The sequence below is a fragment of the Delphinus delphis genome, chromosome 3, assembly GCF_949987515.2.
Source record: "Delphinus delphis chromosome 3, mDelDel1.2, whole genome shotgun sequence".
Lineage (NCBI taxonomy): Eukaryota > Metazoa > Chordata > Mammalia > Artiodactyla > Delphinidae > Delphinus > Delphinus delphis.
The window spans coordinates 70,124,754-70,413,111 of NC_082685.1; the positions used below are offsets into that span (position 1 = coordinate 70,124,754).

At 40.0% G+C, this 288,358-nt stretch overlaps 1 protein-coding gene and 2 pseudogenes across 3 annotated transcripts in view; 2 read left to right on the top strand and 1 right to left on the bottom strand.

Annotated features, from left to right (window-relative positions):
• Nucleotides 1–29,921: 29,921 nt before the first annotated feature.
• LOC132423328 (putative elongation factor 1-alpha-like 3) lies at nucleotides 29,922–223,621 on the top strand (annotated as a pseudogene).
• Nucleotides 112,775–218,824, bottom strand: LOC132422414 (small ribosomal subunit protein eS6-like; annotated as a pseudogene).
• A 10,211-nt stretch (nucleotides 223,622–233,832) lies between the features above and the next one.
• ZNF608 (zinc finger protein 608) overlaps nucleotides 233,833–288,358 on the top strand; it is a 131,064-nt gene continuing 76,538 nt past the window's right edge. Inside the window, exons 1-5 of one of the 3 annotated variants that reach the window (XM_060008936.1) lie at nucleotides 233,833–234,005; nucleotides 255,462–255,553; nucleotides 257,504–257,666; nucleotides 262,161–262,300; nucleotides 265,655–266,742. In XM_060008936.1, the coding sequence (XP_059864919.1) occupies nucleotides 265,840–266,742 (903 nt within the window). In that variant the 5' untranslated portion in view covers nucleotides 233,833–234,005; nucleotides 255,462–255,553; nucleotides 257,504–257,666; nucleotides 262,161–262,300; nucleotides 265,655–265,839. Of the gene's footprint in view, nucleotides 234,006–255,461; nucleotides 255,554–257,503; nucleotides 257,667–262,160; nucleotides 262,301–264,074; nucleotides 264,641–265,654; nucleotides 266,743–288,358 lie in introns of those variants that run through there. The other 2 variants (XM_060008938.1, XM_060008937.1) reach the window with 2 other exon arrangements.

Here is a 288,358-nt window from a genome sequence, read left to right on the forward strand (position 1 = left end):
TGACTCTATAGAATTTCAAACCTGCTGCCAGCCCAGGAACTCGCTCAGAAACCATTCATTACTCAGGCAAGGCATTTATAATGTTTGCTGATGTGGCGGTGAATAGAACACAGTGTAAATCTGGACTGAAGTGGGCTCTTTTTTGTCATCTAAATTGCTCCTCTGCCGTGTGTTCCATAAGCCTTCGAAATCACTGGGGGTTTTGACACCCTCATCTTTCTGAGAGTAGCATTTCACCCTGCCCAGCCCTGGGAAGAAAAAAGGATGGAGACTGTTTGCAGCTGAAAAGAGAGATACGGCATTAAGTAAAAAGCTTATTATTTACCTCAAACTAGGCCACTGGCTCCCACAGAAAACCTTCCATGCCTGCAGACCCTGTTAAAATCAAACATAAAAGCAAACATCCAGGCCCCCAGTGTAACCAAATAAGCAGTTTCGTGATGAGAGAAGGCTAGTGAATGAAGCGAGTGGTCAGCCAAAAAACCTGGTCTGATTTTCACATGAAAAACTGTGCTGAGGGAGAAACGTGCCCATTGTTAGGTGGTGACTCCATGTTTCAAAGCTGCTTTGCCCCAGGAAGGTATTTAGGGATCTCGACAAAATAAAATGTGGAAACAAGGTTTCTGGTGGCAGCGGGTGGATGGAGACACACTTTCTTTTGTTCACTTAGGTGATGAATTCATCAGATTTGCTATGGCTCTTTGCAGTCATGGTCATCTGTCTCAAAACCTGATTGAGTAACTAACTCTCTTTCCAGTTCTGTGCCTGGTATAACCAGGACATCCACCCAACCTTAGATTTTTTTTTAAATTGAGGTAAAATTTATATAGTGTAAAATAAATCATTCAGTGGCATCTAATACATTCACAAGATTGTACAACCACTACCTCTATCTAGTACCAGAACGTTTCATCACCCTAAAAGAAAATCTCATATGCATGAAACAGTTATTCCTCATTCCTGCCTCTCCCTAACCCCTGGTAACCAATAATCTGCACTCTGTCCCTATGGACTTACATATTCTGCATGTTTCTTTGAAATGGAATCATATGACTTTTTGTGTATGGCTCTTTTCACTTAGCATAATGATGTCAAGTTTCATCCACCTCGTAGTGTACCTTTTTATGGCTGCATAATGTTTCATAGTGTGAATATACCACAGTATGTTTATCCACTCATCTGTTAATGGACATTTGGGTTGTTTCTACCCTGTGGCCATTGTGAATAGTGCTGCTATACATATGTGTATGCTTGCATTTGTTTGAGTACCTGTTTTCTGTTCTTTTGGGTATATACTTAGGAGTGGAATTCCTTGGTCATAGGGTAATTCTATGCTTAACATTTTGAGGAACCTCCACACTGTTTTTCATAGCACTGATTCACTTGACATTCCCTTCAGCCATGTATGTAGGTTTCAGTTTCCCCACATCCTTGCCAACACTTTCTTTTTTCTTTTTATTCATTTATTTTCTTTATTTTTTTGGCTGCATCAGGTCTTAGTTGCGGCACGCGGGATCTCTGTTGAGGCATGCGGGCTCCTTCGTTGCAGCGTGCAGCCTTCTCTCCAGTTGTGGGGTGCAGGTTTTTCTCTCTCTAGTTGTGTCGCATGGGCTCCACGGCACGTGGGCTCTATAGTTTGCGTCATGTGGGCTCTCGTGTTGAGGCACGCAAGCTCAGTAGTTGTGGCGCGCATGCTTAGTTGCCCTGAGGCACAGTGGGATCTTAGGTCCCCAGCCAGGGATCAAACCTGTGTCCCCTGCCTTGGAAGGCGGATGTCTAAGAAATTTGCTTCTTGAGAGGATTTTATGATGAATCCAATCCTGCATAGAAGTGTCCTTTTGTAATTAATCTTCTGGTTTTTCAGTTGCGTAAATTCTTATTTTCATGCACAGTACACTTTAGGCTACTTTTTTTTCAAAAATATAAGTCAGTATTGAACTCAGAACTTGTTTGCATTGGAATATTCATAATTTAGTGTTTAGAGTCCCAGGCTGGCCCACAAAGCCTCTCTAACCTGTACCAATCTGAGCTATAGAGCTGTAGGTATCATCCTCATCCTGGAGCCTGGTAGCAGAACTCATTTATAGCCAGGAGGAAGAAGAGCGTACAGAGGTGGTCCTGGGCAGAATTTGGAAATGGAGAGTGGTTTTGGCCTTCCCCACATTCCGTCTGTAGGCCTTTCCTACCACCCAACACCCTTCTCCCTCGTACCCTCATGTCCACTGTACTCTGGAGCTGTGTTAGGCACCCACCCTCCCCTTTCCATTCTCCCCTCCAAGCTGACCCTCCACTCCTTCAAAGCACTCCATTCTCTGAAGACACTTCATCTCCCAGTCAAAACTGTCAGTTTCTCGGTGCCCTCTGATAAGCCCATTTCAAAAAGGCCTTTGAACTTCAAAGAGATTTGGCAATATGAGATTTGGTAATCCTTAAAAATGACCAATGTATGGAATATCAGTGGTGAATTCTTTAGGACTAAAGGACTCCATAAGCAGGCCAATAATATCAGAATATCTCTTGAATCTGTGTCCTTAAGCCTTAACATCTTGTCCAGGTTTCTTCACTTTCTTCCCCTTTGAGCCCAGATTTTCTAAGAATCCCATGGTTTCTTCGTGAAGATTCCCACAACAGCCCCAGTGTGGAGGATGGGAAATTATGGTGAGACAGGTCCAGTGGAGCCATTGCGTCGAGAAGATTTTGTATCTTTCAGGTGCCTATAAGTTTAGGAGAACTTCTATTGTGTTTGGATGACCTGAGATTCACAACCAGACCTCATCTCACAAAGAAATTTTGAGGTGTCATTTGTGGTTTACAGCCCTGTGCCCATTTTTTGTTATTTTTAAAATCTCCTTTCTTTTTGGATCCACCTCCTTTCTGAAATCCCAGAGGTACATATTAATGTTCCATGTTACAGATATGGAAACTGAGGCCGAAAAATCCTAAGGAACTTGTGCAAAGTGATAGAGCTAGTAAGTGGCAGAGCCAAAATTCCAACCCTGATCTGTCTCCTTTCAGAGCTGGAGCCCTTAACCACTATACACACTACCCCGGTCAGTCGGCCCTCCCAGAATCGTAGTCCTGGAGCAGACCTTTGAGACCGCTGAGTCCAGCTAATTTATTTCTCAAATGCCAAAGTGTTGTGAGCTCTCATTATTTATGTACCTCTCAGTATTAATCAAGGCTCTCCAGAGAAACAGAATCAACAGGATGTGTATAGAGGGAAATAGAGATTTATTTTAAGGAATTGGCTCATATGATGGTGGAAGCTTGGCAAGGGCAAAATCTGATGGAGTAAGCCCACAGGCCGGAGACCTAAGGAAGAGTTACAGTTTGAATTCAAAGGCTGTCTGCTGGCAGAATTCCTTCTTACTCAGGGAGGCCAGTCTTTGTTCTATTAAGACCTTCAACTGATTGAATGAGGCCCACATTTTGGAGGGCTTTCTGCTTTACTCAGCTCTATTGATTTAAATTTTAAGTGCACCCAAAAGAAACCTTCAAAGAAACACCCAGATTAATGTTTGATCAAATATCTGGGCAGTGTGGCTAAGCCAAGTTGATACACAAAATCACACTTTCCTTCTCTGTCATCGTCAGCACATTCAGAGTCACCCAGGCTCTGATTTCCCTCAAGTGAATGAAGTGTTCTTGGACTAGCATCACATGTATGCAAACTACGTTTCACTCACCTCTTTGTCCACCCAGTAGCAGCTCTTGCGTGACTTTTTGGTGGACAGTTGTATTTTAGTCCTGAGCCCAACCATCTAAGCTATGTTATAGGATCCCAGTCTCTCGTGCGTGTCCATACAGTGATCCGACCAATGAAACCCTCTCAGATTTCCTCTGAGGCAGAGGCAAATGCTTTGGTTAATTGGTGTGGTCAGGTCTCAGTTTGAGAGAGACATGTTTTCTTGGCCCAGAGTTTAGAATTTCATGCTGATCTGGTTGACACAGTTCAGATCAGTTTGACCCACCGCGGCAGTAGTTATCCTTTGATCTGGAGTCTAGTTTGTAATGTGACCCATTCAGATGGCTTTCCTATGATAGTCAAGCAAGACAAAACCAAATCATCCCATTTATCTTAATGGGCTTTATTTTTTGTCTTTTTTCTTTCTTTCTTTTTATTATTTTTTTTAGACTTGAGACCTTGCCGATCTTTTGTTGAAAAGAAAAAGGAATCTGTGTATCTATCTGATGGGCTTTGAAATACATCAGGTGTTTAATGTTATTGTCCTCTGTTCTCCCCATGGTGTGCTGAATCATATCTTAAAAGTTCAACAACCATTCAGTGGGTCACCATTCAGTATACCGTGTCATTATCAAAGATTTGGATTTACAAAATGCTACCTGGAAACAAAGCCCACTTAACAGGCTGTTGTCCCTGAGGCCACCTCTGCTGCCTGAGACGGGTCTTCTAGTAGGAAGTCTGTCTGTCTGACATTTGTCACTGCCCTTTGGGAACTTGCAAGCCTGAAAATTGCTGGGTGAATTACGTAATTTTATGTGACAAAAGAAACATCCACGACAGTGTTCTTACACTAATATACACACCTGGGCATGCATCACTTTTCTTTCATAAACACTCGTATGTTGGCAATGAACGTGTGAACAGATAAACTTCATTTTAATCGTTAAATGCATGCCAAGAAAGTTGTCTATTCACAGATACTCTCCAAGTGTTAAAGTGAAGGAGGAAAACCCGTCCGTGAAATAAATTCTGTGATGCATTGCTTCAGGGAAAAAAAGAAATGGTGAGAGAATACGCATTTCAGGATGCATCTGTTTGTCAGGTAGAAATATTTCGTAAGAGAAACACATACCTGTACTTAGTACCGCTTCCCAAGCTTAAGCAGCATGATGAAATGCCTGGACGCGACTTGGGCTTACTGCTTTTAGAATAACAAAGTGGCTTTCTCTCTACACTTAATGATGATGAGGATTACTTGTGTGAAACACAGCAGCACAGTGCTTTACGCAACGGTCATAAACCACCTCACCTAAAATGCATTTTTGCTTTTATACCTCAGTGAACAGCTCTGAGTAAATGATCCGTCCTTGAGTTGTGTATACAGAGAGAAGATCAGCATTGGGTTGTTGTTTTAATAAACTGGAAGGCTGCCAACATTCTCTGGGAAGAGGACAGAGACATTAATGCTAGCATGCAATCTAGCCCGTGTTTGGATTTAAGACGGAATTTAATCTTCTTGCCTCCTTTCCCTTTTCCCCTCCCCCTTGCCAGTCCTTTCTTCCCTAAATACACAGTCTCTTTTCATGGAGTTAACGCCAGCTATCTTAAACAGCATGAACTAATAAAGCGTGGCATTTCTAAAAGAGGAGGCATTTACAAATGTGGGAATGTAGAACATTTAAAATTCTTTCTCTGTACTTCGTTTAAGAGAGTGGTGATTAATGAGTTTATGTTATCTATCAAAATGCTTCCATCATGCTGGTGATGGGATGTGGGATTTATGGTAATGAAAAACCTGCAGTCCCTCCCTTGTATCTAAATCTATCAGCCCCGCATTCATACAGAAAGCACTAAATGATATATTTGTAGCTATCTGAAAGCAAGATCATTTTTAAGAGCTTATGTACTGCCAAAAGGGAACATTCTTAAAATATAGGAAAGGAAATGATTTCCTTTCCAACCTATTGCTCGAGCAAGCATCATACTACAAATATCAATCTCCTACTGAAAAAAAGGAAAATACTGAGCAGATGATGATCACATGATTAGGCTAGTAATGCTCGATGAATTTCCTGTAATTTTCTTGGAACTCCTTTGTGATACATTTGCAAAGGGTCATACAGATTTTCATTGGGAGAATTTGAAATTGTTCTTTGTGCTACATGTCTTAGAAAGAGAAAATCTACCAGTACCTTGAATAAAACGCACTTGGTTCCATCTGTCAGGTAAGAGTATGCCAAGTAGCCCAATAAAAAACTTCATCCATGCTCAGCAACTAGAGGAAAACGCAGAGTCATCCCACCCTCTTCATCAGGCAGATATTTCTATTTCTGCAAGACCATGTAGAAAGGATAAAAGTGTGTTTTAAAAATTGCCCATACCTTGCTCAAAATGGTGCCAACGAATACACGTAACATACCCTGTTATCACCTGGGCATAAGAATGAATACATTAGAGGAGACGATACTGGGTCAGGCTCCCAAGGCAAAGTCTCTCAACATGTGAAAGGGTGTGGATGAGACCTGAGGTGTGCTAAAAGGAATCTGTTTCTGCGAGTAGTAAAACATACTGAACTTCACAACTAATTTATTTTTTTAAATATTGACCAAATTAAGTGTACATTCATAAAAATCTCAGTCTCTGTTACTTTAAATTTTGAAATGCTTTGATGGGGATGGGAGAAAAGGGGGAGGAGTCACCCCAAGAAGAAGCAAAAATTTTTTTGTAACACTCCTGAGCGTTGTTACGTGTTGTGTATGCCTTAATGGGGGAGGTGGAAGAAAGCACTATTCTTTGCATCCCGAGGACCCCTCTCTATCCTTACTCTGTAAACAGTCATTTTAGTCAGGGTCATCTACATGTCAGGCTTTTGGGTGCCTACATTTTAAGCTGATCCGTTTCTGTGTGCTTTGGCAAGCAGAGAAAGAGCGCTGTAGTGGAATATTTTTCTTCAGGCAGAATTTCTACCTCCAGAGTGTAGACACAAGCTCAGTGTGTTCCAGAAACAGCCCAGACTTGTATGCCTTTGCCATTTCCTGCTGGTTCTGCTACTTCTGCCTCAGAGAGATGCAAAGGATTGAGAAACACAGCTAAAGAGAAAGGAATCCCAGAGGCCACAAGGCGAGTGGCAACAAGCGAGCGTGTGTGTTCTGTCGTACAGGGCTGGATTTGAAGGGGGTGAGGGAGTCTTGCTCACATCACAAGCTGCCTGTGCAGCAAATAGATTCTTCTCCCCCTCCTCCCACTACTAGCACTGCAGAAAATGCCATCTATCAAAACGCTCTTAGAAGCAGTCCCTGATGATGCTGGAATAAAAGGCTGTTATGACAACTGTGAGGTGGGAGGAGCCTCTTTTCACCCAGCTGCCTGTCAGCCTGAGCATCAGGGACCCTTTAGATTTGTAAGGTCACATCAGGAGCCTGGCTCCCAGCTGACGTGTTCTCTTGCTGCCCCCTTCCCCCATCCTACCTCCAGATGACCTCAAGCTTGGTCCTTGGGGTCAAAGTCACAGGAGGGCAAATGTCATTTCCTACTGATTGTCTGTTCCTTGTCTTTTTCTGGCCTCAGTGGTCTTACTCTGGCCCAGAACTTTAATACTCATAGATGGTCCATGTTTAGCAAAGAAATGATGAAGCATTTTCAAGTTTCAAACCACTTTTCTAGTCTACACTGAGGTTGGTTTAGTTTTGAGGAAATAACATAATGTCAACATTACCGTTGCCAATATATCTGTCTCACTGGCTCCCAGTATTAAAATGCTGTTAATAGTTAGGTTGGTTGGGTTTTTTGCCAGGTTGGTAAGAAAACCATGAGAGTATCACTGTCTTTTCAAGGGGCAGGGCTTTTTTTTTTTTTAATTACCAGGGAGAGGGAGGGAAAAAGTTATACTTATTAGGTAACAATGAGAAGGTAGAAAAGCTCCTAAGAAAACATCTTTAATTGCTTAAATTTTATAAGACAGAGAATGAAGAAAGCAGACACACATTTCAAGCAAAAACTCCATCAACATTTTGCTCCTCAAGCAGAGTTACAAGGAATAGAAACTAGTGAAGCCACAAAAATAACTAGAAGGAAAAGGATTTTATGCTCTCAAGTATCTGTTTGCAGGCTTTCTCACTGTTGTCCCTGCCACTACACACATTAAGAACTCTTTTAAAGGACTGACAGTCGGGGGAAAAAAGAGTCCTGGGATCAGTAACGATGCTGTACCCCACCGTTGTGGAGCCTGGGGCAAAAGGAAAAATCAATAATACTAATTATGTTTTATTTAAAATTTTGGTAGTTTGTTCATCATGAATTTTTGGCATTAATGTTGACTTTTTAAATATTGCATTAAAATATCATTTATCATGATTACTCAGGTTTTTGGTATCCCCTAAATTTTGTACCCAAGGCAAGTGACTGACCGGCCTCATTCACCTTACCCTAGTCCTGGCCCTACTTTCAGAGAAAAATAAAACAAAACAAAACGGAGTAACTGACATAAGTGATTTTCCTAAATTTAGCAAGCTTCAATGAACATAGGAATTGAACACTAGTTTTTTGTTATTGTTGTTTGTTTTGGGGGGGGGTTTAATTGAAGTATAGTTGATTTACAGTGTTGTGTTAATTTCTGCTGTACAGCAAAGTGATTCAGTTATACATATATATACATTCTTTTTTATATTATTTTACATTATGGTTTATCACAGGATATTGAATATAGTTCCCTGTGCTATACAGCGGGACCTTGTTGTTTGAAGACTAGTTTTTAATTATTGGTGTCACCAACACTTATTGTTTTCTAAAATACATGTCAAAATTCTTAGGAGTCTGGAACATTTTATGTAAATTAGGTGACAAATTTGGAGATGCAATCGGGATACTTTTCTTTCCTGACTCCTACTTCTGGCCAGTAGCCCTGCACCCAGTGAGTGTATGACAGTCATTGCCCCAAAAGGAGGACATGAGCCCCAGAACAAAGGAGTGAATTGAATGGCTGCATAGATTTTGTAAATATACGCGGGGGAAAGTCTAAAAAGCTGTAATGTTAAATTGTAAGAGTCAATTGATTGAGAGAGGGCAGATTTTTCTCAATTCTAAAAGTTTGTGTTTTAATATCAAGAAATAAACCCTTAAAAAGTCAGTCATAGTGTTTATACCTTAAATCACACAACAGGGAAAATGTGTGATGCCATAAGAACCTACCATTTTCTTTTTTTTTTTTTTTTTTTACATCTTTATTGGAGTATAATTCCTTTAGGATGGTGTGTTAGTTTCTGCTGCATAACAGTGAATCTGCTATAGGTATACATATATCCCCATATCCCCTCCCTCTTGTGCCTCCCTCCCACCCTCCCTATCCCACCCCTCTAGGTGGTCACAAAGCACCGAGCTGATCTCCCTGTGCTATGCAGCTGCTTCCCACTAGCTAGCTATTTCACATTTGGTAGTGTGTATATGTCAGTGCCACTCTCTCACTTCGTCCCAGCTTACCCTTCCCCCTCCCCATGTCCTCAAGTCCATTCTCTCCGTCGGCGTCTTTATTCCTGTCCTGCCCCTAGGTCCATCGGAACCATTTTTTTTTAGATTCCATATATATGTGTTAGTATATGGTAATTGTTTTCTCTTTCTGACTTATTTCACTCTGTATGACAGACTCTAGGTCCATCCACCTCACTACAAATAACTCAATTTCGTTTCTTTTTATGGCTGAGTAATATTCCATTGTATGTATGTGCCACATCTTCTTTATCCATTCATCTGTCCCTGGACACTTAACAACCTACCATTTTCCACCTGAAATTAAATAAGCATTCAATCAGTAGAGAGTAAAAGAAAAATCTTGGGGAATGTGATAAAAGTGTAGATATCAGTAGATGCCCGAGAAGGTTCTTACCTACCATGGGGTAAGACACCAGTGGAAGCCAGAAGAGACTGGATTAAATATGGATCAGAGGCATGGATGATACATAAGTCCCCAGGAGCATAGAGAGCCCAGAGAAGTTAAAGCAGAGAGGTAATATAGCACAGATTAGAAGAGACCCCATGGTCAGAATCCCAGCTCTGTCACTAACTAGCTATGTGACATTGGGCAACATGGCTTCCCTGTGCCTTAGTTTTCACACATGTTAAGTAGAGACCATAACACTGTATATGTTACATGAATTAACTTATATGAAGAGTTTAGAATATTATGTGATGAGTACAATTTTATATGTTTGCTATTATACTGTTACTCCTGAGAGGAATGCAAAAAAACAGTATGAGAATTCTAAATTAACTGAAATTTATAATATATGGAAATATATTTTAAACTAGAAGTGACTGAGTTTACCTTGACAAGTTTGTTTTCCACCATAAAAGATGGAGATTCCAAAGCTAAGTTCAGTTCAATTATAGAGATATAAAGAAACCTGCAATTTTGTACACTGCATCCATTGTAAGACAATTATCCTTGGTTCTCCCCTGTTTCAACACATCTTGGGAGTAGAACCACTGACTGCCTTTTTTCCAGACTATATTTTCAAGGTTGTTTGTATAGTAGAAGATCTTGGAAGATGTACTGTTTCCCTCCTAAGAAAACAAGGCATGTTTGTTTGTTGTCCAGTAAAATAAAGATAGTGTCTCTCTCCAGGGCAAAGTTCAGGCAGGCTCACTGCCCATTATAAAAGATTTTGGTTCCCTAAGCTCAGGGTTCCCCTGTTGTAACAACCCACTCTAAGTACAGACATCACCTGTCCTTCATTGTATTCCCTATGGGAACTGGGGCAAAGGGAACTGAGACAAATACTATACTTTGGCTACTGCTAATGCTGTGAATAATACTTCTTTGTCTCTGACCCAAGAGTCTCTTGTTTTCTGCCAAAATCCATGACACTGGCAGGATAACTTATTAGCTTGCAAGTAGGTAAAATCTCAGAACCTTCACATCCTATTTAGTATATAATCACATCCTATTTAGTATATATCAATAATTTGATTTACTGCAATGAGATTTAATAGTATCATAAGAACACTAACTTTTTCACTTTAATGAGTTTTTCACTGTTTTATTCTCAAGCCACTCAAATACATATGCTTGATTTATTCTTTGCCCACATTTTTCTTTAAAAAAGAAAAATACCTGTCTATATTTAAACAGTAAATAAAGGTTTATGCTAGTGACTAGAGATGTCCAAATGTGGTACATTCTGAACACATACACAGTCCAGGGGTATACCATTACCGAAACTAAGAACACTGAAAATAAAGATTTTCAAGGAGTGCAAATTCCATTTCTCCACCTGCCACATTCAGAGGAGGACATGGAATAAGAATCCATTAACATCTCAAACTCAAGTTCAAGATAATACCTTGAAGAAAGTAATAATAACAAATAGTAAATTCAAGACAATTAGAACATCCATTATTTTACGATCCCTGAATAAAAACAATCAGGTCACATTTTTTCAGATTATTTAAAGAAACAGAAAGCAAATCAAATGATGGTTCTTCTGTAAATATACAGTGAGATCACACAAGCAAACATACAGGATATATACTCACACCACCACAAATCTTGAAGAAGGGAGTCAACGTTTTTAGCTCTACCCAAGCCTGGTCATTCTGGAATAACATGTTTCTGCCATCTGCATATTTGTGAATGACTTGTAGAAACTGACATCTAAAATAACTTGATGGGGGTAATTAAACCTAAGCAGTTTTGGCTACTTTCTCAAATGTCATAATAAAAGGGTGAAATTATATACTAGACAGAGTTGTTTTCCAAAGTGGGAAACATAAAAATTTAGGGAGACGAATTATAATGTTATGAGAGGAGTATTTTTACTGACTAAACCAATGAATGTGGAGTTGCTGGGACGTTTCACCTCATGCCCTGCTGTGGGAGTTGCCGTTCCTCTCTGCTTTATTCCTCCTCCACTTTCCTTACTCACTCATTATCAAATACACTCCTCTTGTTTAAATAACACAGTACTTAACCTCCATTTGATGTTGGGAATGTAGGGCTGCTGAAATTATAACCAGAAGGATAGGAGAGAGCGTGAGAGAAATAGAGAGGAAAATAGAAAGAAATTTCAGATTTAAGTCCCATAATGACCAAAAACTATTTTAAGTTCAGAGTCTGACATCTATTTCTGGAAGGAAAAAGCCAGACGGATAGTAAATATTTTAACCTGGTAAAACTGGAGATGCGGATAGCTGTTAATAATCTGAGCATCTGTTTCAGGATTTTAGCATAGTTGTATATTAACAGAGTCCACTGACCTTAACAGAGTCCACTGACCACCCATCAATACCAAATGTCCACCTAAACAACTCTCCTAAAATCATGGAAGCTGAAAGAAAATACAGTAAAATGAATTTCAAGTGGGTTGCATTTTCTACTTACCTGTGGGATTTTCAGACCCCTCAATACCAAAATTTTGTCTTTTAAAAAGGTTTATGGAGACTCAGATGCTACCCTTAGAAATCACTGATCTTAGTTGTATTAGTTGGGTTATTTATAGTTGTCGAGAAACAACATGTGTGGATTAACTTTGGACTTCGGAATTATTAAAAGAACACATAAAGAATATCATCTATTACAGTCTTTCTAAGCCACAGAGCTTCTAGGATTTGGATACACAATGGGCTTCATGGAAAAATAGAACAGTTGCTCAAAATGTTTGTGGAAAGAACCTGAACTCAGTTGACCCACCTTTTTCATTTATCTAGAATTTCTTTTTCCCAAATGAAACTAGGGCCAGTAATCTGCGATTCAATAAGGAATACTTCTATTAGCCAGGAATTTATACTAAGCCACTTCACGTTCCTCCACGATTTTCAGCCTATGTGTGAGACTGACTTTAGTTTGAACTCCATTAACTAGTTTAATTGGTGCTCTTTGGTTATACACAAAAGTAAGTTATATCTAGTCGATGCCATAAGAGGGCTTTGTTGTCAGGCATATCCCAATCACAGGGAAGGTGGTGGTCTAAGGCAGGGAGTTAACAGGGACTAGAGCTCAGATGAACCAGGATTCTTTAGGTTTCTCTTCTCTGTGATTCTCAGCATACCAGGTTTTTCCTTGAGGTTGAAACTGTAATTATCAATATCTTAAATCTTTCTAGCTCTGCCAGCAAAGAAGAAAGTACTTCCCCTAGTTATGAATAAAAAATAAAATTTAAAAGTCTCAAGGAAAGATTCTTATTGGTTGGCCTGGGCCATGTGACCATTCCCATGGCCAGGTAGTCAAGGAACAAGAGTGGCAAGTCCAGGGGCTTCCCTGGTGGCGCAGTGGTTGAGAGTCCGCCTGCCGATGCAGGGGACACGGGTTCTTGCCCTGGTCAGGGAAGATCCCACATGCCGCGGAGCGGCTGGGCCCGTGAGCCATGGCCGCTGAGCCTGCGCGTCTGGAGCCTGTGCTCCGCAACGGGAGAGGCCACAACAGTGAGAGGCCCACGTACCGCAAAAAAAAAAAAAAAAAAAGAGTGGCAAGTCCAATGAGATCTCCACAGTTAGCCTGAGGGGAAAAGAACTTCCTCAGCAGGGAGGAGTGAATGCTAAGCAGGTAAAGCAGTAGTTATATACTTACCTGAGGGAAAGGTTTTGCTTTTACTTACATATAATATGGCCTAAGCTATAGCAATCTGTGTAATAAAGAACCCGCTGGGCTACTTTACTTAATATGCCAGCTGTGGGTAAGGCAAGTAACTGAAATTTGTGCATTCATGGTACAGCCTGTCCAATATTTAGTCCAAATTCCCTTCATTCAACAGACAGGGAAATAGAACCTAGAGAAATAAAAGATAATCCACACACATGAATGTTGCAAGTAACAGTGTCTTAGTCCATTTGAGCTGCTGTAACAAAAATTTCATAGATGGGGTAGCTTAAGCAACAAACATTTATTTCTCACAGTTCTGGAGGCTGAGAAGTCCAAAACCAAGACACTGGCAGATTTAGGGTCTGCTGAGGGCCACTTTCTTGCACTGTCCTCACATGGCAGAAGGGACACGGGAGCTCTCTGGGGCCTCTTTTATAAGGTCACTAATCCCATTCACAGGGGCTCCACCCTTACAATCCAATCACCTACCAAAGACCCCATCTCCGAATGCTATCACATTGGGGATTAGGTTTCAACATATGAATTTTGAGGGGACACAGACACTCAGACTATAGCAAACAGTTAAGAATAAATCCAGTTGCTCCCAATGCATGTTGTAGGGTGATCTGACATCCTGACTCACATACCCTATCAGAATTTGGTGAGGCCTGATTTGGAGGTGAAGTCTGAAGATGCCAGTTAAGAGCTTATTCATCTAATCAAGATCGGAGAAAGGACCAGGATCCTCTTTCTCAGGCTGGTACCACTGCACAGTCAAAGTCAAAGCCTCAAGACATTGTAGTTGGTTTAATGAAAACTTTTGAGAGGAGGAGCCGTCATAACCCTAAATGGAAGCCCTTCCTGTTGCACGCCCACCTCCACCCACTGCAGCCATCGAGCCAGCCCATTCTCCTCCTACTTCCTGGAGGGCAGAGCTACAAGCTCCAACAGTCAGTCTGACTCCCTTCCTTTCAAACACTGAGCCATTTATATATTTATATAGAGATTTAAATTTACAGTCCTGGATGGACAGTAATCTTACCTAATTCACGTCTATTTAACGGAAATCAGTTTACTAGAATGTAACCTTGTATTGGGAGGATGAAATCTTTCTGCTCGTATGTGAATATGTAAGTTCCTGGGCTAAATTTCTTTCAGTTGTACAGAGAAAAAGAAAATAACTTAACCTCTTCTGGGTGGTAGCTGATCAAATTCAGGGCTAGGCTCTGCTTGACTCCTCTCTTTCTCCCCTGGGCCAGGGTATTCTAATTTCCAGTGTCTGGTTCTCAGGCCACCTTCCGTCCCACCGGCTTCTGCTTGGTTGTAGGTTGCCCATCTGGATGTGAGATGTTCTCTACATTCTTGTCCAACCATGAAGGCTCCGCCAGCCCCACAGTCCAGTCCTCTCAGCCCTTCTGGGCCCCACCCTGGGACCCAGGAATTCACACCACCTCCTTTTCACCACTCTGCACAGGATTAGATGGAGCTGTCCTTGGGCCTCCCTGCGTTGCTCATGGCTACGCTGTCACGCCAATACCAGCTGCTCCAGTGCCAGACCAACCTTGAGGCTTATAAGAGATTAAGGGTTCCTCAAGCTACACTGTGAGAACAAGCACAAAGTCTGCAGCTCCCAGATTCCGCCAAATTTACACACACACACACGCGCACACACACACACACACACACCACACTCAGTCTTGGGACTTTGACATCACTTCTCAGGATCCCCAAAACACCCAATTAAATAGCTGACAAATGTAACAGGTAATTTTAGATATTAACAACAGAGGAAACTAGGAAAATACATATGGAAATTCTCTGTGCTCTCTTTGTAACTTTTCTGAAAACCTACAATTATTCCAAAATTTAAAGTTTACTTAAAAAGTAATGAGAATGGAGAAGTGAATGTAAGTATGGATGGGACAGGATTAACCATGGACTGATGGTTGTCGAGATGGGGGGATGAGTACATGGGGTTCACTATACTGCTCTGCCTACTTTTAAGTTGTAAATTCTCCGTAATAAAAAATTAAGTAACTTTAAAATATATATTATGGGACTTTCTGTAGACTCTTAAAAGTCTACATAAACCGTAGAAGCCAGTAATCTGATACTTTATTCTCTCTGTATAATTTCTACCATCAGGACACTGTTGCTTAATTAGTAGGGCAAATTAAAAAAGAGTAGAAAGAATAGACAAACAGCAGAGTTGAATGTTATCCAACTACATGATTTGCTTATGTTTTTTGTTTTGTTATTAGACCACCTCAAACTCTTTCTCCTTCTTTTATATTTTTAAAATCTTTTTCACCTCCATTTTTACCACTTTTTAGATCTCTTCTGTATCATGTGCCCATCGATGTGTCACTTGGCATAAAGTCCCCCTACAATGTAACAAAACAGCCAAATAATCGTGGCTTACACAAGATAAAACCTTATGTCTCTCACACGTAAAATTAGTCTGGAGATCAACAGTCCAGGACTGTCATGGCAGCTCCACAGAGATTTCAATGGCTCCAGCTCCTTACTGTCCTCCACTCCTCAATTCCTGGGATGTTGCCCTGGTCATCAGGCTTACAAGATGGCTTCTAGAGCTCCAGCCATCACACTCACATTCCAGGCAGCAAGAAGGCAGGTCAAGCCACTTCCCTTTAAGGAAACATCCCAAAAGTCCCACAGACTACTTCTGCAAACCTTTCACTGATCAAAACATACTCATACAGCCAATCTTAGCTGCAAGGCGAACTGTGGAAGATAGTCTTTTAATTGTACCCTGGCTGTCCTCTATAAAACCAGAGTTCTATGACTGAAGGAGGGGAGAATGGATGTTGGGTAGGCAATTAGCAGCCTCTGCCACAGTCAGCCGTGGGAAAAATCTGAACATGCAGTGGCAGAGCAGCCCAACCATGACTTATGCCCAAATTAATTACCCGGCTAGGGCAGTCAGCAAAGATCTGGAAGTATCTGTCATCCCACATACGCTGTGGACTGGTTTATGTTGATTGGTTTGACTGAAAGTTAAAACTAGAAAAGTGCCTGTGGATTCACCCTTCACAGCAAGAGACCATCTATCTACACAGGAGCCGATATATGTGCATTTGTGTCAGCCTCATGTAGGGCACGAGATATGCCTGCTGTGACTATAATGTCCTTTAAACCTAAAATGGAAGCATTACAGATTCCTCCTAGCAGTCCTCTTGACCCTCTGGGAGACCTTCTGGGCTCCTGGCCAGTCTCCAGAGAGATTCCTGTCTGTCTGCCTGCTAGGAGACACATTCTGGGCTCCCTGCCCACGTTCTAACCTGCTGCTCATGCGGGTAGAGAGGGATGTCTATTTGGGTCAGTCCTGACTGATTATCCTGTTGTCTTGAAGCAGGTTCACTTGAATACTCCACACATAACCAACTGTGTACACCACATGTCCACATGCTGGGTGCCCAGTAAAAGCAATGAGGGATGGTGGAAAGAGCATCTGAAACCTGAGACTGAGGATAAAGACTGAGCAATTCTTGGTCCGGGTGGTGCGGCCTTAGGCAAGTCACTGAGTCTCTAAGCCTTGGTTTTCTCATATGTCAAGCAGGGATATTGCTACTTCCTCTCCTTTCCCTGAAAGCTGATTGTGAAGCTAGGTTGCAGTAAGATAGTACATGTCAAAGTAAGGTACTTTATCACCCCCAAAATGGTTACTGTTAATATTGTTGATTTCATGAAAATGTGAGCTGTTGACAAAAAAAGAAAAGAGAAACAAAAAAATAGTGATAATGTGGTTCAAGCCCATTTGTCTGTGGCTAAGAAAAAGAAATATAGTAACTAGTGCCAAATCTGCAAGGCAAAACAAAAAGAAAATGAATCAGTGAAATTTTATCAGTCCCAGAAAGAAATGACTTGTCCCACGGAGTAAACTTATAATATTCTAACCTCCATTTCCATTTATTATTAACTATTCCTTCCACAGAATACTAGTCCAAAGAGTAAAGCTATCATTAAAGATCCTGTTCTCCCTGCACTGAAAAGGTCAAATAAGTTTTATTCCTTTTATTTAAGTCAGCTTTAAAATACAGCTAGGCTCCTATATCAACAGCAAAGACCCAAAACACCCACCTAGAATTTCCCTGCTCAGTACAATCCACTAGGACCCACTTTTATTCCTAAATGTAAGCCTTTTGGGCACAGTATGTAAGCAGTTGGTTGTATACACATAAGCCCGATCTGGGGATAGGTGAGTTCTGTAGGTGTAAATGTGTATGTAAATATATCTCTATATATTGGAGCCTGCAGAAGACTTATAGTTTTTTAGAAATATTAATAAGGAAGAAATTTTAATCCTTTAGTTTTTGTTAAAAGAAGGAGCTTTAATTTATGCAACATAAAATTAGAGTTGTTGGGCTTCCCTGGTAGCGCAGTGGTTGAGAGTCCACCTGCCGATGCAGAGGACGTGGGTTCATGTCCCGGTCTGGGAAGATCCCACATGCCGCAGAGCGGCTGGGCCCGTGAGCCATGGCCGCTGAGCCTGCGCGTCTGGAGCCTGTGCTCCGCAACGGGAGAGGCCACAACAGTGAGAGACCCGCGTACTGCAAAAAAAAAAAAAATTAGAGTTGTTTTTACTGGTTACCACTTTAATATGAACGTTTTTATCGGTGTTGGATCCAAAGATAAGCTTCTGTCATTTGACATAATAAATTGCTTTCCATGTGTGAAATGAAAATCATTTGGGCTCTATTGGCCAGTTAGAGGGTTTTGCTCTGATCTAACTTTAGAGGGTGATGTCTATTGGGAGCTGAAGAGCACCATTCCATGACTTGACTGCAGAAGTCATAAGAGTCAATAAGCAGCTTCACTGACCATTTGTGAACTTTTCATTTGACTCAAGCTGAAGCAAAGGACCTCTTAACTGTGAGTAATTTTTCCTGATGAGATTAAAAATTTCTCATTCCAACTTTCCTAAATCTAGAACTTGCTTTGCATAGAAAACACACACATCACAAAAGAAATTGATTCCAGATGTGCAAGAGACCTCGCATGACAGTGTCTGGCTTTGATGGTCATGAAGGGCATTTTGGCAGGTGGCCACAATGGTGTTTTTGTTCCTCTCAAACTTGATGCCATTTAACCACACTGTAAAATTCACCTGGTTTATGTCTGTGAGATTTCTCCCTAACAAAGGAAGGAAAACAAGATGAGAACGCTGAATGTTCACCAAATCACAAGGCTAGAATGTGTGGTTTCTGAAACACAGATGTAGGTAGATTTTTCAGTAAGAATTTTGTCAACACTGACTGTATTCCCAAGCGCTATTCCATGCTGTGTGGAGGGAAGAAAGATAGGAAACATTGTCCCAAGCCCGGGACAATGAACTTAAAATGGCTTGTAAGTGACAAGGTTAATGATAATGGAACAGTCAATATGCTCCCCTAGCATCCTTCATAAAGCATCACTGTACAGCTCACCCTGGGTTATAATGATCTGTTTGTGTGACTTATGTCACCCACCACACTGAGGCCCTCCCAGACCTGGAACCATGGCCGATCTTTGTTGTAAACACAGCCCCAAGTGCAGCCCAAAGTGTATTTGATCAATGTTAACTCAAGGAATGAAGGAAACAAGAGTACCACAGGTTAAAAGGATTCAAACTGCAATCAAACATGAGCCCATTTCTGTTTCTGGGAATTACTCAAGAGTTAATATCTTTCATTTTGCTAATTAAGACGTTCCTTCAGCTTTCTAACAACCAATTTGAATGCCTGCCCTCAATAGTACTATACACTGAGAGACAATGGCTACCATGCTGGGAAATAGAGTCTTTATTCTGGGAGTCTGTTGCTAAAAAGTGGACATTCTATCAGCGCAAGAAGGGAAAATGAGATGCTAAGGACATCTAGCAGAGAGATGAAGTTGATTTCAACTGCTATGTTTTGGTGACAATGTATTCCAAGGAACAAAGCAGTAAATATGCTGCTCAAAAAAAATGGGCTCAAACTCAGGTGAGGGCAGGAGACTTTCTTTTTCTAAGTAAATTAAGACCTATTCAGTACAAAGCAGTTAAGTAAGACAAAGTATTTGCTTACTAGATTGTAAACAGGGTCTAGAGGAAAGAGCCCTAGACTTGCCTTCACTAAGACCCAGTTTTCCAGCATTCCCAAAGTGTGCTCCATGGAACACTGTTTATGAGGAGCTTTGATAAATATCATTATAAGAAGGGTAGTTCCATAGTCAGATAGGTTTAGGAAATGTTGATTACCATCTCCTCCTTTATATTTACATTGTAAAGAAAACTGTTCATTCATTCAAAGTTTTCCCAAAATTATTTAACTAAGGGCTCTTTATTCACAAAATATCTTCCAGAATTAGATTAGAAAACATCAGTCCAGGAACCCTACATTGACTGATGTGTAATTTTGCTTTCAGTGCCAACATTCTATATCATTTTAGGCTAATATTCTACGTCACTTTTTACAAGTGATAGTTAAGACTTGGGAACATATTAATGCTCCAAAAGAACACGGGCAGAAGAACTAAGCACCAGAGATTGAGGCTTACCAGGAAACTATTTTGAAGACCAAGGAAAACAAACAGCAATGGGCATCACATCCTGAAAGTGAACCATTCTTGGAAAAAAAAAAAATGGAACTTGAATCTGATCCAGCCTCTCTAGATCTTGCCACCAATTTACAGGGATGACACCATGGAATACAAGCAAAATTCCAACCTGAGAAACTCTAGAAAATGAATAACCTGCTGCCTTCAACAAAGAAATTCCAAGGGGGATTAAAAAAAAAACGGGAAAGGAGTATCTGTAGATTAAAAGACACTTGAGAGGCATTTCAAGCTTGCAGTGTGTTTGGGTCCTAGTTTGAGTGAGCTAACTGTGAAAAAAAATATTCAAGAGACAATCAAGGAATTTTGAACACTTTCTGGATATTTGTTGACATTAAAGAATTACTGTTAATCTTTTTAGGTGTGATAATAAATATTATGGATGTGATTTTATAAATCTTTATATTTAAGAAATATATTCTGGAATATTTATGTAGAAAATGATATGTAGTCTGAGATTTGCTTCAAAACAATCCTGGATAGCTAGTGGGAAGCAGCCGCATGGCACAGGGATATCGGCTCGGTGCTTTGTGACCGCCTGGAGGGGTGGGATAGGGAGGGTGGGAGGGAGGGAGACGCAAGAGGGAAGAGATATGGGAACATATGTATATGTATAACTGATTCACTTTGTTATAAAGCAGAAACTAACACACCATTGTAAAGCAATTATACCCCAATAAAGATGTTAAAAAAAAAAATTCTGGGATGGAGGATATCAATGAAAAAAGTTGGCCATAATATGAGATGGTTTCACGAGGGTTTATTGTACTCTTCTCTCTGATTTTGTATTTTTGAGATTTTCCAAACTAAAAGTTTTTACAAAGCAGTTGAAAGAGAAAGAAGTGGGTCAAGGATATTATTACAAACATGGTAAATACAGATTTTGGAAAGCAATAAAAGGAAGGAATTTTGAGAAACCGGAAGGCAAAAGCAGCATGGATGCAAAAGAGAAAGAGTGTGAAAACCAGGAAAAGAAAGACAGAAATGTCAGTGGACTTTTGAGACAGACAAACAGAATTGCAGAGGGTTCAAGGCATGATGCCTGGTGTAGAAATGCTGCACAGTTATTACTTATCATTTGAGACAGTTCGTTACAAAAAAAGATGGTGGCTGGAGGTCCAGAGAAGGTTCGTCAAGAAGGACAAGGCTATAGACTAAATTGTACCCACTACAAAGTCCATATGTTGAAGTCCTAATCTCCACATGATATCAGACCTTTAGAGAGGTGATTAATGTTAAATGAGGTCATAAGGTGGAGCCTTGATCCAGTAGAACTGGTACCCTTATAAGAAGAGGAAGAGAGAGATGGTGTTTTCTCCACCATGTGAAGACACAGCAAGAAGGCAGCTGTCTGCAAGCCAGGAAGAGAACTAGAACTTAACCTTGCTGGCACTCTGATCTTGGACTTCCAGCCTCCATTTATTTTTGTGAAAAAATAAATTCCTGTTGTTTAAGTCACCCAATCTATGGTATTTTATTATGGCAGCCTAAGCTGATACAGGTAAAGCATGCCCATCCTCTTCATTAGCCTTTCTACTTCATTCAGCATTTATCATGTCCTTCTTTTATGATGTTGAAATTAGACCTAGAAAAATGAATGTCACTGAGTGGTATTATTCTGTGTTCTTTTTTTTTTTTTTTTTTTTTTTTTTTGCAGTACGCAGGCCTCTCACTGTTGTGGCCTCTCCTGTTGCGGAGCACAGGCTCCAGACGCACAGGCTCAGCGGCCATGGCTCACGGGCCCAGCCGCTCTGCGGCATGTGGGATCTTCCCAGACCAGGGCACGAACCCATATCCCCTGCAACGGCAGGCGGACTCTCAACCACTGCGCCACCAGGGAAGCCCTATTCTGTGTTCTTTTGTGTGGTGGTCAGTTAGGTGTGGCCACAAGAGGGGACCTAAGAGAGACACAGGAAAACAAAGTTTACTATACTCACCAGTCTGAGAGAGAGTGTCACTGCACAACAAGAGGGGACCATATGAGACAAGTACCTGGAGAACAGGCTCAACCAAGCAGGAGGGAAGCTGAGAGAAAGAGAAAGACCTGTGGGCAAACACCTTTTTTGAAGGTCAGGGTGGAATACACTAGAAAAGGCTTGAGGGGATTGCACTGGAGCATTTGAAACTTCCTAGGAGTTCAGAGAGGAGAACTGCAGCAGGGGCCAGCCTTGTCACACTAGTGCACCTGGTCACCTGGGCAGGATGCTCACTACTGTGGCAGAGGATGTTGAGGCAGCAGGAGACAAAAATGAAGTTTTAAAACTTTATAATACAGGTATAAAGGCTCCATAATTTCTTCTTTCAAATTTTATTTTTTTATGGAAGTATAATTGATCTACAATGTTTCAGGTGTACAGCAAAGTGATTGAGTTATATATGTATATATACTTTTTCAGATTCTTTTCCATTATAGGTTACTACAAGATATTGAATATAGTTTCCTGTGCTATACAGTAGGTCCTTGTTGTTTATCTATTTTATACATAGTAGTTTATATCTGTTAATACCAAATCCTTAATTTATCCCTCCCCCCCTTTCCCCTTTGGTAACCGTAGGTTTGTTTTCTATGTGTGTGAGCCTATTTCCGCTTTGTAAATAAGTTCCTTTGTATCATTTTTTAGATTCCACATATAAGTGATACTTTACGATATTTGTCTAACTTACTTCACTTAGCATGATATTTTGCACCATGTTGCTGCAAGTGGCACTATTTCATTCTTTTTATGGCTGCGTAATATTCCATTGTATACATGTACCACGTCTTCTTTATCCATTCATCTGTCAATGGACACTTAAGTTGCTTCCATGTCTTGGCTATTGTGAGTAGTGCTGCTATGAACATTGGGGTACATGTATCTTTTTGAATTAGAGTTTTGGTCTTTTCCAGATAAATGCCCAGGAGTGGGATTGCAGGATACTATGGTAGCTCTATTTTTACTTTTTTAAGGAACCTCCATTCTGTTCTTCATAGTGGCTGAACCAATTTACATTCCCCCCAACAGTGTAATCAACAACCTTTATTATGTTGAGGTCTAAATTTTATTTTTCTGAGTTGTTCTTTTCACTGTGTTCACCTTTCATTCCTCTAAAGGAAGTAAAAAACATCAGTTTCCATCATAATCAGAAAGCTTGGATAAACAATTTCAATTCAAAACTTTTTCCCTTATGATGTTCAAAGGCACATAGACCCACTGTGGCAATTAAAGATTTGCTAGTTCAAGACCTCTTGATTTCTCTGACTAAGCTGGTCTTAAATTTTCCTTATTATGTCAGGGGTCAACAAAACCATTTCCAGACAACCTTCTGAGACTGAACCAGGAAGAAATAGAAAATATGAACAGACCAATTACAAGCACTGAAATTGAAACTGTGATTAAAAATCTTCAAACAAAAGCCCAGGACCAGATGGCTTCACAGGCAAATTCTATCTAACATTTAGAGAAGAGCTAACACCTATCCTTCTTAAGCTCTTCCAAAATATAGCAGAGGGAGGAACACTCCCAAACTCATTCTACGAGGTCACCATCACCCTGATACCAAAACCAGACAAAGATGTCACAAAGAAAGAAAACTACAGGGCTTCCCTGGTGGCGCAGTAGTTGAGAGTCCGCCTGCCGATGCAGGAGACATGGGTTCGTGCCCCGGTCTGGGAAGATCCCACATGCCCCGCGGCTGGGCCTGTGAGCCATGGCCGCTGAGGCTGCGTGTCCGGAGCCTGTGCTCCGCAACGGGAGAGGCCACAACAGTGAGAGGCCCGCGTACCGCAAAAAAAAAAAAAAAAAGAAAGAAAACTACAGGCCAATATCACTGATGAACATCAATGCAAAAATCCTCAACAAAATACTAGCAAACAGAATCCAACAGCACGTTAAAAGGATCACACACCACAATCAAGTGGGGTTTATCCCAGGAATGCAAGGATGCTTCAATATATGCAAATCAATCAATGTGAGGCACCATATTAACAAATTGAAGGAGAAAAACCATATGATCATCTCAACAGATGCAGAGAAAGCTTTTGACAAAATGCAACACGCATTTATGACAAAAACCCTCCAGAAAGTAGGCATAGAGGGAACTTTCCTCAACATAATAAAGGCCATATATGACAAACCCACAGCCAACATCATCCTCAATGGTGAAAAACTGAAACCGTTTCCACTAAGATCAGAAACAAGACAACGTTGCCCACTCTCACCACTATTATTCAACGTAGTTTTGGAAGTTTTAGCCACAGCAATCAGAGAAGAAAAGGAAATAAAAGGTACCCAAATCAGAAAAGAAGTACAGCTGTCACTGTTTGCAGATGACATGATACTATACCTAGAGAATCCTAAAGATGCTACCAGAAAACTACTAGAGCTAATCAATGAAACTGGTAAAGTAGCAGAATACAAAATTAATGCACAGAAATCTCTTGCATTCCTATACACTAATGATGAAGAATCTGAAAGTGAAATTAAGAAAACACTCCCCTTTACCATTCCAACAAAAAGAATAAAATATCTAGGAATAAACCTACCTAAGGAGACAAAAGACCTGTATGCAGAAAATTATAAGACACTGATGAAAGAAATTAAAGATGATACAAATAGATGGAGAGATATAACATATTCTTTGATTAGAAGAATCAACATTGTGAAAATGACTCTACTACCCAAAGCAATCTACAGATTCAATGCAATCCCTATCAAACTACCACTGATATTTTTCACAGAACTAGAACAAAAAATTTCACAATTTGTATGGAAACACAAAAGACCCCGAATAGCCAAAGCAATCTTGAGAACGAAAAACAGAGCTGGAGGACTCAGGCTCCCTGACTTCAGACTATACTACAAAGCTACAGTAATCAGACAGTATGGTACTGGCACAAAAACAGAAATATAGATCAGTGGAACAGGATAAAAGCCCAGAGATAAACCCACGCACATATGGTCATCTTATCTTTGATAAAGGAGGCAAGAATATACAGTGGAGAAAAGACAGCCTCCTCAATAAGTGGTGCTGGGAAAACTGGGCAGCTACATGTAAAAGAATGAAATTAGAACACTCCCTAACACCATACACAAAAATAAACTCAAAATGGATTAAAGAACTAAATGTAAGGCCAGACACTATCAAACTCTTAGAGGAAAACATAGGCAGAACATTCTAAGACATAAATCAGAGCAAGATCCTTTTGGACCCACCTCCTAGAAAAATGGAAATAAAAACAAAACTAAACAAATGGGACATAATGAAACTTCAAAGCTTTTGCATAACAAAGGAAACCATAAACAAGACGAAAAGACAACTCTCAGAATGGGAGAAAATATTTGCAAATGAAGCAACTGACAAAGGATTAATCTCCAAAATTTACAATCATCCCATGCAGCTCAATATCAAAAAAACAAACAACCCAATACAAAAATGGGCAGAAGACCTAAATAGACATTTCTCCAAAGAAGATATACAGATGGCCAACAAACACATGAAAAAATGCTCAACATCATTAATCATTAGAGAAATGCAAATCAAAACTACAATGAGGTATCACCTCACACCAGTCAGAATGGCCATCATCAAAAAATCTACAGGGGCTTCCCTGGTGGCGCAGTGGTTGAGAGTCCGCCTGCCGATGCAGGGGACACGGGTTCGTGCCCTGGTCCAGGAGGATCCCACATGCCGCGGAGCGGCTGGGCCCGTGAGCCATGGCCGCTGGGCCTGCACGTCCGGAGCCTGTGCTCCACAGCGGGAGAGGCCACAACAGTGAAAGGCCCGTGTACCGCAAAAAAAAAAAAAAAAAAAAAAAAATCTACAAAAAATAAATGCTGGAGTGGGTGTGGAGAAAAGGGAACCCTCTTGCACTGTTGGTGGGAATGTAAATTGATAAAGCCACTATGGAGAACAGTATGGAGGTTCCTTAAAAATCTAAAAATAGAACTACCATATGACCCAGCAATCCCACTACTGGGCATATACCCTGAGAAAACCATAATTCAAAAAGAGGCATGTACCACAATGTTCATTGCAGGTCTGTTTACAATAGCCAGGACATGGAAGCAACCTAAGTGTCCATCAACAGATGAGTGGATAAAGAAGATGTGGCACATATATGCAATGGAATATTACTCAGCCATAAAAAGAAACGAAATTGAGTTATTTGTAGTGAGGTGGATGGACCTAGAGTCTGTCATACAGAGTGAAGTAAGTCAGAAAGAGAAAAACAAATACCGTATGCTAACACATATATATGGAATCTAAAAAAAAAAAATGGTCACGAAGAACCTAGGGGCAAGATGGGAATAAAGACGCAGACCTACTAGAGAATGGACTTGAGGACACGGGGAGGGGGAAGGGTAAGCTGGGACAAAGTGAGAGAGTGGCATGGACATATATACACTACCAAACGTAAAATAGATAGCTAGTGGGAAGCAGCCGCATAAGCACAGGGAGATCAGCTTGGTGCTTTGTGACCACCTAGAGGAGTGGGATTGGGAGGGTGGGAGGGAGACGCAAGAGGGAAGAGATATGGGGACATATGTATATGTATAACTGATTCACTTTGTTATAAAGCAGAAACTAACACAGCATTGGAAAGCAATTATACTCCAATAAAGATGCTAAAAAAAGAAAAAAAACCACTCCCAGGTTTGATGGTTTACCAGGAGGTTTCATGGGACCTGGGATATAGTCACAGCTATGATTATTACAGCAAAAGGACACAAAGCAAAACCAGTAGCATGTGTGAAATGTCATCTGCCAGGGAAGTCCATCAGAGACTTAGTGCCCAAGGTTTTTCCTGGAGGCTGGTCAGGTGGGCACCCTCTACCTCATACACAGCAGCATTCAGACTACCAGGAGAGAAGCCAGGGTTTAGCATCACCTGCACTGCACATAGCCTTTAGGCACAGGGAGCCACTCTTATCAGTTAGGGAATGGGGAGAGCGTTCTTAAAATGTAGGAACCCAGCTGCCAGCCTAGGCCAATCTTGCAAGCAGGTCTTTCTAAGGATAGCGGCCTCAGGCTTGCTATGCTAACCCATTTTGAAAGTTTACACCAAAATCTGCTGTCACTCAGGCTCCTCACTTACTTTGACCTCTTTGTAACCTTTAATACCCTGACCACATCTGCTTTCTGGAACCCCTTTGATGACTCTCCTACCATGCTATACCATGGAACTATTTCTTTCCCTTTGTTCTGGGAAAAGGGATTAAAGGGCAGTCCCATGGTTGGGGCTGAGGTGGGTGGGTGACTCCAAGCTATGACTCTTTTTCCCCCAAATAAATCTGAAATCGAATACAACCAAGCATCCCCCAAACTGAAACTCCTCAGAAATCCCATCCAGCTAGTCTCTGAGGAATCCACAGCCTCTCAGTGCTACATCTCCCTCCCTACCCCTGTTACATCATTCCTCCAAATGTAAGCTAAAATGGCATGTGCCCCAACTCACTCCTGGCTTCTTTAGAAGGTACAGGACACAATTTTAGCCCTCAGGTTTCTCCCTTGGCCGGAGGAAGGGAAGGGGAAGTTTTACCGCATGAGTACACATGAGTTTTACCACAAGCTCCTGCTTGAATTACTTCTGTAATCTCCTAATTGGCCTTCTCCCTCCATTGCTTCAACCCTGCAAACACCTAACATATGAATATCCCTCACCACATCTATGACTGTTCATTCATTCCTCATTTAAAACTTTCAGTGTGACCACTGAATAAAAGTCATCCTTCTTGGCTCACAGATGTGGAAAACAAACTAGAAGGTACTGGTGGGGAGAGGGAAGGAGTGAGGAACAATGTAGGGGTAGGGGATTAAGAGGTACAAACTACGAGCTATAAAATAAACTACAAGGATATATTGTACAACACAGGGAACATAGCCAATATTTTGTAACTATAATTAGAGTATAACCTTTAAAAATTGTGAATCCCTATATTGTACACTGTACACTGTATTGTCCACTGTAACTTACACAATATTGTAATGCTTCAGTTAAATACTTCAATTAAAGAAAAAGTCATGCTCTTTGGCCTGGCACTAAGATCTTCTGTGATTTGGCCACAGTCTCTTTTTCTAGTCCTAGGTTTCTCTATTGCTATTCCCATAATCTCTTCTGAGGTGAACAAGGAAACCATTTAATAATGCTTCTCAAGATAAATTAGTCAAAATATATTAAAGAGCCAACTTCGTTGCGGAGCACAGGCTCCGGACGCGCAGGCTCAGCAGTCATGGCTCACGGGCCCAGCCGCTCCGCGGCATGTGGGATCCTCCCGGACCAGGGCACGAACCCGTGTCCCCTGCATCGGCAGGCGGACTCTCAAACACTGTGCCACCAGGGAAGCCCCCAACTTTTTTTTTTAATGTACCTTTTCTCCAGTGAAAAGTTTCTCTCCAGGCCGTACTAAGTGAGAATAGAATCTGGGGCCTTGTTTGTAGTTAATTGTCAGCTACAGGCAGATTCTTCACCATGCCAGCACACTGGAATCACCTGGGGCATGTTAAAAAATAAGTAAATAAATACTGATGCTTGGGTCCTGCGTCTTGAGTTTCTGATTCAGTTGGTCTAGAATATGACCTGGTCACTGGGTGTTTAAAAGCTCCCTGGCGGTTCTAATGCACGACCAGGATTGAGAAACACCAACACAGCAATCTGCCTTTGGCTATATTTTGTCCAAAAAAACTGTGCAACATTTACAAAATACAGCCCATGCTGCTTTGTATTTCTCTGTTCATGTGTAATTCCTATGCTCCCCTCGACCTCTATTTCTCATCACTGAAGTCTGACTCAAATATCATTTTCTTAAAAAGGCTTTCCTAATCTCCAACTGAAAGCATTCTCACCATCTTCTGAATGAAGAAAAATTTCATCCACACCCCTTGCTCTGCCGCTCATCACTCTTGGCCTGTTACGTTGTTCTTGTATTTGTGCTGCCTTTCTTTCCTCTAGTGCCTTGCCAAGAACCCTTCCCATAGTTGACTTGTAATAAAATTTTGTGTTTTCATGGTACATGAGAATTTGAAGAATCAAAATATGCCTTTTTATTTCTACAAGTGTTGTGTAATACTTTTAACAAGAAAGTCACCCAGCCAGTTAAGTAGAAGTAATCTTCTAATACTTCCCAAGTCACCGTTTGCTCTCAAGGCAAACACTCACCCCTAATCATTTTAAGATCTGAATCAACTAAGAGTATATTTGCTTTACTTCTCACTGACAACTTGTCATTTGTCAGACTTACCGACCAAATACAAAATTGTCTATGGGATTCCATAACAAAAGAAATCAAAGTAGTCCCCTTTGCCATATGACCTCCTGCTATACATTAGGCTGGGTTTGCGTCCAACTTTTAGGACAAAAGAAGGAAATAACTCACATGCATCATTGGTTGGCAGTAGCTTGGCTTTCTGTTCCCTATTGCTTCAGGGCTGACAGCTCACCTGCATTTTGAAATAGACACCTGCTAATTCGACTTTCCACCCTTTAATCTCACCCTTCCACCCACAGCATTCTACTTACCCCACAATTAATATACTGCTGGTTTTACCCATTAGGAAGGGTGGGGTGGGGGTAGGCTGAGCAGGAAAGCCAGGCTGATAGTCATTCATAGTCCAGATACCCCATCTTTTGTTACTGGGTGAGAGTCCCTAATCCTGATTCATTCTAATAATAGGCCTCACAACACTCTCCACACCACCCCCGAGACACGCGCGCGCGCGCGCGCACACACACACACACACACACACACACACACACACACGAGATGTGAACGTAATCCTTGGACATAATCATCTGGTCTCATTTTCCCGTGTAGATCTCTGCCCCGTGCCCCTTCAGCATCACTGCCTGAATCTGGGGACCGTGTCTAAGTGGGAGGAGGAGGTGGTGTGGACTTGCAACCTGAGAAAGGGCCAAAGAGAGCAAAGGTTTCTGAAGAGGTTGGGAGAGGGAGGGAACCGGGGTGGAATGAATAAACAGAGACTTTGTTCTTTGCCCTTTGGATGCTCTCCACGACCCTTGGGTTAATTTTAAATTCTCCCAGCCTGTCCCAGCTTCATGGTGCTCCTCACCAAAGTGAGCTTCGTGTGCCAAAGGGAACCTCTTTCCAAATGCACATTAAGCTCTGGGTCTGTGGGCTTAGGCGTGGAGCCTGCTGCACTACCTTCCACCCACCCTTCGTACATCCCCGGAAGTGGACCTTAGGCTGGGCGTGCATCTGTTGCCCTTCATAAGCAGCCTTTTGGGTGAGTGTTTGCCCTATGGGCAGAGTGGGAATTGGATTCTGGCCATCTAGCTCAGGCTGCCCACTGGGGCCATGACCGACCCTCACTCCTGCACTCATGGGGACGGGGCTCCAGTGGGAGAGTCACTCTGTCTTGGCAACATTATTTTTCTGTCCATCTTGGGCACTGCTAATCTCTTTAAGGAGCGATTTTTGAATCCTACAGGGTGTCTTTGGCCCCTTTCACTCCCCTGACACAGTCTGTGTCCTGATGCTGGATTTGAATTGCAGAGAATTAAAATGCCAAGCTTTTGTCCTGATGCTGTATTAATGTGATAGACCACTGACTTTGTGCTAAGAACTTTACATCTTGTGTTTGTGAACACTCAGAGTGAGTCTGAAGTATTGGTACTCTCATCCCCAGTGTACAGATGAGGACAGTGAGACACAATGTCTCATCCAACCCAGGTGCCAGTTCTCCCAACTTTCGACTATGCCACTCCCTTTCTCGCTTGGTACTCAGCATGTTGAAGGCTTGAAGCAGTGTGTCTGTGGCATCATTTAGGTTGAGAAAATAGGAGGCAGGAGATTTACCCAGAGGAGGCACCCCACTTTGCAACAAACTGGCAAGGTGAGAACACGCTATCTTCATGCCTTCCTAGAAATTCAAGGGACAACAATTTTCCAAACAGCAACTCCCCTCTCACAGTGATTAGGGGGCGCCCAAGGCTCTGGCCATCTGTGATTTAATAGATGGTAACAGCAGCAAGAACCTTGGCCTATAGAACAAGGACTTCATTGCTACTGCAGAGGCCACCAATGTGGTCTGGAACTTGCCTCTTTATTAAATCCAAACTGCCTGTTAACCTGAGAATATACACATCACATTTTAATTTATTTACATAGTTTCCCTTTACATTTCATATTTTAAATTTTATAGGGCTTTTCTGTTTGAAAAATTTCTTTACGCTCCTAATTATTATTTTCCTGATTCTTAGTCCCATTTTACCAATGAAGCTACAAACTCTTCCCTAAGATTCAAGACCAGTGTTCCTTCCACTATTCCATAGTACCTCTGCCCTTCGAACACAAGGATAACATAAGTGTTCATATGAGAGTGTCCCCCAACAGCTGGTACCAGTGAATGTGACATTATTTGGAAATTGGATGTTTGTGGATGTAATTAAGATGTAAGATAAAATGAGGTCATAGTGGAACACAGTTGTTACTGAACCAAACTAGGGTCTTCTCACCCGTGCAGAGTGAAGCCAATCTACTGACACTGCGTTGTGGTGAAGAAAAGTACAAGGTTTACCGCAGGGCACTGAGCAAGGAGTCCAGGCAGCTCAAGCTCAAAAGACCCAAACTCCCCGAAGGCTTTCAGGGAAGGGTTTTTAAAGACAGGGTGAGGGAGGGGGTCATGGGGTGCGTGATCAGCTCATGGACATTCTTCTGATTGGTTGGTGGTGAGGTAATTGGGAGTCAACATCATCAACCTTCTGATTCCACTGTTCTGGGGTCTACGTGCTTGTGGGCAGCATGCAGTTAACTTCTTCCACCTGGCGGGGGTTTCAGTATCTGTAAAACAGCTCAAAGAACACGGCTCAGAATATTATCTATAGCCCTTGAGGGGAAACTAAAGGTCCTTGACTTTGTTTAATGGCTAAACTATTATCGTTTTGTCTTGCTTGGCTGTTTTCCTTTGTTTTTGCATTTTCTCACGTCTCTGATTAAATTTATTCTTTGGAACTCGAGGAAGACCTAGGAGGCTAAAGTTTTTCTACAGACAGGAGGCAGGCAGAGGACGTGGGCAGGGGCTCTGTCCCAGGAAGCCCTTTTAGGGTCCTGCTCCATTACAGAGTGATCCCTAATACAATATGACTGGGGTCCTTCTAAGAAGGGAAGAGACACAGGGAGGAGAACTATGTGATGATGGCAGAGATAGGGTGGTATTGGGTTGGCCAAAAAGTTCGTTCAGGTTTTTCTGTAACATCTCTTTTTGGCCAACCCAATACGTCTACAAGCCAAAAAACACCAAGGATTGCTGGAAACTACCAGAAACTAGGAGAAAGCCTGGTAAAAGATTCTCTCCTAGAGCTTACAGAGAAAGCATGGCTCTGTCAACACCTCGACTTCAGACTTGCAGTCTCCAAAACTGTGAGAGAATAAATTTCTGTTGTTTTAAGCCACAGTTTGCAGTACTTTGTTACAGCAGTCCTTGGAAATTAACATAGGTAGCATCTGAATACAGATATTATGTATCTGGGCCTATAGCAGCCCAGTCTTTGCTATAATAATTTCCAGGTTCAGGTAGATACAGGCTGTTCTGATTTTGTAAAACAACTTATCATCAATTACTGATCTTTCTATAAGTATAGTAAAGTTTCTTAAATTTCTTTCAAGTTCTTCAGTATGGTAGGAAAGTTTTCACGTTAATGTCCTTTTCCCAGAGAACTGAGGCACACAGCCCACCTGTGGAAATCTCCATTCTCCCAGCCCAGTACTGCTGCTGGAGCCTTCTGCATCTAGAAACGTTTCCCAGGTGTTTTCATATCTACAACGGTGCTTCTTAAAACTTGGTTGATCTTTGAAAAATCCCAGTACCCAGATTATACCCCCAGACCAATTCTATCTGAATCCCTGGACCTCAGCAGAGGACCCAGACATTCATATTTTTATAAGTTTTCCAGGTGATTCCAGTGATCTTTCCAGTCAATGCCTGTGTGCTACAAATGCCTCTTGGGGTGTTATTTCATCAGAGGATAAGCTTAAGTGAATTTCCTGACCTATTATAAGCATCTAGAACAGCGGTCACATTGGTGTACGTGTTGCTTTCTGGCTACAAATGGCAAAATTGAGTATTGTGTCAAAGACCATGTAGCGCACAAAGCCAAAATATTTTCCCTCTGTCCCTCTGAGAAGATTGCAGAAGACAAAAACTTACCTGATTCATCTTTTCCTTCCACAATGAAAATCCAGAAAAGAGCTTTGCACTTAGTAGGGGCTCATATGAATCAAAGTGAAGTCAAGTGAACTGAAATGAGCTGAATTAAAGTTGAATCTTCTTCAACATATTATCTGAAAAGAGTCCAAGGTGTTATGCCTCCTAGGGTTATTTGCATTTTAATGTCACTTGTAAAGCACCAAAGTTTTATTTGAAGACAGAAAGGAATACCTAATTGCTGAAATTGCAAGCACCTGTAAATGTGAAGTACATCTCTATCCTATTAGATTGTGAGGTCTCCCCCAGAACCCCCTCAAATTGCACCAGGAAGGCCACCACCCAGCTTCCCTGTGCGCAAAATGGACTTAAACAGGCTCACTGGGGCTTCCCTGGTGGTGCAGTGGGTGAGAGTCCGCCTGCCGATGCAGGGGACACGGGTTCGTGCCCCAGTCCGGGAAGATCCCACATGCCGCGGAACGGCTGGGCCCGTAAGCCATGGCTGCTGAGCCTGCGCATCTGGAGCCTGTGCTCCGCAGCGGGAGAGGCCACAACAGTGAGAGGCCCGTGTACCGAAAAAAAAAAAAACAAAAAAATACAGGCTCACAGGAGCCCTTGCTAGTCCCTACTGTGAATTTAAAAAAATCTCTCCAAGGTTTATTTGCTTTGCTTATACTCCTTTTTGTTAGCCCAACAAGTTCTCTCCATGGGAAAAAAAGTGATCCATTTTCTTAAGGGGTGTCACCACTTCCCATTTTCTATTTCCTAGAACTTTCTTCCCACAGGGACTTTTATTTTTACCCATTGTGAACACGTATGTCAGCATAAGTACGTTGGCAAATTTCATTATTTAATTTTGCTGTAGTGTATGAGTGGTGGGAAATTGCTCTGAATTAAATTTCCTCAATGCCAAATCAACTTAACTGGGGAATTTATCAACCAACTAGATTGATACAGAGGTTTCTAAGATCCCCATAACCTGAGAAGTTCTTAAATTTGAATTAGCTGACATGGATGCTCGTGAAGAACAGGTGTCCCTTTTGTGTCTCAGGTAACCCAAACCTTCCCAGGGGAAGGGCTTTGGGCAGCTGACTCCCAAAAGAGTCAGGAGAGAGAGGACTTCAACCAAGGAGTTAAACAAATCAAGGTTGGAATTCCGACTCTTTATCGTTTACTAGCCCCTGACCTTGGACAAGTTACCGAACCTCTCGCAATAGCAAGTTTCCCCAAGTGGAAATGGGAGATCATAAAAGGGTTGTAAGGGTTAATGACATGTCGAGAACTTGGCACAGTGCCCAGCACATAGTAAGTATTAAATAAATGCTCTCTGTTTTTATGGTCTTAGCTGAAACTAAATTTGTGTCATGGGAGCTTACATGCTTGCGACAGAGGACTGTAGAGCATCCTAACCCATATTTTCATGATATGCCGTTTCGCAATTGCATCAGATTTGTGTGTGTGTGTATTTAATTTATAAACACAGAATTCTTACATCTACCAAGCAAAATATTAGAACGTTTCATGACTCTAACACAAGAGCCAAATCTTCTTGTCTTTACATTCTTCCTCCTGCAAAATCATTCCATCCACCACATGATCTTACCTTTCTCCTGCTCAGAAAGAGTGAATGGCTCCTTTTCCCTACATAACAAACGCACTCTTCTCCTGGCTTTCAAGAAGCAATAACCTGGCTCCTCAGGAACTGGGTCTAAACCCCACCACCAGTCATTTTCCTTTTACTCTGGACTCCCTCTCTTTGTTCACCCACATGTCACCCTAACCCCTCCACTATCATCTCAGACAGGAGCTGCTTTGGCTGTATTCCCTTATTCCTTCTGCCTTCTCAAATCAGACTCACTCTAAGATTCAACTTTGGTGCGGCATCCTCCCTGTCAGGGACGTCTTCTGGCCTCCGGAATTTCTCTTCTACTTCTGCATTTGGTAGCCATTTTAGTGTATGTCACGTAATTTAACATTTTACTAAACACGCATCCTTCACCCTTGATGTTTCATGCGTTGTGGTTGTGGCTACCTAGCTTGACTGTAATCCTTAAGGCAGGAAACATCTCTGAAGATTATTCTGTAGCCTGTGTTTCTAGATCATGTATACCATGTGGTGTGAGGAACATCACACTTGGCGTTAGACACTCCTAAGTTCAAGTTCCCAGCTCTGTGACTTTGGGCAGGCTTCTCAACCTCTAGTCCACAGTTTTTTCAATCATAAATGTTGTTCTAAGGGTTAAATGATAATATTATTTTAAGTTTGATTGAATAAATGGCCATAGTATCTTTGAAATCCAGTGATTCTTTGTGTGTTTCACACAATGTGTCTTAGCTGGATGTTTCCAGGAAAACAGAGCCCAAGGCAAAGCTTGGGTTCTGCCACTTTATTAGGGAATGCAATACAGGGAAACAAAAGTGAGGAAAATGGTAAATGGGCCAGAGCACGAGGGAAGATCCAAATAAAAGAGTACTTTATAGAGCTGGCCACTTCTGTGTATGGAGTGCTGCTGATGGCTCATCCTTACATTCGTCTTCAGAGCAGCATATGAACTACTGCATCTCAGGGCAGAAGGAGGGAGTGCTGGCTCCTGTCTTCCGCTGGTCAAAGATCCTGCCCACCGGACACTAACTCCCCCGTAATGTTAGTTTGTGCTTCCAATGGGTGCAGAGTAGATCCCCAGCATCTCAAGACTCAGTTTGGGTGGGAGCCAAGGAGTGCTGGGTACGGACCTGAGGAAAGGCCCTATTGGGTTGTGACCATGAGCCTAGGAAGAGCTGGTCATGGAGGCCAATAGAGACAAACCAAACCGCCGAACGTTTCAGAAAAAATTGAGTCCAAGAAGAAGCCTGATAAAGTATGAGATAAATTAAGCTAGCCTGTGATTCATTTCTCCCTCTTATATTTGTTTTGGATCTTTTCCAAAGGTTTTGTACCAATCTTATGGTCTTGTTATTTTGTATATTTCCTTCCCCATGAATGCCGATAGGAAGGTATATTTTCTTTTTCTGTAAGAAAGGGGCTTTTTTAAAATATAAAAGTAATACATACTTAGAATAGAGAAATTAGGAAATAGGGATTAGGAGATAAGAAAATAAAAATACTTCAAAGTCTCTCCATCACAATATACTTTGTAGTTATATCTGGCTTTTTCTTTTTTTAATTTTTATTGGAGTATAGTTGATTTACAATGTTGTGTTAGTTTCAGATGTACAGCAAAGTGAATCAGTTATACATATATCCACTCTTTCAGATTCTTTTCCCATATACAAAGTATTGAGAAGAGTTCCCCGTGCTATACAGTAGGTCTTTATTTGTTATTTATTTTATGTATAATAGTGGGTATATGTCAGTTAGCTGGCTTTTTCTTAATATGTTTTAGATATCTTTTCTTGTTAACAAGTAACTCTAGAATCTCATTGTTAATGGCTTTATAACATTTCACTTTATGTTTGAACCATTACTTTGTCAATCCCTTATTATTGGGCATTTACATTGTTTAAATTTTTGCAATTATCAGTGACACCTAAGTAAACAGATAAATATTCCTACAAGTGAATTCCTAGGAGGGAAATTGATGACTTAAGGGTATGTACCCTTTGAACACTTTGGATAATTATTATCACCTTCGCCTCCAGAAAAGCTGTACCAACCTAAACTCTTCCATCAGTGTTCAAGATGAGATATGCATTTGCAGACCTGCAGATTCTACTTAATGCCTCTGACCTCAGCTGGAAGCCAGCTGAGCGTGTTGAGCTTCACTGAGCATGATTCCAGCCAGTGTTCCATCTCATCATCAAGTGGGGTTCCCAGAGCTCTGCACTAGCATTAAGTCCTCAGAGCCCTGGAGCTACCTTTCTCCTTCCTTTCGTCTCTACCTGACAAACTCATCAGTCTTATCATTTCACTCAGTATCGTGAAATAATCATCATCTCGGCTAGGATGCTTTGGAAGTCAGCACTAGTTCTAACAAATGACATTCTTCCAGGTTTGGGCAGCACGTTTGTATTCTGGTGAGAGTAATTCCCATATATGCAATCCTGAGTAACCTGTTTGCCAACCATACAATCCTACACCACAGTTTTCTAAGTTGCATAATTCTTTCATCTCTGGGAAACACATTCGCCAGCCTACCCAGGTAGGCCCTTGGAGTGCATGAAACAATAATAAGCATTTATCCTGGGCTTTTAATCTTCAAAGTACTTTGTGAACATTAACTAATTAATTTTCACAGCACTCTTGTAAGAGTAGTAAGTACTTCTGAAATAAAAACAGCACAAACCATTGAAACATATGACATCACAAAAAGCCCAGAACCTAATAGTCTGGGAAGAGAAGATTGTTGATTACCAGCTCAGTTGTGAGAGTAAAAGGAAGTTGGGAAGGCTAGTGATTTATCCAGAATCACAAAGGGAATCAGCAGCAGGGTAGCAATTAGTTTTCACTTTCCTAGTGCCCATTGCTATGCTTAGGCCAAAAAGCAGTTAGACCATGGTAATTCAGTCAAAACTCTGTACAAGAGTTAAGGGTATCTGACAAATTCAAGGTCACCTACATACAACCAAATAATGTGGAGGAAAGGTACAAAGAAAAAGTCATAAATATTCAAATTAATCATATAAGAAGGAGAAAATGTATCTCAGAAAACAGGCACACTGGGCATTGAATTTAAAGTTCAGGCATTAATGAAGAACTTCAAAATATAAATGCAAATGAGAAGTGACTATACAACGAATCATGAGAGGACTGTCCTATGAATTCTTACTTGGATGTACACCTGTACCATCAAATAATGTTGACAATTAGGAACTCTAAAATTCTAGAAAGTGGGTAAACACACAGCTTTGAACACTCTTGGAAAATAAATTAACTTCTTTTATACACCTGATGCACAGTGATTACTTTTGACCTTTGTGTCTTGAATAGATAATAATATAAATAATTCTAAGTTTTAAAACTTTTCATCACCAGCTAAATCATTAACTTCTTTGTGCTTCAGACTCCAATGATAAGCATCGTTTGTGGTCATTTTTCTACTTTATGTGGATGGCACATACAAGGGCACGATGGTAAAAGTGTACTAGACTCCTGGAATCAGGATAATGATAATATAACATGGTATATTGAAAATATCGTTTACTATAATATTGCCTATTCATGCTAGATACTATATGTAGTGTGTAAACAGCAAAGCCTGACATATAGTATGAAAAGTTATGGATTTTGGTAAAAACTCCCTGACTTTAAACTGTAGTAAATGCCATATGTTAGCAGCGTGTCATTGAGAGTGTTATGTACACTCTCTAGGCCCCAGTCTCCTCATGTGTATAATGAGGATAATGACACAGTATTGGTCAGGACTCTCGGTTGTAAGTGACCTTTCCTTAACTCCATATTCTCTTCTGGCAGCTAACTCATTGCTCTTCTGAAAGAATCTTTCATATTCTGCCTCTAGGTCCTGATTTCCCCACCTCTCTTCAGCCCATCACAAGGAAGCTCCTGTCTCTATCCCTACTCCACTGAAACTTCTCAAGATCAACTTAGTAAAGCCATATTCAATTCTCAGTCCTCACCTTATTGGACTCTCAATAGCTGCCTCGGTGGACATGGCTGAACACATTCTTTCCTCATCAAATACTTCCTTCCCAACTTCATTAATATCACATTTGGATTTTCTATGAGCTCAATAGAGATTACTTTTTAATCTCCTCTGCCGAGTCTTCTTTTTCTACCCGAATTGCAAATGTTGGAGTATCCAAGGGCTCCGTCCTTGTCCCTCTTCTATATCTATCCCCACCCCTCTAGGAGATCTCACCATATGCTATGGCTTCAGATAGAATGTATATTTATATCTGCAGACCATATGGCTTTCCTAAACTCCATACTGGCAAATCCAACAGTCTACTCAACATCTGCTCTTTTATAGGTAAGAAAAATGTCACACTTAACACATCCAGTATTGTGACATCTATCCACTCATCCTATTCTCAGTCCCACCAACCTTTTCTTCCCCAGATCATCTCCATCTCCTTTAGTCTCACAACTATTCATCCAGTTGCTTATGCTGAAATCCTGGGGAACAGCCTTATTGTTTTCTTGACCTCCTACTCCCACTCTTCATCTCTCCCACCCTCCATTCATATACCTAATCAATCCATCAGGAGGTCCTACTTGCTCTAAGAATGTATCCTGATCCCACCAATTCCCCTGTCTTCACTGCAACCACCCTAGTTCAACCTGGCAATGTCTCTCACTTGGATTAACAGACTTTTACTTAGTTTCCCTACTGCTTTTCCTGTTGTCCCACTGTATTCTGATCTTCATGTAACAAGGTAATTGTTTTGGAGTATAACACAAATAAGTAAGTTCATGCTTCTACTACAAAACCACCAATGGGTTTGCAGTGCAGTTATAATAAAATCCAGAATCCATAGCAAGTTCTAAGAGGCCCTACATGAACTGATCTTGCCTCGCCCACCCACCTTGTTCATTGTGACCTCCTTTATGATACTTGAATATAACAAGCACATCTGGATTTCAGAGACAATGTACTTATATTTTCCCCTACTGGGAAGCTCATGCCCCAGATTTTCACATGGCTGGCTCCCTGACAACCCAGATCTTAGCTCAAATGGCAGTTCCTTAGAGAGACTTTTTTTGACATTTTGAATAAAATTGTCTCCACGCTCATCCACAAGCACACATATATTTTCTATTCCATTAACCTTTCTAAATTTTTTCAAAGCACATATTACTATCTGAAATTTTATTAATCATGTATTTACTACCTGCCTTCCCCATTATAAGATTCCATAAAGACAAGACCTTATGTCTTTTCTTCTCCTCTACAACCGCCACACCTCATAGGGTTTTAGGCTACTCACAGGCACTTATTAAATATTTTTTATAGTATAAACAGAAATCCAACTCAAACTGGCTTAAGGATAAATAGAAAAAATAAAGGCAACCTAAAGGTTGAGGACTATATTTAATGTAAGGTATGGCTGAAACCAAGTATGCAAGATTGACACATTACTATTGTATGTTTTTCAGTCTCTTGGTTCAGTTTTCCTCTACGTTAGTTTCACCCTCAGGCAGGTTGTGCAGGGGAAAAAAAACATAGCAAGTGATACCTCCTGAATAATATGATCCTTACTGTTCTCAGAGGAAGCAAAGCTCCCTGGGAAGAGAGACTGATTTGCCCATTTTTTATCCCCAAAACCTAGAACAGTATCTGAAATTAATAGTTGGGTTTTTTTTTTTTAACATCTTCGTTGGAGTATAATTGCTTTACAATGTTGTGTTAAGTTTCTGCTGTATAACAAAGTGAATCAGCTATACATACACATATATCCCCATATCCCCTCTCTCTTGGGTCTCCCTCCCACCCTCCCTATCCCCCCCTTCTAAGTGGTCACAAAGCACCGAGCTGATCTCCCTGTGCTATGTGGCTGCTTCCCACTAGCTATCTAGTTTACATTTGGTAGTATATATATGTAAATGCTACTCTCTCACTTCATCCCAGCTTACCCTTCCCCCTCCCCATGTCCTCAAGTCTATTCTCTACATCTGCACCTTTATTCTTGTCCTGCCCCTAAGTTCATCAGAGCCTTTTTTTTTTTTTAGATTCCATATATATGTGTTAGCATATGGTATTTGTTTTTCTCTTTCTGATTTACTTCACTCTGTATGACAGACTCTAGGTCCATCCACGTCACTACAAATAACTCAAATAACTCAATTTCGTTTCTTTTTATGGCTGAGTAATACTCCATTGTATATATGTGCCACATCTTCTTTATCCATTCATCTGTCAATGGACACCTAGGTTGCTTCCATCTCCTGGCTGTTGTAAATAGAGCTGCAATGAACATTGTGGTACATGACTCTTTTTGAATTATGGTTTTCTCAGGGTATATGCCCAGTAGTTATTGAGCTAATTAATGAATAAATACAGACCTTGTCTCTCCCAGTACCCACATATCAACTCCTAGAGAAGACTCTATTGGACCATTCACAGAGAAAGGGTAATGCTGAGAAATCAGCTGGACCACATGTTCATGCTAGCAGATAGAGTTCCATCAAAATCACAAATGATGGGTGATGGGCAGCTCCCAGTAGAAAAAGTATGATGAGAAGACAAAAGATTTCTGCCACAAATACCTAACTGGTTAAGCTGATTTAAGGATTCAATGAGTTAATGTTTGTTTAAAAAAAAAAAGTCTATTCCAACACAGAAAAAAAAAGTATTTCAACAAATACTAGTTTCTTCTGCTACTTTAAACACTAACCTACATGGGAATAGAAGTGGCTTGTATAAACTGGGTTCCATTCACTTGGAAAACTTAAGACTACCTATCCTTCAGACTTAAGGATAAGTTTACAAATTGCTAAGTCTGAAAAGCCAGTCTCAAACAGAGATTCTTTTGGGCTTAGAAACATAAGCCATCTGAGTTTCAGATATTTATGATTCTGTTTGCCCAAGGAACCTAAACATCAAATGCTGAAAAAAAACTTTTTACAGGCTTTCGGGTCCATCTCTTTTTCTAGTCCATCTAGTGTACCTGTGTCAGCTATCTGCCTTTGTCCCAGTTCTCTCTTCCCATAGGTAAATGATAGGCAGAACTTTAAATGGAGGAATGGCTATGGTTTGGGCCTTTTGTTGTGAGATGGGTTTTGTGATGTGCATATTTTAGGGAAGAAATGGGCAGCATAGGGGAAAGAGTATTTCTAGCTTCCCTGGATTTGATTTTTTTTTTTTTTTTTTTTGCGGTCCACAGGCCTCTCACTGCTGTGGCCTCTCCCGTTGCGGAGCACAGGCTCCGGACACGCAGGCTCAGTGGCCATGGCTCATGGGCCCAGCCGCTCCGCGGCATGTGGGATCCTCCCGGACCGGGGCACGAACCCATGTCCCCTGCATCGGCAGGCGGACTCTCAACCACTGCGCCACCAGGGAAGCCCCTGGATTTGATTTTACTTACTAAAAATATGCTGTTTTATTTGCACACACTCATGGCCCTACATTCTACATATTTCTCTAGTCAATTCATTCTCCCAGGTTTCCCAGACAGTATTTTTTCACATTATATTCTCTCCACAAACCTCAAACCACTATTCCCCACTCCTCAATCTCAACTAAAAAGCTTGCTCTTATTTTTCTAAGGAAATAAAAGTTATCAAAAGAGCATCCACATTGTTCCCACTGCTAAATGTATTCTTACTGTTGTCTGTAATCTGCCATTTCTGCAGATGAACTGTCTGTGCTCCTATCAAGGGTCATGCATACCAGTTGTGCACAGGATTTACCCCTCTCGTCTATGCAAGGATATTGGTGTAGCTAGCATTTATTCTCTCTGTGTCCTGCATCTTCAGTTTTCCCCCTGAGTGGACCCTTACTGTGAAAGTATACTTGCACAATCTCTCCTGATCAAACACACCTATCCAACAATTGGCACACTTCTCGATTTCTTTTGATTCTCCTCCTTGCTCTTCGGGCACTTCCATCCATTTCTTTGCTGTTTCTTCTTCATATTGCCAACCTCTAAATATTCCTTGGTCCAGGGCTCTATTCTCAAACTTATCTTACCTATTTATCCTCACTGCATTAGGAATTTCATCCTTTAAAATTACTGTCTGTATGCTAATGATAACCAAGTGTACATCTCTGGTCTCTAACTCTCCTTTGAATTCCCAGCTGTATGCCAAATTTCCAACTCAATAGCTCCATTTAGAATTCTAGCAGACTTCTCAAATTTAATGTATATTAAAACTCTCCCAAACTAAATAATCGACCAGAGAAATCCCAAACATGCCCCTTCTCATGTTACCCATCTCAGTTAATGGCAACTTCATTCCTCAGTCCACCAGGACGATTAGCTCTACCTTCAAATATATCCAGAAAGTGACCGCTCCCCACCACCTCTACGTCTTCACCTAGTCCAAACCACCATCCTTTTGCATGGATTATTTTAATAGCCTCATTACCTACTACAGTTGATTCTTTTGCGCAGAAGCCAGAGAGGATTCTTAAAAACATAAGTCAGGTCAAGTTACTCCTCTGCTCAAAGCATTCCGGTGACTTCACTTTGCTTGCAGACTTGAATCCAAACTCTTCACCGTGACGCTATAGGCCCTCCATGATCCAGCTCCTGACTGCCCTTCTGGCTTCATTTCCTACCACTTTTCCCCTCACTTACTCACCAGCAGTCACATCAGGATTCTGCTCTACATTGAACATACCAAGCTGATTCTACCTCAGGGTCTTTGCATGTGCTGGGTGTCCCATCTAGAACACTTTGTTCTACAAGTTTCATACCCCTGCTCTATTCAGGCCTAAAAATCCTTCCCTGAAGACCCTATCCAGCACAATTCCTCTCTTTCTTCAGAACTCATTTTTCTTTCTAACGCTTATCACTGTGTGACCTGTGTGTTAGTCACTGCCCAGTCAGGAGACAGAAACCACACCAAATGTTTAAAGACGGGAATTTTAATATAAAGAATTTTTAAACTAGTAGGAGGCAGTTAACTAATAAAAGGGGTAGAAGAGGACCCTAAGGAGCCTAGATGTAGCCTAGGGAAAAAGGTAGTGACTGCCTCTAGGCTGAAACACTAAGGGAGCTAAGGGCTAAGAGAGCCCCCTCCCCAGGGTTGAGATTCAGACCTTCTCAGGAAGGGCATGGCTACCACAGGAGCATGCAGTCTGACTGTGGCCAAGAAAACTTACCAAAGGCTATGGGCTATTACTGGTCTTCAGAAGAAGTCTGCTTTTGCCAGAGGGTGTGGCCAGGCCTCTGCTGTCTGCCATTGCAGGAGGTTATGGGCAGAACAGAACCCATGGGAAGTGGCCTAAGGGTGCGGTTGGAACTCATCTGTAGGAACTGCTGGGCTTCCTCACAGAATAATAATAACGGAGGATGGGAACTCTGAAAGGAAATATCATCTTGTATTAATGAAATTTATTAATTGTGACTTGTATTAATGAAATTTAACATTCTGCCAGCTGGAAAGGAGACATACGCACAGAGTTCAGCTTTAGTATTACAGAGCAGGGCAAAGAAGGGACGATTTGGAGAGATGATAAATTGATAACTGGCACAACAGGTGCCAGGTGCTTATTTATCTGTTTATTTTCCGTTTCCTCCCCCACTAGAATACAAGCGCTTTGAAAGTAGGGACTTTATCTTGTTCTCCTCTGTGTTCCAGCATCTAATACAGGTCCCAGGATATAGAAGGAATTCAAAAAAATATCCGTTAAATGAAAATAGAATTATATAGCCCGGCTCATTTTAGAAGTCATTTGTTCTTTTTGTTACCTGGCATCCTTTTCCTCTTTTTTGCCAATCACACCCCAAATTCCCTCGATAAAATCCCACTTTTCTGACTCTCGGGCCTTGTAGGTACATTCCATGCTTCAGTGGTGAATATAGGTCCTAAGCCAATTAATCATTGTATTCTATCCTTTAGCCAATGAGATTCAGACCCAGATGTGTTCTGGAAGTTGTTAGTGAAAAGGAACCCTATATCTTGGGCTTTTCATGAAGAGGAAATAAGACTGGGGCTGCTGGCAGCAACCCCAGTCATCGTGGGGGCTTGTCTGGGGTTGGAGCTGACTCAGATAAGAGCCAAGCAGAAAGATGGAGAGAGACAAGATCCAGGTGACATCATTTGAATCCCTGGCTCCAGCCATCCACAGACTTTCCAGTTACATTAGCCAATAAATTTCCATTTTGTCTAAATGTATTAGCCAGTGTTCTCCAGAGAAACAGAACCAATAGGAGATTTATATATATATATATGGAGAGAAAGAGAGAGAGAGGGAGGGAGGAAGGGAGAAAATCCCCTACATACAAACCTTCAAGTTGCAAATTTTCAAAGATGCAAATGTGTGTTCTGTCAGCATCAGGCGTGAGTGAAACTGCAGCTTACCCTCCGTCTCCTACTGCTGACGATCCTTCAGCTCTACCATCTCCCACCTCCTCTCCCTCCTTCAGTCAGTAACTCTTCTTGCCTGCTCACTCGATGCCAGCCCCTGTATGCCAGCTGTTGTACTGTACCACTGTACTTTTCAAGGTACTACACTGCAAGATTAAAAATGTTTTCTTTATTTGTTGTCTTTGCTTGTTTTTGATGTTATTATTTGTGTGAAAAGTATTATAAACCTATTACAGTACAATACTATATAGCCAATTGTGTCAATTGGGTACCTAGGCTGACTTTATTGGACTTACGAACAAATTGGACTTACGAACGGAATTGGGCTCTCAGAACGGAACTTGTTTGTATGTAGGGAACTTACTAATAAATATATATGAAGAGATCTATTATGAGGAATTAGCTCACATGATGATGGGGGTTGAGAAGTCCCAGGATCTGCAGTCTGCAAGCTGGAGACCCAGGAAAGCCAGTGGTGTAATTCCAGTCTGCATCCAAAGGCCTGAGAAGGGGAGCTGAGGGTGTAAATCCCAGTCCAAAGGCAGGAGAAGAATAGGTACTAGCTCAAGCAGGCAGGCAAGAAGCAACAAGGGAGGTTTCCTTCTCCCTCAGCCTTATTGTTCTATTCAGGTCCTCAGTGGACTGGATGGTGCCCACCCACACGGGGGAGGGCAATCTACATCACTGAGTCTGCTGATTCAAGTGCCAATCTCATCCAGAAACACCCTCACTGACACACCCAGAAATCATGTTTAGCCTAGGCACTCCTTGGCCCAGTCACTCCTACACAAAGAAATAACCACCGCACCACCCAAATGATTTTGTTTTGCAGCTGAACAGGTTCAATTATACTTTCTAATTTTCTAAATTTCATGTTCTTTAGGGAGAATGTTCTTGTTTTATACCTTATACCACTTTATCAAGCACCTGACTTCCCCCAGAAGGTACTCAATATGCTCATAAATGATCTTACATCAGTATCTGACAAATTTCAGTAAATTGGCCTTGCATTTGCCTCCTGATCTCCATACCAGAATCATTGCTTTGAGACCTACTAATCTATGAAAACGATTCTACAGAAGAAATAAAATATTCAAACTTTAAAGTTTTCTTCATACATAGATAAACAGAAGTGAAGAAACAGCTTTGAAACTGACAGAAAACCTTAACACAGCCAAAAATAACCAAGTAGCTACCTAAATACCTATTGTAATCTTAGAATCCAACCGGAGTAGAAGTTTTGCAACCACATCAGGGCAGAGCGTAAGAATGACGATAAAATTTGTGGACAGCTGCCTTCTCTCTGGTACCCAGTGGGTACTGTGATACCCCACCCAGAGTCCCACTTTAGGGCCAACCATAAACCCCCAAGTTGCTGGGAATACTATCTGCTGATGGACCACAGCTGAGAGCCTTGCTGCATACTGTCGCCACAGGGAGCTGCTTCACTCAAGGTTTCTCTCTCAAGCAAAAGTGACTGGCTGATGTGAGGCTACAAAGTCCCAGTCCCCTGGCCTCAATTGGGGATAATTCGGAAAGATCATTCCAGCTCCAAGGCTCCCTGCAGGAACACCTGAGACCTCAACTGCAACCACTTTCTCAGTGCCCAGTGCTTCCTGACTCACTTCATTGTGTGTGGAGGCCCTAAAGGCTCTCCCCAATGAACCTTCTGCAGGTAATTTTCCACCTCAGACTCTGTGACCAGGAATCTAATCTAATAAAGATGAAAAGGAAAAGACAGTAAGAGAAGATAAATAACATGAGCTTTTTCATAGAAAAAGAAATGAAGAATGGGACTGCACCTATTATAGAGCCCCAAAGTTTTGATTTAGAAAACAATGTGCAGGATACCCTCTAAACTATTGACTCCAATAATAGGGAAAGAGGGAATGGAAATCTTAATATTTAAAAACATAGTATTTTAAATCTGGATCTACTCCCCCCAACCACTTCTAACACTAGAACATACTGCAAATGAATTAAATATCTAAACAACAACAGTAAAACCAAAAACATTAAGTAGATGATGATACATACATAGGTAGATAAAAAGATGAGAAAGAGAGAAAGAGAAAGAAAGAGGAAAAGAAAGGAAGGAAAGAAGAAAGAACGAGAAAGAAAGAAAGAGGAAGGAAGGGAGGAAGGGGAAAGAGAAAGAGAGAGAGAAAGGAAAAAGAAAAGAAAAAGGAGGAAGGGAAAGAGGAAATCCATATGCATATATACATTCATCTTAGTGGTTCTGCTTCTCTGACTGAATCATGAATGATACCTTATTGAATTGATTTGAAGTACATTTGAAATCCTAAGCATAGGGATTTAAGACTTGAAAACTTGAAAAATTAATGACTTAATAATGAGTGACAAAAAAGTATAGGAGATCTCACATTTGCATATCCCTAAATGAGAAAGATGAAAATGGCAACTCCCCTGGAAATTTTATCAAGGGTATCAGAAAGAAGGAAAAGACACAGTCAATTTCATACCTTCAGATTCTACTGTCACTTTAGTTGACTCTTGACTTCTGATTTTACCTTTGTTTTTCTGTTCCAGACATTGAATGAAAGAAAAGGGAGACAACTTGGCTAGAATAAGATTGCTTGTACTGGAAGCATCTAGGACACCAGATTTTTGTCTTTAAAATTTACTCTCTTTGTTTTATGTTATTTATTGCTTTAAAATATATGCACATATTACATTCCTGTTTCCCCAGAGGAGTTGAAGTTACAGCTAAAAAGAGAAAAGTAATTTGCATCTTTACACGGTATATAACATAGTGAAACTATTTCCATCAGGATTACTTCTGATTCAGTTTCTTCATAAATCTGTTTCCACTGAACAAAAATAATATGCTGTCGTGTATCTGGGACACACTCACACTTTCTATTTTCATATTAACGGCACAAAAACTGTCATTGTTAACTTGATATAACTGCCACCTCCAACACATGGACATGCATATTGCAGACTCACAAATTCATATCTTCTATACTTGGAATGTTCTACAAAAATCAGCAATTTCCCTCACTCATTTCAACCTGTTTTCAAACTTATAATCTGGATACAAAGTGAGGTTTTTACTCAAACAGGCACAATAAAATGTGTATGTAATGGGAAGCAACATCTTCATTCTCATCTATATTTTCCACACTTTCTACTATGAGTAGGTATTATTCTTCTAAATAAAAACTGTGGCTTTTTTAAAACAAAACAATATAAAATTCTGGTCTCTAAGTTGAGGGAGAAAGTGATAATGAAAGAGAGACTTTCAACAAAGTGGACAAATATGTTCCAAACTGAAATAGCTTTTACAAAATCTCTCCTGATTAGGGACATTCCACTCTAGACAGTCATTTCTGTTTGTTAACACCTACATATCCATTTTGTGCCTTATGATTTAATATTCATGTTGTTTTATACATATATATGTGTATATACATATATATGTTAGATATACATATACTGGTGTAAGTATATGTATGTATATTATAAATATATTTCTAGCTATACGTTATATACGTAATATATACAGTTAGAATTCCTAACTGTATCTTTTTTTTTTAACATCTTTATTGGAGTATAACTGCTTTACAATGGTGTGCTAGTTTCTGCTGTATAACAAAGTGAATCAGCTATACATATACATACATCCCCGTATCTCCTCCCTCTTGCTCTCCCTCCCACCCTCCATATCCCACCCCTCTAGGTGGACTCAAAGCACCGAGCTGATCTCCCTGTGCTATGCAGCTGCTTCCTACTAGCTATCTATTTTACGTTTCGTAGCGTATATATGTCAATGCCGCTCTCCCACTTCATCCCAGCTTACCCTTCCCCCTTCCCATGTCCTCAAGTCCATTCTCTATGTCTGCATCTTTACTCTCCTGCCCCTAAGTTCTTCAGAACCTTTTTTTTTTTTTTTTAGATTCCATATGTATGTGTTTGCATACAGTATTTGTTTTTCTCTTTCTGACTTACTTCACTCTCTATGACAGACTCTAGGTCCATCCACCTCACTACAAATAACTCAAATAACTCAATTTCGTTTCTTTTTATGGCTGAGTAATATTCCATTGTATATATGTGCCACATCTTCTTTATCCATTCATCTGTCAATGGACACCTAGGTTGCTTCCATGTCCTGGCTATTGTAAATAGTGCTGCAATGAACATTGTGGTACATGACTCTTTTTGAATTATGGTTCTCTTAGGGTATATGCCCAGTAGAGGGATTGCTGGGTTGTATGGTAGTTTTATTTTTACTAACTGTATCTTTTATTTCTTAAGTGTAGAAAGGGAAAAAAATTATTCATTTACTTTCTCTCTGCCATCTCCTTCAGGATTCTCCAGTCACTACAAACACCCACCCTAAATGTCTTATTTTCTTCTCCACCTGCATTTTCAGTCTTCAAGTTAACGTCAACCCAAGACACGCAAACCAGAAACCCACAAGTCATCCTATGCTCTTCCTTTTCATATCCGCTCTCTGCCAAATCTTGCAAATCCTTTCCCTTAAATTTCTCTTGAACCCAGTTCCTCTTCTCCATCCCCTTTGAAAACACTTTAATTCTGGTTCTACCAGTTTGGAGCTGATTCATTCCATGGACTCTCATAATTTGATTACTGGGGAGTCCAATTCATTGAAGTTTAAACCTGAAAGGGTATTTCTTCCAGTACCTGCCCTCAGCTGTGCTTTAGTAGAGGTCTGTTTTTTAGACCAGGTTTCTATAACTTTCTTGAATTTTAGTTACAAAGAATAGTGTCTTTGTCTATTCATTCTGAAAGCTCTAATCTCAGACTCCACGCAGTCCATCATTCTCCGCCTTCATTGTTATACAGGACCTGTGTTTCTAACAGCTTAGAGAAAGGGTGGTGAATGTGAAGGCATCCTGTCTTCACTCACATCCTTCCTTTTAGTCACAGGCTCATCCAGTGTCCCGAGGATAGAAGAAGGAAAAGGGAAAGTCACAAATCTCTCCTTACTAAGATGGGCAAGAGTATAGGCTTCTTCTTGAGTAGCTGCAACTGCTGTTTCCTATGGGCTCGATGAGAATGGATGGTGAGGCCAACACTGGGCAGTCATGGTCCTCTGTGAGATGCAACCTGCCCGTCCAGCAGGCCCCAGGCACAGTTGTGCTTACTACATCTCTCTTATGTCTTTGCTCCCTTCATGTCAGCAATCCCATCAAGATGATGCCTCTGTCTCATCTTTATAACACAGACAAATCTTGCAGGTGCTGACATATGCAGGCCCCATCATTACTCCTAACTCAGGAACTGAGAACCTGCAGGCCCATCCTAACATCTGTCCTCCTGGCAGTTCCCTACCACACCGTCTTTCTTCAAATCTCTTTTCTTTAGACCAAGTGGCACAAGATTGTTTCAATAAGTTCAGTGGCCGACAAGACATCCCAAGGGGGAATATACATCAGCCTTCCCTTCTGTGTATACCCCCAATATTTACGAACAATTCTTTTGGCGTCTCCTCCCCCTTCCCTTGGATTTGGGGAAGGAAAACCTTCCCCCAAGAGCACTGCACTTCTTCAAAAAGCATCAAGACTGCATCCTATCAGTTTGGGCAAGTGGAGGGTATGAGAGGGGATGTTGACGGTAGATGGTAGGGCCAGTTCTGAGTTGGTTATACTCTCTAATAAACCCAATTGCTGGTAGTTCTTTAAACTTATAAGATGAGGTACTTAATGCTTTTGTCCTCAAATTCAGTCCATAGTCACAACTTCTGGACTCAAGGGGAAAAAAAAAAAAAAAAGCACACTTGATGTCCTATTGTACTCCTAATTGGTATTACTATCTACTATCTTGTTCTTGCTTCCCATTTATTTCTGGGAAATTGTGGAAGAACCTAATTCCCTCAAAATCAATTTTCTGAAAGCCAAGTGACCAAATGACCAACTTACCAAATTTTTCAAGTTCAATCATTTACCAAAAGCTTATTTTCAGAAACCAGTTCACCCAAAATCAACTCACTCAAGACAAGTTTGCTGAAAGCCTGTTAGCCAAAAGAAAAACTAGCCAAATTAAAGATTTCCCAAATACTTGTTTTGTGTTATCTGCTTAAAGTTTACAGCAAAGTTATTTGGAAAATTTCAAGTCTTTAAGGCTTTGTTTTGAGGTTTTAGTTTATATTTAGTTTTAGATTAAGTTTAAGCTTATGTTTAACTGTAGCCATTTCATCCAGTTGATTATGCAAGAGATTTGTTAGTCCCTCAACATTGGATGTCATTTCTGTGTCTGATTCACATTTCAAACGCTGAGACTTCACAAAATATTCTTTGAATTGAGCTTTATATAAATATCTGTGAATTCTGAGAGGTCCAAAGGACAATGGACTCTATTGTGTATGTTTTAATGAAATCCACTCAATCGTTTATAAAATACTTGACATCAAGATATGCATCATAGTTGTAATTCAAAACACAGCAACAATGTGCATTTCCAAAAGCTATAGACCAAAAGTACAGAAAAATCCAGACATTAATAAGGTTTTCCTGGCCACAGTAAAATGTTTGCTGCCAAAATAAAACTAAACAACACTAGAACTTCACAACAGTCAAATATAATTTCACAGACATCTTCAACAACCATTAAAACGATTCTTTTCCATGGGAATGGCGTAAAACTTAGTAAGTAGACATAAGAAGTAGCAGCTTTTTGTAAATTAGTGAATTTGGTAAATTGGGCATTTGATGGCATCAAATCAGGCATAATAATGAAGTATGCAACTCACACCAGGCCTGATGTTGATTCAAAACACTAGAATATAACCACACTGCTTGGGAAGGATGCTTCCTCGTCAGCCAGTGTGAGAATGACGGTTGAATATGTGCACTGAGAAAGCTTTCTTTACCCAGGAACATATATCTTGGGAATATAAAAATGAGAGAAAAATACTATACAAAGTAAATATGTGCAAAGAATTCACAAAGAAGAATGGGTAGTCCGTGGTGGCCAGGAGAGACCTGCTGGGGGCAGAATCTTGTATGTGTGGAAGGAACAGAGTATTGGCAGCATCTAGCAGAGTTAGTGGAATCAGAATTTTCCTTGGAGGAACTCGGGGACCAGCTCCCCCAGACAGACTTCAATCAAATGGGAATAAAACCCTTGCTAATAAAAAGTAATAATATTTAAAATACTAGCTACCCTGTACCCAAAGGTAACTAAGTACCTGATATTGGCTAGGGAAAAAAGCAACTAAGGCTGAAACTTACAGTAAAGAATCTATTCTTAAAAACCCAGAAACTTTAAAATCTGACATGCTCAGCCCCATAAAACAATCCCAGCTGACTGTGTATCCCTCTCCATTACTTTCAACAGTCCTGACATATTATCTGGGAAGAGGGGTGGGAAATTCTTAACTCCGTGATAGGCATTTGGTGCCTACGAGATAAGGAAAGAAGAGACAATACAAGATGAAACGGAAAACATCACATCCCAGTAAGGACATCTTCTATCTAAAGCGAAAGGAATGGGAACTCAAGCAAATAAAATCTCAGGGTAGATGAGCTCAAGGAGTATATTTGATATAGCTTTTTAATATTGAGGTTTTCTGGAGTCCCACTGACTTCTGCAATGATAAAATAAGATGAACATGGGATTTTCCTAAAGTGATCAGTGCCCTGTGATTCGTTTTCCTGTATGCCACCGGTGGCTGTGATGGACTGAAGTCCAGCCACAAAGCCCCTGAAGCTGGGAGATGCTGCCTGCAGGGCAGCCACTGTGCCAAGGCGCCTGGTGTGGAATCGTCACAACAGCCCTGGCAGGGTCAGTGTGGTTCCAGTTTACAGACAGGAGAATTGGACTTTGGAGCACTAATTAGACACATTGCTAGGAAATGACACTGACATTCCATGGTACTTTGCTAGTTTGCTGTACCGACTGCATCTTATTTGATACAGTAGAACTCAAAATAAGGAAAACAAATAGGATTTGTCCCTACACCCATCACATATTTATCTGGCTTTTATTTATTCATTTTCCCTGGGCCTTAATACATTTCGAGGTAGGATGGTTTCAACTTGTATTTTACATGAAGGTGATGATCAAAACATTTTCTTACTTCTTTTTCATTACTTGATATCTCTAGATATTTCAAATATTACTGCATATTCTATGTATGAACTATTAGACTTTGTAAGGCATACTATTTTAAAGAAGGAAGGAGGAAGGAGGGAAGGAATGAAGGAGGGAGTGAGAGAGAGGGTGGGAGGGAGGGAGGGAAGAAGGAAGAAAGTTCTCTTAAATAATGATAGGTTTTCTTGCTATGGATGTGGCTAGGAGTGAGGAGATCCAGCACAGACTCAGCACCACACTGAAGCTCTCACCACATTTATGCAAGATGCTAGAGTGACATCGGTTTCTTTCTCTGTTGTCTAAACCTTAGTCTCTGAAATCTCCCTTCCGGCTCTGGGTCTTCCCATCCATGCACCCTGGGGAGACACGTGATCTGCTCACTTCCATACTTGTAGGGAAACGTGCAGCTGTGTGCCAAGCCTGTGTAAAAGCTAGCCTCTAAAGAAGATCCCATGTTGGTGCTTAAAAGAAACATGCCTTAGTAAGCAGTGTTTTTAACTCACTGTTGGGGAAATTGTTCATTTCCCCAAATCTTTTCCCCTCAGATTAATCTCATTTCTTCTGATTCTGTTCTCAGAATACAGTTGTAATACTACTGCTAACAGTAGTATTTAACAGATATGTTACAGTTGTGGAGGTTTAACATTGCTTTTGTTCCTTTGTAAAGATGTATATTGCAAGATGTTTTTTTTAATTGAAAGTATTGACCTATATCACGCTGAAAATCACAGGCATAACTGTCAAAATTTCATCGGCAGTTAATTTTATTGATATAGCTGAAGAAATGACATGAAAAAAAATAGTCAAATGGGATTAGTATAAAATTCCAAAGCGCTCGTTGTTTAAAAGTCTCATTCACATCAGTGGGGCTAAAGTTCATATACATTTTATTTGGTTTTGTTCTGCTTTATGTAAGTTATTTCATCCATTTTTAAAAGAGTCAGACAGAGATCCAGGGAGAAAAGGAGGCACTTGATTTTCTTTTTAATATTTTTGTGTATGTGTCTCATAAGTTGCAAAATAACATAAAATTTGGTTTTCAAAAAATAAACACATCTGTGAGAGTTTTAAAAGAGTAAATAACTTATTTTACTGTCAAACCTAATCAATTGAAAGGTTTTTATCAAACCTTGTTTCTTTTTATTTTTTAGAAATATAATTCCTTGTCGTAAAATTGGTATCATCACCCCTTCAGGCAAAGACAAATCTGTTTCCAACATGCTTCCATTTTACTACAAGGAAAATAAATCCAAGATTTTCCATTTTCTCTTTCTTCACTTTTTTGTATTCCTTTTCCTTTCAAGAAATATAATATAGTGCCTCTGTATATGAGAGATACCTAGTCATTTTGTCTCTTTAGTCATTGCAATCACTTTTCTGATTTTATTTACACATCAAATGGTACTCAACTATCTTCCTGATATTATAATATTCAGGTCCCTATCCTTTCTTCAGAATCCATTTCATCAGTTTGAAATGGACACAAGGAAAGAGTTCCGGGGCTGTTTGCACACTCAGGAGCCACTTTATAACCTCCCACCCACAATTAGACCCTCTCAGGAAAGCCTTGTGGTACTGGCTTCAGCCCTTGGCTTCATCTGTCCTCTACAAGGCCGAGGCTCCTGGTGGGCAGCAAATCTTAAAACAGCTCTTACCAAAAATTTCTCTGGTGACTATGACAGCCACTCAATTTTAAAAGGCTGAAAGAAAGTAGGCAGCTGCTTGACTGAGTCAACATCCCTTGACTCTCCCTGGCTCCTCCATCCATGCCCATTAATCAGGACTCATGGCAGACTCCCAGCAGCTGGCAGGAGGGCCATGAGTCTGTGTTTGTGTGAAGGGAAGGGAGAGAAGAGAAAGAGAGGGTGTGGCCCAGACTGGCAAGTATGAGGAAAGCCAGATGGCAATAGCACTTGATTTTGACATCCAGGTACCACTTTTGAAAGGTTATGTGGCATGTCCTTGCTTTGGGCACTGTGAACAACCCTACTGGCTGTGAGTTAATATATGCCAAAGGGGTCTGAACGAGTTTTAGCTGGTTGTGGTGCATATGAACTCTTCAGAAGCTTCCTGAAAGGTTAGGGCTAGCTTGAACCAGTTAGACAGAGTTTGCCCAAGTTTTGAGTGGTCAAGTCTTGATTGAACCAGGAGGACATGAGCAGGCTGGTAAAAACCAAAAGAATGTCAGAAAAATAAGTATTTTCCAGTTGAAATAAAAATGTTATTTCTACAAATTAATTAAGGATATATTCTGTGATATTCTTTGATATTTGATAGTACTTCATGAGTTATAATTAGATGACTGGTTTTATATAAAATTTTTTAAAATACTTGCCAGCATTTGTTGTAAAACATACATTATTTGTATTGAATTTTGTTTTTTTATGGTCCTGATTCAACTTCTATCTCTTCTTTAGTAAGTAATCTCTTAATTAAGAGGTGCCAAAAAATGAAGAATGAAGTTAATATGTGTACACCATAGTCCTGAAACTTTTGTTTTGCACCACTCAACTGGCTGATTAACTTGCCTTTTTGTAAACTCTAGTATACTTCCAAGACACTATAAATAATCATGACAATATCTAATAAAAATAGATGTCATATCACAGAACCACAGCAGAGTTCAAACTTAGTTTAGCAAAATCAACAACTTGCTCACAAGACTGATGAACTGCAGTTACGTGTTTTTAGCAAAAGCATTTCTAGCAACCAGATAAGCAAGTGTCTTCCTGACATAGATGGATGATAGCACATGTGCCAGAAGCCAGTGGAAAATAGGAGCTGTCATCTAGAAAATGCCAGAGCCATTTCAAGTCCCTCTAGATTAGCACTCCATCTTCGGCTGAGCAAGATATGCTGTTAGCTGAAGGTCTATTGCCAGCGAATCAGAAGAGGGCAGAGCCCTATCCTTCTCACATGACTAGATTCATCAGAGGCTCAGAGGCAGGGGATGCACGTGATCACCTCCCAGCTTTTTGTAAGGTTTGTGGCATGAGAAACAAAGCCAATAAAAGTTCTACCATGTACGACAGCAAAAAATATGAATTAATCGATTCGTTCTAGAGACTTACCAATGTTCAAAAACAGTGTAAGCTAGTGTAAACAGATTGTTTTTAATACCCTGCCTCATTCAAAATTGTCTTGTGAACAAGAACCTGATTATAACATCACAAGTTTTGCTACTTATCTTGATTTAAACAATTAAGTATTCGGAAGTTCATCTTCTCAGCCTCGGGTCACTAAATAAACACTGTCTAACTGACTGACCAGTATCTAGGGAGGTAATTCTGAGGTTAAAAGGAAGGTCCGGAGTACACTGAGTTTAGCAAGACAGATTTTCGAATGCAGCTGGGACTGCGTTTCTGTAAAGCCTTCCCCGGCTTGTCCTGGAGCCCTCTGGAGACCATCTCTTTGTGATGGAGCTTCATGGCTGAGGATAATATGCTGCCCTACGCGAGGTCCTCTGGCAGAGATGGAGAACTGCTGTTCCGTAATGGCCTGGCACTGCATGGCGCACTCTTGATAATGCTGTTCTTGTGCCTCTGGGCCCAGCGAGCTTGGGCATGGGCAGACTGCTGTCTCATGGTCTTCCATTGGGGCATCTCTGATTTCCGAGGATGCAACTCAGGCACCATCAGGGAGGTCAGCTCAGACCTGTGCATGATGACAGCCTCCACGCCCTAGAGTGGAAGTCTCCAAGGGGCACCAAAGGACATATCAACAGTTTTGCTGCAAAACAATAACTTCCTTATACACATTTTTCTCTGTGGCTGCGGTTAGCAAAAGAGAGAAAAAAAATATTTAAAAGTGTTTAGAAGCTAAGAATAATAAAGAAGCCATCCTTCTAGGGGAGAAATGACTGCCTTTCATTCCTGGGTAATTTGCAGAGGCCTTTTAACTCTACCTTGGAGCTACAGGGGTGACAATGTGGGTATAATTTAGGACGCTCTGGAATCTCCTTAAACCTATCAGGCCAAGACTTACTCACAGGTTGTTCTGTTAATACTATGAGCCAGAGAACATCCAATAATATTGAGGAGGCTAACTTCAGAAAGAAATATTCTTCCAACTACTTATTTTGTCTATAATGACCAAGTTATTTGTCTTACGTGCAATGGATAAGGAAGAAAATTCCTATTTCTGTGGCATTATAATTTGATTTCAGTTCTGTCAAGTAGTATCACACAAAAGCCTCCTTTTCCCCTCCTTCCCCCACTCTTTTCTTTTTGTCAATGACATTCCCCATGATGAGCATTCCGAAAGAGTAGTTACTGCTTCTCTTGTCAACTGGGTTTTGTCAGTTCTGAACACAGGGTCTTGCTTTGCCATTTCCAAGGTCTCTTTGAAACCTAGGATCACAGCTGGTGCTTCAATCAGGAGTTCACACCGTGAAGAAGCTGGCAGTGAATCCTCCACCGAGTCTGTGGAAGATACATCATCTCTTTCCCAGCCACAACGGAATACACCTTTCATTTTCTCACTGAAAAAGACTGCATCATTCACTACTCTTTCTTGACAAAAATATTAATAACAACCCAGCCTCCTAAGGGATGGGAACATTTTGGGGTTTAAACTGAAGTGACCTTAGCTTGTCAGAATGATTTGACTTTAAGAAATGCAACAGTAAATACTGTTTTTTATTGTGGTTTTAAAATCTGGTGTAGTAATAAAATTAAGGACATCTTAACTATGTCTATCATGGCAAAATGTGTCAGTAAGAATATATAAGTAGAGGGATTTTTTTAAGAAATATGCTTATATAATGGAATTTGTATTCTTTCCCAACTTGTGGCATGGTATTTCTTTGTTTTTTATCATTTTCAGGGATAGATTATAATGGAACCTCTTTAAGATAATGTTTTTAATGTTTAAAAACTATTTTGTTTATATATGGAGAATGAAGATGAAAGAAAACATTTAGTGGCACTTTAGGAAGAAAAAGTATTGGCAATGCTAGGCAAATGTGATATTAGGATTTATATTTCTAGCTGAGATCAGTGCAGAAGGTTAGCAGATAAATCAGAAAATGGAAACGGAATATGGTCATACATAATAACTAAGAATTTGAAGTCAAATTCTCCTTCTTTGTTGCTAACTTCTTTTTTCAAATTTTGTGGTTTCACTGTAGTACATGTTTAACAATTAGTGTTCTAAGTTGTAACTTATTCAAAGACAATAAGCCTTCTTCAAATATTAATACAGGCTGAATCTAAATATGCCAAATGAGGCAGAGAAGTGGTAGATTAGATGCCCCCAAATTACTTTGACCTCAATTATCTAGATACGATTTCAAGAATCACTTTACGTGGCTAAACAGCGTGTAATCTAGTCGCCTCCAACAAAATCACCATCTTCTAGGAAAACCAACCTTTCACATTCCACTGTCTTCCATTCTCAATCAAATCAGAGCCCAGGGTTACAAACATTCACCCAGTATCTTACGGGTGAGATCCATATTTCTTGGGTAATTACTTCTATTATTAATGTTATGTGTAGCAGAAAATGAGTATTTTATGTACCACTTTTGTGAACATAGGTGTTTTTCAAATGAAAGATGACTATTTTTTAAAGATATTCTAATTATTACCAAATACATGTTTCTGTATCACCATATCTGAAACCAGACCAAAATCAACAATTAAAAATGTAATCAGAGGTGCTAGGGGAGGGGAAAATGGGAAGTTATTGTTTAATGGACATAGAGTTTCAGTTTTGTTTGTTTTTTTTTTTTTGCAAGTCTCGGGGAATTTATCACAATGAGCTTTTACCTGTGTGTATATATATATATATATTTTTTAACATCTTTATTGGAGTATAATTGCTTTACAATGGTGTGTTAGTTTCTGCTTTATAACAAAGTGAATCAACTATACATATACATATATCCCCATATCTCCTCCCTCTTGCATCTCCCTCCCCCGTCCCACCCCTCTAGGTGGTCCCAAAGCACCGAGCTGATCTCCCTGTGCTATGCGGCTGCTTCCCACTAGCAGGTTTCAGTCTTACAAGATGAAAAAGTTCTGGATTTCTGTTATACAACAATGTGAATATACTTAATGCTACTGAACCATACACTTAAAATAGTTACGATGATAAATTTTATGGTTTTTTTACCACAGTTAAAATTTTTTTAAACATAATCAGGAGAAATATTCTCCTTTGGATCAAGGAAAATGGGCTAGGTGGGATTCATTATCTTCTTGCCAAAAGCCAGCTTTAAGTTACATGACGCAGTTATAGAGAAGGTTGGTAAAGCTACCACAGGGGTCAAGGAAAGCAAGAAGCAAAGAGAAGATGATCAATGCCTTTGTCTCCTTGAATAATCTTAATTCCTGCAGAATAACTGAAATCACCTCTCAGATAAACCTTTCACCATGAAAAGTGTGGCTGGGAAAGCTGTGAAAAACACTCTTCCTAAATAATGCTTACTGATCCTTGACATGATCATTGCTTAGACATTGACACAAGGCCAAGTTTCTAAATGTCAGATATACAAGAGGGAAAAGAAATTCCTTGGATGAAAGTAAAGGAGAGGGAAATAAGATTTGTTGAGCTTGCACAGTGCTTTACAAGTGATATTTCATTTGATCCTGTGAGGTAGGTACTATTATCCCGTATTTCTAATGAGAGAAATTGCATCTGACAGGTTAAGGAATTTGCCCTATTTTGTTCAGATAGTACTGATATCAGTAGAAAGGTTGCACCAATTCAGAGAATCTGATACAGTCCAATCCTCATTTCTCTGTGACACCATTTTGGAAAGTCAGGAGTGAAACTGAGGGACAGAGGCATACCTAGTGTGTCCTCTCAGCTCTCATACTCTGGATGATGCCATACACTATGTCTGTTTATGGTCCCTGCTTCCTGGGAATCGAAGGCCGCATTCTAGAGTGACCATGGACCCCTCACTGTCCTGCGTTAGCCACTATTTCAGTATCCATCCTTATGATGACTGAACACCAATACAGTAATCCTTAGACACAAAGATGTGAACGTGATCACACCCCTGCCTTCAAGAAACTAGTGGGAAATGCTGACAGGTAATAAGTATGCTAAGTACCTGCCACAGTGGAGGTATACACATGGTTCCATGTGGGAAAAAAGTTAAAAAGCAAAATGGAGGAAGAAGTTAGTGGGGAAGGAATGGATGGGATATAGTATCTAGAACCCAGGGCAATGAGAATGAGAAGGGTGTGCTCCATTCCCCAAGCCCGAGGCTCTGCCTAAGGTCCACCTCTGCCTTTTCTGTACAAGATTCCTAAAGTTTTAGGAGAGTTAAGCAGTACCTAGTATATTAATTTTTGCCTTATCATTAAATACAAGTGACAAAGTGACAGATAAAGAATATTTTATATCCTTTTTTCTTTTCTTTTTTTTTGCGGTACGCGGGCCTCTCACTGTTGTGGCCTCTCCCGTTGCGGAGCGCAGGCTCCGGACGCGCAGGCTCAGCAGCCATGGCTCACGGGCCCAGCCACTCTGCGGCATGTGGGATCTTCCCGGACCGGGGCACGAACCCGTATCCCTTGCATCGGCAGGCGGACTCTCAACCACTGCGCCACCAGGGAAGCCCAAGAATATTTTATATCCTATTATTGAGGACTAAATATAGTCCTTTATTAGGAACTAGATGTGTGTGTGTGGAAGTGGGGGAAAGGGAAAGTAAGAAGGGGATTGTGAAACAAGACTCTATTATTTGTGAAAATCAAAATTTCTTTAAGAATCTTGAGTGGGCATAAACTGGCAGGGTTACCTCTCCCCATACATATTGTAAATGCATAGCATGCTAGACAATTAAAACTTCATCTTCTTTCATGAATTGGAAATTCATCTTCCAATTCTGTATTATTTTATATATAACATCATACATTATACCTTTATATATGACATAATTTTTCTACCAATTTAATTAGGTCACCCAAAAGGATTACCCGTAACACGCCAAACACATGATTTGTTGTCTATACTTGGGAAAGCAGTTTTTAAACTCCTGGTATTGCCTTGGACTTTCTTTGGATTTCTTGGATTTGATGTTCACAATCCATTGCAATAGAAACACTGAAGGAGGGCATGTTGAATGTGGAGTATCGCTGTAGAGAGCTAGGCTAAAGCAAACTCCATAAGGTATTTTAGCGGAGGATGCAGCAAAACAACAACAAGGAGAAAGCTGGTGAGATTCACAAACTATAATTAGCTCCATTAAATGCCTTTAACTAAATTTCTAACACGCTGTTTAAAGAATGGGGACCTTTATGAGAAAACGTTGCACACCCCTTTTTTGGTCATTGTTTTTGAGTGTTAAACACAAACGACATTTACAGGTCCCATGGCTATCAAATTTATTTGCTCACAACACAGTTTCCTCAGCATTGTTTGTTATCCAGGAAATTTCACAGCTTTAGAGGACCCAGACTTCAAAGTCAAGGAAGTAGATTTGGGGCATGGGAGCCTGGGGACACCAAGGGAGACTGTTCGTCAGCATTAGAAATTTTTTCTTTCTTTCTTTCTTTCTCTCCCTCTCTCTCTTTCTTTCTTTCTTTCTTCCTTTTTATGCTACAGGTTGCAAATCAGAATCAGATATCTGCCCATAATTTTGAAAGCCCACATATTCATTTTCAAAGATGTCTAGATACTAGTTTATCATTTCATAAAACGTTTAGCCTACCAGACGAAACACTGTTTTATCAGTTGTTGATGGAAGAAGCCTTCCTTTGCTAAACATTGTGCAGTACCAGCAGCGTGACCCCCGGGGTCATGGGATAACAATGGTGTGCTCACGTTGGCAGGGGCCTTCTTTTTTGCAAGTGGCACCTGCTGTGAGGCTCTCCGTATAAATACTGAACGCCTGCAACAAATCACAGATGTTTTATGCACTAGAAAAACCGACAGGAAGTAATCACTAAGAAAAAGAAACAGTGTGGAATAGGTAGGAGAAGGGGGAGAAAAAAGACTCCTTTACCTTTGAGGGGATGTTTGGGGGAATAGATTTAAAATGCAGGATGTGAGTAGCCTTGCTGTGTGGCTCAGCTTGACCCAGGCTCCAGCTCAGCCCAGCTGAGAAGGTACAGGCCTTGTAAGGAAGATGGGGCATCCTTTACATAAGCTGAGTGGGAAAACACACTTGAAAATTCCTTTGCATTGTCTTTGGTGGGTTGGAGTTCTTAACTTTTTCAGTTGTTCTCTTTATTTTGTGGCATCTAAGTGTTTCACAGAACAAGTACCCTGTAATTTTTTTAATATGAAAAGAAATGGTTTCATTTTGATGCAAACCTTTCTTATTATCCAGGGACCATTCCCTTTACACATCTCTGGGGACTGTCCCCACCACCTCCATTAGGTTCTTTCTCCTGTCCTGAACATTGACCATTGGGCCTCAGAAAAAGAACTTCATGCCTGAGTTTATCTTGTTTCCATATCAGCTTATTTTCAGTGTATTTCAAGGCCATATAATAACATTATTTTATAGACTTCTGAGTAAGTGGTAACAAAGAAACTATTTGTCTCTTCTCCATTTCCCCAACAATTTCTGGACCTCATTTCAAAGAGATGCATGTCGTCGGAATGGTAATGTGCTTTTCTTTCTTCCAGAGAAACCAAAGCGGGCTGTTTGTTTTCACAGGAGTATTTATACTTAACACGTTTACATTTTAAGTCACATTTGCTTGACTTCCTAAATGACTTCTCTATTTTTTAGCTTCTCATCACATTAAAAATCTACCCCTAATGAATTCTTCGGAGCCCTATTTTTTTTTTCATTTTTATTTTAATATTTGACAGTTTCTTTGTAGAAAGGAAAGAACATTTGAAATAATATTGCATATTTTGCCAAGTCTGTCAAATGAGGAGCACTTTCACTTTCTCAGCTCCGTCTCATTAAAATTGTATTCTAATTCTGTCTTAACTCAGTCTCTGTGCTTCATAAGTCATTGCCTGCTCATTACTTGTGGTGTGGGAGATGAAATTTATTCAAACCCAATAGCCAAGATAAAGCATTGAAAGGCAGGCAGCTGGGAGAAATGAAATTAGCCTATTTTAGTGCTTTTCCGGCTGGATTTTTGCATCACCACCCGTTATGCCACGTGTCAGTTTGCGTTTGTGACACTATCTGTGTTTGGTTTATAGATTTCTGTTAATACGATATTCTTAGAAATATAGAGAATCTCCCCCCTTTTGCTTTTGTCTTAGAATTGGAATGTCCCTGAGTATCTGGGTTGATAAAGAGGAAAACATGATTTTCTATAGTTTTGTATAATTATAAAATCATTAAAATTGCCCCCAAAGATTAATTGTTTCATTGTGTTACAATTCATAATTGTGTGTCTTACAGAAAAGAACATTAGTGACAAAGAGTAAATGTTATACCCTCAGAATGGTTTGAGGGGAAATGGCTTTAGAATGCAATGTGACTTACAAGCAATTTCACATGGAATCCGGGAGGGAGCTGTGCTTTCTAACCTAACCACTCCATCTTGAGCTTTAAATGTCATAAGAATACACTGTGGAATTCCTAATTTTGAATATAGAGGAGTTTTTGAAGAAAATTGACTAAAAGCATTGTACTTTGCCATTATCAAATTGAGTTGTTAAGGAATTATATGGTCTAATTACTAAACTTGGTATTTTTGACTACTTTGATTATGAACAGATATTGTCATTAGCTATCTAATTAGATTGACTGCAATAACAAGCAGTAATTTAGAAATATGTTCTAAATTAGTTTCTATATGAAAGCAAAGTCTTTGTTGATCTGTGTGTGTGATTAATGTCAAGTGTCATGAATTAGCTGAGGGATTTCTGTGTAGAAATATATGCATTTATATAAAAGAAAGATTCATCTACACTGAAAGTAAAAGATGGAGCTTGATTGGTGCCTAAATATAAGTACCAATGCAATTTTTTCTGATTACTCAAAGAAAATATAGGAAAAACAACACATTTCCTAGAAATGTGATGGTTAGGTTTAAGTTAGGTTTAACTATCTATGCATACAATGCATATGTACAGTGTGTGTACCCAGCCTAGAAACTTTGCAAATAATATATGCAGACTTAAATTTAAATAGAGCCCATCAAAGCATTATGTAAGATATGTGGACAAATCTGTCAAATCCATTGTAGTACAAAATTACAAAATATTTTATGTGACTAATAAATTGTGCAGATAAGCAGTGGACCATAGTCATAAACAAATTAACCTTTGATGTAGGTATTTTCTGGTAAGGGTAGCTGGATTGGAAAGGTGACCCTCTTGAGAGCATTTAGCATGGTGCCTTTTTATTTGCTTTTTATCTCTTTCCCAGTATGATACTTGGTTCATGATCTTGGTCATGCTTATACCTATTAACATTTTTGTAAACCATCTAACAGAGGAGAAGGTAGAGTTATAACCTAGGACTAAACTGGAAATTACTAGGCCACACAAGCCTAAGCCCTGGCATGATTTAAGAGATTCTGTCCGAAAGATTACGTAATAAACTATGCTATGTGCATATATGCATATTATGTAAGTAAATCTCAGACACCCAAACTGATGTGGCCTTAAACAATTAACTACTGTAAGGTTTATTCCTGAATACTCATTTATGGGATAAAGAGCAATTCTATGCTATAACTAATTTACCCAGATCCATTCAAACCCCATACTTCTACCCCTGCTTCTCCCCATCTTCTCCACTCCAGGCCCTTGGACTAAGCACTTAAGGTAGTCCTTGGTTTGTATGGCCTCTACCAGGCAAGTAAAACTTCTAATGGTAATGTGGAAACCGATCTGTTATTCAAATAGAATATTTTTTAACACCAAGCTTGGGTCTATATAACCCTTGAATTTGTAACTTAAGCCTCACAGTTCTACAGACTAAAGGGCCCTGCCAAGAAATATACTGAGAAAATGGACCATATGATCCTGCAATAGACTGTCATCTATTTTTTCATTAGCAAAACACTTTTCCCTTTTTTCAGGCTATAAGAATCTGGTTGCCACTTATACTTAAATTATTTTATTTGGCCCCTTGATTCTTTGATTAACTGGACGTTTTCATAGAAATAACAGCTGCACCAGCAGCACGTTTTCAAAGCAACAAGGAAAGAATCTGTTCCAACTCCAGAGTCCCATGTTAGCCAGTTCCTTCTCACCAAAGGGGAACAAAAAATACCTACAGCCAAAATGAATAAAAAGGCAAAGGGCCTTTATGGATCTATTGTCAGTTTAATGCCCTGCAGTGGCCACCAGTCCATGGGGTTGTGCTCTTTCCTTGGTACTATTGGCTATATCTGTCCTTCATGGTTGTTGGTGGTGGGTAACTCTATTTAGCACCAGTGGCTGCTCTGGTCAGTGTCAAGGAGTTTTAGCCTAATCTCCTCTGTCTTGAATATTCTTAAATATTCTGGGTTCTTAATATTTTCCCAGTAGTTGCATGCCTTCTCATGAATTCCAGCCACATTAAGGCATTTGTGATGTCAGATCTCAGAGAGTGAAACCCTTAAAAAAGTGGGGGGCCTTCTTGGATGATGTCCACATTATTCTTACAAATAGGCTCTCCCACAACCCCTCCCATTAGCTTTAGCGCATAATACATAAAACAGTATCTATCTGCTTTTCATCACTCAGGTTCAAAATTGTCTGCCCTACAAAATATTTTCTTTGCCCATTTTTGTTTTACTTTTATACAGGCATGTCTTGTTTTATTGCACTTCGCTTTATTGCACTTCACAACTATTGTGTTTTTTACAAATTAAAGGTTGTTGACAACCATGTGTCAAGCAAGTCCACCAGCACCCTTTTTCCAACAGCATTTGCTCACTTCATGTCTCTCTGACATTTAGTAATTCTCACAGTATTTCAAACTTTTTCATTATTATTATATTTGTTGTGGTGATTTGCAATCAGTGATCTTTGATGTTACTATTACATAAAGATTACAACTCACTGAAGTCTCAAATGATGTTTAGCATTTATAGCAATAAAGTGTTTTTAAATTAAGGTATTTACTTTTTTTTTTTAAGACAATGCTACTGCACACTTAATAGACTACAATAGAGTATAAACATAACTATTATATGCACTGGGAAACCAGAAAAATTGCGTGACTTGCTTTATTACATTAGTTTTATTGTGGTGGTCTGGAACCAAACCCACAATATCTCCAAGGTATGCCTGTATTTGACTTTCATGAGATGCGATTCTATATTTCTTTGACTTGTTCCAGTAGCTGAATTATCTAAGTGCTCCTAAATATAAAGATTTTCTTTGAGAGTCCTGATTCAGCATCAGACCTACTGGGCTCTGCCTATGAAAACTAAAATGACTCTTAAAAAGGTAACTGGTTCTTAATTAACAAATGAATGTTCTCTTCTAAGGCAATATCTTCCTTCAGTTTTCTACCATTTAGCACCCAGTATCCTCCCATATTTTTACTCATCTTGGCCTTTCAATCTATTTCTTCCATGTCTCCTTTACCAGCATGCATTTTATGTCCCAGATAATAGTGCACTTAGTCATAACAGATGAGCAAACAAAACAAAGAGCTGGACATTAAGTGGCCAGCTCTAAAATGATTACATCAAAGATATGCAAACAAAGAAAAAAATCATATAAGTTATATTTCCAAATTGTTAAGGGACAAATTTCAAAAGGAGGTAAAATTATGACTCATATAAATATAAAATGAACACATGTCAAAGATGTGTTTTAATTCATAAATTGAAGGAGGAAACTGGCAAGATGTTACAACTGGTTCAAAGGAGAATCCAAAAAACAGACACATATAAATTAGGAATATTGAATTGAATTTGCAAATGTATGCAAAAGTGGCTCCTTCTAAAATAGGAGAGCCAAGTTGAAACTCCACAAAACAGAATTGATTTACTTGTCTGTAGATAAGAATTATTTGCATGACTGTCAGTTTTTTACAAGTTATTTTCTACTTTACAAAGTTGTAGAAAGTTGCATAACGTGTACAGGACCAGGTAATCCCTGGAGCCTCCAACATTCCATAGAAAAGAAATCCAGTAATTTATTTTGCATATTCTAAAGTTTTACATTGTTCTTTACAGGTTTGTTGAATCTTCTTGATTCAACAAATGAATGAATGAATACACTTGGTTAGACTTCCCACGGTACTTAGGATTAATTACTCATTCATTCAACAAATATTATTTCATACCTATCGTACCTATATTTCTATGTTTTGGGTGCTGAAGATAATGCAGTTAACAAAAAAGAAACACTGCTGTCTTATATTCTAATGGAGAAAGAAAGAAAATGAGTAAGTAAACAAGCAAATTATTAGTATATATGTCAGATGATGTTTCATACTGTTGATGCCGAAAACTCAGCCTCTTTGCACCAGTGCCAAATGGCATCTCGGAGACAGAGTTTTGGGTGAAGTAGAAAAGATTAGCTTTATTGCTTTGCCAGGAAAAGGGGGACACATCGGGCTCATACCTCTCAAAACTGTGTGTCCCAACCCAGGAGGCTTCGGTGAGGAGTTTTATAGCAACGGTTCAAAGGTGGGGCTGCTGATAAGGATCAGGGTGTGTGCAGGGCCTGCACTCCTTTAATCTGGCCTCAGGTCGTCTCCTGATGAGCTTCTCATGGTTATCAAACTGTGACCTTCTCTGGAATGAAGAATGCTAACACCTTCCATTTGTTAGGGGTTTTAGTTCTGTAAAAGAGCTCAAAGATATTGTGTGTTCTTTGAGGTGGAACAAGGACCTGCCCCAAGGCTGCACTATTGTTTCTTGACTGTTCCTCCCTTGTCTCTGCATCCCTTCCCTTCCCTGATTCGCAGCTGCTCCCATATGCCCTTTTCCTTGTTTAGCCTAAGATGGTATAAAAGCCCAAGCTCTAACCACCCCTTTGAGTTACTCAGCACTGAGCGCTCCCATGTGTGCATGTGTGATGCACATGTTAATAAACTTGTTTGTTTTTCCTCTTATTAATCTGTCTTTGGCCAGTCTGATTTATAGAGCCCCAGCGGGAGAACCTAAGATGGGTAAAGGAAGAGATTTTTCTTCCCTTACAAAGGTTTTGAGCTTAGGAGTGGAATGATGCAATATAGATTTGATATTGGCTGCTGTGTGAGATGGGGCCAGGATTTATTGGAGATCAATCAGGAAAGCTCTGGCAGTCTACTGAAGGATTATGATAGCTTGGAGTAGAGTAGGAGTTGTGGAAACAGGAAGAGTGCTCTTTCTTGCTGAATATTTTACAAGTGAGACCACCAGAGAATTTCTGCTCAACCCAGCAAGAATAAGAAATAACTTTGCAAAACTCACACAGTCCGTTTTTCACTCTTGAAAAACCTTTCCTAATTCAAAGGCACAAGATTGTCAAAACACAAAAATATTCCCAGAAAATTATTTTTATCTTGTCCTGTGAAGTGTATAGAAAGACAACCTGCTGTTTGTTCCTTTCTGTCACTGAGCCTGTAATGGGTGTTTGTTTGCAAACTAGAGAAATTTACTTTGACTGAGTGAAGCAGGAAAGGGGAACATTGAAAGAATACCATTAGCTAATGGAAGAGTTAGACCCAGGTCTTTTAAGCTGACTGGGAAAAAAAAGGTTCCTAGATTTTTTGGTGGGAGATAAACATGAGAATAAGTGGTTTTTTTTAGTACATAAATCATGAAAAATGAAGAAAAATAACTAAATGAATATAAAAATAAGTATGCATATACAGTTATATATCAGATGAGAACTATGCTTATGCCAGGAGTGATACGTTTTTAAAAAATAATTGTGATCAGCATGCAATTAGAGAAAATGTGGGCTCTGTGCCTCTGGTTTAAAAGAGAATTTTCTCTTTATTATTCTGGGGGAATCTAGTTGGATCATTTCAGCCATTCATCAGATTTCTCTGGGGAATTTTTATTAACATTTTTAAAAAAACCCCAAAAATTTCCAAAGCACAATGCAAAATGTTCTGATTCAATACATTTGAGCTGATACCTAGAAATCTATACTTTACAACCTTATAAGGATTTTGACACTCAGCCAGTATGGGGACCCATGAGTTAAGGCACAGCCTACACCTGAAAATGTGTTTTATTCACCTGCTCAAAAAGAGAATCTGAAAACGAAGGTTTGTTTGCTTATTGGGAGCTACTCATTTCATTGAGTCACAGAACATTGGTGCACAAAGATTATCTTGTCAAACAGAAAACAAACAGATGAGGCAACTACAGCCTAAAAAGTACCCAGCAACCGCAAAACGTCTGCCTTACACCGGACACTGCTTAAAAAGTGTATTTAAAATTTTTTTCACAAGGTGTTTTCCTTAATATGTATTTATATTTATTTAATTTCTATCTATTTTCAGGAAGTAATCCAAGTGGCATTTAACAATTATATATACAACAAAATAGTAAAATAAAAAAAAAAGTAGAAGAAAGAAAGGAAGGAAAGAAGGAAGGAAGGCAGACCAAGGTAAGGAAAAGATAAATATGGCAGTGACCATTCATCAACTTTGCAATGATAAAGTTTAGATTGGCTTCTGCACTCCATCTCACTCAGGGCAAAAAGAGTAAACTAAACTACAAGCTTCACAAAAGGTAAGTAGCATGATTTCTTTCTTATTATTTATTTTCCTCCTTGTATGAAGCCATGAATTGCTCAGTCACTCATCAATGGCTATAAGTCATAGCACTGTTGCAGGAAGGCGGACCCCTTCCAGGGCCCAAGAGTGGGCTCTTGTCTAACACTCAGAAATGAATTGTCCAAGGAGACACACGTGCTGACAAAGCAAGAGACTTTATTAGGAAGGGGTGAAAGCAGTAAGGTAAGGGAACCCAGGAGAACTGCTCTGCCACACGGCTTGCAGTCTCACGTTTCATGGTAATGGGGTTAGTTTCCGGGTTGTCTCTGGCCAGTCATCTTGCTTGGCCCATACTGAGTCGGACTCAGGGTCCTCCCTGGTGGCGTGTGCATCTCTCAGCCAAGATGGATTCCATCGTGAGGGCTTCTGAGAGGTTGGCAGGATATATCGTCTCCTTCTTCCTCCTCCTTTCGGCCCCTCCCGAATTCTCCCGGTTAGTTTTCTTTATCGGGACCTCCTGTTGTGAGACAGGGCATACAAGCGGTTATCAGCGTGCCTGGCCAAGGCAGTCAGTTTCGGTCAATGGTTCCCTAACAGCCCTGGAGCCAACACCACATTCAACTTTCATTCCATAATGCTAAGGCCCTACACATTTCACAAGGAAATGTAGAAGTCACCTAAGACCATGTGGAAACAAAGTGACCTACAGCCATGAGTATGTGACATCACATTGGTAAGGCATTCTCTCAAATTTGAACAAAGTTTTTAAAGCATTCCTAAGATGAATTTGTGTTTGTCCTGGTTCTTAATTTTCAGATCTAATAGCCAAGCCGAAATACTCTGAGTTTCCATTTATCTGAACCACTATTGTTCAGGCTTCTTTCTATTTTTTCTCACAGGACACTATTAGAATTCATCAGTCCTTTCAGTGCCTCAGGCTTCATCTTTCCTATTTTTTAAGTATTTTACTCAGAACAATGGTGGTAAATAAAAGGAAAAGAAACAATTCAGTCCTAGGCTCCTAAAAATTATTGAGCTACCAGTGTCCCTCATTTGTTGTGGTTGTGGTTCCTGCTGTTGTTATGACTGTCCTGTCTTTTGTGTACCTTGAATGGTTCTTGCTTTTAAAAACATTTATCCAGTGTTTCACATACTTCCCATGACTCCCCGCTAATAAAGCTTCAGTGTAATTAATGTATTTATATGAACACTGCTGAATTCAACTTGCATTATTTAGACACACAAAGGAAAATCTTGGCATTTCCAAGTCACAGTTGTGTAATCAGATGACATAGTGTCAGTTGGTTTAAGAATACCTTTACGCCCAGTAAAAAAAAAAAAAGAAAGAAGTGAAATTGCTGTTTTCTTTCTATTATATGGTATTTTTCAGTGAAATTTATTTTACCAGATTATACTTCAATTTGACTGAATTTTTTAAACTAAGCAGTTTAAAAATTCATATTGGACTATATTTGGTCATTTAATTAACTTGGGAAAAAGGACCATATCTGGACAGGGAGAAAGGCAATTCATCACCATTCAAATAGGCCTAGACACAGCCTTTATTTTTATTTTATTTCTTTTTTGCCTTTAAGTAAAGTCTTGCCCCTTGACACATCCTTATTATGGAAATAAATGTAACGTTGAATAAGTTAATGTCATTCTTTTGGAATTATGACATGGTGGGGAAGAATTAGAGCATGCTGGGAATGTTGGTATGAATTGATTTACAAAATAAGTTGCCACATTTGTTTTTATTGTGGTTAAAGCTCTAGTTTGGGAAAAGACAAAGGGCAAGGAATTGGGGAGTTTATGGATGAATGTGGATCTAATGAAGAGAGTCCATTGGTTCCCCAAGCTGGGGTAAGATTCCCACAGTCCTGAACAAACAGTTCTCAGCCTCTAATTTCTAAGCCTTTGTTTCTCCACTTTGGAATTCTGACTACAGGCCTGTTACCAAGCCAACTGAGTTCACTACAAAGATCCAGCGAAGCTCTTTTTATCACAAAGATCAAGACGACAATTGTGTGCCTACAAGAAAAGAACAACTAAAGCCATCCAACAAGCATTAAAAGAACAATTCTAGAGATAGTTGCCTTTGAACTCCGATAATGGGCAACATTCAGTCCCGAGATTTGAAATCCCGAGTTAAAAGAATTCATTACCAGTTGCCTTTCCTTGTAATTATAAGAGCTGCTGGCAGCAGGTATTTTCAGCAGCATTAATTTTGTCCAATGTGATATTTTGCAGTCGTGTTGAGTCGCACACAATGACCATATTATAAACCTACTTTATAGACTTTGTTTTGTTTATTATGGAGTTCATTTATGAAATAGAAGGAATCTAAATTTCGCCTTGGCTTTACCCCCAAACCACAGAAAATGGAGTATTGTTTTATAAAAGCTTGTTCTGAACTATCACTTCCCGAATGTAAAGTATGCTGTTTGTACAGATACATTCCATTGACATGCACAACGCCCAGCTGAGAAAATAAAAAAGGACAGTCAGTCTGGACATTCCCCTCTCTTTTAGCTGTGACCTATGAACAATTTCAGTTCCGTGTGGAAAAAAAAAATAGGAATTTCCATCTTTGTGTAAACGCTTCTTTTTCTGATGGTATGGGAGCATTTTCAACTAAATCTGAGCGGGCATCAGTAATTCAGAATAAGTATTCTACTTGAAAAACTTTGATCACTAGTATTTGTGTGGGCCCTATATTTAAACCTTAGAACTAGCTTCTGGGATTTAGTCATTCCTTATCATGAAATTCATGACAAGCTATTTATTTGCTTTTATGCACTTGTTTTTATGTGAGTGTTCACTCTATTTTTTTTTTTTTTTTTTTTCCTGCATAAGAAAGACTAAAGAACCAGCTACACTGGTACTTCATTTTGGGGAGGATTGAGTGAGTTTTACATTTGACAAAAATCTAACAGTACCACCCCAGACCAGAGCAGCTTCCTTTTTTTTGTCCAATGTGAACAACATGCTGCTTCTAGAAAACTTGTCAAAAACACTTATCTTGCTAAAAAAGGAAAGGACGAAGCAATGTTCACTTATAGAAAGAGTGTTCTCGGGTTTTGTTTTTAACTTAGATTTTAACAGTCTTTTTTTTAATATTTGATCATATAAAATTTAATTGTTTTCCTGATTGGCAAAACACAACACAAAACAAAAATCCCACCACAAAGTGAAAGGTAAATGACAAAATGGAGAAATATTTATTACATGTGTAACGATTTTTTTCTAATTTTTATTGAGGTACAGTTAATTTACAATGTTAGGCTAGTTTCAAGTGTACAGCAAAGTGATTCAGTTCTTTTTCAGATTCTTTTCCATTTTAGGTTATTATAAGATATCGAGTATAGTTTCCTGTGCTATACAGTAGGTCCTTGTTGTTTATCTATTTTATATATAGTGGTGTGTATCTGTTAATCCCAGAATCCTAATTTATTTCTCCACCCCCGGCCCCCCCAATCCTCTTTGGTAACCATAAGTTTGTTTTCTAATTTCTGTTTTGTAAATTTGTTCATTTCTATCATTTTTTTAGATTCCACAAATAAGTGATATCATATGATATTTATCTTTCTCTTTCTGACTTACTTCACTTAATATGATAATCTCTAGGGCCATCCATGTTGCTGCAAATGGAATTATTTCATTCTTTTTTATGGCTGAGTAATATTCCATTGTGTGTGTGTGTGTGTGTGTGTGTGTGTGTGTGTGTGTGTGTACACACATGTATATATATATCCCATCTTCTTTATCCATTCATCTTTTGATGGACATTCAGTTAATGATCTATTACTGATGTATATTCACATTTAAGTTCCAATTCTATGCCAGCAAATTTTATGCCAGAATCAATATGAAGACCCACTTTGGAGTATGTATATTAATTTCTTGCATGAAAAACTGTAAATTTGGCAAGGAATTTCTCTTTATTTGTAAATAACCAGCTTTAGTACTTTGCCTACAGATTTCAGATTGTCATGAAAAAAATTTACAGTTTTTTTTTTTTAGGTCTACATTCGAATATTATTTGATTGTAAATAACAGAAATGCATTCATTAGCAGCTAACACAGGCAATTCTTAATTAAAAGTAGACTGGTAGACTGTGCTGTACAGCAGAGATTGGCACAACATTGTAAATCAATTATACTTCCATTTAAAAGAAAGTAGATTGGTAAATTATGTTCTTAGAGAAAAAATTCTGTAAATCAAATGATTTTTTCATAAGGATTATTTAATGTTATATTCCCAACAAGACCTTGATGACAAACTTTTTTAGGAAAAAGGGAGGGGCCATAGATTTCACATTTATTAATGATAAACAGTTTGTTTATATCCCGCATAGTATAATCAGGTTCATAGAACAACAAATCCCATATATTTTATTAAAGAGATCTTAGAACAGGAATTGCATCTGAGTCAAACAGTCAGATGTCCGTCCAGGCAAGTGCATAGGAGAGAGAAGGAGGAAGGAATGATTTTATATACCGAGGAACAAGATGGAAGGCTAACTGAGAAATATAATTTGTGATCTGCTTGCTTTTAGCTCCCAGAACCGTGATCTGAGGCTAGACCAAGGCAGCTCTATTCACAGGTCCCCCAGGCTCTGTGTCAGACCAGCTCACAAACTCAAGCTAGTAGATAAGCAACTAGGAAGAAGCAGGGATGGGAGATCTAAGTGCTGGTCCCTGCTTTTCGTGTTTTAAATCTACTACGTCCACTCTTCACAAGACCCTGCATGGCAAATATAATTAGCTTCATTTTACGGGTTGCAAAACTTATGAGTAGAAAGATTGAAGTAATCTTCCCACCATCATATACCTAGGGAGTGGCTGAGCTTTGATTCACACCAACCTTTGTCTGACTCCAGGTAGTTATTTTAGCCATGCTGTTAAAGATTATTAGTTATAAGTGGGTTGTTGTCTATAAGTGGAAAAGTTCAGCAGGTCTCTGGTCAATTGCTAGAATGGAAAATTCTTGACATTCTCAAGAATCAGGGAAGAATTGTGTCTTATTTATCTCTGTACCATTCATGGAGACTAGCGTAGGAGATGTTCAAGTAATAATAATTAAATGGATCATACATACTTTGGAATTTTTTTTCAGGTTGTTGGAAATGACATTAAAGCAGTATTTTGTGTAAATTTAAGATGCACATTTAAATTTTTTGATTATGCTAGAGATTGTATAATGATGTAACACAGAAACCATTAGTTGTTATATTCATTCACTGCCCCCTAATTTATTACTTTATTTAAGAGAAAAATAAATCCATGTGTCATCAATTACACTCTTAAAATGGCTTTGACCTTGGTGCATCTCTGAATCTCAATTTAGAAGTAAAATTTTAAGATTTTAGACAACAGCTGGCGGGGAAAAGATCTCATCATATGTCTGATCATTTAAAACCCAAATATCAGCATAAGGAATCTGTAAATGATACATCAAAGTCAGTGGATATGCTAATGAATGTCTCATATCCTTGCCAAAATAAAACAAAATCTAATAAGAAGAAAATCATATGCAATACACTACTATTTACAAAGCATTTTCCTAAGTTTTTCCAACTGAGGTACTTGTTCTTCATAGCAGAAATCAAAGGTAAACATGGATAATGCCAGATTGGGTAAAATATTTTTATATTAAAGCAAACAGATCTATTTTAGACAAAATATGTATTCATTTCTAAGGCCTGAAGATAACTCAATAAAGTTTTTCTCTAATATGTACTTACGGGTTTTCCGAATATTTCCCCTGCCTACCATGAAAGATAGTGATGAAAATATTTGAGAAAAGCTATAGTATCGCCTTGTCTTCAGGAGAGCCCTGTGATGTATTTGCAATCACGCCCAATTTACTGGTAAAGAAGCACTGAGAACTCAGCTTGCTCAGTTGGGAAAAGGAACTGTTTCAAAGAACATTCCCATTTCCAGGACTCCCTCCTATCTCTAGTAAACTCACCTATTCACAGCATGTTATTAACATCCTATGTCAGATTTAGTAGTGCTCTGGAAAAAATGCATGTAAATGTGGATTGCTGTTTATCAATTATATAAAATAGGTATTTATTTATGCTCACCCTCAACCTACATTCTATTAACCAACTCTGCTACTAATCAACATTCTTCCTTCTCTAAATAAAACATGACACTTTCTGTAAAGTATGATGAAAATCTACAGCAGCAGTTCTCAAAGAGTGATCCCTTGACCAGCAACATAAGCATCACCTGGAAATTTGTTAGAAATATCAGTTATCAGATCCCACCTCATATCTACCGAATCCAAAACTCTTCATATGGGGCTCAGCAGTCTGTGTTTTGACAAGCCCTCCAAGTGATTCAGATGCCAACATTTGAGAATCACTCATCTGGAGTGATTCTACTTACACATTGCTTCTCAATTGACTATAAACTCTTACTTCACTTGAAAGAAGCAAAAACTGGAAACTGTAGACCATACACTGTGAGTACGTGCAAGAAAAAAAAATACAGATTTTCCCAATAGTAAACATCCTTATCCCTTCATAAAAAGATTGCTAGATAGATGTCTAAAGCATGTATGTTTCATTTTTCATGTATTCCTACCTTGGCAACTTTTTCTTTTTGAAGTATAATTGATTTATAATATTGTATTAGTTTCAGGTGTACAGCAAAGTGATATATATATATATATATATATATATATATATATATATATATATATATATATCCTTTTTCAGGTTATTTTCCATAAGTTATTACAAGATATTGAATGTAGTTCCCTGTGCTATACCATAAATCCTTGTAGTTTATTTTATGTGTGGTAGTGTGTATCTGTTAATCCCAAACTCCTAATTTATCCCTCCCACCTTTCCCTTTGGTAACCATAAGTTTGTTTCCTATATATGTGAGTCTGTTTCTATTTTATAAATAAGTTCATTTATATCATTTTTTTATATTTCACATATAAGTGATATCATGTGATATTTGTCTTTTTCTGTCTTAGTATGATAATCTCTAGATAGACCCATGTTGCTGCAAATGGCAAATTTTCATTCTTTTTTATGGCTGAGTAATATTCCATTGTGCGTGTGTGTGTGTGTGTGTGTGTGTGTGTGTGTGTGTGTGTGTGTGTGCGCGTGTATAAACCACATCTTCTTTATCCAATCATCTGTTGATGGACACTTAGGTTTCTTCTATGTCTTGCCTATTGTAAATAGTGCTGCTATGAACATTGGGATGCATGTATCTTTTCAAATTAGAGTTTTCATCTTTTCCAGATATATGCCCAGGAGTGGGATTGCCAGATCATATGGTAACTCTATTTTTAGTTTTTTAAGGAAACTCCATACTGTTTTTCATAGTGGCTGCACCAATTTACATTCCCACCAACAATGTAGGAGGGTTCCCTTTTCTCCACACCCTTTCCAACGTTTATTATTTGTAGACTTTTTGAGGATGGCCATTTTGATTGGTGCAAGGTGATACCTCATTGTAGTTTTGGTTTGCAGTTCACTAATAATCAGCAATGTTGAGTACCTTTTCATGTGCCTTTTGGCCATCTGTATGTCTTCTTTGGAGAAATGTCTATTTAGGTCTTCTGCCCATTTTTTCATTGGGTTGTTTGGTTTTTTTTGATATTGAGTCATATGAGCTGGTATATTTTGGAAAGCCCTTATCTGTCACGACTATTTGTTTGCAAATATTTTCTCCCAGTGTTTAGGTTGTCTTTTGGTTTTGTTTATGGTTTCCTTTGCTGTGCAAAACTTCTCAGTTTGATTAGGTCCCATTTGTTTATTTTTGCTTTGATTTCTATTGCCTTGGGAGACGGATCTAAGAAAATATTGCTAAGATTTATGTCAGTGAATGTTTTGCCTATGTTCTCTCCTAGGAGTTGTATGATATCATGTTTTATATTTAAGTCTTTAAGCCATTTTGAGTTTATTTTTGTGTATGCTGTGAGGGAGTGTTCTAACTTCGTTAATTTACATGTGGCTCTCCAGCTTTCCCAACACCACTTGTTGAAGAGACTGTCTTTTCTCCATTGTATACTCTTGCCTTCTTTGTCAAAGATTAATTGACCGTAGATGTGTGGGTTTATTTCTGGGCTCTCTATTTGGTGCCGTTGATCTATATGTCTGTTTTTGTGCCAGTATTATGCTGTTTTGATTACTGTATCTTTGTAGTATTTTCTGAAGTCTAGAAAGGTTATGCCTCCAGCTTTGTTCTTCTTCCTCAGGATTAGTTTGGCAATTCTGGGTCTTCTGTTGTCCATATAAATTTTAGGATTATTTGTTCTAGTTCTGTAAAAAATGTCATGGGTAATTTGTTAGGGATCACATTAAATTCATAGATTGCTTTGGGTAGTATGGCCATTTTAACAATATTAATTCTTCCAACCTAAGAGCATGGGATATCTTTCAGTTTCTTTGAATCATCTTTAATTTCCTTTATCAGTGTTTTATAGTTCTTAGCATATAAGTCTTTTACCTCCTTGGTTAGGTTTCTTCCTAGGTTTTTGGTTTTGGGGGGGTTTGGGGGTTTTTTTTAATGTAATTTTAAACAGGATTGTTTCTTTACTTTCTCTTCCTGATATTTCATTGTTAGTGTAAAGAAATGCAACAGATTTCTGTAAATTAATCTTGTATCCTGCTACCTTGCTGAATTCATTTGTCAGTTCTAATGGCTTTTCTGTGAAGTCTTTAGGGTTTTCTATATAGAGCATATGTCATCTACCTATAATGACAATTTTACCTCTTCCCTTCTATTTGGATACATTTTATTTCTTTTTCTTTTCTGATTGCTGTGGCCAGGACTTCCAATACTGTGTTGAATAGAAGTGGTGAGAGTGGGCATCCTTGTCTTATTCCAGATTTTAGCAGGAAGGCTTTCACCTTTTCACTGTTGAGTATAATGTTGGCTGTGGGTTTGTCATAAATAGCTTTTATCATGTTGAGATATGTTCCCTCTGTACCCACTTTGGTAAGAGTTTTTATCATGAATGGATGTTGAATTTTATCAAATGCTTTTCCTGCATCTATTGAGATGATCATGTGGTTTTGTCTTTTCTTTTGTTGATGTGATATTGATTGATTTGTGTATGTTGAACCATCCTTGTGACCCTGGGATGAATCCAGTTTGATGGTGGTGTATGAACTATATTATGTGTTGTTGGATTCGGTTTGCTAATATTTTGTTGAGAATTTTTGCATCTATATTCATCAAAGATATTGGCCTGTAATTTTCTTTTTTGACAGTGTCTTTTTCTGGTTTTGGTAACAAGGTGATGGTGGCTTTATAGAATGACTTTGAGAGTGGTCCCTCCTCTTCAATCTTTGGGAAGAGTTTGAGAAGAAGAGGTGTAAGTTCTGCTTTGAATGTTTGGTAGAATTCCCCAGTGAAGCCATCCAGTCCTGGACTTTTGTTTGCAAGGAATTTTTTTTTTAATTACAGATTCTATTTCACTTCTAGTGATTGGTCTCTTCAAATTATGTTTCTTCTTGATTCAGTTTTGGCAGGCTGTATGTTTCTAGAAACTTGTCCATTTCTTTTGGGTTATCCCATTTGTTGGTATATAAGTGTTCACAATATTTTCTTATGAAAGAAATTTTCTTATGATCTTTTTAAAAATATCTGTGGTATCAGTCATTTCTCCTCTCTTGGCAACTTTTTGATTAACTGATCAATTGTTAGGGCTGGTCCCAAGTGTGTTCTAGCTCCCTTATAAAAAAGTTGAGATAGGTGATAGATATAGATAGGTAGGTAGGTAGGTAGATAGATAGATAAACTTGATCTATTTTGAATGAACTAAGAATATAAGCATTCCTCTGTAAATCCCTTAAGAAACACAGAGGGCATTAGCTTTTTTAAATGTCTATATTTGGAGTATATCTTGATGTGAAATAAAGGAATGTGATGCTAAGAACTAAGAAAGAACACTTCCAATTCAGAGGCCTTGGAACCCAGAGATGCTGGCAGAGCCGCCACATGAGCTGTGTGAAGAGACAGGACCCCCATCTGAAGGAAAGACACAGCACTGAGACCTGGATTTTTAGACCAATCTCTAGGCTATTAGTATCTGAAATCAGGCCTATACTTAATTGAATAAAGAAAAACTTTGACTAGACCACCCCAGATGAAAACTGCTCTTTGGAAACTTCCACTCAAGGATACTTCAGAGATTATCCATACTGGCTTGGACCAGGCCTGCCAATCATGTGGGATAACACTGTGACTCCCTGTACGTCCCCTGAAGACTATCACTGGCTCCCTCCCTTCTCTATACCTGCAAGATAAGCTAGGAGATATGAGTAGTATTATCTCCTAGAGAATCACACACCTCTCTCTCTCTCATCTCTGTCTCATCTGTCTCTCTCCTCTCTCTCTCTCCTCTGTCTCTCTCATTCTCCCCCTAACCCCATCTGATTTTTACCTGCCTTACAGCTCTAGACCACCTGCTATGGAGAAAATTTGAGCTTTCTGACTGGTGGATTGAAATACTCTTCTACAGCAAGTGGATGTGCCACCTAGGAATTCAGAACTCAGTCTGCTCTCACAACACTTACATTTTAAAATATAGTGAAGTCAACAGAACAAATGAAGAAACAATAAGAACTTTTCTTCAAGTGAAGGCAGGATCTCTCTCTCTCTCCAACTCTAAATACAGAAAGAAAATTTTCATTAAGGGTTATGGCGGAGGGAAATAGGGCTGGAAGGAGAGTGAAAGTAATATTGCCAAATGGCTAGTAGTTAAAAGCTCTCTGGCTACTAGTTAAAAGCTCTCTACCTTTGGGCTTTTTTAAAAATCTTAACTACATTCCCTTCCAAAGAGCTGTGAGTGATTACACATTATTGCCTCAAAGAAATCCTAACATTATTTAGTAGTTGGTTTTAGAGCAATGCAAGAGAAAACTGTTTCTGCTAGTACTGAGTGATAGCTCAACACTATTTGACTGGGCTTTAGGGAACAAAGCCTTCTGATTACCCAGGTGAAAATCTCTCCCTCTCAAGTCTGGCTTCCTGTGTTGCTTTCACTCCTTCCCTGGCACTGTAAGAAGCAGAAAAATACTTTGAATATGAATTTGAGGTGTGAAAATTACATCCTCTAGGATATAATTTAGTTTAAATTGGGCAGTTGATCACAGATCTGGGAGTCTTCAATTTTCCTTTTCCCAGACTCATTGCATATTTGAAGAGGGGTGGGAAAGGAGTGTCAATATCATCTTGCTGGTTTTGACTTAGCTTTGTCTTGTAAGTGTATATGAAGCTGTATTTCTTGACAGAAAATCACCCGAAAGAGAAATGAGCTGCTGTGAGCGTTACAGCAAGGAGGGAGACATGAAAGGGTCTAAGAAGCAAGATAAAAGCTTTATGAGGAAAATCATATGCTGCATTTGTGTTGTCAAATCTCAAAATTCAATACCTAAAAGGATTGAGAGCAGAGACTCTAATATTTGCACACTCATGTTCACAGCACCATTATTCATAATAGCCCAAACATGGAAGCAACCCAAATGTCCGTCAGCAGATGAATGGATAAATGAAATACAGTATATACATACAACGGAATACTACTTTAAAAGGAATGAAATTTTGATGTTAAAAACAGAGATGAGCCTTAAAGATGTCATAGTCATGGCAAATGAAATAATCCAGTCACAGAACGACAATATTGTATGATTCCACTTATATGAGGTACCTAGGGTAGTCAAAGTCATAGAGAGAAAGCAGAATAGTGGGAACAGGGAGGAATGGGGAGTTATTGTTAAATGGGTCCAGAGTTTCAGTTCTCGATGGGGGAAAAGCTCTGGAAATGGATAGTGGTCATGATTGCATAACATTGTGAACGTATTTAATGTTACTGAACTGTACACCTAAAAATGGTTAATATGGTAAATTTTAGGTTATGCCTATTTTACCACCAAAAAAAAAGTGAAAAAATAAATCCCAAGATTCGTGGAGGTCCGTAGAATGGGTTCCTGGCAAATGTCAAAGTTCTGTGATGTCAATGCTCTTAAATGGAAAAAAACCAAAATGGATAATCTAATAGGCATAAACAAAGCCCTTCAAGAAAATGATATTTAATCCCACATTTACCAATCATCAAATAATAAAGAATGTTAGCTAGAGTTTGAAAGCCCCAAAAAAGTTAATTAAATATTAGGGCAGAAAGTTATTCTAAACCCACAGTGAGTGGTAGGGATTGTCATTAGCAGATTGTGTGTGAGTGTTGGGATGGATACTGAAGTTTTAAAACTGATTTCTTCGGTAAATTTCAGAAGAGGTGTCAGGAAAGAGAGCAAAAACTAGACAAAATAGGAGACAAGAAGAAGCCCATCAGGGCTTCCCCGGTGGCGCAGTGGTTGAGAGTCCGCCTGCCGATGCAGGGGACACGGGTTCGTGCCCCGGTCCGGGAGGATCCCACATGCCGCGGAGTAGCTGGGCCCGTGAGCCATGGCCACTGAGCCTGCGCGTCCGGAGCCTGTGCTCCGCAACGGGAGAGGCCACAAGAGTGAGAGGCCCGCGTACCGCAAAAAAAAAAAAAAAAAAAAAAGAAGAAGAAGAAGACGCTCATCAGATGACCAGCTCTGCAGGGGAATAAGAAGAGATAAGTGAGAGTAGCGATTGAATGGTCTGAGATGGCAAGTACCTGAAAAGCTAAAAATAGAGAATTTAACCTGGGATTAACCAGTGTGTGTGAAACCTGCCCGCGACTGGCGATGTCTCATCCCGTGATGTTCTAACTTTACTCTCAGTATTAATGAGGAGTATTATGGATGGTGATAAGGAAGAAAATTGGGGATCGGGGGCCAAAGAAAGTGTTTAGTGTGAGTATCTTTGATGTGCTCATCGGAGGAGAGAGGAGGACCGGAAGAGTGAAGAACAGACATTGGCAAGAACTGCAGCAGGGGGCAGCCCACGCGGAGCAAAGGTTTGGGTAAGTTTCTAAGGGGAGGAAGAAACCATTTCTGGCACTGATGCAGCACAGAACACAGCAGGACTTGGCAAGAAGAGCCTGGTAGGAAAAGAGAGAAGGAAAGATTATTGAAAGATAAGAATGAATCTTTAATCTGGTTGCCAGAAGGAAAAGGTGTTCCTTCGGATGAAAGGAAAAGGTGGGGTAAGTAGAAGATGCTGACAACCAAAGCAAAAGCATGAAATTACTATGCAATGATGAACTTCGAGTATGTTAACTGTGACGACTTACATCTCTATGTGTTCTCAAAGTGTAAGCAGCACAGACAAGGAAATGAGTTAAAAAGGAACTCCCAAAATCTTCTCACAAGGGAAAACCTCACTCGTAACCACACATACCAACACATTTATGCTACTTAAGATTTTTTTTCCTAAAACCTTGGAAGATTTGATTGAAATCTTCATTTATGACTTTGAAGCTCCTTCATATATACCCATAGAAAAACATCACATACTGCAGAGTTCCGGAAAAAAATAGCGATGCGTATACAGGTCTAGGCTTTTGTTACTCACCATAATAAAAATAGTGTGTTGAGTGTGCTTCATTCCCACAAATAAGTAATGTGTTTAGCTGTTACATTACACCAAATAATGAAAACAAATGTCTTTCTGCAAAATAATTTTGTCTTCAACTCTTAACATGTACCAGGAAATAGATTTCCTGTGGTTTTGAGCACCAAGCCGGTGGTCTCTGTTTATGGTTTTGTGTAAGTTCAGAGGGGGAGAGGACTGTTTACTAGAATAAAACTCTTAAAAAAAATTCTTATCTTTCATTTAGGTTAATAACATACCACACATATTTGTCAATCAAATTAGAATTACTGTCAGCCCATAATGCATTTTAGTTTAGCCAATATCAGTCAGTCCTGATTTATTTGCTTAATACAAATCTAATTGAGTTTCAGCCTGCTCTTCTCCTTTCAGCTGTTAACCGACCAAGTACATCTTTAATTTCCAAGACCGATGGTGTGGTAACAGTGAAGAGGGAGAGTGATTTGCATAAGGCCCCAGAAGGGTGCCAAAACTCTTCTCGCTTTAAACAACAGCCTTTATTATTCTGTAAGTGGATGTGTTGAATTTTCATGCTTTTGTTTCCAGTTCAGCCCTGACAGAAGAGAATAAAGTAGATTTTGCCAGCACCCCTGCTGTGCCCTGGGGGAAAAATTCAATGTGCCTCATTTGTCTTAATTGGAGAACCGCCCTCAGCACCAGCTTTTTCTATGAATACATTAGCATAACAGACAGAAAATTCAAGCCCACTTTGGTAGAAATCACACCCCCCCACCCAACAGCTCCCATTTTTCAACTAATAAAAACTGCAAGAGGGGAAAAGGACATGTTTCATCTCCTGGATTTCTTCGAGTTGCTGTTGTAAAATTCTCTGTACAGGAGAGATGCATCAAGCCTATTTTATCTCTGCACTGTTATTAGAGCCGATCATGAAAAGTGTGATAAATATCACCCATGACAGAGAGCTGAAAGCTTCTCTTTTTTCTTCATAATGCGCTAATCCTATATACTTGTTCTTTGACTGGTTACGCTGCTTTTTCAGAGGGGAGAGTTGGTTTTACACGGAGACAAATGTGTAGCAGCTATGAATGAATCTGGGGAAAAAAAGAAAGAAAAATTCTTACCGAGGTGAATTTATTAGCACTGAAACAAACGCAGTTATCTCAGTCAGAGCAGGATTTTAAACTCCGTGCCAATTCATTGGAGAACTATTAAATTCATCTTCACGTTTTTCATATTACAAAGGAGTTCTGAGTCTGGACAAACAGCCTGTGCTGTGTAAATCATTCCCCTAATCCAGGCTCTTCCAGTGTCTGATTGAACTAATGGAATTTAAAGGTAGGTGTTTCAAAAGAAATATTTCGTTTACATGTTCCCAAGACTGGTATTAATTCTTTCATCACATCTGTTCCACCTGCTTGCCATTGCCAGCATGTGAAAGAGATGGAAAACATGGGGAAAGATATAATTTCTTAATAAAACGTGGTGTACACATTCTCTTGGAAAGATGGCTGCCTTTCAAAAAAACAATGAATCCATATTTTTTCTTGGTTTTTCTCCAGCAGACCTAATTTACCACGTCAGTCACACGCTGCTCTCACTAAAAGCCTTCCAGGGATTTTAAATAAGGGGGTTTTGTTGTTGTTGTTGTTAAAAGCTTGTTTTGTTTTGAATGATTTGTATGCCCATTTAAAAATGAAATAACTTTTGGGTCAGGTCCTTGTGGGGAAATGGAAGGCAAAATCTTTTTGGAATAATAATTGTGAGTTGCAGACGTCTCTATGGCCTAGAGAGAACCAACCAAGTCTTACTTCTGTGTAAATCCTCATTGTGTCGCCAATTTCAAATGCTCCCTACACTTCATCCCAAACCTGAAGGCAAAACAGGATTTCATCCACCTACCCACCCCTCCCTCTGCCTTTCCTCCACTTTTCATTCATTCAGCCCCAATAAACATTCCAAGAGGCTAAAGAGGAGGTGGTGAGTGTTGCAAACAAGGAAAAAAATGTTTGCTTTCTTCTGTATGATTCTAAAAATAATCATTTGGCTTTATCTGTCCTGTGAGAGGATGTCAGCTTTTCGTTTTACTACTGGTTTCATTTACATTATAAAAATGACAAGCCGTTTACCCAGTGTTATCAGATAATCCCTGCTGCTTTCTAAACAAACATTCTAGCCACTGAGAGTTCTGCCACGAATTCTCCTTCCCCCACCCCCACTCGCCTTCAAGTCTTGTGCCCGGCTCAGCCTGTCCTGTGAACCCTCTCCATCCCATACTCTTAGTTTCTTTAAAAAACAAAACAAAATCACTCATCTTCCAGAAAAATTATTTACTACTAATCCTAACAACTTTTGAAAGTCATGTGAAAAGAGGAGACACTGCTTTGGGAAAGAAATGTTCTCCTTACTTGCTACAGGTAATAAATAATCCTTCCTTGGTAGGGCGGGGGGAATCATAAAGAAAGAAAAGCGGGATTAGAGGGAGCATTGAGGACTGAATTACAGTTCTCAGTAGATTGTTGCTATTGTTCTTAAGTACATTATTGAATATTTTTCTTAATGTTTGCTATCATGAGAATCGTATGTGTTCACCCGATCAAAATGAGAAAATACTGAAAATCATAGAAAATAATGAAAGCCACTCATGTTTGGGTACTTTTAAACTTGTTTCTTATTGCTTCAGTCTCTGAGAAAGACCCCACATCCTTTGCAGACATTAAACAAACTGGAATTTTAAAATACACTGGTATGGTACTTTCTCATTGCTTCACACACACACACACACACACACACACACACACACACACACACACACACACACAGAAACGAGTGTTGATTTGGCCCACCTCTCCTAGCTTGAGAGGTGCCAGTGGGATTTCACCTCTTTGGGAAGACTAACCAGTTGTTAACCCAAGCACAGTTAAGGAGGACTGCTTTAATCCTACTACTGGGCAGGTACCCTGAGAAAACCATAATTCAAAGAGGCATGTACCACAATGGTCATTGCAGCACTATTTACAATAGCCAGGACATGGAAGCAACCTAAGTGTCCATCGACAGATGAATGGATAAAGAAGATGTGGCACATATATACAACGGAATATTACTCAGCCATAAAAAGAAACGAAATTGAGTTATTTGTAGTGAGGTGGACGGACCTAGAGTCTGTCATACAGAGTGAAGTAAGTCAGAAAGAGAAAAATAAATACCATATGCAAACACATATATATGGAATCTAAAAAAAAATGGTTCTGAAGAACCTAGGGGCAGGACAGGGATAAAGACTCAGACATAGAGAATGGACTTGAGGACACGGGGAGGGGGAAGGGTAAGCTGGGAGGAAGTGAGAGAGTGGCATGGACATATATACACTACCAAACGTAAAATAGATAGCTAGTGGGAAGCAGCCGCATAGCACAGGGAGATCAGCTTGGTGCTTTGTGACCACCTAGAGGGGTGGGATAGGGAGGGTGGGAGGGAGACACAAGAGGGAGGGAGACACAAGAGGGAGGGAGACACAAGAGGGATATATGTATATGTATAGCTGATTCATGTCGTTATAAAGCAGAAACTAACACAGCATTGTAAAGCAATTATACTCCAGTAAAGATGTTAAAAAAAAAAAAAGGAGGACTGCTTTATAGTAATTCATACGTTATTTTTTTGTGCCATCACTGTCTGTGAAAATTTTCCCCACAAAATTAAGCATTTGTAGTAATGACTCTTGAAAATCAAGCATAGGTATTGGGAGGCAGGGGGTGCATGTTAAGTTTGAGGAACAGATGGAAAGGAAATTAACTCTTTCCATGTCCACAAAATACACATTTATCTTGAGACCTGGAGTAAAAATAATCCTGATGATTTCACACAACATGTTATTGTGGGCTAACTGTTAAGCGGATAACTTGATGAGGAGACAGGTCTTGACGTGGCATCTCTCAGAAGAAACCCCTGGGATTCTTTCATGGATCAATACTTTTTTAAAAATTTTATTGAAGTATAGTTGACTTACAGTATTGTGTTAATTTCTGCTGTACAGCAAAGTGATTCAGTTATACATATAAATATTCTTTTTCATATTCTTTTCCATTATGGTTTATCACAGGGTATTGAATATAGTTCCCTGTGTTGTACAGTAGGACCTTACTGTTTATCCATCCTACATATACTAGTTTGCATCTGCTGATCCAAACTCCCAGTACTTCCCTCCCCCCGCCTCCCCCTTGGCAACCACAAGTCTGTTCTCTATGGTCTGTGAGTCTGTTTTTGTTTTGTAGATATGTTCATTTGTGTCATATTTTAGATTCCACATATAAGTGGTATCATATGGTATTTGTGTTTCTCTTTCTGACTTCACTTAGTATGATAATCTCTAGGTCCATCCATGTTGCTGCAAATGACATTATTTCATTCTTTTTTATGGCTGAGTTATATTCCATTGTATATATGTACCACATCTTTTTCCATTCATCTGTTGATGGACATTTAGATTGTTTCCATGTCCTGACTATTGTAAATAGTGCTGCTATAAACATAGGGGTGCATGTATCTTTTTGAATTATAGTTTTGTCTGGGTGTATGCCCAGGAGTGGGATTGATCTCAGGTGGCCTCGGCCTGCAGTGGCCCGAACCAGGGTTTCAGTTCCCGGCCAGAGATTGAGGTTGGGTCACAGCAGTGAGAGCACCGAATCCTAGCCACTAGACCAGTGGTCAGTGACAAGGCCCTGGCCCTACAGCTTTGCAGAAAAAGAATTCCCACAAAGACAGAAAGTAGTGAAACAAGTAAAGTATTTATTAGGAGAAAAAAAGAGTACAGTATGTGTGGACTCAGAGAGAGTTGTGCCCTTGTGGCAGTTTAAATTACTTACGTGGGGCATTTCTTCCATGTTTCCTTTGACCAATCATTTTGATTTACCTGGTTCAGAGTCCGTATTTGGTCTATCTCAGGATTTTCCGGTGTGTGCGTGCATCTCTTAGCCAAGATGGATTCTACCAGAGAGGCCTATGGGTAGGTTTGGCCACTTAGCATCACTCCCCTTTTGACTTCCAAGGAGATTTTCTGCACATGTGTAGTTAGGGAGGTCTCCTGACTTTGAGAAGGAGGAATATGTGGTCTCTTTTTTTTTTTTTTTTTTTTTTTTTGCGGTACGCAGGCCTCTCACCGTTGTGGCCTCTCCCATGGCGGAGCACAGGCTCCGGATGCGCAGGCTCAGCGGCCATGGCTCATGGGCCCAGCCGCTCCGCAGCATGTGGGAACTTCCTGGACCGGGGCACGAACCTGTATCCCCTGCATGGGCAGGCGGACTCCCAACCACTGCGCCACCAGGGAAGCCCTGTGGTCTCTTATCTTCTATCTGGGCAGGGCCCAGCCTCCTCTCTCAATTGTCCTGTTATTCCCGTCTTGTCTCAGAGCATCGGTCCCGCAGGGAACTAACTCCGTTTGCCCCGGGGCCCATCTGTCTCTTGCCTCAGGATTGCTGGATCACATGGTAGCTCTGTTTTTAGTTTCTCTGAGGAACCTCCACACTATTCTCCACAGTGGCTGTACCAATTTACATTCGTGGATCAACACTTTGAAGACTGAAATTTCAAAAATTATATAAATATTAATATGGAAAAATCTAGAATTGACTTTGGAAAGCACTCTTTGACTATACAAATTTATTTAATTTATGCAAGTTCCTTACGTGGTCAAAACACAACAGCCAAGCAATACAAATTAGGAGAAAACCTATGGACAAGAGTAGAACACTTAGTAGGACTAGAGTTTAAGGCAAAATATTCCTGAGTTTAAACATACAGTTCAAATAACAATGACCTAAAATCTCCCGTAATAAGCATTTCTGTTGCAGTTTACAAAGAAAAAGGCATGTAAGTGCTAATTTAACATCAACAGATTACCAGTAAGCTGTGCCGCTTCCTGTAGTAACAGGCATAATAAGGTGATGAGGAGAAAACACTTATATCTATTTGTTTTGTGCATTGAAATTTCTCACTTTAGGGAATTTGTAACAAATCAGCCAAATGGGAATTCCCTGTTTATTTAGGGAACACCCAGGCTATTATTTTTTTGTTGTTTGAACTTCTTTGGAAGCTATTGATTGACTGCTCACTTTCTTGGTTGATAACCTCTGTATCTGATTCTAAAGACTTAGCCAGCATAAACTAGGAGAGTCATTTTAAGTAATCTCTGGTTTATCTGCTGACTCTTTTCAGTGATATATCTGTTCTCTGAAAAGAGAAGAAACGGCAGATAATGAATGATGGTTTTTAAGTAACCATCTCCTTTAGGTTTTAACCTAAAAAAAGCAAGACACCTATGTGAGGTATGCAATTGTACACAGCATTTTTCCTTTTGGAAAACCAACCAGTTCCCTGTAGAAGGGATACATTCTGGCCTGGGTCTGGTGAGGTCTGGACAAACTGAAGAGTGATCAAGAGTCTACTCTGCAGTGTTATTTGGTCTGATGAAGGAAAGCAAGGGATGGAGGGATGCGGGCTGTCTCTGTTCCCAGCAGCTTTCTAGAATGTTCAGAAAAAATGGAGAGAGAGAACAGGGATGGAGAGTAAGAGATCATATGAATATCTCCTCTTTATATTGGAGGCAAACAGAGGAAAAGCACTTGTCAAAACATCCAACAGTAGAAGCAAGTTGGGGTGGTACTGGAGTGATAAGGACCTTAGTAAAGATGCTTAGGTGGCGTCAGAGAAAGACACTGCAGGCTGGGTGGCAGCAGGAATCCACGGAAAGCATGAGGGGGGAGGAGACACTGTGGAGGATCCTCTGGGCTGTGACACTGTTGTTTCCCTCATTCATATGAATAAATTGCTCCTCTCTGTGTCATAGATTCTGTCCTAAGAACTGAGCTAAAATGGAGTGAAACCTAAAAAATCCAACTGGTGAAACTGCCACAGGGATTTGGCTTGGCTTGGTGAGGCTTGGATATGATAGCTTATAAGCTGAGGCCACCCTTCACTCCCTATCTAGCAGTGATTTGCATGAGTCTCAGCAGATTCAAGGGAAAGATCTTGAACGCTGTAGTGTGTGTTCAGACATACAATGATGGGGTGTAAGTGAGGGCAAGAGGGGTTGGACTGCAGAAGAAACAATGGCATCCCTTAGAAGGAAAACCATAATGAGAAAGAAGTTTTGCATTGTGACCAGATGCAAAAACAGGTCTAACAACCGGGGAACAGTGGACTCAGGTACGGAGTGAAACTGAACTTGACTCCATCCTGACCTAATCCTCAGAGATCCCCTGGATATGCTGGGGAAAAGAAGGCCCTATGTGGTTGTGGGATAAGAAAAGGAGAAGAGGTAGATGTGTTTTTGGTCCAAAAGTATACAAGAATGTCAAGGAACTCAGGGTCAAGCACAGAGACCAGGGTGCCTAAAGTTTTGGAGGTTAAAAGCTGATAAGCACCATTATTTGGGTGGCCTGAACACAGCAGTGGTAATGGGCTGAGACAGTGCCAGAAGCACTGCTGGGATCGATCTGAGCAGCAACGGAGCCTAGGAACGTCAGGGGGCTGGTAGTGGCATAAAGGTAGTGATATAAAGAAAGGGAGGGAGTTAAGATTCAGTCAAGTTGGAGTTATTGATCAAAATGTTAAGTTGACTTTACCTAAGAATCACAGGTTATTAAGGCCTAAAGGAGGTTTTTATATGGACATATGGTGTATTCTGGAGAACAGACAGGGAGTGTATTAGTCTGCTAGGGTTGCCTTAACAAAATACCACAGACAGGGTGGCTAACACAACAGAAATTTATTTTCTCATTCTTGAGGCTGGAAGTCCAAGATCACAGGGCCATCAGTGATGTCTTGTGAGGACTCTCTTCCTGGCCTGCAGATGGTGGCCTTCTTGGTACCCTTACATGGCCTTTCCTCTGTGTTCACACAGAGAGGGGGTGAGCTCTGATGTCTCTTCTTATAAGGACACAAGTCCTATGGGATTAGGGGTCTCCCTAATGATCTCATGTTCACTTAATTACTTCTTTAAAGATCTGTCTCCAAGTACAATCACATACTAAGTTACTGGGCGTTAGGACTTCAACATATGATTTTTGGGGAGACACAATTCATAACATTAGGACAAAGACTTACTTTCCTGAGGAACCCCACCTCTACGACCTCATTTAACCTTAATCACCTCTTTAAAGACCTTGTCTTTAAATATAGTCACACTGGGGATTAGGGCTGCAACATGTGAATGTGGGGAGACAGAATTCAGTCCATAACAAAGAGCCAGGATGGAATTTGCATGAGTGAACCTAAGAGATGGAAAAGATTATGAGTTCTGCCTTGTTCCTACCTGGTAGCTAAAGATGATCGTCCATCTTCAAGGGTTTGTATATGACCTGTAGATGAGAAAGTACTGTTGCAGGAAGTAAAAACCCATTATTCCCCTCTCTCAGAGTTTCCAAGAAACGGTCTTTATTCACCCCCTAGTCTTGTGGGTATTTAATCAAAAGAAGTATTTGTCACTTCACCTACACCGATGAAAACAATTTAAACAGGGTGTGAATTCTGACCATCATGAATGTTCTTCCACTTTAAGAAGGTGTGTTTTATCTCAGTGTCATGCTATTGCTATCTATTGCATCTAATTCTTCAGAAGGCAGAAGAATAAAAATATGAATGTGATATCAGTGTATTGCATTATGGGCTGATAAAAATACCATAACTTTAAAATTTATTTTCAAAAGAAACAGAAAACCAAAAATACAACACAATTTCAGTACACAATTCATCTTTCTCTAAGAACAAGTCAAGGAGCATAGAAGATGTGATTTTCGTGTTTGCCAATAACCTGAGTGATGTGGCTCAAAAATACTGCCCTGCCACGTGCTAAATGAATATTCAGTACCCTTGATTTGTTCCCTTTTAGTGGCTGCCTATCACATGTAGACAATATGGCATTTGGACTGGGTTGTGGCAATATAAACCAATTCTGACTTAAGCAAAAGGGGACTGTTAGATGAAAAGAGAAAAGTCACAGAATTAAAGACAAGTTCCTGGTCTTTGAAAGGACAAGATGCAGAGTTAACTAAGTTTTAGGGTTCTAGAGAGCATAACCCAATAGCCACTCGTTTTAGGAAACCACTATTGGGATAAATAACAGCCTCGATATCCAAACTTAAACTAAAAAGGGTCAGGTTAGCAACACTTGGGTCAGGTGCCCATTTGATTATCAAGTCCACTAAGACCACACATGATGAGGAAGTAATAGGTTTTCAAGGAAAGCATGCATGCTGTTAGAAAAATGAGAATGAACACTGGACGGGAAAACGCAACAGGTGTCTACTAGGAGCAGCTGCCTGAAATATACCTGTGTTGAGTGTTGATTAGGGAAAGGTGAGAGGTGAGAGTATAAGCACTGGCAACAGAAAAAGTTCTTGCTGCCTTTCTTTCCCAAAAATGACCTCCAAGGAGATCCTCAATCTCTTAATACATAGTAATAAAACCCAGAAATAAGGATGCTGTGTAATGGCAGAGAATGTCTGCCTAGCTAGCTGCATTTAAATATTGGTGAAACCGAGTCCCCTTAAAAACACGTTCCCTTACCAAGTTTATGATTAATCTCTCTATCCAAAACTTTATTCCCTGTCTTGTCCCCTCTGACTTCAATCCTGTGCTAACTGAACATTCATCAACCAGACCAGATGACTAAAATTTTTGTTGTCGGAAACATTGTTAATGTACTAAAATTGCTACTATAGATATCATCATTAATGTACAAACTCAGGTTTTTTCTCCAGGGCAAGATGAGCTAACAGACCTCCAAGCCATGGACCACCTAGCGAGAGAATCGTAAACCAGAGGCATCCTGACTCCCGAAACTAGGATTAAGAAATGTCACAGAAATGTCAAAAGACAATGATTAATTCTAGCCTCTTTGTTTTCCCCTTTAAAAAAACCCTGAACTCAAAAACCAAGTAAAGGTGGATCTGAGGCCTAACTCCCACTCCCCTGCTTGGCACCCTGCAATAAACGCTGTGCTTTCCTTCACCACAATCAGGTATCAGTAGATTGGCCTTGCTGCACCTTGCTGTTGGGTCTGGTTGGTAACATTAGGTCAGTATTGGCCTCCTTTGGAGGATTTGAATGCCATTTCCTGGTTTTGTACTGCTGCCACCACCACTGTATCCCCTTTCTGATTTTCCATCTGCTTTTCATAATTGCTCCATCTACGCACAGATCTATTCACGAGCCCAGTGTCTCAACCATACCAAACCTAAAGCAATGGCCACTGAGTTTTAGTGTCTCATGAAACAGCAATCTTCATCGACGTGGAAATGACACTCCAATCTAACTATTCTCTAATCCTTCGTGCCCAGACACTGTAACCTCAGCTGTCACCTCACAACTCCATGTTGGTCTGACTATATAGTTTTCAGCAAAAACGTATTCCTGTGATGCAATTAAAAGTCTAGGTACAGATTAAGCAGCTTTTCAACTCTGTTTCTCTGGGCATTTTTAAGGCTGGTCTGATTTTGAAATGGCTCCCTTAAAGACCAAACGGGGGGATGCCAAGAACTCTGGGCAGTACTTCAAAAGTCAACAGCTGCTCTGCACTCCCAGTCAATCCCAATTTGCCACTTGGCTGCTTACTGATGAGCTGCTTGTACCAGTGTCTGATAGCCCCAGAGTGTACTCCCTAGTTCACCCATTGGCTTGTTAAGCTTTGGGCAGATATCTGGTACCCCAGAAGTTTGGCTTCTCTGCAGAATAGCTTGTTATAAGGGAGAGGGTATTTGATGGGAAGTCAAGGGTCCAGTTTCAGGTTTGAACTATCCCTAATTACCTATATGGCATTGGGCAAATAATTTAATGTATCAGAGCTTTAGGTGTTTTTTCATTTTGTTGTTGTTAACATTTTATTATGGGAAATTCAAACACATACAAAAGCAGAAAGAATAATATAATGAGTCCCACATACCTATCCTCTACTTCAACAATTACTCATTTTGATTTATCTATACCCTGCCTTACCTACTAGATTATTGTAAAACAAACCCCAGACCTCAGATTATATCCATAACTATTTCAGAGTGTATCTCCAAAAGATTAGAAACTTTTGTTTTTAAAAATCACACTAATAATTCCATCAATAGTGCAGGAGGATTCCCTTTTCACCACACCCTTTCCAGCATTTATTGTTTCCAGATTTTCTGATGATGCCCATTCTGACTGGTGTGAGGTGATACCTCATGGTAGTTTTGATTTGCATTTCTCTAATAATTAGTGATATTGAGCATCTTTTCATGTGCCTCTTGGCCATCTGTATGTCTTCCTTGGTGAAATGTCTACTTAGGTCTTCTGCCCAAATGTAAAATAGATAGCTAGTGGGAAGCAGCTGTGTAGCACAGGGAGATCAGCTCGGTGCTTTGTGATGACCTAGAGGGATGGAATATGGCTGATTTAGTTTTGGTGTACAACAGAAACTAACACAGTATTGTGAAGCAATTTTATACTCCAATAAAAATCTATTAAAATAATTTTTAAAAAAATCACACTAACAACAACAACAAAAAATCACACTGACATTATAACCCAGCAGGGCCCTATGGGGCCTTCCCAGGACAGACCCCTCCCCCATACCCTCGACTTCAGCTCCACTCTGAAGTACCTAGAGAATAGTATCTGATGCACATTTCCTGTGTTGTTTTACAGATTCTAAAAACACCCACCAAATGGAAGATGTTAACTACTTGATGACCCCCAGGCCCCCAGGCCTACTGGAGCCTAAGGATTGATAATTTTAACCCCTATGACACCTCCCTGTTACCTCACCATCAATCAATCAGAGAATTATGCACAAGCTGATCACTTATCCTGAGACTCCCCTCACTCACCTGGCCTTTAAGAATGCTTTGCTGAAACCCATTGGAGAGTTCGGGCTTTTTGAGCATTAGCTGTCCCAGAACCCCTGGGATGCCTTACAATAAACACTGCACTTTCCTTCACCCTAAACAGGTGTCAGTAGGTTGACTTTACCACTCACGAGCAAGCAGACCCAAGTTTGGTTCGGTAAGAATATTAGATACTAAAAACGATAATAATTTAGCAATATTTTTTAAAATCCAGACTGTTCAAATTGTCCTGATTGTCAGATTTTTCAATATGCTCTTTTTTAAAGGATCCAAATGAGGTTCATAAAATTTCATTGTTGAAATATTTCTTAAATCTACTTCAAACTATATTCTCATTCTCTCCCTCTGTCTGTCTCTCTCTCGCCTACAATTTATTAAGGGGAAAAGAACTAGATCATTTGTCCTGTAGAGTTTCTCAGTCTGGACTTTGCTAATTGTATCTTTGTAGTACTAATATTTAATATATTCCTCTGCCCCGTATATTTCCTGCAATTCTAGAAGCTTGGTCATTTCAAGTGCTAATTTTTTGTAGTAATGCTTATTTGGTGGTATTGTATACTTCCATCATGAAGCATATAATGTCAAGTTGTTTCTCCTTTTGAGTTGCTAGGACTCTTTGATAATTATTGTGTAGATCCATTATTTCATAAAGTGTTGCAAAATGGTGATATGATAATTCTAGCATGGCTTCTACATTTACCAGCTGGAGTACTTCTATAAACAGTAACTTCCCCTTGCAAACTCTTTTGTTTATCCTGCAGTATAGATATATAAGAAAGGAAGGATAAATGCTTGAATGTTTCCCTATATTTACAAGTTTAAAAAATAATGAGTTGTTTCTCTGGCATCTTCTGAAGGAAAGCAGTGAGATTTTGTTTTGTTTTTGTAAGATCAGTATACACTTCTAAATTTAACCATATTTTATATGTTTTAATCCATTCCAGTTATATTCTTATTTATGCCCAAATTGGCTAATGGGAATCTCTTCAATTAATCTAACAAGGAAAGAACACATAAAACACTCTACGTTTACAGGAAACATGATAAGCTACGTAGAAAATCCAAAAGAATTGACAAAAAACACTCTTGGAACTAATAAGCAATTATAGCAAGGTTGCAGGTTACAAGTTTAATATACGAAAGTCAATCCCTTTCCTATCAGTAATGAAAAAGTACAATTTGAAATTTAAAACACCATACTATTTACATTAGCACCCCCCTAAACGAACTACTTGGTGTAAATCGAACAAAATATGTGTAAGAGCTATATGAGAAAAAACTATAAAACTCTGATGAACAAAATCAAAGAAGGATTAGATAAATGGAGAGATATTCCATGTTCATGGATGGAACACTCAATATTGTCAAGATGTCAGTCCTTCCCAACTTGATCTATAGATTCAATACAATCCTGATTAAAATCTCAGCATGTTATTTTATGGATATAAAGAAACTGATTCTAGGGCTTCCCTGGTGGTGCAGTGGTTGAGAGTCTGCCTGCCGATGCAGGGGACACGGGTTCATGCCCCGGTCTGGGAAGATCCCACATGCCACAGAGCGGCTGGGCCCGTGAGCCATGGCTGCTGAGCCTGTGCGTACAGAGCCTGTGCTCTGCAATGGGAGAGGCCACAACAGTGAGAGGGCCGCGTACTGCAAAAAAAAAAAAAAAAACTGATTCTAAAGTTTTATGGAGACAAAAGACCTGGAATATTCAACACAATATTGGAGGAGAACAAAGTTGGAGGAGTGACACTTCCTGACATCAAAACTTATTATAATTAAAAACTTCTGCTCTGCAAAAGACAATGTCAAGAGAAGAAGATCATGAGCCACAGATAGGGAAAAAATATTTGCAGAAGACATATCAGATAAAAGACTGTTATCCAAAATATACAAAGAACTCTTAAAACTCAACAATAAGAAAACAATTTGATTTAAAAATGGGCTGAGGAAGAACAAAAGGAAGAAGAAAAGGAGGAAGAGGAAGATGGAGAAGAAGAGGATGAAGAAAGCGTGATAACTGGCAAGAAAACAAAGCAAAAACAGCACCTTCATCTCTGCAGTGCTGAAGGTTTAATGTGGGTCCAGACAGATTCATGAGTTTTTCTTTAGTGCTCTCTCTCCTTTTTTTTTTTTAATAAAAAAGCTAGTAATATAAAAACTCTAAGTTATCAAGAAGTCAAATTGTCATGATGACCCTGTTTAAATCAAGTCTGAATGGGTAAAAATAAGTACAGATTTTGTGGTTTTGAAAATACTCTTAAGGTATTCAGGAAAATGTCCTTATGTGTAACATCTCCATTGTTAGTGATTCTGGATAAATGATGTGTGACTGTAACTTCCTCCTTGGTTAAATTATAAGCTATTATACATTACAACATGATTGAATATATGCCATTTCAAACCAAGCCCAAGATAAATGACCTATATTTCAAGTTAAGCTTTTTACATTTGAACAGAAGACAACAACCTTGGAATATGACTAAATCCCAGAGCAGAAAGACTGATATATCACATATGCTAAATATCATTGAGTCAAAGGCAATGAAATTTGTTATATACTATAATATTTGAGAATGTATGTGAGCTTTTAAAATGTACTCCATGGTTCAGTGCTATTAAGTCCTGATACATCCGGTTGATGCATCGCATCATCAACCTGCCAGGAAGCCTTTGGAGAGCAATTTGTCCCTGGATCCAAATCAAATATGTACCCTGACTGTTAAAAAAAATATTTTGTTAGACTAAATGACTGAGCTATCTTTGACAGGACTGCCAAATGAATTATGACAAGGGTTGACCACTTTGAGCCCTGGGGCCGTATTACCAAAAGGAAAAAGAGAAAAATCTGTTCTTTCTGGTCTGATCTTATGCAGAACAAATGCATCATTCTTTCTGTTATGAATCTCAGTTGAGGTCCAAATGCTCTTGCACTCTTTTATATTGGAACTTAACAGGATATAGGTGTCATTTATCCTGTGTATTGTCTGAAGTGGCATATCCTCAAAATTGGCGCACAACATTAATTCTGTATCACAACAAAGTTGAGGCTTAATGGAAAGAGGTGTGTGGGAGCCTTACGTACCTGTGTTCAAATTTCAGCTTTGCCACTTATGAGGCTTCTAGTCTTAAAGTGGCATAATAATATCTATCTTTTGGGACTGCTCTAAAGGTTAATGGTGAATGTTAAGTGTCTGACATATTGTAGGCCTTCATTAAAAGGATAGCTTTTATTATTATTATCTAACAACAGTTTTCTTCTGTAATTGCTAACTTAAAGGCTAGTGAGGATAAACATATGAAAACAGTTATGTAGAAGATGATGGGGAGCCGTCAGCTGGGCAATGCAGAACCTGCCTAAAGGCATTCAAAAATAAAAGCAGCAACACAATCACATTGACACTATTAAAAATAATATTCTCTGTGCCAACTGAACCTACCCTGTCTGCCCATTGGTCTCTAAACGTGAAAATTATTTCTCAAAATGCATTTAGGAAAAGTCATCAGAAATTATTTTGCCTCTGGGCACCTTTACACCCCAGACATGCAAGAGGCTTTTACTTTTTTTTTTAAACAAATAGTTTTTAAATTCATTTTAAGCTCCCCCTCACTCCTTTGACCAACACCTGAGTAATTCAACACATCCCAACTTTGTTTAACTTCTCCCCCACTGAATCAAAACACAGGAACACTTGGATATCCGCAACGTTCAGTTTCTCTGTCTGGCTACCTGAATTCCTGAAGTAGAAACAGAGCAGAAGGGAGGTGAACGCCACGTTTCATTTCCCTCAGGCTTACGCTGCATTGTTACGATTTTCTTGAAGTCTAGGGCCCATGGAACTACGTAAATGGCTATGACTTTCCTAAGATAAAGACAATATTCAGTTTTATTGCATTTCTTTGTATTTTATGTTTCCTCTACATTGTGTTTTAGGAAAGTACAAAGATCTTACCCATGGGGGGAAAAAAACTGCTTTAAATAATTACTTGGTTCTTAGGGTGTTTTTTTCTCAGAAAAATGGTTTTACTCCTGCAACTATTCAGGAGTTGACTTTCTCACAAAAGAAGGGCTTTCTGAAAATTTTCCATTGGCCGTCGTCCAATGTCATAATTACTTTAAATTAAACCCCCAAGTGTTTCCCTTTCTCTTCCTTAGCACCACAAACAATTCCTTCCTCTGAGTGTTAGACTCAAGTTTAACTCAGCAAGTTTCTAGAAGCAGTCCACAAGGCCACAGGGAGCAGAAATTCAAACTTTGACCTTGAAAGATGCTGCTAGGATCTGTCGTTCATATGTTCAACACAGCCCCCGTGTTCAGCTGGGTGTAGAAACACACTGGAGGCCAGAGTGTTTGTGGATAGAGAAGGGGTTGAGGGTGCATCCTGAAGGTTGGGGGGAGGTGCGGGGGAAGAGAAGTGCTGTTTTCCAAAGTTTTGCGTGGCTGGAAAGGAATTTTAGGCAGCTGTGTAGAATTATTATCCAAAAATTTATTCAAGGTTAAAACATTGATCAGATCAAATATTTTAAAGAAATGATTCAGAATTGAAGATTCTCATGCTGATTCATTAAGTTGGAAACATCTGCACTTGCCCAGAATTTATTTCACCCTCCAAATATATTTATAACAGACTTAATGATCTGTCATGTATACAAGTCTACCAGCCATAATTGTTTTAATTCTACTTAATTTTTTCAAACAATATTTTTCCAAAGCACTGAAGATTACTTAGATAAACTCACAATTGGAGAGAAGCAGCAAAAGCTTAATATCTTTTCTCACCCCAGTCCTCCTCCACCCCCATCCCATCCCAACTCACTCAGGTTCTAACTAAGGCAAAAAATAGAGATCTGAAGAACAAAAGCTCAAGCTTAACCAAAGTACTAAAGGTCGTGGCTCAGGGACTCTTATAAAGGCAGAATAGTGTGGGCACCACAAATGAAAGTCCAAGTTTGCTCCTTGGACTTGCTTGACTGAAAATTGCTTTCTCTTGTCTGGAGGAGAAGAGATCAGACTCTTAGACCTGCTTTCAAGCATTTTGTTCAGGAGTCTCTCAGTCCTTCACTGTGTATTCCTTTAGACTTTCCTTTTGAGTTTTGTAGTTCAGTTGCCCTTTGGTTGAGTTTTGTTGCTGATAATTTGAAAATGTCTCTGGTTCTCTGGGACTCGGCTCTTCAGAAGATTTACAGGTGTGTCTCTTTAGCCATGCCCTGAAAAGGTGATAAAAGTTGTCGTAATCTATTTAGAGGCTACAGTTTAACATAATTCTACTTTCATCTCTCCTCATCTTATACATATAATCCAGTAGGCTGTTTTATAGAGGCTAAATATGAAAGGACAGTGGTACTATAGTATTTCTTAACCTATTATCAAGACCACAATATTTTATCAGGAATGAAGACCCCACTGCAAATTTCCATTCTCTTTGTATAACATTTATGCAATAAAGAATAAATTGAGTACATGATTTTTCATTTCTGAAGTACTAGGGCTAGTAATGCATGAGCTGTAGAGAAGCAAGCATTAATCTATCTAGCTGCTAAGAAATGAAATGTCACTTAGAGGAACTTGTTCTTCCTGGCACACTTTTTCATGGAGTTCTCCATCAGAAAGCAGAGAAAAAACTGATTCTTTTTCCAAGTGCCTTATATCATAGCACATATACACTTTTCCACATGTCCTGATGTAGTTCCTGCATGTGGAGTGTACAGAAGCTTTCATTTTTTGAAGGATACTTCATTTGATTCCATTTTTTACAGTGAAATAAGTAATGTTTAAAAACAAAAGTAGGATAGACACAAAGGAAATATTTCTTCAAAAGAATATTTGTTTCTCAACAGCTGTTGTATTTCTGAGCTGACACCATTGCTGTGGGTTTTGGGTGGTGTCACAAGATGTGTGTGTGTGTATATGTGTGTACCTGATCAGTTCTCTTCACTCATGTTATTGGATGAATGATTTCTCTGGTGAATTGAGATCACCAATTTTTAGGTGAACTAAGGGCACAAGTAATTTTAATGATAATAAAGCACTTTAATATAATAGGTGACTAAAAAGCCTAAACACTATCTGTTTAGTTTTTAAAACAGAGCAATTATCTTTATACATATTTCTTTGCAAAATAGCAGACAGTACCATTCGTTTTTCTGGTAGGAATGCATTTTTTAAAATAATGTATTTATTTACAAAACACCAAACTTGAACAGACTTACTTTCCACAAACTAATTTTAAAAACGTTTATTCGAAATAATGTAGATTTCAAGGAAACAATTACAGAAACCCACATTATCATCTATGCTTTGTGAAATAAAACTATCTGTGGATATTTTGTTGATTTTCCACAAATGTGCCTTCCTGTAATTGAACATATGGTTACATCTAAGTAAAGTAACACCTCCTTTATTGGAAATCCCTTAGGAATTCACTGTTCCAAACACTGGGATTTTTTCCAGGTAACTGAGCCTTTTCCCTTTAACCTACCAAGATTTTTCAAGTATTTCCTTAAAATTGTATCGCATAAGTCTCTCTTTGTTTTTAAGAGCAGTATTAAACATCATTTAATCTTTTAAACATAAGTTAACCCCCCCTTTGTAAACGTGGGAAACTGATAACACTTAATTTGCAAGAGTGTTTTAAATATTTTTAAAATACTCCCATCACTGTTACAAACATTACTGACTATCTCCCTATCTGCGGTCCTGTGAGTCAGCTGAGGCTTATAAAGTTATTTAGTCTGAGTCCCTCACGATGCACACCTGTCTCCTCTGCAAAATCAGAGGGCGGTTTGGTGGTGAGGAGGGGCTCCCTCCTCCTAACCAATCTCTCCCACTTCCATTTTGCGGCCAGTAGAACTTACTTCTAAGAGCCCCATCACCCTCCTGGTGCCTCTCGTCCTTCCGTGGGTGTTGTATTCCTGTTAGGGGTTGAGAAACCAGAGAGCTGAGGCTCTTAGCATTCCAGGGAGCGGGTCCTGATGAAGACTGAAGACTTGCCTGTGAGTAAACAGCTTAAAGTTTTGAAGATGGTGTTGTGGTGTCAGGGAGGCCTATGCTTATTGTGAGACTTTCTCTTTTTTTTTAACATCTTTATTGGAGTATAATTGCTTTACAATGGTGTGTTAGTTTCTGCTTTATAACAAAGTGAATCAGCTTTACATATACATATATCCCCATATCTCCTCCCTCTTGCATCTTCCTCCCTCCCACCCTCCCTATCCCACCCCTCTAGGTGGTCACAAAGCCCTGAGCTTATCTTCCTGTGCTATGCGGCTGCTTCCCACTAGCTATCTGTTTTTTGTTTGGTAGTGTATACGTGTCCATGCCACACTCTCACTTCGTCCCAGCTTACCCTTCCCCCTCCCCATGTCCTCAAGTCCATTCTCTAGTAGGTCTGCGTCTTTATTCCCATCCTGCCCCTAGGTTCTTCATGACCTTTCAGCTTCTTAACTGAGCTCCAGTTTTCTGAGAGAGCTGGATAAACAACGTTTACATTCAAAATACCTTGCCCTACCTTTGATTGGATATTGCTTCTGGATGGAGAGTAAAACATAAATAAGACCATACAAAATGGTATTGATGGCATTATACCTTTTTTTAAAAAAAATCCTTAATTTCTTTCTGATTTGCACATTGATATCCACATTGGGTTTTTTTTTAATTAAGTATCAATTAAGTATTGATTTACGATGTTGTGTTAGTTTCAGGTGTACAGCAAAGTGATTCAGATATATATATTCTTTTTCAGATTCTTTTCCATTATAGGTTATTACAAGATATTGAATATAGTTCCCTGTGCTGTACAGTAGGTCCTTGTTGTTTATCTAGTGTATATATAATAGTGTGTATCTGTTAATCCCAAACTCCTAATTTATCCCTCCCCCACCCCCTTTCCCCTTTGGTAACCATAAATTTTTTTTCTATGTCTGTGAGTCTATTTCTGCTTTGCAAATAAGTTCATTTGTATCATTTTTTAGATTCCACATTTAAGAGATATGTGATATTTATCTTTCTCTGTCTGACTTACATTGCTTAGTATGATAATCTTTAGGTCCATCCATGTTGCTGCAAATGCCATTATTTCATTCTTTTTCATGGCTGAGTAATATTCCATTGTATATATATGTACCACATGTTCTTTATCCATTCCTCTGTCGATGCACACTTAGGTGCTTCCATGTCTTGGCTATTGTAAATAGTACTGCTATGAACATTAGGATGTATGTATCTTTTCCAATTAGAGTAATCATTTTTCTGGATACAGACGGCATTATACTTTAAATAAAAGTGGTTTTCAAACAGCAGAATCCCTTTTCCCACTTCCTATGTTAAAGAAAGTGAAGCAGAGCCACATCCCACTTACTTGGCATCTCCTCCTCTCAAAACCATTGGGCCCCTTAAGAAGAGACTCCTCAGAGTCCAGGGTCTTACTACCTTTCTATTCGAAAACAAAATACTCATTTCTAAACTCAGTTACTTACTCTTTGATTCTCCATAATGAATGTAAAAAACCAGGATAATAGTAGAGAAAGTCATTTTAGTAACTCTAACAGGCAATGATCTTGAACACTACCTTCCTTATGAAGGGAAGCCAACCTTCTCCCACATTTCAGAACTTTAACAGAATTTTTTTTTTAATCTTGGCAGATGTGTGTGTTCCTCACTGATGACTTTCTCTACGTGCCTTTCAACGCCTTCCATCCATAGAGGAGCCAACCTATTCAAGTCAGTACTTGTCATCCTTGAGGTAAGATCGGCTGGGATCCTATTATGGTACTGGTCTTGATGACTAATATATCCTATTCGTAATATCTCAGTGCTGATATTTGAAGTCCTCTTTTATACAATGGGGAGTAATGAAAAGAATATTGGAGCAGAGTCAGAAATCTTAGAAATTGCTATGACAACAATGAAGTAATATTTGTGAAATGTCTTTGAAAATGTGATGTATTATTTTGATTTACAAAGAAGTTTTATTAGACGGTTTATGTGCCAGGGGCTGTTCTAGGCACTGGGATACAGCAGTGAACAAGACTAAATCTCTCTCTTCATAGCACTCACATTCTAATGGAGACAAATCAATAGATTTACTATCGTTATTTTTATTACAACATCATCATCATCATGATTAAATAGAGCAACTTTGCCTATTAGTGCGTGCTTACCATTTGGATTGTGGACATAGTGAGTTTGAAGTTTGAAGGTGGAGATGTGGGTTTGTGTCCTGCCTCCCTACCATGTACTACCTTGATAGATTCATAAGCCAGTCATCTCATTTTACCAAGGACATTTCCTCATTTGTAAATTTGGGACAATAATAATGCTTAAGTCACAAGAGTGTTTTAAATATTGTGAATATCTTAAAGTACTATGCAGTACTATACATACTTAGTCCTATCTCTTTTAATATGGTGTCCTCCAATAGAGAAGCCCAGGGACTTCCCTAGTGGCCCAGTGGTTAAGAATCCGCCTGCCAATGCAGGGGACACGGGTTCGAGCCCTGGTCTGGGAAGATCCCACATGCCGCGGAGCAACTAAGCCCGTGCGCCACAACTACTGAGCCTGTGCTCTAGAGCCCGCAAGCCATAACTACTGAGGCCCGCGTGCCTAGAGCCCGTGCTCTGCAACAAGAGAAGCCACCGCAATGAGAAGCCCACACACCACAACGAAGAGTAGCCCCCGCTCACCTCAACTAGAGAAAGCCCACGCGCAGCAACAAAGACCCAACACAGCCAAAAATAAAATAATAAATAATAAAAATAAATTAATTATTAAAAAAAAAACCAGAGAAGCACAACGTGCTGTCCTAGCTCTAGCTAATTTAAGATATCTTCTTTTTTCTAAACATACGGTAAAAAAAATAATAATTGGAAACAGAAGTGTCTGCTGTTCCAGATAATGTGAAGTGTATTCATGTTGCAACATTTAAGCTTCATGCATAGCCATGAATTGGCCAGTGTTTTGCCAACAACATAGTAAATGACAACTATTCACGTATCAGTTCTCCATTGTTCTGATTACAACCTTATACATGGGGATGATTCATGGTACTTGCTTTTCAAGTCACAATTTCAAGCAACATCATTTGTCTTCTATCAGCAATTCATACTTAGACCAAGATTCCACGTGCTGATCTCTTGTATCTCATAGTATTTCTAGTCTCAGCCCCATTCAGACTGTAATATCTTTAAAGGGTGCAGATGGCCTTAAAAAACAAGAAACTAAACCATTCATTTATGTCTATTTCATGATCGTAATTATTTTGCCCAGTAGAGAGTCTTGTTCAATGCTACTTGCAGAGTAGTTTATTCAATAAATTTTGTCCACTGAATATTGTAGCACACATTACTGTGTGTTTATATTTCATACATCAAAACCAATTTGATTCCAAGGAGAACCACGTGAGTTAGAAGCATAGATTTGAACCAAATGAGAAAAGATAGATGATAGAAAGAGGATGGCCTTTGAGATGGGCATTCATTGATTCGTATTTTCACTCAGGACGCATGTTATAATGCTTAATATGTACTAGGAACAGGGATACACATTCCCTGTCCTCAGGTAGAACCAGTTTAGTGAGTGAGTGATGACATAATAGTTATAAGCCACAAATAGGAGTAATGGAGAGAGGACATGAGAAAAAGGCATGGAAACAAATAAAATTAGTGCAGTCTAGAACAGGCAAGTCCATAGAGAAAGGTATATGGTTGCCAGGGGCTGGGAGGAGGGGGCATTGGGGAACTATATTTCTAACAGAATGGGATGTATTTTAAGGCTGAGGAAATGTCCTAAAATTAGATAGTGGTGTTGTTTATACAACCTTGTGAAAATATTTTAAAAATCACTGAATTGTATACTTAAAAAGGATAAATGTTATAGTGCATGAATTATACCTGAATTTTTTAAAAAACAGAGTGCAGGTTTAGGAGAACACTGAATTTTCCAAAGTAACTGCATGTATTAGTTTCCTAGGGCTACCATTACAAACTACCACAAACTGAGTGGCTTGAAATAACAGAAAGTTACTGTCTCATAGTTCTGGAAGATAGAAATCCAAAATAAGACATTGAAAAGCCATGCTCCCTCTGTACCTTGTAGGGGAGAGCTTCACCTTACCGTCCCCTAACTTCTAGTGGAAGCCATCAGTCTTCGGCATTTCTTGGCCTGGAGATGCATCCTTCCCGTCTCTACCTCTGTTGTCATATGGTGTTCTCTCTGTGGGTCAGTTTCCAAATCTCTCTCTTCTTATTAGGACACCAGTCATTTGCATTAGAGCCCACCCTGATGACTTCATCTCAACTTGATTATATCTGCAAAGACTCGATTTTCAAATAAGGTCACATTCTGAGGTTCTAGGAAGGACATGAATTGGGGGACACTCTTCAACCCATAACACTGGGACATAGAGAAGAAGAGTATTTAGACTTTGTCATGATGGAACGATAATGCTAGTATTAGGAGTTTGCTCTTAAATTCCTAGGCAAAATGCAGTTTTGAATTTTTAGCTGGGAAATTACTGGAACTACGTGTTACGAGAATTAGTCTGGCGATAACTGGTGGAATGATTTGGATTTAAAAGAGACAAGAAGTAGGAAAATTGAAAAGGAAAGTTGTAGAGAACATTGAGGAGGAGAAATCCTCAACATATAAAAGGAGCCCATGCCCCCATCGTCCCCTTTTTAAAATCCACAATATTTTGTAATTAGTCTGTCTCCAGGGCATAAGAATGGTAGAAATGCTGGTAATAATAGGGGTTGTTGTGTGAAAAATTATAGAGTAGAAATGTATTTGCATTGCTCACCAGTAAAAATAAAGAAAAGTAGAGATATTTAGAGAATATTTTAGGAGATGAAAGTCTCAGAATTTGATGATGGATTAGATATGCTGGGGCGAGAGATACCAAGGATGGCTTCTGGCTTGTGGTTTACGTAACTCATACATAACTCATTCATTGAAATGAGGGATGTTGGAAGAGAACTGGTTTTGGATTGGGAGTGGAGGTAGAAATGATGAATTCAATATTGCACAGATTGAATTAGAGATGTTTTCGATATATATTTAGTGGTTATGTGAAGGATCTGAAGCTCACTTACAAGTTTATGTATAAGAAATAGTTGAAATTAGGATGTGGATACAATCTCTCAGAGAATATACAGTATCATGAAAGAAATGATACAGGAGCAAAATTTAAACAACTCTGAACTGGAGATCAGGTGGAGGACGATGAGCCTGCAAATGAAACAGATTGGGAGAGACAAGAAAGGAAGGAAGAAAACAGCAAAAATTACTCTACTAAAAGTAAGAGAAGAGACAATTTTACATGAAGACAGTGGTCAATAATGTCCAGTGTTATTGAGAAGCCAAGGTGAAGATTTGGCTCCCTCGAGGTAACTGATGACTCTAACCAGTTAAGTACCATTCATATGCTGATAACTCCAAATGTAAAATTCCAGTCCATCTCTTTCCTGAACCCCAGACTCATATGTCCAGTTGCATATTGTATGTCTACTTGGCATCACAAGCGTAACACAGTCAAAAGAAAGTTCCTGATTTTCTTCCCCAAATTTGCTCCCCCTGCATTCTCCCCCATCTCACTTAGTGTCAGTGCACCATCCTTGACTCTTAGTTTACTTTCCTACAACTCATCCAGTCTTCACCAAGTTCTATTAACTCTACCTTCAAAGTATTCCGACCCCTAGCCACATGTCACCACCTCCCTATGCTAAACTCCATTGTTTCTTCTTATTTTTAATAATAGCTTTATTGAAATATAATTCATGTACCATTTAGTTTATCCATTCAAAGTGCCCAACTCAGTGGTTTTTATTGTATCTGCATAGTTGTACATCCATCAGCATAGTTAATTTTGGAACATTTAGTCATCCCCCCAAAAAATTTAACAGTCATTCCCCATTCCCTCTTTCCCCTAGTCCCTGGCGGTCACTAATCTACTTTGTATCCGCATGGAGTTGTCTGTTCTGGAATTTTCATATAAATGGTATTGTACACGATGAGGTCTTTTGTGAATGGCTTCTTTCGTATAGTATAATGTTTTCAAGGTTTATCCATATTGTAGGATATATCAGTACTTCATTTTATGACTGAATAATATTCCATTGTATGGATATAGCACACTTTGTTTATCCATTCATCAGTTGATGGACATTTCAGTTATTTCCACCTTTTGGCTCTTAGGAATAATGATGCTATAAATATTCATGTTTTGTGTAAACATTTGTTTTCCTTTCTCTTGGGTGTGTACCTAGGAGTGCAATTGCTGGATCACTGGATCACAGGGCAGCTCTATGTTTTACCTTTTAAGGAGCTGCCAGATTGCTTTCCAAAGCAGTGTCCGTTATTTCTTGGTGGAATTATTTCATCAACATTGTTACTGCTGTCCTTACTTCCATCCTTGCTCCCCAAGTCCATTTTGTCTGCGCACATCCCTCCACTGGCTCCTCAGCTGAGTCAGAGTAAAGCCAAAGCACTTGCAATGATTACAAGCTCCCACGCAATCTGTCCCCATATGACCTCATTGGTTTTATCTCCTGCTGTGCCTCCTCCCCTTGTTTATTCCCTATTTATCTCTTTGCTCTTCCTTGTATATACCAGGCACACTCCCACTGCTTATCCGCTCCCTCTTCCTGGAAAAGACTTCCCACTGTATCCATAGTGCTTGCTCTTTACCTCCTCAGGTCTTTATTCAAGTGCTTCCTTCTTGATGAGGCAGCCAACACGCCATCACTCTCTTTCCTGCCTTGCATGTGTGTGTGTGTGTGTGTGTGTGTGTGTGTGTGTATTTTTATCCATCACACTTATTACCACTGAAAGTGCTATGTAGTTTGTTTCACATCTGTTTTCCCCCACCAGAGATCTAGCTCCATAGGGGCAGGGATTTTTGGATTTTGTTCAATGCTGTATCTTCAGGGCCTAGACTATTTAGTAGGATTAAAGAAACATTTGATGAATGAATAATTGGATGAATATGTGTTAAGCCTGGCAGCCTTATTGGAATAGGTAGAGTAGTGAATGGGAAGTGAGGACATGAGTCAGTGAGAAGAGATGACACTTCTAGTGTGTTTGCGAATGAGAGAGTCTGAATATACGTAAATCCTTCTGCCTTCTCTCCTGTTACTATAGATTAAGGGTCCATGCTCTTAACTAAGGCCAGCTCTCCACATGTACCTACGATCTTGTGGGAAGGAAAAAGTTTTTCTCTACCAGCTTAGGTCCAAATAGTCAGAGGCCTGAAAATTAACTGAAAATAAACAGATTAGCTAGAGAAAAAGACAAGACCTCTTTAACAGGAGCACACAGGAGTTGCTCAGTAGTGAGTAACTGAGGGAATGGATAGAGATAAAGTTTTATATACCAGCTTAACAAAGAGCAGGGCTTAGGGTTTCAGTGGGAACGTATGGAAGCTTTTATTGGGTGTTTTTTTGGGTTTTTTTTTAATTTAATTAATTTATTTTTTGGCTGCATTGGGTCTTTGTTGCTGCACACGGGCTTTCTCTAGTTGCGTCGAGCGGGGTCTCCTCTTTGTTGTGGTGCATAGGCCTCTCATTGCGGTGGCTTCTCTTGTTGCGGAGCATGGGCTCTAGGCACGCAGGCTTCAGTAGTTATGGCTCGCGGGCTCTAGAGCACAGGCTCAGTAGTTGTGGCGCATGGACTTAGTTGCTCCGCGGCATGTGGGATCTTCCCAGACCAGGGCTCAAACCCATGTCCCCTGCATTGGCAGGCGGACTCTCAACGACTGCACCACCAGGGAAGCCCTTATTGAGTGTTTAGATGCTAATGGAAATGGGCGGACTATTTCCTTCCCGGGTAGAAATTTCCTCCTGGTGGGGAGTACGGAGTATGGCAGCTGAATTCATATTTCCCAGGGCTGAAGGTCTGTCTTCTTTCAAACAGGAAACTCCCTCGGGGGCGGGGTGGGGTAGATGGGGGGAGTCAGTGGCAGCTGTATTTTCGGGAGGTTTTTCTTTTTGACATAATGTCTTTCTGTGGCTACTGTCTGTTCAGATGTTTTCTGTTTAAAATAATCTTCAGACCACTTTGGTGGGCTGCTAATTCCTTCAGTCCTATCCCCTGTAGCCTGCACAGACAGGCTTGATGTACCCTTGATGCACCCTCTTGGGACAACCATGCACAGAGAAGGCCGTGTGACAGTCTCATGTGGAGCTGAGTGAGGTGCACGGCCCTGGTTAAGGGCATCACCCCTGCAAAGGTCTCTACTCAATCCTGCATCATCAGTTTTCCCTTCTTGGCTGCATCATCCTGTTACATACAAACATGCTGTTATTCTCCACAGTTTTAAATAAAGTAAAATCAACCCTTGATTTTAATAGGAAAATTTAAATATGGACCAGGTATTGGATGCTACCTAGAAATTACTGTGAATATAGTCACAGGAGACCCCTACCCTCAGGCAACAACAGGAGACTATAAAAAATCCAATAAACAGAGAAGGCTCTCTGTTCATCCTAATTTACAAAACGTCCTGTCTTCTCGCACAAGCTTGGACTCAAGTCTGCTCAGATAAGAAGAGAAAAAATAAGAGTTCAGACCAGTCAGGGGTCTGGAGAAAGTGAAGCAACACCCAGGGCCACTGTCCTAGGACGCCAGCAAGGCGCCTCCATGTGCTTAGAGGAAAAACTTAGTGAATTGTGATGCCCAGAAACTTGGGCCCTTGTCTTTGTGTAAAACATTTAAAATTAGGATATGTATTATTTTGTCTCAATAAAAAGTTGATTTAATCTTAAGTGACTTAATTTTGAGTACATAGTCTTATGAAGTAAAACAAAAAAACTTCAGGCAGTAGTCCTAGTTTTAATCTAGTAAATTGTGAAATAGAAATTATGAAAGACTTGGAGAACTAAGTTAAATATTCAATACTCAGCATTGACTATATAACCTACCAGAAGTAAATAGCTTTTGGAATAAACGAGCAAACATAAATACAATCAACTAAGTTGTTAAATTCACCAAACACCATATTGATGTTCTAAAAGCCCATCCCCAGGCCATGTTTAGATTAAGAACAAAAATGGAAACACCAGCACTTACTTCTGTAACTTACTTAATATTGACGGTCTTAAGCACCCGCATAAACACAGCCATGAAATTGTCAATCCTGTGCTATTTGTTGCCTTTCCTGGTACAAAGCTAATACATCCTCTATTAATTTCCTAGTTAATTCAAGACTAGCTAACATGTTTCTATAGATAGATATCACCCAGGAGGGGGGAAAAGAGATGGTGAAAGAAAAAACTGTTTTGTGGTCATTGCTATCATATTACTGTTCTCAATGATGGATTAAATTATCAAAGGACCAAAATATCAGTGAATTACTAATTCCCGGAAAAATGACCTTCTGAGGATACTGTGGTGGAAGGTAAAAGAGAAAATGTCAACTTGGGACTCACAGACAGAAAGGGGCTTCTCTAGTTTACTAATGGGCCTTAGGCTAACTTTCCTAAGCTGCCAGATTTACTAAAAAAAAAATCTGCTGGGTGCCAGTCCCAGGCATAGGCATGGTCCCTCCATATTGGACACCATAGCCAATGGGTGAGACAGATACTGTTGTATAAGAAAGAATTCGGCTGAACTTTGCCCCACTTCCTAGGAGGGAGCCTCTAAATCCTTGGAATTTCCAAAATGAAAGGAGTGTCTTTGTTATTCATTGTGGGTCCCTTGGACCACACTGGAATTTATGCCAATGAGGTGACTCCTGGTGAGCCCCTAGATAATTTCAGGATGGCGCTTCCATGCTGGAGAGACCATACTGCATGATTAGAGGGTTAAGGTTTTGAGCCATGCATTTATAAGTCCAAGATCTGAGAAGGGGACGGGGGCTCAAGATTGAGTTAAATCACATGGCCAATGATTCAATCAATCAAACCTATGTCATGAAACCCCAGTAAAAACTCTGTATATCTGAAGCTCTGGTGAGCTTCCAGGTTAGTGATACTGATCAACGTGCCAGGAGGGTCCTACATCCTGAGGACAGGGAACATTTTTGTTTGGGATCCTCTCAGACCTCACCCTGTGTGTCTCTTCATTTGGCTGGTTCTAATTTGTGTGCTCTGTGATAAAATTATAATCCTAAGTATAATGCTTTCCTGAATTCTCTGAGTCATTCTAGCCAATTACAGAACCTGGGGAGGTAGTGGGAAGCTCCAGATTCGTAGCCGGTTGGTCAGAAGTGTGAGTGGCCTGAGAACTCTAGAGCTTGCATCTGGTGTCTGAAGTGAGGGGTATGTTGTAGAGCACTGTGCTCTCGGCCTGTGAAATCTGACCCAACTCCACATCATTAGTGTCAGGACAGCATGGCAGATATATGCACAGAAAACTTGAGCACCACGAGGAAATGCTAAGAGAGGGGTGTGCACTGAGAAAGTGCAGGAGGCACACAGGGAGAAGCACGTGACCCAGCCCTTTCTCTAAGGACAAGGAAAGCTTCTAGCAACTGTCTCTTGAGACGACTCCAAGAATGTTTATTCTGTAAAAATTGAAAGTAAAAAGAAGAAAATAAAATCACCCAACCAAAGATAATCAAATCCATGTTTATAGTTTTGGCATATCTTCTACACATCTTTTTATGGATTTTTACATACTTGGGGTAATGCTATATTTTCATTTAACACGTCCATCATAAGCGTTATCTTTTGACATTAAAGCTTCATCACCCATTTTCATTTTAATGGTTGCACGACACACTATCCTACAGATACGATGTAGTTTATCTAACACTTTTCCTAAATTTGAGCCCTTGGGTTGCTTCTGGCTTTTGATATAACAAATAATGCTAAGATGAATATCTTTATGTGTAAATCTTTGTCCACATTTCTGATTATTTCCTTAAGATAAACTTTTTTCTTTTTTTTAAGTCTGACCTTATTTATTTCTTACTCTTAGAAAACCTTGTTTTTGACTGGACTTAGAGGTAGAAGCTGTCGGACAGGACAGCCTCCATCTCTTGGCAGTCTGTTCCTGGAGTTTTTCTTTGGTGTCCTTCATCCTCTGGGCCAATGGTTAGCATATTCTGTGGCCTCTTCCTAATTTTTCTTAGTACCCTGTTTCTTCAGAGCAACAAGCCGACTTTGGTGTTGCAGGACACAGGGAATAACGTAACACTGCGTCTTGGGCACCGAGGTTTCTTACCTTCTCTGGTCAGGAGCTTTGCACAGCATAGTGGCAGACACCATCTTCTTTAGAGAGATTGGAAAGTTTGTGGGTTCAGCTAGCTCTTTTGGGCCCCAGGTGATGATGCACAGTAGTATCAGTGAGTGCAAGAATATCTTTTTCCAATGGTTATTATTGGTTAAAATAGTAACCGAGTTGAGAACACTCAGATTGGCATCCACGGTCCATCCCCTGAACGGATTTGTGCTTGCTTTCTCTAGTCCTCCTAGTCTACCGTGCTTTGTGGGGAAACCTGGTTTGTCATCCCCACCACTGATTCCAGCCACATAGCCCTTCCCTTCTTCACCCAGAGCATCTGCAGCAGCTTCTGTGGCTAAACGCTTCTCATAGGAGGCTCAGAGTTTGCCTTTGTTGTCCACTTCAGTGAGTTTCTGGCAGCCCGTGGTTGGGAAAGAGATGTTCAGCTTTGTCTTGAAGCAGTTGCTTGCCTCTGAGACACAGCAGAGATGAAAAACTCTTGAAGTAGAATTACTGAGTAAAAGGATTTGTTTTTACAACTCCTAAAACCTGATGCCAAATTGATTTACAGAAATATGAATTGACACTCCTGCCAGGCATGTGCAAATGTCTAACTTAAAGCTCATTTGCCAAAACTAAATCATTTACTAAAAAAATGGGAAATTCGATAGGCTGCCAAAACTTTTTTATTGCTTTAATAAAACTTTATTGCATTCATTTGACTACTTGGGAGGCCAGCTGAATATTTGTTCACATCTATTAGTTAATTATACTTATTTGGGTTTGAGAGCTTTGTTCTAAGTATTCACTTATGTCTTAAGTGTTTAACAATATGTTAAATTCATATACAGTACATACGCTATGGACTCTACTAAAGACTGATGTTCTGATAGGGCGTTAGCCTTTTATGAAATTATGCTATTAACATGTCATGGGTTTTTTCCTGTTATGTTTTATATATTTGCATGTTGAGGATTATGTTTTTGTGAAGTAAAAAAAAATTGTTTTGGTATATTCTTTTGTGACTGTGTGTTGCTCAGACGGCCCTCCTAGAAAGGACTCCCTGCCACGTGACCAGGCGTGTGCTTCGCTTCAGCCGCTAGCTCTTAGCCTTTTAGGTTTTGCCTCCGCTTTTGAGCTGAGGGCCCACTATTTTCAGGATCATCTTCAGCCAGTAAAGAGGCACTGAAGCTTGGCCATTTCTGCCCAGTGCATGATCCCTCTAATGGGTATTTCTGGCCTGGAGCAGGAGCCTGAGGGCAGTTCCTCCTCAGGAAAAGAAGCCCATTCCAGCCCTAAGGAGCTGCTCTGCACAAGTGTTTGAAGCACTGTGTCTAAATGCCGCAAGGGGTAGACTGGGGCAGAGACCTAGACGCTCAGCTCAGATCTTCAAAAATGGACTTGTTGCCCAGTTAAATGGTACAGCTGGTGGACCACCTCCAGCTATAAGTTCCTTCTTGATCTTCCTCAGCTTTCATGCCACGATTGCTCTTGTTCTCAAGGCAGCCCTAACCATATATAGAACAAGAAACTTGTTCAAGGGCCTAGCTGGTCTACCCAGACTGGGACTGATCTGATGGGAAATCTTGGCTCCGGAGCTCCCCTTGGGGCTAACCGACTTCTTTCAGATCCACATTCCCTGCCCGATCCTGCTTCCTCCTCTCTACCTTTCACACTGTTGCCTACCAGTAAGGCTTTCACCTTCTAACCCATTTCAGTGTCTGCTCCCTAGAAAACCCAGCCTGTGACAGGAGCTACCATGCTTTTAAGCTTAGCTGTTCTTCCCATCCTGATACTAGAGAAACATTCACATAGACTTGGTTCTATTTTTAAGAAGGACTTGACTTCTTATATTTCAATTTTGTATTCATCTGCAGATTATTTTGGTGTGGTGTTAAGTGAGGATCTAACCTGATTTTTCTTCCTGTGGTAGGTGGCACTGAATATCTCTGCCTCTTGTCTTTTATGCCTTTGTGTCACCCCCTCCCCTTGAGTGTGGGCTGGACTCAGTAGCTCAATATTAGATTATAAATAACTGCAGGTCCTGTCTTGAGCTCTCTCTCGCCCTTTCTCTTGGCTCACTTATTACACTGACGGGGAGGAAGCAGCCTATTGCAAGCAGCCCTATGGGAGAACCACGCGAGGTGGTGAGGAGCTCAGGCCCTCAAACCAATAGAACAAGAGGAGCTCAGACTGTCTAGCCAACAGCCTGTGACGAGGTGAAGCCTGCCAGCCACCAAGTGACTGAGCTTGGAAGCAGGTCCTTCAGGCCCAGCTGAGTCTGGATCATAACTGCAGCTCCAACTGACAGCTCAACTGAAACCTCATGAGGGATCTTGATTGAGTGAAATGTACCCAGTTAAGTTGCTCCCCAGATTCCTTATTCAAAGAAATTATGATATATGTTTGTAGATTTCAGCTATTACATTTAAGTGTAATTGGTTATACAGCAATAGGTAACTGATATATTCCTAAAGGAACAGCCAGCACTTGCAGCTTTATTTGTTTGTTTGCTTATTTGCTTAACAAGCTAGAAGTTTACTTCTTGTACAGTTAACAGGCCAAGCCTAGGAAGGTGATTCTGCTATTCTTGACCAGCGGCTCCCATTTAAACAGCTGCGTCTCAGGCATTTGTTTAAATCTGACCTTCTCTAAATTAGAAGGACAGGAGAGAAGGACCAGAAGCCCAATCCTTTGAGCAGCAAGACTTGGAAGTGGTATTTTTCAATTTCACTTATATCCCATTAGCTAAAATCTGATCACATGGTTGTACCCAGTTGCATAGGGAGGTTTGAAAATGCAACATCATTTATTGATCATGCCTTTCCCCTACTGAACTATTTTTCCTCTCAACCAAATGTTGTATTCTGTCCATTGATCCTTAGCTGTTGCCAGAATATTCCACTCATTTCTGATTTTTTATACATTTTATACAGTTTTTCATTATTACTTTCCTTTCTGAACAAACTAGAAGCTACTTTTTTATTGTCTGCAATTACAAGCAAATGCTTAAATCAGTATGTCCAATTTTTTAAAACTATTGGTATTTTTAAAGTTTTATCAAAGTCAAATACTCATATAAAAAGTACACAAATTACAAATGTAATTTCAACGAATTTTTACAAAATGGACACAATATGTAACCAGCAGCCAAAAAATCAAGAAATGAAACATCACCAGAGCTAAAGATTCCCTTCCAAAACTTCTGGGAATCTTACATTACTTTTATCTGTTTCAGAACTTTATATAAAGGGAATCATAAAGTACATACTCTTTAGTGTCTGCCTTATTTTGCTCAGTATTATATTACTGAGATTCATCGCCATCATTGTCTATAGTTAGAACTCATTCATTCTCATTGCTATATATTATTCCATTAAATGAACATACTATTTGTTTGTTTACTTATTTATGGACATTTGAATTGTTTATAGTTTGATGGCTATTACAAATAGTGCTCTTTTGATCATTATTGTACCCAAAATTTGCCCATCAAAATTCTGTTTTGAATTATAATAAACCCACACATTTAGGGGAAATTGACATTTTTCCAAATCCAGTCTTACAGTTCATAATCAAATAAACGTGTATCTCTATTAAATCTTTTTAACTTTTATACCTCTCAAAACAGTATTGTGATATTATCCATTCGCATCTTTCACATTCTTTGTTAAAGCTACTCTTTGGTATATATAGTCTCTGCTGATGTTGAGTTTCATAATACTTAAAAGTGATTATTACTAGTACATAGCAATGTTATCTTACATATATTTTCTTTTATTCCAGACAGTTTTAGAATACTGATTCTAAACTCTAAAGCAGCAGTCCCCAGCCTTTGTGGCACCAGGGACTGATTTCGTGGAAGACAATTTTTCCCATGGACGGGGTGGGGAGGGGATGGTTTTGGGATGATCCATGCTCATTACACTTATTGTGCACTTTATTTCTATTAGTATTACATTGTAATATGTAATGAAATAATTATACAACTCACCATAATGCAGAATCAGTGTGAGCTTGTTTTCACTTGCCACACACTGATAAGGTTTTGATATGAGTGTGCAAGCAATTGATTTATTATGGTCTCTGTGCAGTCAAACCTCTCTGCTAATGGTAATCTGTATTTTCAGCCGCTCCCCAGCACTAGCGTCACTGCCTCAGCTCCATCTCAGATCATCAGGCATTAGATTCTCTTAAGGAGCACACAACCTAGATCCCTTGCGTGTGCAGTTCACAGTAGGGTTCGCGCTCCTATGAGACTCTAATGCCACTACTGATCTGACAGGAGGAGGAGCTGAGGCGGTAATGCGAACAATGGGGAGCGACTGTAAATACAGATGAAGCTTCACGCGCTCACCCGCCACTCACCTCCTGCTGTGTCCTGGTTCCTAACAGGCCATGGACCTGTACTGGTCTGCGGCCTGGGGGTTGGGGAACCCTGCTCTAAAGGGAATGCTTCTAATGTTTAATGAAACATTATTCATATGATTATTTATCATTGAATAAAAACTATTCATATAATATGTTTAGTGCTACCTTTTATTTGGTTGCAAGATCTCCATTCTCTTCATAATTCTTTCTCTAACATGGGTATATTACTGTGAATCATGTGAGCCTGTTATGTATTTATTAGTCTACTTTTCTACTTTCCTTTCTTCCAGTATTCTCCTGGTTTTCTTCCTACCTCACTTCTTTCCACCTCACTTCTTTCCATTTTCTTTTCAGGTTTCTCTTCATTATCTAACCTTTTATTGCAGGAGTGTTCCAGGGCTCAGTCTTAGGACTTTGCTTTTCAGTCTCATTCCCTTAGTGAGTTCATCCAGTCATATGACCTTAAATACTATATATATGCTGGTGACCAAAAATGCAAATGTATACTATAGATCTCACCCCAGAACTCCAGCTTCTTATTTCTGCTTGTCTATTTGTTATCATCACTTCAAAGTCTAAAAGGCATCTCACACTGAACGTGTCCATAACCACATCTTCCTCCCAAAACCCACTCTACCTCAGTCTCTCTTATCTCCGTTAAGGGCCACCCCTTCCTTATAGTAGCTCAGGCAAAGTCTTTCTCTTACATTCTATAAAATCCAATTTGTCAGAAAATCATGTACGCTTCAATGTACACCCAGAATCTGACCACTTTACCCCTTCCCCTGCCATTAGCCCATTCTGAGTTTTCTCTTTTTATTTGGATCACCGTAGACATTCCAAAACAATTTCCTGCTTCCATTCTTGTCTGCGTACATCCTTTCCTCAATAGAGCAAAAACTTAGATACTATTTAATCAATTCTCCACTCAAATTCTTCCTGTAACTTCCATCTCTTGCTGGGTAAAATTCAGTGGGGTCCTTACATGATTGACCTCCCAATCGCTTTCCTTCACAGACCCCATCTCACGGTCTTCTTTGTTCACTCCACTTCAGCCAAGCTGGTCTCCTTGCTGTTTATTTCTTTTTTTTTTTAATAATTTTTATTGGCGTATACAGTAAGTAAGCCCCCTACATATGAACCTTCAAGTTGCGAACTTTCAAAGATGTGAACATGCAAAGTTCCATCACCGTCAGGTGTGAGTGAAATTGCACCTTACCCTCTGTCTCCTGTTGCTGACTGTCCTTTAGCTCTACCATCTCCCACCTTCTCTCCATCATCCCTCATCCAATCAGTAACTCTTCTTGCCTGTTCAGCCCCTGTATGCCAGCTGTTGTACTGTACTACTGTACTTTTCAAGGTACTGTACTGTAAGATTAAAACTGTTTATATTTTGTGTTTGTTTTGGTATTATTTGTGTAAAAAGTATTATAAACCTATTACAGTACAGTATATATAGCCGATTGTATTAGTTGGGTACCTATGGTAACTTTGTTGGACTTAGGAATGAACTGGGCTTATAAACGTGCTCTCAGAATGAAACTCATTCGTATGTAGGGGACTTACTGTAGTTGATTTATAATGTGTTAGTTTCAGGTGTACAGCAAAGTGAATCAGTTATACATATACATATATCCACTCTTTTTCAGATTCTTTTCCCATGTAGGTCATTACAGAGTATTGAGTAGAGTTCTCTGTGCTGTAAAGTAGGTCCTTGTTGGTTATCTATTTTATATATAACAGTATGTGTGTGTTAATCTCAAGCTCTTAATTTATCCCTCTCCCCCACCCTTTCCACCTTGGTAACCATAAGTTTGTTTTCTACATCTGTGACTTTATTTCTGTTTTGTAAATAAGTTAATTTGTATCATTTGCGGGGGCATGTTCCTGCCTCAGGGCCTTTGCACTTGCCGTTCACTCTCCTTTGAGATATTCTCGTGGATTACTGAATTGCCTCCATCATGTCTTTGCTCAAATATCACATTCTCAGTTAGGTCATCACTGACCACCTTATTTTATTTTATTTATTTATTTATTTTTTAACATCTTTATTGGAGTATAATTGCTTTACAATGTTGTGTTAGTTTCCGCTGTATTACAAAGTGAATCAGCTATATGTATACATATATCCCCTCCCTCTCGCACCTCCCTCCCACCCTCCCTATCCCACCCCTCTAGATGGAATGACCACCTTATTTTAAACTGCAAACCACCTCTCCTCCTCAGTGCTCCCTTTGCCTACCTTTCCCATTTCTTTTATTCAGTAGCAGTTTTAACTTTTGAATATACTATAGAAATTGTTCATGGATGTTGTTTGTTACTTAACTCTCCTCATCGCCACCCTAATAGAATATAAGCTCCATGAGAACAGGAACTTTTGTCTGTTTTGTTTACTCTTGTATCTCAGTCTTAGAAGAGAGCTTGACAGATAGTGGGCACACAATGAATACTTGGGTTTTTTTAATTAAAGTATAGTTACTGTACAATTTTATATAAGTTACAGGTGGGCAATGTAGTGATTCACAGTTTTTAAAGGTTATACTCCATTTATAGTTATTATAAAATATTGGCTATATTCACCATGTTGTACAATATATCCTTGTATTTGACTTATTTTATACATAGTAATTTGTACCTCTTAATCCCCTACTCATATATTGCCCCTCCCCCTTTCCTTCTCCCCACTGCTCACCACCAGTTTGTTCTCTATATCTGTGAGTCTGCTTCTTTTTTGTTACGTTCACTAGTTTGTTGTATTTTTTAGATTCCACATATAAGTGATATCATACAGTATTTGTCTTTCTCTATCTGACTTATTTCACTTAGATTGATGCTCTCCAGGTCCATCCATGTTGCTGCAAATGGCAAAATTTCATTCGTTTTTATGACTGAGTAGCATTCCATTGTATATATGTACTACATCTTCTTTATCCATTCATTTATTCATGGACACTTAGGCTGCTTCCATATCTTGGCAATTGTAACTAATGCAGCTACTAACATGGGGTGCAAATATCTCTTCAAATGAGTGTTTTTGCTTTTTTTGGACATATACCCAGGAGTGGAATTGCTGGGTCATATGATGGTTCTAGTTTCAGTTTTTTGAGAAACCTCCATACTGTTTACCACAGTGGCTGCACCAATTTACATTCCTACCACACAATGAATATTTGTTGAGTCATTCGTTGAATGAGTCAAGAATAACCATTATAAGCCTATTATTTATTTAGAGTTTAGAAGGTAATTCCCAGAAGAGCTAAAAAACCAAAAAGGTTAAAAATTGTTGCTGGAAATGGACCTGAGCATGGAAAGGGCTGTGTGGGAAAGGGATAGTTTTCTTTATAAACCTTCTTCTGCTATTTGATTGTTTATGTCATAGGCATGTATTACTGTGATCATAATTCAAAATACTTTTAAATAAGCCAACATGGCTGGAAAATCATGGGATGATAACAATGTAGGAAGGCTGGCCAACAACAATTTACTTTATAGTAAATTGCTCTAAATCTGTTTTGAGAGCAAACTATTGAATCTGCTAATGGCAGATACAGATGGTACAAAAAAATAACCTTCCTTTTGGTGTTGGGTATAATTTTAAATAGAATCGGAATCTCTCTTATCATACTTTAAAGAGACTTCAATTTACTTACGTGATCAAGCTTTATATTATTACATTAAGTTGCACATGTTTCACAATGAGTGTAAATTGTACAGGGTGTCATCATTCAAGCCTTTTATGTAAAATGTGATTTTCTGATTCTTTAAATGTGGGTGGAGAAATGATCGAAATAATTTTTCATACACAGATAACTGGTGTATGTGAATGCTTGCTAATTTGAGGAAGGAGGTGGAGAGTAAAGGATGGAAGGAACAAAAATAATTTTGTCTAAGGCTGCAAGTGACATACATTCAAACAATTGCTTTTTCAGAGTCCTCAGGCTTGTTTCTATTCAATGTTTACTGAGCTTTAGAGAAGACTGAATCCCACCATGGCAAGCTGCCATCTTTGTCAGAGCAAAGAGCTGTTTACATTCAAGGCACATAATAAGTGCAATGTGAAGTAAAAAACAGTGTGAGTTCTATTATGGCTGATTAGTCCATTGTACACTGTTTCAACTAACATCTTTCTTGTGCTAAAAATAGTGAGAAGCCACGGGACCTCAGGCAGCATGATCCATCAGTGCTGTACTCTTTCAGGAGACTGCCAACAAAAGCTGCCTCTAACTCCCCAGAAAAATAAAAGGGCCACTTACAAGCTTCAGTGTCCTCCAAAATATGTAGTTTAACTGAGCTGTTTGGAAACCTTTCAGAAAATGAGATGCAGAGAACGAACAACTTCTAAAATGTAGATCTGTCTTCTCAGTAACTTCCTTTTCTTGATATGAACGTCATAAAAGTCAGTTGGTTGCTATTAAACTTGCTTCCTTAGCTGCTTCTTAATCAGAGTAACAGTGGCGTGAATGCGTATATTGATGCATCAGCCACCAGGAGCCTAAATAAATAAATAAGTCTGTCTGTTTGGAGTGACAGAGGAGAGGAAGGAGGAATATGAATAAACTGAGGTAAATAAATAAATAAATAAACCAGGTCATTTCATCACGAAGTCAATAGCTCTCCGCATCAGAGGGGAGAAAACAAACTGCTCTCTATTCTATTGAAAGCCTGGAAGAATTTGCACGGCAGTAATCCCAAATCCAGAGGCAATCTATTAAGAACTCGGCATTACTGATCCTGAGACTCAACTGATAAGCACATTCTTACCCCTACCTCCCCCAACATTAATCCTCTTAAAGATTGTGCTAAGTAATGAAAGGGTGCCGTGAAAGAGGTCCCCCTTTTTATTATAACCACACAAAATGCTTGTGTAAATGTTTCATTAACACACTGCTGGACTAGTATTTAATATCCTTTGCCTCCCTCCCCTTGGACCCCTTGGTAGGGGCTCCTGCCTGGAGCATGACTAAATGTGTGATTTACACATGTTTAAGAGAAACATTCCCACACTTGAATGCTGTTCCATGACAAAGGGAGGGGAGGGGCTGAGAGAGAGGTGTTGAACCTATTGTAGACATTTTAATTTAAAATTCTCTTTTTTTTAATGGGCTTTAAAAGATGAATGACTTCCACCCACTTATCAGTCTATGTTTCATTTCTGTGTTCTTTCTAACTGCTGGTCTCTATGTAAGTGCCCTTGATAATTTTGAGGCTGGTCCTTTTGGAGGCATAGTGAGATGCTGTAATATTCTCAGAAAAGCTAGATGAATTCCAATGTGTAGCCATTGTGCAAAGAATCCTTTTCTAAACCACAGAGAGGCCAAAATAGATGACTTATCTTTACTTTGAATATGCTGAAGGATGCCAGATATTTTGTGGAAATATGCATCCTATGTTTTTTCTCTGTAGTCATCTAATTACAACCTGATGTTTTGTGTTCTTCAGCTAATCTAGTAAATCCTAACAGGATGCCTGCATTATCTGATTTTTAAAACATGGCATTTGGATATAAAAATAAACTTTCCTTTCAGACAAGCAAGATATGTCTATGGTACCTACTGAGTTAGTCAATATCCCGTAACAGGATGTATTGATGCAACTTGAAGATACAGAATCAGTCTCTTAAGAGCATAGTTTAAGTTAAATCCTGATACAGGATTCACATCCAGACGCGTGCTATTGGGCCAAATCCTTAGAAAAAAATTTTGTGTTGCATTCCAAGAGACTCCAAACTGAAATCAATATATAAGGAAACCGAACACAAATGTAGCCACTGTTTTATACAGTGTCTTTGTCCTGAGTGTCGTTCATTTAATTTCAGTTTACCATGAGCATCTGGACACAGATGGGGTCACTGGGTTTGGGTCAGAACCACCTTTGGGTCAGTGTGGATAGTTTGTGTCTCCAGCTGCAACTGTGGTCTGGTCTCAGAGCAAATAGATTCATTTAAACCAACAATGCCCTGGGGGATAAACACTTAAATGTATTCAACCTTAGAAGAGCCGAAAACATCAATATGTTCATAAAGCCACTTTGATTTGTATTGACTACAGTCATGCTGCTAATTCGTATACATCATTGTTTACTTCACAGCGCTTTTAACATGACTTTTGATTTATAGAAATCGTGATTCAATTTCTACCAAGAAGTGGTGAGCTCAGACCTCCCCCAGATCCTTACTTTCTCTCTGCTGTGACAAAACTGAAAGAGGAACTCTCTTGTCACAGCATTAGTAAATGGTTGTATAGCAGCTTATGTGCACTTTTGAAACAAAATTTTCATAGTAACAGGTAATGGCAAAGTAGATTGCCCAAATAAGGGCAATCGGTTATCTAACATGTTATTAACATGTTCAGAGCAAATCCATTGATTTACACTGGGGCAAAGTTTATAAGCTATATTTCCCACTCAGAAAATCTGTGTTAAGCAAAGGAGAAAATTCACTGGACAAGGCCATGTTCCATCATTTAGAACTTTTATTTACAGGAACCACTAGGGCACATTGCAAAGCTCCATAACTAATATACCCTGTTCCATGCAAATTATGCAATCTGCATCTCATAAGAGTTTTAGCTTTGTTTGTTTGATGCTCTGTCAAATGAAGACTGTAAAAATTCTTTTCTAGCAGTTCTTTTCTTTCTGAGCCATTAAAACAAGTGGCTTTAAGCCAAGCAAATGGGCTTCAGTGACCAGAACCGGATTTTGTTTTGTTTATGGGTTAGTTCCCAGACTTCAATCAGGATTGAAATATTTTGGATTTTCTTTAGCTAAAGTCGTATCCAGAGGTGCAGTCAGACGAAGGTGTGGGTTTTATCAAGAAAAATGTTCATTGCTAAAAAGTTGCGTGAAAATAATATTGAAGCAGACAAAGAAATTCAGACCGTAAGACAAAATGGTGACAGGAGAACGGGCGTTCCTTTTTCTCAGATATGGGTGAGCCAGAACACAACATTTCCATGGCTCAAGAAAAATTCACAGTTCTGATGGAGATGAACTTAGAAAGCCTCCAGACAGCCCAGACTCGTCAGCATCTCACAGTTAATTAAAGAAGTGAGTGAAGGCATCAAGGCTTGCTCCCATCTGCCTGAATAATTCACTGCCTGTATCCATTATTAAAACCCGTTACTTCCCCACAATGATTCCCAGCTCGAGATGGATTGGTCTCAGAACCAAGAGATAAAGTGTAACAAGGCCTACAGCTATATTAATAAATTGAAATGAACATTTATTTGCTCGTCTAATTAGAACTGTAGTTTTTCCAAATAGTGTAGTAATGCATTACCTTAACAGGCAGCGCTACCTGCCTTTTGTGAGATAAAATGAACAGGAGGGCTTTGCTCCAGATTTGGGATTTTCTTTGCATAAAAACTTCTTTGGTCACCGCCGTTCTTTTCAACCATTCATTCCATCACTAATGCTCCACCGATCCTATCTCTCCAGGATTGATAGAAGCTTAGCTTTTGAGGTACTTCGTCAGAGGGCGGCAAAGAATCGTGCATATAGAACACGCATTCTTCTTTTGTCCTGTCTGTCTTTTTAAAGGGTTTCAGGAGGAAAAAAAGAATGTAAAGGTTTTCCCTACCCCCTCCCCATCTCCACTTCCCTTCATTAGGAGTACAAAGCATTAGAGCTCAGAGGTTCAAAGAACCTGTGCTTGGGGTTTGATTCCTGACTCAGTCGCTAACTGGTGCATAACCTCAGTTTCTTCCTCTGCAAAATGAAACTAATAGTATCCATTTTTGCAGGATCCATGTGAAGTTTAGAGAGAATGTCTGTGAAGGGTGGAACTCAGAGTAGGTGCCTATCGTGATAAGTTCTATTATTGTTCAGCCATTCTTACCCTTCTCTGTTTGCAAATTAGATTTAAAAAGCATTTATCACATTCATGTGGAGGAGTCTTTCTATAACATAGCTAAGCTCTCAATTTCTGAAGTTCAGAAATGAATACTGTGGTATAGCAACATAAAACTTTTTCGTTATGAAGAATTTCCATAGCAAAATCTGGTCTCCTCCAACTAGGTGATAAAGTCTCAGATGACAGTTTGTCTTCTCCCTTTGCAGGCAGAGGGCCTAGGACACAGTAGCTTATAGGACATAGCCTCAATCATTGTTTTTTTTTTTTACCATAATGATAAGTGTGGTTGTTACGTGAGCTCCTACGAATTAAACATTTCTCTGCTGTGACCTATGACCCCCTGAGGCTAGAGAAGTCGGGCCTTCTTATTGATTTCATACAATTTCATACAGCAATCAAATTCAAATTCATGCTCCTGCAGACTTCAGCCTTGTGTTCCCCTTAAGAGGAATGTACTCTTTCTTAAAATGAGCAGAAATTGTACTTACCACATACTTGTTTGAAATTTGAGGTCCAGTTGATTGAGCACTTTTCATTTTGATAAATGGGGAAATTTTTAAAATAAATTTGTGAGCTGTCAAAGTGAGCATCAGCTCCTTTCATCTGTTTTTCACCTTGCAGATAAGGTAGGAAATTACTGACGATTTCTTCCTTGACAGGTTCTGGCCAGGGCTTCGTAGTTATAAGGAAAGGGATTAAGCTTAGTTTGAGACGAAGAACATTTCTCATTTTTCTCCAGTGAATTCCAAAACTGCTAAATAAGACAAACTTCACTAATTTTGAAACCCTTTGTGAAAGTAAAATTTAGAAAAAAAGAAAATAATTTGCAACGTATTAAATACATTACTGAGGGCTTCCCTGGTGGCGCAGTGGTTGAAAGTCCGCCTGCTGATGCAGGGGACACGGGTTCGTGCCCCAGTCCGGGAAGATCCCACATGCCGCGGAGCGGCTGGGCCCGTGAGCCATGGCCGCTGAGCCTGCATGTCCGGAGCCTGTGCTCCGCAACGGGAGAGGCCACAACAGTGAGAGGCCCGCGTACCGCAAAAAAAAGTAAAATTAAATTAAATTTAAAAATTTTTTAAAAATACATTACTGAAAGATCTTATGGTGTGCCTTTACAGTGGCTTTGCTTCTGGGGCAAGAGTACAAATGAAACAAATCAGTATCAGATTTTATGTTATCTAAACAAATACAGTAAATTGTCTGGAAGCAGGCTCTTAATCAATATAAAACAAAGGGAAGCAGAATTCAATTTAGACACTCGTTCAATAATTCCTTACGCTGTATACTCTATGAAATGTTTAAAGACAATATACACTGGAACAAAATTATTTTTAGAGGTTTTAATAATTGTTTAAAATTTAAAACGAATGCACATTTAAGGTAAAAATTTCAACAAATACAGAAGGTTTATAATGTAAAAGGTAAGAGTCTTTCATTCCTCATACCAGGACAACCAGTCCACTATTTAGTTGTAAACATTATTAATTGCTGCTTGTATATGCTTCCAGAAACCTCCATGCATATACAATTATATGTGTATGTTTCCTGATTTGTTCCGTGTTACACAAATGAACTTGAACTATACATATTGTTTTATAATTTTTTAAATCTTAATATTGTATCTTGAATATCTTTCCCCATGGACCTATCTCCTTATCTTAAGGGTTGCATAACTTTTTTGTTTTTTAGCATAGATATACTATATTTTATTTAACTAATCCCCTGTAGATGGATAGGTAAGTTGTTTGAAATTTTTTGTTATTGTAGATAATGCTTCAATGAACATCCTTGTAGCAGCATACTTGTTCACATAATGTTTGAATCAATTAATCCATCCCATGTGTGATTTCAAAAACATATTGCCAAGTTTTTCTCCAAAATATAGGTTTAAAAAAGATTTTTCCACTATTTAATTAGATGGTCCCATAAGTCAAGGAATACAACCTAGTCAAGTCACAGCAAATTATTCCTATTTACCAATTAGCTATGAATTATATTCATTGAATGGCAATTATGCCATTTGACAAATGGAGTGTTCATTCATTGATTAGAGAATTAGCAATGGACCTCATTCAAAACAGAAGAAAATGTCCCAGCATGCCTGATCTGAACTCAGATAATGCAATAGAGTTGCCAGGAACATTATTTCAGAGGCTAATTAGAACTAAATCTTGAGACGTTTCCACTATCGTAGATATCTTCAAAAGATTTTTTAGATTTTGTTTTTCCTGATTGGAATTGCCAAAGAGCATTCCAACACTATAACCCTTTGGCCCAATGGAAGAGTGAAATATAAATACAAAGTATTGCTATCTTATTAAAGCTACATTGCTTTTTTTTTTTTTTTTTTGCGGTACGCGGGCCTCTCCCTGTTGTGGCCTCTCCCGTTGTGGAGCACAGGCTCCGGACGTGCAGAATCAGCGGCCGTGGCTCACGGGCCCAGCTGCTCCGCGGCATGTGGGATCTTCCCGGACTGGGGCACGAACCCGTGTCCCCTGCATCGGCAGGCGGACTCTCAACCACTGCACCACCAGGGAAGCCCTACATTGCTTTTTTTTTTTTTTAACGTGGAGCAGGAAAAATTTAAGATTGGTGTAGGCGGCTTTTCAAAGCTGGATTTTCAGAAGGAGATCAGAAGAGGAAAACAGAGTAGGGTCTTCAGCTTAGAATGGTTTCCACTTGAGGTAGAGGAGAAGCTGGATATTCAACTCTACAAGGGAGGCAGTGTCAGTTCTTCCCCCAGTTCCATAGTCATGGAACCCATGGCTTTTAGCTGAGCACATGTGGCCCAGATTAAAGACCTCGTGCTTGGGAGTGGACATGTAACTAAATTCTGTCAAATAAGTTATGTGCAGAAATAATGTGTGCAACTTCCAGAGTATGCCTTTAAAGGGAAGAGGGTACCCTCTCTTTCCCTCTTTCCCCTCCTGCCTGCTGAAATGCCCAAGTGGTTGCGAGTCATCTTGGATATCTGTGACAAAGAGATGCAGAAGCAGTAAGGTAGAAATGTACCTTGGAGTGATGCACTTCACGGCTTTCTGGCTTACGCTCAGACTATTACAGGAGAGAGAACTAAGCTTCTGTTTTTCTTTTCCATTATATTTTGAGTTTCATTTCCAGCCATCAAACATTGATCCTAGCTATCAAAAGGCTCCAGCTTTTGAGATTCTCAAACAACTTAGATTGTAAGTCTTGAGAAAAGCACTTCTCTTAGCAGCGCTGTCTTTGCTTCCGCATCTGTTTGTAGACTGTGTGTGTACTGAATTAGTTCATCAGTCCCTTAGGGCTTTGCTAAAAGCAGCAAGAAGGGTCCAACACATGCCAACGTTCTGTATTACTTAGGAGTCAGTAGACAGCGTTCCTAGAGTCTGAAAAGATGTTTTGCCCTGTTTAATATGGGTCATCCAGCTTTACCCCCTGCAATAGTGCCCTCATTATCCCACCTCTTCCATTAAGCAAATTAAACATTTTAGATTCTATTACTTGAAGCATCCTTTCCTGCCCACACCCCCCAATGGTTCTGATACCATAGTCTATTTCAATTAGGAGTTACATTTGGCTGTGCAAATCAGAGAACTGAAAATTACTAGCATAATGTGGAGGAGGAAGGAGGAATGCCTTACATCAGGAGAAGTACAGAGCACCGTTATTGCTCTGAATATATGATTCTCTTCACTTTTTTCTCATGGTCTAGTGCAGACTGGCTAGTTGGTTCCGGCTACTACAGGAGAACACACAGAACAAAATCTGTGACTCTCAGCAGCTACTGTCCTATTTTAAGTAGCTTTGAGTAACTTCCTCTTATATACCATTGGCCAGATGTATGTTATGTGACCACCTCTAACTGCAAAGAAGGCTGGGACTGTGGCTTTCTAAATCAGGGCAGAGTCACTTCCACCAAATTAGGATTTGGGCTGTCAAGAAAGTCAAAACAGAAGGTTGTTTTATTTTACCCAGGTCATGATCCATTCTAAAAATTTGATACGTTGACGGTTTATTGCAATGGAAGATTTTGTATTCTCCCAATCCAAAAAATATACATCCCCCTTTGTATTTCTGTAAATATATAGAGAGCTTTTAAAGGGTCCCCTAAAGGAAATGCTTTCATCAGTAGAGTCTCTCATTTGGGCATCTTTACTAAGAAATGCCAAAAAGGCATATATCACTTGGGTAGTATAGCTCGAGATCTGGCATCAGAAATAACAGTGCAGGGGGGAGGAATCAATTGGAAGATTGGGATTGACATATACACACTACTATATATAAAACTGATAACTAATAAGGACCTATTGTATAGCACAGGGAACTCTACTCAGTACTCTGTAATGGCCTATATGGGAAAAGAATCTAAAAAAAAAAAAAAAACAGGTATAGGTATATGTGTAACTGATTCACTTTGCTGTATACCTGAAACTAACACAACATTGTAAATCAACTGTACTCTGATAAAAAGTAACTAAAAAATGAAAAAGAAATAACGGTGCAGAGTATGAAAGAGCCGTCAGTGCCCAAAGCTCTCTTTCCTGGGAGGTGTCTTTTTTGACATGAAAACAGTGGACCTTGTGTGCTTAAAGAAGTATGTCAGAACTGCTCTCTAAATGAGAGAGACAAGAGGAGGGAAGGAAAGGGAAAGGGAAAAGGGAAAAAAAGGAAAACATCAGATGAAGTGACATGACTAGGTTAGGTAAGCTAATCACACTTTTTCTCCCTGAAACCCTAGGAGCTGTAGCGAAGAATTTAAATAAAACATGCTGTGTCTCCAGCCCGCTGTTTGTGATGTTCTGTGGTCACTATCATTTTTCTCCTTCTGGGAATTCAATTTGTCCCTATTATGCCAAGGTCACGGATTGAGGGATCTCAGTGGTCATCAGGGCTCTGCCTTTGAAGCAAAGGGTCAGTGCGTTAGTACAAAAGGGAATTAATCCAGTGTGCTGGCTCACCAAATGGTGGTTAATTCATTTAAAAGGAATGACCAGGGTTCCTATTCTAGGTATCCATCTGGACAATCAGAAGCCTCCCTTCTCCCAAACAAGAACTTCATTAATGAATATTCAGCGGAAAGTATTACTTCATTGTCAGCTCTAATTGCTAGTTTTACCTTATTAGTAGAAGCATTTCTGTGGCTGAGCCTGACATGCATTTGTTTGCACACTGTTATTAGTCAAGACTCAGTGAAGTCTTGTAATTAACACCTCCACATTATCTCATGCAGTGAAAGCAAAGACAAAACCAGATGACTCACTTTGTTTTAGCTTTGCTCTTGTTTTCTGATATAGAAGCACTTAAGGAGAAGTGTAAGCTCATCAGAATGCCATATGGAGCCAACAGAAACCATAAAAGGGTTTTCAGGAAGCAGTGCATGGAAGTTCATTAAGTGAACAACACCACAATCAACATGCTGATTTAAAACTCTACCTGGCACTAATAAATTGCACAGGTACATTAGCTGCATTGCACATAGCAACCATTCCGGGTCACTGATGAAGGATCCACAGTTCCCAAGAATCAGGGGAGATAACATATTCTCTGTAAACGTAATGAAGTTAATGATTCACAGGACGATTAAATAGCTTTCAGAAACCTTATCAGTTTAGAGATAAAGCAGAGCAAGACAATAACTGTATTTTCATCATTCCTACCAGTTCAGAACACTATGTCTGAAAGCTGGCTACCAGCAGAATATAACTGATATTTCCGTGGGAAAAAGGGTGGCAGGGGAGAATGTCAACAGTTCATATTTCAGTTTTATATTTGGAAAGAGATCTTTTTCTAAATGCCTCTGTTAAGAACAAACGTCTAGCAAAAAAATATTTTAAAAACCAAGATAACATCCTGTCTTTTTCACTGAATTTATAAAAAGTTTAATTGTTTAATTTGTATTTTTAAATGAAAAAGTAAAACACCAAACCTTAAGAGAGAGAGACCATCATCTGAAATTTTAGCAACTGAATCTGCAAAATCTGTCATGGTTTAAAAGAAAGAATTGCTTATTTACTGTTTGCAAATACTTCTTTCCTAAGACAATATAAAAAAAAGTGAAAAGCAGCAACAATTGAAAGGAAGAATAATATGTATGCAATGGCATTGCAGCCTTTCGATTAGAAATTATTCCCAAAGTAATGAAGAATCTAGCTATTAAATTTAAATTGCTTGATTTACTTGTCCTAGCTGAGTGGTCAGATAGCAAATCGTGTTTTCAAATGAAAACAGGCCCCAAATTTTAATGGACCCCTGTCTGTACTAAATTTCCAATAGTACAAAAGTATCCATCACAAAGAAACAAGAATGACCCATCCATGCTATGTAAAGCAATCCACAGATTCAGTGCCATCCCTATCAAAATTTCAGTGGCATTCTTCACAGAAATAGAACAGACAATCCTAAAGTGTGTATGGAACCACAAATGACCCCATATAGCCAAAGCAATCTTAAGAAAGATTGCTGGACTATTTACAATAGCCAGGTTGTGGAAGCAACCTAAATGCCCATCAACAGACAAATGGATAAAGAAGTTGTGGTACATATATACAATGGAATATTACTCAGCCATAAAAAGGAATGAAATTGAGTCATTCATGGAGACGTGGATGGATCTAGAGACTGTCATACAGAGTGAAGTAAGTCAGAAAGAGAAAAACAAATATCATATATTAACGCATGTATGTGGAACCTAGAAAAATGGTACAGATGAACCAGTTTTCAGGGCAGAAGTTGAGACACAGATGTAGAGAACAAATGTATGGACACCAAGGGGGGAAAACCGCGGTGGGGTGGGGATGGTGGTGTGCTGAATTGGGCGATTGGGATTGACATGTATACACTGATGTGTATAAAATTGATGACTAATAAGAACCTGCAGTATAAAAAAACAAACAAATAAGCAAACAAAAAGAAAGAAAGATGGCTGGAAGCATCACATTCACTGATTTCGAGTTATATTACAAAGCTATAGTAATCAAAACAGTATTGTTTTGGCACAAAAACAGATACCTTGATCAATGGAACAGAACAGGGAACCCAGAAATAAACCTATGTTTATACAGTCAATTAATCTATAACAAAAGAGCCAAGAATATATAATGAGGAAAGGACAGTCTCTTCAATAAATTGTGTTGGGAAAACTGGACAGCCACATACAAAAGCATGAAACTGGACCCCTATTTTATACCATGCACAATAACTAACTCAAAATGCATTTAACACTTGAACATAAGACCTGAAACCATAAACTCCTAGAAGAAAACATGGGTGGTAAGCTCCTTGACATCAGTCTTGGGGATGATTTTTTGGATCTGACTCCAAAAGCAAAGTCAACAAAAGCAAAAACAAACAAGTGGGAAGACATCAAAACTGAAAAGCTTCTGTACAGTCCAGGAAGCCATCAACAAAATGAAAACTCAACCTATGGAATGGGAGAAAATATTTGCAAATTATATTGAATAAGAGGCTAATATCCAAATTATATAAAGACCTCATACAACTCAACAACAACAAGAACAAACCTAACCCAATTAAAATGTAGGCAGAGGATCTGAAGAGATGTTTTTCCAAAGAAAATACACAGATGGCCAACAGGTACATGAAAAGATGCTCAGCTTCACTAATCATCAAGGAAATGCAAATCAAAACCACAATGAGATATCCCCTCATACCTGTTTGAATGGCTATTCTCAAAAAGACAAGAAATAACAAATGTTGGCAAGTATGTGGAGGAAAGGGAACCCTCGTACACTGTTACTGGGAGTGAAAATTGTTTCAAACACTCTGGAAAACAGTATGGAGGTGCCTCAAAAAACTAAAAATAAAACTACCATATGATCCAGCAATTCCACTTCTGGGTATTTAGCCAAAGATAAATGAAAACACTAACTTGGAAAGATATATGCATCCCCATGTTAACTACAGCATTATTTACAATAGGCAAGACATGGAAAACAGCCTAAGTATCCACTGATGGGTGAATGGATAAAGGAAATGTGAGATGGATGATAGACAGACAGACAGACATATGTATGTGTATATATATAGGTGTATATATATATATATGGATATATATATATGTAATTCAGCCATAAAAAAGAATAAAATAGTGCCATTTGTGAAAACATGGATGGACCTTGAGAGAATTATGCTAAGTGAAATAAATCAGGCGGAGAAAGACAAATACTGTATGATCACACTTATATGTGGCATCTTTAAAAAAAAAAAAAGAACTCATAGATACAGAGAACAGATTAGTGGTTGTCAGAGGCAGGGTTGGGGGTGAGTAAAATGGGTGAAGTGGGATGCTAAGAGAATAAATCTTAAAAGTTCTCATCACAAGGGAAAACAAATTGTAACCCTGTTCGGAGATGGATGTTAACTAGACTTACTGTGGTAATCATTTCACAAATATATATTGAATGATTAAGTTGTACACCTGACACTGATACAATGTTATATCAATTACAGCTCTGGAAACACTGCTGCTGGGTTTGTAACTGACCAGGCCATGAGGGAAAGGCCCTTTTATAATGTACGTGCATTTTGCATGGTCACCCTTATCATCCCCGTCGCAGCTCTGTATGATATTGGTTTATCACTTTGTGCCTGTACCTGGGCTGATGTAAATGACTGAGTCAGGACTGTCACTGCCTTCATGGGATTTGAGGAAATTATTAAACACAGCAGCTTCATCACTGAGGTCCCAGGGGCGCTCTCCCAACGCCAGTAGGTATGTCTCTGTTGAAACTAGCAGAGCTTTCAGCAGGCTGGGCTTTGGCTCTCTATCTGTATTTCACCTCTGCCTAAAAATACCCCCATGAAAACATTTTCACATTCATACCACTGTGCAGGTTTTGGCAATAGACAGCTACTCTGCCCTCCTGGTGCAACGTCGGCCCTATTGCACCAGAAGAACACAGTCTGAAAATAGCAACAGGGACTGTTTTGTGGCCATTGAATAGGAAGGCTAATAATAGCAATGCTTCATTGTTTGGCAAGGACTCAAGGCTACCCCGGCCAAGGAGCAGCACACGCTGCAGTAACCAAATCATAAAATTTCTCCAGGGAATGGTGCAGCTTTTCAGAACATGTTTTATATTCTGGGGTTGCTTGGGAAGGAAATAGTTCAGGAGTTGTTTTGACATAAGTGTGGTTTGTTTCCAATTTGAGGGCAGGGGGAGGGGCTGAAGAGATGAGCCAGGAGGTCAGTCACAGAAGGGATGCAAAAATGTGTCGGCAGGGAGTTCCTGACAGGTGGTGAGAGGGCCGTGGCTCCGGAGCCCAGGCCTGGTGGGGCGTTTGTCCCCGTCGGGTTCCCAGTGCTCTCAGCATCGCCTTTCACGCTCCTGTTATGTTTATTTCTGTTGAACTTAAAGAGTGACCTTTTCCAAACTGCAGTGCATTGTTGACCCACATGCATTTCTGAGACCTAATTTCCCTGAATGCCTTCCTTGTTCCTGCAGAAGAGAACTGTTTGAGAAAATAGGAAGAGGCCGAGGATAAAGAGCATTGGCATGGAAATCTTTGAGGCATTGAATCCTGCCTGCTATTAATAATTTAGAAGTGTTTTTAATGCCCTGATATGGAAGGAAGGTTTTTTGACACCAAAGGCATCTAAATATTAATTTCAGAGGAATTGGTTGTTACCAGCAGTTAACATCCATTTTGTTAGTTGACCTCCCAAGGAAGGTTAATGCACTAAAATCTGGTCATTAAGTATAGTAACAAATGTTTTTTCAGGGAGGTTATTACTATCATAAACTCTAATCCATGGTTCACAGGCTGCAGCCTCTAGTGCAGTGCTCTGACTAATGAAGAATTAACTATTTCTAAGCAGTTAATAAAGAATTTTTCCCCCCACCAATCAACATACTCTACATGATCCTTACAATTACTAAAAGCATTAAGCTCTGGGTATGAGTTGCCCACATGTCAGACCAGAATTCTGCTCCGAGTAAATGACAAATGGCAAACCTAATCCCATTTCACTTAATTTTTTTTCCTAACATGTTCACTGAAATAAGAAATAATGGAATTCCTAAGTATTAGAAAAAGATGGTCCAGTACGAAGCATTTGCTAAATGAGAATTGATGAGGTCTTTAGTCATATTTTATTGTTACGGAAGATTTTATACTGTGGTTTAATTCTAGCTAGAATTGAGAAGTTAATTGGCTACAAACAGGGCTTTTGGGCTTGTTTGTTTTATTTTGTTTTTCCCTTATTAAAGAACATGCTCATCTACAAGAATGCAGGAAGCAGAGACTTGTGTGAGAAACACACATGTGTTTCTCAAAACTCATCACAGTAAGAGGGAAAAGGTACAACCTAACCTTTCTAAAAAGCCTCGGGGCAGTGTTTTGCTTTTCAACCTAAAGGTCGTCCAGAATTAATTAAAGTCACTTTCCCGCTGAGGATGGAGCATTTGGCTTTACTTTGAAGGCTCAAAGAAAGTTGCTCAGTTCTTAGAGACCCGAATTTAAAGCAGCACAGCCAAGCCCTGGGTCAGCCTTTAGGAAGAAGTAATCTTTTGAAATCAAAAGTCTGAACAGTTAATACACTAAGGCCTTAGGTGCCTCTAAAGACATAGGCCAGAGTTGACAGCATAAAATAAAAAAAGAATCGCCTACTTTTCCCTGGGACAATCACCTCTCGTTCAAGTAGGATCAGCCTTCACATTTACTTATACCCTTTCCCTCCTTATTTTTAACTTCAGCTAAATCATGTCTTTGAGGCAGTTGCCCCCGTATTGAACAGGGAAGGAGGGAAACCATACTTAGCCAAAATCAAAGGGACATTGTCTTACAGAAAAGAACACGTATTTTGGAAAAGTTTGCGTTATACGTGAAAGCTTTAAAGGGGTCAAGTACACTGACGGTAGCTCACCATCTCAAAATATTTTTGTGGAAGATTCAGCACACTGTAGCCAGCCAAGTAACCAGCAGGGCTAGGTTATCTGCACACGTTAGGACTATAAGACCATTTGTGTGTTTGACACTTTGCTCGAAAATAACTGCATTCCTTTCTCACTTACTGGTGATGGCAAGAGACTTAGCCTTTCTGAGCCTCAGTTTCTCCATCTGTAAAATGATGTTAGAATATCTACCTTGGGAAACAGTTGTAAAGATGAGTGATAATATACACCTGGTACACAGAGGGTCCTAACAGATATTGGTATGACTTTGCCTTATACAACGTCCATTGCTTTATGTATTTTACATTTTATGAAAGTAACTAGAATCCCCACAAAACCTTTTGGGCTGAAAATTGGACTCAAGGGAGTAATAACACGTTAGCGTGACTTCTGAGAACTGGGATTTTACTGAGTCCAGCTTATCCGTCACAGCCCCATCATTGGACACAAAGCCTTCCCTGGTTACCTCAGACAGAAATAAACCTCCCAACTTCTGTGTTCTAATTTGCTTTGTACTTTTCAAATACCATTCTTCTCACTCATTCTTTGCTTAGAGTTACTTGTAGACACATCTTGGGTCTATGTTCTCAATACTTAGTGCAATGCACAAGGACTAAAAAGGGTTCATGAATTTCGCTAACTTGCGTTTTTCCTGCCTAACCCATGGTGGGTGAGTGAATGAATGAATGACTTTGGGGATCACCTCCTCTTTCTTTATTCTTTTACAGTGTATCCTCCCTCCCACTTTTTTTTTTCACTTGATGTCTCTAGAAGTTTGCCCTACACCCTCCCCACTGTTTCCCCACGGTTGATCAGTTGACAGTAAAAAGACAGCCAGAAAGCGGGTGTTTGCACGGCTGGGTCATTTCTAAGCTGGGTGTTTGAGGATCAGGGGTTTCCTGCACTTTGACAAGGATTCTGAAGTGAATACAGTGGACAGGAAGCTGCAGATCGAGACCCTATAAAGATGAATCAAGGTGTCTTTTGAAGTCACTGGTTTCCCCATATCCTTATTGCCATAGCCCTCATGGTTCATAGAAATCACAGGAAAGAGAGGTTAACGTTCCAGGATTACTAGTCATTTGCCATGCTGACCTTTGACATGCTCTTTATCCTCTTTGGACTTTAGTTTTCTCATCAATAATAATAGCTTACCCTATTCTAATTACTTCATAGGCTTGCTAGGCAAATCACATGATCAGGTAGTAAAGAACTTAGTTGAGAGAAAAGTATGATATAAAAAATATTACCAGGCTTCCCTGGTGGCACAGTGGTTGAGTCTGCCTGCCGATGCAGGGGACACGGGTTCGTGCCCCGGTCCGGGAAGATCCCACATGCTGCGGAGCGGCTGGGCCCGTGAGCCATGGCCGCTGAGCCTGCGCGTCCGGAGCCTATGCCCCTCAACGGGAGAGGCCACAACAGTGAGAGGCCCGCATACCGCAAAAAAAAAAAAAAAATTACCACTAGAACTAGACATTACAAGAGGATTAGATAAGTTAGTGTAACTTACTTTTCCTTAATGGTTAATGTCATCTGAATCAACTTATTAATAATGAGAAAAATTAGATTTGTTTAAAAACAAAATTCTATTAAAATCAGGGAGAAGCCATAGAAAGGAAGTTTGATTCACTACTGTAACCAGTTAAGAATATTGACATAGTCACTCTCATAATGCTCATCCTACCTGCTCCTCACAGTGAATATCCAGTACGTTTGGAAAAAACAACGTGGTGAGATGCTGTCACAGCACAATGGTTTTCCTAGGTAGGCCAACAGTGGAAATCGAGGCTGTCCATTGAATACCCACCCCCTTCTCCTCAACATGTGCACACGATCATTATTTAATGGTGAACGAAGGGTCTCCGTGACTCTTCTCAAACCTGAACACATATAATTTCCATTCCCACCACCAATTCCGGTCAAGGCAGTTCTGAAATGGAGCGAATGCATTTAAGTACAGAGTTGACACTGCATCGAGTTCTGGTACTTTCCTGCTCATAAGGAAGAGGAATGTAAATGCTTGGAAACACACAGTTGAGAGAATCATTGAAAATGGTTCAATGTCTTCATCCTCTGAGAATACGCGTGAGCATGTGCGTGTCTGTAGTCGCTCTTTCATGAAATGTGTATGTGTCTGTTTTGATTCTGAAGCTTCCCTTTGCTGTGGGTAGGTTTCACAGAGGGGTTCCAGCTTGTAAAGGTTAACCGTGCAGAAATCAAGGCTTTGTGCATTTTTGCAAAGGTCACATTCATCAGCAGTTCCGGAAAGACTGCTGGGCAGAGGCTTGGTAACCACCCCATGATTGAACCATGGCTCTGGGTTTCATTTCCTTAAGAACGCTGCTACAGTCCCTGGTTGTGTCACCAAGAGATAAAGAGGCTGCTCAGTCACTTGAAATTCAATTTGTACATTACTTAAATCCAGCCCACCTCTTTCCTTCACGGTGCTTGGCAGCCGCGTGCTGGCACTCTGCATTTCAAATGCCTGAGCTGCAGGAAGCTGTTTAATAAATGGCATAGGTTTTGATTAATGTAACAAGCTGAAAATAGACCATGATGTAATGCATATCTCAGCAGGAATCACAGATCAAATTGGACAGTTCAAGGGACCCTGCTGTAGCAGAGAGTTTTCTCCAAAGAAATGTATTTTATGTTTTTACAGCACCTTGAAGGGTCAAACTGTAGAATGTGTACATTTTGGACCTGGAAGCCTGCCCTGTGGGTCTATGAATAGCAATTACAGTTGACCACACAAGAAGCTCCAGAGAAAATAAGATATTTGACATTGACTCAGGTCTACGAAGGGTCATCTATATTTCACCAGAAGCCCTGGCATTATTTTTTTTTTTAAACCACAGATAAACAGAAATGCTAGTAAAATTCTGGTAGTATCTGTAAACTCAGTTATTTTTTAAGTCAGGCATTTAGTTTCATCTCGTGATCTAAAAGCCTCATGTAGCCCTATACATAAAGGCACTGATTTAAACTTTCCTTTCTCAGTGGATAAAGTAATTGCGTTTCATGTTCCTTGGTTCTAGAGAGGAAGATCAGTGAAAAGGAAAACAATAGCCTTGTATGCCAAGATCCCCTTATATTTGCTAAGGAGTGGTGTATTACGTAAAAGAAATGTGGGGTCGTTTTTCTTAATTAAGTGAGTGATATTGAAAGGTTAAAAACAGAGTCTAGAATGTACTAAAAGGAAGAAATAAAGGAAATAAATTCATTGCTCTTAATTACTGCTTACTGAGTCTATACTCTGTGAGTTGCTTGAAATCACTTTGGGTATTTAGTCAAAGTGTTGCGTGTGTGTGTGTGTGTGTGTGTGTGTGTGTGTGTTGGTGTGGGGTTGTATAATAGTGGTAGAAGATGAGGTCAATCATTCTATCTTGCTACAAACAGAATTAGACTACAGGAAACGTTTTTACATTTGTATTTTTCCCTACAGGTAAATTTCACTTTGCCACTGTGAGAATTTGTATAATTTATGAATGATCTCACACTCTGGTTGCTGTAAAGCAATTGACTTGTTAAGAGTTATACTGCCTGTGAGGGAGAGCCAACATTAATACTGTTGGGCCTTTAGAGTCACTTTTTCCTGAACTTGCCTGTCTAATCAAAGTACTTTCTCATGGGGTATTCAACTAACACAGCCAAGGTCACAGATTCAATAAAAATAAGTTAATTTCAAGCAGAGGAAAACTCTCCCAGCCACTGTCCACAGTCCTAACCAAGCCAATTATTTAACACGAGATTTTCAACAATTAAGTAAAATCTATCATCATCATTCCATGACAGACAACAAAAATTGCTTAAACCATACTATCCAGACATACCTTGTTTTCTTGTGTTTCACTTTATTGCACTTCACAGATACTGTGTTTCTTATAAATTGAAAGTTTGTGACAACCCCACGTACATCAAGTCTGTCGGGGCCATTTTTCGAACAGCGTTTGCTCATTTTGTGTCTCTGTCACATTTTGGTGATTTTCACAATATTTCAAACTTTTTCATTATTACTAAGTTTGCTATGATGATCTGTGATCAGTGATTTTTAACGTTACCTTTATAATTGTTTGGGGGCACCATGAACCATGCCCGTATAGGACGGCTCATGTAATCCATAAACATTGCGTGTGTTCTGACTGCTCCACTGTCGGCTGTTCCCCTGTCTCTCTCCCTCTCCTTGGGCCTCCCTATTCCCTGAGACACAACAATATTATAATTAGGCCAATTAATAACACTACAATGAGCTCTAGGTGCTCAAGTGAGAGGAAGAGTTGCACGTCTCTCACTTTAAATCAAAAGCTAGAAATGATTAAGCTTAATGAGGAAGGCATGTGGAAAGCCAAGACAGGCCGAAAGGTAAGCCTCTTGAGCCAGTTAACCAAGTTATGATTGCAAAGGATAAGTTCTTGAAGGAAATTAAAAGTGCTACTCCAGTGAATATACGAATGCTAAGAAAGCAAAATTGCTTTATTGCCGAGGTGGAGAAACTTCTAGTCGTCTGGATAGAAGATCAAACCAGCCATAACATTCCCTTAAGTCAGACCTAATCCAGAGCAAGACCCTAACTCTCTTCAATTCTGTGAAGGCCGAGAGAGGAGGGGAAGCTGTAGAACAAAAGTTGGAAGCTAGCAGAGGTTGATTCATGAGGTTTTAGGAAAGAAGTTGTCTCCAAAACATCAAAGTGCAAGGTGAAGCAGCAAGTGCTGGTATAGAAGCTGTGATAAGTTATCCAGAAGATCCAGCTAAGATGATGAATGAAGGTGGCTTCACTACCCAGCAGGGTTTCCATGTAGACAAAATAGCCTTATCTTGGAAGAAGATGGCATCTAGGACTTTCATAGCCAGAGAGAAGTCTACGCCTGGCTTCAAAGCTTCAAAAGACAGGCTGACCCTCTTGTTAGGGGCTAACACAGTTGTTGACGTTAAGTTCAAGCCAATGCTCCTTTACCACTCCAAACATCCTAGAGCCCTTAAGAATTAAGCTGAAACTTCTCAGCCTGTGCCCTCTCAATGGGACAACAAAGCCTGGATGACAGTACATCTGCTGGTTTACTGGGTATTTTAAGCCCATTGTTGAGACCTACTGCTCAGAAAAAGGTTACTTTCCAAATATCACTGCTCACTGATGATACACCTGGTCACCAAGGAGCTCTCATGGAGGGGTATGAGATTCAGGTTGTGTACATGCCTGCTGACACAGCGTCCATTCTGCAGGCCATGGATCAAGGAGTCATTTCGACTTTCAAGTCTTACTCTTTAAGAAGCACACTTCATAAGTCTATAGCTGCCGTAGATGGTGATTCCTCTGATGAATCCGGCAAAGTAAATTGAAAACCTTATGGAAAAGATTTACCATTCTGGATGCCATGAAGAACATTCATGATTCATGGGAAGAGCTCCAAATATCCACCTTAGCAGGAGTTTGGAAGAAGTTGATTCCAACCCTCGTGGATGACATTGAGGGGTTAAAGAATTCAGTGGAGGAAGTCACTGCAGATGTGGTGGAACTAGCAAGAGAACTAGAATTAGAAGTGGAGCCTGAAGATGCGACTGAATTGCTTCAACGTCATGATAAAACTTTAACGGATGAGCAGTTGTTTCTTATGGATGAGCAAAGAAAGTGGTTTCTTGAGATGAAATCTACTCCAGTGGAGATGCCATGAAGATTGTTGAAATAACAACAAAGGATTTAGAATAGGACATAAATTTAGTTGATAAAGCAGCAGCAGGGTTTGAGAGGATTGGCACCAGTTTTGAAAGAAGTTCCACCATGGATAAAATGCTATCAAAGACCGTGGCATACTGCAGAGAAATCATTCATGAAAGGAGGAGTCCATCAATGTGGCAGACTTCATTGTTGTCTTATTCGAAGAAATTGCCACACACCCTAGCCTTCAGGAACCACCACTCTGATTTGCCAGCAGCCATCAAGTTCCAGGCAACACCCTCCACCAGCAAAAAAAATATCACCACTCACTGAAAGTTCAGATGATGGTTAGCATTTTTTAGCAATAAAGTATTTTTAAATTAAGGTACATACATTGTTTTTTTTTCAACACAATGCTACTGCACACTTAATAGACTATAGTATAGTGTAAACATAACTTTTATATGCACTGGGAAACAAAATAATTCATGTGACTTGCTTTATTTTGATATTCACTTCATTGTGGTCTGGAACTGTACCCACAGTATCTCTGATTATGCCTGTAGTAGTTTGAGTGGTGTCCCTTGAAAAGTTTTGTCCTCTGATACCTGTGAATTTGGCTTTATTTGAAGAGGTATGTAAGCTAAGTATCTCAAGATGAGGTTATCCTGGATTAGTGTGGTTCCTAAAACCAATGACGGGTATCCTTATGAGAGGAAGGGAGAAGACAGACTTGCACAAAGAAGTCAGCTTGAAGACTGAGACAGAGGTTGCAGTGATGTCCCTACAGGCCAAGGAGTGCCCAAAGGTTGCCAGTAGCCACCAGAAGCTAAGAGAGAGGAATGAAATGGATTCTCCCTCAAAGCTCCCAGAAGGAACCCACTCTGAACACCTTGAGTTTGGACTTCTGGGATCCTGAGCTGTGAGAGTATAAAACTGTCACTCAGGTTGTGGTAATGTGTCAAAGCAGTCCTGGGACAGTAATATGCTTGACTGAGAGCATTATGCTTGTGTGAGAGAGGAGAGAACAAGCTGGTGGAAAAGTGGATTGGTGATATGTTGCGTGAGGTGTGTCTTTAGTATCAACGTTTTTAAATATGTGTTACTGCTTGTTTATGCACTGTTTGCTTCAAATATGTATATGAGTTATCTTACCATCGAAACACAGGTACATTAAGAACAAGGATGATTAACAAAGAATAAGACAAAAAGGCAATAACAAAAAAAGAAAGGAAGAAAAAGAATTTTACCTGAAAACCCCACCTGGAACAAAGCAGAGAAGTTGAGAAGAAAACCATAGTCAAGAAAAAAGGGAAACCAGGATAGCAGTGATCTCAATATCCGATAAACAAATACAGAGTTTTTAGCTAAATTCAGTAAAATTTGTTTGAAAGCCAGTGACCCAAATCAGTAAATGATGATAGAAATAAGTACACACACTTCAAAGTGAAATACAGTCTACTCTGGTACCACACATGCCTCTCTGAAGGACACAAGTTCATATGCAATTGTAAGTAAGAAAGCAATGCTAACATAACTGGGATGTCCTATTAGTTCTTACGTGGGTTTTTCCCACTGCATTGTGTTCGTCAGGGCTCTCTAGAGAAACAGAACCAATAGGAAATATCTGTTTAATTTGTACTTGTATTTTGTAGAAAGAGATTTATTATAGGAATTGGCTCATGTCATTATGTAGGGTGAGAAGTCCTATAGTTTGCCGTGTACAAGCTGGAGACCCAGGAAAGCCAGTGGTGTAATTCAGTCCAAGTTCAAAACCCTGTGAACTAGGACTGTGGGTGTCAGAGGGCAGGAGAAGATAGATAGGTCAAGCAGAGAATGAATCCACCCTTCCTCTGATATTGTGTTGTATCCGGGACCTCAGTTGATTGTCCAGTGCCCACCCACATGGGCGAGAGCCATCTTCTCTTCTCCTCTACTGATTCAGATGCTAATCTCTTCCAGAAACACCCTCACGGACACACCCAGAAATGATGTTTTGCCAGCTATCTGGGCATGCCTTAGCCCAGTCGATTTGGCACACAAAAGAATCATTCCCCACATGACTGTTTTATGTCACCAAGCAGTAGGCACTGAATGCGGCGAACCACCAAGAAACAGGGTTCTCCCAGTGATGCATATCTGCTGCATGGTCTTCCTCTTGGCTCAGTTTATTCTGAACTTCATGTAGGTGCTTTGGGCTTGGTTCTTCCTCAGTCTTTGTATATTTTTCCTTATCTCTGTTATTTAGCAACCTTGGCTCTTCTTTGTACCCTCTTTCATACGTAGTCTACTTTTTAAAAAAAAAAAGATACAATCCTATGTTTGCTAAGATATTTATTCAGTAGGAATTTGGAATATCTTTTTAACTGTGTTAGTATTTTAAGATTATTGTTGTGTTCTTGGTGCTCTGGTTATGAAGTTGCATATGTTTGAATGATCTGACCCAACCCTATTTAGCCAGAGAACCCTATTATTTTCCATGCATAATTTTTCAGAACAAGAAAGTCTTTCAGGAACATGTATATTGCATAATAGCAGAAAAGCTTCTATGTGGCACCTCACATTTAGACATTATTCTCTAAGACAGGCAAAGCAAGTGCTCTCATTTTAGTTCTGCTACCCCTTACCCACATCAATAATCACCATACTTTCTGAGTAACCAGCCGCAAAGACTACTTTTTGCCAAGCTGAGTATTCAGGAGCTAATCAACTGACCTTATGTTTCTGGACATCAGAATCATGATTGCAGTAATCATCTGAGTCCAGCTCACTCAGATAAAGTCCCCTTAATATGCCTATGAAGTTGTTCCTTACACATATCTTTTAAAGGGCAGCAAAACTTAAGAGCTGGGAAGAATTAATTTCATAATGTGAAATAGACTAAACGTAGTTGACTCAACTCTTATCTTAGTCTATGGTACGTGGTTTTAGCGTTAATTTCAGTATTTCACTTGTAAAATGGTGAAATCCTTAGCCACCTATTGTTTAGGGGAAAATAATCTTGTTTGTTGGCTGCCCCCTGATCCCTCTGGGTCCCATACTGACCCATCCCCAACAGTGATTCATGCTAGACTGTAGACTTTGTTGTACCAGGACTGGCATAGTGATTGCAGAGAATTTGTCTTTTCCTTATTCACTTTAAAGTTAATTGTTAAAAGTTTTCACTAACTATATTAACAAACTCAGATTATCTCAGTTTATATTTGAAAAGCACCACGAAGATGTGGCATCAAATTTGGACAGGCTTAAATTTCTGTCAGTGTCGTTAAAATATTGATAATAAAACTACGACGGATGAGGTTCATGGCAGACAAAGGTCTGTAAGTGTAATATTTCCTAATCCAAATCATCTAATAATTTAGCTAGAATTTTGAATAAGGATTGCATTCAAATTTTCATGCCAAAAAGATATACAGAGGCTCATTTGTGTGTACGCAAAATATATTTGACTTGATTATAACTCTTTCGTGCTCCCGGAATAAAATATGACCATTTAAATGGCCTGCCTAACCATATAGGCCTGACAAAACAGTCCTCAGCCAGAACCAATCATTGTCCCAATACTCATGCACTGTGGACTCAGTCAAAGAAATGTGTATTCAGACTTGATGGCCTTTGTGTTTACTGGGACTTTTCTTCTCCTTCCTGCAGAGCTGACCGTAGCCCCCTTTGAAGTCTGTGGTAACCCTAAGATCAGAACAAATGCATTGGAGTGGGTTGGGAAGGAAAGGAGAAGAGCGCTCATTAAGTGCTCCCATTTTTAGATCATTTTCAGTGGATGACAGTGATTGTTGAAAGACTTCTAGCTCTCCATTCATAGATTTAAAAGTTAACATTTTAAGATACCAACTTATTGTTAGAGTAACACGAATGCTAGTGTCCTGGAAAGGAACAAAAGGTTTTCCAGCAATAAAAACAATTAATATTGTATCACTGAACTAGAAAAATAGAAGTATTCAAAATGTGTTTAATATATCCCTTTCTCCTTTTTGAGATCTTTTATTTATGCTCTGGAGCACATGGCTGTGTGTTTTTTTCACCACATACTTACCTCAAAATAGGGTGTTACACAGCTTTTTGTATTTTATTCATGTAAACAACATTTTTGAATGGCTCTGTGTGCCAGGTTTAGTACACTAGGAAGTTGAGATGTAGCAATGTCTACACTATGGTGGAAGAGACAGAGAACAAATAGGAAAATAAATGAGAATCTGAGATTGCACTCAGGGCGATGACAAAAAGAAGAGAAGGTGATAGGATGTACACAGAGCAGGAGTGAGCATTTACTTTACATAGAGTGTCCGTGAAGGCCTCTCTGGGTGGGTACCATCTGGGCAGAGGCTGGAAGAAGCCAGCAAAGCAGAGGTCCAGGCACCAGGAACAGCAAGTGCAAAGGTCCTGAGGAAAGCACAAATTTAACCTGGTAATTATTAGTTTGTGTGCCTCCTTATCATATTACCAGCAAAGGTATTATGTCATCTGGGAAGTAGCCATTATGTGTTTATAATCAAATAAATGAGTGAAGATAAAAATAATATCACCATTACTAATAGTTAACATCTTTTGCTCATAGTATGCTCCAGAATCTATTCTAAATACTTTGCCTATATTACTTAATTTAATTCTCACAACAGCTTTACAAAGTAGATGAGAAAACTGAGATTCAAGGTGGGTGAATAAATTGCCCCATGTTACACAACTGATGTATCAAACTGGCTGATCTGGAGTTTGAACCCAGGCTTTCGAAGTTAACGACCCTCGCAGTTAACCACCTGTTGTGGACTGAATTCTGTTCCTCCCAAACCTCGTATGTGTAGCCTCCAACCCCCAGTATTTCAGAATCTAACTGTATTGGGAGATAGGGTCTTTAAAGAGGTGATTATGTTAAAATGAGGGAATTGGGTGGGCCTTAGTCCAATATGACTGGTATCCCTATAAAAAGAAGACATTTGGACACAGAAACACACAGAGGGAAGACCATGTGAAGACACAGGGAGCTGACAACCATCTACAAGCCAAGGAGAAAAGCCTCAGAAGAAACCAGTCCTGCCGATGCCTTGATCTCAGACTTCTTGAGAACTTCCTGAACTATGAGAAAAGAAATCTCTGGTATTTGTTATGGCAGCCCTAGCAAACTAATACACCATCCTAAGAGGCTAACAGAAAAGAGATGAAGAACATTCGTTTAACAGCAATGTTATGAAAAGAAAGAATCGGCTTGAGCCCAGGTCACTTATTTATGTATTTCGCTCTGCAGTATAAAAGAATTTTAAAAAGAAGCATCGATAATGCTCTATTTCTTTATTGTCTGTAATCCAAATACGATGTTAATGATGTAGGAGGACTGATTTAGACTTTTGTAAGTTGGGTGATTTGTGCTGCCTACACAGCTACCCTTTCTGCTATTCCTCTGAGTACTCATCTCATGAAGATGTAAAAGAGAACAAAAAACAACTCACAGTGTAAGAATCATCTCACTGTACAAAGACTCTCAGTGTGTTCAAATTTGCAACTTAAAGGATTATGGTGATTCTGTATGTATGCTTGTGCCAGTTGTGATTTGTTGCTTCTCAGCTCCAAATTAAACCTTTTTGCCTGCTCTTTGAAAATGGATCTGGGCCCCTTAACTATGTTCCCTTTGCTGACAGGCGTGATAGCTTTATCAGTAGAGAGCACTGGAGAGACATTGCAGGAGGAGAAGTGTTTTCTTCCTTGTTCTCCAGATGTTTTCTCAGCATCTGCCAACTGCAGCACAGGTGGATTCTTCAGGTTCAGTGCCTGCAGGGCACACTGCTCCCTCAGTGCCCAGCTCCTGCAGCACGGCTGGCTTTTCCAGCACCTGATTCCTGATGTGCCCACAGATTCTCCAGTGCACAGTCCTTACAACCTCCTCCTACACCTGCCTCAGGTGGTTCTGCACTAGAGTGACTCCAGTGAGACACTTTCCTATGAACAGCTTTCCCTGGCCTCTGAGAGGGTGGATTTCCGGAAAATTCCACTAGCAACTTTTCTTCCATCCAGCGTGTGAGCCGTGGCTACGCCCTCTCCAACAAGTTATAGATCTGAGCTCTGGGGGCCTCTTCCTTGGTTTTTCTCTCTCAGCCGTAGGGGTAGTAACATATTATATTATATTCTGTTATATGTTTTATATTATATCATATCATATATTACTACATGCTATTCTATCTGCCATTCCTACTGTCTTTAGACTTCTCTTTATTTCCTACTAGCCAATACGTCATTACTCTAATCCCCTCTTAAATTAATAGTTTTTATATTAAACTTTCCCCGTTGAGATTCTTGTATGGATTCTCTCTCCTGATTGGACCCTGACTGATACAGTACTTAAGGTTTTGTTTGATGTTCCAAATTAGATTATCATAAGAGCAAGAATCAAATTTTAACATCACTTTTTACTTCAAGGGCAATAAAAAGTCGCCCTCCCTCTCATACTGGTAATCCTGGAGAATATTAACACAGGACCACGGGTTCCTTGCCTGGTTTGTTTTCTGGACTCTGCAGCACACGGTTGTGGTCCATGGTGGACCACAGCTCACAGTGTTTATGAAGTTGATGTTCCAAAACACTGAGATGAAACCCCAGTCCTGATGGTTCACCCCATTTCTCCCACTTCCCACCTAGCCTGACTTCAAACCTCCCCCATCCCTGCCCCCGCCCCTAGGCAGGAGAGCCTTTTATTTCATCATTAAAACTTGAAAAGATTGTTATCTCCTGAACTACATTCTTTTCTGTGATTACCTTGACTACACCAGGAAGGATTTTTTTTCTCTTCAGTCCTAATTTATGGCCCCGACTCTTTGTTTATCATGAGTCCTTGCTTCATATTCTAGGACTATAAGATTTTATATATATATACATACATACACACAGGCATACCTCAGAGATATTGTAGGTTTGGTTCCAGACGACAATAATACAGCAAATATCACAATGAAGGAAGTCACACAAATTTTTTGCTTTCCCAATGCATGTGAAGATTATGTTTACAAATACACAGTAGTCTATTAAGTGTGCAGTAGCAATATGTCTAAAAAAAACAATGTACATAGAATTACCGATATGTGACACAGAGACACAAAGTGAGCAAATGCTACTAGAAAAAATGGCACCAGTAGACTTGCTCCACGCAGGGTTGCCACAAACTGTCAATTTGTTTAAAAAAAAAAAAAAAAGCAATATACACAGTAAAACAAGGCATGCATGTATATGAATCTTTCAGTTACTCTCTTTTCCTGCTGATTTTATATGGGTCATCCTTCTCTAGTACTATTTTTTACATCTGTCTGCATTTTTAAATGCTCTTAAGCTAGAGCCGCTAACTTCCTTTCTTTCTTACTGCAGATGTTCACAATTGCAAATTGCTTTAAACGTAAATCCATTATCTGAATCTGAATCAGTGTGTTGGTAGTTGACTGTGTTACCAGCACAAGGTTGATCTGAAAGTGCTGTGTCTCATTGCCAAAAGCCACTGGTTTCTACTACGTTTATATGACAATTTTGATGTGGAAAAGCTCAGAGCAGAAAAGGTGCATTTAAGCTTAAGCTCTGTCCATCTGTACCTCACTTGATCAAGCTCCTGTATATTGTCAGGAATTGGGTGTGTTTAATACTGAATACATCGATCGCTTCCATCTTTCAGTATAAATTTATTCCACTGAGTCCAGGGAAAAAACGATATAAATTTTCATTAAAGAAAATGCTGTATTATGACAGCACTAAATGAATCAACTACAGTCACTTTTAAGAGGCTTGATTTATTTCCTGCACTTGGGAGGCACTATGTTGTAAAAATATTTTCACTAACAAGTATGAAATATTGCAATATATATTTTTATACATACTGCATGTGGCTATATGTTTCATTTTTGTGTGTATTTGCACAAACGTGCATATCTCTAGTAGGCCCTCCAGGTAATTTCTTAGTCACATTTACTTCTTAATAAAAAAAGGAAAACAAATTGGCCAAGCAGCCCAGACGCACATCACATTCATCATAGCTGAAGATAATATTTTCTTGAAGTGAGTCATATTCTCACCTTCCTGCAGGAGTTTTCTCCACCCAGTGACAGAGTGACATCGTGAAATATCACTGAAGTGAAGGCTGTTTCGTTTAGCCTTGCGCAAACACAGAAGCTGAACTGTGGATACGCAGTTCCTTTCCCTTCTAGAAGCCGTGGGTTTTATGCATGTGTAACTGGAGCTAAGCTGAATCCAGAGAGCTGCTTCATGATAAGAGCTTGGTTTGAAAACATGTGCAACGGAATGACTTGAATAACAAAATCCCTGGGCAGAGTGTTTCTGAGCCAACTGCATTTGCACTCTGCAAGGAGATCAATGCTTCCTTCCCCTCATTGATTTTCCTCCATTGCAGAGTCAGGGTTATGCACATTGTGAAGCTGTGTTCCCAGATTCATCCAATCTGATTTCCTAGTCAGCCCTAAAAAGGCATAGTGCTCAACTGTAAACTGGAGGCTATAAAAGTATAAGTGGACCATATCTGTCGCTCCCTTCTGCATGAGAAACAGAAGCACGCTGATGTATTCCTAGTGTGAGGCAAGGGCTGCCCAGAACGGGAGGAATTCTGTTTGTGTGCAGCTTCTAAATAAATGGCAGAGATGCCAAAGATAAATCTGAGATGCCTTGCATACCTTTGTGTAACTAACTCCCAAGATATTTCCAGATGTGCCAGAGCCTTCTTTCTGGAAGACTTGAAATGCAAAGTAAGCACGTAAAGAAATTTTTCTCTTCCTAAATTCACGGATTGACTATAGTCCTTCCGATTTTGAAATTGCCTTAACATTTATAATTGGAGAAGGTGGATGGTTAGAAGGCTGTAAATATCAAGGGTCTATGAAAAAACTGAGAGTCCTTTTCACTGTAAACAGTCTAGTGGTTGGCGGGTTTATTCTGCAGTTAACACAATTCTCATCCTCCTTAACTTCATGGAACTTAATGTAATTCAGTTTAGCCCTGACAACCAACTGTAATGAAAATACCCAAAAAAGGTGACCTCAGCTCTTCCCAAATTTTAGCATACTGTTAGTAAGGGGGAGAGGGGGAAAGCTGACACCCATATTAAATTTTCCTTTTCTCACTCCACTTTGAGGATAGGCAAGGTGTCACATTACAACTAGAACTTCAAGTTTGCTTTTGAAAAAAATGATGTAAAATAAGCCATTTCCTCCCAAGCCTAGATGAATGATTACACAGCTGCTTGCCTTTCAAACAGAATTTGCTCAGGATCTGGGCTTGCCTAGGTGCTCACTTCATTATTAGATGGTGCTGAGACAGCTGACTGTCCGTGTGTGCTGGGGAGCAGGGCGCCGCTCACATACCCACTGCAAAGGCTGCTTCCTCTAGGGAAACCATGTCTGGGGGCGAAGGAAGGAGGGCTGGACACCAAAGAGCTTTGGGTAGACCTACATCCAGGATCAACAGTTTCCATTTCCCAGGCTTAACGTGTAAATTGACCTGGCAGATCTACCCTCCTAGCTAGGAAATACGAGCATGTTTCCAAGTTACCTAATCAGTGGACATTTTCCTAGTAAAAGATTAACCAGTTTATCAGATTTTCAGTGACTGAAAGTGAAAAGTGAGTTCTCTGTTCCAAACCCCCAGACTTAACCCACAGATCATCCTTCCTCCTCTGATTCATCACAAAGACTTCTTAAAAATTAAATAAGTGTTGCCGTCAAATATAAATGTAAAGGAGACCGATTCAGTCTTGCCCGCTAAAAACTGACACCTCTTGGTTTGCTTATGTATTTCTAAACCGCCATGTGCAAAATACACATTTTACTTGCTGGCATTGGCTGTAAAGCGTATTTTTCCATTTATTATTAACAAGTGTTAGTGATTTTCAATTAACTGTGATGTGGCATTAATTACATTAATATTTAAATGATACTATTCTAAGTATTATTTTTTGATTAAAGTAACTGATATGTCCCCCATAGTAATTTTGAGATAGTTGAAACATATCGGAATTGTTTTCGTTGAGTGCAAAGGAGCACATTTCCCGTGTTCCTACCCAGAGAGCTTTTCTGTTGGAGTGTTCACTTTAATGAAGGCTTCTCAGAAAGTTGTGTTTTTATAACTGGTTTTTATCACTGATTCAGTGATAGTAGTCTAAATAAACATCGTGAAGTAATTTGATAATGAATAAGTAGGAGGAGATACCATTGTTTAACCTCCAAACTATGCTAATAAGTAGGGTGATAGACTTGCTGGGCTGAATAATGGAACTGTTATTCTAGCCCAGTGGGACTGTCTCCAGGGCCTCCTGGGAGGATTTGCCCAACGAGCTGTATGTTGTTCCTGAGTGCACTTCGAGTAGCCCCCAGGATCTAGTTACAGCACATTTATCAAAGGAAATGACAATTCGGAAGAAAACTGCATTCCCTACTCTTTCAAATAAGAAGCATCCCTCTCTGTTACTTTCCCTTGACTTGTTTTACCTAGGTAAAACAGAAGACTAATCTGGAAAAATAATTGTTAATACAAAGAACTACAGCCTGGAGAGAATTTCATTCCTTTGAAATCTACATTTTAAAGAGACCATTTTAATACTGTCAGGGAAAAAAGTCTGTTTTCTTAATAAAACCTGAACAGGCTAATATATTATTATACACAGCATAAAGTTAAGGGTGTTTGGACAGTGGAAATGGAAAGCATTTGTAGTTTTTCAACCCTGAATACTTAGGACATTTCATTTCTTTTTTACAGCAACCATATTCAGTCAATAAAAGATCAAATGCTTTTGGTTACTGGACTGAAAAAAATCAAATCCTCCGAACTTTTAGCGCTTGATGTTCCCTGAGTACTTGCTCTCATCTATAACTCATCAAATGAGCTGATTCACCACTGAGTCTCTAAACTGAAACAAAAGCAAAGAGCCCTTATTTTTAAAATAGATGGCACCAAACCGAAGCACACTTAAATCCGGGTTGTTTGCACATTTTTCTTGCGCATAGTAGGTATTCTGCAGAATAAGTACATGCCCATTCATCTGGCAATTTTTCCGTAACAACCTAAATAGGACTTTTCTGGGTAGGAGTGGTAAAACCATGGTTATTGATTGATAACTGTTTGAGATTGAAGGGAGATCATGCAAAAGGTAAAGGAAGCTAGATAAACTGAGTATTTTGTAATGGCATGACTTGCATTTACTTTACAGTTTTGTTTTGTTTAGTTCTGTTTTTTGCGGTATGAGGGCCTCTCACTGTTGTGGCCTCTCCCGTTGTGGAGCACAGGCTCCAGACGTGCAGGCTCAGCGGCCATGGCTTATGGGCCTAGCCGCTCCACAGCGTGTGGGATCTTCCCTGAACGGGGCACGAACCCGTGTTCCCTGCATTGGCAGGCGGACTCTCAACCACTGCGCCACCAGGGAAGCCCCAAGACAGTATTTTAATAACAGCTCTGCAGTACTCTCTAAACAACAGCAAAACAATCTTGAAAAAGAATAAAGTTGAAAGACTCACACTTCTTGATGTCAAACTTATCTACAAACCTGCAGTTATCAAGACAGTATGGAAATGGCATAAGGATAGGCATGTAGACCAATGGAACAGACTTGAGATATAGAAATAAACCCTCATAATTAGTCAACTGATTTTCAACAAGGTACCAAGACAATTCACTAGGGAAGAATGGTCTTTTCAAAAAATGGTGCCAGGACAACTGGATATCCACATGCAAAAGAATGAACTTGGACCCCTACCTCATAGTTCACACCACGTACAGAAATTAACCCCAAATAGATGAAAGACCTAATATAAAGGCTAAACTATGAAACTCTTGGTTGAAAGCATAGATGTAAACCTTCATGACCTTGGATTAGTTGATGATTTTCTTAGATATGACAAGGCACAAGTAACAAAAGAAAAAAATAGATAATCTGGACATCATCAAAATTAAAAATTTTGTGTTTCAAATGACAACATTAAGAAAGTGTAAAGGCAGTTCGCCAAATGGAAGAAGATATTTGCAAATCATATTTCTGATAAGGGGCTTATATCTAGAATATATAAGGAACTCTTATAGCTCAATAATAAGACAAATAATCCAATTAAAAGGAGCAAGGTATCTGAACAGACATTTCTCTGAAAAAGATATTCAAGTGGTCAATAAGCTCATGAAAAAAATACTTGACATGATTATCCATCAGAGAAATGCAAATCAAAACCACAATGATATACCATTTCACACTCATTAGGATGGCGAGAATTTTTTTAAATATGTTGGCAAAGGATGAAAAGAAACCAGAACTCTCATACAGTGCTGTTGGGAATGTAAAATGTTGCCACTGCTTTGGAAAACAGTCTAGCAGTTTCCGAAATGGTTAAGTATAAAGTTGCCATGTGATCTAACAATTCTACTCCTAGAATTTTTAAAAATGTCCACACAAAAACTGGCACATGAATGTTCATAGCAGCACTATTCATAATAGCAAAAAAAAACCAAAGTGGAAACAACCCAAATGTTCATCAGCTGATGAATAAGCGAAGTGTGGTTTATCCTTACAGTGGAATATTGTTCGGCACACACACAAAAAAATGAAGTACTGATACATGCTGTAACATAGATGAAATTTAAAAACACTGTGTTAGGCACTTCGCAGGTGGTGCAGTGGTTAAAAATCTGCCTGCCAATGCAGGGGACACGGGTTCGAGCCCTGGTTCTGGGAGATCCCACATGCCGTGGAGCAAATAAGCCCATGCACTACAACTACTGAGCCCACGTGCCATAACTACTGAAGACCCATGCACCTAGGGCCCCTGCTCTGCAACAAAGAGAAGCCACTGCAATGAGCAGCCCACACACCACAACGAAGAGTAGCTCCCGGTCGCTGCAACTACAGAAAGCCCGTGCGCAGCAACGAAGACCCAATGCAGCCAAAAATAAATAAATTTGTTTTTTTAAAAAAACACTGTGTTAAGTCAAAGAAGCTAGTCACAAAGAACCATGTATGATTCCATTTACAAGAAATGTCCAGAATAGGCAAATCTATATAGCCAGTTGAGTGGTTGCCTTGGGCTGGAGCAAACAGGAAGAATGGGGGTGATGGCTAGGATAAATGGGATTTCTTTTAGGGGCAACGACAGTGTTCTAAATTTGTAATGATGGCTGCACAGCTCTGTGAATATACTAAAAGCCATTGAATTGTGCACTTTAAGTGGGTGACATGTGACATATCTCAATAAAGCTGTTTTTTAAAATAGTAAACTATGCAAACAAAATCTCTGCCTTCTTGGTACTTACTTTCCAGTAGGGGTAATTCTATGTCAGGTGATGATAAGTGCTATAAAGAAAAGAATGAAAAAAAAAAGAAAAGAATGAAGTTACAGAGTGATAGGGCAAGGTCATGGTGAGATACCATTTTGTAAAGGGCGGCCACTGAAGGCCTTTCTAATGAGCTGAATTGAAGGATTCTGTATGGTACGTAGAACACTATAAGGACTTCGTGTTTTATTTTAGATGAGATGCGAAATCATTAGAGGGGTCGCAACAAAAAACTGACAGGACATGATTTCTGTTTAAAAGGGTCATGCCGGGCTTCCCTGGTGGCACAGTGGTTGAGAGTCCGCCTGCCGGTGCAAGGGACACGGGTTCGTGCCCAGGGCTGGGGGGATCCCACATGCCGCGGAACAGCTGGGCCCACGAGCCATGGCCGCTGAGCCTGCGCGTCCGGAGCCTGTGCTCCGCAACGGGAGAGGCCACAGCAGTGAGAGGCCCGCGTACTGCAAAAAAAAAAAAAAAAAAAAAAGTTTGTAATTCATGTTTTACAAATTACAAAAGTAATGCATTTTTTTAATTCAAGCAATATGAAAACTATAAAACAAAATATTGAAGTCTCCCTCTCCCCCCAACAGGGTTAACCACCTTCAGTGTTTTGCTCTTGTTGAACTTTTTATGACCATGTATTCAATTGTTACTTGAGATATAAAGGGATATTTTACATTGCAAATAAAAATGTTTGGAATGTTGTAGTTTCACAAACGTAAGAAAAACAGGAGTGTATTTACAAATATTCAATTGTCACACAACTTTTTGGAAAATAACTTTAATAGAATCAGGTTATGTAAAAATATAAAATATATAAGAAGATATTCCAGTGTTCAAGATCACATCATAAATTTAAATACAAATAATAGAGGTAAAGTTAATTTCTTTTAATTCAGATAACTGTAAACTTAATGATAAATTCAGTTCTTCATGCCATTTTATGGTGAGTTATTGGTCTCTTTTTTTTAACACACTATTTTTAGGACCACTCCTAGGTTCATAGCAAAATTGAGTGGAAAGTACAGAGGATTCCCATATACTGCCTGTCCACCCACATACACAACCTCTCCCATTATTGACAGCTCATACCAAAGTGGTACATTTGTTACAATTGGTTAACCTACATTGACACATTATTAGCACCCAAAGTCCATAGTTCACATTACTTTTCTTCCTCGGTTTTTTATATTTGTGGGTTTTAACCAATGTATTGACACATATCCACAATTACAGTATCGTAAAGAATAGTTTCACTGCCTTAAAAATCCTCTGTGCTCTGCTTATTCATCTATCCCTCTCCCCTAATCCCTAGAAACCGGTGATCTTTTTACTGTCTCCATAATTTTGCCTTTTCCAAAATGTCATATTGTTAGACTCATACAGTGTGTAGCCTTCTCAGATTGGCTTCTTTCACTAAGTAATATGCGTTTAAGTTTCTTCCATGTCTTTTCATGGCTTGATAGCTTATTTCTTTTGAACGGTGAGTAATATTCTAATGTCTGAATGTACCACAGTCTATTTATCCATTCACCTACTGGAGGATGTCTTTGTTGCTTCCAAGCTTTGGTAGTTTTGAATAAAGCTGCCCTAAACATCTGTGTGCAGGTTTCTGTGTAGACATAATTTTTTAATCCATTTGGGGAAATACTAAGGAGTGCTATAGGGGAGGAAAGTTTTTCTCAACTCTCTTTGGGTCCTTAGCTGGGCCTAAAATTAAGTGTCATAAGACAGATTAACAGGAGAAAAGCTTACACATTTATTTAAGATAAAACTGTATGTGGCACAGGAACCTTCAGAAGGAAATGAAGACCCCAAAGAAATGGTTAAACTTGAGTGTTTGTATGCTAGTTTTGAGAAAGAATGGAAAGTCGTACGTGGAAAGAGTATGAGGCAAGTGTAGTAAACTGGGGAAATTTATATGGCCTGTTCCTTCAGATTCTTCTGTGTCCTTCCATCTTCAGTGACAAGGATGCTCCTTTTTTCCAAGTATAGGGAGGGCACCTCTCATAGAAGGGTTTTATGACCTGCCTCAGGGGAAGATCAGAAAGTCCTTCCTACACTTGCCATTTCTCAAATTTCTTCAGCTTGAAATATTCAATATGCCAAAGTGCTGTATTTTGAGGTAGCATATACTGAATCCCATCAGAATTATTACTGGACTGTGTGGCAAGAGTGTGTTTAGTTTTGTAAGAAACTGCCTAACTCTGTTATGGACTGAATGTATCCTCCAAAAATTCATACATTGAAACCCTATCCGTACCCCCTTCCCTAATGTGATGGCATTGGGAGGGCCTTTGGGAGATATTTAGGATTAGATACCATGTAGATGGAACTCTCAGGAATGGAATTAGTGCTCTTATAAGAACCGTATAAGAGACAGCTTGCTTCCCCTCTCTGCTCTTTGTCATGTGAGGATATAATGAGAATTGGCACTTTGCAGCGCAGAAGAGGGTTCTCACCAGAACCTAATCATGCTGGCACCCTGATATTGGACCTCCAGCCTCCAGAACTCTGAGGAATGAATTTCTGTTGTTTATAAACCATCCACTCTATGGTACTTTGTTATAGCAGCCCAAATTGACTAAGACACCATCTTTCAAAGTAGCTGTACCAATTTGCTTTCCCACCAGCAAAGAATGAGGGTTCCTGTTGCTCCCCATTCTCATCAACGTTTGCTGTTGTCAGTGTTTTGTATTTTGGCCATTCTAATAGGTATGTAGTGGATCCCATTGTTGTTTTAATTTGCAATTTCCTGATGACATATGTTGAACGTCTTTTCATATGTTTATTTGCCATCTGTTTGTCTTGTTTGGTGAGGTGTTTGTTCAGGTCTTTTGCCCAGTTTCTAATTGGGTTGTTCATTTTCTTATTTTTGAGTTTTAAGTGTTTTTTGAATTTGGGGGATAACAGCCATTTATTAGATATATCTTCTGCAAATATTTTCTCCCAGTTTCTGGCTTGTCTTCTCATTCTCTTAAGCCTCTTTATTTTTTAAGTTTAAGGAATTTGGTTTACTGAAGTGACAAACCAATTGGAAAATTTTAAATTTCTACCATAAGATCCCATTTTCTCCCTTACATATTAATTAGAGTTTGCTATTCCCATTCTCCACCCATTCTCTGAACCTCATTCCTTAAATTGCCTAGAGTCATCTTATACTCACTTCTCTAAAAGTCTGGGTGACCAGATTTCCCACATAAGAACAGACCTCATATATGTTGCCCTTTGAGCCTTGGATATCTGATGTAAACACAGAGGAAACCTCTTTACCGTTATCCATCTATACTCTCTGTTTCATTTTCTTGAACCAGCTTCCCATTTGCTTCAATCGTTCTCCTATTCCCCACAGAGCCATAAAATAAAAATGTACCTTAGTTTCACAACCGAAGGGGACAAAGAATTGAACGTGATTGTTTTCACATAGAATGCAGTGCTAGAGCCAGCAGCAAAGCAAATTCATTTCTCATTTGCGTAACCATTTTCCGGCATTAGCATCTTACTTATTAATAAATGATGTAAGGAAATGGTTGGAAGAAGGGCCTGCATAAGGACATTTATTTAGATTTTCAAGTAGCTTGAAAAATTGAAGCCTAAGTTTAAAGCTCAGGATCAAAGCTCTGTGTTTTTGAAAACGCATGTCTGTGGATCAAACATATAGAGTTACAAGGACTCCTGCTCATTTAGGGTGACCGTGGAAATCATAGAACAGTGGAAACCACTATTGTCCAGGAAACAATGTTGCCTTTGAAAATCTCATCTCCCAGAGACCTGTCTCTCTGAAATAGATGGAAAAAGCCTCCCTGGACATTGTCGTGAAGCTTAAATGTCTCCTATGCTTAGCACAGGGGAGAAGACGTCATTGCAGTGAAAATGACTAAACCAGCCAAACCAGGTTGGTTTTCAGGTTTAAGAGTAATCTTCTCATTTGACAGATATTTACATATCCCTGTTCTGTGTAACTCAGTTCATACAGCAAGAAGGACATATTCAGATGAACACATAAAAGACGCCAAGAGCTAAATGACATGAGAGGAACAAAAGTAATTTTGTGACTTAGATGGAACGAGTACTCTCCATTCAATAGACATGATCAGACAGGCTTTAAGGTGGAGATGTGACATGAACTGGGCCTTAACGAACATGAGGAGGACATTGGCAAGTGGAGACAGCAGGAAAGGGCAGTTTGGATAGAAGAGCATCTTGAGGAGAAGGCGTGGATGTAAAAGTCTGTATCCTCTGGTTCTGTTTGGGGGAAGAAGACCTGTTCAGTTTGGCTGGAGCTTAAAACATATATAAGGATATAAGGGAGAGGAGAAGACAGATGGAAAAGAGCATCAGGACTATTTAGTATTAGTTCTCTTTTGTTGCATAACAAATTACCCAAAACTTAGCAGCTTCAGGCAAAAAATAATTGTTACATCACAGTTTCTGTAGGTCAGGAATCCTGGTGCAGCTTAGCTGAGTAATTCAGGCTCAGAATCTCTCATGAGGCTGCGATCATGGTGTCTATGAGTCTGGGCTGCAGTCACCTAAGGCTTTTCTGGGGCTGGAGTTTCCATTTCTCAATTCACATGGCTGTCAACCAGAGGCCTCGGTCCGCCTCCGTGGGGACCTCGCCACACGGTAGCTGGTTTCCCCTAGAGTAAGTAATGAGAGACATAGGCAGAAAGAGAGAAAGACCAGATCAGAAGCTCTAGTGCCTTTTGTAACCTGATCTTGGAAACGACTACCATCACTTCCACCATATTCTATGGGTCTCTCAGCCCAACCCTCCTGCCGTATGAGTGGGACTACACAGCGCTGTGGCTATCAGAAAATGGGGATCATCTGGGGCCATTTTAGAGTCTGAATAGGACAACCACCATTACAGTTGCGCAGATGGGGCCCTGCACATCTCTAAGGGGCTTCATTCATACTGTAAACAGGATGGAAGAATTTTTGAGCAGTGGAGTGTATGAACAGATAAACAGAACTTTATGCTGCTCACAGTGTACTTAGTGACATCTAAATTCATGTAATAGATAAATGATAGAGTCCGTAAACGGCAGGGTGAACAGCTGGAAGAGTACTGCACGTCCAGATGAGATCTCATAAAGACTCAGCTGGGATGGAGGCAGTGGGAGGGGAAAGAAAGGTCAGATGCCCAAATCAATAGCACAAGACTCAGTCAGCAGAACCTGGTACCTTTCTCCAAAGTAGTTCGAGCAGAGGGCTAATGGTGTCTAATGTGCTTGCTCTATGCACCTGAACATGTGAAAGACACTAAATATTTACTATTTAGGTGGCTGACAAACAGAGAAACAATACCTTTATAAAGATCTATAGAAAAAGAACATAGTTTCAAGGACTAGCAGCTATGAAATCATTTCCTTTTTTGATTTCCTAAGAGGTCATCTAGTTTCATGAAAGCAAAGGAGGGAAAGAATAGAATACGACGTACTGTTTCCAATCCCGTTGCTCATCACCAGCACATTTCACTCCTCATCTGCTCAGAAAAACAATAAGCCAGCAAACCTCTGGGCCAGGGCCCAGAACTGGCATTCACTCTAGCCCCTGGACATGAGTCAGACCAATTACAGGTTCTGAAGACACTGCAGGTTGTTTGAAAACATTAAGTAGGTCAAATCATCCCATGAAACATAGGCTGCCAACTTCTTTATTAGTAGGAAGACCATTTATTCAGTTATTCATGTATTTGACATCTGTTTCTGGAGTTCAAGGCAGTCTGATGGAGATTTTGAGTCTTACCAAAATGAGTCAGAGGCCCTGTCCTCTGGGGACCAACAGTCTACAAGGGTGATAGACTCAAAAGGCTAACACAGGGCAGCAGTGTGACGTGCCATTCAACACAAATTTCACAATAACTCAGTTTAAACAACCCATTGACATTTTTTTGGATCTCTCCCTGGCAGCAAAGTTCAGGAATGGTGAAAAAAATGAAGTAAGACATTGCTGTCAGCTGGGAACCAGTTTTTCCAGGCCAGCATCCAACTGCCAAGCTGGCACATGACACTCTATATAGTTTAGGTGTTCTGAAACCGTGCTCCAAGAACTTGAAACATCATACCCCCTTTCTTATCATGTTCAGAAAAATTAGTTAAAATCAAAGCAGCTCCTTGGATGAAGAAAGTGTTAAGACTATCTCAGCTGGGATCAGGGAAAGTCATCCACTAATCTAGAGGTAGGCAAAAATACCAAAGTATGCCAAGAGGCAGGCAGAAAGACCGAACATCACGAGGGACTTCAGGGGTCAGGGGCAGGCCAATGCCACTCTGCAGGCTGCCTGAGCAGAGCTTTGGCGACCAGGCTGATGAGTATGGGCAGCTTCTCTCTGAATAAACTGAGCTGCAACAGGGCAGTCGAAGAGTAGAGGCACAGACAGTGGAGAGGGTTGTGAGTAGGAAAATGGTCACCTCCACAGAGACACAAGAAAGGGGCAGGGCTGAGTTCCTTCCATTCTGCAGGAATGTGCTCTTGGCAGCTTCTGAAGGTAGCTTATGAGATGGACAAGCTGAGGGTCCTAGTAAACATGCTGGTGGCCAGACCTAAATAGTGCTGTGGGGTATAGGAGAGTCAGTTTGGTTTCATCCATGGTTTGATGGATGACCAGAAGAGGCACAAAGGCACCAGCAGGACCACCTGTTCTGACTCGGTCTGCATTGAAGGAAGAAATCACCACTACAACTAGGTGATGATTTCTTCCCTCCAGAATATCCCCCCCCCCCCATGAACATTCCCAAAGCATCTTGAGTTTACCTGTCTCACAGCACAGGGTTATCATTGCCTGCTTACCTGTATGTGCCCCTGCCTAGACTATAATCTCCTTGAAGTAACCACTATTTCTCTATTTTCATTACCCAGCACAGTGCTGAGAATATAGGTATCATCAAATATTTGCTAAGTGAGACAGTAATTAGTTGATTTGCTGTTGGGTTTTGTTGGAGTGTAGGATATAGGAGTGGGAGTAGCAGGACGTGAGATTGGGAAGACAGAGGGAGCCTGTAGTGAACATTTTGCCTTTACTCGGAATCTAACCCCCGCTCCTTTTCTTCTGAGGAATTCCAAGTTTCCTTTATGGAATCCACCATTTTTGAATCATGGAAGGAGGTAGATCCACCTACCATTAAAGATGGCCAGTTGCCAACTGTTCTTTCCCAGCCTGCATTGCAGCTAGAGCATGGGCCTGTGACCTAAGCTCCACCCACCCCCCGATTTTTGAATAGGGGGTTTGTAATGTAAGTAGCAGGGAGAGGAAAAAATCCACGGTGGCATTGGTGACAGCTGCGGAACTTTGTGCTGGGAGCAGCAGGAGGGTGATGGCTGAAGCAGAAGCCAGTGCCCACAGCAACAACATGAGTGGTGGGAACCGCCCCTTCCAGCTGTTGGTCGCGGCAGCAGTGATGTCTTCATCCAAACAGTTCCTCGGCGTGATTTTGAGAATAAGCTCTGGCAGCATAAACTTCTGAGCCTGGTTCTCCAGCCCTCCCAGCAATTCTGTGAACTGCCCAGTATCCTTTTTAAGAAATTCCTTTCTTGGTTAAATCAACCAGAGTCGGTTCCTGTAACTTACAACGTGGGACCCTGACTGATAGAGGACTAAATCCTGGGGGACCAGGTTAGAACTTTCCAATATTATCTACAGGCAGCAGGGAGCCATTTACAAGTTTTAAGGGGATTGTAGCAATCACAGAAGTGCTCTAAGAAGATCAAACTGTCAGCAGCAAGTAGCACAAACTGGAGAAAGAAAAGTCTGGAAGGGGAGACCAGGTAGGAAGCTTTTGCACCTCTACAGGTGAGAAGTAATGCAGTAATGAGGGACTGAACTAGGAGATTTGTTAACCGCTCCGATGGTAGGCCAACAGAAATAAGTCTGCTTCTGATTCCCTTCCTGGTTTTTCACAGAGACTTTAGTAAAGGAAAAAAATGTGCTTCAGTGGAAAATGCATTCTTTGGAGCACACCTTTCCAGGTTATCTTATTCTAGTCTGTAATTGTCTTTGAGCTTTTACAACTCTGTAATTTGTAGACAACTGTTAGCAATGCAAAATAATTCTTGTCTGCAGATGTATAAATTCTGCCTAGTGGAAGTTCAACTGACTTTCTTCCCCACACGGAAGAGGCCAGTTTTGCCTCCATTTGCGTGTTTATTTCAACGTTTCTGATCTAAAAATGTAAACTGAAAAAAAATTTCTCCCTTGAACTGGTTCAAACAGCTCACTGGTTTCCTCATTAATGAAGTAAATAAAATCTTTAACTTGTGTTCCTATTTTTATCTGTATAAGACTAAAATGTAATCTTTTTATTACCAATTTTAACAGGCTTCATTTCTTTTTTGTAAATGGAGTCTTGAAACCAAAGTTCCAAATGTAGGTAAATGACTGTTTCTATTATCCTAGGTTGGTGCTTAACGCTAGAGGTAAATTTCTAGTAAATGATAGAATTTACTTTAAAAGGACCACTTGCCAAGTGCAAAGGCCAATATTTTGAAAGTTAAGTACAAATAAAATAACAAAGGCCTTGTGCAATCTCTGCCTTCCAGAGAACCCTTCTTGCAGAAAAAGCAACATCATGTCAGGTGAAAAAGAATCCCAGTTGCCTCCATTTTATCAGGAGTTACCACAAAAAAATGGATATCTACCTTTTAAGAAATGGAAATCGGCAAATATTTCTTGTTGACAGAGCTGGCCTATTCAGGTGTAAAGTATTTGTTACCCATGACCTAAGTGCATAGAAATCCAGTAGAAGTGGATAAGGGGTTAAAACCACTTTAGATAGATATCAGTATAAATGGATGGCTGCTTACAGTGCCAATCTTACGGCTGCATGCCAAATCCCTTCCAGTGAACTCCAAGAAAATGACCCAATTCTATGGTTATGTTAGAATTTTGTTGTATGGAATATTACTTAAAATAAGTGGGCCATTGGCTGAAAGTAAGAAATCTTTGAATATAGTTCATTGGAATGGAATTTGATTTGTACTACAATCATAAAATGTAGTCTAGTAGAGCAAGATACCCTTCTATGGGTTCATGAATACTGATCTATTTTTCACATAGATCTATCTCAGAAGCTAACATTCAGAAATGTGCTCGCACAATATGTCACAATATGTTGTTTAACAGAAATATAGAAAAAAAGTCATATCTGCCACAAATGAAAAGTGTCATTAATGCGTCAGCTGCAGGTTGTTCACAGGCTTCTGACTTGGTAGCTGGCTGGAGAGAACCACTTACTTAAGCAATTCCTCGCGATTAGATTCTGCTTGTTGCTTTTGGCTCCAGCGCAAAGCTGCTTTCAGAAGCAGGTGACAAAATGAATTCTATAAAGGCTCAAGTCTACGGCCTTATTTCAGGTCATTTGTAACTTCACAGATTGTTGGTAAAAAACGTAAGAGCATTAATAGGCTGGTGTAGTTTTCTTAACCCAGCTGAATAGGTTGGTTCTCAGAAAGACCCTTGCCATCCTTAAAGCCAAACTGCCTGGGTGCAAATCATGGCTCGACCATCTCCTAGCTGTTTGACCCTGAGCAAATTACTTAAAGCTCGCCATGTCTTGGTTACTCATCAGTAAATGCTAGAGTCCTTGTGAGTTGTGAATATGTGAAGTGCTCAGAATGAAGTCTGGGCTATAGAAACGCTGTATAACAGTTGGCTGATATTATTAAGATTTATTTAGTGGTTGAGAGAGCATTCCTAAAAACTACAACGGTTCTAGCTGCTTTCCAACATGTGGAAGAGAGGGAGCATTTCTCATTGTTGCCAACAGCTGGAGAAGACCAAGATGATCGACTGCTCGCTTCTCTATTCTCATATTTCCTGTCTCCCCTCCACATTTCCCACATTTCTGGGAAAAGCGCCCAATGGTGAGAACGATTTGTTTGTAGGAGCCTCCCACGAGATGTCCAAGGGATGGTACCTGGTCGGAATCCCATTCTTCAAGGGAAATGCCCTGACTCTTCCTCAGCTCAGTGGGAATGATCAAATTTTCTTTTGATCACTTTTTCTGGGAATTTCAGCGAATCTCACCCCAGATAGTAAGCATAATAGATGTGGATACCACCTTCTTTTAATCTCTCTTGCAAAGTAGTTAAGGGGTGTGAGAATGGTTCTTACATTTTCAGGCTTGCCTTCCAAAGTCGGTCCTAAAAGAGGTGGACAGCCTTCCTGCTCCAGGAACAGAACAGGTTGTGCTCTGTTGGCATTGCTGCTAAGAGGGTTAGCATTCCACTGATAACCCCACAAGTGCTCTCTGTAGGCAAATGGGCAGTGCCTCATGGATTCCATCACCCCAAACAGGGGCATCTGGGGAGGCTTGAGGAGCATGAATGGATCCTATCACTTTTATATAACTTGCCACACAAGCTTTGTTTAACATTCAAGTAAAATTACAGGAATGGGGGGCAGGGGGAGAGAGAGAAAGAAACTTAAGTAAGCTATGGTGAGGACAGCCTAAAGGTCAAAATTGTAATGTTAAATAAATCTTACAAGATTTTATAAACCCTAATTTATTGTCTATGTGCAACTGACATTTTAGCTCTTGGTTTAATACCAGACACTTCAAAGTATTCTTGTAGAAGAATGGTTGATATCCCTCTTACACGGTATAATTGGAATTCTGCATGTTAGAACATTTGGTTTCTGAAAGATTTTTGTAAATGTTAATAGCTGTCTTTTAAAATGGTGTAAGTGTGAAATGCTATGAAAAGCAAAGGTTTAAATGTCACTCTGTCTATAATTTTCATATTGTAAAAACTAAATAAGTTTTTAAAAATGGAAAACCTAAAAGCCTGCTACGAGTTTGAAGACAGCAACGCATTCCTTCTTCCTTTTTGACAGGGATATGACATTTAGCCAAATGAGCCAATTTTAGAATTAAAGGTAACCTGTTTTTTCTAAAATTTACTATTGAACATTCAGACTAAACTGAAAAGCAGTCATATTTACAGAGTTCCCCACTTCTTTTCCCATATCGCATGGGATTATGGTTAAAGATCTGTCTTTAAAGCATGTACCCGATGAGCCACCCCGGTCTGGTCTATGTGCTCATTGCCATCTGCGTTTTTGTTCTCGACACCAGGCAGTCTGGCTGAGGCTTTCAGGGTAGTGGTGAAGCCAGGTCACTTCTCCCCAGGGTGACCAAATGATTGGGCCATTACGAAAATTGAAAATCCCCCCTCCCTTTTTTCCCCTCCTTTTCTTTTTCTCTCTAGTTAGCTCTCTCTTCCTTTTAAATATTTACTGAGCAGGAGAGAAAAATGTTCATTTTGCTCCCTTAACTCTACTTGGGAATCCAAATTCTAAATCACCTCCAGTGCTACAGCCTAAGTGTGCAGTTCAAGACTGAGCAGCGTATTAAAAAAAAAACTTAATAAGCCTGGTTCACTCAGAATAAGGTCTGGAATTACTGCTCAGAACCCATTTTTGCCTGCATACTGTTTAATGCACTAGTATAGTTGTGAAGAGTCATGTTGGTTATGTGGGTACCACTGGAAATTTGTTGCTCTTCGTAAAGTGCCAAAAGTTGCAGACAAACAATTAATTAAAACGGAAATGAGATGACATTTATGAATTTTCCTATAAAATATCACACTCGTTACTGCGTTTCAGTTTTTTTTTTTGTTTTCTTTTTTTTTTGCGGTACGTGGGCCTCTCACTGTGGTGGCCTCTCCCATTGCGGAGCACAGGCTCCGGACGCGCAGGCTCAGCGGCCATGGCTCACGGGCCCAGCCGCTCCACGGCATGTGGGATCTTCCCGGACCGGGGCACGAACCTGTGTCCCCTGCATCGGCAGGTGGACTCTCAACCACTGCGCCCCCAGGGAAGCCCTTCAGTATGTTTTTCTTATTAGAAGAGAAAGGAGCCCAGTTAAAGCTCAAACACCAGAAAGTATACACAGCTCATCCTCTAACTTCCCTCTGCTCCTATGAGCACGTGCTCTATATTTCAGCATCCTTTGCCTTATGCAACAGAAGAAAGCCAGTTAGTAGTACTGGTTTAATTTTCATAGCATCATTTGTAACATTTGTTGATTGTCCCACAGCCTTTAGCTCTGTGAAGAGAAACCAGTTTTAGGCTAAGCCAATATTAGAGTCAGGAGGTACAGTATTGGCCAAATTCAGTCTTTTCCGTTGGGATACATTAGAGACAAATGTAGTTTGATCCCCTTTCATATTAACTTTGATCTTAATAATATACCATAATGTGATATCACTTGAACCATAAACTGGATGTTCTACTTCCTCCTTCTCCATAGAGAAGGAAAAATAAGCATCCTTCTATGTGAAAAGGGGATTTTTGTTTTTGAGGAGACAGTCATATCCTGGGAAAGGCCTTAATAGCTTATTAGCCCTCTTATTTAACTATGACGCATGAGCAGTGATTCTCAAACTTTAGCCAGCATCAGAGTCACCTTCAGGTCTTGTTAAAACACAGCTTGCTGGGTCTCACTCCACAGTTTCTGATTCAGTAGATCTAGGATAAGGCTGAGAACTTGCATTTCTAACAAGTTCCCAGATGGTCCTGATGCTGCAGGTTCGAATTCCACACTTTGAGAGTCACTGAAATTGTGTGCTTTTCCAGCACCCAAGCTGAAAGGTAACTGGGTTATAGTTAACAACCCCACCTAGCAAATCTACTAAGTCACGTAGGGACATATTTTATATCCTGCTTTTCCTGTCTCCTAGAAAGATAAATTACATAAAACCAGACATTCACTAGATGACTTACAAAGATCATTTCTAACAGCGTGCGTCATGGAGTGGTAAAACTGCTTTAAAATTTTCCAGCTACATTATTGTGGACATTCCCTGTTTGGGGCCTTGATTATCCATTCATTCCTTTTTGTTTCCTGAGAGACAAAACTGCTAATAACTTCCATTTGTTAATTTCTTCTTCTGCCATCATTGGCTCTGCCTTGCTTGGATCCCATCGGTTTACCTCGTTCAACCCTCACTGCAATCAATGAGGAAGCTTTATAATTCCCATCTGACAGATCTGAGGACATGGCTGAGGGAGATTTAAAAAAAGGACATTTGGAAATACTGCTTTAGATACTCTACAAGTTAACCTTGGAATAAACCAGACCACAGAGCGCATTGTCACCAGCTGACTGATCTCTTTTTATCCCCTGTGCTTCGGCATAAGGCAATCAGCCACATTGAGAGACCTCATAAGAAACAACCCTGTAGCTCATTTGCTGCTTTCCTGTAAGGATGTTGTCAAGGACGGTATTTACTTCACTACAAAGCACGTTCTTTGTGAAGGCCTGCTGGAGAAACTTCTCTTAGCTCTCAGTGCCAGGACGAGTTGTTTCTCCTCAACCCTGGGTTTGATCTACGGACAACGTCAATCGCGTACCCAGGCGTGTCCCCTTTTGGCTATACTTTTTCATCTTCCAACATATACATAATAATATTTACTTTTTTGAATGCTCTCAACAATGAGTATGACTAAGACAATTTGAGGAAACCGATAACAAACTTTGTGTCAGCTTAATTGAGCTTATTTCCTGCAGGAAGATGCCACTGTTTCCACTGAAATGGAAAACAATGGCAGGAAGTAGGAGTAGCTGTGAGGGGAGAAGCAAATGGCTTAGGACCTGTATATGTTGAAAGGGCTAAAGCGGATTTGTGCACATCTAATTTATGTGAGAAGACTTTGTAAACTGTCATTATCGTGCTTTTAGCATGTATGTGCTCTCCCCATTCTTCTCTCATGCCTCTTCCCCATTAATAGTTCTTTACACCCCTGTCACCTTCCCTCACAGAAATGGCAGGCAGGGAGTTCCTAGATTATTTTGTCAACAAATGATAAGCCTTGAGTTTCGGATAAGGGAAGGGCACTGATTGATTCTGTGCGGGACTGTACACCACAGAGTAAGAGAAAAATAAAATCCAAATATGTTTAGTCAACATGTTTTCTAAACTATTTAAGAAATCTTATCTAGCCTCCTCTTAAAATATGTGAGAATAGCTTCTAGCAGCGTGTTGTTCAGCTATGCTTATCTTAGAGCAAAACCAACAAAGAAAAGGAGATTTTCCCCGAAATTTGCTAATAAATTGTAAAGGGAGAAATAGCAGCTGAACCGTGGAGAACTCTGTCCGGTGCCACCCTACCCAACTTAGCATCACCAATAGTGAGATTAACAGCATCGTGAAAAAAGGACACAAGGATACAGTACCACTTATCACTTACCTTGTATTGCTTACCAAAAATAATTAAAATTAAAAAAAGGAGAGAGATATGGATAGATAGATAGGTAGATTCTGAATTTAATTGTAATGGAACGTCAGAACAACCCAAACTGAGTGATATTCAGCAAAATAAATGACCTATACTCTTCAAAACAATATCATAAAGACGAAGAAGGGTTAAAGACACATACCAAATTAGAGAAAAATAAAAGTCATAAAAACTAAACAAAATGCAAGATCCTAAATTGGATTCTGAACCAGGGACAAAATTACTCTAAAGGATATCGCTGGAACCATTGGCAAAACTTGAATAAAGATCTGTAGATTAGATGGTACTGTATCAACGTTCAACTTCCTCATTTTGATCATTGTACCATAAGTATGTGAATGAATATCCCTCTTCTTAGGAAATACACACTGAACTATTTAGGGATAAAGAGACACTGTGTCTACAACTTACTCTCAAAAGGTTCAGAAAAATCATATAATCATTACATACATGTATATGTATTATGTGTCATTTTAACCCATATTTGTTTTGCAGCAAATATATATCTTTTTATCTATCTACATATATAGAGAGAGAGTTAATATCTATCTTTCTATCTACCTAAAGAGATATATATATAGAGAGAGAGGGAATATTAAAGTAAATGAGGTAAAAATATTAAAAACTCTTGAATCTGGATGAAGGGTACACATTGTACTATTATTTGTTCTTTGTACCATTATTGCAGTTTTTCTGTGTGTTTGAAATTATCACAAAATATAGTTTAAAGAAAAAAAAAGGATAGCCAGAATATTCTCCTAAGCAACAGTGAATGAAGTGTTGTTTGTGATGTGGTAAAGCACATAGCTGCAAAATAAGGTCGTTCACACAACAAGCATCGTCATCTGTAAAGCATGATACCTAGTGAAAACCCCTTTTTTTTCGCGCATAGACTTGGCTAAATCCTTTTTAGAATTTTTTGAAGCACTAGAGTTTATTATTTACACCACAGAGTTCTCATGTGATAGCAATGTTATGCATGCCATCTTTAAAACATGCTTAGACCTCAAAAAGCCCTTCCCCCATCCTCTAAAAATACTCAGAACGTACCAGAGCATAGGAGTTACCAGCTGGGGCCATATATCTGTTTTCTCTGGCAGGGTTAGTGCCATTATAATCCAATAGGCCTGTGTGAATGTGCGGCAAACATTAACTTCCATTTTTATTGCGGAGCTTGATAGAAAAGAACAGTTGTTCCTTTTCATTCCTGAATGTTTTCATGGTGACATTTCTCGGTCTGTGGGTTTAGGGGTGGCGCGCGCGCGCGTGTGTGTGTGTGTGTGTGTGTGTGTGCGTGTGTGTATGTGTGTGCGTATGTGTGTTTACTGCTTTCTTTTTCCTCAAAGAGATCATCTAGTGACCTTGAAATCTGCACTGGCATTTTGCTGGCAGCAAGGGAAGCTCTCTCTTCTCATTTGCAAAATGAATAACAATTTGATCATCCTTAAACTTCTAAAAGGTTAATTATGCTCTCTCCATGAGTACTGAATAAAAACCTGTTTTATCTCTACCCAAATGAAACCCACAGGGCTCACCCTCCCTCTAACTCTGCCAGGAGACCAGGTCCTTCCGGCTGTCAATTAACCACTATCAACTCCTAGATCTGCGTGAGCTGCAGTAGATTTTCTCATCCAAAAACTATGACAGCCCTCATTTGCTAGAGCTGTGTGGTGACTTTAAAAATGTCTCAGCAGGAAAGTGTTATCTGGCTTTGGGCATGATGGAAAGAAAAGGGAAGCAGGAGGAGTGAGCCAGAGGGAAAGAAAGAGCAAGATAAAAAGGTGTTGGATTACTAAAACTTCGTTTCACACAAGAACAAAGCAGCAAAACAAAAATGGATGCACAAAGATAATAAAAATAACCACCGTTAAAATTAAAAACAAATTTTAAGTCTTTAAGCCTTTTGCTCCCAGAAGCATTCGATTTTTGCTGATCTGACAATCCTCAAAGAGGGTACATGTCCCTGTGCTCAACTATAAAAGCACCTGTGGGCCAGCACTTAGGGGAGGGGTAGTTGACAAACCTTGTACAGAAAAGGTTCGACCTCTACCATTCCACCATTTAAAATTTCTAAGCTACTACTATTTCTTGGCCATAAACATAACTCTTTAGTTACAAGCCAGAAACCATATCTTAAAAAAGAACTGTAAGAGAGTTACATTTCATTTTATTCCAAGAATACCTCGTTTTTCAAAGGAAAGTAATAGCCGAAAATGTGGGTGAGGGGCAGAAATCCCTACCTTCTGCCTGATACTCACGGCTCCTTGTTTTAATAACTTAAAATTTGTAACTTGAACAATTCCACATAAGACAGCCAACTTTATTACATGGGAAAGCAAAAGAAACAAGAAAAGGTGGAACAAGCAATATGGTTTTTTCTAAAGGAAACATGTTACTATATATAACAGTTGAGATGTTTTAACAGTAATGTAATTATCATGATGCCATGTAGGGCTGGATCTCTTAACCAGACTGAAGTGGGTTACTGTATGTGTATAAAAAGGCCTCTGTGTAACTATACCCCACACGTTCTGTACGCAGCAGAGTAAATCCTGGTCGGGATGGGGCACCACGGCTCTGATTTCTATAGCAACACCTCTGTAAGAAGATCTAGTGGAGACTACAACTTTCCAGTGATTTCATGAAAACGGAAATGATTTTCACCAAGAAGCACTCATGCAAATTATACAGTTTTTGTTGTTCTTCCTGGATTTGTGTGTATGTGCATGTAGTAAAATACACATAACATAAATTTACCAGTTTCTAAAAATAGACCTACCATACGACCCAGCAATCCCACTACTGGGCATATACCCTGAGAAAACCATAACTTAAAAAGAGTCATGTACCAAAATGTTCATTGCAGCTCTTTTTACAATAGCCAGGACATGGAAGCAATCTAAGTGTCCATCAACAGATGAATGGATAAAGAAGACGTGGCACATATATACAATGGAATATTACTCAGCCATAAAAAGGAACGAAACTGAGTTATTTGTAGTGAGGTGGATGGACCTAGAGTCTGTCATACAGAGTGAAGTAAGTCAGAAAGAGAAAAATAAATACCATACGCTAACACGTATATATATATGGAATCAAAAAAAAATTACCAGTTTAACCATTTGTACAGTCCAGTGGCATTAAGTACATTTACAATGTTGTGTAACCATTACCACCATCCATCTCCAGAACTATTTCATTATCCTAAACAGAAACTCTATAGCCATTAAACAATTCCCCCAACCCGTGCTATGTTCTGAATGCCTGTGTCCCCTCAAAATCCATATGTTGAAATCCTAATGCCCCATGTGATAGTATTAATAGGTGGGGCCTTGAGAGATGCTTAGGGGCCCTCATGAATGGGATTAGTGCCCTTATAAAAGAGACCTCACAGAGCTCCCCAGCCCATCCTGCTCTGTGAGTGTACAGCCAGAAATTTGTGATCAGAAGAGAAGAGCCTCTCACTTGAATAGGCCGGCACCCTGATCTTGAACTTCCAGTTTTCAGAACTGTGAGAAATGAATTTCTATTGTTTATTAGCCACCCAGTCTGTGGTATTTTGCTATAGCAGTCTGAACAGATTAATATACCCCAGCCCCTGGTAACCTCCATTCTGCTTTCTGTCTATTAATTTACCTTTCTAGGTACCTTATGTAAGTAGAATCAGATGATATTTGTTCTTTGTGTATCTGGTTTATTTCACTTAGCATAATATTTTCAAGGTTTATCTGTATTTTAGCATGTGTCAGAATTTTACTCCTTTTTTTTAAGGCTGAATAATATTCAATTACCTGTATATATCACATTTTCTTTATCCATTCATCTGTCAATGGACATTCAGGTGGTTTCCACCTATTGGCTATTATAAGTAATGCTGCTATGAACATTGACGTGCAAATATCTGTTTGAACCCCACCTTTCAATTCTTTTGGGTATATACTTAGAAGTGGAGTTGCAAAGTGTAGTTTTTGTGTGTAATAGTGTGTAAGTTAGGCCATGATATGTGAGGTAAGAAAAAGAATAGAAATTTTAATTAGCAAATATTGGGTAATAGTTGCTTTGATTCTAGTCCAAGATCTTTTAAATTGTTGTCTTTCAATTATTTGAATGTTTGCAGGAAGATTTTGAAACTTCAGAAAATGGGAAAAGAAATGGAATCCATCCTCTTTATAATTATCTTCTAGCAAATAGTGTAGAGTTGAGGTCCCAACTAAAGGACTTACATGGGTAATGAATATCTTTCTCTGAGTTATAAACAGAGCAAGAACTTGATACTTCTTAACAATAGTTATCATTTGGGAGACACAGCTGACAAGAGTTCCATCCCCAGCTTCCTGTGTACCTCTCCTCTCTTACAGTACTGGAAATGTTTTCCACTGCCCATCTACAGTGTCCTTTGGCAAACAGCCTCTCTCTTCCCTCTCTCTTCCCTCCAGCCCACTGTGCCCCTCATGAACCAGATAATCCCACTGCCTTGCTCCCCTCTAATGCTAATTTTTCTTGGGATAGGCCCATGATCTGAAGAGGGTCTGTCTAGACTGGCTCACTGACCAGTAGCCTATGATCCAGCTTTTGGATTACAAACATGAGCTAAACTAGTTCGACTTCTCTCTTAGGAAATGAGAATCAGGAAACAGAGACTGAATCATATACCCACTGAGGCAGAGGGCAAAGATTGTACTAAGAATGCTATAAGGTAGAGTCACATTTGGAGAGAAGGCTTTAAGTCAAAGTCACATGCTGGCTGAAATTATGAGACAGCAGAAAAAGTCGGACGTTAGGGGAAAAAAGTGGATCAGATGCGGAGAGAATAGAAACATCATGTGAGAAAGAGAACATGCAGCCCGTGAGGAAGATGACAGAGTTGCTTGCAAGGTCTGCCTTTGTGCCCAAGGCTTGCCATTTCAAGGTCTCTTCATGTGTTTCTTTTCCAGTGGACCCTTTTGTTGAGTTAACTGGAGTAGGTCTCTGTTCCTTGCAGTTTAACAAGCCCAGCTGAAAGTCTCAACTGTTGCTTTCTCTTCTATATCTGCCTCCTGCCTATATCTTTTTGTCCTTCTAAGCCACCTTCTTTCTTTTTTCCTCTTTTCCTTCCCCCCATCTATTCCTTAGACATACTGCTAGGGTCCATCCCTATGGAAGACCCTAGAGAATCGAAGAAAAATAATACAGTGAGGTTTGTTTTTTGTTTTTTGTTTTTTGTTTTTCGGTACGTGGGCCTCTCACTGTTGTGGCCTCTCCCATTGCAGAGCACAGGCTCCGGACGCGCAGGCTCAGCAGCCATGGCTCACGGGCCCAGCCGCTCCACGGCATGTGGGATCTTCCCGGACCGGGGCACAAACCCGTGTCCCCTGCATGGGCAGGCAGACTCTCAACCACTGTGCCACCAGGGAAGCCCTGAGTTTTTTTTTTTAATAGAAGCTTTATTGAGATATAATTTACATACCATAAAATGTAATATTTCCAAGTGTAAAATTCAGTGGTTATTAGTATTTTCGCAGAGTTGTATAATCATCACCACTGTCCAATTTGGGAACATTTTTATCACCCCACAAAGAAATCCCATACCCATTAACAGTCTTCCTCCTTTCCCTCCTCCCCCTAGTCCTAATCTGCCAATCTACTCTCTGTCTCTATTGATTTGCCTATTCTGATTTCATGTAAATACAATATGTAGAAAATACAACAAATACATTATGTGACTAGCTTCTTTCGCTTACCATAATGTTTTCAAGATCCACGCATGCTGTTGCATATATCAGCACTTCATTCCATTTTATCATCAAGTGACATTCCATTGTATGTATATACCACATTTGTTTATCCATTCATCAGTTAATGGACATGTGGGTTATTTCTGGCTTAGGGTGATCATTGTGTACAGGCATTTGTGTGGACATGTTTTCAGTTCTCTTGGGCACATATGAAGGAGTGGAATTGCTGGATCATATGGTATAATGCAGTGCTTTTTTTTTTTTTTTTTTGCGGTACGCGGGCCTCTCACTGTTGTGGCCTCTCCCGTTGCGTAGCACAGGCTCCGGACGCACAGGCTGAGTGGCCATGGCTCACGGGCCTAGCCGCTCCAGGGCATGTGGGATCTTCCCAGACCAGGGCACGAACCCATGTCCCCTGCATTGGCAGGTGGACTCTCAACCACTGCGCCACCAGGGAAGCCCTCACCACCAGGGAAGCCCATAATGCAGTGCATTTAATTGCCTTTTGCTCCCTTTTCCTTTCTATGATATATTGAGACCTTCAGGGTTTGCTACTATCATTCTCTGTTCTTTTTATTTTCTTTGCATGTCACTGCTTTCAGTACACTTTTCCATTTTTCTCTTCTCATTTTTACTTTTCTGATTATTTGAATTCAGTTTTTAAAAATCATCCTTAAATCCTTTTACTGTGTTCCCTTTATCATTCCTTCCTTCTCTTTCCCTGTCTCTGATCGTGCTTGAGGAAAACCTGCTTCACCTAGAGGAAAGTAAGACTCATGTGAAATATAATCCCATGAAGGAGTTATATAGAGTAAGAACTCAGAAACATAAACAGAAGGACATATTCAAGGGTGAATAGATATAAGACTATAATAGCTTGTATTTAAATGACCATCGTGGTCATATTTTTATTCCTGTGTTTGACAAGTCTGACCAAAAAAACTGGATGTTGACCTGCAGCCTCTCCCTTCCATCCATCCAAACAAACTGCAAATATAATGTGACTCCCAGGTAATTGCTGCAGCCGCTGCTGTAGGGGATGTCACCATCAGCAGCAGTAACCCTTTGCCTCAGGCACCATATGGACAGTGACAGGCAAATCACCCTGATGAGGTGAAGTGCTGTAAGTGGGTTGAGGGAGGCCTTTCACTTGTCCCAGCCCCACTGCTTCCCAGTAGGACGTGCCTCTGTCTTATTCTCACAGTAAACTCAAGTTTGAAGCTGCGAAGCACCAATTGTGCTCAGGGAGATGACTCAGTGTTTTCTAAGTTTCTGACAGCTGACCAATTAAAAACCAGGTGACACCGTTAACAAGCTCTAAATAAGCCAGGAGGTAGAGCAGTAGAAGGCACCAAAGCACCTACTATACGGCCATTCGCAGTGTGAGCTTGAGAGAAATTCAATGATAATGACATTGATGAAGATGATGCCGATGACCTCAGGGATGCTGAGCAGGATTCAGATCATTAACTGCAAGGCAGCAAGTTCTGTTCTTCCAAATATTTCTAGTGGGCTTTCAATTTCCTCCATTTCAGTACTTTCTTTTGTCTTCACAATTCTGAAATTTCATCCAATTCCAGTTAATGATTTGAATCCTGCCCAACATACCTAAAGGATTCATCGTCATCTTCACCAGCATAGCTATCACACTCACACTAAGCATGGCCATATATCAGATGAAGGAATGTGGCCGGTTTCATGTGTCACTTTAAAAGCATAGTTTCATCCGTTTTTATAGTCAAACCACAGAGCTTATACCACTACTAAGATGTTTGTTTATAAGCCCATTGTCACAGCCTTTCAGACTGTGAAAGGGAAGGCCATATAAAGTCATATTCCTGAAATTCATCAAGGTTACCATTTTGTCAAAGCCTTTGGAAATTTTTCAGGACTATGACAGAGAGGGGCCTGAGTCTGAAATTGATCTGCATTGCCCTTTCCTTACAGTTCTGATAAATATTCAGGATGTCAGGTAATGCTTTGTGTCTGTAGTGGATGTGAACAGTACTGGTTTTTATTTTTATTTTCCTCCTCCTTATTAGCCAATATACCAAACCCCCTTCCAAATAAAGAGGTGGAGGCAATAATAATCAGGAATTTTTGCATCAGTGAGTGCATCTTTGTCTCTGCGTGATCAGACTTTAGCGCAAGAGGTCTGAGACAACAAGCATGGGGCTGCTGGGCTTTCTGACTGAGTTGCTATAGAAAGTGCACATTCAGAAAGTTTTGGATAGCACAGCATGATGCAAATTGCTACCATACGCATCACTGACTGGGACCAGGCCAGTCTCAGCAGTGGTGGCGGGAGTGACATCACCAACGCTATGACTTGAACCACCCTCAGGGGAACGCAGCTGATGAACCAGTGATGGTGGTTAGCAACACACACAGACCCAGCAATGCACACCAGATGAGACCAATAGGGAAGCAGCTGCAGGGGTTCTTCGTTTCATTTCTCAAATTTTTTAGCTAACCCACATAAAAAATTTACTATAAGAGAAACTTGGGACATTCTGAGGCAATGATGGGAAGTGGCACTATGAGCAACCTTTTATTTTGTTCTTATCAGGGAAGAAATCAACAGAAATGAAAGCTTTCCTGGTATATGTGTTAATAGCTAACCATTCTGGTCACCAGTTCTGATGTATGGGTCTTTCCCCAATCAAAGCAATTCTCGAACACCAGCTGGCTGTCCTACAATTCAACTCAATTCTGACACTGTCTGCCTGGAGAGAGCATCAGATGCCACAGGTTAAGGGCTCAGTCCTACAAGACTGCCCCCCTCCCCCATTTCAGATGCCAATCACAAGTCCAGGTTGTCACCTGTGCTTCTGACCAACCAGTTATAGATTGGAGATTCCAACAACCCCCTCCTTTGGGTTTGGTTAATTCACTAGAGCAGCTCATAGAACTGAGAGAAACATTTTACTTTACCAGATTATGAGTTTTATATAAAAAGATATAGCAAATGGAAGAGACATAGGGCAACGTATGGGGAAAGAGTGCAGGGTTTCCATCCTCTCTGAGTCAGCCACTCTCCACACATCGCCACATGTTCACCAACGTGAAAGCTCTCCAGATCCTTTCTTTTTGTTTTTGGTTTTTTTGTTTGAAGGCTTCATTATATAGGCATGATTGATTAAACCACTGGCCATTGGTGATTGAAATTAATTTCCAGCCCCTCTCCCCTCCCCAGAAGTCTGTGGTTTATGTACTTATTATATTTTTCCCCACTAATGTGCGCATTCATGCAAACAGGGAGCTAACTGGGTGAACGCTATGAGGAAAAGCCATAGGGAACAGCAGAGGGAACGGCATTTGGGAACTCCTGAGAAATCAGAGAGCTTGGTGTGCTGAGCAACTGAGAGCAGTGTGGCATTACCATTTATCTGGAACCACAGATGCCTCCCACTCTGAAAACTGAAGCAAGGAATTGGACAAAAGAATGAAAACACCATTAGGAAAAATAGTCCCCAGTGTGCAAAATAGCCCAGATGTACTAAGGAAGGGTATGAATTGAGAAGGGAGAAATCGACTTCCACTGCTTTGCAAACCACACAAAGAAACATGTTCTCATTAAATTTCATGATAATCTTTTGTTTTCCATTTTCTTGATAAGGTCAAATGAAAAACACCTGCCTTTACAAAATTCAGTGAGAGAAAGTTGTAAGGAGAGAAGTGAAGCTGTTTTAGCATGAGTCAGCAAATTCTACACTCCACACCTTCACAGTCTTTGCTGCTGTCAGGCACTTGTTAAGCTTAAAATGTCATTGTGATAAAAATTAACAAAAACATGTCACAGACGAATTATAATCCTTTTACTTAACACATTATTCTCTGGATGCACTGTTTGTTGTACCAGTGTTATTGAGTATGTCAGTTAAAACAGGAAATCACCCAAAAAACAAAATACAGGCTTATCTCAAACATTTTAACACTCATTTGCCATTTGTTCTGATATAAAGCTGAGATCAGGGACCTGAACATTGGCTTTCTTTCAGAAATCACATGCAAAATGCATCACTAATTTTTCTGTAGGAGAAACTTAAACATATTTATGGAGAAATATGATGCAAATCACTTCTAGATTCCTAGCATCAGGATCCCCTCCCCACAATGTTCATAGTTGTCTCTACCATACCTAATCCACTGCATTTCCTCTATAGCAACTCTGTTAAGTATCTCCAACACTTTCAACTTAGTTTACATTGAAATAAGAAGTTTCTTCTCAACCTCATATGTTATTGGTTTACATAAATTTGAACTAAATTTTATAATTACAATAGCCATTACAACTTGCTTAAATAGGCTTGGGAACAAACGTAGCCAGCTTCATGAAGCACACATCTTAACTGGTAGGAGAAGAAGGGTAAAGATGTGTTAAAGGAACTTCTTTAAGCTGAAAAGAAATAGCACTGACTAATGAAAAGAAAACATACAAAAGTAAAAATATTTCTGGAAAACGTAAATATATAATAAAGGTAGTGGATCAATCACTTATAAAGCAAGTATGAAGGTTAAAAGACAAAAGTAGTAAAATTAACTAAAGTTACAATAAATTAGTTAAGGGATTCATAAAACAAAAAGATGTACAATGTGTCATCGAAAGTATAAAAAGCAGAATGGGGGAGTAAAATGATAAAGCGTTGTAGGGCTGCTTTAGTGGCAGTGAACTGCTTTAGCTCTTGCTTATCTGAAAAACTCTTAACCTCTCCTTCAATTCTGAATGATAACCTTGCTAGGTAGAGAATTATTGGTTGGAAGTTTTTTCCATTCAGTGCTTTGAATATGTCATGCCCTTCCTTCCAACCTGTAAGGTTTCTGCTGAAAAATTTGTTGATAGCCTTCTGAGGTTTCCCTGGTAGGTAACAAGTTGTTTTTCTCTTGCTGCTTTTAGGATTCTCTCTTTATCCTTAAATTTTACCATTTTCATTATAATGTGTCTTGGTATGTATCTCTTTGAGTTCATCTTATTCTGTCTGGGCTTCCTGGACCTAACTGTCTGTTTCATACCCCAGATTAGGGAAGTTTTCAGACACTATTTCTTCAAATAATTTTTCTGACCCTTACTCTCTCTCTTCTCCTTCTGGGGGATCCCTATGATATGAATGTTTTTCCACTTGATGTTGTCCCCAAATTCCCTTAAGTCATATTCACTTTTCTTAATTTTTTTTTTTTTCTTTTTGGTGCTCTGTCCGGGTGAGTTTTATTGCCCTGTCTTCCAGTTCACTGATTTGTTCTTCTGCCTCATCCAATCTGCTGTTGAACCCCTCTGGTGTGTTTTTCAGTTCAATTAAAACTTCTGTTTGGTATTTTCTTTGTTACAGTTCCCACTATATTCGTCCATTCTTCTCCTGAGTTCAGCGAGCATCTTTATGACTATGACTTTTAACTCTTCATCAGGTAGATGGCTTAACTCTGTTTTGTTTATCCCTTTTTCTGAAGTTTTGTCATGTTCTTTGGATGGAAACATAGTTCCTCTGTCTCTTCATCTTGCCTAATTTTGTGTTTGTTTCTATGGATTAGGTAAATCAGCTACTCTTCCCATTTTTGAAGAAGTGCCCTTATATAAGAGAGGTCCTGTGGGGCTCCAAAGCACAGTCCTACCTGGCCACCGTAGCCAAGCACTTAAGGGGCCTTCCCTATGTGGGCTGTGTGGGCCCTCCTGCTGTGGTGAGGGTGTGGTAGCTGCTGGGTTCTGATGGGCAGGACTGGCCCCCAGAATAGCTGTGAGACCTGGCCTTAGTGGCTGCCAGGCACTGGTGGGTGGAGTTACCACCCAGCAGGTTGTGAGGCCTAGCTGAGATGCAGGCATGTACAGGGTTCTCAGCAGAGCTCACCGCCTGGCACTAACAGGTTAGATGGAGATTTCCAAAATGTTGCTCACCAGTGCTGGTATTAGCAAGGTAGCCTACAATCACAAAAATGACTTCCTCTGGTGTCTCAGGGCCCAGGAGCATCCCTGCTGGTTCCTGCCTCTCCAGCAGGTGTTTCAAGAGTAGTAAATGGATCCCCTTCACCTATGGTCCATGCACTTTCAATGTGATGTTTTTGTGCTGCTTTTCAGGTCAGATGAGTTTGCACATGAGCCCTTTAAGAGTGGGTTTTTTTGGTTCCCTGTGGTTCCATAGTTTTCCTGTATGTGTTCCCTGTTGATTTTCAAAGCCAGGTATTTGGGGGACTCATCTCTCCTGTGCAAGATCTATGCTTTGGGGTGCCTGATTTTTCAAATCCCTTGCTCCTCAGGAAAATTAACTATACCTTTGTGATTGTTCCCAATTGTGGATCGCCGTACCTGGGATGTCATTTTTTTCCTTGGTGTGGCCATATCTCTGTTTCTCCTACCCACCTGTGTCCTTTTACCCTTTGTTGTGGAGACTCTGTTCATCCAGTTTTCAGGTCTTTTTCAGAGAGAATTATTCCATATGTAGTTGTAGTTTGCTGTGTCCCTGGGAGGAGGTGCGTTCAAGGTCTTCCTCTGCCACCATCTTGAACCCCTCATCACATTATGCTTATTTTAGTAGGTCTTCTTTCCTCAACTATTTTAGAGAACTGGGTAGAATACTGAAAAAAGAGGATGAACAAAGCAAAATATTAAGTGATGGCTGTGACCTCTTTCAAAGACATCATTAATTTAATACCCAGATTTCTTTAACAATGATAGAAAATGTCATCTATTGCATTTACATTTTCATAATAGATAAATAATGCAAATTCATTGTAAATAATTCCAACAATACAGAAAAGTGTAAGAGATAAAGTAAAAGCATTAAAATCCCCCAACCCACTGACAACTACCATTAACATTAATTTATATATAGTATTCTGCATGCATAAATAAGATTTTGATGGTGTACTGACTTCTTTCTCTGTAAATAACTCTGCACTCAGATTGTCACCTTTGCAAAGGAGTATGATGAATATAGACGTGCCATCAGGTACAATCTCCTGATGGTCTTTCAGGGACTCCTTTCCACAAATCCAACTGAAAGTAAAATAAATACTATGATACAGATATAATGATGTCCTGTTACGAACATCTTGGCATTGAGATGTAGCCTGTCTCATATTTTTTCTCTTGGTGCATATATGTGTACGTCCTAAATAAAATGGTATCTTTTTACCCCCTCCATAGAACTGGTAAGTATTTAATTAAATTGAATTCCATTGATTTATTGCAGTGAACTGCATTGAGTTGAATTAAAGAGAGCCATATGGGAATTGTTGAGCAGTTGTTAAAACATGTCTCTACTCTTGTGGCAACATGGTGCCTTCAGTGTCATGATTTTAACAACAAAATAAAAAGACTTCTGATCTTTTAAGATAGCAAAATCTCTTAAAGTCCCATCCCAGTGAAAAAGGTACTATTCTATTAAAAATGTCCAAAAATAAATAAATTACACCACCACAACTCTCAGTTGTTGAATGAATCAGAGAAAAAGAATTTTTTTTAATTGTCTTGATAGGTATACGTGTTATTTTTATTCTCAGGATTATCACTCCTTCAAACCTTAATCTATTTTCAAAATCCTATCCCTTCGAGGAATAGAACCACTGCTAAAAAGTCTTTTAAATACCAAAATCTACCGTTAGAAGCCAGGAAATGTGGAATTAAATAGTCCAGTTGTTTAGCCTATTACTACTCCTCATTGATGGGCCACTGTGGGTCACTTGATAGGGAGGTGCTCTAGAATTCTGGCTCTTTGAGAAAGTACCAAGAGGACGTCATCACTCCTTCTTCAATAAGAGGTTCACCTGTGCCTAATAATTGCTACTAATAATCCCTAAGGTGTATTCTTTATCCAGCTAGGAGATATTAAAACTACTTTTCACTGGTTTGGCATTTTTTTTCCTTGTCTAGTTAAACACCAGAGCTCTTTAGTACATGTCATGATCAAGCCACTGGAATGGGCCCCTGAAAGGGGTGTACACATGAAGAGCACCCTAATAATCTTCAGAAATAAGCAGGCATCCAACATGACAGGGGAGGAAGAGGTGTATCCTATCTGAAAAGCAATTCCACTAAATGGAATGGGGCCTGGGAGAACAAAAAGATAAATTAGAGCCCTTTCATCTACAGAATCAAGATAAACAAAAGCAGTGGAGAAAACTTAAACCCCTATGGCTGGTAACTGGCCGCCATCTGGCTTCCATAAATCCTTGGAAGTGGAGAAAGCATTTCAGGTGCTAAATGAGACAAGGGTTACAGCCCATATGTTGAAATCAGTGCATTTACAAATAACCATACTGTTAATTACAGTTATTTGCAAATGGCGGCAACAACAGCTATTGCTTCCCAGTAATCATTCTCCAGTTATTTAGTAACAGAATCCTGACTTTATCTGAGTGCATCTAAGAACGCAGATAGAGGGCTCTGTTTTTCTGCCACCCTTTCAGTTAGATGTGACCATGTGATGAAGTTCTGGCCAATGATACAAAACCAAAGTGTTATATAGTATTTACAGAAAGTTTCCTTACGAGGCAGGGACTAAACCTTTCTTTCTTTTTTTTTTTTGTCTTTCCTCATCCTGCTATACAGAATATAAAAATGTAAACCCCCTCATAAGGAAAATGGAGCAGAAAACTAGAAGGAACCATGTCAGTCCTTGACTCACTACCTCCAGATTTACTTGACTTAAAAGAGAATTAAACTTTTGTATTGTTTAAGCCACTGTCCTTTGAGAGCTCACTATTATTTGCTGCTGAAAGTAATCCCAGCTAATACAGATTTACAGAATGCCCAAATGTGCTGGCCGTGCAGAAGAATGGGCCAAGGTTGTTTACACAGGTTAATGGAAATGACTTCAACCTAAATGCCCTAGTAAGCAAAAGGGTAAGGAGGTACCAATGGGACATGGGGAGCCATGCCCAAAGGCCAGGGAGACAATCACTGTAGTCACCCCGTACTGGGCCTGAACATAGCCTCATAAAACTTCTCAATTCAGTGAAGATTCAGGTCACTACTACCAATTTTTGAACTGGACATAGGCCGAGAGAAACATATTAAATGAAGGCTCTCCAGCAGTTTTTCTCAACTTTTAATTTGATACCACTTCTGGTACACATAAAAAGCTCTAAGCCCTCACCCTTGAGATAATGATACATCCCTGAAGGGTTATTACCCCCCAACACACTCCATGCCTGTTGAGAACATCTAGAACAGAGCTCCCATGGTCTGTCTGGGTGCTTCCAGAGGTACTCATTAGGGGGGTTTGTTCTTCGTGTATAAAGCAGTTCTCAACTTCTTTTTTTTTTTTTTTTTTTCTGCTTCAAGAAATAGAACAAAAAGAACAAAAAAAAAGAACAAAAAAAGAACAAAAAAAAAAAAAAAAAAAAGAAATAGAACAGATGATATTCACAATGTGGAACACCCATGGGCATGCCCAGAGTGAAAAGAAATTCCCAGCTTGCTCACTGTAACTCCATCATCTTCTATCCCACTGAAGAAAGTATATACGAATGGGGATAAGAACGATATTATTACAAACCATATAATAATTGACAACTTTGAATTTCCTTTTATATAAAAAGATATTAAGTCATATCAAATTTTCACAAATAACTAGTCTCAGTTAAAGATCATTTGTAACAACTCTCATGAAGACAGCTTCAACATGCTGCAGCACCTCTGAGAAAGTCACTCATTTATAAAACTCTTCTCTTGCTATAATCGTACTGAAGACTCCAGACTCTCCTCAGTGATTTCCAAGCTGGAGACAGGCTTCCAATACAGAAAACCATTCACCAGGTAAATAGCTGAGAAAGCTTCCCATGCAAATGAGTTCTGAATAAAAACCTCCTTAATGATAATAATGAGGATGCTGATAAAAGCCAATTATTTGAAGCTTCATAATTTGTATATTAACTAAACATCCTCATAATTAAGCAAGTTAGCCTAGGGAAATACCATTCATTAAAGGCTCTAGTGTATTTTGCTTTTGAATTTTCTGCTCTAAAATATTCCCATGGAATGAAGACGCAGACCTACTAGAGAATGGACTTGCGGACACGGGGAGGGGGAAGGGTAAGCTGAGAGTGGCATGGACATGTATACACTACTAAGTGTAAAATAGCTAGCTAGTGGGAAGCAGCCACATAGCACAGGGAGATCAGCTCGGTGCTTTATGACCAGCTAGAAGGGTGGGATAGGAAGGGTGGGAGGGAGACGCAAGAGGGAGGAGATATGGGGATATATGTATATGTATAGCTGATTCACTTTGTTATAAAGCAGAAACTAACACACCATCGTAAAGCAGTTATACTCCAATAAAGATGTTAAAAAAAAGAATGGATGGGAAGAGAGATGAGCTGTTACGTAATTTTTTCCCTTTGAGATTTGACCAAAATGTTAATCATGCTTCAAGTCCCCTTGGATACACTTGTACTGCTTTGGTACACGTATCTTGACAATGAATAAATGTAAATTTGAGCCAAAAAAATAATAATAATAAAATTTTTTTGAAATAAAATATTCCCATGAGTAGGAAGTAAGCTTGTCTGTAAGTAACAGGAAGCTGAAAGGAGAGTGCTTAAACAAATTGATGGCATGATTACCACTATTGTCATTATTTTAATATAACCGGAAGTCTGGAAGTAAACTGTCAAGAGCTGACATTGTGGCCCCAGTCAGCCAATAGGGATCCAGGGTCTTTTCTATTTCTGTTCAGCACATCCTCACGGAGAGCCCTCAAAGGGTGCCAAGATGGCTGCTCCACCCCAACTTCACACCCCATTTCCAGCAAGAAGGGGAAAGCCAAGGCCAGCCACCAGCTGAGTCAGCTTCCTTTCTAAAGCGTTTTTGCTTAGAAGCTCTACCCAGCAATCCCCACTTACATACTCGTAACCCAAACCATCACGTGGCCACCTTTAGCTACAAAGTGAAGTGGGGTGAAAAGTAGTGAGAGTGATGGTAAGGAGGGTGGTGAAGAAAGCCTGATGAGAACAGTTTTCAACAGGACAGATTTTTTTTTTGGGGGGGGGAGCGTGGATTTTTATTTTTATATGCAAACTTATAAACATCACTAAGAAGGGGTAAAACATTTTCAGCATCTCCATTGTATCCCCTTTTCCAGTGTATATTCATCCACAAATGTAACAGCTACTTTGACCAATGGATTTGTTTTCCTTTTTGATATTATACAAATAGGAATCAATAGTATATTCTCTTTTGTATCTGGTGTCTATCACTCCATATTTTGTCTGTGAGTGTTGTCCATGTTATTGGATATGTCAGGAGTTCATTCTTCTCGTTGTTGTTTCATATTCATTATATGAATAGGCTACAACGTATTTATTGTTGGTGGTTATTTCATTGTTTCCAATATTTGGCTTTTCTGCATGAAGTTGCTGTGAACATACTTGTATGTATCATTTGGTGAACAACCGCATTCATTTTTCTTGAGTACATACCTAGAAGTGGAATTACTGGGTGATAGGTTAGGTAAATGTACAGGTGTATGGTACAGTTTTCCAGTGTAGCTGAACCAATTTAAATTCCCACAAGCAACATATGAGTGCTCCTATCTGTCACTTGCCTGTTCACTTTTTTTTTTGAGAAGACGGAGGGATTTATTTCAAATGAAAGAACAAGGGAAAACACCTGAAAAAAACAACTAATAAACAGAAATAGATAGTTTACCAGAAAAAGAGTTCAAAGCATTACTACCAAGAATGCTAATTGGATTACAGAAAAGAATACATGAACACAGTGAGAATTTATTTTTTATGCTGACATTAAGATACATTTTAATTTAAAAATTTGAATACACAGGATTCAAAGAGGGTTGAAATATAAGTGTTCTTTCTCACCAATGGCCTTTTTTTTTAAAGTTTTTACTTCCCTTCAATGATGATAATAGCTACTCTTTTTTTTAATTATTAATTAATTTATTTATTTTGGCTGCGTTGGGTCTTCGTTTCTATGTGAGGGCTTTCTCTAGTTGCAGCAAGCAGGGGCCACTCTTCATCGCAGTGCACGGGCCTCTCACTATCGCGGCCTCTCTTATTGCGGAGCACAGTCTCCAGATGCACAGGCTCAGTAGTTGTGGCTCACGGGCCGAGTTGCTCCGCGGCATGTGGGATCTTCCCAGACCAGGGCTTGAACTCGTGTCCCCTTCATTAGCAGGCAGATTCTCAACCACTGCACCACCAGGGAAGCCCCACCGATGGCCTTTTGTACTATCTTTTGAAGATGCCTCCAAAAGCTGTTGCCTCATTTGCTTGCAAAATCTCCTACCCGAGCACATCATAATTTCAGTGAATTTATATCCCAGGCTGGATTCTTCATTGAAGAAGCCTATGATCACATTGTTAGAATTTTTAATGTTAGCTACATCACTAGCGATATTTAATGATGTGGGAACTATTATCTCTAATATACTACTACACACCGAGATGATGTAATTTTTTTTTGGATGACTTGAATAATATATATATATATATATATACATTTTTTTTATGCAGCAGGTTCTTATTAGTCATCAATTTTATACACATCAGTGTATACATGTCAATCCCAATTGCCCAATTCATCACACCACCACCACCACCCTGCACTGTTTTCCCCCCTTTGTGTCCATACGTGTGTTCTCTACATCTGTGTCTCAATATCTGCTCTGCAAACTGGTTCATCTGTACCATTTTTCTAGGTTCCACATATATGCATTAATATACGATATCTGTTTTCCTCTTTCTGACTTGCTTCACTCTGTATGACAGTCTCTAGATCCACCCACGTCTCAACAAATGACCCAATTTCGTTCCTTTTTATGGCTGAGTAATATTCCATTGTATATATGTACCAAATCTTCTTTATCCATTCATCTGTTAATGGGCATTTAGGTTGCTTCCATGTCCTGGCTGTTGTAAATAGAGCTGCAATAAACATTGGGGTGCATGTGTCTTTTTGAATTATGGTTTTCTCTGGGTATACGCCCAGTAGTGGGATTGCTGGGTCATATGGTAGTTCTAGTTTTAGTTTTTTAAGGAACCTTCATACTGTTCTCCATAGTGGCTGTATCAATTTACATTCCCACCAACAGTGCAAGAGGGTCCCCTTTTCTCCACACCCTCTCCAGCATTTGTTGTTTGTAGATTTTCTGATGATGCCCATTCTAACTGGTGTGAGGTGATACCTCGTTGCAGTTTTGATTTGCATTTCTCTAATACTTAGTGATGTTGAGCAGCTTTTCATGTGCTTCTTGGCCACCTGTATGTCTTCTTTGGAGAAATGTCTATTTAGGTCTTCTGCCCATTTTTGGATTGGGTTGTTTTTTTTTTAATATTAAGCTGCATGAGCTGTTTATATATTTTGGAGATTAATCCTTCGTCCGTTGATTCATTTGCAAATATTTTCTCCCATTCTGAGGGTTGTCTTTTCATCTTGTTTATGGTTTCCTTTGCTGTGCAAAAGCTGACAGGACAGATTTTTTTTCCCCAAACAAAATCCGGGTTCTACTAGGAAGGAAGGTGGAAACATTGAACTTAGGTAAGCAACTGGCATCGCCAGTTATAGCCAAGCACTCAGAAAGGTAAAGGAAGATCATAATTGAGGAATTCCAAAAGCCTCTTTAAAAAAAATTGATGGGGACTTCCCTGGTGGTGCAGCAGTTAAGAATCTGCCTGCCAATGCAAGATCCCACATGCCGCGGAGCAACTAAGGCCCAAGCGCCACAACTACCGAGCCTGCGCTCTAGAGCCTGCGAGCCACAACTACTGAGCCTGCATGCCACAACTACTGAAGCCTGCGCACTTAGAGCCCGTGCTCCACAACAAGAGAAGCCACCGCAATGAGAAGCCCGCACACTGCAACGAAGAGTAGCCCCACTCACCGCAATGAGAAAGCCCACACACAGCAACAAAGACCCACTGCAGCCATAATTAATTAATTAATTAACTTGTAAAAAAGTTTTTAAAAAATTGATGTTTGTGTCTACCTATAGAAGCCATCAAAATCATACATGGGAGACTTCCCTGGTGGTGCAGTGGTTGAGAATCCATCTGCTAATGCAGGGGACACAGGTTCGAGCCCTGGCCTGGGAGGATTCCCACATGCCGTGGAGCAACTAAGCCCATGTGCCACAACTACTGAGCCTGTGCTCTAGAACCTGCGAGCTACAGCTACTGAAGCCCGTGTGCCTAGAGCCGGTGCTCTGCAATAAGAGAAGCCACCACAGTGAGAAGCCTGCACACCGCAGTGAAGAGTAGCCTCCACTCGCTGCAACTAGAGAAAGCCTGCATGCTGCAACGAAGACCCAACGCAGCCAAAAATTAATTACTTAAAAATACATTTAAAAAAAATCATACATGGAAGACAACCCATAACATTGGGATACATACCTGTTTCACTTTGAAACCAAAGCATAAAGTTGGAATCTATGCCTGTCTGGAAATGCCCACAGACCCAGAGAAGATGACCGTAAAGAAGTTCAACTGTCTTTAGCAATGTAACAAATGTGAGGAATATTGTATTTCTTTTAGTAAAAGAGGAAGGAAGACTGAAATGTAATTCTTACTAATTGAACCTTTGTTTTTCATTTATCCTTAAAGCATCCTTGTTTTTACTTAGACGTCTGTTTTCTCCTTTTTATGATTAAAAAAATTCTGAAAAGGTGGCATAATCATGTTTCTTAATACTTTTTCCTAACCTACTCTGTTCTGATCAGTCGGCCCTTCTTTTTTGGTACGTGGGCCTCTCACTGCCACGGCGTCTGCCGTTGCGGAGCACAGGCTCCGGACGCGCAGGCCCAGCGGCCATGGCTCACGGGCCCAGCTGCTCTGCGGCATGTGGGATCCTCCCGGACCGGGGCACGAACCCGGGTCCCCTGCATCGGCAGGCGGACTCCCAACCACTGCGCCACCAGGGAAGCCCAGTTGGCCCTTCTTTACAAGTCAAACGGTACAGGTTTTTATTTGTTAGTAGTGGAAACCAGCTTGACATCTGACAATCAGGCTCAGTCCTTTCCACTCTACACGTCAGTATCAACTGGAACAGTTCTGGAATTAGCGCTTCACTGTCAGTTTTGTTAATGATGTTTGAGGCAAAGAGGAACACAACCTTCTCTTCTGGGGATATGATATACTGACTCTGCAGAGCTGACAAAAGTAAAATGTTGGTTTCATGCCAAATTCACCGTTCAGGTATGTCATAAGTTCTCAACATCTGAAGAAAGAATTAATAGAGCTTAACCCTATATTAGCAAATTGTGAAAAGCTGAATTTAAAAGTTAGCTTAAGAGATCTTTTAAAATTATTTTTTAAATAAATTTATTTATTTATTTTTGGCTGCATTGGATCTTCGTTGCTGCACGCAGGCTTTTCTCTACTTGCAGCAGGAGCTACTCTTTGTTGCAGTGCGTGGGCTTCTCACTGCGGTGGCTTTATTGCGGACCAGGGCTCGAACCCATGTCCCCTGCATTGGCAGGCTAATTCTCAACCACTGCACCACCAGGGAAGTCCTGTTTCCCATGTATTTTTAAATAGGAAAGCTGAGTTCTGGTGTTTATTTCATATGTGGGAGGAAAAAAGACACTTCAGAAATATTCAGAAAAAAAATTCAGTCTAGTGGGTAGCAGAGCAAGAGCAGAGGATGGTAGAAAGGATGGACTCATCTCTGTGACTTCCCAGCTTTGTGAGCAAATGACCTAATGAGAGACATTTTAGCTGTAGTTTCCTCATCTGTAGAATAAAAGCCTCTAATTATGCGATTAAGTCTCCATTTCATTTCTATAATTCCTTGGTTTAATGTGTCTAATCAACTCAGGACTTCTCACCAAAGCTTACGTGATAGTTCGTGATGCTCCAGGGCTTGACCCAAAGTTCGAGGCTTTTGTTGGCTTTTAAGTTTACTTATAAGCTCTGAAACTTCGTTTCCCACTTGTAGGGAAGGAGAAACAAGACATTCATATGAAAAGCAATTGGCATTTTTCAGAAGAAGGAGTTAAGAGAAAAATGAGTGTTCCAGGGCATAATCCTTGTGGGTTATATTCTTTCTGAAAAGAAAAATGTATTCACTTGTAATATCACTGTAAGTGTTGTGAGAATTTGCAGCGTATTATAGTGTTATTTTTCAAAATTGTCCACTGATGCGCTCTTCTTAAAGTACAGTTTAAAAGAATCTCAACAAATCTGTTAACCAAGTGAGGTTTTTTCCAATACATTTTATTCAGACAGGGTTGTGTGCATGTGTGCCAGGGTGAATGTTTTCCTCCTTATTGTGCGGTGAACATCTTCATCTCTTTCCCCCAGTTTGGTTCACGGCTGAGAGTCGAATTACCACTTTGGATGACTCCTTGGTTCAAATAAGCTACATAATTGCAAACTTTCCACTTCGTTTTCTGTTGAGTGAACACAGAGCTTGTGTTAAGGCTATGGTTTTGCAATCAGACGGAGCCCACTCTCCCATCCTGGCACAGAGGCCGCCGACCCCCTGCCTCCTGGGCCTGGCGGAGCACCAGGACCAGCAGAAGAGGCTGGCGGTGGTAAAACAGATTGAGGCAGTTGCTTTTCTCAGGGTTGCGAGATGTGGCAAATTGCTGGGCTGTAGGCCTTTCCATTCTGTGATTGGTTAGCGCTCTGACGGGAAGCATGTAGGAGGCATCTGATTGGAACAGAAAGTTAACCTTTATGCTGGATACTTTATTTCTGATCTACATACACAGTGCTACCTCTTGCTCCTCTTCTATTCCTGTGAAATTCAAGCCTGCAGACAGCTTGCCTGCATGCCCAGCCATTGAGCCTCTGCCTAGTGATATCTCTATGTGCCTCAGTGATATCTCTGTGTGCCTCCGTTTCCTCATCTGTAAAATGGGCGTTACACAGAGCAGCTGGGCCCATGAGCCATGGCCGCAGAGCCTGCACGTCCGGAGCCTGTGCTCCGCAACGGGAGAGACCACAGCAGTGAGAGGCCCGCGTACTGCAAAAAATAAATAAATAAAAATAAAATAAATATAAATAAATTTTTTAAAAAATGGGTGTTACAAAATACTACCCCTTAAGTGGGCTGCCAGGATTAAATGAATTAATACAGTCCAGATGCTAAGATCTGTGCCTGGCACATGCTGAGCTCTGGGCATATGTGAATGAGTAGTATTATTATTCCCTACCTTGGGCTCTGGCCCCTGACCACCTCCACAATTTATCTCACTGCTTTGATTTTTGCATGGAACCCGCATGTGTGTTCTGATTCTGGGTCTCTTCTGTGACTCCAGGCCCTTGCAGCTTGCCTCATGCTTTGGGGCACTTATGCCTGCGTCTGCCCCATTTCCAAACCTTTCTTATCACACTCTCCCAGGCCTCTACCCTGCTTCCATGACCAGCTGCCCTACACGGTTCCAACATTAACAATATTCAAGGTTTGGTCTTGATGAAAAGCTCTCTTTTTAGTGCCTGACCTGAGGGGAGATTGGCAGGGGCACATGTGGCTTGGATGTTGTCTGCTGGATAACCTTCTAATCTGATGAAAAACGAGGATGTTGGAGCCCTGTACCAGCCCTTACACCCATCTCCCCTCAGGTCCTCCTGGATAATGAACGTGGGGTTGAAGCCGTGTCTCTTGTCCTGAATCACACGGGATGTCAGTAACAGAGCCAGGAATCGGGGCCAGCTCTCGGCTTTCCCATGGTTAGATTCTACCCACTCGACTGTAATGCCAAAAAAAAAAAAAAAAAAGATACCACAGGCATTTCATCAACCTGTCTCTTCTGTCAAATTGCGTTATTCTCAAATTGTGTAAGCCTTATGTAAACAATATCACGTCACACATGGGGTTCCATAAGTACATTTTCTGCGTGTTTCTCACATAGCAGGTTTTCTGTGGATGGGTATATAAAAAGTGCCAAGATTTCAAACTTAAGAAAACACTCAAAGGGCAGCCGTCCAGCAGCATTAGAGTCATTTTTTGCCCCAAGGCACAGAAGCATAAGTTCTCTGCAGCTGGGCTGTCATAGGTGGTACTCATTACCCCGCACTTAGAGCCAGATTGGGTCCTGCTCTGCTGATTCACTGAGACCCAACAGCTGATGGATTTGAGTGATTTTTGAGGCACATTCTTTTATACTTTCTGGCTGCATTTTTCTTCTTTTTGTCACTCTTCTGCTCCCTTACTCTCTCATTCACCACTCAAAATAACCATTAGCTCTCTCCTCTCCATCCCCTCCCCCCATCCCCCTTCTCTCTCTTAAATATCCTATAATACTGCGAGTTCACACATGTTTATTTGAAGTTATCATGTCTAGGGAAGGAGAGTATCTTTTAAAACTCCCTTAAAGCACCCAAATTCATTACATAAAAATGGTCCTCCTATCTTTCTGATTTGTGTTTATAAGGTTGCTGAATTTTTATTGTATTTTGTGTAAAAGATGGAGTTTCCTCCTACTAGTTACTAGCTACAAGTTATTAAATTAACTTTCACGATAATAAAATGAAAGCATTTAATTGATTGTTAAATAATTTAAAGCTGGCTCACTAAGGTAGATTGCCACAATTCAATGTGTTGTACCATAAAATGAAGATGCTAAAACTCTGACAAAGAACAGCTTTGGAATTCAGCAGCAGGTATTATAATTTATATATATGATGCTAATTAAGACATTATGTTAAGAAAACAGACTTTCCTGCCTCCAGTCCTTTCTCTATCCAATCTATCTCACCCACAGTTGCCAGCTTAATCTTCAGAAACACCGCTTTATAAGCATTACGTTCCTTTCGGAAATCTTCCGTGGCTTACAGTAATTTAGAGCATTGGTTCTCTACCCGGAGGGAGGGCTTGTTAAAGCAGATTGTTGGGACCCTCCCCAGAGTTTCAGATCTGGTAGGACTGGGATGGGGCCTGAGAGCTTACATATATAACCTGCTGGTCTAGAGCTCAAGCTTTGACAACCACTGACATTAAAACTCAGATTTTAGGGCTTCCCTGGTGGCGCAGTGGTTGAGAGTCCGTCTGCCAATACAGGGGACATGGGTTCGTGCCCCGGTCCGGGAGGATCCCATATGCCACGGAGCGGCTGGGCCCGTGAGCCATGGCCGCTGAGCCTGTGCGTCCGGAGCCTGTGCTCCGCAACGGGAGAGGCCACAGCAGTGAGAGGCCCGCAAAAACTCAGATTTTATTTTATTATTATTGTTAAAACTTATTTATCTATTTTTTCCACACCTATGGGGCCTTTTTTTTCATTGAAGTATAGTTGATTTACAAGATCATGTTAGTTTCAGGTGTACAGCATAGTGATTCAGATATATATATACTCTTTTTCAGATTCTTTTCCCTTATAGGTTATTACAAAATATTGATTATATTTCCCTGTGCTATACAATAGGTCCTTGTTGGTCATCTATTTTATATATAGTAGTGTGTATATGTTCATCTTAAACTTATCATTTTTTCCAATAAATTTATTTATCTTATTTATTTTTGGCTGGGTTGGGTCTTCGCTGCTGCAAGCAGGCTTTCTCTAGTTGCGGTGAACAGGGGCTACTCATCGTTGCAGTGCATGGGCTTATTGCAGTCGCTTCTCTTGTTGCAGAGCATGGACTCTAGGCACGTGGGACACAGGAGTTGTGGCTTGCAGGCTCAGTAGTTGTGGTGCACGGGCTTAGTCGCTCCGTGGCATGTGGGATCTTCCCGGACCAGGGATCGAACCCGTGTCCCCTGAAATGGCAGGCGGATTCTTAGCCATTGGACCACCAGGGAAGTCCCTTAAACTCCAAATTTAAAACTCAGATTTTAGTATGACTTTCAAAGCCTTTTCTTATAGTAATGTGACCTTTATTTAACTCTTCAAAGGGTCATCCATGAATCTCCTTCACAGGAACCTTCTATTTTATTGGAACTTTTCTATTTGTTATTTCCAAAATTGATGCTCCCATCTGTATTGAAATGGTTTCTGCTGCTTATAACAGGTGCCTACCCTAGCCATAAAACAATTCCACCATTTCTGTGAAATTTCCACATCACACCGGATTTAAGGATTTCTTCGATCTCTGGTTATAGTAAGCGTTGGTTTTTCTCTGCTGTGTTTTGCCCACAGTACAAATTACCTTGTATTATTACTTATTTGTCCATAAATGCAATCAAATAAAGTAATTTGCTGTGTGATACAACCAAAAAGTTTGAAGATCTTAGATGAGGTGCATATAACAAAACCAAAATTAACTGTTATTTAATTTTTAATTTTTTAAAAAATAATCCTGATAACGGTCCGTCACCAAGCAGTCCCCCTCGTAGAAGCAAATCAGTGATGTGGTGACCCCACAAAGCTCTCTCCATATGCTTAGCAAAGATCTTTTACCAGTCCATTAATATAGACATATGATTTTTTTTTCTCACAATATGACTGAAACGTAAAACTGATTTCCACAAACCTTACATAAATCAATCACGTTGTGGTTTTGATGGGTAGATTACTTCATGTCCCAGTTCTGCTGTGTATATAAGTCCAGAGGTGTATTTACTGTGAAGAGAATGAAGCTTAAACTTCAAACTCATCACTTGCATGATAGAATGGGCCCCTTCCACGGCTTGGTGAGGAGCCCTAATCAAGTTCATGAGAGCATCTATTTCTATAAATTTTGCAGAAGTAAACTATCTTTTAGACTTTTTTCCTAAAAAGGGTTTCCAAAATTGTATAAGCATCAGACCCTGGGTTTGGTCCTGAGACCATCCACGTTTGTAAGTCTAAAATGAGTAAGGCATACAAATCAGAAGCAAAATTAAAGCCCTCAAAAATAAACGATTATGCCTTCCCCTGGTTTTCTACTTTGCTTTCAATCCATATATACAACTCTAAAACCATTTAATCAAATGAAGATACATGTTTTGCTATATGAAAATTGGCAGCCATCTTATTCATTTTTGAAATCAGACAAAATTACTTTGTATTCTCACTGATTTTATGTGATCGTATTATACATAACATTACTTTTAATGACAGGGAACATTCTTAGATTTGTTTGTTTAATGCTTTAAACCTGTGCCACTTAGGAGAACAAAAAATGTTTGTTTCTGATCCACTGCAGCATTGTTCACTATTTACTATAACATTTCTTCCCACATTGGAGCACAGTGAGGATTTCAGCTGAATGTATGCACTTAGCTTTCAAGCAGACTGAGACCAGGGTCCAGGAATCAGCAATAATGGTAGTATTTGAACAGAACTCATCTCTGAATTTAGAATGGAGGCTGCTGTCTTTCTCCTGTTTCAGACTTCCTGCTGGTATAGAGCATCCCTTGGTCTAGAGATATTGATTACAGCCAGAAAAAAAATCAGAGACGTCTGTGCCTGCTTGTGTTAAGAGAAATCAGACTCCATACTCTTGACAGCTCTGCTTGGGCTGAGGTCTGTGCCCAGGCAGCACGAATCATCTATAAAGAGAAGTGGGAAGGCACTCTCCCAGTATAGCCACGGTCACTGAAAGCATTAAGCTAAAGCGGTGGCTCATTCCCAAAATTAGTAGCATCGGTATCATCTAGTCACGCCCAGACCCACTGAATCAGAAAATAAGGAGGTTGGGTCCCAGTAATTAGAATCCTAACAAGTCCTCCCTGTAGTTATGATACAAGTTAAACATTGAGATAAAGGAACACTCTTCCCTTGTGTAATGAGCACTTCTTACGTACCAGGCACATTTCTAAGCCTATTAACTCATTCGGTCTTCGCACCAACCCTATATGGTGGACACCATTTTTATCCCATTCTACAGATGTCAAAAGTGAGGCTCTGGGCTTCCCTGGTGGCGCAGTGGTTGAGAGTCCGCCTGCTGATGCAGGAGACACGGGTTCATTCCCCGGTCCGGGAAGATCCCAAATGCCGCGGAGCGGCTGGGCCCGTGAGCCATGGCCGCTGAGCCTGCGCGTCCGGAGCCTGTGCTCCGCAGCGGGAGAGGCCACAACAGTGAGAGGCCCGCGTAACGCAAAAAAAAAAAAAAAAAAAAAAAGTGAGGCTCTGAGCTCCGTTTTACTCCTTTTAACAAAACTGAAACTACAAGTGCCTGGCCCTGTGCTATATCGGGTACTTGAACATAATAAGGATCAAAAACGGGTATGTCTCTGTTTTAATGGAATCCATAGTCTAGAGTGTCCACTAAAGACATAAACAAATCAGAAGTGAGGCAAAGTTTGTTACATAAAGAGATACCTGAAGCATAAAAGTGGTTCCAAGGTGACTCTCTGACCCAGGCAGCAAGTTGGTGCTGGCCGGTGGTAGGAGGTCTCAGTTCCTCTTCACGTGGGCCTACCCACCAGGCTGCTTGAGCATACTCACAAAATGATTAACAATCCAAGAGAAGAAGATAGACGCTGAACTGCCCTTCGTAAAAGGGTTGCCAGATTCAGCAAGTGAAAATACAGGACACCCAGTTAAATTTGTATTTCAGGTAAGCAATAAATAATTATTTAGTGTTAATATGGCTCATGCGATATTGGGGACATATTTATATGAAAATTGCTTTTGTTGGTTTCTGAAATTCAAAGTTAACTGGGCATACTGTATGTCATCTGGCAACCCTACTTGCATGATGCAGGTTCAGAAATCATCCACCAACACTTTTACAGTAATTTTTGGCCACACAGAGCAGCTCTGATTCAGTGTAGGAGGAGACTGCAGAAGGATGTTAATACCAGGAGGTAGACATCATTGAGAGCCATCTTGGAGGCTGGCTAAGATACCAGATCTGCAACCTCGTCACCAAAGGTTTTTCTCCAAGGAGTCATTCAGTTTTCTCACAGTTTTCCCAAAAGGAGGAGTGAACTTTCAGCATCCGTTATCAGAATTTTATAATATCAAGCACAAAATAAGAATAATAAGAGTAATTTCCCTTGAAGGAAGGAGGTGAACAATATAAGCCTTGGCTTCCCTGGTGGCGCAGTGGTTAAGAATCCTCCTGCCAACGCAGGGACATGGGTTCGAGCCCTGCTTGGGGAAGATCCCACATGCTGCAGAGCAACTAAGCCCGTGTGCCACAACTACTGAGCCTGCACTCTAGAGTCCACAAGCCACAACTACTGGAGCCCGCCTGCCTAGAGTCCATGCTCTGCAACAAGAGAAGCCACCGCAATGAGAAGCCCACGCACTGCAATGAAGAGTAGCCCCTGCTCGCCACAACTAGAGAAAGCCAGCACACAGCAATGAAGACCCAATGCAGCCAAAAATAAATAAATAAAATAAATTTTAAAAATAAATAAATTTTAAAAATAAATAAATTTTAAAAATAAATAAAATAAAATGAAAAACAATATGACTTATTTTGAAGCCACTTCCCCAGCAGTGAGATCGATGGACATTTGCATATGTGTCTTACTTTAATGTCTATTCAAAATTATGTCTGTACCCACATATGTAAAAGGCTTTCAAACAACAGTGATGCTTTACTTATATTCCATTTGTAGTTTTAAATGCCCACTGTCGGTATTTTAATCAGCCTCTCTGGACTTTTTCATCCCCCAGAACAAAACATTGTGTTTCTTTCCTTTTCAAGATCTTTAAGTTATTTTGAACCTTTATCTCTAGCCTAATAACATCATTAAATGAAAGGCTTTCACATTTTCACAGCATCAAGAACATACTCAATGCATAACATTTTATTGGCTGTTTAGACTTCGGAAAGCAACTAAGCAGAAGTGGAAAATATTATTTAGCATTTCTTGAGTACCTACTAATGTTTGGAAACTTTTCATACCTTTTAAGCCTCACTGAGAATCTGCAGTGTAGGTATTACATCTTCCTTTTTCCCAATGAATTTTATTTCACCGATATACAAGCTGAGCACACCATTTTATTGACAGTTTTCTGAGACTGGGATTTAAATACCTGCTTTATCCCGCCCAGCCACAGGCATTAAAGAAGAGCAGGCCCTGAGCTAGTTAGAGCAGAAGTGGAAGGGAGTAGCCTGGTTTTCACGGTAAGGTTGGTGAGGACCTGAAAATCAGGATATGAAATTCTGGAAAACAATATAGCAGCATCAGAATATGCAGGATATAGTTTGATAATGGGGTAAGGGCAGTTTGTATTCTAATGGTCAAAGTCAGACACTGCCTTTTCCATTATACCATTCTAAAACCTTCAGTTAGAATCTATAGTTATAATCTCAACTCCTACAAAAGAGTTCTTTACCTCTTTTATTCTGCATTTTATTATGAATAGTAATAAAAGCTTACATTGAGCATATTACATATGTGAGACAGCGTTCTAATTACCTACGTGTATGGGCACACTTCTATATGGAGTGCCCATATAACCCTAATCCTGACACCAGTCCTGAAAGTTGACTTTCTTTCCCCCATATACTATAAGGGAAAACTGAGGTTCAGAGATATAAAGGAACTAGCCTAAGTTTTCAAAACCATTAAGTGTCACAGTTGTAGCATGACCAAATGTTTCAATTTGTCCAGGACAGAATGGTTTCCTGGGATGCAGGACTTTCAGTGCTAAAACCAGTACAATCACGGGAAAACCCCTGAGGTTGGTCATCCTACACAGTTGGGTTCAGACTCCAGATCCTTTTGAATCCAAAGCACATGTTCTTTCCATTACTAAGCATTTCTTTGTTGAGTTGTGTAGTGTATATTTTCTTCCATTACAACAATGTTTAGCACAGTGCTTTGTACTAACAGCAGTAAGTAATATTTATTGAATGAATGAATGAATGAAGGGATGGGTAGGTAATTTCTCTAAGTATGGCTGTATAATGATAATGCCTGTGGTATGGGTGGGAGAGGCTAAAGTCATGGGGCTTTTTTTTTTGTGGTCCAATTAACTTTAAATATAAAGCTGCTAAATGTGTTTATAAATGCTTAACAGCTCTTGGGGGCAGGAAACGATGAGTGTATGGGAGAGGGAGTGGGTAGGCGGCTCTAAATCGTAATGTTTGTTGATTTCCTATGATGGCCAATTTTAAGTTACCCAGGCAATGTCACTGAACATAGAGTTGGGAAGAGATGAAATAGCACATCATTATATTTCCATCCTACAGGCATGTCAAATGTAAATAACCTCAAAAGGATAGGTAATAGGAAATAATTAAGAAGTGGTAAGTTTTGAGGTATTACCTTTGTTCGAATGTAATTCATTCAATTGTAAATTTACATAACTTAATTTTTAAGCATGACTGTTTAACAACCAGCTCACCAAAATCCTAAAAACTGAACCATCAGTTCTTAGAAAAAAATGGTTCCACTGGCTGGAATGCTCCTGGCCTGTGTGGCGGCCCCAAAGATTTATCCCACTGGAGAAATTATTAGTAAATAGGTTGGCTTAGGCCAGCACCATCATCATGCCTGGACTAAAACAAGAGACAATTTAGAGCAGATATCTCTCTGACGTATAAAAAGAGCAGGACATATTTTCCAGAGATAAAGTACCAAAATCACTGAGGTGAGACTTCAGAGGATTTTAGAAATTTGGTGGGCAATTAACATTTATGAAAGTATTTCTAAGGTTGGCTAAATTTCATAGAAGAAAGCAATATTCCCACATAATTTTAGTTGACTGATAAAAACAGACTTCAGCCAGTTTCCTGGAGAAATGTGATGATATAGCTTAACCGATACGTATTTATGTACATAGTGCAAGTATTTAGTTATAATATTGTTACATCTACATACTGAAATATAAATAGCTGGAGAAATCCATAATGCTTTTGATATTCTGTTAGTTTTATACAACTATTTCTTCAAATGAATTTCACATAGTAATATAAATTCATAATTAGGAAGGAGACCCTATAAATACTTCTGTAGTCTAAAGGAGATTTATCTATCTTTGTCAAATTTTGACTTCAGGTATAGTAAGATTTTTTCATTGTTGTTAAGAGCTGAGCTTTATTTTGAAGAATAATTAATTGTAAAATTATGTCTCTGCAAGTAAAACAAAATGAATCCCAAAAGCAAGTATCCATCACTACCTCAGCAGGAGGAACAATGATTGAACAAACATGCTTTTCCAGGTAGATCAACTTTGCCCCTCATTTTTTGCCAGGCTAGCCTCAAGGTACATATGATTTTGTGTTTGGTGAAAGTTATGTCCCAATTCTCAGCCAGCAGGAAGATGAGCTTCTAGAGCATTTCTGTGACTACTCTCAGGATGAAAGAGGATCTAAAATGTCCATAAGGTCCAATCTAGATCATATCCTGGTAGTAAGCAATACATGACCAGTGCCACCAACACCTGTAAAGATCTTTAGGATCCTAAGAAGCAGCCCAGTTTGTAGGATGCCTTTGGCTCAAGAAGACCTAGAGCTAACAGGGCCATCTGGGCTGTGCCCTCCTGGACTAGTGGGGATCTCCACGTATTCCATCAGTAGGTACAAATGAGGCCCAGACACGTGCCTAATGCTCTTCTAGGCACTGGGTTTCCATCCCAAATCAGTCACATGAGTACCCCCACTCTGCATTTCAGGGAAACAATCAGACCCTGCCTGGACTTAACAGTCTTCAAAGGAATCAAACATAAGCTTTTAGTGATATCTTCAAATAAGGTTATATAGTCACAGGAATACACTGACAAGACGGAAACCTTTTTTAAAGTTGGGGTTGTTGAGATAGTTTTTATATTTTAAAAAAATCACTGTTTTTGAGTGTCCATTTGGTGAATTTTGACAAATGCATACAGTTGTGTGACTATTACCATCACATTACTTTAAGCTTACTTCGTGTTACTAGACCACACCACCCGTGACTGAAAATATTTTTCATCCTGATGAGTTCCATAAATAGGGTCTGCATTTAATAATTTGAAGGTAGAAGCATTAAATGTGTTCAGTGTAAGTCTCTAAATATACTTTAAGGTTTTTAAGCCTGTTTGGGCCATTGTTCATTTTTAAAATTATACCTCAAAAAAGCGAGGTACTCCTGGCCTCTCTCTTCTGCTGAGAGGACTGGGCCTAACTATGTGATAGATTTTGTGGACAGCTAAGAAACTGTGAAAATAAAGGATGTGCACACAACACTTTTTTACAGAAAGTTGAATTGGATTTCTCTTGCACTATCCTTGTTTTATCCCACTTCTCTCATCATCACCTTCAAGTGTAATAGTGGCAAGAAGTTACATTTCATAAAGTAGTATCCAAAAGCTAGTGGTGTTATCAAGTCCAAGCCCGTACTGCTCGCCACACGACAGGCCAGTAAATCGAGAGATGAGGTGTTGGGGCAAGGAATAGTGACTTTATTCAGAAAGCCAGCAGACCGAGAAGATGGTGGACAAGTGTCCCAAAGAACTGCCTTACCCAACTTAGAATTCAGGCTTCTTTTATGCTAAAAGGGGAGGGGGTGTGGCTGGTTGCTGTAAAATTCTCCGCAGGAATCCTGTGTTCTTGCAGCTGTCCAGGTAGGTCTGATCACAATGTTCCTATAAACCTCCAACAAGACAGTTGTTATTTTCTGTTCTGCAACTTTTTATCTCTGTATGAATGGAAAAGTGTTACACCTTTAAAGGTCAGAGCGTGAGAATGGGCTATCCTGTATATTTCAGGCTATAGGCAACTTTCTTTTACAAAAGGTGCAGAGTCAGCATGACTAAGCACAGGCAACAGAGCACAAAGATTAGGGCTAAAGGACTAGATCCAATATGGAGTCAGGTTTGTTCTTCTCTGTTACAGTGGGTCCATGCATTCTAAATATCTGGGACACTGGGAGGGGCCTAGCAGTTTCTCCTCCCCTCTGCCTGCCCCATCCCACTAACCCCTCCTTGCAACTAAGTGAGTCCATATTACTGTGTATTATTGAGGATTTTCAGGCCTGTTCCAAGTCTACATCATAGCAATACTCTACCTCAAAGAAATTGGCCCCAGCACAGGGGGGAAAATCAATCACTCGGGCAAATGTCCAGGCAAAAATCAGGCAGAACACTTGACAAAGAGTTGCAGGTATGGATAATAGTAGAAAGACATGACCTTTTGGTGAACCTTTCCCCGATTCAATTCCCCATGACTCACTACGTGAATAGGTGCTGTGGACTTTATCTTTCCATGCTTAGATGTGCTCATCTGTAAGATGTAAATAGGACATAGCTTGCAGGGTTGTTGGGAAAATTCAATGAGCATAACCTGTTTACCAAGCAGAGCCTCTAGCACATAGAAGATGCTCAATGATTTTAGTTCCTTCCTTCCATCCTCCTTAAAAATTAGTAACAAAACCCACTTGAAATATTCAAGGCCATTTATAGGCCCCAAAATCCACATTTTTTTTTTTTTTTTTTTTTTTGCGGTACGCGAGCCTCTCACTGTTGTGGCCTCTCCCATTGCGGAGCACAGGCTCCGGACGCGCAGGCTCAGCGGCCATGGCTCACGGGCCCAGCCCCTCCGCGGCATGTGGGATCCTCCCAGACCGGGGCACGAACCCGTGTCCCCTGCATTGGCAGGCGGACGCTCAATCACTGCGCCACCAGAGAAGCCCCCCAAATCCACATTTAAAATAGAATGTACTTAGTAAGAAGACTCTCAGTAATGCGGACCCTTAGCAAAAGTATGAGACTATTTTGAAAGTACAGATCCCCTCTGGGTGGATTTTGTGTCTCATAGCTTCTTACTTCAAGTAAACAAGAGCATTTTGTGGTAATCTCTCCCACGTGAGCAATGGGAACAGATTGTCTTCAATCTAAAGCAAACGAGAAGTTGCTTAAGTAAAGGTAGCGACTGCATGAGTCATAAACCACTTTCTCAGATAACAGCCATGAAGTACGTCTGTGTACAAATTTGACAATTTTTATTTCACTGCCTTTTGACAGCCCTTTAGAAGGGTTTAAGAGAATAAGATCTGACTACAGCTTTCAAAATTTCATCAGTGAATATTTGTTAACCTTGCTCCCTGTGATAGCTGAAGAACTAAGATAATGCCCTTCAAATGGCGATAAATTACAATCTTTCAGAAGATTATCGCGGTCTTAATCGAGTTTGTTCCAGCAGCTGAACAGCCTGTGACCTTGTTAGTTATACAACAAACATATCTGTTACTTTATGTTCCTATAGGTATTAGGGTAGAACTTTTACTCTAAGTGTTTTCTGTATACAGAAGGATGATCTGTCAGTGATGATCAATGATGACAGATCATCAATCTGTCAATGATTTTGGAGATAAAAACAGAAGATTCGGCTTATTTAAAGAGTGTATCAAGCTAGTGCAGATACGATTCCAATTTTTTTTTTAATGTTTCATGTTGACATAATTTTAGAATTACAGAAAAGTTGAGAGAATAATACAAAGATTATCTGGATACCTCTTACTCAGATTTCCCAAATGTTACCATTTTCTAGATGTGTAGTGTGATTTAAAGGAATGGGAAGATAATTCCATGTTCAGAAACAGGCATTGTCTTATAGAATTCTGTGATAGTATGCTCTTTTATGTATGATAAAAGCATAGGATTTCACAATTAAAATATTCAGGAGAATGTTAGAGAATCCACATCCTAATTTCTTTGAAAGAAATCATTTGCCAATTTTTATATATAAGTGTAAGTAACTGCAGGTATGTGAACAGATTCCAACATATGGCCCCAGTTTATGAAAACTACAATTATTACATCTTGGGAAATTAAAGTACTTTTATCCTGAATAGCATGTTCCAATAGCATGGAACTCAGCAGGCAGGGTGTTCCAGGATGTCAGCACATCGGCAGTTATGCCCTCGTGCCAACTTTAAACAGAAGGGAGGGAGAGTTTGAATGGTATTAATTATTAAATGGTAACATTTAATCCTAGATCCTTATTATCGGTGCCAAGAGAAAACATCTGTGGGTGCTTAGAACAGGCAGATTTTGGAGCATCCATGCAGATTCTGGTAGGTTTTGATGAAGCCTCCCAGGGAACAAGGTAATTTGGGAAGCTAAGCATTTATTCTCCCACTTACGCTCTTAACGTCGCAAATACATGACTCTATGTTACTGAGAGGGACTTTATGACTTACCCCTTGTGGCAGAGAAGAAAAGGAGAGGCGCTTCCTTTCTGCCTCTGCCCTGTCAGAGCTATTTGAAATGAGTTCACTGTCAATCATCGCATGAGAGAGAAAACTCAGTTATCACTGTATCCGCCACTTGAGCAGTGACCGCCATCTGTATGACAATATCCATTCATTCTGTTTCCTGCCGCCCCTTGCCTCTCTGTTTTAGTGTTCTTTTGTAAGTGTTCCTGACATTTTGTTTATCTTTCTTTTAAACATTCTGCCAAGATTATGTCTGAAAATGAGAAAAAAAGAAAAGAAAACGCTCCTTTTTTTTGGTTAAATCTCTTGCAAAGGAAGCAATTCAGCACCATTCTCAAAACACTAAGAATGTTTCAAGGCACTAGAAAGTCTCCAGCAAATGGCTGGGCACAGTCAGGGCTGGGGTACAAAAGGGACTAAATGAATTCTCATCCTTCATGTTACTTAGGTGAAATCAGACGTTTAATTGATATTCTAGTTTCTCCTTTGTTGAAGTGACCAACAGTCTTAAGGAAAAACACATTTTTCCTCTTAGCTTCATATGTAGACACATCCATAAGGCCCTCGTCCTCCTCTTTTGAAATAAATGTATTAATGTTCATTTTGTTAGATTTCAATGACCTGCCTAGCAATGGATGCCCCCAAATGGAGCACTTAACAATTCTATAATAAAAATGTTGCAGCTTATCAACAGAAGGAAGTTTATGAGGAAGTCAAAAAAACAAAAACAAAAAAAAACCTGTTTCACAAGAGCGTCTAAAGACTGCTTTTGATTTTAGACTTAATTCACCCACCACTGTAAATCTGATTTCCATGTTATCAGGTTTCTTGTCTACGCTTTTTTCATTTGCTGGATTACTTGAGTGCCCAACCCCTCCCCCATTTCTGACCTTTCCTTGATCTTTTCATCTCCTAATTTTTGAATCATGCTCTTTCCCCCCAAGATTTGGATAATACATAGAAGATACAAAACTTCCAGCACAATGTCAAGAATTTTTCTCTAATTTCTATATAATCTTTGTATCATGTCTATAAATCCATGACCAACACTTAGACCACTTTTGCAGATGTATCTCAACTAAAGAGGCACACCCAAAAAAGTAATTCCTAACCTTTATTGATATCCTCATCAAACACTTAAGGACATGCAAGAGTGTAGTTTTAATTAATTTGCTTAAAATCTCCTACTCTCATTTAAAAAGCCTGTAAACACCTGAGAGCCTTTCTCTTCATTGTCCCAACATTGAGCTCCCTGTCATCACAGTATCTCATCATTGTCATCTTTGTCACTCCTTCTTCTCACCCTTCACACCATGTGTTGTCCCATGTGACCCCTGTGCCAACAGAGCCCTTAAGACAAGGTTCTTCTGCTCTAGTTGTTCACCAAAAATGTTCATGTGGTTTTTATCATTTCTACACTACCACACCTATTAGGCAGGGGGCCTCAAACAGAGCCACATTAATTGTAATAAACTGTTTCTCCAGCTTCCCTTTCTACCTGCTATTATGAGACCTAGACCCCCATGCAAAGTCCACCACTTGAGTATGTGAGCCCCCAAAGGTTGCTCTAAACTTCTTATAAACAAGACTTAGTATTAAATAAATATAGTTGGTAATTAGATCTTGAGCCCACATAGCTGTGTGATCTTAAGCATACTATTTCCTGACCTGCTACAGTGGGTTGAGTAGTGTCCTTCAAAAATTCATGTCCACCCAGAACCCCAGAATGTGATCTTATTTGGAAATAAGGTCTTTGCAGAAATAGTCAAGGGAAGAATCAAAATGAGATCCTACTGGATTAGGGTCAATCCTAATGAAAGAGTCAGTCCAATGAAAGAGTTCTTGTAGGGACAGAAGAGGATACACAGAGACACAGGGGAGAAGGCCATATGAAGACAGAGGCAGAGATTGGAGTTATGCTACCACAAGCCAAGAAACACCAGGAGCCACCACGAGCTAGAAGAGGCAAGGAAGGATTCTCCCCTAGAGCATTTGAAGGGAGCATGACCCTGCTGAAACCTTGGTTTTGAACTTCTGGCCTGCAGAACTCTGAGAAAATAGTACGTACCTCATACAAATGTTCTGTAGATTAAATGAGATGATGCATGTGAAGAACCTGGCATTGATACAAGAGCAAGTTCTAGTCTCTACTTAGTCACTCGCTAGTGATGATAGGGAACATTACTCAAATTCTCTAAGCTTCACTTATCTTCACTGTAAAAAACGGAGCTTATAATTTCCACCTACCTTCACTGAAGAGGATTTGTGATGAACAAATGAAGTATAAATATGAAAATTCCTGTCATACAAGAAACGATCATGAAATGTGGGAATCTGTGTTCTTCCTTCCCCCTTTCCCATCAAATTACAGGACATGGTGGACTGGGGGAAGAGACCAGATCATCAGGATTCCCTTCAGTTATTTGCTTCAGTAAGAAGAATGACCACACTGCAACAGCAAAAGGAACTCTGGCAGTATCTTTGGGTTGATTTCTGGATCTTCTTACGCTATTCTCCTCTAAATATAGTTTTCAGAAGTGTTGATATTGACATCACTAAGCCACAACAATCTCTATGCAGGTAGAATTGGTACAAATCTTATCAGCGGTACCATCAGTTGAACCAGTCCAGATCTTCCTCCTTCCCTCCCTCTCTTTTTTCTTCCCTTCTTGCAACATTTCTTCCCATCCACTCTCTCTCCGTACTATCACGCTTCTCTGACATCATGACCGGGGACAACGCTGAAAAGAGGGCGGCCCCACTCTGCTCACGGTGATTCCTCATACTCTAAGCTTGACTTGTGAGTGAGTACATAGATGTGTGTACCTGGGAGCTGTAGCAGTCTTCACTGAGAACTGGGACAGATTGCCTGAGAGAAAATATGCAGCATAGAAACTGTGTAGTAGGTATTTGTGAACGATTCAGTACATCGCAGTGATCCACAAGACCAGGTTGCTCGCTAGAGCCAGGACTATAATTTCACCAATGGTGACCCCAAGACCACCAAAGTATCCTAGAGGAATCAAGCCAGGGAACTATGTGACGGGAGCACAGCCTCGTTATCCGCCATTTTTTCAGTGACCTTGAGTTTACCTCAGTCACCTGTGAGAGGGGTAGCCGGGCACAGGGCTGGCTTCTGGGGACCCTAGGAGAAGCATGGGAAATACCCAGGGAAGGAAGCCCAACAGCCAGATGCCAGAAGCCTGCCCAGGTGATGCCTACCACCTGCTCAGCAAAGGGGTGGTCCGAGGGGATTGCAAAAGTCCAAAAACCTTTCCGAGGGGATAGATAAAGTGCTAAAAATGTTTAAGGTGTAGAAGATATATGGCTTTGGAGTTTCACGGTCCTTGGTGTGAATCTGGCTCTGACATGCACTTGAGTGGCCTTGAGAAAATCACTGCTTTAAGCTTCAGTTGCCCTAAATGTAAAGTGAAGATAAACCTACCTTGCAGGCTTGTTGTGAGATTTAACTGAAATTATATATGAAAGCATCCTGGGACATAAGATTAGAAAAAAATTGATTCTTTCTTCCCTCCCTCCCTTCCTTCCTTCCTTCCTTCCTTCCTTCCTTCCTTCCTCTTCTCTCCTGAGTTCCTATAAAATCGCCTTCCCAAGATAAAGACAAAAAAACTTTACATTCCACATGAAGAGAATAATCTATTTCTTGTTCATTTAGCGTTAAGATTCAAAAGGTCCTTTTCTTAGTGAAAGCTAGAAAGGGACATTGGTAATATCTCCTACAGATACCCCTAGATTTCCAAAGCTGGTGACAGTCTGAACGTAAGCTCCCTCTCCACTTGGCACTGGGTAAAGTATCCCCATACTGTGAACAAGAACTGGGCTACGTATATTATATATACACTTCGGTGCTCCTAAATGCTAATTTGTGATGGGCCAAGAGTAGACAGAGAAGAAATGGTAAAAATGGCGATTTAATAGTCACTAAGTTATCTAAGGGTCATAAAGCTGAAAAAGATATAAAGACAAGGTAAATGGCCAAGAAGTTAATAATAGTTACCTGAGAGCAGGGAATGAATTAAGGCCTTGAGTGAGAGATTTAGACTTAAAGAAGATGGATTATTTAGGAAGATTTCAGCTTCAGGGAACAGAAAACTCAGTTCAACATTGCTTAAACAATAGATTTATTGGCTCGTATATCAGGAAGTCTGGATAGAGTGCGAGCTTCAGCATTGCTGGATTCTGTGGTTCAATATATCGACTGGGTCTATGTTCTCTAGTCTTTCTACTCTGCAGACCGAGTGTCAGCTCATCACCAGAGTTCAGTCCACAGGATGGCCCCAGTAGCCATCAGAGCTATGTTGACTGTTAGTAGGAGAGAGGAACAGGCTGTTACCAAACACAAATCCCTGTGCCCAATGCACAGTGAAGCCAAACCAGAATCTGCAGCAGAGAAAGGTTTATTGCAGGGCCATGCAAGGAGATGGTGGCTCGGTGGCTCGTGCCCCAAAATCCTCGAACTCCCCAAAGGGTTTGAGCAAAGGACTTTTAAAGGCAAGGTGAGAGAGGGGCATGGTTAGTTGCTGCAAACTTGGTGGCGGAATCATTTGTTCTTACAGCTGTTCACGTAGGTCAGGTCATGATGTTCCTGTAAACCTCCAAAAGACAAATGTTATTCTCTGTTCTGCAACTTTTTGCCTCTATATGAATGGACTCTGGAAGGTCGGAGCCTTGAGAATAGGCTATCCTGTATATTTCAGGGTATAGACCACATTCTTTTACAGAAGGTGCAGAGCCAGCATGAGTAAGCACAGACAATAGAGCACAAAGATTAGGGCTAAAGGAACAGATCTAATATGGAGTCAGATTTATTCTTCCCTATTACAAGGCTTCTCACAATTCAGAAACCTCCCACCAATCTGTCTTCACTTTAGATTAACTGGACTTGGGTCACATACCCATTCCTGAAGAGGGAAGGACTTATCCCTCGACCAGTCAGGCTCTTCCCTGGGCTGTGTGGGGGTCAGCTTCCCTTGGGGAATTTGAGCTGTGTCGGGGGAGGGGGGGGCCTTAGATACTCTAACAAAACTGGAATTGATCAGGAAGAAGAAAGTATGACTAGGTCCAGGGTAGGCCACCAAACTATAGAAGATTAGAGAGGTGAAATTTACAAATTTCTGAGAGCCAGGTTTTCATACCTGGGGGCAATGTTGCACAGGGAATTGCTGGCAAAGTCAGATCTGGACCTTTTTGTTAAGTCCCAGGCAGGACATTTGTTTTATTGTTGTGTTGTTTTGTTTGAACTATACTACTCTGCCTCTTAAACAAGTAGTGCAAAACCTCCTCTCCCTAACAAGTACACACAAGAAGCGATTTCCAATTCTGAAGTCCTCTGCACTCAGTCGGTTCCCAAGCCCATGCATCATATCATGTACCCGCTGTAGTGGGAGGTCCTGGGAGTGTTGTCACCCTGTCAAGGTCAGTGGTTCTTAACCTGACTGAGCAATAGGATCATCTGGGCAGCTTATTAAACATACACCTGCCAGAGATACTGATTCAGTAGGTATGAGGACTGGACAGCTCTATTCTTTTTTAATCCTGGATGGGAGGGAATTGGAGACTGGAAAACTGAAGGCTGAGTTGGGAGAGAACATTATTTCACAGTGCACTTTTTTGCATGGTTTGCCTTTTTTTCATCATATTATACTATTCTCTTCCTTTCCCTTCCTTTCTCTTTTCTTTTTTTTTTTTCCTCTCTTTTCTTTTTTAAGGCCCCTGATGTTTCTGAGGTGCAGCCTGAGGCTGAGAACTTTTCATCAATATGGTCCAATATCAAGCTTTGGATTGGCTACTCCAGAGGCCAAAAGTGTTTTGAGCCCTATTTTCAGAATCATAGTGGAGCATTGCCTTTTTTTTTTTTTTTTTTTTTGCGGTACGCGGGCCTCTCACTGTTGTGGCCTCTCCAGTTGTGGAGCACAGGCTCTGGACGTGCAGGCTCAGCGGCCATGGCTCACGGGCCCAGCCGCTCTGCAGCATGTGGGATCCTCCCGGACCGGGGCACGAACCCATGCCCCCTGCATCAGCAGGCGGACTCTCAACCACTGCGCCACCAGGGAAGCCCGAGCATTGCCTTTTAAGGAAAACACTGGTCAGTGCTGATGGTCAGTGCTGATGCCTGACTCACGTTCTTAGACTCATTTCTTTTCTGGTTTCTGCAAAGACCTCAGAGTCTCAAATATGCCCCATTTCTTGAAATGAAGAACTGTAGATGACCAGAGAGTTTTGGTGACACAGAAAAGGAGAATTCAACAGAAAGTTGTTCAGTTCCCTCTTGAAAGAGTAAGCAGATAGATCTCTCATAAGTAGAGTCAGCTCCATGCTGTTCCCGTCAGTCAGTCCACCAACAATAAGTCTCAATGGCAGCCAGAGACCACAGTAAAAAGATGCTGTTTATTTTTAAATCTCATTATAGGTGTTCTTTCCAAAATCTCTTCTAAGTGATCAGAGGCACTGCTCCTCTTCCAATTACAACCCAAGAAGTAAGAATCACTAACTGGATGTGTTAAAGCTCTTCTCACTAGCAATTTAAAGAGATTAGAAAGTTGATGGAGAGAGAGATGTGTTTAGAAATCATTGAAATGATAGACATTGTTTTCAGAAAGGGACATCCTTTGTTCACTCTTTTGTAGCTAGTTATGGTCTGATGGAAACCAACCACAAAGGCAATACAGTGTAGCCTAGTGGTCATTTTCACGAGAATAGACAAGACTACTTGTGGACACAGTAATTACTCTCTCTTTCACCTTTGCTTCATACCGGACATTTTTTAACCAGCATATAGATTTGTCGGGCGATTCTCAAGGTTTACCATATACGGGAAATCGTTCTTCCTAGAAGGCCAAAGTCATAGCTTGTCCTTAACAACTGACTAAAAACCTTTTAGGTGCACACTGCCTCCCTCCCCACCCCCCACCATATATCTATACTGTACTTTCTTTCACAAAGCCTTCCTCTCCTTATAACACCTGTAGAGCTATTCCTCAGCAGCCAACTTTAGAGCAAAGAGCTTGTCTGTTTGCAAGATGTAAATGCCAGGTTATTCTGGGGTAGGAGAGTCCAGAAGACAACTCAGCCATGAAATTTGTGCAGAACAATGAGTGACCCAGTCTGAGAAAATATTGATCTGAGCTGTTGGCGCCAAATTTCCTACTGCTCCCTTCAAGTGGCCAAGCCTTAGTCTGGGTTTGGGGCCTAGGGGTTCATCCAAGATGGAAAAAGGATCCAGGTTAGTTCCAGGAACTGATAAGAGATTGTAGGAGAAGGGAGACCAACATTTCCCTATGGCCATTTTCCCCATGAAGCATTGTGAGGAAAGAAGCCAAATTTTGTTTCCCAATGTTTTTCTGTTCCCATCCATCTACCTGGGCCTTACATTTCTAAATATGATTATTTTCATGAGCTAACTAAGTTCTACAGAGCACATATTTCTTATTAAGTGAAATTTGGTATTTAGTATTCTACACTGCTTTAAAAATTAAAGAATATTTTTCCTTTAGTTCAAAGAAGGTGGTAGAGAACTAACTGTTGAGTTCCTACTGTGATTCAGACACATGTTGGATTTTTATGTTATCTCATTTAATTCTTGTAACTATCCTACAAATTAGCTACATTGTATTATTTAATATTAATCCCCAGATAGTATCTACTGCATGTCTTCTCTGTTCTAGGTACCCTTGTAGGTGCTGGAGACATTGTGATCCCGCCAGGAATTCAGTCTGGTGGGCAAGACAACATATGAGTGAATCATTACAAAGAAAAATGCCATAACAGATATATATATTTTTTTATAAATTTTTAAATTTTATTTATTTACTTTTGGCTGTGTTGGGTCTTCGCTGCTGTGCATGGGCTTTCTCTAGTGGCAGTGAATGGGGCTACTCTTTGTTGTGGTGCTCAGGCTTCTCACTGCAGCGGCTTCTCTTGCTGTGGAGCACGGGCTCTAGGCGCACGGGTTTCAGTAGTTGAGGCCCGTGGGCTCAGTTGTTGTGGCTCGCAGTCTCTAGAGCTCAGGCTCAGTAGTTGTGGGGCACAGGCTTAGTTGCTCCACGGCATGTGGGATCTTCCCGGACCAGAGCTTGAACCTGTGTGGCCTGCATTGGCAGGCGGATTCTTAACCGCTGCGCCACCAAGGAAGTCCGGCCATAACAGATATATAACAGAAGGCTGTAGGAGTGTGCGTTTTAAAAATGTAAATCTCTTTAATGTATGCACCAATCAAAATGGTAGAGTTACCACCCCCCGGAAGAGATTCCAAGGTAGTTGCAGAGGACTCCAATATTTTAATACAATCAACTTACTTTTGTAAAAACAGATAATTAAGTAGGAATATAAGCTGCCCTTTTTTTCCTTTAGGGAACATTGGGAAGGTTTCTGAATCTTTTTTTTTTCCTAATCAACTAACTTAAAATGTTCTAAAGAGACTTCATTTATTCAATCATACTCCCACATTATTTTTAAAATAATTTAATGTGGCTTACAAAGATGGCGTACAACAGCACAGGGTAAATAAAAATACTCAGTACAAAAATGACTCTATGTCGATTTCCTCTTACTATCTATTTCCTGTTCCCCACAAACAACTGTTTCCTTTTTTCTGGTTTCGATTCTGTTTCAAGTCTCTGTGGCTGTCCCACCTCTGGAACTAATTCTGTGCCTTGCACATGCCCCAGACTGCCTGGCTTGTCTCCACGTGGGGTCTGTGTCGCCTTTCCACGAGCACAATTAGGTCTCCAAAGTACTTAGGCAGGAACTTCTCTCCCAAACAAATCTGTTTATCAGAGAGCAGTTAGATTGCATGCACAGAAGCCTCAACAAACAGGATGTTCCATCTCAAATTTATGGCCTCTCGGCATACGCCAGAACGCCTCCCAAGGACGCGAGTGACTCTCAAGATGCTATAGTGCGTCATCAACCACAGTCGCTGAAGGGAACAGGCTGGGCATCCACTTATTGGCACTTCCTGGATGAAGTACGACAATCAGTGCCTTTTTTGAATTTGTGCGGCTTTTGGCTTATTAATTTCAGGATGGGAAATCATTAGTGTTCTTAATTTAAAGAGGAAACCATTGGACAAGAGTCTGCAGCTATAACTCGATACTAAAGATTTTCTCTGATGTGTCTACCTGACTCTGAGATTGGATTTTTTTTTTTTTTCCCTTTTCGTTTTTGAGCTTTTGAATTTGACTTAACATACTGACTCTGTCAGATTCCTGCGGTGAATTGATAATGAAATTAGGGGAGACAGAGTCCATTGACTTAGAAGATCTGTGCCATTAGTTAAGTCTTCTCTCTGTTTCTGCAACTGGCTTGACACCAGCTTAGTCACCTTGGTTTTGGCATTTGCCTCTGACACAGACACTTAAGGGACCATAGCTCAGAATGGAGATGAGGAGGTAGCATGGTAAATAGATGCTATAAAAAAGAGGGGAAAATCAGTATTTCCATTAACATCTGGGAGAGACTTTCCAAAGAACGTTTATATGTGTAGCTGACAGTTATGTGCCAAGAAGACTAGTTCCTTTAAGGATCACAAATTATGTGACTATCACTGTGGTGTTATTTCGTTTTTATTTTCACAAGAAATTTCACCAATAGCTTTTAAAACTGAAACAAACAAACAAAAATCAAGGACACAAAAAAACTCTGCCTATGGGCTTCCCTGGTGGTACAGTGGTTGAGAGTCCGCCTGCCAATGCAGGGGACACAGGTTCGTGCCCTGGTCCGAGAAGATCCCACGTGCCGCGGAGCGGCTGGGCCCGTGAGCCATGGCCGCTAAGCCTGCGCATCCGGAGCCTGTGCTCCGCAACAGGAGAGGCCACAACAGTGAGAGGCCCGCGTACCGCAAAAAACCAAACAAACAAAAAAACTCTGCCTAGGAAAAATATTGAAATAAAGGTTATATTTTTTAAGAAAATGGATATGATAAAAATTCTACTTATATACATCAAAATTATTAGTAATGTGCAACAAAATATTATAGATATTTTCTTGAAGTTTATCATAATAGGCCTTGATTTGTACATATATCCTCTTTATAAGGTCATGACTTTTGTAATATATGTATTAAGCAACGTATTGTTAATTTTCTGGTTTTGTTTTGTTGTGTTACCCTCTCATCCTCAGGTCTAGGTTTAATTCCTGGCTTCTGCATCCCCTGTCCTGTGACTTACAGAAGACAGTCAACTTTTTTAATGTGTTTCAATTTCCACGTATTTAAAAATGGTATTTAATGTGTTTCAATTTCCACATATTTAAAAATGGTATTGGGAGGAATAAATGATAGGGGTATGTAAGTACCTAGCACAGTGCCTGGCACACAATAGAGTTTCAATAGCTGTTACTTCCCCACCTCCACACTCTGTACTCTGTTTTGCAACTCTGTATCTTCAGAGGAACACCTCTGGGCAAAGGAAGATGGCATTCAATAACTTAGGTAAGGGTTTGATTGACCTGGTGGCCTCCCCTCCTGCGAATGAGGCTGGGTACCTCTCCTGAGGCTGCCACCACTTCCTCTGTCATTCTTTCCTTGAGCCTGTGCACAGGAGCCAAATCTTGGTAGGATCACCCATCATCATTAGGCAGTGTGGAGTTTGGGCATTTCTCTGCCTCTAGGGACAGAGGTCTTCCACTCAGCAGATCAAGAGATGTAGATTGTCGGCTTGGATCTGAAGGACACAGTTCCTCTAAACTTGATTCTGATCTTCAAGATAGGGCAAGTTTAGAACAAAGTGCTGAGAACCTTGGGGGAAAATGAGAGCTTCTCAGAATTCAAATGAGCAAAAGCCAGGAATGTTCATCAGTATCTGACATGCATTCAAGACTATGGAAAAGCAAATTCCAAAAAGTTCAAAGAAAATATACGTTCAGTCTCTTGACCAGAGGGTTTTCTAAAAGGGTGTAGATAGGTCCATAAGGAGTAGAAAATGAAATTCTAGCTATGTCATAAAAATAAGCCGAATATGGAAGAAAAACTACAGAAATCGATATGGTTGCTCAGAGAACTCTCCTTTGAGCTAAGATTTTTAAAAGCACGTTTGAAATCAGATTAAAGAAATTGTAGCCAAGAACAAAAGCAACACAGTAGCACGAACCTAGAAGAGTAGAGTCATAAAGAATAAGGGAAAAAATAAGCTCAATTTTGCTAGGGGAAAAAAGGGATAACAAAGAATGACTTTTACCAACGTGTAGGGAGCAAAGAAGAACAAGGAAGTGTTAGTCATATTTCTAAAAGATTGTGATGTAATGGTAACAAGACAAAGAGAAAATAAAATTACTCAGCTCCTGTTTTGCTCTGTCTTCTCTACCAGAAGAACACCCTTCAGATTCAAAATGTAAAGATGCCTGGCAGATGTACCTGAGGACTGAAAACAAAATGTGTTAAATGCCAGGCAGGGAGCTCCTGCATGATTGTCCACAAGGGACGCAGCTGTGTAAAGGACAGAGATGGGATCAGCCAGAAGTTGGGCCACTGCTGCAACGGTCCCTACAAGAGATGATGAAGGGTTGAAGGGAGGCCGAGCAGAGGGTCAGAGAAAGGAGGTCAAGGCTGAGGAGATAGAACTGATGGAATAACCCATTGCAGATGCTCTAGAAAAGATATGAATATGCTATATGAGGATTTCACAGATCTTCTGTGAAAACAAAAAGCAGATGGGATGGGGGAGTGGGGAATGTGGGTGGGGAGCAATCATGTGAACCTAGTCATGGACACAGAGAGTTGGGGTATGTTTAATACAGGGAGAATCCAGGTTTGCCAGAATCATGGGTTATAATAGCTGGATATAAAGGGGACATGGAGGAAGGGATAAAGTCCAAAGGTTTATTACTCATCAGAAAATCCAGAATGAGGGCTCCACACCCGCTGAGGAGCTAGGGAGGAATTGGAAAAAAAAAAAAAGTGATAGAAGCCATTCATGTATCTCATCCTGTGGACGCCAGGTAATTGGAATATACATCTCAAACCTAATGGAATCAGGAGTTTTGTGAATTTTTTTGTGCTTTTTTGTGGGATTGAATAGTTAATAGTAAAACTATCGAAAATGGACAGTACCACTCCTCCTTACCCTATTAAAGGCAGGGTATCTGGGTTATTAATTATTTTTAAAAATTTTTTTATTTTTAATGAAGTTTAGTGGATTGACAATGTTGTGTTAATTTGGGGTTATTAAATATTGAACTGAAGGATGTTAGAGCTAAGAAAGAAACGTTCATGGTCCCACCAGAGCTCATAATAAGAGGAGGGGGTCAAGGAAAGCATCTCCAAGGACATGATACAGGGGCTGAAAGCTTAGAGATGAGTAGAACTTAGCCTGAAGAAGTATTGCACCCATTGGGAGTGTTAAGACTTTAATCAGATCTGGCCACCTCACTTCCAAGGGGAATTTTGCCAAACTGAAGCTCTGTCGTATAAATATGAGGGACCAGAGACAGCAAGCCAGGACTTAGGAGGAAAGCTGTTTTATCAATTTCGTGTAGCAGAACTGTAGGAAGAATTTGATCTAATTCTGAAGTGATCTAGCTTCAAGGTCAAGCTCAGAGGCTCCAGAGCCAGATATCTAGATTTGAATCCTGGCTCTGCCATGAATTACATTACTTCCTATGTATAACAACAACAACAGTAATAATACGTATTTTATAGGATTTTTTGAGAGGATTAAATGAATAAATACATGTCAAGTGTCTAAAACAGTGCCTGGAATAATAGCAGGCACCGGCTATTGTTGGCTATTATTATTACAAAGCAGATAGATACGTATCATTTATAATAGAATATTTTAGCAATCCAAGTTGTTGAGCAAAGTAATCTCAGTTATCTGAAAAAATAACCTGAAATGTTTTCATTCCAAAGTGTGAAATGAGGGACTTTTAACTTACTGTCAACCTGCCACACCATCTTTTAAATGCTTCTTGGTAGTTAGTAAAATGATTGTATTTTAATCGAGTCAGCAATAGCAATAAAGTTCAGTTAAGAAACACAGATTTTTTTTTCCCTTTCATGGGCTTTCCTCAAAATTCTTGATCTCAGTGAGAGAGCACTGATCATCTGCGAATTATCTGGCGTCTCAAAAGGCAGAAAAGAATCAAAGAAGATTTAGAAGAAAACATTGGCCCATTTTCCTCAGAATTCAGCCTGGTTGATTTGCTCAATGGTTAAAGGGAAACAGCAACTACACTAAACACCAGAATGGTCAGTGCAATTAATGCAATTAAAGTAATTAGTCCTGGCAGCTGTAAGGTCAAATAGAGGTAGCTTTGTAACAACAGTCTGCCACTGCAAAATTACTGACATTTGCAACTAAATTATATTCTCTAAATTGTTGCCTTAATGCTAAATAAATAAAGTTATGCTAATGTAGGGACTGATTACAGATTGAAATTAGCACAATTGCTTGTTATACAGTCTGCTAGGGTTAACATTTTTTAAAAACATAATTAATGGCCTTTGCTTACTGTCTCTGGTTATAGATCCTGCAGCTCATTTGCATTCTTTTGCAATATTCTGACAGTGCTAAATGTCTAAGAAGAAAGATCTCATCTGGAGGCGGAAAATGCGCTTTGCACGTCATCAAGCTAAAACTTGTTATGGTTTCAGGCTAGTGTTAATAACAAAGATGACCAGAGAGAGAATGGAACAGAATGAAGCAAGAATCCGTTTTGCTTTTCAGTCTCGTGATCCCAGCCTTTTCTGGAGTCAATGTGAAATGTAATTGCTCTTTTGACCTCTATCTTCTCTCTCCCCAGGTCTGAGGAAGAGCTACACTGGTTGATTATTGCGGGAATGAAAGGCACTCTGACCTTGTCGACCGAACGCCTTGCGGCTTTCAATGTTGCCCATTATACCGAAGGCAGGCAACTCCTGGAGAGAGGCAGAATCGACAGGAGAGCTGCTCCCTGGGCAACCTGCCAGAAAAGGCTTCAGCAGCAGCAATTCAGACAGGGCCAAACAGCTCAGGCAGCTAAGGAAACAGCTTGGGGGGGCGGGGGGCGGGAAGGTGAGGGAAAGACAGAGTATATAAAAATATTGTTAGCACACAGTTTAAAGAGCTCTCAGGCATCCATGCTATAGGGCGCCTTTGTTAATACCGCCCTGCATCATCCACCCGAACTGAAAACCGACCTGGGAAGGAAGCGCAACCAATGTAAGTGCAGCTACTGATTTCCTAAAATAGGCTGTCATTCACTCGAAAGCATTTCTGACAGTCCTGCTATGTCAATCGGAATGTACCAGCAAAAAGTGGGTCAGGGTATTTAGTTATAATAATTGTTCTAGATTATAAATTATTCACTACAAACCTGGTTGGGTTATTTTTAGAATGTATGGTTCACAGAAGGATTAGGGTGCAACTTGGGATCAAAACAACAGGCTGGCTCCTTCGAGCTCTCTAGTTAAAGCGTCCTTGTTTAAAATCAGCTGTGGGTCCTTTGCGTCTCTGCTACTTCTACTCCAATCAGTTCTATTCAACAAAATTTTATCGAGCATTTATTACGTGCTTCAGCGCTGTGGGGGAATAAATGACATGTGAAGTGTGCCTATGAATTAAGGAGACGGGTTGACCAGTCAGACACAGGAGTTCTGCCACTTGTTTTGTCGTTTCATTTCAGGCATTGAGGGAGAGCACAGAGGGCCAGCTGTGGCATTGATGTTAGGGTTTTCTATTTAGATTCTGGCTTTAAGTCTTACAGTCAGCTTCAGGTTCGTATTGTCAGGCCCACTTTAGGAAGAGAAGATTGACTGTAGTAATAAAGGCTTTGGAGTCTGGAATTAGCCAGATTTGGGTTCAAACTCAATTTTGTTGCTGCTCAAGATCTGTGCAATTTTGAAAAAACTCTCCATATTTCTGGGCTTTGGTTGGCCTAGTTCCTATAGTGAAGGAGACTAGATGGAACTAAGACCCTTTCCAGCTATATCGTTCTATGAAAAAGATTGTTCAGCAACCACACATCCCAGATTTTCTGGGACACCCCACCTCCAAAGTATTATGGCCTGTTGTACCTATAAAATTATTTATACCCATCACATGCTGAATCACCATCACCTGATTTATACATTGAACGAACCATCAGAGGTGGGAAAAGAATGATGAGAAAAGGCTGGGGAGAGTGGTGTTAAAAGATAGTTTTCATAGAAAGGTAAAATCGTGACCCTCATACAGGTATAAAAATGTGTATATGTTAAAGATTTGATTCTCCTCATTAATCAAAGACGGAACCGACAGATGTTATAACTGGTTCAAGAGAATCTGAAAAGAAACATTTAAAGATTAGAAATATTGAAATGAGAATGCAAATAGAACAAAACTGGGTTTTTTTCCAGGGGGAGTGGAGAGAAATCAATTGAACCTCTACCAGACAGGGAAGCATTTGCATGTCTGTCAGTTACCTATAACATACAAGTTGTAAAATAGCTCAAGGGCAGTGAAGACTAGAATCAGATAACAGGAAGGGTGTGCTGTGTGCAGACAATGCATAGTTTCCCATGAAGCACAGTTTTTCCCTACAGTGGAAATAGCTTCATATGGACTATGGCATTTCATTGTGATTTCTGGTTCTTCAATGGCTATCTGGGGAAGGATCTCAGTGGGGACTTGGGTGTGGGCAAGAATCACCTGGGAAACTTCCAAATCAGAATCACACCTCCAAACCAAACTGCATCCAGGGTTCTAACAAATGTTGTAAACAATCAGACGGCCTTTTCAACTGCTTTTTGAGGTTGAAGTTATGATTGAAGGAGACCTAGAAAGTCGGCTGTGTGTATTTATAGGTGCAGTATTTCTTCCCGATCCTTTGAGGAGCCTTTTGTGACTTTCTTGATGTGGTTTAAGGGTCATGAAACTGTTAAGTGTTAGTTCACCGAGGGCTAAGGTCCAGTGTGCACACTGAAGGCAAGGCAAAGTCCAAAGGAGAAAAATGGGAATTAAAGAAATAAAAAGAGGGAAGAAGCATTGGGTTTGCTGCCAGAACACAGATGTCATGAAAACCACTGCTAAATCTAAGCCAAGATGGGAAAGGAATAGACTCCTATCAACATGGTCATCACTGGACACCTAGATTCGGGCAAGTCTACCACTGCTAGCCATCTGACCTAGAAACATGGTGGGATTAACAGAAGAACCATCAAACAATTTGAGAAGGAGTCTGCTGAGATGGGAAAGGGCTCCTTCAGGGCGGTCTGTGTCTTGGATAAACTGTAAGCTGAAGGTGAGCTTGGTGTCACCATTGATAGCTCCCTATGGAAATTCAAAACCAGCAAGTATTTTGTGACCATCATTGATGCCCCAAGACACAGAGACTTTATCAAAAACCTGATTTCAGGCACATCTGCTGACTGTGCTGTCCTGATTGTCGTTCCTGGTGTTGGTGAATTTGAAGCAGGGACCTTCAGGAACGGGCAGACCGTCAGCATGCCCCTCTGGCTTCCACACCGGGTGTGCAACAATGAATTGTTGGTGTTAACAAAATGCATCCCACTGAGCTGCTCTGTGGCCGGAAGTGATACAAGGAAATCATAAAGGAAGTCAGCACCTACATTAAGAAAATTGACTCAACCCTGACACAGTAGCATTTGTGCCAATTTCTGGTTGGAATGGTGACAGCACGCTGGAGCCAAGTGCTAACGTGCCTTGTTCCAGGGATGGAAAGTCACCTGTGAACATGGCAACGCCAGTGGAACCGTGCTGCTTGAGGCTTGGGATTGCACCCTGCCATCAACTCGTCCAACTGACAAGCCCTTGCCTCTGCCCCACCAGGACATCTACTAAATTGGTAGTATTGACACTGTCCCTGGCAGCCGAGTGGAGACTGGTGTTCTCACCCCTAGCATGGTGGTCATCTTTGCTCCAGGCAACTGAAGTCAAGTCTGTTGAAACGCACCATGAAGCTTTGAGTGAAGCCCTTCCTGGGGACAGTGTGAACTTCAGTGTCAAGAACGTGTCTGTCAAAGATGTTCATCATGGGCAGTATGGCTGGTGGAATAGCAAAAATGACCCACCAGTGGAAGCAGCTGGCTTCATGGCTTGGGTGATGATCCCGAACCGTATCCAGGCCAAATCAGGGCCGGCTACACACCTGCGCTGAATTGTCACCCAGCTCACATTGCTTACAAATTTGCCGAGCTGAGAAGATTGATTGTTGTTCTGGGCCCAAACTCATGCCATATGGTGATGCTTCTGAGTTGATGTGGTTCCTGACAAGCCCACCTGTGTTGCTAGCTTCTCTGCCTATCTGCCTCTGGGCCCTTTTGCTGTTTGTGAGATAAGACACAATCGGTTGCCACAGGTGTCATCAGAGCAGTGGACAAGAAGGTGGCTGGAGCTGGTTCAGTCACCAAGTCTGCCGGGAAGACTCAGAAGACTAAATAAATATTATCCCTAATACCTGCCAGCCTGCTCTTAATCGTGGTAGAACAGTCTCAGAATGGGTGGTCTGAACTGGCCATTTAAGTTTATTAGTAAAAGACTAGTGATAATAATGCATCGTAAAACCTTCAGGAGGAAAGGAGAATGTTTTGTGAACCATATTTTTTTGTGTGTAAGGTATTCGTTTTAAAAAACCAGTACTCTTTCATGGAAACAACTTGACCAAAAATCTGTCACAGAATTTTGAAAACCATTAAAAGAAAGTTTAATGAGAAAAAAAAAAGTGAAAAAAGAAAGTGGGGAGTGAAGACTAAGATGAAGAGAATGGAAACAGGGAAGAGAGGAGTGAGCTGGGGCAGAGGCAGCAGGGATGCCTTCCGATTGATCTACTTGCTAATAAAAACACCATTTCAAAGTCACGCGCACATGGAGTACAGGTAACAAGAAGTTTGATTTCCAAAGCACTGCTGCTTTATAGATTTCCCACCTCCACTGGAAATCTAACATGGTCACAGTTTTGAGGAATTTATCAGGAAATACGCTAATTCTATTATAATACATGAAATATACACTGTTCCTGCAATGTTACACATTGGGGTTTTTTTTCCCCTCTCTTCCGTGCTCCCCACCCTACACAAAAATTGAAAATAAAGAAAATCATTGATTGAATGCCTAAATTGAAGTTTTTTCTGTTTTAATTTATTTTTAAAAACCCAATACTGTATTGTAATATACTGGACTAAAGGAGATATAGTTATTTCTAGTTCTGAAAGGAGAATTTGTGAAAATGCCATTTCAGGACTTTAGCTCAGCAACTAAAATGAAATGTGAAAGAGAAAGAAGACATGAAATGTGGACAACTTCATGGTGGTTCTAGGAAGGCTAAGAATCACTAGGGATTGAGAGTTTAGATGGAGGAAAGATGGCTTAGGGTCAGGGCACACTAGACTTTCTATTTAGTAAAGCTTTATAACCTCCCAAGGTATTATCCTGGAGTCATTCTTAAAATTCGATGAAACTGGGTAACACACAGAGGTCAGCTCAAAATGGGGGGCAGTATTATCTTGACTAAATCCTTTGGGAACTGTGGATACCAGGTAGGAAGGAAGGCCCGTGGGTTTTTGACATGACATCGTGCAGCTGGGCCAGCAGACTCCCAGCTGGCAGGGAGATCAGTGTGTTTGGACGAGGCAGAAAAGGTTAAACCAACCAGCACCGTGAAACAAATGAAAGAATGCTACTCGAGCCTCTCTGAAGTCAAAGTTTCATATAAAGTGTTTGGTCCTACAGACTAGTTTCTTTCTTTTCATCGTTTTAACCTAAGGGATGAAGAAAAATAAATCAATGTCAGATTTAAAAAAAAGAAAACTGCTGGTAGCTCCATACAATATATTAAAAATGAAAATACTCGTTTGCTTGTGGGGAGAAGAGAAAGCCAATAAAATTTAGAGAAGCTTCCTTCTAGTAGTACACATTGTTTAAAAGGAACTTTAGAGCTATTATTCCTCTTGTGATCTTCCCCCAAAGCTACAGAGGTGAGCAGAATCTACCCATATTGCGCTGCTAGCTGTCATGTTTTAAATAGCATCATACACACACCTTCCAAGTTCTGAAAAGCCCATTCAGTGTTTTATATAAAAGCAAGTTACCGGAAATGGGCAGAGAACACACTCCTAAATATAGCAACATAATTACTGTCATGTAAATTATCTCTTCTCTGTAGCGTTAGAACAATGAGATAAAAGGTTTATCTTGACAAAGTTTGAATAAGTAGAGGTGGAATTGATTCAGAATCTCCATAACTGCTCCATCCACGGGCAGTGGGAGGGGGAAAAGAGAGCTCCTTTAATTTCACTATCAGCACGTCCTTCCTGTTCATTTGCATTTGGGGAGTTTTTCCACAGTGCATTCATTTGCTAGTGAGATAATGTGTCCCTGCATGATCAGTTAAGAGAGGGATAGAATTACTAATGATGAAAAGAGGCAGCACAAGGGCAAGAAAGCAAAGCAGCCCTTCCTTTTCTTGCCTAATCTGGATGGATCTGAATTTCAACCATCTCATTTTTTTTTTTTTCCTAGTGGTGATGGTGGGGCTGTTTTCCAAAGCTGGGTTAAGACATTGCAAATTGAGTTCTACACATTCTTTTCTTTTTTTTTTTTTTTAAGTGCCATTCAAAGAAGGAATGTGATGTCATTGTGCTGAGTGGCTGTTCTATTCTGGCTGTTTGTATGTACTTGTCAGTTAATAAATTGAGGGCAATTTAAATCAACTGTCACTCAATAAGCATCAGCTGTTTTCCAGGTACTACGGAAATAATCAACAACAGGAAGGTCTTGTCCTTTAAAAAAGAATTCTAAACAGAAAGAAAACTTTGATTCACAGAAATGTTTAAATGAATGATGAGAGTAATGCGGTGTTACTAGTAGCAGAGCCATCGGAAGATCAAAGATAGAAATATAGGTTAAATGGAAGGAGTGGAGGTGATGTCTTATCCTGTGCTGTCTTTAGGTAAGCGTAGGGTTTACCCAGAGTGCGCAGTGGACAACAGTTCAATACTCCCTAGGACAAGTCAACGTTAGGAAGCCAGCAATGGGCGTTGGAGCTGGGAAGCAGAACAGCGAGTTTGGAGTTCAGGAGTCTCTGGCCTGCAAACTAGACAATACCCTGGCCCTTGATTTTCTTTATTGCAAGCTTCCAAATGTCTCCAGAATAGGAAAACTGTGTCCTTTTAGGAAACGTGTGAGAAAGCAACAACATGATGATCAGCATTTCAGTGATATAGACAATGTAGAGACCAAGTTCAAACACCCTTACATAATGAAAAGGGTGTAGTAATACACAATGAGAAGAGATGACTTTGCTTTCACATACCTAGGAAGCTTTTTAAAGGTAGCTTGGAAGCATGAAGCACTCAGTTGGCTGACCTGACTGGGTGAGGCTTAGCTTCCTTTCATCTATTGCCTGCTGCCCTTTGGGTCGAGTACTTACTTCCCTGGGATAAAGGAAGGCTCCAGAGTGAGTAAAAACGTGCCAAATTTGAAGTTACACTGCTCTAGGTCACCCAGAAACACCGCAACTCTGAGTTGGCTACTAATCCACTCTTGTTTCCCTATGCCAGCCCATGGTGGTTAAGCTTGTTTGGCATTGAAATCCGCCAGACTGAAGAATGACACCCTGGGCCTTGTCACCCACAGAAAGCAAAAGGAACTATGAAATAATCAGTCTCATAAAGAAAATAGTGTTCCTTTAGTGGAACATTGCTGTCCACTAAACAGTTATTACAAAGGAAATGTAGCTCCTATAATGGGGGACTTTTTTCCAAGGCTGTTTGTCCAAAGGTGAGGGTGTCATAGCAATAATCCTGAAAATGAGAGTGGAATTATGAAGGAATCCTTTGCAACTCTGCACCCCCATATTCTAAATGTATTCATTGCCCAAAACTATCAGAACGTATCCTAAATTAAGACTAACGCGCAAACCAAAGCAGCATTGTACCACCATTTTTCAACCACAAACCCCCATCCCACTGATGGGCTGAACTAGGGCAATGACAGAGGAGATAGAGAAGGGAATGGAGGAAAACTGGCAAAGATGGATTGAATATGGGCAGGAGGGGCAGTGATGGACAATTGTGTATCAGAGCTAATCCCTAAATTTCTGTATGGAATGATGGTGTTTTTATTGAAATAGAGACTCTGCAGGAAGATGAGGATTGGAGGAGAAAGACCATCATGGGGAGGAATTAGAAAAGAGAACCTCCTGAAAACAGAGAAATAGGGACAACAGAGAGAACCAGGACTCAAGAGGAGATAGTAGGAACCAACTCAGTGTATAGGTTGAAGGATTAACTTTAGAAAGAGGAAAGAGGGACACTCTTCCTCTAAACAAGGAAACATCTTGCTCTAAGCTAGGAATCTCCTTCCTTTAAACTAGGGAACTAACATTTATTGATGGCTTTGCGTGTACCTAACATAAGACTTCGGCACTTCTCATATGTTAGGATGCTGTTAAAAGAGAGCAGGCTATTGTATGACAGCCTTTATTCTCCCTGTGTCTACAGGACAAGGACACTGGCTATGATTTAAAAAGATAGAGGTCAGATTAAAAAGGTGGGTACATTTGAGGGTATGCATTAGGGAAGGTGAAAGGAAAATGACTAGGGATAAAAAAGGAATGCCAAGTAGTATTGAGAGCTGGATATGCATAGGGCAAGGTCTTAATTGTTTTTAGACAAACTTAAGTGCCATGTGGATATAATCCAGGGTCACAAATTGCTTTCTTCATTCTTAAAATGGTCATATTCTTTAAAAGCTAGGCTGAAAAGAACAGAGAAAATCAAAGTCCCTAGCATATGTCTGAGCCGGTGCTTGCAAGTTTGGAGGGTTCTTAAATCCATGCCCTTCCCAGGTCAATAGGTTAAACACAAGCCTATGTTACATGGGTTCAGATTCCCTGCAGTGTTCCCAAGGGTTTAATCCTACAGATTAGCAACACTGGGAGACGGGAGTCTTGCCTAACTCTGTGAGCTCTCTTCACAGGTGTTTTGTGAATCTCTGTGAGGTGTGGTGCAAATGAATAAAAGGAATCTAGTCAAATTTCCTGGAAATGTTCCATATTCTAGCAAAAATAGTTACAGTAAATTCTCTTATAACCCAGTTGAGGGGACTTCCCTGGTGGTCCAGTGGTTAAGTGGTCCATGCTTCCACTGCAGGGGACACAGGTTTGATCCCTGGTTAGGAAACTAAGATCCCTCATGCCGCGCAGCATGGCCAAAAACCAACCAACCAAAACAACAAGGACAACATAAAAAGAAACACCCAGTTGAACAAGCATGCTCATTCAATTTAACAAACATCTGCTAGGCACCTCTAGGTGTGAAGCACAGTGCTAGCCACTGGGAGGGGGGCAGATACTGTGATGATGATGATGATGATGATGATGATGATGATGATGATGATGGTGATGATGATGGTGGTGGTGGTGGTGGTGGTAAGGTTACTTTATGGGGGAGGGGCTTACTATGCACCAAATACTGTTCTAAGCTCCCTATGTACGTCCATCTGAGTAAATGCTTATAACAGTCTTAGGAGGGTGGGGTCTAATCCCTGCAGTACAGAATTGGAAACTAAGGCTTGTTGGTCACTCTCTGCCTCCCTGAGGCTCAAGGTAGTTAAAGTCAAGCCTTGAGCGAAGACCACCTGTCTTTCCCTTGCTTCTTCCACTCTCACTTTAAAATTATTAGCGGGGAAGTTGAACTCAGAGGTTACCAGGGAAATAAAGTGGACTTTTACATCAAGTCTAGATGTTGAGAAAATCGACCAATTCTTTATTGTCGTATCATGTTAAGTCACATCATATCAGATGTTCTTGATTGTCATAAAGATATATTTAGAAGTGTGACAAACAGCCTTGGAAAAAATTGCCTTTTGATGGTTGATTGTATTGGTTAATGGATAACTGAAGCCAGCTAGAGGCAGCCATATATAGACAAGACAATCAATCTTTTTTTTTTTAAACCTTAAAAGGTGACAGAAGTGTGAGTGCTTCTAATGAGAACATGGAAGTGATTGTGTAAAAAAAAGCATGTTTGAAAGCATTCTAATACAATAATTCATATTTTATTTGAGTCTCTTCTAATTAAAAAAAAGAAGAAATTATGTCTTTTGGGAAATATCCAGAAACATTGTATATTTATGTCCTAAGATAGTTTTAGGAGCTTCTCTATGATCAAGATTTTTAAGAACCATTTTCATAATGGAACCATACTTTCATTAAAACATCCATGGATCGTTCCATGTAATTTCTTTTAACCCCACCAAAAACACGTCACCTACCATTTGCAGCCTCAAGAGTATATACAAATTTGTTAAACCATCTTTAGAGAAAAGCTTGTAGATTTTTCAAGTGTTTATGCTTAGTTTATTAACATTATTTAAATTGTGACATAACCAGTGTTGCTTTGCTGCCACTACCTTGGAAATGTTTAAACATTATTATAACTTAGCTCTACATTCCAGTTTTATCTCTAAAATTAATGCTTTTAGGGTCAATTTATGCCTGTCAACAAGTAGTGATCAGAGATGTGAGCTGGCTCATAATCCAGAGGTACTAGGTTACAATGTGTTACCATGGAAACTGTGTTTTATTGCATCTTCTCTTCTTGATTTAAGGCATTTGACAATCACAGTAACTGTTTGCCAGTCTTCCCACATCATAAAAAGTTCAAAAACACAAACAACCAATAGGGGAAAAAAAAAAAAAAAAGGAAGGAAGTGGGGGTGGGGATCCTCTACTGTTCTTGGACCTCACCAGAAACATGAAAAAGAAATGACAGCCTTATATTTAACGTGGACCTTTTGTGAATAGTTTATCTCTCAGAAAGTGCAGGAGTGTTGGAAAATTCAATCAGTGGTTAGTCATCGAATGGACCTGTCTGCCTGTGGTTCATTTTGTTTATTGCATCATATATCTTTTATGATCACTGGGACTTTAGCCTGAAACAGCATTTTCTTTAACAAGAGCCATGTTTCCGTTAACGTTGTTTATTGCATCTGAAACATTACTCCTTGAAATCATGGTACATTTTCTATCGAGCAAAGGTCTGCAACAGACTCTTGCATGAATGTGTTTATTCAGAATCTAGAGTTTAAAAAAAAAAAAGGTCCAGTTCATGTAACATTAATCACTTTGCCAGTGTTAGCTGAGGTCATTGCCACATTCCTAGCAGTATTAAGGCAAGTCAAGATTAATTACGTACATTAAACCTTAGAAGGGAAGCACGTGAAAGGGATCTCAAATCAGACATTTCTTAAAAGACAGAGAAATGACTGTGGCGAAATGGGCTAACTCTGCGGCAGTTTGACTTTACAGTATGCTTGCTTTTACTACATGGGGTCAGTACCGTCTCTGTGAATCTGTAGGCATCCTGCTTCCTATCTCTGGAAGTTTATAGGTCAAATTTAAGGTTTTTCTGAGCATTCAAAATGAAGATTCATTCACTAAACAATTTTTTAGTACATGCTAACCACCAGGTACCGGCTAGGAACTGTCCAGGCAAAGATGAAACAGACATGGTCCTCCCTTTCCTGCTTCCTCCAAGAACTGCATGATCTACCCAGGGAGATGGGTACCAGATGTGCACAATCTGAGCAGAGTTTTGTGGGAGTACAGAGGAAGGAATGATTCATTGTGATGGAAAGTCAGAGAAGACTTTACTGACATTAACTTTACAGGGGTAGAAAGGTGAGCAAAGCAGTCCAGGCGGAGACCCAGTGAGTGTTCCCAAACTAATTAGTGATTTGATGGGACTGGAGCTGAAGGCTTTTGTGCAAGAGCTGAAGGCAGCGGCAGACAATGAGATTGTACAGTAAGTTAGAGCCAGACTGCAAAATCTCTGAACATGTACTTTATCCTAAAAGCAATGAGAAGCCTTTGAAGAATTTTAAGTAGGAATTTTTTTTTTTTAATAAATTTATTTATTTTTGGCTGCATTGGGTCTTCGTTTCTGCATGTGGACTTTTCTCTAGTTGTGGCGAGCCTGGGAGCCTGGGCTACTCTTCGTTGCCGTGGCTTCTCTTGTTGCGGAACACAGGCTCTAGGCGCACGGGCTTCAGTAGTTGTGGCACGTGGGCTCAGTAGCTGTGGCTCTCAGGCTCTAGAGCACAGGCTCAGTAGTTGTGGCCCACGGGCTTAGTTGCTCCGCGGCATGTGGGATCCTCCCGGACCAGGGCCCGAACCCGCGTCTCCTGCATTGGCAGGCAGACGCTTCACCACTGCGCCACCAGGGAAGCCCCCTAAGTAGGAAAATTTAAAGAACCAGATTAAGTTAGAAACTGAATACAACTTGGGGTGAGGGCAAGTTGGATGGCAGTTTCACTGGTAAGAAGCTAGAATCATTGTCTTCAAAAAGGAGGAGAATTCAGTCATCCATGAAAGTGATAACAGCTTACGTTTGGCCGTAGAATGGAGAGAGACATGTATTATGGAACCAGATGTGATAGGAATATTCACCTGAGTTCCTGAAGGGAGCCAAGGATAGATGATGGAGAAAAAAGAATCCAAGATGGTGCCAGGGGATCTAGCTGGGTTGAATATGCAGATGGTAATGCCACCAACCAAAGCATCTGAGGTCGTCGGAACATTCAAATGGTGATTTCTGTTAGGATGTTGGACATACTACACGGCACTAATGAATGATGTTGGGACTGGATACGCTGATTTGGGACCATTAACTTATACCAGGTTAAGTCGTCAGGGAAGACGAGAATGTTTAAGGGGAGAAGGTAGAAAAAGAAGGAAAGACAGTCTAGGGAAGAGTTTCTGGGGGAGAAAGTATTTCTCAGTTGTGTGATAGTTTTCACGTTGAGAAAAAAAAAATTAGAGGCTTGAAGAATTTTTATGTTTTTCTCTAAATAGTAAACTTGGTACACAGAATAATAATGTCTAAGAGAGAAAATTTAAGAACAAATATTTGATTAAAAATATTTTACCACTGGTTGCATATATATATAATGCAATCTGTATTTAAGACGCTAGTGGGCTTATATTTGAAAAGCAATGTTTCATATGAGAGGCTTACATTATTTTGAACCATCGCAGCTTTAAATGTTCATAATATGCATATTTAAATATGTTCTTACATTGTATGTGACAGATTTACATACTTCCCATGTCACCATCATACACTTCCATTAAAAATTTATTTATATTTAAAAATACATTTTATATTCCCATTAAAAGGGGAAATTAAATCGTAAAAATCCACACCAAGTTAGTGTTTATAGTCTAACTACTACTCTCACAAAAAAGCGTTAGAGTCGGTGTCTGTCTTGCCCGTGTTGAGTAAGGAGAGAAGGCCCAGGTAAGAGCTTTTTGCTCCTGGAGTTTTGTATTTCAAGGACTAAATTTTCCTAACAACATAGATACAGCAAATATGAAATACAAAACTGTTGCCTTCTAATAGAGGAAAGGGTTGAAATCGTATTCATCTATGCTTGGCCTCACCTTTATTAATATTGAAAATTTAAGAATTCGTTATCATCCAGTGTCAAGAAATCATTGGAAAAATCAATACTGCATGTAGAATTCAGGAACACCATTTGGGGGAGGTTTATGCCTCCTAACTAGTTTTCTGTTCATTCATATAATCATTCATTCATTTAGTAAGAACTTACTGAGCAGCCATTATGTTCCAGACTCTACTAGTAGATGTAGGATGCTAATATGGTCCTTGCATTCAAGAAATTAATACTCTTGGCAAAAAGATGAGATAGATTCTCAGATTGCTGTTGTGATTGGCTATGCCGGCTGGGCTCTGTACAACTCCAGAGGGAGCCATCCTTTATAGGCTATAGTGTAGCCCTGGAGTGATCCCAGCCCCAGCTTAAGCCAGTGGGCACCTGCATCTCCCTGGTCACAGTGATTAGCTCAGAGATAGGCATGTGACCCAGTCAGAGCCAGTGAGATGTGAAGAGGTGTTTGCTGGAACTTCTAGTAAAAAGAAGTTCCCTTTCTCTTCCTGAGAGCTCCCCAAAGGAGACTGTTTTCTGCTGGATGATGTAGTGTGAGCTATAAGGAATTGCTTCAGGTGTTTTGCCAGTGGGAGCTATGAGCCTGGAGTTACTGAGTTCCATCCTGTGGAGTCTGAAGAAGGCAGAGAGATGGTGGGCAGGATAGGGGGAGGGAGTACCCGGGTCCTTAGTGACGTCATGGGAGCAGTGGATCCAGCCTCTTAAAAGGCCAGGACTAAGTCAGTTGCATAAGCCCATACGTTCCCTTGTTTTTTGTTGTTTGTTGTTGTTTTTGTTTTTTGCATAAACCAGATTGAGTGGGTTTTCTTGTCACAATTACAAGAATCTTGACGTAGTCACCAGTACTGTTACCTCTTGTATAATATGTAACTTTTATGCCTTTTCAGACAATCTAGTGGCCATGTTCTTCCACATGTGTATTCCAGCTTAGGGTAACGTGGATCCCAGTGCAGTCAGTGAGAGGATGGATAAAGCTCGTTCAGAGTTGACCTCTAAACTCAGAGGTGGAGCCAACTGCTTTCCAACCCATCAGTTCTCATTCAACCTGTTATGGAGATGATGACAAAGAGAATGAATATTAAAAAAAACAAGAAGTATTGAACATTCAAAGCTAACCTTCCAAGCTGACTTGACACTATCTTCCTAGATTTGAAGGCTTTTTGTTTTTTATATCCTCAGTGACACATAGGAAAGTGCTTAGCGTTTATGCAAAACTTAACAAACATTTGCTTAAGTTTTTTTATGTGTTTTTATTGTGGTAAAATATACATCATTTACCATTTTAATAACCATTTTTAACTGTATCATTTAGTGACATTAAGTACATTCACAGTGTTGTGCAACCATCACCACTATCTATTTTCAGAAATTTTCCATCAACCCCCAAAGAAACTCTGTACCCATTAAACAATAACTCTCCCTCCTCCCTGCAGCCCCTGTAACCTCTATTCCACTTTGTTTCTATGAGTTTGACATTTTAGGTACTTCGTGTAAGTAGAATCATGCAATATTTGTACTTTTGTGTCTTATTTCACCTAACATAATATTTTCAAGGTTCATCCATGTTGTAGCATAAAGATTTGCTTTCAAATATGTTCCTCTCCCTTTCCCCCAAGAGTGTTTAATTTCTGCTATTCAAAAAATAATATGTAAATATTGGGTTAATCTTTTAAAAAATTAGACCATACTCAGGAACTGACACATATTTTGGACCCAGAAGGAACCAGGCAGTGTACTAAGCATATAACAGACATTACATTATCCAGTGCTCACAGTCATAACAGTTGTGTTACTTCCAAAGACCCACAGTCGCAACATCACATGATATTGTAGCCAGGATATGATCTCAGTTCACTCTGACCCAGAGACCATGCTTTTCCCATTTCTCCAATGTTCCATGGAATTCAAATCAGAGAATGGTCTAACTATAAGCCTATTTCTAGTTTTTTAATATCTTTAACATTAGATTTATCTTTCTAGTTAGGTTTTATTTGTGCTGATAGAAAAACTAGTTCACACTAGTGGGGTTTACTGAAATCTTTGTCATGAGGTTACCCTCCAGAAACCTACTGAGGGGTACGTAGTCTCATCCAAGGACTCAAGCCTTCTGTGTCCAACCCAGGGTTCACTACACACCCAGCACACACATACTCGGCTTGCTGTTTTTCTGAACGCCTCTTGTTCTTTGCACATGCTAACCCCTCAGTACACTGGCACTGAACACGTGGTATCCTTGGCTTCTCAGAGAGGATCTAGGCTCCATCAGACATTAGTGCTGATGACTCCATGACCATTCTTCAACAAGCTATAGGTCCAGATGAAATTTTAAAGCCAAGATGGAGTTCGCCTCTGCATCTTCTGCCTTATACGGTCCCTTGAATTTCCCTCTTATTATTTTAATCCCTATCAAAAATAAACAAATGCACGATTACCTGTGATTCTTTAGGATACACTTACCATGATTACAGAGCTCACCATTCTTCTTGCCCCCCTGTGCTACCATTCCAGCTACCCCAGAGGAACCCTGCCCAGCCGCCCAAGAGCCAAAGGACCAGGGCCACTCTTCAGCTCAGATCTACATGATTGTCTGGAGATGTCTTTAAAAGGATGGAAAAAGGCTTCTGAAAAAAGGTATTTCATTTTCTAGAGGCTGAAAAAAGTGGGTCAGAGGTTTTTTCCAAATCTAGGGCAAACCTATTTTTTGGCTAAGGACTTTATAAGACATTGCTCTATTTAGCAAGCAAACTGCATTGCCACGTATCTGGCTCCTCTGAGAGAACTGTCTCCCTAAGTTTGGATCATCACTAAGTGTGTGATCGTGCATTCTTCACTCACGTATAGTTTAACCTTGACAGTGGCTCTCCTGGGACACATTGGGGGAATTAGCGTACACACTGGCAAGCAAATAGATAGCGCAGTTAATAGTTGGAATCCCAGCTCCAACACTACTTCCTGTGAGGTTATGAGCAATTCTCTGGACCTCTCTCTAGCTATCATTTATTTATTGCTGTGTAACAAAGCAGTCCAAAACTTGGTAGGCTAGAAACAATAACTTTTTTTTGGTTATCATTGTGTGGGTCAGCAATTTGGACTTGGTTCCACTGGGCAGTTCTTCTGGTCTCTATGGGGTCACCCATTTAGCTAAGTGAGACAGTGGCTCAAATGGGGCTGCCTGGTCTAAGATGGTCTCATTTACATGTTCGGCTGGGGCACCGCCGTTCTCCGCCCCATCACCGTTCCAGCAGGCTAGCTTAGGCTTGTTCACACAGTGGTCTCAGGGTTGTAACCACAACCTAAAGAAAGCAAATCCACGTGCAACACTTTCAAACCTCTGCTCACGTTTGTCATGTCCCATTGGCCAAAGAAAGTCTTATGGCCAAGCCCAGATTCAAAGAGTGGAGAAATAAACTCTACCTCATTTTGGGAGGAAAGGCAAAGTCACTTTGCAGAAAAGTATGAGTATGGGAATGGGAGGAATTATGGTAGCCACCTTGCAAACAAACTCCCTGTTTTCTCTATGAAATGGAAACAATAATATATGGAATGTAACACTATTGCGAAAACTAAACTTATTCCCTCCTCTTTGTCAGTTAGGTCACTAGGGCATAGAAATGGAAAAAGTGTGGGATAAGGTAAATTCAACCCTCATTATGGAGGGTTGATTGAGGTATTGGTTGATATTTATCTCAGCCAGCAATGGAGACTTACTGATACATCGTGCACAAGTTGAATGACATGATCTGAACTTGTTTAGGGAATGACCACTGTTTAAAATTATCTGCTTCATTTGTTTGTTTTCTTGTTTATCATCTATCTTCATCTATCCATGAGATTCTAAGTACCATGAGACAGAATAAGGATTCTGTCCAGTTTTCTATTCTGTCCCCAGCATGAAGAGCTTTGTCTGGCTCAAGAAATGCTTGCTGTTTAATTAAATGTAGTCCAAGTCACTTCGAAATTCCTCCTATGACATGACTTACAACCTTTTTTCACTGCACTCACCCATATCAAGATGCAGGATGTCCTCTAGTCCTCAATGTCCTCTGGTACTGTAAACAATCTCCCTTGTGTGTTCAGTGACAATTAGAGAAGGGAAGAAGTATCTCTTGATCTGGTTACTTCACTTTTGTTAAGATTGAATTTCTTGGCTCACGTGGAACTTTTAGGTAACTAAAATTCCTAGGGTGTTCTCTTACAAACTATTAGTCCAAATCCTAGCGTTCTCTCATCCCAAAATGGTCACTAAAAATAATTAAAATATCATGAATACACAAGTGTTGCCCCTGTTCAGTTTTGTCTTCAGTTTCTGGCTCATCATTCTAATTTGTCAAGATTGTCCTGAATCTACACTGTGTCATCAAATACATCTGCTTGCCTTCTCAGTTTTGTACCAAATTCAAATTTGATAAGCACACTTCCTCTGTCTTCAGCAAAGTAGATGGTAAAATGTTAGACAGGGAAGCCCTCCCATGGCGACCTGCCACTACCGTACCCCTGGACATCTTCCTCTAGGTTTAACCAGCACACACCACTCAACTCTCCTATCCTCCAGTTTTCATTTCTCTACCCTTTCCGAGCATGTCATTAGCAATTTGGCATATGTCTTGCTGAAATGAAGGTATCAAATGTTTGTAGCATTCGCTTTTATACCAACCTACTTAACCAATCCCATTTTTTTAAATAACAAGAAATGATTTGGTCATGGCTTGTTTTTACCTTCTCGTTGACTGATCTACATGCAGCCTTTCCTGCCACTGGGTCCGTTTTCTTTACCTTCCTTCTTAAAAAGAGGATGTTTCCAGGGGAGAACATCCCTAATTCACTTGATGTTCCGTCCTTCTACTAGGACTTCTCCTATTATTTCCTCATATCTTCTCACAGACTTCAGGCATCCCTTCTCTTTTGTAGCGGCAGTCTTCCTTCTTCATTGGATCATAGCCATTACCACTGCAGTATTTGTTCTCAAATCTGATTTTGTGTCAGAATCGCCCAAAGGGCTTGTTAGAACACAGATTGCTACATCTCACCCCCAGAATTTCTCATTCAACAGGTCTGACATGCGAGCAATCATTTACATTTCTAATAAGTTCCCAGCTAATGCTGATTCTGCTGGTCTGGGGACCACATTTTGAAAACCACCAACCTGATATATCCCATCTCATTAAAAACAAAACAAAACTTTTTCCTGATTTTATTAATACCTCCAAAAATGGTGCTCCTGTTCCCTCTTCCCTTTCATAGCCAGACTTCCTCACAACACTGTCTACTCTCACAGTCTGCACGTTCTCGCCTCCTGTTCACTCTGATACCCCAGAAACATCTTTTAGCAAATTTACCAATTGGTTTTCTTGTTGCCAAATACAAAGGTCATTTCTCTGACCTACTCTTATTCTCTCCCTTCACCACATTAAGAATGTCTTTCTTAAAATGCTTTTCTTCTCTTAGTTTGAAGATACCGTATTCTTTTATGCTTTGCCTCCTAATTCCCTGACTGCCTCTTCTCTTTTGCTGGCTCACCCTAGTCTATCCAAATTCTAAATGCTGGAGTGCTTCAGGGCTCGGTTTTAGACCTTCTTCCCTGTCTCATTCTTGCCCTAGAAAATACCATGGTAAAACCTTATACCATGGTTTTAAATACCATGACTTCCACATTTATACCTACTAGCCAAGACCTCTTCCCTGAACTTTAGACAGATATACAAGTAAAGATCCATCGTCCGCATTGGATGTCCCTAGATCATCTCAAAGTTAAATCTTTATTTATCAGCTTAAACCTAGTCCTTTCCCAATTATCCCTGTGGTGGAAAGAATTATGGCCCTCCCAAAGATGTCCGCATACTAATTCCTAGAACCTGAGCATATGTTACCTTACATGGAAAAAGGAACTCTGCAGATCCAGTTAAGATTAAGGACCTAGAGATGGGAAGACTGTCCTGGATTATTTGGGTGGACCCAGTATAATTACAAGGGTCCTTAAAAGCGGAAGAAGGAGGCAGAAGAGAGAAGTGACAATGGAAAAGAAAACTAGAGATATGACAGTATGATTATCCATTCTCTCCAACCCTCAACCCCTTAAAACCACCAATTTGATTTCTGAGTCTGTGCATTTACCTCTTCTGGATATTTCATATAAATGGAGGCATAAATTATGTGACCTTTTATGTCTAGCTTCTTCCACTTAGCATGTTTTCAAGGTTCATCCACACTGTAACATAGATCAGTACTTTGTTCTTTGTTATAGCTGAGTAATATTCCTGTGTATGAGTGTGTGTGTGTGTGTATTGTTTACCCATTTATCTGTTGATGAACATTTGGATTGTTTCCACTTTTTGGCTATTGTGAATAGTGCTGCTATGAACACGTATGCACATTTGTTTTCAATAGGTCACAAATCCCATTTTGGAATTTGGAATGCAGGCAGTGATTTCTAGACGTAAGCCTTATTTAGTTCTTGCCTGTTTCTGATTTTCTCCATATTTCTCAGGCCCCAGGATTTTTCAGAGTCATTGAGAGTAGCTTAATGGTCATTCCAGTTCATTATCATAGAATTCTTCATCAAGTTGTTTATTCTATGGATTAATACAGCAGGTTTCAAATTTAATAGGGCTAGAGACAGAACTGGGAGTAGGCTGGAAGAGATTAAGGAGAAGAGTGGTAGGTGTAGTTAAATTGATGACTTTTTAAAAACAAGCACATTACAAGATAATCAATTTACTCCTCCAGTGATAAACTTTATGTTTCCCGCAGAAATGTTAGTAACTTGCTACCAATGCTTTCTGAATTAGGTACTTGGAACCCCTTGGTAGTATGTTCAGCACCGTCTCCAGTGTTAAAAAGTTTTAATCCACAATTAGATATATATTAAGCCATTAAAATATCATTGCATTTTAATGATTTGAATCTACGAAAATATGTAAATTAGTAATGGCTTATTAAACTTTACAGTTTCGGGTTATCGTACAAAAAAGATCTGTACATATAAAATGTTAGAGAGCAAAACGCCTTTTGTGTATTTTATTACATCATCCTTCAGCAAGGATGACAACAATGGAAATGCTCATGCAATTCCGAATTTTAAAAAATAAATATATTCGCTGTCATGAATAGAAATTATTTCCATGAAAGCCAAGTACGCACAGTTGTTTGGGTCTAAGCGTGTTATCTTGATCCCTGGCACTCAATTTTGTGCTTTGGAAGGCTCTACTCAATTCAAAACATAAATTTGGAAAAGGCATCCTCCCTGGAGCCCTTTGAGAGCCTGTAGTTATGGTGGTTACCTAAATATTATTTCCATAGCTACGTTGGCTTCTAGCCACAGCTGAAATGCGTATCAACAAGCTTGGTGTGAAAATGGGCAGGAGGGGAAAAAAAGAGGAGACAGAGGACACTAATTTTCCTTCTTCGGAGTAGGAGGTATAATGTCTTTATAAAGTAATAATTAAAAGAAAAACAATTACTGGAGCCTTATCTGGACCATGCAGCTGTACTTCCTTCTTTTGCATTAGCAGTGTTTCTAAGGTTATGACAAACCATGAAAATTGCATCTTTAGAGGAGTTTTATTCCTTTTCCTATGATTTGATTGAAACAGACAGCTACATTTTGTGTATATATAATTAGGCAGTAAAATAGGCTTTGAAGGCAGGTTTCCATTTAGTATGTGAGTCACACACACAACAGCCTTTCATTCACCAGCCAAAGACTGATCTTTTTAATGCTTCAGCTCGCTCAACATGTTTTCTGAATGCTACATCTTGCACTGAGGGGGAAAAAAAGGGAAAGAAAAAAAAATCAGCTTTTCGCCCATATTTCTTTCTTTTTTTCATCTTCTTTCCAAAGGGAAAACAATCTGAAAAGCCAATCTAGGAAGTCTTTGGTGATTTAACCTTACGACAAACTGATTTTTATCGTCCTTCTTCCAGATTGTCGTCGGGCACCAGTGAATGCTTCGCCAGCTCCTGGCGTGTCTAATCCCTCTCATAAAAGGCCATTGTGGCAGTAAAACTGAGACCAATGGCTTTTTCATTCTCCACCTCTCAGCTCTCCAAAGTAATGGCGCTGGGTCTCCTCTTCGTGTTTTTCTTTTCAGATGCATAGTTTCTTCCTTTAACAAGGTTAAAAGGGGGGGGGGGCGGGGATGGAGGAAGAAGGAATCCAATCCCATTTTCTTAGTGCCGGTCTCGTACGTGGCATGAAGTGATTTTTTTTTTTCCTGAACTTGAATTAGGAAAAGCATTTGAGATACAGCCTGTTTTTATGAAAGTGATTTTCCTCTGAGATTTTGCGTACAATGAGAACAACCCCGGGTGTATTTTTTTTCTCATAATAGAAATCAGGCCTATCAGCTGTGCATCCTCATGCCTTATCTGATTAAAAAGCAGTTGTCTATTAATCTCCATCCTTTCATCTCCCTGTGTCCCATTTGCTTTCTCCTGTCCCGTTCTGACAAACCCGAAGATGGAGAGAAATAATATCAAGCTACTTGGCTGATTTAGGCAAGTGATAGTTTGTGTTTGTAGAATGCCTTTCATCTGAGGAACTCAAAGAGCCTGAGGAACATTATCACAAAGGGCCCAGCTCCAACATAAAGGGCATGGAACAGCTATAGTCATGTAAATCTAAGTTTCTAGAGTGATTAGTACCTAGGTAACCAAGAGAGATGAGCCAGGTTCTCTTTTCTGATGTGAAATTCGATGTCCATGCAGGAATTTCAATTTCCAATTCAGGCCCCACCACAAGATAAACTACTCAGTATTCAATTTACCTCCTGCGATGTCCCCCTGGGGAGCCTGCTCCCCAAGATGAAGGGCTTTACATGACAGGCAGGTGTATATATTTCTTCAGTTGGCCTAATCTAATAAAGCTGGGCATGATTAATATGTGCAAAATGTTGCCACGATAAATAATTCAGAATGAAACTGCCTTTTTTAGTTGTGCTACAAATAGATGTCAGTCTGCATTTGATGGTGCTTGTATCCCACAGGGACTCAGGACCAACTGAAAGGAATATAGTCCTTGTGCTGGTTCTGAGGAAAACACTGGGGACAGCTCCCCTGACTGAGCCCATGTGATTTTGCCTCAAACCAAATGAAATCTTTCAAAGTGGACTCTTTTTGCTGGTTCTGTTTTTGTGATTAGAAGGAGCAGCTTCCATTGGAGACTGTTGTACCTGTCAGGACTTCCATGTAAATCTGACACAGAGACTTCTTTTTTTTTTTTTTTAATTTATTTTGTTGAAGTAGAGTTGATTTTCAATGTTGTGTTAATTTCTGCTGTACAGCAAAGTGAGTCAATTATATATATATATATATATATATATATATGTATATTCTTTTTTTAATATTCTTTTCCATTATGGTTTATCATAGGATATTGAATATAGTTCCCTATGCTATACAGAAGGACCTGGTTGTTTATCCATCCTATATATAATAGTTTGTATCTGCTAATCCCAAACTCCCAATCCATCCCTCCCCCACCACCTTCCCCCTTGGCAACCACAAGTTGATACAGAGGCTTCTTATTGTAAGAGATGTATGTGTACATGGTCAAGGCCCAGGTTGAACATCAGTGTCTCTTCCTAACAGTCCACTTTTTTTTTGCAGACTTCCTCCTTCCTCTTCACAATTCTCCCTTCTTTCTACCTCACAATCTCTTTCCCCCTCCCAGTCTTATTCCCCCAAACTGTGGATTTTTTAAAAGAATTTTTTTTTCATGAAAACCATATCTTGAGCCAAATTTTTATTGCAGCTTATCTTGAAGTCATAAAGTTTGCGTTCATCATTTCCATATTAACCATAGAGACACACGGATCTATCTGGTTAGAACTCCACACTTCCCTAGCTTTATGCTTCTGAACTTCAGCGATGGTTTGCATTTACATGATAAAGCAGAACAGGCATTATTTTCCAGTTGGAGCCTTTTTGCTTAGGACAGTGAAATGGCAACATTATGAAAATGATCCCGCCAATGTCGGGAGTTTCCTGATAACTTTTGAATGCCAGTCTGTATTATCAACCTAGCCTAATTTTATCAATGGCTGTGATAAAACAGAGGAAAGCAATGTCCCATGTTTTTATTTGTGAACTAGGGAGACCACAGAAGTCAGTTATTTCACCAGTCTTAAACAGCTGATTGGAATCCTAGCTTTGTGTTACCCTGAAAGAGGCTGCAGCAAATGGCCAGGGATGGAGTGGAAGATGGCCAGGGATGGAGTGGAAGATGCCCAGTAAGCCCTCCTCCTGTGCATCCCATGATCACACAGAACCAGGACATGATTTTTCTGGGGCTGGCCCTGTTTTAGATGGGAAATTCTTAGTTAATATCCCCTTTAAGGCAAGCATATTTTTGCTGCTTATTTTAAACCCAATCCAGAGGAATATTCTACATTTAGGAAAGGAGTTCTTCATTGATTTTTTAATGAAGGAGTGGGGGCAGTAAGAGCGTTAAAGTTCCTCCTGCCCCCATCGTTTTCCCTCATATCATCCTCTTCTGTTTTCTTACTATCTGAAATTATCATTTTTATTTACCTGTTTACTTATTTCTCATTTTCACTGGTGTAAACTCCATGACAGCAGGGACTTTGGTATTTATAATAGATATACCTGGTGTCTATAACAGAGCTTGGCGTACAACGGATGCTCAAGAAATATTTGTTGATTGAATGAGTGAATGGATATTGATAATATGGTGAATGTCTAGAAATAGCTCCTTCTAACCAGATATATCAACATTTGATAGATTTCTGACTCTATAGTTCTATAAATATTTAACTAGTATAGAAATGACCTGATTATTTTGATTTTCGTTTGGTATAAACATCAAATCCACTAGAATTAATTACAAGCCAATGTCCAGTGACTCTCTACATCTACTTTATCATATCTACACTAAAATGAAAAATCATATGCAAATGAATGACACAGAATCAGTGCAAGATGCTAATGTGAAGTTATAATTTTGAAACAAAGCTTCGATGTAGGTTTTGGGTAGTTTATTGTATTCAAGTTCATTGATAGTCTGTGGAAGTCATACACTGCACCCCTACCAACTAGTGGATGAATCAAAGACTGGTGTTGCTAAATCCAGTCCTCTTACTGTTCCTGCCTTCTTTGGAGGTCATGGAATGCAGCGGTTGAGCATGTGGACTTCGAACTTGTGCAGGCCAAGCTCCAACTCTCCTACTATGTCTCCATTTCCTTCTCCCCAAAATGGGATAATGGTTCCCATCTCAATTTTGTGAGAGTGAGAGATTTTAAAAAGAGAATTATGTAAAACACTTAGCACCATGCCTGGCACATAGCACTTAATAAAAGTTAGCTCTAAGCGCTAAGAAGTAGAAGTATCATTATTCTCTTACTATTATTCCCAAGCCCAGTGTGGTTAGCCAGTCTTAATTTATGGAATCTTTTCCTTATGTCTACATTGTCTCCAGTTCAAGGTCTCCCTTCGTTAGCCTTTAGAATTTGTTTGACCCACTTTTGCTCTTTCATTGGAATGGATCAAGCAACAAACCTGCCTTTATTCATGGCTGTCTGTGAACTTCATTTAGTCTCCTAACCCAGCACCACCAGCATTATCCATCTTGCCCATCTCTGGAATCCCAGATTCTTAATTCAGCCACCACCGTGAGCCAGTCTCTCACTCTGGACTTAAAAAATGGTTTCAGGGGCTTCCCTGGTGGCGCAGTGGTTGGGAGTCCGCCTGCCGATGCAGGGGATGCGGGTTCGTGCCCTGGTCCGGGAGGATCCCACATGCCGCGGAGCGGCTGGGCCCGTGGGCCATGGCCGCTGAGCCTGCGCGTCCGGAGCCTGTGCTTCGCAACGGGAGAGGCCCCAACGGTGAGAGGCCCGCATACTGGGGGAAAAAAAAAAAAGGTTTCAAAGATGGCTCTGAGTAGCTAGAATATTAGAATAATCTTGCTACCATCTCAAACGTGTGGTCTTGGGCAAAATACATGCAAGCTGAGCTTTCACGTTTTCAGCTACAAAATTAAGGGAGTCAGAGTAGAATATTCTTTAAGGTCTTTTCCAGCTAAAAACATTTGATTCTAATTATGTAATCTTTACTTCCATACCTGGTCAGGTTGGATTTTCAAAGAATTTCTACTATAGCAAAGTATTCAACCTCACTATTATTTTATCAAATATCAAACTACCTGATCTAGATTGCACATTTGCTATTTTGTCTTTATCTCAACATCCCCCATAGCTGTCAGTTTATAATATCAGTTTCTAACATACTCTTAAGCTCATATGTATAGAACTGACTTGACTCCTCTATCAATTCATCCTGGAAATGCAATTTCAGTATATAATACTAGTAAATTTATTCTACCTGTTTGTATGACCCATAGCAGTCAAGATGCAGTATCATCCAACTGCAGGCTTATTTGATAGTTTGACTAGTCCACATATAAAATGAAAATGCATTGCATTTACAGATGGCTTTATATTTTCAAAGTACATTCATACACATTATCTCTTATGACCCTCACAAACTAATGAGGTAAGTAGAGCAAGCCTTATTGTCCCAGTTTTTAACAAGAAAAACTGGGGCACAGCAGAAAATGTAAGTGGCTTGCCCTAGGTACCACAGTTGATTGGTGACATCTAGGACAAGAGCTTGGGATTCTAACTCTGAATTCAGGGTTCTTTCCATGGTGTCTGCCCCCATTCACAGCCTGCGCGTCCAGAGCCTGTGCTCCGCAATGGGAGAGGCCACAACAGTGAGAGGCCCGCGTACCGCAAAAAAAAAAAAAAAAAAAAAAAATTATTTGGACTAGAAACCATGGTGGGTTTAGACTTAACTTTTTAACCTTGGAATAATTGTATGGCTTGAATTACAGAAACGAGTGAAAAGAACAGTGGAGTACAGGTACAGTCATATGATGTTGGTTTTTAGGAAGATAACATGGACTCACAAGAAAAAGGGGTGGCAGTTGGTTTTGGACTCATATAGAGTTGGGTTCAAATTCGAGCTTGCTGTCTTTCTAGCTACAATAATAGGAGTTACCATTTGAATGCCTGTTTTATACCAAGTATTATGTTACACTCATTATTTCATTTAATCCTGCAAGTAACTGCCTGAGTTAGGATGCCTGGCACATAGTAAAAGCTCAATTGATGTGTGTTAACTTATTTAATACTAGAGTATGGGCCTTTTTCTATTTACAAGGAAGCCAAAGCTGAAAGAAGTTATATTACTTGCACAAGATCACACAGCTAATAAAGTTACCTTTCTGGGTTGGTTATGGGTTAAATGAAATACTCTGGTTAAAGGTTTAGTACGATGCCTGGCACACAGAGAGCGCTTAAATAAATATTAGGATAAAACATCTCATAGAAGTCAGCTGATATGGAATGAATGAGGAACAATAAGGAGAGCAGTAGCACAACTATTTTTGAATTTTCAGCAGTTTAAGGCAATGTGCTCAGAGTTGATAGAACTTCAAATGACCCATGTAAAGCAAATATTTGATGAGACGTTTGCTTTCATGCTCAGCCATGGCCGCTGTTACTTAGTTTTTTCTGTCTCATAATTTGAATCCTAAGCATAAAAGAGACAACTAAATGACTTTTTGTGGAATAGCCTCCATTTTCCATATTTACTAGTGGTTTAAGAATAGTTTCTGTAGGGATATAAAATGTTACTTGATACTCCTGACTTGTATAATAACTTAATAACTCTTTGAGGTGTTGATATCAAAACATAAGCTTTATTGAAAACAACCTAAATATCCATTCAGTCTGTTCAGGCTTCTATAACAAAATATCATAGACTGGGCAGCTTCTAAACAAGAGAAATTCATATTCTGCAGTTCTGGAGACTAATAATCCAAGATCAAGGTGTCACCAGTGGTGAGAGCCCACTTCCTCAATGAAGCACTTCCTTGATGATGGCCATCTTCTTAATGTAACCTCACATGGCAGAAGGGGCAAGCTGGCTCTTTGGGGGTCTCTTATAAGGGCACTAATCCCATTCATGAGGGCTTCCCCCTCCTGACCTAAGCAACTCCCAAAAATCCCACCTCCAAATACCATCACATTGGGCATTAGGATTTCAACATATGAATTTGGATGGGGGAGGACATAAATATTCAGTCCATGCAATTCATCAGTTGGAGAACTGACATAATAAATGACAGTATTTCTATCCTGAAGATATTATGCAGCCATAAAAAGAAAAAGAATGAAATCATTTATAGGTACTGAGCTGAGAAGATGTTTATCATTTATTTTTAAGTGAAAAAGTAATTGCAGAAAAGTTGTAATAGTGCAATTCCTGGTTTAGCAGGAAAAAAACTCTATATATCATTTACGTACTTGTAAATGCATGGGAGAAAGTTATGGGAAGACACCTACTAAACTACTGGGAGAAGTTTCTACCAGAGAACGGAATGTGGTTAGGAGGAGAGTGACAGGAAGCTTATGCCTTTTTACTTCATATAATATGTATTCTATCCTTTTTTTTTTTTTTAAGCTTTTTAAGATGAGCATGATTACTTTTATTTCTTCAATTTAAAACTCAGCAGGGGTTCTATCAACATAGTGCTGTAAACATACTATGTAATTCCCCTTACACCCTAAACTCCACTGAAATGATAGAAAATCATCTTTTAAGAGGGCTGCAAAACAACATGGGTTACCATGAGAGGTCCATATATTTTGAGAAATTCCTGGAAGATAGAAACCAGTGGATAGAAGAAAGCTACTACAAAGGTGATACCAGTAATCCCAATAATGACCTACCATGTATAAAGTTCAATAGGGGTCCCAGGATAATTCTCAGGGCACCTGAGAAGCTGCATTTGAAAAAGCTGTACTATAGGGTCCAACTCCTTAAGAAACTGAAGTGAAGGCCTCTAGCATGTGAGTTCAAATTGGAGAGGAACCCCATGTAACACAAAGTCTACTGAGGAGGGGAAATATATGCTGGATTCGACTGCTGTCCTTTCCTTTTATGTAGCGTTTGCTGCTAGAATAAAACCTTGAATAAGGATCTCTGAAGTGGGAGTCCTTACAGGTGCCATACAGGTGGCACCTCAGGTAGCTTACAGATGCCCAGAGGAGCTCCCAACCCAGAATATAAGCCAGGAGTATACTCTTCCTCCCCAGATGGTGAGATAGCACCAGATATTTGAAGGAAAACATTTTGAAAAATAGGCTCAAAATTCAGGAAGCAGAAGAATTAAGTCCTGAGGAAAGGTCTCAAATAATAGAATCGTGTATTTAAACTAGAAAAAAAAATATTAGGGTGAAATATTCAAGAGAATATTCGTGAAAGAATAGGCTGATGTGAAACAGAAACATTAAGATTTTCAGAAATAAAAATTATGATTATTAAAGAGGGGAGGGACAAATTAGGGATATGGGATTAACAGATATAAACTACTATGTATAAAATAGATAAGCAACAATGATATACTGTATAGCACAGGCAATTATAGCCATTATCTTATAAAAACCTATAATGGAGTATAATCTGCAAAAATACTGAATCACTATGCTGTACACCTGAAATAAATACAATGTTGTAAATCAACTGTACGTCAATAAAATATTATAATTATTGAAATAAAAATCCTTGATAGGAGAAGTAGCAGAATGGATTTGCTATGATCCAGTCAGTGCACAGGGAAACTGAGCCCACGTCTTTACCAGAATGCAGCTCAGAATGACAATGTGATGGGCGGAATTGTGTTTCCTCCAAACTCATATGTTGAAATCCTAACCCCTAGTACCTCAGAATGTAGCTATGTTTGGAGATAGGGCCTTCAAATGGGTAATTAAGGTTATATTAGGTTATATCTGTGGGCCCTAGCCTGACTGGTGTCCTTCTAACAAGAAGAAATTTGGACACACAAAAAGACATACCAGGGATGCTTGCCGACAGAGGAAAGGCCATGTGAGGACACAGCAAGAAGGCAGCCATCTTCAAGCCAAGGAGAGAGACCTTGATCTTGAACTTCTAATCTCCAGAATTGTGAGAAAATAAATGTCTGTAGTTTAAGTCATCCTGTCTGTGGTATTTGATGATGGCAGTCCTAGTAAGCTAATACAGACAGAAACATGGAAAGTATGAGAAAATAGTTAGGAAACACAGAAGATATACCCACAAGCTTCAGTAAGTATTCACTCAGACTTCCAGATAGGTAGAAGACAGATAATGGAAGAAAGAATACAATCAAGAAAAATTCTTAGAACTGAAAACAAGTTACTACTAGTTAAAGGAGTTTCAGGTTTGCTGAGCAAGATTCATTTTTAGAAGACCCACACAATTGTGAAATTTAATAAATTAAAAAAAAAGTGATGTGAGGGTCTCTTTGAATACAGTAACCTATTTCCAAGCAAAATGCACCAACAGTGAGATTGTTATAGCCTAACAATAGTTCTTGATGTCTTTTCTGTCTCCTGTTGGTAGAATCAAGGTTTAGAGGTGGATCAAGGCTTAGAAGCTGCTTCTATAGATCTCTTATTTCTTTTAAATAAGGAAATTGAGTCACAGAGAGATTAACTGGCTGGGTGTTTATAAAAACATAGTTTCAATTCTTTTTGACACTCTTTCACAGACCCCTGTAGGGGTGGAGTCTCTGTTCCTTCCCCTTGAATCTGGATGGGCCTGTGACCACCGGAACTGGTACAGTATGGCACTAGGGTTTCCCAAGACACTCCTGGTTTTGGCACTGCAAAGCTCCCAAGAAACTCCTCAGAACCAGAGAAGAGACCTAAGTGCCTTCCAAGGTTGGACCCTAAAAGGCCAGGTAGCTATCACCTCATTCACTAGGTCTCACTCTTGGAGCCCTGAGAAGCCGTGTAAAGAGTTTGACCATTGTGAGCCTACCAGGTTGGAATGCCCATGTGTAGGTATTTTGATTGACAGTCCCAGCTGAGCTCAGACCTTCAGGCACCTCTCCAAGGTGCCAGAAATGTGAATGAAGCTGTCTTGGACTCTCTAGAATAGCCCATGCTCTGACTGAGTACCACCAAGTGGCCTCTGTCAACACCACACAGAAGAGAAAGATTCGTCAGCAAGACCTGCCCTTATTACTGACCCTCAAAATCATGAAATATATAAAACTGGTTGTTATTTTAAGCCACTAAATTTGGGAGTTGTTTGCTACATAGCTGTAATTAGAACAGTGGCTGAAATTACCAGTAGATTCTCAGGTCACTTCAGTTCTGGTCCAGTGTTTGGTCTATCACAACTCAGCATTGTGATTTTTTTTAATTAATTAATTAATTAATTATTAATTTTTTTTTGGCTGCACTGGGTCTTTGTTGCTGTGTGCTGGCTTTCTCTAGTTTGCGGCGAGCAGGGGCTTCTCTTCATTGGGGTGCGCGGGCTTCTCATTGCAGTGGCTTCTCTTGTTGCAGAGCACAGGATCTAGGCACATGGGCTTCAGTAGTTGTGGCACACGGACTCAGTAGTTGTGGTGCATGGGCTTAGTTGCTCCGCGGCATGTGAGATCTTCCCGGACCAGGACTTGAACCCATGTCCCCTGCATTGGCAGGCAGATTCTTAACCACTGTGCCACCAGGGAATTCCCATGATTTTCTTTTTCCTTTCAAAATTACTATAGATTCTCTTCCTAAATTTAGCCATAGCTTTCTAGATATTAGATACACTTATTGGTCTATAGTAAGTGGATGTTAAACTGTCTTTTGATAAAGGAATGATTATAAAGATTTTTTAAAAAGCAGATATTTTGGGCTCACAGTATATTTTTATATCAGTCTTCATCTAATCAGGGAGAGGAACCAAATAGTAATTGAGCAGGGAAAGTTTAATATAAATAATTATTAAGTATAACAGGGGATTGTAGTAATGAGGGACTGGCTAATAAGAAGTTACGAGAACTTTAAAAAATGTAAGAATAAAAGGTATAATATGTAATATAATATCAGAAATAATACAGTATAATACAACCACTATCCCTAGTGCTGAGATAAAGCACCCAAGGAAGAGTTCTCTGTTCCCTCACACCCAGAACTGAGATCCACACATTTTGGAGACACATGGCCTTGGTTCATTGGATGGCGGAGAAGTCTTTGCGGGGCCATGCCAGCAGAACTTGCAGGAAATCTGCTCCCTAGAGTGTTGGCGAAATCTGTACACAGGGAAGTATCTCACAAGAGGCGTTTAGCAATGGTGCTGGTCACCTGGGTGCCAAGGGAGGTTGCTGGTCACCATATACTGCAGGAGCCTGGTGAGTGAATATGCTAGAACCAGGATGCAAAACCCTTCCCTTCTTCAATGTCTCTCTAGTGCCCTCTACCAACAAAGTTTAATATTGTGCCAGCTTGCAAGGAAAACTATTTAAAAGGCTCAGATCCACTTTTACCAAGTGGGCAAAAAGGATGAATTCAGAGCTGAGTAACTCAAAAAAGATAACTGTGATAATTTTTATGAAATATACATCAAGATTTTGCTTTATCATGTCTTGAACCTCTCATACCAACTTCTGGGAAGGATTATCCAGATGTTTCCAAAATGTGCATATTTTAGATGGTGATGGTCATATTGAAATATCAAACTCATTTTCCAATCATAACTTTTATGTGAATACCATGTTTTAGAGTATCAAAACATTAAATGTTGTTTCCAAAATGATTATTTAAAACCCCATTAGTGACAGTAAATAGGCACAAGGTTTTAGGGAGATGGGGATATTCTAAAATTATATGTGGTGATGGTTGCAAATTTCTGTAAATGTACTAAAATTCATTGAATTGTACACTTAAAATTAAGGGTAAATCTTATGGTACATAAATTCTATCTCAATAAAATTGTTTTTTTTTTAAGTCAGACACTAATTATATGCTAAACTTTTCAAATGGAAAAATAGACAATATATATTTAAAGGTCTGAGAAGTGCTAGGTAACCTGTTTTTCCACTGCTAATTCATTTAACAGTTTTAAGACTTATCAGATATTACATACATATCCAGTGCCTACATTTTTTCCTTTTTATAATATTTTTTCCAGAGCTCCGATATTTCATAACTTCCATAAAGCTTTTCTGACTCCTCTTGTGAATGATATACCACTTCTAATTATTTTTTCCATTAGAACATCTTTGAATGTTTTGGGAAATATTTTTAGAATATTTTGTATAATCATCTTTAATATATAGTTTGATTCTATTGGCAGCAAAATGATATTTATCATCCTAGGAACTTTCCTCTTTCTTACTCACTATTTATTCTATTGAATTTAAGTAAATTTTCTGAGATGGCTGCTGAGGTTGCAGATTATTTTTGTTTTCTTCTTGAAACAGTCTCATCTTGGAAGTTTTGTTTGTGACCTGGTGTTACTTATGGTTTTGACAACCTTGCTGCTGGAACTGGACATCCTGAGCCCTGTTTTCTGATACTGACCTGTGCCTCAGCTAAGGGATGCAGGGAGTTCATTAATTAGTTTCTTGTTTCTAGAGTGCAAGGGTTAATGACTTTGTAGAATTGTGTTCGTCACTAAGTGACCATCCAACTTTTTAAAAAAATTTGAAAGTAAAATATAAAAAATGGGTCCTTTTCAAGAATAAACCAATAAAGTTATTTTTTGTATTAAGTCTAGCACAGTGTCTAGAATATAGTTTGGTGTTTGATAAATGATATTTAAGTAAAGGAATAAAATAACAATGTAAAATAAACTAGTAAGATTTTAATGGTGTCAGCTACATTTTATATTGAGGCAGGTGCCTCAAATGTGGGTCAATGACAAACCTTCACTTTGGGTTTACAAATAGCTGTAAATACAGAAGCCTTTTACCTTAGACACATATGACCCAGTGGGATGTAAAGTTGGAATGGAAAGTTCCTTCTTATTTTTATCATCTAAACCCTGTTAAGAAAGGGAGAGACTAATTTAAAACAATACACTCATTAAAATTTTTATACTTTGGCAAGATAAATCTGTTCTAATATCCCAAGTTTCTTTTTCCTTAACTCATCAGCTTCCCAGAAAGTTACAGGATATACTGAATTATTAAGAACTCTAGGTATCTGAATAAAAAATTCTGATTATCTGGGTCTCTATTCATATTAGCTATTTCACTTCATTGCCTGCTGTGACTGTTCTGGGTTCCACTGAGGTCCTTATGATCTTGCTGCGTGAGGGACAGTCTCCTTGTTCAAGCAGCTCCCTGAGTCTCCACTTAACTCCCTCCACTTTGGGTTTTCTGTGCTAGAAATACTTGTTCATGACGGAATGGTCCTGCGGCAGACACAGCTGAATGGTCTCTCCTTCCCTGACCCTCCTTTCTCAGCTCAGATCTGTGTTCATCAATTAACCTCTAAAACTTCAACTCCTCTCTCTACCGATTCCTTTCTCTCAAAATGGGTGTTGAAGGCTGTTTCATATTAACAACAACAATAAAAGTCTCCTCCCAGACCCTATTCAAACTACCCTCTCTATTCCCTTTCAACAGCAAGCTTCTAAAAAGAGTAGGCTTCATTTGATCTCTTGATTTGCTCCCCTCTGTTTCAGTCCTGAACCCATTGGTTTTTGCTACCATTTTGCTTATGTTGCTCTTTCTACGATCACTAAGTCTTTCTCCCAAGTAAAAACCAATGGAGGCTTTTCAGTCTCACACTTACTTGATTTTCCCGATGCATTTTGAATTGTTGTTCACTCTCTCCTTCGCAGAAGTATCCCTTCCCTGTTGGTTTTTTGCTTTTCCTTTTATTCTCTCTGCTCACTCATTCATCATTCAAGCAGTTGTATTTTCTACCCCAAATTTAGATGTTGGTGTTCCCCAGGGAGACCATTTTTGACCCTATGTTCTGTTTGTTGACATATTTTGCTTCAATCAACATGTTTTCACTCATAAAGACCTATCTTTCAACAGGTTTACATTCATAAAGACCTCTCTCTGTTCTGGTTAGTTTATTTAATTTGGCTGTAGAGTATTCTTATAGAAATTGTACTTTCTAAGTTGAGAGTTTCTAAGTTCAGAGTTGGTTTACTACATGTTTATTGTTATCATTTGTCCACTGAATTTACATGTTGGCTTGAATATTATCTCAGTACACCTTGGGCTGCTTGTTAACCATTATGATCCCCTGCATTTTTTGGGAATCCTTTCTACTCTTCTCACATTTAGAAGTTCGATATAAGTTCATTAGTTTAACAAACATATTTTGAACATTACAATTTCCAAGAACTCTGCCAGGCATCATGTTATAAGAGATTTAAGAGTTTTCCATAGGCCTACTAAAGCTAGGCCATTCATTGCCTTGTGATAAACTCAGACTTCTCATCACGGGATAAAGACCATCATCCAGTCCAGTCTGGCTGAGAGCACCCTTTTATACATTATGAAAGGCTGCCCTTTCTTAGGCTGACCCAGTACAGAGCCAGAGCACATAGCTTGGTGAACAGAGCATGAGCTGGATGTCAGCTTCCATAGTTCCCTCTCTGCAGATTCATAATGGCCCTATTACAATAAGCCTTCAACCTACATCTATCTGACCACCATTCCTCCCCTTCAGGGTCCCTGTGATCTAGGTAAGCAGTGAACTAACACTGCTGTTCTCTTCTTTTTTGCCTCTATACCTATGTTCGCTGTGTTTCCTCTTCTTGGCATGACCTTCCTCCAGCTGCATCCTAATGTGGGACAACAATTTCACCTACTTCTTTCCTAGAGTCTGTACTGACTCTTTAGATAATGTTAGCTCTTCTTCTTCCCCAAAGTAATACTTTTTTACGGACTATCATAAATTAAATCCTCTCTGGAGTTTGGCAAGTGTCTTACCTCAACTATGAAATTTGAAGCATCTCTAGATCAGAGATGATGTGATGTCTTATTCCTTTTTGTATTTTCTGTGAACCTGTATAACACAATAGAGGTTGAATGAATATCTCAAACTTAATCTCAGGAAATGGGTTAATATTTATAAAATGCTTAACATAGTGCCTTTCACAGAGTAAGTGCTATACAGGTGTTTGTTAAGTAAAATGAAAGGTTGCCAGGTCCTGAGTTTGGATTTGAGAGGACTATTGTTATTATAATTAATGATAATTGTGTCCATAATTTATTTATAGACTCGAAATACTTTCCTCTTTTATCACTAGACTTTTAGTAATGTAGAACCGCAGAAACATTGCTTTCTTTTTATATTCTATTCCTTTTTCTAATTACATATCTTTTCTCTCACAATGATAGTTAAATCTCATTATATTTAATGATTTATCCATTTTCTGCTATAACAGTTTTATCAGTGACTCCTTGTGTTATAATCTCATTATTTCACAAAATTATATCCTATTTGTTAAGAATAGTAACTGTTACCATGATTTCATCTTCTTCAATGCTCTTTTTAATCTGTGTCATAGCCTTCTTTGTGTAAAGATTAAACATTTTTCTCTTCATTTAGTCTAATTCTATTCAGTGTTGCTTATATTATATAGTGTCTTTCACTGTATGTTACTATTTTAAAGAATTTAATTCTGTATCTGAACTGTTGGTTTCACTTCTACAACTCTATTTCTTTGAATAAGACAGAAAACATGCCCTGAAGAAATCTAAATTACCAAATACTTTTTTCTTTCTCCCAGTGTATAATATACCTGTGATGAAATGTTGAATCTTCATTTCTTAATTTCTATTGAATATATTTCTATGTGGGATTGATTTTTTTCCTTTTTTTTTTTTTTTTTTGCGGTATGTGGGCCTCTCACTGTTGTGGCCTCTCCCGTTGTGGAGCACAGGCTCCGGACGCGCAGGCTCAGCGGCCATGGCTCACGGGCCCAGCCGCTCTGCAGCATGTGGGATCTTCCCGGAACGGGGCATGACCCCGTGTCCCCTGCATCGGCAGGCGGACTCTCAACCACTGCGCCACCAGGGAAGCCCCACTTTTGTCTTTTTGACAATAGCCCTTCTTGTAGCTGTGAGGTTGGCATCTCACTGTGGTTTTGATTTGCTCCACTCCCCCTGTGTGTGTGTTGTGTTTCAGTCCTGATTTCAGTGTTGCAGAACAAGCTTGTTGTATGTGTGCACCAGGGGAATTTTTCTTTTCTTTTTTTTCCTTTGTGATTGAAATAGTTTATATAGAAAGTTACAAAGTGTTCAAATAGTGCATGTTGAAAATATTAAGTAGAACATTACAGATTTTTACCATATATAGCGCAGCAAGTGAATTTGACCTAAAACAAATAACCAAACAAAAACCTGAGTAAACAAATGGTAGGAAGCAAGTATAATCGGCTCCTGCTTGTTTGTATACACAGCATTGTCATTTGAGAGAATTTTACCCTATTAGGTTAATGCCAAAAATGTTCCAAAGCCAAGGAATAAATTGTGTTCCTGAATAACCCTTCCTTCTCAAAGACCTAGTAGCTTTTCTTCTTACCCTTTTAATATAGAAATTTCCAAGTATATATGTGTGTATTACATAAAGAATAATATTATGATTCCAATGTATACATCACCAGTCTCAAAAATGACCAGTCGTGGGCTTCCCTGGTGGCGCAGTGGTTGGGAGTCCTCCTGTCGGTGCAGGGGACGCGGGTTCGTGCCCCGGTCCGGGAGGACCCCCCATGCCGCGGAGCGGCTGGGCCCGTGAGCCATGGCCGCTGGGCCTGCGCGTCCAGAGCCTGTGCTCCGCAGCGGGAGAGGCCACAACAGTGAGAGGCCCGCATATCGCAAAAAAAAAAAATAAATAACCAGTCGTATGTCATTTTTAACCTCACTGTGCTACCCATCGTTGTAATTTTTTTTAATGTTTCAAACACTTCAGTTGTATAATAACAAGAAACTGATTTTCTTTTTTTTAATCCTGAGTCTTAGGTGCCACATCTTCTGCTTGGCATAGTATTAATCTCTGGTGGAAAGAAGACACAGTGGCTTTTCTTTGATTGAAAAGCAGTTGAATTCATTATTCTTTCAGGAAGAGAAGTCACCAGTCACCTGCTAATGTTTCTATGCTCAACCAAATGGGTGGAACTGTTGTCTGGAACTATGTGTGGGTGGCAGTCAAGTGCAGTGGTTAAGCAACCAGACTCGGGCCAGTCTTCCTCCATTAAATCTTGGCTCCACCAAGATTTGGCTTTGTTACTTGAAAACGCTCCTTATCTTTTCTCTGTCTCAGTCTCCTCATCTGATGATGATATCTCATGGGGCTGTTATGAAGATTAAATGGATCAATACATACGAAGAATTAGGAAGAATTTCTGGAACATGGTAAGTTGCACATATATTTCCCATTATTATTCACTGTCTTAAATTACAAACCTCTTTTAAGTTTGAAAAAGTTGTGCATCCTTAAGACATTTGTGGGTTTTGGGGGATAACAATGTAAAATGTTGAACAATTAAAAAAATTATAGATAAGTTGCCTTAATTGTGAGGGAAAATATATTGTCTTCTTTGCTCCTAAAAATTGTTTGACGCGATTACTTTTCAGTATTAAGTGTTTTAATTTCATGTTTTAAATTTAAAAAATCTCAGAGAAAAGAATTCTAGTTGGGACAGGTAATGTTTAAGAAAAAAAAATTAAAGCATGTGTTAGAACAGTTTGTTCATGTAACTTGTGTGGGAATTCCTCTAAAATCCAAGGAAACACCATGAGAACCCAATAAATAGAAAACATTAAAATATGGTTAGAAGAAATGTCCCTGGACATTAAATTCCATTCTTAGCAGATCCCCAATATGATCATTACGTCTTAAAAGTGTTTTAAAAAGAATACAAGGTTCTTCCCTGGATGATTTTAAGAATCTTGAAAAAAGACGGAAGGAAAGAAAAGAAAGGTGATTAAAATATTTTTGGAAGAAGAGGGTCCCCAGAGCAGGCTGGTATGCAGTGTTCATTGAGCTGAAGAAACCTTAACATACTGGCCCAGGAATCAGCCAATCAGGAGGCTGAGAACCATATTTCCATAATGATGATTGGCTGGTGGACTGGAAGCTCAGCTGAGCTGAGGATGGGACGGAAATGCTCTGTTGAGAAAATAGCAAAACAAGTTTCTGGCTTTCTGTTGTTTATTGCATATTCTCCAAATGATTGTAGTGATTCATCCTTTAGGAAAGCTTGTTTTGAAAACAAAAGAGGCACAGTTGTTCACAACGAAAGTGTTACTCAGCAGCCAAGGAGCTGAGTATAATCGTATTCTTTTATTTTTCTTTAAAATAAACCTGTCTCCTGATTTTTTCTAACCAAGTATGTTAAGACTTCCTAGGCGATTCATAAGGGTTTGATTTAAATTATAAATTAGACAAGGGCTATAATTTCTGATACGCTTTCATCCTTGCTTTATTAATCTGTCAGCTTTGTGAAGTACGCACAAATACAATGTAGTTTGTAAAGTGTGGGAAAGTCCTTAAATTCTAGTGCCAAGAGCGTATGAAATACTCTCACAATTAAGGGGATTCTGCCACCCTCCAAAAAGAAGCTATATTAGGAAATCTTTTTCATGTAGTCATATACGTATGAAAGCAAGAGATACATTTATCAATGTATTTGGTGTTACTCTCACAAATGTTTACACATACATAAAAATCCACTGTCATTAAGTCATAGAGATTTTTGAAAACAACCAAAGGGGGCGAAGAAAAAGGGAGGCAAGGAGGAAAGATGGAGTAGAACACGGCTGTATCCTGCTGCCTTTTGGCCCTCTCCTGCTTGGTGGTTTGTATTTTGTTGTAGTTGTTTTAGATTCAAATAGAGCATTGACAACATTTCACCTCCACATTTTTAAGCTTGGTTTTACAATCATATTTTCCACCAACCATCTTTCTGGAAATGAGAATAATTCTATAATGCAGATTAAGCAGAAGTGTTTTTCAGTTTCTCCCAGTGACCATTCCTTGGCTAGCTAACAGACCAGCCATTCAGAAGCAATTTTCTTCAGGCTGAAATTATGTGCTGACCGTAGCAGATCACTTCCCATAATAACCCTTCCCCCACCCAATGCTAAATACAATCTGTCTCCTACCCACTGTAATAACGTGCAAATGACTGTAATTTTGCAGACAAGAAACAGCCCAAAGTGAAACGTGTCTAAACAGAGGTCGATTTGAAAAATCAGGGCTATTACCTAAATCTGTAAAATACATATTGTAATAAAACCAGCAACAGCAATCTCCAATAAGTAGTTTTAAAAAAATGTAACTTGTGTTTTGATCTTCTTTAGGCACCCGGTCTCCACTGGCATAAAAGAAAAATCCTTTTCCAGAAATGGTTTCATTACATGTGATGTAAACTGCCTTCCTTTGCTAACTGATCTGCAGACCTTGCTTGGGCACCCGTTCAGATATAGTAGCGCACACCACACCAGAAAGACCCGGCAAGCAGAGGTAAGATTTCAGATACTTAACACTGACCTACATCACAGTTCTCTCAATGTGAGCAGTATACAGATGTTTTCCTTTAGAAGAATGTGCCGCTTTGCAATATTTTGCTGGGTTCCCTAGGACTGTATGGCATAAAAGGGACAAGATTTGCTGCTTTTCCTTTTGGATTCTTTTCAGGTTGAGGTTTGGGAGAAGGAATGGGGAAATACCAACACATACAGGGAGAAACTCCTTTAACTTTACAGTTCTTTACTATTAAAATTCATTGTAGTCGTGAGTCTCAGAGCATGGAAAATTTGCTTTATATCATTTCAATTTGTTTAAGCAAAACCGTGTTATAAAGGTTTTGGAAGATAGACATCATTCTCCCTCCCTTGGATGTAGAGTCCCTTTGTTTTACGCTGAGGAGTTTAAATTGAAGGTGAACTAATAGAGCATAGAAATGACCTGAAAAGTTAACACAGCTGTGTTTTACAGTGTGTGTGAATGTCTGTATTCACAAAATGTATATCAGAATGTCCATGGGTCTCTCATGAGGCGTCTTCCATGGCAGGGTGAACACCATCCGTGTCTTGCTTCCCTAAGTACTTCCCCCATTCCCATGGGGATGAAATAAAATGTTTCTGTGCCAGGTCCTCTCTCTCCACTAGACATCTGCCTCTTGGCACTCTTTTTTGGTCCAGTGATATTTCAGGTTATTGCAAAAACGTCAAATGTTTGACTGAGAACACTGCCTATCTCTTTTTGGGGACAGTTGTTTAGAGATGGATATTGTTAACAATACAGAAACTTGAATTGGATTTAGGAAGCATGTTTGAAAAGAGTTTTCTCTAAAAGACCTTTCCTCGGTAGCAAGTTAGGATGTTATCTCTAGGTAAAGTGAAGAACATCTAGTGTTTGTGCGGGTGTCTTAATAAATCACCCATTCCATATTGCCTAGAAACCAGGTCACTTGCCCACAGCCTTGAGGCAGGTCTGTTCATAACCAAGCCCAGACAGATAAGACCCTTTCTCCACAATCTTCCTGGGCAGCCAGAAAGTTTCTCATTATGTCTAAATTAAGTTTATTTTCTCATAAGTCCATTCCTAGGTAGGTTTTTTTTTTTTTAAATAACTTTGCTTTCCACTTTTTCCCCTTGGTCTTGAACAACTCTCTAGTGTCAAAATTGGCATAGATTTAGAAAAGTTAGACCCACGTATAGACTGCCTTCCAAATAAACAAAAATCCAAGAAATTATTTCTGATCCTTTTATGATACAGCACAAACCAGAGGAAATAGGCACCAAAGAAAGACCACTCTGTTTTCCTGTGTTACTGCCTGAAGCCCCTGGCCTCAGCACTGAGCTCTTTGCCCTTAAAAAGGAGGAAAAGTCTTGTGCCAGGATCTTCTGATCACCTAGTAATGGAAGCAGTACAAGCAGGAGCTCAGCTGGTGGTGGTGGTTATTGGAGATGGGATAGCACTCTTTAACTGCTCCTTTTACACTATCCTTCTGGCTCCTCCCACCTCTTCTTTCCTCCTAGACTCCTTTCCAGCCGCTGCTCCCCTCTACCACATCTCTGAGTAGACACACACTAAGATGTAAAATTACAAAGTATACATGTTATACAATAGTGTACTGGTATTATCAACTATATGCGTGTGGATATCAGTACGCAGGCCAGTATGTTCCCTATCATCTTGATAAGAGAGGCGGATAAAATTTTCTCCTCTAAAATATGGTAGAACTTCCTAATTTTGTGAGGGGAGTAGCTCTGATTTTCTAAGCCGGTAGTTAATTATCTTAGTTTCATTCATCAATTAGCTGATAGCCCTCTGATGTCTCTTGATTGGCCCCTTTGTCAAACAAAAGAAAACAAACACTCACAAAGCCAGCAGAATGACTCTGGTTGATTCAAGTCTCTAGGCGGAACTTGGAGGGTAGGAGGTGGGGGCGGGGTGCGAACGGAGTGTGGAGATGTTGGAATGGAAGGAAAATGCTTGAATTTATCAAAAACGGTTTGGGTTAAATATGTGATTGAATTTGGCATAAGCCTTTATCTTTAACCAGGTGGGGTTTATTAAAAAGGTTGAAGAATTAGGGTTAAGTATTGAAGTAAGGGTTAGATCAGATTATTTGAATACCAGGAAGCCTAAACTTTGGCTTTAGTTACACTAAATCTATACTGCAGAGCCTGTGATTTGCTTTTACCAAGGGAGTGTGTTGGAGGTGTTGCTTCTACCCTTTATGAACTTCAGCAGGTCTTATTTTCTATGCCTTTTCAAGTCCAGTTGTTTTAAAAGCTAATTATTGATTTTTCCAAGCTGATTATACAGGGTAGCCATGGGCTTCCAAAGATGGAAATACTCCAGGGACATAGGAAGTGTCTGAGTGATCTGGTCCTTTGAGGAACCACTCTTCTAAAAGAAGAAGAGTTAAAAATCAACGTGCATGTTCTATTAGCAGTGGGACACACACAAACTGTAAAATCTGTACGTTCAAAATGATAAAACAAATATGAAAGTTAAAATAGACGATAAGTGGATATCAGATTATCTTCTCTGCCCTATTAATGTACGGCTTTGCTTTGAAAATAAATCTATTTAGGCAGATCTAAGGACTATTATAGATTGCATTCCTCTAGTTTATGTACCCCAGCAAAGGATGGAAACTGCTGTTTATTACTATTTTAGCATCAAATCGAGTTCATCTTGGGTAGTGAAACAACTAATTGGCATTAAAAAAAATGAACTAAATACATCGAAAGCTCAAACATGAGTCAATAGACATTACTTAAAACATGTGACATAAATATTTTTATTGATCCACAAAGTCATCACTGAATATTTATATCATAAGCAATCTTCTGCTAGCTCTAATTCACTTTATATGTCCATTTGACTCAGTTAAGACACATTCTTAAATTGCGATTGTCGTGTGGAAATTACAAACCCGGTAGTGCTGCATCTTTAACACTTGGGATCATGACACTTTCAATTAAATTCAGTGCACCCTTTGACTTTAAAATTTCCATATTCCGGCTCCTAAAAGTGATGGTAAATAACAATGAAAAATTAAAACTAAAAGTGCTTTAAAGGCTTAATATATATAAATACATTAGCTTAAGTATATTAGCGGTTACAGTACAATACTTGTTATTGTTAAACTTGTTATTTCATATTAACCTCTCTGGTCCTATGACCTCAGAGTCCCATTAACTTGGTTGCTGGCATTTGTCCTACAATACATTCTAAAATATTTTTGTGTTCTTGGTGGATTGCACGGTGCTGCGTTCAGAGGACTTTGACACCGGCTCTCCCCAAGAGAGGGTTAAATATTTGGGGAAGGGGAACTCTGACAATCCCTCGGCTTAAAAATGGTACTGGGACTGTTTAACGGGTTAATCTTCCTAGTATATTTATCTCCCACAAATCGATTTTTTTAAAAAATGAGACTAGCCCGAAGTGTTAACATGGTTGGCCGGGACCTCATTTTTTAAAAATTTAAAAAAATTTTTTGGAGCTGCCTAGGACCAGGTGGAAAAGCTTTGTTACTAATTCCAGGGAAGAACCTTTCACGTAGTGGTGGTTAAATGGTTGCCAGCTTTCACATTTCATTGCTTGTGGACCAGAAGCCTGGGAACAAAAGGGTTACTTGTTTCCCCACCACCGCCTTCACCCCCAGATCGATTTTTCTTATTTAATCAGCGAGTAAAATGAGAGACACAAGGAAAAAAAAAAAAAAACACCCATTGAAAGAAGGGCAAAGTGGCGGGGGGAGAGTTGAAAGCCAGAAGGTGCAATACAGAAAATCAGTCCCGGGGAGTTTGCGCTGCCGAGTCCTTGCAACACGGAATGGAAGCCGGCAAAACGCTCGCAGTCATTTCCACACAGCCAACCTCCCTTTTCTCCTCGCTACGCGCTAGTGGCTCATTTGGCTTCCCTCTGCCACCGAGCGATCACATACATTATTTCCCCCAAGATAACACAATCAAACTTATATTTACCGACATCCTCTCCTCGCAGCCTGTTTGAGATTTGTTTTAATAAATAAGTGTTTTATGTGAATGATGTAGTAATTGAAACAGGCGCACCATTTTTTTTTTTTTTTCATCTTACTGCAGGAGGTTCCTCAACCCCAATCTGGTTGGAAAATAAAACGCTTTGTCTCCACAACCGCCCCCCACCGGACCCCCACCCGCTCTCAGTGTGTGTTTTATACGTGTGTATATCTCAACCCCCTACAGTAGCCAAGAGAAAGCAGCTAGCCAATGAGAGAGCCCAGTTTCATAAAAGCTGCTCTCTGATTGGCCCGATGAGAAAGGGCAATGGGAACAAAGAAAAGTCCCTTTCAGGTATAGAGGCTGAGAGCTCCTTTTGCTCCACTCCCCCTGTGTGTGTGTTGTGTTTCAGTCCTGATTTCAGTGTTGCAGAACAAGCTTGTTGTGTGTGTGCACCAGGGGAATTTTTCTTTTCTTTTTTTTAATTTGAATTTTTGTTTTTATAAAAAATACACAGGCCGGTCTGTGACATTTGATGGTCCATCTTCTTTAATAATAAATTTGTTGAAGAGATTATAATTTCCAAAATAAAGCGGCTGCAACCAAACACATTCAATGCAGTTAGAAGGAAAAGGTCAACTCGATCCAATACAGACCGTAAGTACGGTTGCGTGGTGTGTCTCTATATAGCACTTAGCGGGGACTTCATGCAGGGGAATGTGCGAGTTTTATGCATTGAAATGAGGAACTAGTTACAGGGTTTGGCTTTTGCATTGAGAACAACAATCCAAGAAGGGTGAATTTTTATTCAGTGGAGGGTGAAGCATTTGTAACTTCTTCACACAAATTAAGCTTGACTGGGCACTCGGGGTAACTTAGAGTAAACTACCTTTGGGGCTCTAACCCAAGGAGAATAAAAGTGACACAGTTACAAATCTTGATCTGCAGTGTCCATTCTCTAGCGCACCTCACCCCTCCCTCTCCTATCCTAGCTGGGAAGGACCCTCTTCCAAACTGAACCAGGAAAATGGGGGCAAGGGCAGAACAAGCCGATTTCTGTCTCTTGTCACTTCTAGTGCCCATAATTTAATATTAAACAAGGGAATAGTCACCCATTACCTGTAATGGTTATAATTACCATTTTCCACCTCCTTAAAAAAGCAAGCAGCAAAAACACCATTAAGGGAAAAAAATGCCCCACCCAACCCGAACAAACCCGCAAATAGTAACAATGGTGTGTTTATTACAGGACCTGGATTGGGAGCTAGCAAAATGTTTTTCTTTGTTTAAGACATGAGGGGGGGTCCCTAAAATCCAAGTAGCGTGGAGGTGCCCTGCCCCCCTCGCCTAGTCGTCCCTATCCCTGGCCCCTTGGCAAAGACGGCAAATTGGAGATAAGCTGAGGAAAGGTTTATAAGGTGTTTCTTTAAAACATCTGCTTTGCTCTTGTACTCATTACATTTCACTCCTTCCGAACTTCCGAGAGCCTAGATCTGCGAGAAATGTTTCACATTCATAACTTGTAGCTGCTCCCACTGCAAGGGCGGGAGTGGGGGGAGGCGGCGGGGGGGGGGGAGAGTGTGTGCCGGGGGAGGGGAGAGACCTTCAGCTTTTTTTTAAAGACCAGATCAGTATTTTCTTGATACGCTTGTCACCATTTTTGTTCTCACGACAACCAATTGAGCCCTTGATCCTCACGTGATGTGAAAGGCTTGCACTGTAACAAAATCGCTCCTTTTCGATGGTTGGTTGTTGCTAACTCGCCCATCCCCCTCCCCCAGCCCCGACATTTCCAGCAAAGCGACTCTCCACTTCCAATCTATCAACAATTCATTACTGCTTTTAGCTTCCAAACGCCAGCTAATTAAAAATACTAAGCCAAGCTCTGGGGCCATCTGACTAAACACAGGAGGGGGGGGTGAGAGAGGAGGAGGAGAGAAAAATAAATAAAAAGGAGACGCACCGTTTGCTGCGACTGTAAACGGGAAAAACTGTCCTGAAAAAGGTCGCCTTAAAAAAAAATCTTTTTTTGACTCTAATTATCGAATTACCACATGACTGATCGGCTTGAACGACAGCGGATTTTTCCCCCCCTCGGGGACTATACTAGGAACTCGGTTCCTTTTTCTTAAAACAACATAAAACAGGAAAACATCACATCCTTTAGGTTTCGAAGACTGAACCAATTTTAAACGCCGTTATTTTCCCTACCCCGCCGCCCCCCGGCCCCCACCCTGAATGCTGGTATAACTGGTTTATCAGCTCACTGAATCATCTGCTCCCCTCCCCCTCCACACCTTTCTTTTTCTCCTCTTGCTCGACTTCTCATCCCACCCTTTCCTCCACCTCCTGCTCCCTCCCTCCCCCTTCCTCCCCCATCCCCTTCCCCCTCCTTTCCTCTTAAGTTAGTTCAAGAAATCAAATCTGTCAGGACGGGCGGAAAAATGCCACTTCCCGACTAACAGGCGGAATCCAGCCCAGATTTTCAGTCCTTTCTTCTTATTCTTTCTTCCCTTTCACTAATTTATCCCGATGTTAGCACATTCTGTCTTGTTACTAGCGGACGCCTGTAGGTTTGCTACATGGGATCATTACTTACTGATCACGGTGACTCTGAAGTCTGGAACTGAAGGCGGAATGAGAAGTTGGGAAAACTTTTTTCTCTAAGCTCTCTCTTTTTTAAAAACTATTATTCTCGATGCTTGTTAAGAGGAAAAAAACCCTTTGGTGCTTCTGTTGTGAATGTGAAACATTATCTTCCAGCTGTACAGTGACACATTTTTTTAAGGAGAAAAGGACTGATCCGTTTGCCAAAAGGGGGGTGGGGAAGTGGAATAATGTTATCGAGTGATTATTCTGGCTGAGATGTGTTATTTGGTTCCTTCCTTCTTGATCATTTGGTGTTTAAGTAAAATGAGGCACAGGCTTGTTTGCCGAGTGGAGTGGGAAAGGCATTTTGATTTGCTGGCCTAATTAAAAAATGATAAAGGAGTAAAGGTAAGCAATGTCTGTGTGTGTGTGTGTATGTATATTTATTTATTTTTTCCTTGACAATCAACTGTTAAAAAGGGGCTGATCCCTTTAAAAACCGTTTTAACTGATCTTTGTCAAACACACACTCATTTGCGGTCATTGAGGCCACCTTGGCGCAGATCACTTAAAGTGTATGTCTTAATCAGTTTCCCGTACAGTCAGTAGCACCATATTTAACAGATTGAGCCAGTCTGTGACCTAGGAATACGGTAGAATTGTTTAGATGTAATTTCTTTTTCTCAAAAGGCATATATTTAGCCTTTTATTTGACACTGTCTTTTCTAAAATAGAGAAATGCTCTTAAAGACGTGTGTGTATATCTCAAAAATAAAATTGTATAAACTGTTGGGGAAGAGAGGATGGGGGGGTATGTGTATGGGGGCGTTATTGGTTGTTTTTTTCTGTTCCTTACTGGGAACAAAAACCAGATTGCCCAGACAATTTGTAAAAAGAAGTAATAAAATTAGAAATGAGGAAAATTTAGCAACATCATTCTGAAACTAGCCTTAGAGAACTTCCAGGGTCTGGTCTTTTAAAAACTGCAAGATCTAGGACATGTTTAAGGATGTTTAAAGCGTGTTCCTTCCTCTTGTCCGAGTGTTCAGGCTGTGTTTCTGGGGTTGTTACCATGTGTATGTGCTAGAAAAAAAAATCCTAAACTCTTTTTTTTTTTCCCTTAAACCTTTCTGGACTTGACTCAGATCCTTAAGATATTTTAATGCTTTTTAAAAAGTGATTATCCTTGTGTTGTTGATAAAGGGCTTTTCTTTTTTAGCTACTGTAAGATGCTTACTGTCATGGGTACGTTTTTCGGGTTTGGTTATTTTTCTTTAAACCTGATATTGGACTGTGGAGACAATACATGAGCCACCTTCCTCACCATCCTTCCCTGTACCCCTCACTGACTCCCCAGTATTAATCGTTTTTTATTCTGGTAACACCCAGACAAGAAATATTCGACTTTTCCCCCCTTCACAGGAAAAGGTGGACCTGGACTGAAGGGTGTAAACCCCCTGGACCCATTCCTGGGGCAGGAAAAAGAAGAGGAAGATTAGAAGATTTTTTTTTTTTTTTAAGAGAAAGCCCAGCGGAGCTAAACGAATGTCCCCTCATCTCCAAAGGAAAGTTCATCGGATTTTTATTCTAGAGAGCTCATCTTCAGGATGTCAGTGAACATTTCTACGGCAGGAAAGGGTGTGGATCCAAATACGGTTGATACTTATGACAGTGGCGATGATTGGGAAATCGGGGTTGGAAATTTAATAATTGATTTGGACGCTGATTTGGAGAAGGACAGACAGAAATTTGAAATGAATAATTCCACCAACACCACTAGCAGCAGCAACTCTAAGGATTGTGGAGGTCTGGCCTCCAGTGGGGCCGGTGCTACCGCAGCCTTAGCGGATGGCCTAAAATTTGCTTCTGTTCAGCCCTCTGCTCCCCAGGGGAATTCACACAAAGAGACCAGCAAATCAAAAGTGAAAAGGAGTAAAACTTCTAAGGATGCTAATAAATCTCTGCCTTCTGCTGCCTTGTATGGGATTCCCGAGATCAGCGGCACTGGCAAGAGGCAGGAAGTCCAAGGGCGCCCTGGAGAGGCAACTGGCATGAATTCAGCGCTGGGTCAAAGTGTGAGCGGCGGCGGCGGCGGCAACCCGAACAGCAATAGTACCAGCGCCGGCACCTCCGCTGCCACCGCGGGAACGGCCTCCTGCGGGAAAAGCAAAGAGGAGAAGCCAGGTAAAAGCCAGAGCAGCCGAGGCGCCAAGCGGGATAAGGATGCGGGGAAATCCAGGAAGGACAAGCACGACCTGCTTCAGGGCCACCAGAATGGCAGTGGCAGCCAGGCCCCTTCCGGGGGCCTCTATGGCTTTGGGGCCAAGAGCAATGGAGGTGGCGCGAGCCCCTTCCACTGCGGGGGCACTGGGAGTGGCAGCGTCGCGGCTGCTGGGGAAGTTAGCAAAAGTGCCCCGGATTCAGGGCTCATGGGAAACTCTATGTTGGTAAAGAAGGAAGAGGAGGAGGAGGAGAGCCACAGGCGAATCAAGAAACTGAAAACTGAGAAGGTAGGATAAAGACGCCTTCCTAGATCTCCTACTTTCCTCTTTGTGTGCATTTGTGTGGGTGCGTGGTGGGTGGGGACGTGCCTCTGTGTGCCTTACACTTCGTGCTTTCTGGTTCTTTGTGAGATTTCTCTTCTGTGCATCCTTCCTGTGAACTTTTGGTATGGGGCAGCTTAACTTGGGTGCAGTGTTTAGCTCCTGCTTCTGCTGCTGCTTGTGGTGCTAGTGTTTGGGTCCCCAGGTGGGAGGGTCTGGGTGTTCCAAGTACCTTTTGCCCTGCAGAAGGGCTCTTGGCCAGTCAGCTCGTTGCGGTGTGCTTTTAACAGAAAACCTGCTCCTGTACCCACTTACCTCTTCTCCTGATTTCTCCCCCTAAGGAGAACTGTCTTCTGTTTTAATTTACACGTCCTAGTATTTCTGGTAATGTGTCCTTAGGTGCAGGGTTCACGTTGCCTCCCCGGAGAGGTATGTCGAGGATTCGAATTTGCACTCCACCCTCCACCCATTTATTTTTTCATGATATTCTCCAAGATAGTCTTGTCAAAGGATATGTTACTGTTATTGGTCCCGAATGAAACCTTGGTCTCCTAGGGTCATTGGTTTCATAACCATGTAGCAAGAATGGAATGGTTTTGGTGACCGCCAGGACTCTTTCCTTGTTCCCTTGCCCAGTTCTTAGCTGGAGATGTAAGAGTGTTATCACTTGGATTTCTTGCCTGACCAGGGAGCTGAAATGTTGGTAAGAAAAGTGAAATGGACTTGGTGGATTGGTGTGCTGAAAGGTGAAAACGGAGCCAAAAGATACCCGAAATACGTGTTGCATTTGAGCGGTGGGGAGCGTTGATTTAGGTAATTCGGACCCTTTTTCCCATCTTTGTCATTGTCGGAAAGTCTAGTGAGACACTGCCTTCGAAAAATTGCCCCTCGTGTTGTGCTGCTTTGTGCTGGAGGCCTAGGACTTACTGGTCTGGCAATTACTGTGCATTAAGTGATGTCCCAAGAGCTGAAGGTGCTCTGTCCACAGAGCAGGTTGGGAGTGAACTGGGGGAGTGAGTGCTGTCTCTATAAAATTAACGTTTAATTCCACAGATTGTGCCTTGCAGAAGCAAATGCGTGTCGTGTGGTTCGTGGCATGGTTGTTTGGTTATATGCTTATTAAATAATTTGATCTTTGCTCTTTCTCACTTGGTCAAAATTGTGAAGTGTCTTTGGGTGATTATTTCTGTGTACAGTTTCTCACTGCTGTCTATTTAAACCTTTTTCTTTTTGCAGGAATAAAGTTTCGGTTTTATGATTTTAGAAGTCGATGAAGGTACATTAAGGTGTAGATGATGCCAAAATCGCAAAAAGCCTCTGAACGCCTGCTTCTTCTATCCATATCCCCTTGGTCAGACAGCATTTTACACTGATGACTTTAAATGCATTAAAAAAAATACAATCCAGGTTTCGATTCTTATGCTGAAATGTGGACTTTCACATAATTTCTGCTAAAAGGCGTTCTGAAGTCTTATTAGTACAGTAGAGCATTTACTTTTGTTGCCAGTAGTCTTCAAATTGCAGTTCTAATCTGCCCTAACTATCTAGATGAATTGCCCTAATCCAGTGCTCACAATGGCTGTGGTTAAGGAGTCAGAGCCATTTGATTGGATTCACTGCTGCCTGGAATGTGGGAGGTACTGCCCTTAGCCTTTTAATCTTCCAGCCAAATGTTCACAGTCAACAATTTTGTTTAGCTGGCAATTGGAACATTTCAGTATCTCAAAGGCTGCTGTCATGGCAACTGAGATGAGAGCGTGGTGTCGGTTCTCCAGTTTTTGTGTTCTTTTCACTTTCCAGTCACACAGGAAACTGGATGAAAAATGGAAGAATTAAGTTATTCATATACATGCAACTCATCTTCAGTCAGAGGAGTATAAGTGTGATAATGTGAATTACCTAAATAAAGAGCAAACAAGTCATGATGGGTCTGGGGTGGAGGGAGGGGAGCAAGCACAGTGCATTTAGATTCGTACCACTGCCAACCGTAGCTGCTGGTATGGGCACAGGGCCCCTTCAGGGATGGCTCCGAGGGGCTTGAATACTGCAGTGTGGGCCATTCTCTGTCAAGCTATGGTGCTGGCTCAGGATCTGGAAGCCCGTTCCTTCAGCTTTCCTCCCCACGCCCACTGCACCCCAGAAGGACTTCTCTTAAGAACGCTTTCCTCCTTGGCACACAGATATGGCACTCCCTTGTACAGATGCCACCCAGGGAAGTCACTCTAATTCCACTAACTCTTGGTTGTGTAAAATTTGACTTCAATTTAGAAAATACTTCCTAATGACAAGGAGGAGACCTCTTGAGGCGGGAAAGATTTAGTAGGACAAGCTTTACCTGGCAAAATAATTCGACACCGAGGCATCCTTTGAGAAAGGTTTTTTGATGTTTTTGTACAATGTTTTAATTTCAGCCTTGTTTGATTATCTGGGTTTGTGAAGAGTAAGTGTCTTAAGGGTGAAGGTGGTTAATTTTCGGCAATCGGATGTGGCTCATGAAGGGGTCAAATGTGAAAACCAAAGAGGGGTGTAATGTGGTGTGTGTGCTTTTTTCTTTTTCTTTTTCCTGGTTGGATGGTTCCAGGAGATTCATAAGACTTGCTGTCACCGGTGAATTTTCACAGCATCCTTCTATGTCTATTTTTGGTCTGTTTATTCTGTTTCTTCACTACACAAAGTCATGTAAAACATGATAAATTGGACCTTATGAAAGGTCCAATTATGAAATTAAATCAATGAGCGTTCTAGTCCTTTATGTGGAAACCACAAGTATGTTGTAAAAGTCGCCACTCTCTTAATATGTGAACAAAATCAAAACATGCCATAATTCTAAGATACTTGAGCTGTATTTCTATAGCCCATTTTGTGGTTAAGCCACCAGTGACGTGTCTGAATAAGTAGATTTGACGGTTTGGTTTTTGGTTGTTAAAACCTGCTTCCCCACCTGCCCCCTCCTTTTCTTTTGAAGCATAATAGCCTGTATTGAGGCTCTTCTGCATGTATCCTCCTTAACCGTCTTACAGTTTTGACCTATCAGACGGAGGCATTCGGCTGGGCTAATAGTTCAATACAGTACATGGGTTTATTTGATCGCTGGGATATTCCAAAATACATACAAGAATTCTTAAAAACAGCTGAGACTTCAAATACATGTGAAGAGCCTAGGAGATCTTATGGTTGGGTCTTAGGATTCTGACTCTTCAGTATGCATTTAGAAAAGAGAATGATTTGAGTAATATCATGCTGCTTTCATTAAGCTGGTCCTTAACAGCCTAAGTGTGGGCTCTACAAATGGACCTGTCTATAAAGGATATCATTCATTTTATTTTATTCTCTTGTAGAAGCCTTTTTACACTTCACTAGGGAATTCTGGCACGTTTTCTAAGTGAGTGTGATTAGTTGAAGAACATATTTTGATTAGTAAGTTTTGTGGATGATATGCTTCCCCCCCAAATACAGTGCCCCCTACAAATTCTGCTTAGAGAGTGCAGTTTATCTACTGTGAAATAAAAGGGCAGAAAGGTCACTTGCTATAATTAAAGAACAAAGTCCATTGTTGTTGGACAGCAAACTGTTTTGAAAGCTACATAAGGGATTTAGCTGTTGAAAACGTTGGTAACTAAGGGTGGCTCCCAAGCAGCATTGATTCAGCTCCTTTCTTTTCTATAGGCTTCCTCGGAGGATGACAGGGCTTTTGCAGTGGGTGCAGAGGGGCTGCTCTTTCCCCAACGAAGTTTTCTGTGAGACCCCGTGGAAGCTTGGAAGATTTGCATAACCAGGCACATCCCTGGGTTCTGAGCACAGTATCTGTAATCTGCTGGGCTTGCTGGAGAAATTTTAAAAATTACTCAGCAACTGATCAAGATTGTGCTAAAAGAGATAAATAACGTTTAGCAACTTTTAATAACTTTGCAAATAGTCTGTAAAAAAAAAAAAAAAAGAGGCGGGGAGGGATTGATTGTCCAAATGTCATGAGGTTAAGAATGCTCTTCAAGGGAAATTGCTTGGCTGCAAGATGGTTTTAATTAGGGTGTTAGAAAGACTTATTTTTCCTAAGCAGCATTTTATAGTTAGTAAATGAAATCTATGCCGAAAGTGCTAAGCAGAAATCTCCCTAACCACAGAGGTGTTCAATAACCAGATTCAAACAACATGGAAAGAACCATCTGTTCTTCGTTTTCAGCATGAAAAACAAGGATTGAACGGCTGAGATTTGCTCCAATTTTGACTGTGTGTGCCTTTTTTTTAATTTAAAAAAAGTTCACCTGGTACTTCATAGCAACTCGAAATTGCTGTAATATGAGCAACACTGTGAAAACACGTGTTCCTACATTTATTTTAACCAGTTCCACTTTTATTTAAAAGATTTCCAGAAGCTCAGCCATTGAACACTTTATAATGGTTATTCAGTTCCTGCAGGCAATCACAATGAGGGGTCAGTTCTTCAAAGATCTAACTATTTAGTCAGTATCTGAATTATTCTGTCAATTTTCCCCCTGGAGGCAACGGGGGGGGGGGGGCAAAGGCTCTCCCAGGCTAACTCTGGTCAGCGTTTATCGGTTAATCTAATTGTACGTGGTAGCCACACCTGGACCGATGTTTGTTCTACATAGACCTTGCTCTGGTTCAGAGCTGTTAGTCTAGGATTGTTGATCATGAGGGAAATATTCTTTTAACACTGATAACTTTGGAGTCCTTGACTTTTAGATGGTAAGCTTCTTGGCTTCTGGTTTTAGTAAGAGCCCTGGGTAAAACATTATCCGGCCTTTGTTTGAGGTCTTTTATAGAAGCTAATGACTGGGCTTGTGCCTCCCTCAGATAAATGACATTATCTCTGAGTGGGCTGACAGGAAACAGACATGTTAATGGTGAAGCTGCGGGGAGGATCTGCCCGGGTTCTGACAAAAGAGTGGAGAAGGGACCCCTGGTTGTGGTCATTAACACATAATGCATTCTTGCTCTTCCTAAGAGGCCCTTGATAATTGGAAAGCTATTTTAGCCACAAGCACTTAAATCATAAATCTACCACTCCTAGTTCCTTTGCATTCTTAAAAGTAGCAAAGTAATGTGTTTTTTGTTAACAAGTGTGTGATCTGGTTTTTAAAAATGGTGGCAGTTCTAGGCGGTGTGGTAATGACGTTTGGGAGGGCTGCACATCCCACTGCTTCTATCAGATGGGATCTCTCTTTGTCTTTCACCAGGGCTCAGTCATCCCTCTACTTTAGTAAACGAAGAAGTGGGTCCAAAAAGTAAAAAGAAATCATTTTTATACTTGAAGATGTCTCATGGAGAGGGATAGAATCTGTTTTTTCTAAGTTGGGCAAAAGATTTTGCTCAGTGATTTGAATGTAATGAAACCTGCCTTTTGAAGTGTATGTTTAAAAAGTCATGGGTATAATTGAGTTTCAATGCAGTTTAAACTCTCTGCTTCTTGAACAGAGATAATTGCCATGTTGAACACACTCTAGAGGTGTAGAAGAGGTGGAAGGATCATGTTATTCTATTCTTTAATATTAAGCACTGGAAGTTTTTCATAGTAATTACTGTAGCACAACATAGTTTTGATTGCCAGCACTCTGAACTTGCCGGTGATCTGAACATCAAGGGTTTTGCTTGAATACTAAACAGTTTATTCCTAAGTTACTTGTATCACATTCTTGTAGAACATGGAAACCAGAACTAAGGAAATACTGGGCGCTCCTTAGCAACAGCGGAGTGGAAATAACCCCTCTTCACGAGGACAGTTGTCGATAAATAATAATACCCTTTTAATCTGTACATTTAAGGTTATAGGGAAAGAGAACAGGTGAAATCTCTGACCCAGGAATGACTTCAGTCGTCATTACAGGCTCATACAGGGATCAGACTGGTACCCTGTGTCTGGTATTTATTTCATAGGTATGTGTGTAGAAATGTTATAATGGCATATATAGCTGTTGGGTTGGGAGTGGACTGGGAGTGTTTAGTAAGTGTGGGCTTTATTCTTTTAAAAGAAGTCACCGTTGATTTTCTGTTCCACTCTGCTGCCAAGTAATTGGCCCCTTCATATCCATCCAGTTCTCTCTCCCAGCTGAAGTTTCTTTAGTGACTTCTTGCTCTCCGTAGCAAGTTCTTTTTAATTTAAGCTAAAGGTTTTGGCAGTGCGAACAAAGCCTTTGCAACTGAATGAAAGGTTGTTAAATAATTCATAGTAGATTGACCATCAGTCGGGCTGTTTGTAATGCTATTTTGAGCGCATAAAGGATATTCAAGACGGGGAGATTGGCACCTTGCTCCTAGAGCTGAGTTCTGCTAAATATCTGCTAAATTTTGGTTAGAAATACCTTTGAGAAAGCATTAAAATAGATTATAGGTTTTGCCTGAAGAACTGAAGAGATTACAAAGCGAATACTTCTATTTTGATAGGTCAGTGGCCTTTGAACCACCTGTATCTCATCTGGTACTCAGAAGGCTTCCCCCACTTCCCCATGAAGCTAAATGAAAATTTAGAAATATATATTTTGGTTGTAATAGAGAACTCAAAGAGAAGGGTGCTTCGGTCCAAACAAATGGGTTGGAAGTGATGAATAAATACTGCTGCTGGTTTTTCAAAGCTACTCTTTCTTCTTTCTCATCCCCACCTCCCAGCCCAGTTTGATTATTATTCACTGTGACTCTTCTCGCTCAACCACTGAGCTTTTTGCAACTCCTGGTAATCCTCATTCTCAGCTAGCACCTTAAGAAAAACGTGCCTACGGGGGACATTTAGGCACATTCCAATAATGCCATATGAAGGCGGCTTTCACAGTTTAAAAATACATCGATTGTATTTTGTGTTGTACGTAATGATTTTAGAAAGCAGATATTTAGGTTGTGGAATTGGCTTATTATCTTAACCAGAGAGCAGATGGCATGGTGCCACAGACGTATAATTTTACTTAAAGGGACTTTTAAGGTTTTGATGTGTTTTCTTTTCCTCTTATTTCCCTGATGGCTTCTTTTTATTGAAGGGTAACTTAAGGAGACCTGGTAGCAATTTTACTGCCTTCCCCCTGACAGTTTGAAATAACAGCTTGGTCTTTGGTTGTACTGATCTTCTACCAGTCAACTTGATTCTGGTTTTTGTCATGTGGCAGTGAATTAAGGAAAAAAAAAAAAGGGTTTGTAGTATGTTTTAAGAAATGGACTCTTTTATATGCTTCAATTAGCAACAGACGACAAAGTTCCAATTGGTCACACTTTCAGGAACTCCTAGAAGTGACTGTTCCTCCTTTTGATTTAAGAAAACTCCTGATTTGGTTTCTTAGGAAAGCACATCTGGTCCTTTGGCTGCTTTAGATCCACCTTTTTGTCTTGTGCATTAGTTCCTGCAGGTTCAAAGGTCCTTTTTGAGTTGTTCTTGGTAGGTTAGCACGCTTTCCCCATACTGGAGGGCTGTCCTGTTTTTGGTTGCTACGCCTACCACGTGTTTGAATTCACTTGGCATAAAAATACCATTTGTTTCAATGACTGGATTTTACAGTTTTACCCATTCTTCACTTAGAACATCATCAGGATGAGTTGGAAAGCATCTCTCTCTTTTTTTTTTTTTTAACAAAGTGCGCATAGCCAGACCAGATTACTTTTGGATTTCCTGTCACCTCCTTGGCCGATTTATGGATGGCTCATGTTAAAAGCAACAATAATGTTTGAATTGGAAGGGCTGAAGCCTCGGGTTTTCATTCTTCACGGAGAACTGTTTATTTGTGTGTGGTTCACCACAGTACATGGATAATGCTATCAAATCTGTGCTTTATTATAGGCTTATGACTAGGACAGCAGCACTTAGTTATGTGTTTCTGCGTTTCCCTTCTTTGCCAATTCTTTTGTGATGGAAATGAAATTAGAACCGAATCTTTGCAGCCAAGGAGAAAATAGGCACAACAAGTAGAAATTGTCCCTTGAGCCAGTTCAGAAGTAAGCAGTGGTGATTTAAGAAACATTTTTCTCAAAGGAAGTGAAATCCATAGGAAAAAAAGGACTCCGATTTAACTTTTCCGTGAAGATCAGTGGAAGATGAGCCGCACACTTTGACAAATGGAGGCTGTTCCAACAGAAAGGCTTTATCCCTTTATATTGTTTCACATCTGAAGTAACTGATTGAAGAGCGGTTCCCATTCCCAAACCTTTCAGCTGCTTTGAAGGTGGAATGTGAGTTCAGTAATATTGTTGGCTTCTGCTCCCCGAAGGGAACAACATGATTTGAAGACAGAGCAATTGAGCTTTTCCGCATCAAACTCCATTTGGCCAATTGTCTCCATTTACATTCCTTGCCCAAATCCTTCACCAGCCTTTCCCATGATGCCGCAGCAGATGCCAGACACTGAAGTAGAAAGCGAGCAGCTGTTTCCATTACTCCAAGGCTGTATTATCCTCCACAATCTGCTTGCTTTTTCGCTCCCCTCCCCCACTGGAAAAAAAAGAAAGAAACCTTCTCTCCCTCTGACGTTTGCCCGCTCGCTCGGGTTTATCAGCCTGCGGATTTTCTATCTTATCAGGACCACGGATTTCTCGGCAAGGCCCGGTTTATTGTTCCGCGGAGGAGCAGATGGAGGGCCCTGGGCTCCGGGGAGCGTGGCCGGGCCCGCGCGCTCCCGAAGCTGGGGGCCTTGGCGGGGGCGCGCCGCCGGGGCCGCGCCCTCCTTCCCTCCCAGGACCCGTTTATAGCCCCGAGCGCAGTAAATCTGTCAGCTCTTCACGACGCCGTCACCTCTTTCTTCATTTGCTCCGGCTTCTAGTTTGACAACGTTCCCCTGAGGCGGAATTCTAATCTGCTTCCAATTAGTTGCAAAATGTGACTGAAATTTCCACATTATGACTGCTGTTTTACTTGCACGCATACATCCAGAAACAAATTAATGCTCTTGAATATTTATTTTTTGAGCCCTTGGATTTCCTTGAAGAAGAAGAGTTTCCAACTGTTGGGAATGACTTCCAGGATTTGCATTTTCTTCTCTGGAAGCCTTCTCTACTCAGTATATTGCACAATAACCACCGTGGGGTCCCCCCCATCTCTTAATAAGCCTTTTCCAGCTTTTTCAAGATTTCTCAAAATGTGTCTGTTCAAGTTACACAGATCAATTTTTTAGTATTTCTAAAATAAAACAAGGATGTTTGCCCGAGTTTAATGGAGGGAGCCTCCTGGTGCATGTTTTAATAGAACACGAATACACACAAATTTGCTTCTAAGTATAGCTGAAATACATTTGGTCAAGGCACAAAAGACTTGTTACACACTCTTAAATACTTTCATTTGATATTCAGAAACTGAACGAATCGAGCGATTAGTTAGCCTAACAGATACAAGGACAGCATTAAAGATGTCACTATGGGCACTAATGTTATCCTACACGTTTGTGCCTAGATCCTGAGCACACCTTCTGGCAGCTGTTGGAACTCGTGGGTTGCAGCAGACATAGTCGATGGCTTCCTGTGACTTCAGTACCCCTTATCCTACATAATCCAGTGTTACGAGAATGTCTTGGACTCTGGGTTTCGGGGTGGTTCTACTTTGAGGGAGGTCAACTGCTCCAACTCTCTTTCCTCCTTTTTAGTGTTTGTTTTTTTAACAAAGATACGGATCCATCTGATTATATGTAAATATTAGAGTTGTTTGCATCTTGGCTGCTGAGAGGTCAAATTTAGCTTTATTCCTTGTCTAAAAGACTACTCTCTCCTGTACTGCAAATTTTAGTACCAAGGCAGCGGGGTCTCGGCTTTAGTATTTGCAGAAAGGTGGTGGCCTTAAAGAATGTAAACAGCCACATTTACTGGTGTATTTTATTGTAGTGTTCCGACTTCAGCATCTTGGCAGATTGATATCAACAGTAATGATGGACTCTAAAAAGGTGTGAAGAATTTTATTGATGGTAAAGTGGTTATGTTGATCACGTTACTCTGTATTAGTTTCTAAATAACACCTTCAAATGTAAATAGATCAAGTTTTTTCTACGACGTTGTCACATATAATCATAAAAGCCCTATATTGATTGATTTATAATGTCCTTTTTTAATGTGCTGTTTTCAATCTCTATAACCAGGAGGTGGAGCGTTTATTTTACTATGTTTAAAAATAAAACTTATTTTAAATTATTTATGACATGTAGGATATAAATTATTCAAATTATTTTATCAAAAAACTTTCAGCTATGCTGGAATTCCACAAAAGAAGTAGGAACGTTCTTTGTTTTGCTTCCTTTCTTTTTACTCTGTGACTGGTAGTAGAAAAAATAGCGAGATTGAAATCCTTAAAAATTTAAAATGTGGGCCTTTCAGGCTGTAGAGACTTCCTGGGTTTAAAAAAAAAAAGAGAGAAAAGAGTGGCCCCATAGTGAAATGCTCACAATGGGCACGATTGTGCTAGCCCCTGAAGTCCTGGGGTTCACTAATTGCCCTTTAATGAGGTCGGTCTGCCCCAGCTTTTCCCCTACCTTGGGAGGAAAAGCACACAAGACAGTTGGAGTTCAAGTGGATCTTGCTGTATTTGCAACTTAGCATAACTGCTCTGAAGGCCCCCAGGGCGCTTAATTGGGGCTGGGCATTTTTGTTTTGGGGGAGACTACACACAGCTCCCCATTGTGTGTGTAGAAGCCACCGTGCGTCTTGGAAACATTACATGCTTTTGTTGATGGTGCATAGTTTTATAAACTCCAAATGAGCTTATTGCCTTTTAACCACTGGGAGCACTAAATAGTGGAAGAGCCTAGAAGTCTCTGGGTTGGGTAGCCGCCAAGCAGTTAAAAAAAAAAGAATGAATGGTTTAATTGTAGAGCAAACCATTTGTTTACAGATTAAGATTTATTCAGTCACCAAATCCTATGGACCAGGAGGTAAAAGAAGGAGGCCTTAAGGTATAGGAATTGAGTGCCCGGTGTTATGTTTTGTGATCATGCTTAGCTGTTTTTACCCATGTTTTTCACAAAAGAAGAATGAATTGTTGAATGGTGAGAACTGCTTGGCCAAGTGTACTTTTTAAACTCTAAAGAGAGAGGGGAGGAAGGAGGAGGCAGGTTGTCATTTCTTTGCTGCCTGGTCAGGAAGCTAAAGACTTAAAGTTTCTCCACCTGAGAGGGGGACACTGGCTGTCGCTGAATTTTCCTGTTCAAATGAGGGGGACTGGTGATGGTGGCGGTAGAGGTAGGGAGTAAAAAGTGGGAAGGAGGTGTGTGGGAAAGCGGGTGGCTGGTGGAGAGCCTTTGTTAAAATGGCCCTAGACAATGCATTCTCTTAAATAATTGGGACCCTTTTACAGAAATTCCCCACTATTTCATTAGTTAGTGGCCGTGGTACTGAATAGAGAGAAACTCTCCAGCCACGGCGGCAGGGAAGTGGTATATAATTTTGTGGGGGGGAGGAACTATTGCCTGGCAGCCAGAATTTCAGGTTGTCTTTTTTTCCTTCCCTCCCTCCCTCCCTCCCTCCCTCCAATAGAAGAGCAGAAATCCTGGCATTTGGTCCCACTGTAGTTGTCGTCCTTTTAATCCGTTTTTGAACAAAGGGTTTAAGGACATCACTAGATCACTAGTAAAGTGCTATTTTCTAGAAGTGTCATTTTGAACACTTCCCAATTCACTGTTTTTTATTTTTGCATTAATCTTCTTGGGAATGAAACCCTTTATCTCAAAGTGCTCTTTTGTGTATCAACTGTCACCCTAATGATAACTCTGGTTACTTACAAGTATTGTTTCTACGAGATGTCTTTGTATGCTGTTTGGCCATGAAAAAGCCCATTCCTTCTGTAACATTAAAATTACTTGTTTGCTACTTGATGCACATTTGATAAATTGAATTTTCAAATATGTTAAATTGGCTTAACATGATCTTGTTTTGTTTTTCTCCTTAACTAAGTTCTGGTACTTTTATTTTGGTCTGATCCTTTTGAAATGGCTTGATTTTCGAGTCTAAATCATGGCTGATAGCTTCACTTTACAAATCTTTCCTTTGGCGGGTGGTGAGTAACAGGATTATAGGAATGGGGGCGCAGAGAGGGTGTAAAGATTTAGGTGTAAATGTTTTCAGACTTGTCAAACTAGTGACTTTTTAATGTGCCGTTGTTCATTCTAGATGCTCTTCTATTAACATTTTCTGTGTTAGTAAAGAAAGAGACTGGATTTTATTCCTGTGAGCATCCAACATAATTTTTCAAACTGTTAAAAAAATTTATTTTATTCAAGTATAGTTGATTTACAATGTTGTGTTAATTTCTACTGTGTAGCAAAGTGACTCAGATATATATGTATATATATACACACACACACACACACACACACATTCTTGCTCATTCTTTTCCATTATGGTTTATCACAGGATGTTGAATATAGTTCCCTGTGTTATAAAACTTCAAACTTTTAAATCTCGTAAAATTCAGCACTGTCATAGTCACTAAGTAGACTGAATTTGTGTAAATACATTTTTTAAAAATCATGTTTTACCAAAGAGGTAAATCCCTGCAAAGGCCCACCTAAATTTGATTTCTTTGGGTGTAGTTTGACCGATGATGATACGTGCTCAACCTAGGTTGACTTAGGAAACCAAAACAAAAATGCAAAGATAAAGAAACGTAGCTCCTGTTAATATTTATGACAGCCTAGAGGCTTTGCAAGATTGAAATCTCTTTGCAGTTTTAATCCCCCCTGGAAAGAAAGGTTCCCCAACCCCCCACCGCCCCAGATTGTTAGTGCCTCCACAGTGTGAATGCTTCTCTGAGGGTTTTAAAAAGCACCTAAACATACCCTGTATGTAAACATACCCAAACTCAGTGAGTTTGGTCTGTGTTCACGTGTACATAGAGAATGGGGAAGCGGTGCTGAGCTTCCTGCCTTATTAACAAGGGTTCTCTTTTGTCTCATTCCTCCTCTCTAACCTGTTCTGTATACTATTTTAATTGGTTGTTTTTTCTTGTCCATATAAAATGTGAAAGGAAACATGCTAACCTTTTTAAGATGCTCTGAAAATGACTTTTATAAACCTGCTTACACCAAAGTCAGGTACTTTCTATTTTAGCTCACATTAAAGGCTTAAAGTCTCCTTTGAAAGGCTAACATACGAATCTATAAGCCTGCTATAAATTCATGTACCTTATTTCCTTGTAAAAACCAGTGTTTTCTACTTACCTGGAGTTATTAGTACAGCTGCGGAGTTACTTCCCGCAGATACTCCTGTCCAGTCTTAGGTGGATGGAAGTTCTGTACCATCTACAACTCTTTACCTGTGACGGGCTGATGACACAAAATCACTTGCCCTTGTTGGATTTCAGCTGAAAACTTAAACACATTGAACTTTCCTTTTCTGACACATAGTGAAATCTGAAGAGATTTGTAGACTTTCGTACTTGAAAAAATCTAGAAAATGCCCAGTGTATTCAAATCACATTTTTACTGGTGTTCAATATGTAGATACAGTTCTCTTTAAATTACCTCTGAATTTGGTGAGCAGCTTGTCAGCACACACTCGTAGTAGTAGGAAGTTTAATGGTGGAGGACACATATACCTGTTTATCTTTTGCCTGTAAAATAAATTCTGCAGGGTTTTTGAAGAATTTCATTTTGGCTTGTTTGTAACTCACTCAGGGCTCTGAAGAGTAATACTCACTGTACAAATATTCTGTGCGATGTGGTCTGGTCGCCTCCATGTTATTTGAGCCTGGATGTGCGTGCATAATTGGAGAGATTATTGGAGAGAGAGTGTTTTGCTGTGGTAGATGTGGTTTAAATCCTAGCACTGAGCATAGCATTTACTTTCTCAGCTTACCCACAAAATCTGTGACTAATTTAGTGAATGTGAAGATTTTAGTCCAGATGGTTAGGTTTAATTGTAAAAACTGGAAAGATTTCAAAGTACCCTTTGGGGGAGTGCGGGAAACAACAACTAAACAACAAAAGAGAAGGAGAAGTAAGTCACTAAATATAGCATATTTGTATATTACACATTTATAAAATGTGATACACACACCCACACCCACATATATATATATGTCTGTATATACAGTCAAGGAAAAGCTTGAAGAAGTTTTTATAGCAGTCAGCAAGAACAGCTAGGATCAAGAAGATAAGTGATTTTTAATGTTTAATGATTTAGTATGTTCTTTTTCAAGTGTTTCCTACTATTTGTGTGTTTGGCCTTTCCTGGGCTCAAAATAGGTTTCCTCTCAAGCGTGTTAAGAAGGTACCACTTTCCTGTCACCCTCTATTCTTGGTTAAAGAGTGTTGGCAATTACCTCATCGAGAGTTCGGGAAATACCACTCTTGCCCAGGCCTTGGCCTGTGCCCCCTCACTGTGGTGCTCTCTGAGGCTTGTGCCAGCCTGTCCTTCTGCAGCTGTGAAGCTCAAAGAGGGAGTAAGCTTGCAGAAAGGGGCTGATGATTAGTTAGGTGGTGATTAGTGCTACGGAGGGACCAGCCTCCTTTTCAGCATCATTTATTCTGAACAGCTCTTGTGCCAGCATGAGTACAGTCATCTGAGTGGCTGCTTTTAAAGTTGCTCAAGACCTTCTTCTGGCTGCTTCCTATGCAGATCAGACCTTAAAGGATAGAAATTGTCCCCTTCTCTTATTGTAGTTGGGATACCACTGACCTAAAGTCTTGGGCCAGTAAGTTAGCTTTGAAGTTGGTAAGCTAATAGGGCTCTAGAGTGGACTTGCTTTGTACTACCTGGAATTAAAAGGAGAGATGGGGGGAAGGAGAGAAAGTTATCAAGGGGCAGGAGAAGGTTAGACCGTGGGGCTATTGATAAGATCTACTTGATTCAAGTAGAATGGCTGGGATTCATGGAACAGTGATCTACGAGGCAAGCAAATGGAAATATGCCCAAATACATAATGCATGCGTACATATATGTGTGTGTGTGTGTGTGTGTGTGTGTGTGTGTGTGTGTATACACACACACACAGATTTCATAATATTCAGGAAATGTAGAGAGAGATGAGTTCAATTTGTATGTTTTTATTTACTGTGTATCCAGTGCTTTAACATTTGATTATTGAGCTCTCAGCATTGAAAAATGGCACAAGGAACAAGCGTGAGGTTGTCTTTCACGGTAAGGAAGATAAGCAGAAGGCCAGCTGTGTGAGGCTAATGATTTTCAGATTATGGAAAACCTGTGTAATACAGGCCAAGAGAAGGCGCTTCCTGAAGAGAAGTAAGTGTAGATCTTCAAGGCTATTATTGGGAGCATGGGAGAGCAAGATAGACGGAAGGCCAGCCACCCCAAAGCAGAGGTGATCTTTGCTTTGCTTTGCTTTTGCCTTGCTTACATTACTTTTAAAAATATCTTTCTTTTACCTTCTGGTATCTCCCCATCTGCTTAGAGCCTAATTTTTCTCCATTTATCAAGAGCTTTGCCCTACAGCAATCCATTGAATAAGTAAGGTGATTTTAAGATGGTACCATCTTAAAAGTCTACTGTGAGTAGACTTCTTAAAGGCTCAAGAATGGAGCTCAAATGTCAGGACTTTCTGGTAGGAGGAGAGGCTGGGCTTCCCTGGTGTCTTCATCATACCTTTGGGGCGGTCATCTTTTCTGCCCCCAAAGCTTATTTTTTTGTACAGCTGAATTTTGGAGAGAACCTCTTCTGTAGATGTTTTTTAACATTTGAAGCTGACAAGGTGTAAGTGATGAGGTTGAAGCACAGTCTGACGTGGCTTTTTTTCCCCTCTGTCCTGATTTCATAGTGGATATTGTAAGGGACTTTTGTAAGGAGTGAAGCTCAAATTGGGACCTGATAGGCACATGAAATCCTGAGGATTGGTATTGCCATTAAGTTATGGGGAGAGTCAGACTTGATAGTAGTATAAATGTCACAAATTTCTATTTCCCATATGTGTTGATATATTTTTATATATATTTATATAATTTGTGTTTTCTTTCCACTTTTCTACTATACCTGATGAATTTGATTTGAGAAATAAAAATAATAGAAATAATGTGCATAACTGAAGAAGAGCTATGCGGGCAGCTGTACAAGGTCAAGGCTACTAGAATTCTAAGGACACAGGTCAGAAAGATAATGGGTAATAAACTCACCAGTGCACCTGTCAACTCACCAGAGTTCCCCACAGTTTGTGCAAGCAGTGGTGCCTCTAATTTCTCTGAGGCCTTGCCTTCGGGAAAGAAGAGGGTTTTAGGGCTGACAAAGCCCACGGCTGTGTATTTTTTTCTGTTGGAAACCCTGACGCATCTTAGGACACAGTGGAGAAGAGAGTCATTGGAAACAACGGAGTAGAAGATTGCCTACTTGTTGAGAACCTTTTCTCTTGACATTTCTTTAAGACCTCTGACGCGAGGAATTGGGTGTAAGAGATGAGTGTGAAGCAGGGTCTGATGTAGGTATGGTTTTGAAGCCCAGTTGCAGGGTAGAGAGCTGTGTCAAGTATGAACTTGAGATGGGAGAGAAAGAATTGGGCTGACTTGAGGGATATCAAAGCCTGTTCTCACGATTGGTTGGATATTTACACTTTTTTTTTTTTTTTTCTGGACACACTTCCTAGTCTTTCTCTTGGTTGACTGCACATGCTGTTAACTCCACCAGATAATACACATGGACTGTGTTCTGGGCAGACCATGTTGTATTGGATTGGGAGTTAGACTCAAGTCAGATCATGGAGGGCCTTGTAGACCATGGTAAAGAGTTTGGAGTTTAGTTTGAATATGATGAGAAGGCTTTATGCAGTTTTGAGTAAGGGAGTGACATGATTTGGTTTGTTTCTAAAAAGTTGCCCTTGACTGCTGTGTCTCCACACAGAAATGACTATAGAGAGAAATAGGGAAATGAGTCAGTAAGACTTTTTCATTCGTCCCAGTGAGGGAGGATAGACTTCTTCATGGAGGTGGTGAGAAGTGTTCACATTGTCTCAGGTAATGAGGACAGGACTTGGCTAGGGAGTGGTGAGCGGATGAGAATTAAGGATAACATCCAGGATTTGGGGGTGGGTGTAGTCAAGAATTGGGACACACCATTGATATACCTCATAGCTGCCAGGTAATGATGCTCAGATTGGATGGCCAGTGCTAGAGGCGTTGATTGGAAGAAGTGGGAATGCAGGTGGGCTTTAAAGTCATGGGGCCGGAAGAGGTCACCTAGAAAGTATAGCTGGAGAAGACGGGGGCTCAGGGCTGAGCCGCGGAGCATTGGAGGAGCCAGCACTGCATTCACTGAGGAGGAAGATAGCCAAGCCAGTCTGGTGTTTCTGGAAAGCAAGTGCAGAAATTCTAGCAAGCAGTGTAATCATGATGCAAGAAGATGTGTTAAATGATGCCAAGAAGTCAGGTTAAGATGAGACTCAGAATTGACTCCTGACTTTGGAAGGATGACTGTTGTTTGTGATCGACCTTAACACAAGTGGTCCTAGGTGAGGGGTGGAGAGAGCTTTGTGTTCTGACAGTAGAAATATTAGAAAGGGGAGGTGTCCGTGCAGGTCTCAGTTTATTCTTTCATTCATTCCTTCACGCAGCACATATGTTTTGAACACAGATTAAATGGCAAGCACAGCCTGGGTCCTGGAGATACAGTCAGCAACAAACAAAGTCTCTGCTCTCACGACCCTTATATTCTAGTATATTTGGGACAAATAAAGATATTTTGCTTGGTGTTAAGTGCTGTAAGGGAAAATCAAGCAGGAGGAGGTAGAGAGGGATGTGGAAAAGGAGAGTTGAGGATTTGTTTACACTTGAGTAGGGATGTGATAGCCAGTGAGGAGGAGCCACGTGACTCCCTGGGGAGAGAACTTTCTAGACCAAGGGGACAGCCTGTGAAGGAGCCTGGAGCAGGGAGTGTGTTTGGTGTGTTGCAGGAGACACCAGGGTTGCTGGAGCAGCAGGAGGGGTGGATGAGAGGGCAAGGAGGTGAAGTTCAAGTGGCAGCAGTCAGGCCAGGCTCCAGGGATCCAGGAAGAGCTAAGTAAGACTCAGAGATGGGGAGGGATCGGTAGTTTTGAGCGGCGGCGGGCCAGGCTGTGGCTTAGGCCACACAAGGATCTCAGTGGGTGGGGATCTACCCTAAGCTTAACTTCCGTCCCTATTCCTCGAGTCTTTTGATTTCATTCTAGTTTCTGAGTGGTTAAGGGAGATGCGGGGTGGGGGGGCGGGGGCGGGCGGTTATCTCACATGATTTTATCAACTGATTTCAGGTGCAAGATCATAAGTGTAAAATTTTTTTCCCCAGAGAATGGACAAAATGGCACCTTCCTCAGAAGACCTTAAAAAGGGACTGTTACTTTCCCCAGAGCGAATGTTTACCGGATGTCTCTAGTTGTGTGTATACACACACACGCACACACACTATTGTATGAAATAGTTGATCATTACTAACAACAGAAATTTAAAATGATGAAGTCATAGTATAAATAGAAATTCTAATTTTTTTTTTCTTGCATCCCATTGGAGTTCTTGTATGCTCCCCTGGGGGTTTAACATGCCTCTTACTTTGGAGACTGATCTAGGGCCCTAAGAAACTAGTGGTATTTATTAAAATACTTTAAATTTGACCTGAAGTTTAAAAAGCAGTACATAAATTGTTAGGCTGTATGCAAATATTATATAATGGAAAGTAGATTTTACTTCCCCTTTAGACCTACTCCCCAGGGTCAACTACTTTGAACAGTTCTGTATGTCTTTCTTGAAATAGTTTCCATGTGTTCAAGCATGTATATTTATATATCTTGTCTCCTTATACAGATCAGAGCATAGTAAAGAAACAGATCTGCACCTTGCTCTTTTCACATAACTCTGTGTCTTAGATATTATATGTTCCCTTTCTATCTTTGATTCCATAATTTATTTAACTGATCCTCTGCTAATAGCATTTAGGTGTTTTCTAGTCTTTTTTTCTAGTTACAGAAGGCTCTGGTGAATCTCATTTTGAATGCATTTCAAGATTGTCCCCCAACTTGATTTCATCAGGTGTATTCCCACCAACAATGGAACATGAAATGCGTGTATTTGTACAATTTAATGCTGTGAGTTCTGATTTTTTGGCTTTAACCTGTGATAGATAGTAGTCCTTTTTAAAAATTTGTACTTTTTATGTTTACAAGCCATTGTATCTCCTACATATTGAGAATTCATAAGCTCTGAGTAATTTTCTAATGAGTTGTTGGTCATTTCTTATCAATTTTAAAGTAGTTGAGTGTATATTAGTTAAATATACTTTTTTTCATGTTTTACAAATATTTTTTCATGTGCTTAAATTTTTTTTTTCCCCTGTCTCTTCGTTTGTCTTTTGATTCTGTTTATGCTAGTTTTTTTTTCCCCTGTGTAAATATCTTAAATTGTGTGGTTAGGTTTATAATTCATTTCTTTTTATGGCTTCTGGTTTTTGTACTGGTGGAGAAAGATCTTTCTGCAAGACTATTTAAAAAATTTTTTTCTTGTACTAGTTTGATGGTAATTGGCAATCTTTATAGTTTTCAACTTGAAGGTGAACATGATTTCCATCTTACTGGCTTTTGGGGTTTATATTTCAATGTAAATAATATTTGACCCAGTATCCAAAATCCTTGAATCAAAGACATTGTTTCTTAATCAGAGCTGTATGTCTGGATCACCTGAAGAGTGCTGAATTTTTTTCCTTTCCCCAAATACCCTGTCCCAGGTCCCCTACCCATTTAGTGGGGGGAGGGGGCTTCTTTGGGTGCATTTAGAAAAAGCTTCAGATCGCTCATTTGAAGAAGTCTTTTTGGGAGAGCAGGAAGGACTCATGATTTGCAGTTCCAGCCCTAGGAATATTTAGAGCCTGGTAAACACCCTTGCTAGTGTTTCTTAGACTCCTAGAGCAAAGGCATGCCTGCGCAGTGAACTACTTACATAGTGAAGATGGCCATGGCTTTGCTCAGTTAACCATTTGGTTTGGGCAGGAGTAAACTGCCTCACACGTTTTGAGACTGTATGAAGCATGCACTTGGAGAAGGTCATCTCTCCTGATCTGCTGGGCTTCAGAAAATTACCAGGTTGCTATCGTGTCCTCTTAGTCAGCAGAGCATAGCCAATGAGCCCTACTGATGTTGGCCCCATGCGCCTTCAGGTAGACTGTTCCCTGTAGCAAGTCCTTTACTCTGATTCCTGCCTGGGTCATTATCCAGGGGAGAAGCTCAGGGACTGGGGATTCAGAGACTGGGTCCCACCTGATGCTTTGGCGCTGTCTTCTTTCATGACCTTGGGCCCAGTTTCTTCTTGGACTACTGTGTCTTAGTTTCTTCTTGGACTATGTTTTCTGAGTGTCATTTTAGTTCCAAAAGGAGTTGTAATTCTCCCCACTCCTAGTTGCTCTACTGGAGACGCGTGTATTTGATTTCTACCTCTTCTGTTTCCCCAAGCCTGAGACCTTGGAGGGCACGGGTTCCACCTTACTTACTTTGATCTCCTCAGCATCTAGCACTGAACCTGATTCTAGGAAACGCTTGGTAACTACTTGCTGACCTGGCTTCTCTCTTAGTAGGGTTGTAGAGAGAGGAGGGCCTTGAGCCAGGCTCCACAGGGTCCCCGTCTTCTATCTTTCTTCCATGCAGAGATCATAGGCAAAAACGTTGCTGGGAATTATCTGGATTTTGGTATATCTCGCATTTATGTGGCATTTTTCATTCTCTAAAGCACCATCATCTGTATATAATCGGTTATATCGCACCGGCCTGCCTGGGTCTGCTAGAGCGTGTCTGTTGAATTTTAAAGATAAAGATGCTTTACCCGGAAGAGTTATGCTGTGTCAGAATAACAGATTGCTGTGGCATCCTGTTTGTGGCAGATTTTTGTCTGATGATTTCTTTGTCACCTGCAAAACCCTCAGGGCAAGAATGGAAGGCTACTCCTAACAAAAAAGTCATTATTCAAGTGAGAGAGAAGTGACTATTATAGCTTACAGCTTAGGCGTGACCTTAGGAAAATTGTTTAAACTGAGTTAACAATCTAACTTTGGGGAAAAAAAAAAAAGCCACTTCCGGAGTTTGGAGTGTAATAAGATCTTAGGAACTCAGGGATGAATTTGGCCCCTTTATCTTTGGTGAAATTTGTCTAAGAACTTGGAGCACAGCCTGTTCTGACAGCTTTGGTGTATATTCATTGATTGTAATCATATGTCATTCATAGTCATAACTGTTGTTAAATAGAACAGTGGTTTGATTTTTACCTTGAAGTTGCCTATTAAACTCAACATGTTATTAAAATATATTTTTCAAAATAAATGCACTTGCAAATATACATTTAATAGACTGAGACTCTATGTGTTTCGTGAAAGACTTTTTCTTCTCTTCCAGTGTTGCTGTGTTAGGTGGCCAGGGCACAGTTGTGGTTAGTTACTACGAGTTCTAGAGTTTCTGACAATGAGAGCTTTGGCTGGAAAACTGCTAGAGAAAAGAAATCTCATAATCACAGGTGAAAAAAAAGATGATGATGCCCATAACTGAAAACTGTAACATCTTTTGGAGTGAGCTTCTAATGCAGCATCGATAAAGCCGGGGAATAGTTTCTTTTTCTGAGGACACCCCCTACCCCCCCAAGTAAGTTTCCCAGGTGCATTATTTACTCAGAAGGCTATTTCCTTTCTAATATCAAAAATGCAATCAATAATTATTAGTCTTTGTACA